The 279,741-nt window shown below is 39.1% G+C and overlaps 1 protein-coding gene across 1 annotated transcript; it reads right to left on the bottom strand.

Moving 5' to 3' along the window:
- Positions 1–85,595: 85,595 nt before the first annotated feature.
- TBX15 (T-box transcription factor 15) lies at positions 85,596–231,020 on the bottom strand. Its single transcript, XM_072644516.1, has 8 exons — positions 230,635–231,020; positions 148,216–148,429; positions 138,650–138,751; positions 135,521–135,692; positions 134,234–134,401; positions 125,355–125,419; positions 104,503–104,600; positions 85,596–88,096 (listed from the first exon to the last, which is right to left on the bottom strand). Exons 1-8 carry the CDS (start codon positions 230,834–230,836, stop codon positions 87,309–87,311), a joined length of 1,809 nt encoding a protein of 602 aa, XP_072500617.1. The 5' UTR covers positions 230,837–231,020; the 3' UTR covers positions 85,596–87,308.
- Between the last annotated feature and the right edge of the window lie 48,721 nt (positions 231,021–279,741).

The following is a 279,741-nucleotide window of genomic DNA, read 5'->3' on the forward strand; positions in this document are numbered from 1 at the left end:
TCTTGGAGTGAGGAGTGGGAGCTTAAGTGGCAGCATCGTCCCAAGCTTCTGGCTTTTTGTGCTACTGTTTTCAGAACTTGCTCTGGGATTCTGTAAGTTTTCAGCTCTTCCAAGGTGTTATGATCTCAGGAAAGGTGTTGTCACTGATCTCCTGGCCTGTGCACTGGTCTGTGAGTGACTGTAATCTGCCCTGGAACTGTGACCAGGGTTCCCACTCTTATTAGTGTTGCTTCTTGCTCTGGGACTACAACTTCCAACTGAGCATGGCCAATGCAACCAAATCCTGCATCCAGCAAAGGGTCCCCTGTAATATTTTTCTAACTAGTTATCCAGCTCCTTTATCATCTGTGGGCTGAGAGCTCTGGGAGTTGTGGTCACTAATTCAGTAGTCCCCAAATCCTGTGCTGATTTGCCAGGGCACTCCTTGTGCTTAACTGTACTCTACTCTCATCCCTGTGAGACAGACCTTTTTTGTCAACCTCCTAGTTGTATTAGATAGAAAATTGTTTCTGCCCCTTTTTTGTTGGTTGTACCACTCAAGAATTCATTTTGAGGAATTATTTTACAATTGTTTGAAGGGGAATCTGGGACTTTACAATATTTGTTTACAGAACAACAATTCACCAAATAAGACATTTGGCAAAAGAATTAACTTTTCAAAGTGCTTTCACATCAAATGTTGTATCAGTAAGCACCCCAACATACATAGGAATACCTGATATCACAGGTTCTTAGATCTGCATTCATAAAAGGAAAGCAACTTTAAATGGGTTTACAATCACTTTAATTAAACACATGTATCATTCCTTTAGTCAAGCACATTTATCATTCACCTAGTTCAGGAGAGTCAGCACCCTGAACTTCAAAGAAAATACAGAGAAATCAAAAAGTCAACAGACATGGCTTCTTCTGCCTGACCATAATTCAGCAGACATAATCCAACTGTCTGGCCATAGTTACCAGAGAGGGAAACATGACGTCTGGGTTCTCAAAGCTAGGGGGAAGGGGAGGCTCTTAGCTTCCCATAGTCCTCTTCTGACCAAACAAAACACTTCCAATCAGTAAGCCTCAAAATAAAACCACACCTCAGAGGCTTTATACACATTTTAGAGTCAGAGAACCAGTGCTTCATTAACAAAATGCATGGACCTTCCTACAAATCTTCCCAGACCTGACAATGGGTGAGAAAGATCCTCCTTAATCATATTCAAATGGAGGCATTATACTTCTTGATTATACTAAAACAAAAACAGCAAAAGATCCTGTTTTGCTTGACCTATTTAACTTTATCTTTATCATAGCCATGTGAAGTTAGTAAGCAATAGCTAATATTTGTATAGAACTTTAAGGTTTACAAAGCACTTCACAAATATTATTTCATTTTTTCCTTACAACATCTCTGGGAGTTCAGTGCTATTACTAGCCATTGTTATTCTAATTTTACAAATGAAGAAGCTGATTGTCTTCCTACCTACCCAAAGCCGCCTTCAGAGTTTACCTCAGAGTATTACTACAGAGATTACTGTATATGTGGGGTGGAGTCAAGATAGCAGAGTATACAATAGACCAATTGGGAAAATATGTACAAAAATTCACTGAACAAAATAATTCCTTAAAAATTAAAATTGGAGGAGTGGAAGCTAGTTACCTTATGAGCCATCAAGAAACAATAAAACAAAAACAAAAAAATGAAAAAATAAAATGTGAAATATCTCATTGGAAAAACAACTGACTTGGAAAATAAATGGAGGAGAGACAATTGAAAAATTATTGGACTACCTGAAAGCCATGATAAGAAAAAGAACCTAGATATCATCTTTTTAAAAAAATTTTCAAGGAAAACTGCCCTGATATCCTGATTGCTTCCTGAAAGAGAGCCCAAAATGAAAATTCTCAGGAATATTATAATCAAATTCCAAAATTCTTATGTCAAAGAGAAAATGCATCCAGTAGCCATAAAGAAACATTCAATCATCACTAAAACATTTCTGTTAATGAACATACTGATTTCCTAGTTCTCACTCCACTTTGCATCAGTGAAAATAAGTCTTGTCTTGTCTTGTTTTGTTTTGTTTTGTTTTTCTGGAGCCATATTCCTCATCACTTTTTCTGGCGCAATAGTACTCCATCACAATCATATGCCACAACTCATTTTACTAGCCTTTTCAGTGGGTGAGAGAGAGAACATGAAACTCAAAATTTAAAAAGAAAAGGATAATAAAAATAAATAAGTAATGCTTTTAAAAACAAATTGGGGGGTGGGTCAGAGTCAAGATGACAGAGTACAAGCAGAGATTTGTTAGAGCTCTCCCCACAAGCCCAGTCAAATACCTGTAAAAATGTCTCTAAACAAATTCTGAGGAGGACTTCAGAAAAGTCTGAAAAGACTTAAATGAACTGATGCTGAATGAAATGAGTAGAACCAGGAGAATATTATACACAGTAACAGCCACAGTGTGTGAGGATTATTTCTGATAGACTTAGCCCTTCACAGCAATGAAAAGACCTAAAACATTTCCAAATGACTCTTGAAGCAAAATGCCATTCACATCCAGAGAAAGAACTATGGAATTGGAGTGCAGAGTGAAGCAGACTATTCTCTCTTGTGTTTTGTTTTGTTTTAGCTTTTCTTATGGTTTCACCCATACATTTTAATTCTTCTATGCAAAAGGACTAATGTGAAAATGCATTTAATAAGAATGTATGTATAGCACCCATGTAAGATTGCATGCCATCTCATGGAGGGAGGGAGAGAAAATTTAAGACTTATGGAAGTGATTGTTGAAAAGTGAAAACAAATAAGTTAATTTTTAAAAAAAAAAAACAAATTCTGGAGCTGCAGAACACACAGAATGATGGAATGAAGTAAATCTATAGGCCAGAACAGCCTGGGTCGATGGGAAGCATCTATCATACTGTGCTAGGATCAGAGCACAGTCCAGTGTGAGCTGTGCTGGCACTGACAGGACCTGAGCAGGCCTTCGATAGACTGAATCTCTATCACCTGTGATGGTTTCTAGACTTCACAACCTCAAAACACCAAGAACAAATTGTAATGTCAGTGGAAAAACCTGTGAAACCTCTGTAAGAGAGTAGAGTGGTCTGGCCCCAACTCCAGAGTAGCAGAGAGGGAGGAGGAGCCTGTGGCAGCTTCAGCTATGGCAGCAGCAGTGACAATGACTGTTTCTGGAGCTCTAGGCCCACAGATTGGGAGAAGGGATAGAGGCACTGACAGTGCACTCCCCACCCCTACTAGAAGCCAAAAACTATCTTGATGAGCTCAAAAGTCAAGTAAATGACTGGGGAAATGAGCAAAAACCAGAAAAAGAATCAGACTATAGAATCTTATTTTGGTCACAAGGAAGACCAAAATATACAAAAAGAAGAAAGCAACAAAGTCAAACCTCCTATATCCAAAACCTCCAAGAAAAATAGGAATTGGTCTCAGACCATGGAAGAGCTCAAAAAGGATTTAGAACATCAAGTAAGAGAAATAGAAGAAAAATTGGGAAGAAGAATAAGAGTAATGCAGGAAAATCATGAAAACTGAATCAACTGCTTGCTTACGGGGACCCTAAAAATGCTGAAGAAAATAACATCTTAAAAATAAATTAACGCAAATGGCAAAAGAGATCCAAAAAGCCAATGGGGAAAAGAATTCCTTGAAAAGCAGAACTGACCAGATGGAAAAGGAAATCCAAAAGTTCATTAAAGAAAATAATTCCTTAAAGATTAGAATGGAGGAGATAGAAGCTAGTGACTTTACGAAAAATCAAAAAATTATGAAACAAAACCAAAGGAATGAAAAGATAGTGGACAATGTGAAATATCTCACTGGAAAAACATTTGATCTGGAAAATAGATCCAGGGAGACAATTTAAAAATTATCGGGCTACCTGAAAGCCATGATAAAAAAGAAAAGCCTAGACATAATCTTTCAAGAAATTATCAAGAAAAACTGCCCTGATATTCTAGAAGAAGAGGGTAAAAAAGATATTGAAAGAATCCATTGATCATCTTCTGATAAAGATCCCAAAAGGAAAACTCCTAGGAATATTGTAGTCAAATAGAAGAGCTCCCAGGTCAAGGAGAAAATATTGCAAGTAATCATAAAGAAACAATTTAAGTATTGTGGAAACATAATCAAGATAACACAAGATCTAGCAGCTCCTACACTAAAGGATGGAAGGGCTTGGAATATGACATTCCAGAGGTCAAAGGTGCTAAGATTGAAACCAAGAATCACCTAACTAGCAAAACTGAGAATAATACTTCAGGGGAATAAAATGGCCATTCAATGAAATAGAGGTCTTCTAAGCATTCTTGAAGAAAAAACCACAGCTGAACAGAAAATTTGACTTTCAGACACAAGAATCAAGAGAAGCATGAAAAAGTAAACAGGAAAGAAATCATAAGGAACTTACTAAAGTTGAACTGTTTATGTTCTTAAATGGAAAGGCGATATTTGTAACTCTTGAGACTTTTCTCAGTATTAGGATAGTTGGAGGGATTATATACATATAGACAGAGGATACAGGGTGAGTGGAATATGAAGGGATATTAAAAAAAATTAAAGGATGAGAGAGGAATATATTGGGAGAAGGAGAAATAGAGAAATAGATGGGGGTAAATTATTTCTCACATGAAAGAGGAAAGAAATGGAGGGGAAAAGGAGGAGGTGAGAGGGCAAGAATGAACCTTACTCTCATCAAATTTGGCTTAAGGAGGAAATAACATGTACACTCAATTTGGTATGAAAATCTATATTACACTACAGGAAAGGGGGGAAGGGGATAAGCAGGGGGTGGAGGGAATGATAGAAGGGAGGGCAAATGGAAGGAGGGGATAATTAGAAGTAAACATTTTTGAAGAGGACAGGGTCAAAAGAGAGAATAGAATAAATTGGGGACAGGATAGAATGGAGGGAAATAAGGTTAGTCTTTCACAATATGACTGTTATAGAAGTGTTTTGCATGACTATACATGGATAACATTTTGAATTGTTTGCCTTCTCTATGGGGATAGGTGGGGAAGCAGGAAGGGAGAGAAATTGGAACTCAAAGTTTTAAAAAATTAATGTTAAAAATTGTTTTTACATGCAACTTGGAAATAAGACAGACAGCCAATGAGATATAGAAATCTATGTTGCCTTGCATGAAAATAGAGGGGAAGGGGTTGATGGCGGGGTGTGTGTGATAGAAAGGAGGGTGATTTGGGGGAAGGGATAATTGGAGTACATGATGTGTTGGGGTAGTGAGGGGAAAGAGGGAGAGAAAATTTGGAACCCAAAATCTTGTGGAAGTGAATGTTGAAAACCAAAAATAAATTAATTAATTAAAAAAATAAATTTGGTTAGCTCTAAGACAATTGTATTTTCGTTGTACCTAGCATATAGTAGCTATTTAATACATGTTTGTTAACTGACTGATTGATGGATTTTGCCCATCCACCATTCCAATGATTTCAGCATTTTAACTTGGAATTCCTGGACAAATTCCTATTTAGAGCAATTGCTGTTGAAGCTGTAGAGGAAACAAGATACAGAATTCTTTTTGCTCTTCTGTTCTCAAGAGCTGAATAGCATTCTGTGCTTCAACAGCTGCCACATTCCACCACTAACGCAGATACATGTGTGTGTGTGTGTGTGTGTGTGTGTGTGTGTGTGTGTGTGTGTGTGTGTGTGTGTAACCTAAAAGATTCCAATAATGTACAGAGTTTATTTCTTGATCTGGCTAAATCCTTAAAGTGCTTTGAGATCACCCAAGACTGAAATGTCAAAGTACAATTTTGAACTGTTATCACAAAGGGTCTTGCTTAAAAGACAAAGTTTTTCTTTAGTCTAGAAATTTCAATATTTTTTCTAAATTTCAAACTCATGCATACATTGAAGCTGCAGATTTACAAAGCCTTCCCTCCTACCATCCAAACAGCCCTGTGAACCAAGTACTACAATTATTATCATTCATATTCTACAATTGAGGAAACTAAGGATCAGAAAGCTTAAGGAAGTTATTCCTGGCTACATGGCCAGTAAGTGTCAGATTTGGATTATGAATCCATGATTCTGAACTCTAAGTCAACTGCTTTTCCTGTGACACTCAGGGCTATGACAGCTAGGGCTCACAGAGTCGATTGTTAAATTTTCAGTGTAAGCGTTTACACGTTGGAAATCAAAAGATGCTACAATCATGACTTCATTTATTATTTTATTGATTGACTGTACTTAAGAAAATAATGAAGAAAAACGTTAATTATAATATAGATTACACTTTAAAATGTACCATGCATGCATTAGTTTCTGAGAATAAATTGTTAAGCATTTAGCATCACACTTCTATTTTTATAGCACTGATGCTCTGCTACGTGGCACTAAGATTACCAATGAATTCAGAGGGAAAACAAACCAGAGAAGAAATTTCACTTAGACCAAACAATTGTTTCAATTATTTTCCTCACTTTCAACTAGGAATTTTATCATCCTATAGACAGGATCTCTTTTTCCTATTTGTCAATCACTCATTAAACATTAACTAAGTACCTACTATGTGCCACACACTGTGTAAAGTGCTAGGATTACAAAGAAAGGCAAAAGACAGCCCCTGCTTTCAAAGAGCTCACTGTCTAATGAAGGAGACAAAATCCAAACAACTGTGTACAAACAAACTATTGATAGGATAAATAGGAAATAATTAACACCGAGAAGACACTACAATTAAGAGGGGTTGGGAAAGGCTCTCTGTAAAAGATGGGATTTTAACTGGGACTTGAAGGAAGCAAGAGAAGACAGTAGATGGAGTTGAGAAGGGAAAGTATTCTCAGCATGGCAGACAGTCAGTGAATATTCCTATATCTAAGAGCTGTCATGTCTTCTTCATGGAACTGACAGGAGTCCAGTTTCACTGAATGAAATGAATGAAATTGTAAGAAGACTTGGAAAGTTGGGGAGGGGGACAGCAGGAATTATGAAGAGCTTTGAACACAAAACAGTGGACCTTACATTTGTTCTTGGATGTGATAGCAAACTAGTGGAGTTTATTAGGTATGGGACTAACACGATCAAACCTACATAAGAAAATACTTTCTCTAAGTATTGCTGATATTCCTCAGAATATAGAATCCTTAGATAAAGTAGAATACTGGTCTTAGTGCTAGGGGTTCAGAAGGTTCAAAACAAGAGTACTTAAATGGAATATTCATCATTTTGTAATAACTATGGTATAGTAAAAAAAAAAAAATAAATAAAAGGCACAGGATCTGGAGACAGAAGACCTGGCTTTCAAATATTACCCCTATTTCAATCTGCCTATCTTATTCTCCGAACCTCAACTCCCTCATGTAAAAAATGAGTCTTGGACTGAATGATCCCTGAACTCCCTTCCTGCTCTAAGCAAAAGGAATCTGTATTATACATCACTGTGTGAATAAAGGTGGGTAGGTTAAGCAGGTTCTCTAAACCTCCTTTGTATCTAACCCACCAGTTCTGACTAGAAGGAGATTAAAAAAGACTTCCAGAGCATAGGAATTCTCAAGTTCCCAATGTGGATAGATTAACAAGTTTTGTGATTTTATAGATCAGAATATTATTAGATAGACTAATGCCATCAACAAATATTAATTCAAAATTTTTAAATAAAATTATGTCAGTCTACAGCAATTCATCCAAGAAATCATACACTTTGACCAACTTGCGTTTATAAAAAGGAAGTAGAAATGATTTAGCATTAAGAAAATATTCAATGTTAATAAATTCAGGAACTTCATAGGTTTCTAGTTCAATTATTCTGTGACATTTTTGGTCTTTGGACCCTTTCCCAAGACTAAAGTTATACTCTGGACCATCCATTTCATCTGGTTGCCAAAATAAGAAAAAGCTTTAGTCTAGAGAGTGAAGGAAACAAGGTATTTGTTGGATATTGGAGATTGGATACTGGAGTAAACTTGATCCTTGTAAATAAACTGCTGGACTGACATTAAGTGGGGGCCTTACCTTAAGTGGGAGAATGAGAAGAGAAGAATAAAATCTAGGGGTCTGGGGCTGAGCAGAACAAGAAAAGCCATGGGCTGTCCATGTGTGAAGGATGGGAATGTGATGGAACTATTTTAGGTGAAACAAGCTTCAGGTGTCTTGTGCTTATTTTGAAGATAATTAAATCCGATTTCATAGATGGAAAAAAGAAACAAAAACAGAACTGTAGAATGAATTTTTTAAAAAAAATTCAGCAACTTGCTGCATATGATAAACACAAGGAAAGAGTAGAATAAAATTTATCATACTTATATTGAATTCAAAAATGCAACATTTTCAATAATTATTTTAGATGAGACAATGGTAAAAATGGATACAGTTTAGAGAGGCATACTAGGAAACTACATTATGCTTAAAGGAACATAGAGAATAAAATAACACCAATAATAAAAAAATATGCACTCAGTGTTATAACATCTAAGTACTTATGAAACTAGAATTTCCAAGACTTTTGTATGTTCCTGGGCTGTCTTCTCTAAGGTCCAAGGAGAGGTGGTGATAACAGTTTAACCTACCTGTAACATACATGCCACTTCCTATCCCTCCCTCAAGATGCCTCTCAGGTTCAGTTAGACTGACTTATCTGTCTTGTTAGTAGAAGTTGGTTGGCAGTTGGTGGTTGTAGTGGTGAGGATTATGAGACTCTTCTCTACATTAGATGAAATAGTAAATGAATCTTTTACAGACCACAATACAGTTAAAAGTGTAACCAATAAGGTACATGTGAGCAAAAATTCAAATCAAAATAAAGACAAAACAACAATATCCTAAACAATTAACAGATTGAATAAATGACAGAAGCAATAAATGATTATAATAGGAAGAAAAATTTACAAATGTTAACAAAATAGCATGTATTTTTTAATTAAGCAAAAAACTACTGGCTCCAAAATAATTTAAGTTCAAAAGAAGAAATTTTATAAATCAAAGGAGAAAGCATAATTATTATTAAGCTGATAAATGAAACAGTTTTTTAAAAGAGCAACAAAGTCAATAAACTACTATCTAATTTTATTGTACAAGCTAGAGACAAAGAGAAAAAGACAGAGAAAAGAAGAGCAAATTATTGAGGTAAATCTATGAAGGGAAAGTTTGCAACAAATGGAAAAGATATTTAAAAACTACCAGAAATTATTATGCCAAATTATCAAACCTGAAAATTTATATGATATGGATGAATATCTACAAATACCCAAATTAACAAATGAAGGACAAAAGAATCTCAACAAGCCAGTCTTATAGAGAGAAACTGAGCAAACCACAAAGAAACTCACAAAGGAAAAAAATCCCTGGTTTAGATAGATAGATAGATAGATAGATAGATAGATAGATAGATAGATAGATAGATAGATAGATAGATAGGTAGGTAGGTAGGTAGATAGGTAGGTAGGTAAGTAGGTAGGTAGGTATGTAGGTAGGTAGGTAGGTAGGTGGGTGGGTAGGTGGGTAGGTAGATAGGTAGATAGATAGATAGATAGATAGATAGATAGATAGATAGATAGATAGATAGATAGATAGATAGATAGATAGATGGATAGATAGATAGATACATGCACACATACATACATACATACATACATAGACATAGGTATATAGAGATATATCGAGATATATATATATATATATACATATAAATTCTATCAAACATTTAAAAAATAAATGATATTCTACTTAAACTATTCTCAAAAATATAGAAGTACCTATACATATACTCTTTATTATCCTGACGTCCAAACTAAAGAGAATGAATAAAGTAAGTATAAGTCAATATTGATAATGAATATTCATACACATGTATATGTACATACATACATATGCATATCACAATTCCATGGGGGTTGTTTCTCCAAATCCCATTCACATTGGTGGATTGAATTCCGACAGGGAAGATGACTACTACTCTCAGGGTTCGAGGCGTGCTTTTGAGTGGCTAAGCTTCATGATCACCCAGCTGTGTGTTTCCCACTAATAAGAGATGTAATTAACTTTTAACAACATTATTTCATAAGATGGTATAGCATGAGCAGTACTTACAAAACCATTCCCCTAAAAGTTCAAGGCATACTGTCCCATAAACATACACAGTTTCCAGAAAAGAACAGTCACAAATCCAGTGTACAAAGGTGGGGAACATGTGTAGAGAATAACTGTGATAGTTTCTCTTCTCCTTTCAAAGAGTCTTCATGAAGTTCCCCTTAGGTGTAGTTCTCTGTTCACCTCTGAATACTGTTGCTTCACAGAGGCCAAAACCAGGGCTTCTCTCCACAAGGAGTGAATGCCTCCCTAAAGCTGCCTTTCCTCAGGTGACCCTCGGTCCTAGCTGGATTTGTTGTCTTCCTACTGGCCCACTCTCTCTCACAACATTGTCGATGGAAAAACAGAAAGAAAGCCAGGTTGGTTGGACTATGGAGCATGGGAGAGGGAGCAATATCCAATGAAAAATAGACTAGGGCCCAATTATAAAGAAATGTAAAATTCAAACAAAGAAGTTTATATTTTATCCTAGAAATTATAGGGACACAGAGTTTACTGAACAGTGAAGTGACTCATGTGATCAGATCTTCATTTAAAAATAATCACTTTGATAACAATGTAGAAAATGAGCAGAAATATGGAGAGATGAGGATGGGTGTCAAATTAGGAGGCTATTGTAATACTGGGTAAGAGGTAATGAGGACAAACCAACATGGTGCCTAAATGAGATACTATGGTGGTTTATAACAATCACTTGGGGGCGATATCAAGCCAATTTTTATTTTTACTCTTACTAATGACTTGGTGCATCACTTTTTTTTTAAAGAGGAAGAGAATATTGAAGTGGGGTTTTGTCTGGTGCTCTGGAGGAAAGAGTGAGGCTAACAACTTTGTACTGCTCTGCCTCACCTAAATCCCATTCATGCACAAGTAAAGACATTACCCTCATGACATCATTGGTCCTCTTTGAGACTGAAGGATAAAGAACAACCAGATATAATTTCTAGCATGACTGAATGTATTTAAATAAGTTCTTTTCACTCCCCCAGTCTCAAAGGACTGAGAAGGAGAAATGAAAGGAAGGGGAATAAGCAGAGTTAAAAGTTCTTTCCTAACCAGCCCAGTAAGCAGAGCCAGGTCTGTCTGCAAGGTTTTTATCTTTGCCCTTTTCTGGTTGAGATGGACAGAAATGAGAGCACAGACAAACAACCACTACAGTGATATCTAGAATTTCAAATATATTGAGTTTGGGATGTCTCTAGGACATTCAGTTGGAAATTTTTAATTGGCAGTTTGCAACGTGGGACTGAAGCTAAGGGGAGACACTGGGGTGGTATATAAAGATCTGGGAGTCATATCCATTAAGACGATGGTTAGCCCCATGAAAAATGATGTAGTTGTTATGCAGAAGAAGAAGAGTACCTAGTTATATCACTTTGTTTTGCTTAGACCATTAAAATGTTGATAACTATTCATCAACTAGCAAAAGTTAGGTTGGAACCTTACGGACTACCTATAATTAGAAGTGATACGTGGATAATTATCTGGAAAAGGTACAGGCAAGTCATAGGAGAACCTGGAGAGAGTAGTATAAATTGATAGCCAGACAATGAATAGAGGAAAAAAATTGTGAAATGGCTCATATCCTTTGACCCAGATATCCACTACTGGGTTTATACACCAAGGAAGTTAATGACAACAAGAGAAGACCCATATACACAAAATATTCACAACAGCCTTATTTGTAATAACAAAAAGCTAGAAAGAAAATATGTGCCTAACAATTGGGAAATGGCTGAACAAATTGTGGTATGTGAGTGTAATGTAATATTTACTGTTCCATACAGAACAACAAATGAGAAGATTTTTTTTTAAATGAAGACTCGCATAAAGGAATACAGAGTGAAGGAAGCAAAGCCAAATTAATAATTTACAGGATGACAAAAGCAATGTAAATAAAAACAGCACTGAATGGCAACAAACCTCTAATCAAAGACAATAAACAATGCTGGTGCCACATAATTAAAGTTAAAACATCTATGTCTCCTTTAAAAAAAATGGTCAACTACAAAAGTGGAAAGCGGCTTATACTATCAGTCATAATCACCCTACTGACTGGTTTTTTGAAATTCCTTCAGAGAATGTATTCCATGGGGAAATTATTTAAGAGTTTATTGAATAGTGTCTGTTGTGTCAAAACAAACTATCAAAAAAAATTTTTAAATAAAACAGTTGCTTGTGAACTCAGAATATAGTCTTGCAAAATGGCTTAGATGACTTGGGTTCTACTCACTTTGAAGGGTCTATCCCTACAGTAAAGCAGGGCAGTGATTTCAAGTAGTGTTGATGACCAGTTTGGATTTAGTTCAATAAATAAATCTTTGTGGAGTTGAACTGTTGCATAATTCTGGTACCGAATGTGTATTTGTTGTTTTTTTGTTTTTGTTTTTTTGACTGAGTAAGCTCTATTGACTATGTATGCCACACAGACTCCTAGATGACCACACAATCCCTTCTCCACCTTTTTTATTCAGCATAGGCATGACCAATCAGAGTGGAGCATGGGGTCAGAGGATCACAGATTTAGAGATAGAAGGGATCTCAGACCTCAGGTCTAACATCTAAGAGAAGGAGAAACTAAGGCTGTGAAAGATTAGGTAATTTGGCCAGTATCACCTGCCAAGTCCATGTTGGAAGTAGAAATGGAACTTAGGTCTTACAGATTCCAAGTCCGGCACTCTACCCATTATGCCACTAAGCTGCCAACAAGAAGTCCCAAGAACACTGCTCTTTCCCATCTGAATGCTTCTCCTACCTTACGGGGTTATCATGAAGTTTAATTGAGATAACATATTAAAGCATTTTGCAAACTTTAAAGCCTTACATAAATGTGAACTATGGTGGTGGTGGTCGTGGTGGTAGTGATGGTAATGGTTATAGTGTTGATGGTGGTGATGACCATCTTTGAAGATAAAAGTGCTCTCTGTGCATATCTCTTTTGATATTCTGAAAGGAAGGAAGCTAGACGTGAAGAGATCAGAGGGTACATAAGAGAGGCTCTTCTCCCTTCCCCAGGAGGGCTGGATTGGAAGTCAATGGACCTGAGTTCTAGTAATGGTTCTATGAATTGCTACCAGTGTGGCCTTGAGAATATCACTTAACCTTTGAGGATCTTAGTTTGATTATATGTAAAATAAACATGTTGAAATAAATAATTTTTAAAGTCTTTTTCAACTCTCAGTCTTTTAGAGAAGAAGGGATGATCAGGAGAATTGCTAATCAATGTAAATTCCTCCACCCAAGGGATGAGACTATAGGAAGTTTCCCTTTGGGAACAAATGAGGAGTATGTTGACATGGAATATAAGCATGCTTATTGAAACTATATTGATTGGATTTGAGCAACTGGAAATGTCTTGATAATGACTGAGAATCAGCTGCCCTTCTCCATTGACTATAAAAATGAATGATGTTACAAGTACAGGGGCTTACCATACTTTTGCCAGACTTAATAAAGACATCTAATCAGCTTTAGTCCTACTGAAGCTCAGACCTCCTGAACTGAAGTGCTCCATGAGCTTCATTGCTCTTCTTTATCCCCAACCCTCTTACACCCTTACAGAAATTACAAGTCTATACCATCACACCTGAGTGAGTCCTTTGTTTTATGCATTTTCTTTAAGGATTAAATAAAGGCTTTTATATACCCAATATACATTTAGTACCTTGAGTATCAGTGAGTCAGCAAGGATCTACTAGGTGTTTATGTGTCCAACATCATATTAAGTTCTAGGGATACAAAAAAAGCAAAAATTGCCCCTGCCTATAAGAATCTTGCATCCTAATGGGGAAGACAACATGTAAATATCTAGATCCATACTAGAGGTGTGTGTGTGTGTGTGTGTGTGTGTGTGTGTGTGTGTGTGTGTGTGTGTGTGTGTGTGTGTGTAGAGAGCGGGGGGAGGAGAGAGAAAGAGAGAGAAAGACAGAGAGAGATGAAAGGGGAAGTCACTCGCAATTCAGGTAGGGATAGGAATGGAACATCTAGAGCAGGTTCCTTACTTCCAATAGAGCATCTTGTTGGAATTGGAGAGCCTTTAACCCACATTTGAGGAAGCCTAGACACTATACTATATATATATATTTACTGTACCATGAATATATTTAAATACCACTAGCCACCTCCAACCTAAGGTTCCCAGAATTCTTAAACTTATAAGGTTACTTTCAAACCCGGAAATATCAGACTTGATATTTTCAACTTCAATTTCAATCCAAACTACACGGAGGTTAGGTGGTAGAATTAGGCAGCCATTCCAACCCCACCCATCATTAGGGACAAAATTCAATATAGTCCTGCCTAATTTGAAGCCAGAAAAAAAAAAGAGACAGAGCTGATGAGAAGACAGTTCCCTTTTTTTATACACACCGAGTCATCAAATCTTTTGACTCCACAGCCAAAAATGGAACTCTCAGAGATAAGGAACATAGGATAGGAAAGAGCTCAAGCTTTCATGTGATTTCCTAGGTCTAACAATATAAACACTAAGCATGTTCTATGAGGATGGCACTCAATACAATCATGTGACCCAGGAAGATCTGTTGCTTATTTTCCTCCTGAGTTCAAAGAGGGAAATCAGGCTAATTTTATGCTTCTGAGAACACTTCTAATACACCATGTTAAAATAAAGTTCAGGATACAAAATTTTATTCTTTTTTCCCCAGTCTACCACGTTATGAGCTCAAGGTCCTTAGTCTCTTTAAAAATATCTCTGGTTTTGAGACCACTTCAAGCCCTCATTCCCTTATTCTGCTCTAAGTGCATACAATAATGTCTTTCAGTTTCACTGTTCCTATTCTTGTAGTAATTCCTTCTCCTGGTTTCCATGCTCCAGCCTCCAAATTCATTCCCAGGCTCATTCCTTGTTAAGTATTCTAATTGGTCAGATGTTTTCTTTCCTGAAAAATGGACTAGAACTAAGGGATGTTACCTAAAGAACTCCAGAACAAAGGTAAGGTATAAAAAAAACAAAACCCTCCCATTCCCCACATCCTCAATCCCATCTCCCATGTTTTCCTATTGACCACCAATGAACAAACTTCATAAAATCACTGCCTGAGGTCAATGGTTACCAATAGTGAATTCCCCTACACATCCCAATTGCCTCCTTTCCACTTCTCCCCTCCTCCACCTCATGTTATGAATAGTGAAAGAATGTGGTAAATCTTACTTGAAAGGACACCAATAGCACCACTACCAAGGCTGTTTTCTAACACAAGGACTATGGACATTCTTACACACACACACACACACACACACACACACACACACACACACACACACACACACATTATTCTCCTTTTTACCACCTCCCTTTTACCTCACCCAACCCCCCACCTACACCACTACTGAGAAAGCTACACCGATTGAACAAAGTTTCTTATGGCCATCTCTGGGAAGTGGAGGGAAAGGTGCCGACAAAGAGGCCCTCTCTGCAGCTCCCTTTTCACAAGAAGCATGTATCCAATTAAAGGATTTTAATTAAAATGCTTTCTGTAGCATCCTGTTTCTACTCACTGCTATAAATTAAACTTGACATACTCTGATTTAACAGGTGGGTGAGATTATTCTGAAAGCTGCCAGATGGAGGGAAATAGAAGCAGGGCTGGAAAGAGATGCGTGTGTCTACAAAATCAATTTTCAATAGTTAAATTTAAAGTAAGGGGGAAAAAGAGAAAGGGGGAAAATAAGGGGGAAAAGAGAGAAAGAGAGACAGAGAGAGAAGGAAAAGGAGGGAAGAAAGGAGAAAGGGAAGAAGGAAGGAAGGAAGGAAGGAAGGAAGGAAGGAAGGAAGGAAGGAAGGAAGGAAGGAAGGAAGGAAGGAAGGAAGGAAGGAAGGAAGGGAGGGAGGGAGGGAGGGAGGGAAGGAGGGAGGGAGGGAGGGAGGAAAGCAAAATCTTCCAAGTTAGAGTATAATGAAATTTCTTTTAAATATAGACTCTCTCTGTTCCATTCTATATTCCCAAAGCAAATATTCATCTTCAGAAATGTCAGCCAAAGGCCCAGAAAACTCTGTAATCTCCTATGATATTTCTCCCCAGAGAACATTTAAAGAATTCAGTGCTCCCTTAGGATGGTAGGGAAAGGGAGGCGTTAGTGCTACATTGGAGTTCAGAACTGGTTAGTTGCATTTGCTTACCTGAATTCCAGATTACCCACAAGCAGGCATTTGGATGGGTGGCAGGATAGTAACCAGCTCCAAGTAACGAGATTTTTGCAATGTGCCCATTACATCCTAGGAAATGTGAATGACTTTGGGGGAAGCCTTAATTCCTCTAAACTATAAAGACGCCACTCACATCAGCCAAATTAATATATTCATTATCCCCTCACTAATACTTTCAAGCTCATATTGGTCTAATCAGCCACAGTCAAACACACTCTACATTGACCCCAACATTGTGATGTCATCCTCTTCACGTACAAAGGACAAACAAGTTTTCCATCTCCCTATTTCAATTTCCCCCTCCACTTAGAATGCCCTTTCCCCTTCTCTCTGTTTACTGGATCCTAAAGCAAGACCCGGCTGAAGAGCTTTCTCCTCCAAGTTCCTGCATCACTCCTGCCCACAATGATCTCTTCCTTCTCTGAATTCCCATAGTACTCACTGTCTGCCCTGATTTCACACTGTAATGTATTTATGTACATTTTATTTATATACGTCATTTCTTATATTATCATAATGAACTCATTTATTATCTCATTTGTTATTAACTTTGCACATGTCGATGCCTTATTTCTCCAAGTAGATTATAAATTCCTTGAGGGTTTGGATTGTGTCATATACCTTTATATGCCCCCATGGTGCCAAGCATATGGCCTTGTAAATAGTAACATCATAGTAGAAATCATCTACTCATCCAGTTCTGTGGTGAAGGATCAGATTCGTGGCTCTAGTGCCAGCTCCTGAGGCATTCAGGACTTCTATTAGATGTCTTCTTTGTCTCCTTTGTACCTCTTATACACACACACACACACACACACACACACTGATAAAAAAGTATCTATATACAATGAGAAAGGCGTAATAGAGACCTGGAGAAGGTCCAGAAACAAGCAACAAAAATGATGAAGGAATTCCTGTATGAGATCCGACTCCCAAAGATTAGTGCTTGTCAACCCAGAAGAATCAAGGTTGAAAGGTAGTATGATCAAAGTCTATAAAATCATGACGCTTATGCCTAATATGAAGAATAATTGTGGTCTGTATTTTATATAGAGCCATACAGTTACACAATACAGAAAAGGCATAATGTAGAAACAGTATAATGTGGCAGAATGAAGTCAGGAGATGAGTTCAAATCCTAGTTCCACCACTTAAGAACTGTAGTGGAATCAATATAGGAAACTTATTGAAACTCTTTGACTCAGTTTTCATATCTGTAAAGTGGAGATAATAATACTTATAGGTTAAAGAACTGCTGTTGGGGCAGGAGAGATGATGGAAAGAGGAAAGCAGTATGAAATATGCCCTTCCCTATGCCATGAGCCTCCCCACTCTAAACTTCAGTGAAAAGGACCAACTGAGTGAGGAGCATCCACCTGAGTTTCTGAAGTGAGGAGGAGGGAATAGCATTCAGTCACCCTAACTTGGTTGGGAAAGAAGTCCAGGAGTCATTGTTTGAAGTAGGTAAAAAAGGGCTTTTTGATATAAAGGAAAGGACTGTGAGAGCTAACTTCAAAAAGAACTCAAAATTTAGCCAGGCACATGGACTTCTCACTGTAAGATGTTTATCATTTCCAGGGAAGGTGAGTCAATAGAAATGTAAGCCTGAGTAGGGTCACAATGGGAAGCAGCAACTGGAACTGCAGCAAGGCAAGGGAGGTACCTTTAAGGAGAAATGACCATGGGTTGATATTTGCTGAAAGTGATAAGAGGTGGGTAGACGTAGAAAGGAACCAATAAGATTGGGGTCAGTCCCCTCACCCCGCACCTCCCCACCCTCCAGTGCATAGGGAAAGGCATACTGGAAAGAAGATACACAGTAGGCACCAAAGGGAGGCCCTTGGATTGGTGCACTGTACAGATAAGAGAAATATCCTCAGTAGTAAATGGAAAGCCATGCTGAGAAGCTTGGGTCAGGAAGACCATAATACCTGTTCCAAGTTGCAGGCCTATGTTTGCCAGAGTGCATGCAGGGAAGCTGACAGCCCTGTGTGGGAAAATAAAAATGAATGTTATTTTGATTTTCTCAAAGGAAAATCCCTCTCTCTGGTTGAGAGGACAGACCCATAGAGATTATTACTGAGAAATCCTCAACGTCAGAAGTCAGAGCATGACAGTCATTTTTGAGTACAAAAGCTCAGTGAGGAAATTTAGCTTGTTAATACTTTCTTCAACAGCAAGACCTTATATTTACTCTCATATTCCTTTATTTCCTAACATGTACTCCACCATCAAACCAGACCAGACCAATCATCACTGTACATATTCCTGCTTCTGAAAATTTTCCTATCTTATCCAGTATACCTGGAATATCTGTGTCTCTGTACACCTCTCTCTGCCCAAATTTCTGCTTCTCAAAATAGTATATACCCAACAAAGAGTCCCAAATACCATCTCTTTCATAGAGCCTTCTCTGATTTCCAGAAATGGATGTAAACTTTCCTTCCTCTGAGAGCCAATAACATTTTGCTCCTCTTTTATGGTAAATGTAATATTTGTTGCTAGCCACTGAAAAGTTGTAAGTCTCTTGAGATCAGGGATTGTATCTTGCTAATCATATCCCCCCATTTCCAAATATATGGTTGTTGCTGTTCAGCCATTCACATAATAAAGACAAAATATAGGAAATTTCAACACCAAATCATATGGAAAAGTTCAGTGCTCCTCAGAGTACAGTGGTAAAACATATGGTAATGCCTTTCTCTTTCATGAGATTTCCATTGACAAAGCCATATCTTAATCTAATGTTGAACCACCAGGGCCAAGGACTTTTGCAATGAGAACTTCCTTTTCCAGTTCTCTAGCATCTATGAATTCTAAGAAGGAGGAATTATAGCATCTCTAGATGAGTTGAGAGGTTATTTCTCTAAAAGAACTGCATTCTTAGAAATAAAGGGGCCAGGCTGGCAGCAGGGTTATTGGTCTGGAGGGGAGGGCCCTATGATTACTGGGACTCTTGGGCTTACCTGTCCATAGATCATGGTTGGTGGTGGTGACAGGGATGCTAGGTTTCTTTTCTGTAAGGGTTACTCCCTTAAATGATGGTTGTAGGGGCCAGGCTGAAAGCAGAATGAGTAGTAGAGTGGAAGGACTATAGTTTCCAAATGTCTTGGGTTCTGTATCCTGGGCTGACTCTGTCCAGGGAGAGAGGAGTATCATAAAAACCTTCAGATCAAAGTCTGAGAGGCAGTGGTCAAGATGATTTGGTCCACCTGGAATATATTGCTTCCTGTCTCTCCCTTAGGAGCTTTGCTTGCTCCACTGATGGTGACTGGCATTTGGTGGAGGAAGGAGGATGATAGGTCTCTTTTCCATAGGGTTTAGTCCATGTAGAATAGCCACCGAGGGCAAACTGGAAGTAGGGTTGATACCCTGGGGGAATGTGGGAGGAATGGGGCAGAGGGAAGGGTGATTACTATGTTCCAAGCACCATCCTGGCCCTAGAAAAACAAAATAAAAAGCCAGACAGACTTTCCCCTCAATGAGCTATATTCTCTCACTTGTCATTATTCATTCCTGTGACTTCAGCCACCATGTCTGTGCATATTACTCAGAAATCTATATCTTCATACCTGATATCTCCTCTGAACTCCAGATTTGTATCTCCAGCAACCTAAACCCATCTCTACTTGAACATATTTCCCTTAGCTCTGTCCACCTCCTCTACAACCTTCTTACCAATCATCTTACTGCTTAGATCAAAGACTATGACCTAAAGAAACTATTGCCCTAGAATCTCATGCTTCTCATTGGTGACTGCCTTTTCTAGAATACTATATATGCCTCACTTCACTCCTTCCTCTCTAGTCATATCCTCCATAGCCTCCTCATTAATTACCTGTCCTCCAAGTATATGCTTTTTCTTTTCCATTCTTTTCTCCTTTCCCCTTCCTCTTTCCTCCAGCTCTGGAACCATAAATTTCCATCAAATCAACTCTGTCATTATTCCTCAAAGAGATGTATCAGTTTTGGCTACTATGTCCCCCACCATCATTCACAATCATCATCTCCACATCATTCCAGATCGACCTGGCTCAAGATCCAGCAAAGGGGACTGAGGGGTGTTGAGACAAATAGGAGGAGAACCAGGAGAGAGGAGTTTCACAAAAACCTTAAGAAGAGAGAATGCTAATTAAGGATGGTGATTGACAGTGTCAGAGAATCCAGAGATCAAGGTTAAGTATTGAGAAAAGGCCATTAGATTCGGCAATTAAAAGATCATTGGTAACTTTAGAGTGAGCCGTTTGAGTGGAATGATGAGGTTGGAAGCCAGAATGCAGAAAGTTAAGAGGAAAGTAGAGGAGAGAAAGTAGAGGCATCAATTATATATAGCCTTTTCAAGGAGTTTAACCATTAAACATAGAATATAGGATGACAGTTAAGCAGGGATCAACAGATCAAATAAGGGTTTTGTGAAGATGAGGAAGATATGAAAATGTTTATAGGAAAAAAGGAAACAGTAGAAGGGGAGAGATGGAAAATTAATAAGAGATTGGGGATGATGAAAGGGTCAAGGTAGGATGGAAAGAAATCATTTGGTAAATGTTTGCCAATTGGTTCTCTGGTGGGGGAATGTATACAAGGCACACAAGTTTATGCTACATTATTAAAAAATTCTCCATATCTTTCTTAACTCTAAAGAATGAAACAATAAATTAAGCCCTGATTTGTACTGTTGGCTGGTTTCTGAGGTGTAAATACTCACTGAAAATTTAATAATTGCCTCTTCAGTACATCTCTACTCCAGAGGATCCCTACTGCAGTGACTCTCTGTGGTAGAGAATTTCAGGACTCACCCTTGGCAAAATTGGGAAGAAATATAGACTCTTTCATCTTCCATTCTCCTCCTTTCCTTTTATCTCTTTCAAGTACCTTCTCAGATTTTGTGATCAATATTGTCCCTAAATGGGGAATACAAGGCATCCTCCAGGTCAGAAGTTCAGTAGTTTCTGACCAACTCAACCTCATTGTTTAGTTCTATCGGTACCTTGTGCTCTAGTTTCAGAAGACCCTGTCTTCTCATTTCTATTAGCCATGCCCAGTCCTGTCCTCATCCTGTTTCCATGCTCAATATTCCAGGACCCCTGATTTTGATGTCCTGCCTCCCAGACCTTACATTTCATCTTAGGGTTGAAACTTTCTTGATTGCTTCATGGCAACTACTGGATTGCACATTGGATCTGGAAGGGGAAACACATGAATTCAAATTCTACCTCAAATATGTATTATCTAGGTAACTCTAGACAAGTGATTTAATATCATAAGCCCCAGTTTTCTCATCTCACAAATGAGGATAATGATAGCACATACTTCGTAAGTCTCTAAACTGAGACCTGAGGATCAAAATAGGATAATGATGTATAAAGTATTTTGTAAAATTTAAGGAGCTTTATAAATGTTAGCTAGAGTTGTAGACTTGAGTTGGGATCATAGAATAGTAGTGCTACAAGGATGTCTGAGATTAATGAGCACAACCTTCTCATTTTATAGATGATAAAACTGAGGCCTGTAGAGATCAAACTTACTTTTACTTCTCTAGGTCAAGTTATTACTGTTCATCCTTCATTTCTGAAGAAGAATGATGTCTTGACGCGCATGAGAGGGGTTTTAAGTGAGGCAGAGTTGTATAAAGTCATTGGCTTCATTCTCTCTTCCAGAGTCATCGAAGTCCAATGGCAAGACAAGAATCAAGACTACTGATGATGGTCCAGGATGCAGTAGAGGACCTTGGCATCTTCAATGTCTGACCAAACTCTAAACTCTCCACAGCACTTGCTTCAGGTTCCTTTATGGTCACTGGAACAAATTGTTCTTATTCCCCCATTCTTTAGGGAGAAGTCTTTACATGCTTGGAGTAGACATCATCTTAATTCACCAATGAGGTTGAAGTCTATCAGCTACCCTACACCTGCCAATATGGTTTACTCACATAGAAGCTCTCAATGCTACAGCTTCTTGGAACCACAGATGAGAGGTGGGTGATAGGTGGACACCAAAAGTGGGTCAGCAGTCCTAAGAAGGGCTCAGAAAGTCCTCTCACCAGAGGTGCTAGTCCTCTCTGAATACTCCATCCATTGCCCCCCAAGGTTACGTAACTAACAAGTAGCAGAACCAAATTTTGAACTCAAGACACTTGACTCTAAATAGAGTTCCCTTTCTACCATACCAAGATACCTCTCAACCAGAATTGACTCTGAACCTCAGTTGCTATGACTGTGGACTCTGCTATCTACTGTTAGATCTCCCTGAGAATGACTAAAACCATCTTCAGGATGACATCTAATAGTCAATCTTGCCTCTTTGTGTAGATCTAACCTAGAGTTACAACAAAGGATCTCTGGCTCCAAATTCAGAGGACTTGGGTTCAAATGCCTTCTCTGATAATTATTATCTTGACTGCAATCATATTTAGTAATGACCAAGTAATGATTTGGTCAAATCATTAACCTCCCTAAACTATCAGGTGACACCATAATGTGCAGAGTACTGGGACCGGAGTCAGGAAGACCTGAGTTCAAATTTAGCCTAAAACATTTACTACCCTTATGACCCTGGACAAGTCACTAAATATCAGTCTTCCTCAGTTTCCTCAACTGTAAAATAAGAATAATACCTTTCATGTTTGTTAAGAATATCAGATGAGGTAATGTGTACAGTGCTTTGCAAAGCTTAAAAGTGCTATATAAATGTTCCTCTTATGATGTGTATAGTTCAGGAAGATTCCCAATTTTACTTATATTTATATTTCTTCAGGCTATTAGTGCTTTAAATGCAAAGCACTATTCAAATATTATCTCACTGTATCTTCACAACCACCTTGGAAGGTAGGTAGTATTATTATCCATATATTACATATGAGAAAACTGAGGAAGACAGAGGTTAGGTAACTTGCCCAGGTTCACACAACTAGTAAGTATCTGAGGTGGGATTTGAACTCAGGTCTTCCTAACTCCAGGTCCCACATTCTATCTTACTCCCTGGGCAAATCACTTAAGGGAGCAGAAGGTAAACTACATAACACAGTAGAAAGAATGTTTTATTTAAGTTGAAAGGACCTGGGTTAGAGTCCTAAAGCTACCACTGACTACCTGCATAACATGGGCAAATCATTCCATCTCTCTGGACTTGTTTCTCCATCTATAAAATGAAAGATTTGGAATAAATGAAGAGTTCTTAAACCTTTTTGTGTATGTGTGTGTGTCACAGACACCCTTGGCAGTCTGGTGAAGCTTATGAACCTCTTATCAGAATAATTCTTTTAAATGCATAAAATAAAGGACAGAAAATTGCAAAGGAAACCAATCACATTGAAATATACTTATCAACTTTTTTTAATTTTACAGACCCCAGATTAAGAACCCCCTGGACTAGATGATCTCTTAGGTCACTTAAGTTAAATTCTAACTTAATTATCCTCTAACGTCCCTTCTACTTCTAAAGCTATGATTCTGTGATTCCAGTTTAAAAAAATGTAAGATACATAAGAGTAGGGATCATTTCATTCTTCAACACATCAGTGTATATCAGTCACTAACCTAAGCACTGGAATATAAGGAAAGAGCAGGCAGCCTCCTGGCCCCAAGGAATTTAAATTTTAATGGAAAACAAAACATACATATGAATATAAAAATAGGCAAATACATGATACAAACAGGGTGGATGAAAGACAACATTAGAGGCATAGGGGGTCCTGGGAAAAATCTTTGGAAGAAACTGAAAGTTGAGATAAGAAGCCTACCACATAGTTTTGTTGATCGATCAATTGAGATGACTGCAAGAAAATTCCAGAAATGATACTTTGATAGTAGCAGAAGTAAATGTAATTGAAGGATATCTGATAATTGATGGCATATCTGTGTAACAGACTATGTATGCTACAGGGCTCATGGGACAGAGAGGAAAGGGAAATTGGAATTAAGAGATCATGACCCAGCTCTGACACTTTCTAGCTGGATAACCATTCTCCACCTGTGAAATATAGATAATAATTGTACAGTCAGCCCCACAGGGTATTTGCAAGGGAAGTGCTTTGTCAGCATGAATGTAAATGGGAGCTGTTGTTATGATTTTTATGTAAAACGAAAAAAAAAACCCTGCACAAATCATAGGCAAGTATACTCTTGGTCTTTCCAACTGGCCCCAAAATGGCTCTTGGGAAAGTCTTCGAGGAGAATATGGCTTTGGCAGTGTGATCTGGAAGAGGATAGATGCCATGGAATCCCTACAGTGAGCTTTTATAAATAAATTAGCAGGTTACTTATAAAAGGAAGTTGTAAAAAAAAAAATTACAAATGGATGAACAAATTAATTAACAAATGACTAAAGTCAAGAAACAAACCCAAAAAGTGAATTCTACTTGCAATGTGATCATAGTAGTGTTGTGCAGCTTAGAGCTGAAAACATTTACATTTCCTGAATCCCCCCAGGCCCATTTGTAGGGTTATATAACCATGAGTCATGCCATACAGAAAATGATTGTAATGTTTGAGATGGAAAACTTGTATTAAAAAAAAAGTACAGATAGAATTCAGGTCATGAGATTAGGAGTTACAGCTTCTTGCAATTTTTCAGACCTATTGTGGACAGCCAGGTATACACTGCACAGGGATTTTTAGGGGATTAAAAGGAATTGTCCAGTTAATTGTATTGGAGATTCCAGAAGGAGACCCGGAGGAAAAAAAAAAGATGTGTTAAATGATGCTCTGTCGTATTCAAAGATCTGGACCTCAGGGTCCTGGGGACATTTTGAATGACACCATCACCCTCTGAGGCAAGAATACCACTGTGGTTCTTGTGGGTATATTTTGACCTAATGGCATTCTAGAAGGAGGCACAGAGCATTCCATTGATTGCAATAGGACATGCGTGTGTGTGTGGGTATGTGTGTGTGCGCATGCGTGTGTGTGTGTGTGCAGCTCCTAACATCTCTACCAGAGACTCTTGTAGGGGATAATGATGACAATTGTTTGGTGTTGGTTCTGAAACAACTTGAAAGCAGAGCTGAAACAATCAGAAAGATGATAGAAACCAAAATTCCTGCTTGGTACAAGGATTCTAAACATATAGCTCTAAATATGGTAGCTCCAGATATGTAGGATTCAGAAAATAAAGTAGAAGGTGATGATTTGCTGTAAAGATCACAAAATCATGAACGTTAGAGATCATATGTTCCAAAGACTCTTCACCTTTTTTTGAGTCATGAACCCCTCTTGAAGTCTGATGAAACCCATGGATGCTTCCCTAAAAAAATTATTTTTAAATGCATAAAATTAGGTACATAGGATTACAAAGGAAAGCAGTTATATTGCAACAGATATAATCAAAATATTTTGAAAACAAGTTCACAGATGTCAGGTTAAAAATCTCTGATCTAATCCAACACCCTAATTTTAAAAACAAGAGACTGAGGCTCAAGGAGGTTACCTAATCCAGGTTCACAAAAGTAGCAACTGTAAGAGGTGGGAATTAAGCCAGCATTCTTTCCACTAAATAGATTGCCAATAATAGAATTCATTTAACTATCCATCCATCCTGACCACTTAAAACATAATAGGATTGACAATTTGCATTTATTTTGGGGAAGTGGCTATCTTCTGCACCCAGGGAGATATTCTGGAGATCCCAAATGATTAGGGGCAGATAGGTGACTCAGTGGATAGAGTGCTGGGCTTGGAGTCAGGAAGACATAATTCAAATCTGGCCTCAGACACTCACTAGCTGTGTGACTGTTGGCAAGTCATTTAACCCTGTTTGCCTAGGTTTGTTCATCTGTAAAATGAGATGGAAAAGAAAATGGCAAACCATTCCAGCATAACCCCAAATGAGGTCACAAAGTGTCAGAAATGACTGAACTCATTCATTTTAGAGGATTTTTTTCTGAATCAAACATATTAAAAATTATAGCTTTGATTGCAGTCCAAATGGATTCACAAGGTTTAGGTGAAATAAAAGCTATCCCATCCTCAATCATCATATCATACATTTATTATACATCGAGTTTCTATAGGAGCTGCAAACTCTGTTACTCAGATTTGGGGAAACTAAGACAAGAGCCCTATCTATTCTTAGTTCTGGAGGTCCCCAGAGTTAAACTTTGGGGTAGGGAATGAGTCACAGAGAGAAACTGGTGCTTTGAGGTCCCACCCCAGAATTGGACCAGATCTATGTGGACTCAGAATCCTTGGTGGGGGGAAAGGAAGGAGAATCATTTATGTGCATGTAAATAGATAAACATACAACACATAAAATGTAAATACAAAGTAATTTAGGGGAGCATTGAATAATTGGTGAAGGAGGAAAAGTCTGATGTAAGAGGTGACATCTAATATAAGCCTGGAAGAGAAATGTGGATTATAAAAAGTCTTGGATCCCATATACTCTGAAGCCCATGGATTGAACTGGGAAGGGTCCCTGCCCAACTCATTGGCTGGTTTTGGACCCTCCTGGCTTAGAGTGAATGTCAATAGTAACAATTTCTCTTCCAAACAATAACCCTGAGGATCCTGCCCCTCCCAGAGTGATTCATCTTTTCTATTTCCTTTTCTATTAAAGGGGCCATCACCCTGACCACCTTTTAAAGAGGCCTATTCATTGAATGGACATTACATTAGTGAGTACCTGAAAAGACCTTAGCCTAAAAGGTCAAGGTCTCCTATTGCATCCTGGGCCATCTTCAGTCATCCTGATGACTGGATCCAGATGACTCAGCAACAGAAAGTGAGGCTGGTGACATTTTACAGCCCTCCCTTACTCAAAACAAAGTCAAGTGCAAGTCAAGTCATCATTTCTCTGATATCATCATCCTCTTCGAAAAAGAAGGATGAACACAACAACAAAAACAAAGTGCATGAGCAAACATATTTTGGAATTTGTCTAGAAAGATATGCTATGAAAATATTGCATAGGACTTTAAAAGCCAAATAAAAAGTTTGTACTGTACCCTAGAGACCACAAGGTGATACTGAAGATTCAGGAGCAGGAGGGTGACCTGAGATCACTCCTGTGATTTAAACAATATCAATTGGGCATTTTTGTAAAAGATGAATTGGAGAGGGAAGAGATTGGAAGTGGGGAGACCCATGAGAAAGCTATCATAATGGTGTGGCTGAAAAGGAAGGAAGACCTGAACTCTGTTGGCAGCCATGTGAGGGGAGAAAGATGACAGAAGACAGAAGTTATAGGAGGAGACACCACAACTTGACAACTCATTGCAAATTAGTGAGGAATATGAAGAGTCTGGGCTAGCTACAAGGTTCTGAACCTGGGATCCTGGAAGGATGATGATGCCCTTAACAGAAGCGGGGAAGTTATGAGAAGAGCTGGGTTTAGGGGAATAGATAATGAGTTTCAATTTAGGCATGTTGTATTTGAGATGTGTATGGAACCTCAAGGTGGAGATTTCCAGCAGGAAGTCGGGGGTGTGAGACTAAAATGCAGGAAAGAAGCAGGATTAAGTGTGTACATTTTGCAATCAAGAGCAGAGAGCTGGTGGGATCATCAAGAGAGTGTACAGAGAGAAGAAAAGAGAGAAGGAACCAGGATAAAGCTCCAGGGTATACCCATGCACAGAGGATAAAGCAAAAGTAGTATGTGATAAGAAGGTATGGATGGGCAGTGATACAGTGGAAAAGTCCAATAGAAAATAGCATTTATTAATAAATTTATTTATTATTATTATTAATAAATTCATAGAAGCCAGGCATGATGGTAGGCATTGAGAATAAAGAGAAAAATATGAAATCAGTCCCCATGCACATCAGTGAAATTATATGAGCATAGAACTATTAAGATATAACAAGTGCATTAGAGAAGTGAAAATGCCACATTTAAACTAAAGTAGGCTTTACTATAATTTGATTGATTTTTAAAGGATCCAAATTCTTTTGTTCTCAGAGGTTATTCCTCTCATCTCCCAAAACTGATGCCCATAACTCGCTGTATAAATCACTTTGTTCAAAGAAATTTGATTCTGAAAGATTTTGAAAGTTATATTCTATGCTCACTTACTTTAGCTATGAACTTGATGCTTTAACCATTCCCTGAAGTTCATGGAACCAGCCACTGACTCAGAAGATAGTCATTCATGGTCTTAGGGAGAGGGGAGAGTTGAGATCTTTCCTCTTCCAAATTCCCTGAGCCAGGGAAGCTGGTAGTCGTATATCCACAATGGGGAAAATACAGTTTACCAGGTGGAGACCCTGCTTAAAGTTGGCTGGCTGGCTGTCTGAACGGTACTCCCACCCTTTGGATGGGGGAGAATCTGTATTCTCTTGGCAGAACCTCTGTATCCTACTTCAAAGTAAATAGACTAATGGGAATGACTCAGAAGTCTGCTTGGCTATCCAATAACTCTTAGGAAACACAATTTTGATAAGTAAAGTATAAAAGAATCAGAAACAGATGCATTAAATTTCCCACAAAATACCCTGGGCTTAAAAATTAACCAGAAAAAAAAGGTTTAAAAAGGGGAAAGGAATCTGTGTTTGGGAATTGGTCAAGTCTCAAAGCCTTGATGGTGAATTTGGGATGTCCTGCCAAACACCTAACGCTGTCAGGTTCACCCATATCCCATTACATCCCTTCTGTGGAGTTTAAGTGAAGCTGAGACTATGCTCCAAAAAACAAATAGAGAAGGGACAAGATTAGGCCAAATATACATGTTTGTGTAGACAATACACTTGGGAGGAAGAAACCAAATCAACCCTTTATATTTTTAGCTTTTGCCACAAATATCTGGGCATTTGACTGTTCATTTTTCGTTGTGGATGCTTTGGTGTTTTGTTCAGTCATTCAGTGCTGTCCAACTCTTCATGATCCCACTAAAGTTTTCTTGTCAAAAGTACTGGCGTGGTTTGCCATTTTCTTCTCCAGTTCATTTTTATACAGAAGAGGAAACTGAGGCAACCAGGGTGAAATGACTTGCCCAAGGTCAAACATCTGAGGCAAGATTAAACTCAGGAAGATGAGTCTTCTTAACTTCAGGCTTTCCACTTTATCCACTATACCTCCAAACTCCCTTTGGTGTTATATGGGCATAATTTAGAGTACTGAATTAGGAGGTAAGGGTCATAGGTTTTGAATTCTCTCTGTGCTACTTCCTACCAGCATATCCTTGAACAAATCCTCACTGGCTTCAATTTTCCCACCTGTAAAATGAGAAGACTTGACTAAATGATTTCTAAGCTTTAAATCCCATGAACTTCTATAATTGTTTGAGATGGGCCTCTGCAGGCAGAGAAAAGGATTCAGAGTCTGGCTATGTGAGTTCCTAAAAGATGCACTTTGGAGGAGACAGTACTGTCTTGCTCCCAAACTGTAAGATACTTGAGGTTCCTCACGGGAAGAGTGCTCTGAAACACACATTTTAAATTGAGCCCTTCAGGGGAGGGTAACTGTTTGGGATGACAGAATCACACACAGTGGGAGAGACAATCACTCTGGGAGATGGATACTAAGCACAGACACATGGATGGAGAGAGCCTTGGCTTCCACAAATGTAGCTGGCACCTTCAAGCACTAAATCTGCCAGGATACATGGAACCAGAGTGTTGCCAGCTTAATGCCTAGTGAACTTTTCCTCCTTTCTCTTTTTCTACATGAAAAAGTTTAAATCCAGAATTTTCTGTTTGCTAAAGTTGTTTATTTACATTTCAATTAGTATCCAAGTGGAATCATTTAATATAAAGGATCAATCCTAATTGCTTTCATGATGGGGATCTGGAATTTTTAGAGTCGGCTCAGCTGAAGTAGCCTCTCCCTGCAAAGGATGCTAAAGAACTTGCTTCCAGGAAATGTGGGGCATTCATAGACATCCCGCAACTGGTTCTAGTTATCTAACTACATGGTCAGGTTCATCTTTGAGCTATCTCTTTATTTCATTTGGCGATTCCTTTACTCATTATGTCTAATGAAAGACTATGCTATAAAGGAAATGGCCCCCAAGAAATGGCCCTCAGTCTCTGACATTTCATTTGTTCTTTTCCATTTTAGATGAAGGAGGTAGAGTTTCCAACCTTAGGAATTTCAGAGGTGAGGAGACCAAGATGCAGCAGTCTGGGAGTTGGGATGCAGGCTAGATTTGAAAGCTAGAATTGCATCAATGCCCTGAGGATTAAGGAACCATCTTCAAGAGTGACCTTGGGGAGCCCAGCCCAATAGAAGGACACACATGGCATGCACGCTACATCAGGACAAGAACTCAGCATTATGCTATGCTGGAAATGATCTAAGTTTCAAGTTGAGACCAAGAATAAAATGGAGGTATTGGGGAAATGTTTGCATGTCCATTCTTACTCTTTTTTTAAAATAAGTCTCCCTTTGTAAAAGTTAATAGATTTTCAGTGGCTAACAAAGGGAGAACACAGCCATTAAGAGCTGGGCTGATGGCAGCAAAGAAAAGAGCCCCACCTTGAGATCCCTCAAGAATAATAGGCCTGGCCTTGAAAGAATGAGGGTAGAGAGTACATGGTAAAATTATGGACTCTTCATTTCCTCATTTGTAAACAGGAGAGCTTCAACGGAAAGGAACAATATTAAAGTATATACAGATAAACAGAAAGGACCAAAATTTCAACCTTGGTCCAAAAGCAACAAATTTTTGCCTGCCTGAGAGTGAAGCCAAATTGAGAGAGAATCTTATGATTTTTATTATTAATAATTTGTGACAAACTTCCCAAAAGTCAGAACTAAGTATTATCTGAAAGATTTTGTTTTTTTTCCCTTTGCCCTAAGCTGAAAAAATAGTCAAAATGTCATTTTACTTTATTTTATTGGTGCTTTATTGGTACAAGGCAGTACTTTTGGGTCAAGTTCCTTCATTCATTCTTTCCCCTACTTGTGTGCAAAGAAGGCTCTCTACAGAGGTGGAGTTTAGAGTGATGACTAGGGAATAGGAATTGCCTTGATAAGAAGAGGAAAAGTATAATTGGTCCTAACTAGTAACACCCACATTCCAAAGGTAAGGGCCAGAAGGAGAAGTAGCCCCTGAGTCACTACTCCCAAACTATCCCCTAATAAAGGGAATAACCCTGGTAAATACAAAGTTTATACTTGAAAGAAAGCACTTACATTGCTATGTATCTCTCCAATCAAAGGTATGTTTATATACATATTTATATGTGATTGTTTACAAGTATGGAGCAGTTAGATGTGCAAAAACCTTATATTTCATTCTATACCCTGAGTCCATCATCTCTTTCTCAGAAAATGGGAAACATGTTTCATCATTGACACTCTGGAATTCTGGTTGGCCTTTGAGTTGTTTCTAGTCCTTAAGTCTTTCAAAGTTGTTTTTCCTTATAATCTTTTATTATGTAAATCATCCTCCTAGTTCTTCTGACTTCACTCTGCCTGGTTCATTCACTCTTTAAAATGAAAAAGGGAGACTGAAAAAGCACAAGGGAGATCATGCTTCCTCCTATGTCCAGACCAATCCTTCCATGTCTCTTCTCATCCCTCACAGAGAAAAATGACCCAGGAAAAATTCTCTTATAAGACCATTTCTCTTAATAGATAAAAGTGAAGAATTCAGCATGCCACTCCTGGCATCAAGGATCAAGGGACCAGGCTCATATTGGCTACACATATCAGAGGGTCCTTGGCCTTCCTTGTCCCCTATGTTAAACAGGGTTAGGTAATGCTAACCACATGGTTAGCAAACCACAGTGTTAGGTAATGCTCTTAGTAGAGTATAGGACCATGCAGAAGATAGTATTAACAAAACATAAATCTCAAAAATGGAAGGGACTTTTCCCTAAGTATACACCTGAACTCCTTTACATTCTCTCCTCCTTTGTTTCTCAAAAAGAGGTAGTGTTCTACCAAGGCCAACCCTTGTTGTGTCTTTGCCCTGGTGCCTTTGCCCCTCCCATTTCCCCAGGAGCTTGCCTCATCAATAATTCTCTCAATGCTGACAATCTTCATCCCTGCCATACCTTCCCCAATATGTACAAGTCTTCTCCATCCTTAAAAACTTGTCCTTGACCCTTCCACTCCCTGAACCTATTGTTTCATATCTCTCAACTCTTTTATAACCAAACTCCTGGGGAAAAAAAAGTCATTCATATCCTTTTTTACTTAAACTCAATTCTCAAGCCCTGACAATCTGGTATCTGACCCCACCACTTACTTGAAACTCCTCACAACCCCAATACAATCCAACAGAATATCTGTGAGAGTCATTAATTCATCATTCTGTGGTCAACCTAGTGATTAGTGGGTCCCTTCAAACGAATCTGCATTGGCCTTTGAACAGTATTCCATAACTGGGCTCATGGTACTAAAATCCTTTCCATCTTGGTAGGATGTAGCAGAGTGTGGATTCTGTGGGTATATCCTTTGAGAACTCAGAGGTAGCTTCCTCAAATGTGAGATATCAGAATCATAGCATCATGAAGGGAGAAGAGCCTGAAAAAAAAATCTATCGCTTCCATCAACATGTGGGAGCAGGTTCAGATGCAGAAGCAGTGAAGACCATTAAACTTTGTTAAGCAATATTATTATACCTAATACATTATTTAGTACATAACAGGCATTTAACAAATGGCTATTGAGAAAGTGAATAAATGGCTTTCCCCAGCTCAATGATGAATGTTCCTAATTCTAGTCCAAACTCTTTGCCTTCCTTTTTGAAAGGCCTGGTTTAGAGTTCAGCCTGTGATGAAGGGGTTGGAACTCTGAAGAGGATTCTAGTTACTGAGACTATAACCCTCTAGCATACGTGCCTGACAGGGTGAAGGAAGGAATGGATGGCAAATCCTCACAAGGAGCCCCAGACGCCTTTAGGCATCACAAAAATGGGTCTTGTGTACAGGAAAAAGAACCAAGAAAAAAAGTAGGGAGTTCAAGAGATCAAGATATGTTTTCATTGATCTTGGACTTGTAAGAGCTATGCCATCAATCACCGTCGTTTAAAAATTCCTATTAATGGCCTCAAGTGCTGGGGCTTCCCATATGGTTTGTCTTTGGAACATTCAGTCTAGGGCATCTCTTTGGAATCAGTGTGAGAATCTGTTAGTGTAAGACTCAGAACCTGGACCTTCTACCTTGCTCCTTGGCCAGTGGAAAGAGGGAGAGGTAGAGAGAAGGAGGAAGGAAGGGAGGGAGGGAGGAAGTCCCCTTTCTTTCTCTTCTTTCACAGAGTTGAAAATGCTCTTGTCTTCACCAAGAGGCCAAAGAATTGAATATTCTCCACTGAAAGAAAACAGTAAGCCAAACCCAGGAATTCATCAAGGAAAGGGAACTCCTGGTGGAGTCACAGAGGAAGCCAAGAGTCTAGAAGAAATTCTCCTATGTCCAATATATCACAGGGCTTACCCATGGCATTGGGATAAAAGGACCAGCCCCCTGCTCTGTGACTCTGATGAAGAGGTAATCTGAGGAATGGTACCAGTCAGGGAAAATGAATGGATGTTTCAAAGATCTAATGGAAAAGACCTTCCTGCTCACTCACTCCCCTTCCCCCCATTAAAGCAATGTGATACACAATTACTTGAGTCAGGAGAGGAAATTCTGGAGTATATATAGTTAAACCTGCTTTTTTAATGGAAATATGATCTCAACTTTCCCCTGCGTGCAGGAGCACCAATTTCCCAAGCACAAGATTGAGGATTAGGGGGAGGGAAGAAAGCCACCAACCCCCTCCCTGAGGCATGCCCAGATGTGAATCTATGCCTAAGAGCCTAAGAGAGAACTACACAGGGGGAGATGAGATCATGAGGTAAGAGAAGTGAAGGCCTGAGAGTCAGACTTTAGATCTAGTCTTAGCTATGTGACTGTGGGCAAGTCACTCTGGCCCCTTTAGATCTCAGTTTCCTCACCTGTAAAATAGGGATAATATCTGCCCTTATTTAATTCCTAGGTCATTTTGAGATGATTTATATGAAAGTTGACTTGAACAAAATAAAGGAATCCACACATGATATTACCATGTACCTCCAAAGGGAAAGATGTACAGGGCCAGCAGATCAGGAACATCAATCCAACTCTTGGAGGATCTTGGAGAAGACAACCACCTGATAGCAAGGAAAAGGAGCTAGGGCATTCTCATACTCAGGAAGTTCAATCATTCTCCCATTCTGAGTGTATGGAAGATCTGGAAAGGAGAGGGAGAGAAAAGCAGATGACATCAGGCCCCTGCCTCCAGAACTTATTCATTCCTTCAGTCTATGAGGCCCAAGGATTTGTGGCTCCTCTCAGGGGCTGGATTTGAAGATCTCCTTGTCCTGGAATTTATTGCCACATGTAAAGATGTTACTCTTTCCTGATTCTATTAACTTAGGAAAAACAATTACTCAGCCCTCCATAAGTAACCAGGTCTCTTGCATCTAATAGTGTCCCAATTCAGGATCAGGACTCAGGCCTAACTCAGAGCTGAATAATGCTCCACATATAGGGCATCATCAGGCTATTCATCATCCTTAACAGTCTTGGGATAAGGCAAAGAAGCAGGTGCCAAATACGAAATAAGAGCCTGAAAACCTGATCACTAGAAACTTACTTACTGGTGTGCTAGATCTGATCTCCCTGCTGCCTTCACCCACTGATTCCCAGGTGTTTGGAGAAATAGTAAGATGGTTATTTGGTCCCAGAGTCAGGAGGAAGTTAATTAAGGGGATTTCTCGAGTTAGTAAGCACCAGAGTAAAGTGCACATTTTGTGCCATCACAAGTACGCCATCTTCAGAAATCAACATATGAAAAGGGTTGCCCTCACCCTGATAAACACAAGAGGAAATGTAACTGGAGTGCTAAGGCTAAGAAATGCACCATTACTGGTACTGGTTGAGTAAAGCACCTGAAAATCATATATATCCTATTCAGAAATAAACTCAATGAAGGAATTTAAAAGCCACAGGGCTGGATGCAGCATCTGGTTCATCTTGAGGATTTAACTGTTTATTAGAATAAATGTTCTGAATCAAGAAGTAATTTAAGGTCAGTTTGATTTGAACTGATGATACGATGATAATCCATTAAATTAAAAGCTCCTTGAGGATTGGGACTGTCTTTTTAACCCCTTTTTGTAGCTCCAAGGCTTGGGACAGTGTCTGGCACATGATGGGTAATTAATAAATATGAATTAATTGATTGACAGATCACCTTAGGTAAATATTTGCTTTCTGACAACTGGTCTATGCATTTCTATAAATAAGAGTATGAATAGCACTATGGTGGAGAGTACTGGACCAGAAAGACCTGGATTGATTCTTATATCTGACATTCTGTAAACATGGATTAATCACTTAAACTCACCCATCTGCAAAATGATGATATGAGATTCAAAACAATCTTTGAAGTGCTGCATAGATGTCAGACTGACCTATTAAGAAAGAGGGAGAGAGACAAGCAGAGAGAGACACAGAGAGAGAGACAGAGAATCGCAGAGACAAAGAGATAGAGACAGAGAGAGAAACAGAGAGCAGGAGTGGGGGGGCAGGGAGGGAGGGAGGGAAAAAGAAATGTAGGCTGAAGTCACTGCTTTGGGATACAGTATGGTAGCCCCAGTCAACTGTTAATTCCTTCCTTATAATCTCATACGGATAATATGGACATATTCTGGAGCTATTCTCCTGACCCTCACTCATAAGGGCAAGTCAGATCCTCAGAAGACAACTAGCCATTTTTCCCTTCTGGATTTTAGGGATAACCCAAAGGAAATGATTTGCCTAGTACTATTAGCTCACAAGTCCCTACTTGTATGCCTCCCCAGTGATTATCAGTTATTGTCAGTTAGAAATAACTAGCTTTTGGAAACAGGAATTTGCTAAGGAGCCATAGTGAAAGCAATTGGCATAAAATATCCCTAAACCAGGGGCACACTCTCCCACAACTTCTTACAGAGTCCAGTGAAATATGAGACATTGCTAGGACACTGATGAGAAGTCCAAATCTTATAAACTTTTACAAGTTCACAAAGTTTTCATGTGGCCAAGGGGCAGGAGGCCAGATGCCTCCCACCACCACCAATTACCTTTTAGAAGGAGAGGTCAGAGAGTCTCCAACCCCCCCCAAACCCCTACACACACACACACACACACACACACACACACACACACACACACACACACACAACTTCCAAGGAGTTGGCTAGAAACATTCTCTCTCTTCTCACCACTGGAATGCTGAATTACAAACTGCCATGTTATTTAAGGTTCATAGGGTATAATTAAGTCTCTTCAGCCAATCCTGATACACTTCCTGTGAAATTTCACTTTATTTCATCCAGTGGTTTTCATTCCTTGCAAACTGATCAAGGACTTATTCAGTATGGTAGGTGTGAAATATAACCTTGAAGTTGTTTTAATTTGCATTTTTCTAATTATTAGTGATTTAGAACATTTTTCATTTATTTGTTAGCCTGTACTTCTTTGAAAACTGTGCCTGTTCGTAACCTTTGGCCATTTGTCTATTTCAGAATGGTTGTTATTATTATTAATTGGAATCAGTTCGTTACATGTTTGGAAATTAAACCTTTATCAAAGAAACTTTCTGGGAATATTTTTCCAAGTTATGGTATTCTTAGAATTTTAACAGATTTATATTTGTATCTGTAGGAACTCTTAATTTATATAATCAAATTGTCATTTGTATTATATGTATAACCCACCATGAACAATTAATATTTTTCCAATTATTTAGACCTGTCTTTATTTTTGTAAATATTGTTTTATATGAAGATTCCTACAGGGTGAATTTTGTTAGCTGCACTAACAAAAATTCCATAATTTCTATAGTTATTTTGAATGGAACTTCTTTCTGGATCTTCCTGTTGAGTATTGTTGGGATGACTTATGTGGATTTATTTTATGTCCAGCAATTTTGCTAATTTTTTTCTTTCAATTAATTTTGACTCTCTGGGTTCTCTAAGTACTTAATTATATTATCTTCAAGAAGTGATAATTTTATTGCCTTTTTACCTATGTTTATTCCCATGATTTCTTTTGCTTATTTTCTCAATATAATCAGTATCACTAACATAAGTTCAATAGTGATGGTGATAATGGACATCTTTGCTTTATTCTTGATCTTAAAGGAAAGACTTTTATCCATCACATAAAATGTCTTCTCATATTTAAGTAGATAATTATCATATTAAAGGAATATTAACTAATTACTATGATTTCAGTTTTTAATGAAAACTAATGTTTGGTATTTTCAAAATCCTTTTCAGAATCTATTGATGTAATCAGATGGCTTTTATTATTTATACTTATCATGATTTATTATATTATAATATTAATTTTGGTTGGTTCAACTCACTTAATTGAGTACAAACTCATCTGTCTAAAATGTTGTTGTAGCCTACATGTTAATAATTTATTTAAAAATTCTGTGTTGATATTCATTATGGATATTGGTTTATAGTTTTCTTTCCATGCTTATCTCTCCCTGATTTAGGTATTATCAAGAGAGATTTGAAGGGCACTTTCTTTTCTATTATTGCCAACTGTTCATTTAATACTAGAATTGTTCTTTGATTGCTTAATAGAATTTACTGCAAATTCAGTAGGTCTGAGGGAATTGGATTCTTTGGGAACTTATTTGTAGCTTATTCAATTCCCTTTTCTGATATTGAGTTATTTATATAGTCTATTTTTCTTTTGTTAATCTAAGTATTTTTTATCTTTGAAAGCATTCAACTATTTCCACTATATTATGAGTTTTATTGTATAGGCCAGCAAAATAATTTCTGATCATTTCACATATTGCCTCCTCAATTGTTGAATTCCTTTTTTAAAAATATTATAATTTGATTCCTCTTTTTGAATCACATTATCTGTTTTATTAATTTTAATCAATTTTTTATTTGAATTTTTCTTAAAAGATCATTTTGTTTTCAATTGTATTAATCTCTTATTTTTAGAATTCCTACTTTATTACTTAGTTGGATATTTTTTATTCGCCTTTTAAGTTTTTAAATTGCATGCAGAATTGATTTTTTTTCTTTTCCTCTTATTGATGAAAGCAGTTTCAGATAGTTTTTTCCTTCAGAACTGTTTTAGCTGTATCCTATAAATTTTGGTGTTTTTTATTATTGTAATTTTCTATTTTATTTGTGTAGTTTTTTTACTCAATGATTCTTTAAAATAAGGTTTTTTAGTCCCTTATTACTTTTAATTCTTTCTTTAAGGATCTTCTATTGAATACAGTTTTTATTACATTGTGATAATTAATTGACATATTTAGTACTTCTACTTTATTCGTTCTGGGATGAGGTTTTTATGCCCTAATACATGGTCAATTTTCATAAAATTTCCATGTACAGGTAAGAAATATATGTTCTTTTCTATTCCCATTCAATTATTACCATAGCTCTATCATCTCTCATTTTGCTAAAGTTCACTGAGGCTCTTAGCTTCTTTCTCATTACTTTTGGTTAGATAAGTCTATCCAAAAGAGATAAAGTAAGGCCCTTCACTATCAAAGCTTTATGTGTATTTCCCCCTTTAATTCAATTAATTTTTCTTTTAAGATTTTTGTTGCTGTGCTATTCAGTGTATGTGTGTGTACATATACATATACATATATATATATATTAAATGATATTGATGCATTACCTACAGTGCCCTGTAGGCTTAGTGTAATATCCCTACTTCTCTCCTTTTATCTTCTCAGTATTTACTATAGACTCATCTAAAATCACAATCTATACTCATGAAACCAGAGTACAATAAACATAACTCCAATTCCTTCCATCCTTTTCAGTTTTCAGTCCCATCTAACTCTTCAATGAACCCATCTGGGATTTTCTTGACAATGATACTGGAGCTGTTTGCATTTCCTTCTCCAGATCATGTGACAGATGAGAAAACTGAGGCAAACAAAGTTAAGTGACCTGCCCAGGGTCATACAATTAGTAAGTATTTAAATGTGAATTTGGACTCAGGAAGATGAGTCTTTCTGACCCCAGGTCCAGTGCTCTATGCACTATGGCACCACCTAGCTGCCCTAGCTCCTTTTTTTAACTACATGTGAATTTTTGTGTTTCTGGTAAACAATATATTGTCAAATTCTATTTTCTAATCCAGTTTGCTATCATCTTCCATTTCTGAGTTTATCCCATTCACGTTCAGAATTATCATCATTGATTGTTCACTTAACTCCATCTTATCCTCTTGTACTTTTTCCTCTCCTGGCTCCCTACTCTCCACTTTATAAATAAGGTGGTTAAAAAAGACAGGGAATTTACCTGACACTTATGATCTAATAAATGAAAAACCTGTTTCTGTCTGTTGCAGCTCTTTGCTTCCCTTTACCCTGCCCAATTCCAAGTTTCCTTTAAATTTTAATTAGCTTTAACTAATTTTAATTTAACTAATTTCCTTTCAATCTTCTTTCATGTTACTCCTCCAAGATTCAAGCTTTCTTTATTATAATTATTTCTGTTGATTTTTTATAAGCCTGGATAAGAAAGAATTTCATAGATGCTGGATGATAAAGCTAACTGAGAAAGTAGAAAAGAGCTTTATATCTCCCGGGAAAGAAAGTCTGCTTATGAAAGTTATACCCCCTCCATGCCAACAAGAGAATTACAGATCACAATATGTCCAATACCTGCATGACAATGTTAGCAGGTGGCTCTGAACAAAGTACTTCGGCCAAAGCTATAGCCACATCACAATGAGCGGTTGAAAGAGCAATAGCCTCTTATCTGCAGGGAAGAGGCTTACTAACCACAGCATCCTGAGTTGATGTTGGATTAGGTGTATTAGATGGATTTGAAGACAGCTGCTTAGCTAAAAATGACCTAGAAGAGAAACATGATGCCTGATGGGTATGCTATTTCTCAGACCTTGGCACTCCATAGCCAGTCCCTGAACACTCATACAAATATCTACCATGCCTTCAATGCACTGTCAACTACCCCACCTTGCCATTTTCCTCTTGGAATTCTTATCATCATGCAAGTAAGTTTCAGTTCAGTTTCTCTTTGAAACTTCCCTAACTTCCCAGTAATGAATATCCTTGATCTTCTTAAATTTATTTACATCTGTTTAATTATATCCATTCTGTATTCCCCTAGTAGAAGGTAAGTTCCTTGAGAACAAGTACTACTCTTTTTTGGTCCTTGTATCCTCAGTGCCTAATCCAGTATCTTAATAGATGTTTAATAAATGTTTATTTAACTGAATTGAATTCTGCATGTCAACAGATGGTCAAAGCAAAGAGCTCAGTTTTCAAAGGAGAGAAAATGGAGAGAAGCATTAATACTAATAAAACACAGATTATAGGAGTAATTTCAAAGGAAACCCATGACTTCCAAGTCAGTTATCTATAAAGACTGTAGTCTGGGGCTTATTCTCTATGGAATAAGACAAAAAAAGGCTGATGTGCATACAATTCCATGCTTCCATGAGAATTAGGCAGGACAGATTCCTTTCACTATCTTGGAGTGAGTGAAGGAGATCCTGCAAATGTCTGAATTAGAAACATTAGCTGTTTTTCATCAGGCCTAAGGAGTTTGTTTACTTTCAAACTCTTTTTTTGGCAAATGCTGGTGAAACCATCAGTGTGTTCTTTTCAAAAGGCAGCTAGTTTGTGTTTTCAATTGGTCATTTTACATACAAGGATCTTGACCCCCATGATGGGGACAGCTGTTGATGAGCATTGGCATCTCACTGAAATATAAGAGAGTTGGAAAAGACATCTTGGAGACCTCCAGGGCCTTGCTCAGGGCTGGCTGGCCCATCACATCTTCTCATCACTCCTGTTAACTTCTACTGTTAGCAGCACAATCTTCTGGCCTTCAATATGGGTTTGATTCAGAATGGATAGTCCCTCCTCCCCCAACATGACTAAAAGAGAGTTCAGTATCTTTTTAACCAAATTTACCCAACCATCTTCAAAATTTCCCTGTTTCCCTATCAAGTGCATCCGATCTTTATAGTCACTCAGCTTTGATGTCTTGGAGTCACTCTCAACTCTTCCCTCACCCTCATCCCACTTGCCCAGTAAGTTGATGATTCTACTCCAGTGTCATTTCTTGAATCTATACCCTTCTCTCCATACACAGATGCCACCTTAGTTTAGACTTTCATCACCTCTTCCTAAGACTATTGCAATAGCTCTCTAACTTATTGCCCTGCCTTAAGTCACTTCACCCTCTAATCTATCCTCCACACTGCTACTAAGTGACAATCTGGGGTCATCTCCAGTCCTCCTGATCTATATCTTGCTGCTGGACCTAGAAGGCTACAGAGGAGAGAGTGAGGCTGGTGACTTTGCACAGCTGTCCCTCGCTTAAATCCAATTCAATTGCAAGTCATGGCATCATTATCCTGATGCCATCGTTTGCTTCAAGAGCCAAGGACAAATAAGTGACAGTTCTACAGCTGTCTTCCCACACCTGACCAATGAACTCCAGTGGCTCTCTCATACTACAAAGATCACATACAAAGACTCCTTTATTCCTGTCTACATTTCCAGCTTTACTAAATAATATTTCTCTTTATACATTCTAAAGACCAGAAAAATTGACCTTGATTTCTGTTTCATCTCTCATCTCCAAGCCTTTGCACAGATTCTTCCTCCTTGACTGGAATGAATTCTTCATCTCTACTTCTAGTAACTTCTAGCTTTCTCCAAAGGTCAAATGTCACCTCTTATGAAAAGCTTTTCTGATGCTCCCCAGATACCAGTGTGTCTCAATTATGTTATGATTACATTGTACATACTTTTATGCATACATGTTGTTTCTTCTTATATGACCTAAGCTCCTTAGGAAGAGAGAATATTTTGTTTTGTTTTTGGGTTCTCATCCCCTAGGACAGTCCCTGTTATAGAGGGGTGATTATTTACTAAGCTGGCCCTGACAAAATTATAAAGTAAGAAACATTTACCCTTGACAGCCCTAGCGATTGAGAGAATCAGAAGGGGCTGCTTATAATTGAGCTACATGGATCATAAAAGAAGTGAAGGATGTGAGGAAGTAATGCACTCAAGGAATAGGGGATGACCATTGAAAAGGCATGGAGATGGGAGATGAGATGTTGTGTGAGAAGAACAGAGACAAGGCCAATTTGGCTAGAACACAGAGTACAGGAAGCAGAGGAATGTCTGCAAGAAATAGTCATCCAGCTTCCACACAAAAGCTTTCTGTGAGAAGGAATCCATTACCTCCCAAAAGGGCCCATTCCACTTTGGGATATCTCTAATTTTTAGGATGTTGTTTTTTTTCCCTTTAACAAGACAAAAATCTTCCTCTCTACTCCCTTCATTAAAATCTCATAGTTGGATTTGTCATATTTGACATTTCTTATGGAATGTTAATATTCAATTCTATTATAACACATACAACAATTTGTTTAACTATTCCCCAATCACTGGAAAACTAGTTTATTACCAATAATTTTTCGTAATATTTTTGTGCAGAAAGGTTTTATCCTCTCAATGACTTCTTAGATGTATGGTACCAATAGAAGGTCCACTGAGTCAAAGCATATGTACTTTCCTGTTACTCACTGGATCATTCTATATTGATTTCCGAAGAGGCTGGACCAATTTATAACTCCACTAACAGCATGTGTATTTTATCATAAACCCACAAACTTTGTCTTCCTTTATTATCTTTGCAAATTTGATGACTCTCTGGTAAAAAAAAAATGTACTGAGTGTTTTAATTTACATTTCTTTGATTATTAGATATTGTGCATATTCTGTCATGGGACTGTTGATATCATGTGTTTTCTCTTTTTTAAAACTCCCCATTATTAATTAGAACTCCCACTTATTAATTAGAAAAGGGCTCTCAATATCTTAGATTTGTCAGTTGATGTTTGATGCAAATAGTTTTTCTTTATTTGTTTTTCCCCTTCTTATTCAAGATGCACGTCTTGTTTGCAAAAGGTTTTATATATGAAATTAATCTATTCTAATCTCTAGCTTTCAAATATATGAAGATAGATATCATTTTCAAGCTATTTCCTCTCTTTTTTCCCCTCTTCCACAATATTTTCCCCTCTCTAAACCAGAGTTCCTTCAAAAGTTCCTTATATAATATGACTTTGAGTTCGCTTACCATCCTAGTCTTTCAATGAACTCAAGTTTACCAATATGGGGGAATGGGGCCCCATTGATGATTGACCCCCATGCCTGGAATTGTGTCAAAGATGATTGAGGGAAAGAACCAATAATGAGGAACAATCACCACTGGATTACTCATGTTCTTTAGAAAAGAACCCATGTGAATCACAGAAACAGATCAATATATATATTTTTTCATGGAACCATAGCTAATGGCTTGTTCCATAGAATCATCTCTGCTACGTATTTTAAAATTTTAAATTTTTATTAGTCTTTTGTTCTTACATCTCCTTAATTTCTGAATATATATATCTCTCCTCCACCAGTGAGCTACTCTTCATAACAAAGATTTAGGGGAGGAAAGGGGGAAAAAATCCCACAAAATAAAATAGCACATCCATGAATTTTTACACCTGTAGTCCCTCACTTTTGCAAAGGAGTAGGGATATGAACTTTTTCCTCCCTCTTGAGGGAACAACCTAAATCATTATCACTACACAGCATTCAGGTTTGGGGAACTTTGCTTTTTTGTATTTTTATTTACTTTTTTGTATTACGTGACCTAAATTTGAAGAAGACATAATTTGCTCTTAGTGATTGCTGATTCCCTTTTTAGAGGCTTACATATGATTTTTTAATTTGCCAGGAGGTGAAACCACTGGTATATAGTTTACAGAGAAAAGACCACTCTTCTCTGTTCTGTAAATCAGAGCATTTGACCTTCTTCACTTCTGTAGCATATTCCTATTCTCCACAATATATGAAATATCACCCACAGTGAGTCAGCACCATGTCTTATTAGAGTTCTCAAATATAATTCATCTGTACTGAGACACTTGAATTTACTGAAGGCAACTAGGTGCTCACTTTCAGAAATTTCACTTTTTCACGGTGTCCTTCAAATTTCATCACATGGGGGGGAGGGGGAAAAAAGGGGAGAAAATTTGTAACCCAAAATTAAAAGTTTAATAAAAAAAAAAAAAAAAGAAAGAAAACAAGTTCACATTAAGCAGTTAGTCAACCTCCCTCAGGAGAGTCAGTAGAGATCTAGTAAAAACTCCTAATGTTTCTTTTTTCATCTATAGATTTATATAAGTACTGATCCTCAAAACAATGACCTTGAAGCACCACAGGGTCACTTATGTTAGCTACAATATAACTAATACTTCATAGTATTAAAGTAACCATAGTAATACTTTTATAGAAATACTTGTAACAAAATGGGTTGAAATTAAAAGGATTTTTCTGGTTCATCCCAAATGTATAAGAATTTCAATTAGCTATGACTACCCCTCAAATATCTCATTTAACTGAGATATTACTGTACTTAAATATGAAACTATCTGCTTTATCCTGCTGACCAAACATAATCAATAACTTCACTTTTCATAACATATTGCATAACTCCTAAAAGCAGAAATTGCGTATCTGGCATAGTATTGAGATTTAGCATAGAGGTTATTTTTTTTTCAAAAATAAACAAAATGAGAACTAGTGTAGCATAAATTTTATGCGTATATTAGACAGCATATATGTGGCACAGTGGATAGAATGATGGACCTGGAGTCAGGAACACCCAAGTCCAAATTCCAACTCAGACACTTACTGTGTGACCCTGGGGCAAGTCACTTAACCTGCCTACCTTAGTTTCTTCATCTGTAAAAAAAAGAAAAAAAAAGGGGGAGGGAATAAGAGCACCTATCTCCCAAGGCTGTTGTAAGAAAAAAATGAGATAATATTCGTAAAGCTATCTGCAAATTTTAAAGGGCTATAGTTATCCAAGTGCCAGTTATTATTTATTATTTTTATTTAGCTTTACATCAGCCAAGCCTGGTCTCTATGACTTCTGGAAACAAAGCTTACTTTATTAGAACTGACTGGGATGATGATATGATTTCTGAGAGATTTATAGTAAGCTCTCAGTAACCCATTCCAATAGAAAGAAGCATCAGCACAAATCAATGAAAATCATAACTGCTCCAACAGGCAAGCTTTCACTTCTGAAAGTGTCTTCAGGCCTCATAATAATAATAATAATAATAACAATAGCATTTATATAGCAGTTTAAGGTTTACAAAGCACTTTACAAATATTATCTAATTTTATTCTCACATCACCCTGAGGTACTACCATTATCTTCATCTTTCATGTATGGGTAATCTGTTATATTAAAACCCATGTGAGTTTGTGTTTTAAAATGATTCCTCATTTTAAAGATCTAATAATAAAAGATACACTACATATATTTAAAACTTTAAAAACTTCCCCAAAAATCTTGTACTAGATATTAATCAAGAGTACATTTAGCCTAATAAATGAAATTATAGTCTATTAAAAGTCAGTATTTAAGCTTAAAAAAAAAAATTTCATCACATGAAACATTGCCTTCTTTACTTAGTTGTGGTTTAATGGAAATAGTGTGAAATTTGGAGATTTGTATTCAATATCCAGTTCTGATAGCTACTATCTATGAAAACTTTGGCAATGAGTTCAACAAAATGTATGCATTTTTTTAATTCAAAAGTTTTAAAAGATAGAAATACAGAAAATAAATTAAAATGTAACATTATGAGCATTTTTCTAGCAACTATTATCAATGAAATCTGGACACTAACACCTCAGTCCTCAGTGTGTAATATGATGACATAGAAATGTCCAAGGAAACACAAGAAACATGAATACAGGGGAAGTCACTGGAACAGGCCAAATACATACAGAGGAAATTTATGCTACAGGTGGCAAAATATTAAGGATATTTATGGACTAATTCTCACGCTATCTAATGGAAGATATTGAATGACTGTGAAGATTACCTATAGTATTTCCAGGGAAGGTGATCACAGAGATATCAATAATTATCACTTCATATTGTCTATTTTATCAACTATTAAATTTTTGTAGGAATTGTCTAAATATGCCCTGATTAAAACATACTAAAGATCAGCTTTGGCAAATAATATTCTGCAACATACCTTATCTTTATAATCACACATTTTCCTAGAAATGTAAAGGGAATATAATGTTGAATTTTTATAGTTTGTTATTTTTTAAAAGAATTTCACTTGCTAAAGCAATCTTCTGGCATCATAAGATTCTTTTCCAGCAAAATATTTCCCGTGCGTGTATTAAAAGCATACAAAATTCCTTAACAGATGCAATAACAAAGATGACTTTGTTCCTCTGCTTAGCAATTTCAAGTGAGCCATAGAAGAAGATGTATGCTCACCACCAAGTCGTATACCATTTCCATGAAGGAAGTACAGTGAAAAATCCCAATCAAAAAGAGATTTCCCCATAAATGATGAGGACCTTCAGATACTCCTGTTTATGTCTGACAATATGATCACATCAAACACTGAACTACAACAGAAATGTCTAAATGACGTCCACAACAACTCAAAAGAGTTTAATCAGTTTTCAACAAAGGACATTTTTTTACTGTTATTGTCTAGATTATTATATGTCCAGGGTGAACAGAACATTGAGTTGATCCTTTGGTATATATACATATACATATATATGTTTATATATATATATATATGTATGTATGTATACACATACATATGTATGTATATATATACACATATGTATGTATGTATATATATATATTAAGTACAGAAATTTCAGATAGATGATGAACAGTGACAAAAAGTGAATAATAATAGGTTAAATTGTATTTGGGAAATTGATAGTGCTTTCACTGATTCCCAAACTGTTCCTTGAACCAGAATTAATCATTTTTACACAAGGGATGCTATGTGGCTGCAAATAAATAACATTACTATCTTTGAAAAATCAAAATTGCAAAGAGAAAAGGACATATTTGTACAAATATTTATAGCTGCTGTTTTTGTGGTGGCTTAAAACTGGAAATCAAAGGGATACCCATCTATTGAGGAATGGCTAAATGGCTATGGCATATGATTGTGATAGAATATTATTGGGCTACAAGAAATGACAAGAAGGATGATTTCAGAAAAAAACATGGAAAAACTTACATGAACTGATGCAAAGTGAAATAAGTAGAACCAAGAGAATATTGTACATAGTAACAGCAATATTGTACAATGAAGAATTGTAAATGACTTAACTGTTCTCATCAATACAATGATCCAAGACAATCTCAAAGGACTAATGATGAAGTACACCATTTACCTCCAGAGAAAGAGCTAATGTTATCTAAATACAGATTGAAGCATGCTGTTTTTCATTTTCTTTCTTTTCTTTTTTTTAATTGGTCTTGTACAAAATTGCTAATATGGAAATATTTTAGATAATTGCAAACATAGAACTTCTATCTGATTGTTTACCCCTCAAGGAGGGGGAAGAGGGAAGGGAAAGATAGAATTTGGAACTCAAAACTTTTTTAAAAGTGCTAGAAATTGTTTTAACATGTAATGAGGAAAACGAATATTTTAAAAAAAGAAAATCAAAATTTCAAAAGACACTAAGAGGAGAATGGATGAATGAAGAAGGATTCTTAAGTACTTACTATGTGTCAGGTCCTGTGAATATCATCAGCTATGATGTGCAGAGAGATTAAAATAAAGCATGTCATCCAGGAAATGTATAAATGAGAGAGTGTTACAGGCATGAGGCTGAGCCAAAGGTAATAGATGAACAGACAAAGTATCACATTGGTAATTACATAATATTTTTAAAAGTACCTAGAGAGAGATCTACCACATATTCACTGGACCTTCTGTGGAGGATTTATGGGAGAACATAGGATTCACGCAGAATGAAAAGGCATAGATGGGCCATAACTATCAAAAGAGAATAACCACATGAGTGATAACAGACATCCACAGAGAAACTGAAATATCAGACTTTCTGTAAATTCACCAGAAAAGATCAACCCACTAAAATGGAAGCCTTCCTCTTAGTCTTAAGATGTCTTGTTGATAACAGCACAGTACCTGGGCTATCTATCTTAATCTGTCTCTTCTGTTATGTTATCAGCCCATCTCCCTTTCTGCTCAAATATAACCCTGTTAATATTTTTAATATAATTTCTTATGTGAAATTTCTCATGGGTAAGATGTTTCAGTCTTCTTATACCCACTTTGTGATTTTCATTGCCTTTAATGTCACCTGTAAATTTTGTTTTTTCTAGGATCATTGTATTTCATGATTCATAGTCACATAGGACCACAGGGAAATTTTTACTGTTTTAAAAAGTAGTATTGGCAAAGAACAGATCAAGAATCTTTGGAAATGTAGAATCCTCTAAATGTGCTCTAACCCCATTTTTTCCTCCTATTCAGTCCTGAACCCATCCCCTTGCCCATCTTCAGCACCCTTCCAAGATATATATACTGAATGACTAACTAGATGTTCTAGCTAGCCAAGTGTAGGTCATAATTGTGACAATCCAGGAAATCTTTCCCATATTGCCTTATAAATAGTCACTGGGAGCAAATTGCGTTCTGCTGTAGTTTTCATAAATTTCCAAGTTAATTTGCCATTCATCATCAGTTCATTGGTTTTTGATCTGAAAAGCATCATAGAAATAAATATAATAGCTACAATACAAAGCCAGTTCTCATAAACTTATAAGAGAAGTAAATATAAAATCATGTGAAAGCTCTAAATAAAATGAAGGAAAAAATCAGCATGGTTCAGTAAAAAGTGTGCTGACTCTGGATTCAGGGGTCATGGATTCTTACTAGCTGTGTATGAACTCTCTGGGGCTTTCAAATTCATTATGTGTAAAATTAATCAGTAAACATTTATTGGGAGTGGAAAAAACACACAGTCTAGCTCTACCTGCATTCCTCTCTAAATAACTTTTAAATAACACCTCAAATCTAATTCTGGAAAGGCGGAGCCAACATAAGGTCAGAGTAAGACATTCTTCTGGTTCAATACAACTTATGTAGTCAGAAAGAAAGATATGTGACATGGGGGTAGAAGCTGACCCAGAGCCAACGTGAGTGAAACATTAGTGCTGAGAATCGGTGGTAGCAACAGAAGCAACAGTAGCTTCAGGACCTCTCTACATTGAGAGAGAGAGAGAGAGAGAGAGAGAGAGAGAGAGAGAGAGAGAGAGAGAGAGAGAGAGAGAGAAAGAGAGAGAGAAAGAGAGAGAGAGGGAGAGGGAGAGAGAGAGAAATATAGAGAGAAAGAGAAAGAGAGAGAGAGGGAGGGAGGGTGAGGGAGAGAGAGAGAGGGAGAGAGAGAGAGAGAGAGAGAGAGAGAGAGAGAGAGAGAGAGAGAGAGATGGAGGGAGGGAAGGAGGGAGGGAAGGAAGGAGGGAGGGAGGGAATGAGAAAAAGTGAAAACTGGTCAGAAATACATTACAGAAGACCACTGTGCTAACACTGGATACAGGACCAGATGCTATTTGTGAAATCCAATGTTTATACCCATTTTGTGGTCATACCTTGAGAGTGAAGAAGAATACTTTCAGTCAAGAGAGAGCAGAAACCTCTAGGAACAGTATCACTTCTGGTCCCAATGGAACAGGAATCCTGAGGAATGGTATTATGTCCAGTCCCAAGGGTGCAAGTGTCCTTTTTGGGTAAGGATCAGAGTGCAGACCAGGAAAGCAATTACCACAAGAGCACTGACCACATATCTCCCCAGATCAAATCAGCTTGGAAATATTGAAAATTTTCAAATCCACAGAAGTAGCTCTGAAAACAGCACTATGAAAAAGCCTGGAACTTGATTCAGTGCACTCTTCCTCATGCGAGGAACAGAACACAACTTTAACACAAAGTTCTAAATCAAGAAATAGGGTGGAAAATGAGCAAACAAACAAACAAACAAACAAAAAACAACCTGAGCATAAAAATCTACCATGAGGGCAGGGAAGATCAAGATACAAACTCAGAAGAAAACAATGAAGTAAAAATAGCTACAAAATGTGATCTGGACACAATTCATTGCAAGAATTCCTAGAAGAGTTAAAAAATTATTTTCAGAATCAAATAAGAATGGCAGAAAAAATTAAGTTTAAAAAAGAGAGCAAAGAAATAAAATTATGAGAAGACAGCAACTTGGTAAAAGAGGGGGTAAATGAAGGAAGTAACAACTTAAAAAAACAGAATTAGACAATTGGAAAAAGAGATATAAAAATTAACTGATGAAAAGAACTCCTTAAAAAACAGAATTAGCCAAATGGAAAAAGAGGTACAAAATATAACTGGAAAAAAATATTTCCTTAAAAATTAGAATTGGACATGTGGAAGCTAATAACTCAACAAGATATCTATAAACAATAAAACAAAGTCAAAAGAATGAAAAAAATAGAAAAAATTGTGAAATATCTTGTTAAAAAACTGACCTGAAAATAGATGAAGGAGAGATAATTTAAGAGAGATTGGACTACCTGAAAACCATGAACAAAGAAAGAACCTATACATCATATTTTACAAGGTATCAAGGAAAACTGCCCCAATATCCTAAAACCAGAAATTAAATTCATATTGAAAGTCTCCACCAATCACTATCTGAAAGGGATCCCCAAAATAAAAACACAGTAACATTATAGATAGATTCCAGTGTTCTCACGTCAAAGAGAAGATGCTTCAAACATTCAGAAAGAAACAATTCAAATATGGAACCATAATCAGGATAACACAGGATTTAGTGGCTAACACATTAAAAGAGTGGAGCACTTGGAACAGGGGTGAGGAACCTGTGACCTCAATTCCACATGTGTGTAGCCTTCTAGGTCCTTGGGTGTGGCCTTTTGACTGAGTCCAAGTTTTACAGAACAAATCCTTTTACTAAGGGGATTTGTCCCATGGAGTTTGAATTCAGTCAAAGAGCTACACTTGAGAACATAGAGGGCCACATGTGGCCTCGAGGCCACAGGTTCCCAACTCCTGAAATACTATATTCTGGAAGGAAAAAGAGCTGGAATTATAGCAAAAAATAACCCACCTGGAAAAACTAAGTATAATTCTTCAAGGGTAGGAATGAATATTTAAGTACTTTCAAGCATTCCTGAAGAAGAGAGCTGAAAAGAAAATTTGACTTTTAAATATCAGACTCAAGAGAAACATTGAAAAGGTAAAGATGAAAAATGATAAATACTGGAGAAGGTGTGAGAAAATTGGGGAACAAATGCATTGTTGGTGGAGTTGTGAACTGAACCAACCATTCAGGAGAGCAATTTGGAATTATTCCCAAAGGACAAACTGTGCATACTCTTTGACCTAGCAAAACCACTACTTGGTCTATATCACAAATGGGTTATAAACAGACTAAACGACCTACAAATATTTATAGCAAAAATATTTATAGCAGGCCTTTTGTGATGGTAAAATATTAGAAAGTGAGGGAATGCTCATCAATTTGGAAATGGGTAAACAAGCTGTGATATATCCATGTAATGGAATACTATTGTGCAATAAGAAATTATGAACAGATTTTAGAAAAACCTGGAAAGACTTGTATGAACTGATGCAAAATGAAATGAGCAGAACCAGGAAAACATTGTAAATAGTAGCAGCAATACTTTGTAATGATCAACTTATGAATGACTCAGCTCTTCCCAGCAACAAAATGATCCAAGACAAGTAGAAATGACTCACAAAGGAAAATGGTATCCATATCCAGATAAAGAAGTGATGAACTCTGCATACAGATTGAAGCATATTTTTTCAATTAGTTTATTCTTTCTCATGTTTTTTTTTCCTTTTGACCTATTTCTTCTTTCACAACTTTGACTAATATGGAAATATTTTTACATGATAGCACATGCATAAATTATATCAAACTGCCTGCCATTTTCAGAAGAGGGGAGGGGAGGAGAGGGAGGGAGAGAGAAAATTTTAGAATTCAAAATCTTGTAAAAATGAATGCCAAAAATTTTCTTGACATGTAACTAGGGAAAAAAATAAAATAACTATTTTAAAAATGTAAACATGAAAGAGAAATCATAAGGGACTCAATAAGGTTAAACTGCTTACCTTTGTATATGAGAAAATGATACTTTTAACTTCTAAGAACTTTATCATTAGTAGGGCAATTAGAAGGATTCTACATAAAAAGAGGATGTGGGAGTCAATTATATTGGGGTGATATTAAAAAAATGGATAAGCAAGAGAGATACTTTAGGATAAGGGGGAGAGGAATAATGAGGGAGATTATCCACATAAAAGAAGTGCACAAGAAAGAGCTTTTACAATGAAGGAGAAAATATGGGGTTAGGTGGCACAGCAGGCAATGTCTGAACTTTACTCACATCTATATTGATTCAAAGAGAGGGGCAATACAGACACACACAGAGAGAAGTAAAAGGGGAAGAAGATAAGATAAATTGGAGGGGTAATAATAGAGAAGGAGGATAAAAGAAGGCAGTGACCAGAAGCAAATCAAACTTTAGAGGAGGGACACAATAAAGGGAGAGAGAGAGAGAGAGAGAGAGAGAGAGAGAGAGAGAGAGAGAGAGAGAGAGAGAGAGAGAGAGAGAGAGAGAGAGAGAGAAACAGAAGAAAATAGAATGGAGGGAAATACACATTTGAAAACATAATTATGAATGGGATGAACTCACCTATAAAATGGATAAGAAACCAGAATCCAATGTTATTTATAAGAAACACACTTGAAACAGAGACACATGCAGTTACACTAAGAGAATAGAGTAAAATCTATTGTGTTTAAGTAAAAAAGGCAAAGTAGCAATTATGATCTCAGACAAAGCAAAACTAAAAAATAGACCAAATTAAAATAAATAAGCAAGGAAACTACATGTTGCCAAAAAGCACATTGACAATGAAGTGATAACAACACTAAATATCTATATACCAAATGACACAGAATCCAAATTCTTTTTTTAATGTTTATTTATTTATTTTTAGTTTTCAACATTCATTTCCACAAAATTTTGAGTTCCAAATTTTCTCCCCATCTCTCCCATCCTCCCACCCCAAAACGTCATGTATTTTGATTACCCCTTCCCCCAATCTGCCCTCCCTTCTATCACACCCCTCCCTTCCCTCATCCCCATCTTCTCTCTTGTCTTGCAGGACAAGATAAATTTCTATACCCCATTACCTGTATTTCTAATTTTCCAATTGTATGCAAAAACAATTCTCAACATTCGTTCCTAAAACACTGAGTTTCCTCCCTCCCCACCCATCCCCACTGAGAAGGCAAGCAATTCAATATAGGCTATATATGTGTAGTTATGCAAACGACTTCCATAATAGTCATGTTGTGTAAGACTAACTATATTTCCCTCCATCCTATCCTGTCCCCCATTTGTTCTATTCTCTCTTTTGATCTTGTCCCTTCCTAAAACTGTTTAATTCTAATTGCTCCTTGCTTCCATTTGCCCTCCCTTCCATCATTCCCTCCACCCCACTTACCCCTTCTCCCCTACATTCCTGTAGTGTAAGCTAGATTTTACACCAAATTGAGTGTGCATGTTATTCCTTCCTTAAGTCAAATATGAGAGTAAGCTTCACTTTGTCCCTCTAACCTCCCCCCTTTTCCCCTCCATTATAATAGCTTTCTGTTGCCTGTTTTATGAGAGATAATTTGCCCCATTCCATTTCTCCCTTTCTCCTCCCAATATATTCCTCTCTCAGCCTTTAATTTTATTTTTTTAGATATCATCTCTTCCGATTCAACTTACCCTGTGCTCTCTGTCTCTCTCTCTGTCTGTCTCTGTCTCTCTGTCTCTCTGTCTCTCTGTCTCTCTGTCTTTGTCTCTCTCTCTCTCTCTCTCTCTCTCTCTCTCTCTCTCTCTCTCTCTCTCTCTTTTTTTTCTCCATATATGTGGGGGGGGTGGGGGGTGTGGATGGGTGGGTGTGTGGGTGTGTGGGTGTGTGGGTGTGGGTGTGAGTGTGGATATGGGTGTGTGGATACATGTACTCCAACTACCCAAATACTGAGAAAAGCCTCAAGAGTTACAAATATTATCTTTCCATGTAGGAATGTAAACAGTTCAACTTTAGTAAATCCCTTATGATTTTTCTTTCCTGTTTACCTTTTCATACTTCTCTTGATTCTTGTGTTTGAAAGTCAAATTTTCTATTCAGTTCTGGTCTTTTCATCAAGAGTGCTTGAAAGATCTCTATTTCATTGAATGACTACTTTTCCCCTTAAGTATTATACTCAATTTTCTGGGTAGGTGATTCTTGGTTTTAATCCTAGTTCCTTTGATCTCTGGAATATAATATTCCACACCCTTTGATCCCTTAATGTAGAAGCTGCTAGATCTTGTGTTATCCAAATTGTATTTCCACAATACTCAAATTGTTTCTTTTTAGCTGCTTGAAGTATTTTCTCCTTGACCATTTGGCTACAATATTCCTAGGAGTTTCTCTTTTTGAATCTCTTTCAGGAGGTCATCAGTGGATTTTTTTCAATATTTATTTTGCCCTCCAGTTCTAGAATATGAGGGCAGTTTTCCTTGATAATTTCTTGAAAGATGATGTCTAGGCTCTTTTTTTGATCATGGCTTTCAGGTAGTCCCATAATTTTTAAATTGTCTCTCCTGAATCTATTTTCCAGGTCAGTTGTTTTTCCAATGAGATATTTCACATAATCTTCCATTTTTCATTCTTTTGATTTTGTTTTGTAATTCCTTGGTTTCTCATAAAGTCATTAGCTTCTATCTGCTTCATTCTAATTTTTGAAGAACTATTTTCTTCAGTGAGCTTCTGAACCTCGTTTTCCATTTGGCTAATTCTGCTTTTTTAAGTATTCATCTCCTCATTGACTTTTTGGATCTCTTTTGTCAATTGAGTCAGCCCATTTTTAAAGGTATTATTTTCTTCAGCATTTTTTAGGGCCTCCTTTAGCCAGCTGTTGACTCACTTTTCATGATTTTCTTGCATCCCTCTCATTTCTCTGCCCAATTTTTCCTCCACCTCTCTTACTTGATTTTCAAAATCTTTTTTTGAGTTCTTCCATGGCCTGAGACTATTGCATATTTATTTTGGAGGCTTTGGATGCAGAAGTGCCTTCCTCTGATGATATGCATTGTTCTTCCTCATCTGAAAGGATGGGAGAAATTACCTGTTCACCAAGAAAGTAACCTTCTATAGTCTTATTTTTTTCCCTTTTTTGGGCATTTTCTCAGCCAGTTACTTGATTTTTTAGTCCTTTGTCAGGAGAGGGGCATACTCTGGGAACCTGTAAGTTCTCAGTTCCTCCAAGGTGGCACAATCAAGGAAGAAAGGTTTACTCCTCTCCTGGTCTGTGCTCTGGTCTGGGAGCTACCAAAGCTTTTCTGCCTAGGATCTGCAGGTAGAATTCACTTTCCAGAGCCTCCACTAGCTCCACTATACCAACCAGCACTCTTCCTCACCCTAGGGCCACCACTCAGGGCTGAGACCCAGATCTGCAACTCAATTCCCCCCAGGTGCTTTAGGGAGAGGGCTCCAAAAATGGACACTGCAATAGCTGTGACCACAGTAGCCACCTGAGGCCAGGGCTAGGGGTGGACCCTGCCCCCTTCTCACCTAGGAGAAAAAGCTTTCTCACTGACCTTTGAAGCTTTCTTTGGTATTTGTGGGTTGGAGATTCTACCCCCAAGGCCTGTTCTGGTCCTGTTCCTGCTGGTAACACATGGCCAAGGCTGGGCTGTGTTCCCTGGGCTGTGCTCTTCTCCATGCCCTATGTGATAGACCTTTCTTGTTGGCCTTCCAGGCTACCTTCGACTAGAAATCTCTTTCACTCTCTGGTTTTGTGGCTTCTGCTGCTCTAGAATTTGTTTAGAGTCACTTTTTTACAGGCATTTTATGGGCTGTGTGAAAGAGCTAGAGTAGGTGTATCTTTCTACTCTGCCATATTGGCTCTGTCCCCCTCCCCCAGCATCCAAATTCTTAAAGAAAACATTTAATGACTTACAAGAAGAAATAGATAGTAAAACTGTACTGGTAGGGGACCTCAACTTACCCCTGTCAGAGAGATATAAATCTAACATAAAATAAATAAGAAAGAATTTTAGAAAAATTAGATAGTATAGACCTCTGGAGAAAAGTAAATGGAAATAGAAAATAGTATACCTTTTTCCATCTGCATATATCACCTTCACAAAAACTGACCATGTATTAGGGCATAACAACTTCATTGAAAATGTAGAAAATCACAGATATTAAGTGTAGCCTTTTCAGACCATAATGTAATAAATATTACAGTCAATAAAGTGCAAAAAAATAAATATTTTTAAATGACTGCTGTGTCCTAGACAGTGCTGTGCTAAGCAGTGGACTAAAATAAGAGAACTGAGGAGCCAAGATGACAGAATTACATCATGGACTTGTTAGAACTCTCCCCCCAAGTCCAGTCAAATACTTGTAAAAAAAATGACTAAACAAATTCTGGAGCTGCAGAGTGCACAGAATAATGAAGTGAAAAAAATCTGCAGCCCAAGACAGCCTGAAAGGTCAACAGGAATGGTCTATCACCCTGAACTGGGAGCAGAGCACAGTCCAATGTGGGCCGTGTTGGCACTCAGGGGACCCAAGAAGGCCTGGGGGAGAGGGGGGAATGAATCTCTGTTACCTGTGGCAGTTTCCAAATTCATGACCCCAAAATGCTGAGGACAAATTGGAAGATCAGAGGAAAAAAAATCTATGGCACTTGTGCGGGAGAATAGAGTTGTCTGGCCCCAGCCCCAGGGCAGTGGAGAGGGGAGGAAGTGGAGGAAGCCATGGCAGCTACAACAGCAGCAGAGGCAGCATCAATGACTGTTTCTGCAGCTCTAGGCTCACAGATTGTGGGGAGATCAAGTGGCTGACAGTATACCCACCCAACCCTACTGGAAGCAGAGATCTACCTTGACAGAGAGCTCAAAAGTCAAGTAAATGGCTGGGGAAATTAGCAAAAAACAGAAAAAGAATCAGACTGCAGAATTTTACTTTAGTGACAGAGAAGACCAAAACGTACTGCCAGAAGAAGACAAGAAAGCCAAAGCTTTAAAAAAAAAAAAGCCAAAGCGTCCAAGAAAAATATAAATTTGTCTCAGGCCATGGGAGAACTCAAAAAGGATTTTGAAAATCAAGTGATAGAAGTAGAGCAAAAATTGGGAAGAGAAATGAGAGGGATGCAAGAAAATCATGAAAAAAAGGAGTCAATTGCTTGCTAAAGAAGACCCCCAAAAATGCTGAATAAAATAACACCTTAAAAATAGACTAACCCAAATGGGAAGAGATCCAAAAAGCCAATGAGGAAAAGAATGCCCTAAAAAGCACAAATGGCCAGATGGAAAAGGAGATTCAAAACCTCACTGAAGAAAACAATTCCTTAAAGATTAGAATAGAACCGATGGAAGGTAATGACTTTTTGAAAAATCAAGAAATTATAAAATAAGAGGACTTAACTAAACAGTTTTCTAATTTCCCTTCCAATGATGCTATATGGCCATAATTTACAGATAAAGAAAACAAAACTCAGAGAAATTTGGCCATACAACCAATATATGCAAGAGATAGAATTAAACCCAGTTCTCTCCTGACTGCAAGTCCTTGAAATCTTCCTTGCACAGAGATCCAAAGCAAAATTACATCATGAATCTACATTTCAAGATAATCTTATTGAAGTGCCCTTTACTCAGTACTTTAGAATAGTAGTGTCAAATTCAAATAGAAGTGATGGAAGAGTAAGCCACTAAACATAAGGATTCCTGCAGACTACTATTGACTTAGTTTTAAAATACATTATCTGTTTTGTTGTATTTTTATTTAATTAAATATTCCCAAATAAATTTAATCTTGTTAAACCTGTACTCAAAACAGTATTGAGGGTGGCTCAGGGCCATATTTGACACCTCTGTCTTAGAGGACCCTGAAGTAGTGGCAGGTTGAATATCTTTCCCTTCCAACACTATGTTTAGAAGCCAGGCAGGCAGAAGTGTTTGGGTTTTTTCCTACTTAACTAAACACTTGGTTTTTCCCAAGTGTCCCAGACTTCTGACTATTTCATTCCTCAGGGATGTGACTGAGCGCTGGAATTTCAGATTTCATTTTCCTGTAAAGGCCTACAGACTTCCTCCTACTCACTAATTACCACCTATTTCAAACAAAATCCAGTTTCCTTTTTAGGGGATCAGCCCTGGTTTGGTTAAATATGTAGTCACTTCACTCTAATGATTCAGATGTCAAATACCAGTTTCTTCACTTCATAAACCGCCAGTCCCTGTGACCTATGAGAGGAAAGGGAAAGTGGAATGGCTATCGAATGGTGTTGTGTATAAATAGTTGGCGATATAAATACCCAGGGAGAGGCAAGTCATAATCTGTTCTGACCTGTGAGATGATTAGGTGATGCAATGTTACCCCACCCCAGATCTAAGGTCATCCCACTCCTTCAGCTTCCTTTTAATTTAAACAGAGAGATTTCCACTTGAACCTTCTCTCTTTGCACAAACTGGGCATTAACATATCCATAATATGTACACAGGTGCACACACACTCAAACACACACACACACACACACACACACACACACACACACCCCACCTCTTCCTAGGAGTGACTTGAAGGAACTGATCATCCCTTACTCCATTAAATCACAGTTTCTTAGACAAGGAAGTAAAACTGGATCTCAGGGTTTCTGGGTTTGAAACTGAAAAACATAAGCCTTATTTCTTGACATCTCCCCAGACTGTAGAAGTTTCAAAGGTTTCTGATGACCATAAAGCTGTGAGGTTTATCTAGACAATCTCAGGGGCCATCTAATCCAACCCATCCCTGCATAAAAATCTACCCAACACACATTCTCCCAACCTCCAGGGAGGGGGTCTCACTATCTCCCAAAGTAGGCCCATTCCATTTTTTGTGCAGCTCTAATTGTAAGCAAGTTATTCTTTACATCAAGTCTAAATTTAACTTTGCTATATAGGCCCAACACTCCTAAATCAATCCTCCAGGGATGAGCAAGAACATTATAGTGGCATGGGGAAAGTACTGCTTTTGACCCTAGAGGATCTGGGTTGAAATCCCAACTCTGCTACTTATTATCTTTGTGACCTTGGGCAAATTGGCCAATTCTCTTGGGCTCAGTTTCCTTATCCAGACAGTGAGGGGGATAGACTCCAAAGTTCTTTCCAACTCCAAATCCATGATCTGATAATCCCACAGTAAAGTTAACACAGAGGTGTTATAAGGCTCACATAAGATAATGGACATAAAGCACTTTGCAAAGCTTATTATATAGAATACAATTATTATTATCATTATTTTTAATTAGCCTACACTGAACAGGCCTCCAGCCTGGTAATGACTTCACTCATTGAGCCTTCTATTCCTGCTGAGTTCAGAAAAATGCTTATCAAGCAATACATGAATGTGCTGGCAATGTTTAACAACCAGGCTGAGGTGAGGAGGAGGTTGAGGTTAGGGATTTATGCACAGACACGTATAAGTTTAATCTTCATTGTTAACACTTTTTAAAGTCTATTCAATAAATAGATCAAAGTGTGATTTGTAGGGATTGTATATATCTAAGGTACAAATGCTCACACTGAAAATTTGGCAATAGACTCGCTGGAGCCTGTTCTAGCTGATGTAACACTTCTGTGCAACATCTCTTGGCGATTGCTTATAGACAGCTGTGGTGACCCCTTTGAATATCCTCAGACAAGACTTACTTCACTGTGCAAAGAGAAGGCTGTCTCCAGGTAAATGAAAGGTTATCAGAAGAAACAACTTTTCTCTATGCCCATTAAGAGCAACTGATTAATCAATCAATAAATATCTATTAAGCGCTCAATCAACTACATGCAAGGCACTGTGCTAAAGCCCTAACAAAAGGAAAAGAAAAAACAAACAAACAAAAAGAAAATAAAAGATTAGAAACTTCTAGATTGGAGAGACTGTTTTAAAGCCCACCTGACAGTCTATAAAGTTTTAGGATTAAGTCCAGAAAGGACCTCCAAGATTATCTAGTCCAAACAATCATTTTTGCAATTAGGTAACTGAAACCAAGAGAGGAAAAGTGACTCACCCAAGGTCACACTGTAGTAAGTTTTGGAGCTAGGTGCTCTTCCTACCATATCATGTTGGCTACACAAGTTGTTGACCCTCTCTAGACTTCTACCCCTGAAAAGAAAAATTAGGACTAAGTGTTCTCAAAGGATCTTTCTGGCTCTGAGAGTCAACAGAATGATGATCTGCCTGAAATCATATTCCAAGGAAAAGGAAGGAGAATAATACAAGTAAAGGGATTCCTGAAAAGAATAATCATAAAACACAAGATTATGTTTTTGAAGATAGCTGTCAGCATTCTTTCTCTAGAGGCCTCTACTAATAGGATAACCATCATCTAAGCCCTAGGGCAGTTACTCAGAGTGGTGGCTATATCACCAGGCACAAAGACAGAAAGGCCTCAGTTCAAATCTAGTCTCCTATAGTTACTAGCTGTGTGATCCTCAGTAAGTCATTTAAGCCCTGTCTGTCTCAGTTTCCTCATTTGGGTTGTTGTGAGGATCAAATAAGATAATATTTCTGACAGGGCTTGGCATGTGGTAGGCACTGAGTAAATGCTTGTCCTATTCCCTTTTCCCATCCATCAGAAATGTTTTGGGCAGAGGTTAACCCAGAGGTAGAGGACTGGACCAATTGTTGCCACAGCTTTCCTACCCATCTATAACTTAAGAGTTCTGACTAGAGAAGGGGGAAATCCATGACATGTGTGGTCACTTTTTCATAGGCTGTCACTGGCTTTTGCGCTATGAAATGACAGAGCGGGTCTTATTAACCATGTTATAAGCTCAAAGAAGGTCAAGTTAAAGCAGGAACTGGGACCATTCTGATAAATTATCCATCTGGCTTCAAAGGATCCTTATGTAAGTGGCTCTTTCATGGATAGCAGCACCATTCCCTAAAGTAACAGACACACTGGCTCCAAATCCACCCTAGCGAAGGGCCCCTGTTACCTTATCACATTTGCCCAGGCAAATGGATTGTTACCTCAGCCAAAGATTTTCATTCCCACCTTTGGTACCATCTTAACATCCCACTTTTCTTGAGGTATCTGAAATCCTCTAGCATCAAATTCTGGCTGTGGCTTTTGTGAGCTATGCAGCTGTAGGCATGTCATCTGATTTTTCCATACTCCATATTCCTCATCTATACAATGAGGGTGATAATATTAGATTCTCCAAAAGTGCTGGACTGATATTTCAGAGACACGATTCCTCACATCTATTTAGGACATTGGGAGAATGAAAAAAAAAGTCTGTTTTACTTCCTCGAATGGGGATTGAAGCCAAAGACAGCAACACTGGCCTCAAGGAGAGCAGCCTGGCCAAGAAATTCCATGTGCAACAAAGTTATCAGCCTTCAGTGAACTAAGGTTCTGACTTATGCCCATGCTCTTTCTTGGTCTCAGTGACTAGTTTAAGATGCATATTAAACAAGTGAGGTGGATTAGCGATAGCTGCAGGCATAGGCTGCCACCTGACCTGTAGCTTCTGAGTATCATTCAGTGACTCTCTCCAATTACTCTTTGCATCCTATAAGAACCCAAAGACTTATTTATCTTCTCTCTCTCTCTCTCCCTCCCTCCCTTCTTCTCAACATGCTAGTAGTTTCAGAAATGAAGTTAAGTGAACAAGCATTTATTATATGTCCACTACGTACCAGTGGGAGTTACAAGCACTGGGAGATACAAAGAAACACAAAAGACAGTCCATGCTCTCCAGGTACTTACCTTCTAATGGGAGAAACAAGATGCAAAGAACTATGTACATCAGAGATAAATACAGGATAAATTGGAGCCAATCTTAGACAGAAAGTTTAAGATTTTAGAGGGATTGGAACAGCTTCTTGCAGAACATCTACATTTTATTTCTAGGAACTTAGATTTTTTTCTTCATCCTATAGGCTATTTTCATATATGCTCTCTAGCTGTCTCTGCTCTGCCAACTACAGTAAGGTAGTGAAAACTTCACTTTTTAAATAGTCAAAATGATTTTATAAAACATCACAACAATTGTGGGAGACAAAGGAGGCATTATTATTCCCTTTAACAGAGGGAGAAACTGAGACTCTGAGAGGTTACATGACTGGTTGAGGTCATGTAATGAATTGGTGGCAGAGAATCAAGTCTTCCCATGAACTGTATTTATCAGAATTTAAAAGGGACCTTGGAAAATCTCCTAGGATGAGGTGCTTGGCTCTCACAAATTTCCAGAGCTCCCCTTCTAAAGGACTGGACATTCCTAAGGATCATTGAAACTGAGTGGGAAGTGATTCAGTACCTGTGATCATCTAGTCCACTAAATGACTAGACTACAATTTCTAGTCTGACAACTGCTTCCTCTGCTTCTCTCCCTTCCCCCATTTTCCAAGTGAGGAAACAAAGATTTCAAAACCTGTCCAAGGTCACACAGGTGATAAGGGCAGAACTAGGATTTGAACCAAAGACTTCTGACTACAAAGCTAGAAATCTTTGTACCATCATATGTTGACCAATCCTGCCTGAGTCTTATGAGAAGATAGAGCCCCTGAATAAAGACACCTATCTACAAAGAGCAAAAGGACTCCTTCCAAAATGTTTGATTATGGACCTAGGATTCGTCTGCTGCATTGGACTCTATCCTGCCCTTTGAACCCACTAGTGCGACCAAGCCCATAGCTTAGTGGGAAAGGAGTTGGATTGAAATTCACAAGAAATAGTTTTAAATCTTTAGCATTTGTATGTCCACCGACAAATTCCCTGCCTCTCTAAACCTCATTTTATTTATAAAATAAGAATTATGGTGCCTTTTTCATAAGTTTGGGAGGTGGGGTACTAATGACATAACCGTTTTGAAAGTATTAATCAACAATATAAATGTTAGCTATTATTCTACTCTTGTAGGCAGAATTAAATAGCTAGATTATAGATGGTGGGGAGAACAGGGGAGAGAGAGAAAGGGAAGGGGAGGAGAGAGGAAGGAGAGAGGGGAGATAGAGAAGGAAGAGAGGGAGGGAAGGAGGGAAAGAGAGGGGGAAAGAATAGAAAAGAGGAGAGGATAGGAAGAGAAGAGGGAAGAAGAAAGAAGAGGAGAGGAGAGGAGCGGAGAGGGGAGGGGAGAGGAGGGGAAGAGAGAAGAGGAGAGGGGAAGAAAGGGGAGGGAAAAGGAGGGGAGGGGAAGGGGAAGAGTGGAGAGAAGAGGAGAGGAGAGGACAAGAGGAGGGGAAGGGAGAGGAATGTGATATAAGCTCAAAAGATTAAATTAATTTTTTTAAATTAAGTATGTCACTTACATCCATCTTGTCCTTGTCTAGAATTATGTCTCTTGACTCAGTGCCAGTTTTCCCTTCCTTCCTATTATGGTATATTCCTATCCTGTGCATAGACTTCCTGCAAAAATGATGCTCTGTTAGCTCAGCAGAAATGTGAAGGGCTTATGTGCCATGAGAACCTGGTGAGATAGGCTAGGAACTGAAACCACAAACATCTGCTCTCCATTCAAGTCAAATGGTATGTCTCCCTTTTTCCCATCTTTTTACCCCTAGAATCCTCAGGAGTCACAATCCTCTCCTCAACAAATTAGAAAGGTTTTTTTTTCTTGCGAAGCTGGGGGCTCTTGGGGGTTTTCATTTCTATTTCAAAACTCTTTTGAAATACTTGTATCTGCTTTTCCTCTAAGATAAAGGACTAAAGTAAGCCTGTTCCCCACTGGATCCTCTTTAATTATTTCTTTAAACAGAAAAAAATGGCTATGTCATCGAAAGCATGAAACGCACCTAAAAAAATATTCTTAAATAAAGACCAATGGAATCAAGGTGTGACATCTCCAAGAAGAGCCAAGTCACAAAAGAGTCAGTCGTGCTGGTGGCCAAGTTAAATAACTCATAATTTTGGATCCCAGAGTCCCATTGGAGCCTTTGATTGTAGGCTTATGGAAGGCCTGGACAAGCAAGAGGGCCCCAGTTGTGTCTTGTTTAACTTGGCCCTTTGCATGGCTAACCCTTTTGCATTTTGGCTCTCCCTGCACATCTCACACCTTTCCACAAATGACCTTTTCACTCTGTGCTTGGCTTTTCTGTTGTAGGTTAAGTGTCTGCTTGCATTCACGTCACTAGGCTCCTGGCCTAAAGAGGATGGATGCTGTGGATGGTGCTCTCCCTGTGTGCTTGGGAGACTGAAGAGTCAGCTGGTTCTTTGGTCATTCTCACTGTACCAGGAATATGTAAAAAAAAGCATCTTTGCAGCTTTGCCAGGCTTATCGAGGTGGTTCTATTGGCAGATATTTTTGGCCAGCCAGTGTTTTTGTTTAAATTGAGCTTCCTGTTTTCTGAGACAATAATAGCCAATAGACTGATCAAGTATTCATTAAAATGTAGTGAGTGTCACAAACCACTCTCAAAGTTAATGGTGAGGCAGCTTAATAATACTAATACATATTACTAATAATAATATATTTTACAAGTACAAGTAATATATATTACATATAGCAATACATATTACCTACATAATACTAATAGTATTATGGATGACAAACTATGAAATGATATTCCTCCCACTTCTACACAGCCAGATGTGTGTAAGCATACTGTGAGTCAGGCATTGCGCTAAGCTCTGAAGATACAAGCCAGCAATATTGCACTTGCCCTCAAAGAGTTTAAATTCTAATAAACATAATCCAGTAGTAGGAAATGGAAAGGGGAGGGAAATACCAGCATGGCCAGGAAATGAACAAGGAGATCTGCTTCTGGGAGAGAAAAAGCAAAAGCTCATCTGTTAAATACCATGGTCCCTGGGGAACGTTTTAATAAGAGGGAAATGAAGATGACAGCTGGAGTACAGGCAGAAGGGTGTGGAGAACATTGATTTTGAGTGGAAAGGGTTCTCAGAGGCAACCTATCAATCCGACACATTCATTTTACAGATGAGGCTGGATCTGAACTCAGATCTTCCTTAATCCAAGCCCAGTGCTTATACCACCTGATTGCCTCTAGAAATTCCCACACTATTCTCAACAAATTTCCCCATATCCTCAAACTTTCCAAATCTACCTCTTTGAGATAACAGAAACCAGGGTCTCCTCTTATATTCTAATATCCCTTGCCACCTTTATCCAAATAAAAATTATTCCTCCAACTTCCATAATTCAGGAGATTAGGAGAAAAGATTTGCAGACTCTGCTCTCTCTCTAGATTTCTGATCATTTTTCTGTCACCCTTCCTCCCTCAAGAACCAACTTTTTCATTGTCTTTATGTCCTTGTGACCATTATCTACCAAATTCCACATCTTTACCTCTCATTTCCAATTACTGTGGTGCCTAACCCATAGTCTTCTTCACCCTACTTTCTGGCATTGTTCTTGGAATCCTCAGTGTTCAAGATGGTAATCCCTTTGACACCTTGGCCACATAAATTCTCAGTTTCCATAACCTCCTTCTCTACCCTATTCAAGCCACACATTCAGTTGGATATATTTATTATCTCTCTGAATGACAATACTTCCAAGATGTAGAATTTAATTCTGCTCCTCATCCATAACTTCCTATCCTTCAATTTTAGGCCATTCTCTCATGCACATGAAACCAATTAATTGCTCTTACCACAACCTTCAGTCACTAATCCTCTTCCTATCCTCCCATTTCCCCATTCTGGCATTATTTGCCTCCATAGTCAACACTGATCCCATGATTTACTGTTTTTATGATTCACCAGTTACTTCTCTAGAGTCCCTTTTCCTCTTTCAGCCATTCTCAATCTATGAATCTTGATCTTTGCATAATACTCACCTTCTGATTTCTCCATTCTTGATCTGGGGCAGCTAGGTGGTGCAGTGGATAGAACACCAGTGCAGGAGTCAGGAGGACCTGAGTTCAAATCTCACCTCAGACACTTGACAGTCACTAGCTGTGTGACCTTGGGTAAGTCACAACCCCAATTGTCTCATCCCGGGTCATCTCCAGTCATCCTGATGAATATCTGGTCACTAGATTCAGATGACTCTGGAGAAGAAGTGAGGCTGGTGACCTGCACAGCCCTCCCTCACTAAAAACAATGTCAAGTGCAAGTCATGTCGTGATCCGGAACCACAGAGATTTTCTAGAGAAATTTGCCAAAGTGAAAATTATTTTACCCATTATAATTTTAAGTTCCATTTTTAATTATGAACTTGATATATATTTTTAAATGAGTATTTCAATATATAAAGCATTCAATATATAAAACCCTCAATATGCAGAAGTTATATATTTCAATACACTATACAAAAAATGGAGAAAAGAGAGTTGTATATGAAACTATGGACATATGAATTTGTTTTTGCTTCTATTAAAATTAATATGATAGTAACAGAGCTGCCATGCTTGTCTACATCCACTTCTGAACTTTTTTCTGCTTTCTTATCTGTATTTATAAAGTTTCCTTGATGCTCATTTCTTTATTTACTACTTTTTAAAATTAATTCATTGCCATAATTCCTCACCAACCCTCTACCCTTCCCATACACTACCTTCCTAAATAGAAATCCTACCTGGGCAAGTTCACAACCTTTCTGAGCCTCAGTTTTCCCTTCTTTTTTTAAAATATTTTATTTTTAATTTATGCGATAAAACCAGCTTTTTTTTTCAAATGAAGGCTACACTGCATGATCCATAAGGTCTATTTGAACCCTGACTTTGCCACTTAATACCTATGTGACTTTGGGCAAGTCATTCAACTTTAATGTGCCTCAGTTTATTCATCTTTAAAATGAGGAGATTGGAATAAATGGCCTCTGACCTCCCTTTTAACTTCTAACCTTCATTACATTTATGATTCTATGATACTTTGACTGTTTTTGCTCTGGACTGACCCTATTCTATAAAGAAGCATAATGGAAGATGTTTATAGGAGATTCAGCCTAGAAGATTTATGTGTCCTAAAGGTTTAAGCTAAAGACTACAACACCATTGAGAAATCTGATTTTGAGTCTTCCCTGTCTCTTGTCAGAGTAGAATAAGAAGGTCCTGAGTTTGGAGTACAAATTATATGAGGTCATTCAATCAGGATCAGAGAATCATCTGAGGCTTTTACATATCTGAGGCTTCCTATTCTTAGGGAGAATGGGTAGTCTTAACAGAAATAGGTCCAAGTCTCACTTAATATTATGTGGTTGTTTAAAGCTTAACTTAAGCCAAGAAATCAGATTAGAAATGTTGGGGGGAATGGGACAAAGAAGAAGGAAGAGACTTGAGCCAAGAAGGTTTCCATTAGTACCTTCACATGGTCAGGATCCTGAATGGAAAATCACATGAGATGTCAAGGCTTTTCTCATGGTACAACAATATTTCTTCTTCGGGCTGACAGTAGAAGGTGTCACAAGCAGAAACCCGTGAAAAAAGCAAGCTAAGCAATGTTAAATATCACAGTGCTGAGTAGATGAAAACAGCACACTTAGTTTATGTCTATTTGATTCTCCCAAAAAGAATTGAATTGGAGGAAAAGAAAAGGTCAAAGAAGAGCTAAACCAATTATTGACCACTTGTAGCACATAGAGAGTCTGAATAATACTCAGGATACCCTTACAAGGTACCTATGGGGCCTGGCATGATTATTTTCGTCTATGCTAATGGGGATACTGATTTTTATTAGGATGACGCAAACTGCCTAAGGTTTCACAATGAGTCTGCAGAAAGCTGAGACTAGAACACAGCTGGTTTGAGCCCTAAAGTCTATCTACTGGTCGCTCTACTAATATTTAACATTTATGGAGCACTTACAATGTGCCAGGCTTTGTGTTAAGCACTTTACAATTTTTATCTCATTTGATCTTCACAACAGCCCTGGAAGGTAGGTACTATTGTTATCCTCATTTTGCAAATGGGGAACCTGAAACAAAGGGTGTTAAGTGACTTGCCCAGGGTAACACAGTAAGTGTCTGAGCCAGATTTGAACTCAGGTTTTCCTGGCTCCAGTCCTAGCACTCTATCTGCTGTACTACCTAGCTACACTATTATTATGAAGAAAAATAGAAACACTCAGGAAGCAGGGCATGATCAATCCATAGACTTAAGAAACATTTTCCTTTCTGGAGGTGGGAATAAAGAGCTTGGAAAGGAATTTTGGTGGAGATTAAGAGCAAAGTGGAGTTATTTCCTATCCTTCTGGAATTCTCTCTGGAATCCAGGGTCCCTCTCTCAAGTACAATGAGGATGAGGAGAAGAGATATAGGTAATTTTTTTTGTTTTATTGGTCCCTTTTGGATTATATCACATTTATGTCTCAAGTATGCTACTACAGTAGTTCTACTCCATTGCCCAAGAAACCTTCCCTTGTAAAAAACAAAACAAAACAAAAACAAAAACAAAAAACTTAGAGACTCAATTCCTACTGGTTTAACAAAATTTAAGAAAATTTTCTTATTTATCAACTGTGCCTGACAGCAGGCACAATATTCCACATCTATCGTCTCTCTCTCTCTCTCTCTCACACACACACACACACACACACACACACACACACACACACACACACACACATACTTCTTCAATGAAAAGAAGGTGAATTTTCTCATCTTCTCTGATGACAATTAAACAAGATGACTCAAGATTAGTTATTTAAAGCACACAAGAATGAGAGATTTTTTAATTGTTTTCACTTGAATCATTTTAGTCATGTATATTGTTTTCACTGGCAGGTAGGTAGCACAGTGGAGAGTCTAGAGTCAGGAAGACCTGAGTTCAAATCCAGATGTTTAACCCTGGGCAAGTTCACCTCAGTTTCCTCATCTGTAAAATGGGGTGGAGAAGGAAATAGTAAAGCACTCCAGTATCTTTACCCCTAAAACGGCCATAAAGAGTTTGATATGGAAAGGCAGAGCCAAGGTAGCAGAGTAACAGCAGGTACTTTCTAGAGTGCCCCCAAACCCAGCCAAATACCTGTAAAAATTATTTTAAACAAATTCTGGAGCTGCAGAAGCCACAGAATGATGGAGTGAAGCAAATCCCCAGCCCAAGACAACCTGGAAGGTCACTGGGAAGTGTATACTGTATCATGCTCCTCTGCTCCCACCATGGACCTTGCCAGCACAGTCAGGACCAGCACAGGCCTTGAGGAGACTGAATCTCTCAAGTTTGCAGACTTCATGACCCCAAAATGTCAAGGACAAATTGGAAGATCAGTGGAAAAAGCCTGCGGAACCAGTGTGGGAGAGTGGAATGGTCCAGCCCCAGCCCCAGGACAAGTGGGGGGGAGGGGGCAGAGGAAGCTGCAGCAGCCACAGCAACAACAGGGGCAGAGACAGCAACTGTTTCTGGAGCTCTAGGCCCTCAGATTGGGGGGGGGGGGGGAATCAAGCAGCTGATAGTATACTCCCCACCCGCACCAGAAGCAGAGAACTATTTTGACAAAGAGCTCAAAAGTCAAGTAAATGGCTGGGGAAATGAACAAAAACCAGAAAAAGAATCATACTATAGAATCTTACTTTGGTGACAAGGAAGACCAAAGCATGCAAACAGAAGAAAATGAAGTCAAAGCTCCTTCATCAAAAGCCTCCAAGAAAAACATGAATTGATCTCAGGCTATGGAAGAGCTCAAAAAGGATTTTGAAAATCAAGTGAGAGAAGTAGAACAAAAATTGGAAAAAGAAATGAGAGGGATGCAAGAAAATCATGAAAAAAGTCAACTGCTTGCTAAAGGAGACCCAAAAAATGCTGAAGAACATAACACTTTAAAAAATAGACTAACCCAAATGGCAAAAGAGATCCAAAAGCCAGTGAGGAGAAGAATGCCCTAAAAAGCTGGACTGATTGGATGGAAAAGGAAATCCAAAAGCTCACTGAAGAAAATAATTCTTTAAAGATTAGAATGGAGCAGATGGAAGCTAATGACTTTATGAAAAATCAAGAACTTATAAAACAAAATCAAAGAAATGAAAAAAATAGCAGACAATGTGAAATATCTCATTGGAAAAACAACTGACCTGGAAAATAGATTCAGGAGAGATAACTTAAAAATTATTAGTTTGACATGACTGAAAAGTAACTAAACAAAATATTGTTTTCCTGGGTCTTTTTCTGCTTCAAATGTAAACAGGAAGACATATGGATGTAGAGGGAATGCATTTATGTGTATTCCCACTTTTATTTCACCAAATTGTCATTATTTACTATTTTTTTACAGTGCCATAACATTTCATGACATTTGCATACCATATCTTAAGACACTCTCCCATCTACATATCCATTTTTGTTCCCAGTTCTTTGCCACCACAAAATATGCTGAATACTTGATGTATATGGTTCCTTTCCTTTAGCCTTTAACCACTTTGTAATCTGTGCTAGCAGTGGAATCTCTGGGCCAAAAGGCAGAGACATTTTAGCCACTTTTTTTGCGCAATTTCAAATTGTTTTCCAAAATGGTTGGGCCTGTCCACAGCTCCACCAACAGCCAATGAGTGAAAGTTCTGACTACTTGTGGTCCAATTTCCCTTTGACTCCCCCTGTCCAGTCATCCAGAATTATGAAAGAGGAATCAAATATCAATTGTTTTTTTTTTACCTCAAAAAGGGCTGCAGTGAAGTTAAATTCCAGAAAGCATGAGCAGGAAGCATCTAAGAGGGAAACAGCATTAGGGTAGGTCATAAAAGATGAGTGTTATGTGCAGTAAAATGAGCTAAGGAGGAAAACATGATGAATGTTTTCTCAGTTTAGCCCAGCAGGCCCTCTTTCACCATACGGTGTAAGAGTAGGAATCTGGTTAGAATATAGGGCTACTGTAGCAGGATCCTACTCAGGAAATGTGAAGAGGGAAGTCTTTTATAGGGGGTCATATCTGAAGACAGGACCAATGCATATCACCTTTCTCCACCCTCTCCAACACCTTATGAATTTAAAGACATGAATTCTTCCAGATTTCTGCAAAATTCAAAAGAAACAATTTTACTAAAAATAGAAAGGATAGATTTTCTAACCTTAAAAAAAATCACAAAAAGGGTCTCTTGCCCATGAAACCAGACTATGAAAGAGAACAGATCTCGTAGGAGACATAATTTTGGGAAATAGATCTATTTCTTCCTTACAACATGCCATGTTTATTCCTACATATTCATTCTCATATTCTTCTCACCTGGAAAGCCCTCCTGTTCCCACTTTGCCATTCTAAATAATATTCTTCCTTCAAGATCCACTTCAAAAACCACCTCTTTCAGGAAGTCTTCTCTAATACCCCACATTTCACTGCTTTTCTTTTTTTGGGAGGAGAGGTACTGAATTTGTCTCATTTGGCTTATATAGATGGAACCAGGAGCAGTGGGTGGAAGTTGCAAATAAGCCAATGTAGGCTCAATGTCAGGAAAATCTTTCCATAATTCAAGTTGTACAAAAGTGGAATCAGCTGCCTCTGAATGTGGTGAGTTTCCTCTCCTTAGAAGTCTTCAAGCTAAAACTGGATAATGATTTATCAGTTGAGTTAAAGCAAGGGTTCCTTTCATGTAAACATTGGACTGGATGGAATTTCAGGTCTCTATCAACTCTCAAATTTTGTGATTCTGAATTGCTACTCCATTGAGCAGCCAACTATATGCTGTCTTGTTTGTTGACTCTCCTTTTTGTCTTGCTTTCTCAAAAATAATATCACATATTTATTAATGTCAAGCACAATGCTGCTCAGTGCTGGGAATAGGAAGAGAAAAATAAAGCAATCTTAGTTATCTAGGAGTTTCCACTCTACTAGGAAGAACCTCTCACTAGCATCACATAATTGGCTAAAGGACCTGCTAGTAGATCAAGCAGGAAAATGAAATTTTTGCCTATAAGCAAATGATCCTGGGACATATTTGGTCTCTCCTGGTTCTTTTCAGTCTACTTTGCTGAATAATGTACAGAATGTACATATTTAGGTAAATTTGAAAAAATTTGAGGAGAAAAAACTTCACAAAGGAAGTGGCATCTAAGGTAAACCTTAAAGGAAGTGAAGGATTTTAAGTCACAGATGTGAAGTGGGAGTTTCAAAAAAAAAAAAAAAAAAACCTTATAATACATGAAAAAAAATGTGACTATATAATACATATGAAGAAGTTGACTAATAGGGCCCCACCATAATCTTCCTATATTATGCATAAATGATTCAAAAAAACAAAAAGCTTCTCGCAAAGGTTACGTGCCATTTCTAGTCACCATATAATTAATTTCATTTGTATCCATTTCATGTGAACTCTAAAATGGTCATCTCTAATATTTTTCTGAGAAGGTAGAACTACACTAGAGAAAATAAAAATGCAGAAAGAAACTGAACAATACCAAGCAGTAGATTCTTTTCTCAACTTATGTGACTTTATTCTCTCTTTGTTTCTCCTTCTTCCTTCTACCTTCTCAATTTCCTTTGCTGGATCATCATCTTTTTCCTGGCTCCTAATTATTTGGTGTCCTTCAAAGTCATTTCTCAAGGTTTCTTCACTTTTCTCTTGGCACACTCTCTCTTGATGATCTCATGAACTGTCATGAATTTGATAAAATAACTGAACTTGAAGTCACAGGACCTGAGTTCAAATCCTGGTTCTTCCACTTATTGGAATAACCTTGGGCAAATCATTTAACCTCTCTTTTCCTTGGTTTCCTCATTCGTAAAATTAAGGGTTACATGACCATCAAAAACCTGTAAGAGGGAATGAAATAATGTATTCTAAAAAATAAAGAAACTCAAGATGCAACCCAAAGTGACATCTTGCAAACCTGAACCTAATCATCAATGATAAAAGATGTATAGTAAATAGAAAAGAGGTGTTTCAATGATCCTACAATAAAAATAAAACCTGAGCATTTTTATTTTGCTTTTCAAACACTCCAAACAATAGAAATAAAAGAAAATGTTTGGGGTTTTGTTTGTTTTTAAAGGGATAGTTAAGTGGTATAGTGGATAGAGGTCTGGGCCTGAAGTCAGTTCAAATCTGGCCTGACTCCTACTAGCTGTGCAACCTTGGGCAAATCACTTAACTCTGTTTGCCCATTTGTAAAATGAACTAGAGAAGGAAATGGCAAACCATTCCAGTACCTTTGACCAAGAAAACCCTAAATGGGGTCATGAAGAGTTGAACTTGACTTAAATCTTACTAACCAACAACAACAAAAATAAATAAGCAGAGGTAATAAAACAAATTACCCCAGAAAAAAGGAAAAAAAATAAAAAATGAAGAAGTCTATGGAATTGACAACAGTAACAACAAGAAAACAACAGAAAGACCATGGAGAGATTTCTTTCTGAAAGTACACAAAGAGGTAAGAGGGTAAGTAGAAATCCAATAAAAATGATAGAGAAATAGACCTGCTACACCATGAACCAAACCTTATTACATTCTACCTACACTTGAGGTAAAGTTTTCTTTTCTTTCCTTTTCTTTTTTTGCAGGACTGAACTGCAGCTTGGGAAGGCTGGAAAAGGTGAGTAAGGGAAAGAAGATAGAGAGGAATATATGGTATGCTCTGATCAAGTCAAAAGTTAGCAATGAAGGGAAAAGAACTCATGTAGTCTCCCAGAATGAAGACAGTACAGGTAAATAAGTGAGAAGATAAATGAAAGAAATGAAATGGGGAGTGAGAAATCTCATTTCTGTGGTGAGAGAGGATCTCACTGAAGAACCTTTCTATGAGAGAAAAGAGATATTCTACAAAGGAAGATGGAGATCTTATAAAAAGTAAAACATCTTTAAGGATTTGATGCGTAGAGACACCATTTATCTCATTTAAGAAAAAGGGGAATCAGAGCTCTTATAGGCAACAGACATCCAGAAGTATGGGAAGGCATGGCTCCAAAGAGGAGATTTCATGGCAAATGGGGAGAAGTGATCATGGGAAAGAAAAAGGGTAATAAAGAACTGAACAGTCAAGGACATTTCCTACCATTGTATAATAATTGTGTCCCTTATTTTACTTAAGGAATAAAAAATTAGGTGAATGAGGTCAGTTAAAAATTAGTCAGGGGGCAAGCGCTACACAACTCTACATCAAAATTTTAGAAGAGGGAATTCAAAACAAATATGCTAGATGTTTTAATTCCATGAGGAAGACAAAAACTAAAGAAGGAATAAATAAGCATAAGTGACATGAATCAAAAAATAAAAAACCTAGAATAGACAGAAAGTGAAGAGAAACAATGAAGAGAATGAAGGCAAGAAATCCTTTATGGAAAATGAAATAAAAAAACAAACAAATAAATAACAAACAAACCAAACTGAAGGGAAAGAAAGGAAAAGGGACTTTATTTAAGCAAGAGAAAAGAGAGGGGAATCATTGAAGAACTAAGTAAAAGGAAATGATAACGAACAATCCATAAGCTAAATAAAACTGTAAAATTAGGAAAACCAGTTTCAAACAGGAGGAGGCTTAGGGGTGAAAGGAAGAGAGCCTATGGGATCTAGGTTGCCTAAAAAGATTAAATTAAAATAGACAGAGGTAAAGCATTGTCTTTACCAAGGAAGAGAATCCTTCCCATAATAAAAATCCTAATTCAGAAAAAAAGATGGAGTCAAATGGAGGAAAATGTAAGTGTAAACTTAAATATGAATGGATTAAACAATCCAATAAAATAAAAAGAAAATGACAGATTGGATAAGAAAACAAAACTCCTAAATCTGTTTTTTACAAGGAACACAACTTAAAAAAAGAAGACATATAATAAATGATACATATAAATAATAAATGAAGGACTTAAATGAGTTACTATGCCTCAGGTGAACACAAAAAAGGAAGAATTGTAATCATATCATCAGACAGAGCAAAAAATAATAATAATTCATAATACAAAAAACAAGGAAAATACATTATGCTAGAAGAAATAACGGACAGCAAGCCATTATCATATTAAATTTACATGCTCCCAATGTCTTAACAACTAAATTAATAAATGAAACAATAACTAAATTACAAGAAACATATATAGTAATACCATAGTGGCAGTGATTTTAATGTCCCTTTCTCCATTTTGGACAAATCAAATAAAAAGAAAAACATGAATGGAAAGTATAGAATTGAACAACTTGCTGGTTCTCTGAAAATACTAATAAAATTGATAAACCTTAGCTAAGTTTATTTAAAAGAGAAGGGGACAAAATCAAATTTAAAAAGCCAAACAAATGGGGTAAAATTACAACAAAAACAGAAGAAACAAAAAGAATTATTCGACCCTACTATGCACAATTATATGCTATTAAAACCAAGAAAATGAAAGAAATAGAATACCTTCAAATATATAAAATACCCAAATTAAGGGAATACAATTATCTTATATAAACCAATCTCAAAAAAAGAAATTTAACTGGCTAGGACAGAAATACCAAAAGGGAAAAAACTGGACCTAATGAATTCACAGGAAATGTCTATCAAACTTAAAAGACAATTTAGGGCCAAGAGTACACAAATTATTCTCAAAAAAATGAAGAAAGAAGAAAGCACTCTACCTTATTCCATTTATGAGACAAATGTAGGCTTAAAACCTAAACCAGGGAAGGATAAAACATAGAAGAACTATAGACCAATATGATTAATGAATATAGATTCAAACAACTTAAGTAAAATCTTATCAGTCTACAGCAATTCACTCCTATAAAGATAAAAATTACCTCTATTTTTGGATAACTTAGTTTTAGAGAATCAGCAAAAATACTAATTCAGACAATTAGTAACTTCAGTAGAGTCACAAGCTACTAAAGAAACCCTTCCAAGTCAATAGCTTTTCTACATAATAAGATTCAAAAGACAATAATGGAAAGAGAAATCTCATTACAAATAATTACAAAATGCATAAAATAATTGAGAATCAATCTACCGAAGCACACAAAATATTTGAAGATATTCAATTACAAAGTGTTCTTTAAAGAAATAAAGAATAATAACTATCTGGAGGAATATTCAGTGTTCATGACTGGTCCATGCCAATAGAATTAAGATTACAATGCTACCCGAGTTAATTTACACTTTTAGTGTTCTATTAAGCAAGCTAGCAAAAGAATCCTTTATAAAATGATACTATAATAACAAAATTAATCTGGACAAATAAAATATCTAAATGATCACAAGAAATAATGAAAAGACATAGTGATAAAGAGGGAATTGCACTTACATACCTCAAATTATATTATACAATAGAGGTCATCAAAACCATCTGGAAATGCTTAAAAAGTAGAGGAGGTAGATAAATGGAACGGAATAGACAAGGGAGAATCAGAAATAAATAAAAGTCACTAACCCAATATCATAAAACTGGAAAACAAATTACGTATGAAATAACTCCCTATTTGATAGAAAATTGCTAGGAAGAAGTCTGATCAAAATTAAGGTTGATCCCACATCTTACATCATATTCCTTGACATTCTTAGTGGATATGTGACCATATTAAAAATCACACCATCAAAAGCATTACAAGAAAATCAGATTGTATACCTTTTATAACTATGGATAGAAAATATATTCTTAAACAAACAAGGGATTGAGTAAATATAAAAATAAAATAGGTAACTGATTACATGAAAATGTTTTTGCACACACAAAATTAATGTACCTAGGATATGAATGAAATAATTGAAGTGGAAAAAAGGGTTTGGTACCCAAGCTATATTCTCTCTCTGTCTCTGTCTCTGTCTCTGTCTCTGCCTCTCTCTGTCTCTCCCTCTGTCTCTTTCTTTCTTTCTCCCCCCTCCCCTTTTCCTCGCCCCCCCCGTGTATACACACACATATACATGTGTGTGCATTTGCATATATACATATATATATGACCAAAATCTATTCTTCAATATGTAATTTGTTAAAAATGTTAAGTTCTCAAAAGACTTTCAAACTATTAATAACCATGCGAATGAAAGCTACAAAATCACAATTAATGAAAAAATGAACATCAAATTAGCCCTGAGGTTTTATTATACCCAAAAAATTGGCACAGAATGAGAACCGCCAATATTGGAGGAGAAGGAGCTGTGAGTCAGTATAATTATTTTGGAAAGCAATTTGAAATTGTGCAAACTGACTAAAATGCTCATACCCTTTGGCCCAGAATTTCCATTTCTAGCTTCTGTCTCAAGTTGGCCATTGATAAGAAGAAATCTCCCATGTACACCAAAACATTTACAAGAACATTTTTTTCAATAGCAAAGAATTAGAAACAAAACAGATGTCCACTGATTAGAGAATGACTAAACAAATTTTGATACGTGAATGTAATAGAATAATACTGTGCTCTAAGAAATAGTGAATATGATAAATACAGAGAAATATGGAAAGATCTACATGAATTGATGCAAAGCAATGTAAGCAGGGGCAGGTAAACAATAATCACAATGACTACAGTAATGTTAACAGAAAGAAAACCAACCCCCCAAAATTAAAAGTGAACATTGCAAAATTTATGAAGAATTTTAACAGTTTAAAAACAGAGGTATGAGAAATGGAGGTACCTCCTGTAGTGGCAAATGTTTAGCAATCAGCTCTCTGGGGAAAGGGTGGGGAATGTATGAACAACACATTACAGTTTAATCCATATTATTAACTTTTTCTCGATCACTATATTAAGTGCAGAAAATCAGAAAAATAATAAATCAAGTCTTGCTTTGTAGAATTTCTTTGATGTCAAAGTTTACACTGAAAAAGCCCATACAAACTAAATTTAGCACCCTCTTGTCCCTACTTCATCACTTTGCTGAAGTGGGAGGTTCATCAGGAGGGTAGTATATTGCAATTTTTTTTGCACTTTTTCAATATATTTATGAGTTTGCTTATATTTTTATCTTCTTTTTTTCAAAAGATATTATTTGTTATATGGATTGACTCCCTGAAAAGGGAAAGGATACTGAAGAAAAAATTTGTGATGTAAAATTTTTAAAAGACATCAATAAAAATTTACAAAAAAGAGGACCAAGAAACAAACATGAGACTCTTCCCCAAAGAAAAGGGAGCTGGATACTATGAAACAAAGACATCTACTTATTCTTTAAATAGTGATGAAATTGATTTGCAGAGACCACAAAGGTAGGAGGGACAGAGAACATCATAATTTTAAAAAATCTTGAACACAAAGTTTAGAACATTGAACAAATCTAATGAGACAAATTTTAATAAGGATATCTATCAAATTTTACATCTGGATTGAAGAGATCAACTGCAAATATTCAATACAGTGGGGGCAAGGTGGCATCAATAGACAGATATACATATATACATATATAGATACATACATATAAGGTGCTTCTTGTTTTGTATTAGGACAGTAGTGGAACTGGGGAGAATTGAGTTAACTCGCATATTTTCTCAGCATCAACCAGGGCTGTTGTGAGCAGAGAAGCTATAGAGAATGGTGAGTTAATTTAATCTCCAGGCAGAATGATTTGAGATCCAGCTGTGGACCATTTGACCAATATAGAGTATAAAAACAGTTTTATGACTTCAATAGAAGAGCTGCTGAGACTGCAAAAAACTTCCTTGTTGACTAATTTTTTTGAAACTCCTTTGTTGGCAGTTTTTACCTACTTTTACTTTTCTGGAGTGCTTTTTATCCCCTTGTAGATAACTTTTGACCTAGAAGGTGTTGGATGTTTTGTGAAGGTAATTGTTTATCTGAGTCTTTAGGCTCTGAGTGATCCATTACAGAAACGGAACCATGACTGGAACATCCTTGCAGGCAGAGACTTTTGCTTTTTTCTGTATTTTATTTTATTTTTATCTTTGTATCCTTAATGCTTTCATTTTTTGTTTTTATATATTTTATTTTTCCCCAACTACATAATAAAACATTTTCTTACCATTTGGTTTCTTTTAAAAGTTTTGACTTCCACATTCTACTCATCCCTCTCTCCCTTCCCTCCTCGCTCCCTGGGAAGGTAAGCAATCTGATATAGGTTATACATGTGCTATCATGTAAAACATTTCCATATTAGTCATTTTGTACAAGAAGACTCAAATAAAAAGAGCCAATATTATTTGATACTTCTGCTTTTGTTTCTGAATTCTCAGTGCTTGTTGATTGAGTATTCTTTTTATCTGAAAAACAATGTGGGAAGCTTAGTAGATTGCAGGCTCAGTATGAATCAATAGTGTGATGTGGCTGCCACAAAAACTCATCAATCTTGGGCTGCATTAAGATAGATGTAGTGAGTCTATCCCCCATATGTAGCATAGGGGGCGTTGTTATGTGGCACAGAGGATGGAAAGAGAAGCATCTCTAGGCTCTTCTCTCCCCTACTCTTTTTTTAAAGGAGATTTTAGTTGCTGACAGGAGGGGAAGCAGGAGTTTGGGGCCAGAGGCCACCACTTGGATCTCCTCAGAGAGAGGGATACTGGGCTAGAATTATATCTCTTTGGTCCCTTGAATATTATCAGTCTAAAGGATGTAGTTTTCAGGTTCAGACTAAACTTCTGATAGCTATTAATTAATTGGAAAAGGAGGATCCCAAGTTCTATATCCAAGGCTTGACTTCTTCCTCCCAAATACTGGTTTCACTTTTAATTTAATCATTTAATCAAGTCAACAACAAAACAGAAATCCAAAAAATTATACATAGAATATATATGCATCTATATATTATATATTACATTATATGTAATATGTATATGTGTTTCTACATGTGTGTATACATATGTATATGTGTGTGTAGGAAAAGTTCTCTGAAGTCTCTGGTATAGCAAGCTGAGAATATGGGCATGAATCAAGTTTTACATATTGGCATCTTCCCAGAGTGGTGGGGTTTTTTTCATCAGTAATCTGAAATGTGGTTGGCATTATCTAACTTCTTTCTTGAAGCTGGAATTCAAAATTCAAAGCAACTCAAGAAAGCAAAGAAGCTTAATAGCACCAGATCACTTTTCTCTCTTGCTCTTGTCAACTCTTTCCAGCAGTTATGTATGTGCATCTCCACCAGTCAGGAAAGATTCCCATATCAATGGGCTCTAGGGCTCTGGTTACAGGTGCCTGGCCTCTAGGAATAAAGAGGTGATAGTTCCTTTGTCTTTTGCACTGATAAGACAATATTTAGAGTGACATATTCAAGTCTGTGTGCCCCATTTTAGGGATATTAACAAATTGGAAAATATCCAGGGAAGAGTAACCATAATGGTGAAACGTTCTAAGCGTATTTATGCCTTAAGATGTTATCATATGAAATTCAAGTATAGGAATTATGTAATTTTAGCCTGGAGAAGAAAAGATTCATGGGAAATAACTGTTTTCAGGTATTGAAAGGACTGTCATGTGGAATAAGGATTATACTTGTTTGAATTAGCTCAGAGGTAAGAACAAGGAATAAAGGGTGAAAATTACAGAAGCAAATTCAGGTTCAATGTCAGGAAAAGCATACTAGTAAATAGAGCTATTCAAAAGTGGAATGATCTGCCTGGAGAAGGAGAGGGCTCTCATTCACTACGGATTTTTTTTCTTTAAATAATATTTTATTTTTTTCCAATTACATGTAAAGACAATTTTTAACATTTATTTTTTTAAATTTTGTCCTTCCCTCCCCTTCTCCCCTTCCTTAGACATTAAGCAATTTAATATAGGTTATACATGTGCAATCATGCAAAACATATTTCTGTATTAGTTATGTTGTGAAAGAAGATACAAACCCAAAGGGGGAAAAATGAAAAAATAAAGTGAAAAATGGTATGCTTCAATCTGCATTCAGACTCCATCAGTTCTTTCTGTGGAAGTAGATAGCATTTTTCATCATAAATCCTTTGGAATTGTCCTGGATCATTGTAATGCTGAGAATAGCTAAGTCATTCACAATTGATCAGTATACAATGTTGCTCTTACTTGTGTACAATGTTCTCCTGATTCTGCTCAATTTGCTTGGCATGCATCAGTTCATATAAGTCTTTCCAGGTTTTTTGTTTGTTTCTTTGTTTTTAAGATCAGCCTGTTAGTCATTTCTTAAAGCATAATAATATTTAATTGCAATCACATACCACAACTTGTTTAGCCATTCCCCAATTGGTGGGCATCCCCTCAGTTTCCAATTCTTTGCAACCACAAAAAAAGCTTCTATAAATGTTTTTGTACAAGTAGTTCTTTTTCTCTTTTTTAAATCTCTTTGGAATACAGACCTAGTAGTGGTAATCCTTATTCAGCTATGGGTTGACTAGATGCCCTTTGAGGTCCTTCCATCTCTGAAATTATGTAAGCCTTCTCTATCCATTGAAACAAGTTAGACAGGTCCAGCACAGAATCACTGATTTAAAGCTAGAAAGGAACTTTGAGGCATCTAGTTCAACCTCCTTTTTTTGCAAATGAAATCCAGGCCGAGAAAGATTAAGTAACTTATCTACTGAAATACAGGCAGTGAGAAATGGAATCATATTTGGAGCCCAGATGTTCTGATGCCAAGTCAAGTCAAGTCAATGAGTATTTATTAAGCATTTTCTATATGCCAGAAAATGTGCTAAGCACTGGAAATTCAAGCAAAAAGAAAGTCCCTTCCTTCAAGGAGATGACATTCTAGTAGGATAAGGTAACACATAAAAGCAGGGATAAGAGGAGGGGGAAAGGAAGGAGGAAAGAGAGAAGAGGGTTCCCTTGGAGGCATGATAGAAAAAGAAGTCAAAAGAATCAGGAATAGAGCTCAGAAAGGAATAAAGATGTGACCATGGATGACCTGGACACTTTCGTTAAAATGGAGTTTCTAGGAAGAACAGACCAATTGAAGGAAGGCGCCCGAAAGGTGGAATGATCTTCCATGTTGAGAAGACTGGAAATCATGGTGGAGAAAGAAATCTAGAGTCAAGAGCAGAACCCAGAGAGGAAATGAAGATACATTCCAAATCTAGTCATCTTTCCACCAGTTCTTCGATTAGTCTAGTTTGTATTAATGGGTTTATTCAAATAAATGCCAATTAAAATTCCATCTTTTACAGGAAGCCTTCCTAACCCCTCCTAATTCCAGTGCCTTCTCTCTGCTAATTGTTTCCTATTATTCTATATGTAACTTACTTTGCATATATGTTTGCATGTCATCTCCTCCATTAGATTGTTCCTCTTGAGTACAAGAATTATCTTTGGTCTCTTTTCATATTCACAGTGCTTAACACTGTGCCTGGCACGTAATAGGTATGCCTACTTACATAACTTACTAACACACTTAAAAAAATGCTAACTGATTGATTGATTGGTTGTTTAAATATACCTGTGATATCATTGACATAAGAGGTCTTTCCAACTACCATACTTACCTATCCCGTGTGACTCTCATCTACGTCCTCTCAAAAGTTTACCAGTGGGGTCTGCCGTATGTTGGAGTCCCTCTGGCCATCTGCCAGTCATCCCTTATTCTCATCCCATGACCATATTGTATTAAAGTACTTTGATGACATACTTTACTCTTGTTCCCCATTGGTATTCTACATTGGTTTTATGTTGTGGCCACTTTACAACTACCAGGTACCTCTTCAGGATCTTCAACATAAAGATCATTCTTGGTTCTTAAGAGGCAGCAGTGTTTCAGATATCACTGCCATATAGCACCACAGGTAAAATATCTGTATTGGAAAAACAATGGGCCTTTGCTGTTCTAGGAAGCTTACAGTCAGAAAAGATACTTTGTAGTTTCCCAAAAGCAATCTAGTCTACTCTGTTCTTCCTATGTAACTCTGGGCCTAATTCATTGTCCATTTACATTGCCTGTCACAGATACAGATGCTGTTAGACAAGCTCTATAGGAAGTTCATTCATATGTACATTGAAATTTGGGCAGTGGATGTTTTTAAGCCATTTAGTCTTTCCTGTAAAGATAGATAAGCCAAACTCCTTTGAGTGATTACAGATTTCTTCTAGCATACATAACCTTTAGGATACTAATTAAATTAAAACAATGTCATCCCCAAAACAGGAGCATCTAGAAGAGGCTCACCATCTACAAGGAATCCATCATTGACCTGGGATGTGCACTAAATCATCTTCATCACAATGGTGAATACTTTTGTTGAGTATGTATTTCCCTGTTTTATGCCTTTCCCAATGTTCATTATTAGAGGGTCACTGAACAGGATCGTTTCTCTTATGACGTGTTTCAAGGACCCTTGAAAGACCTTGATGGATAAGTGAGAAACCTTGTTGTAAAAGAAACAGAAAGACAACGTCTTGTTTGACCAAAATCATTTTCTTTAAATTGACAAACAATAAGCACAACAAGACTTCATATTGTCCATATCTTTCAGTCAACTGAGAGATGGTAAAGATGTAGTCTATTGACAAATACAGATTGCAAAAGCCTTCCCAGTCCCTGCTAACATTCTCATTAAGGATACCCTCAATTTGTGTAGAGATGAGCCTCATAAAGGTTTTGCATTGATTGGATAATAAGAATGTAAGTCCATAGCTGACATTTTCTTAGTAATCTTTTTTTTTAATAAACAAGATCTGAGATTTTTCCATGTCTTTGGACTTATGCCCTTATTTAGATCCATGATAAATCCATCCCTCAATATACTCACAATTTCACCTTTGACATGAGTCTCTTCTATATGTGCTTGATCCTATCTGCCTGTTTTTCTAATCTGTGTTCCCTTTAGTGCCATTTCTACTTTCTCTATAATAACTTCAGGAACTATGATGTCAGAGTCTAAGTCAGTGGTTCCATTATTCTTGATGGAAAAAACAGTTGGCTGCAATAATTTTTTCAAATCTTTTTCATTTTTCTTCTATTTGTTGTCCTCTTTCTCTTGTCATTCCTGAATGCACTTGAAATGCCTTTGCTTATTTGGTTTGCTAAAGCTTTCGTTAGACTATTTTTACCTTCCACTGCTTCTCTGGTCTTTATTAGATAGAATCAATCATAATTGTTTTATGAAATTTTTCTTAATTTTTTGAAAGATTTTTAAGATGAGTTCACATTTTAATCCAATATTGCCTTTAGCAGCCATGTATCTCTGTTAAGTAAGTAAAGTATTTTTGACTAAGGTGGAATGTACCCTGATTTGATTGGGGAGGAGGGACTTATCAAGGTCTTCAGAGAATTTATTTATCTCTCTTTGCTTTGGTTTTCTCATCTGTAAAATGAGGGTGATAATAGCACCTGTCTCCCAGAGTTGCTGTGAGGATCAAATGAGGTATTTATAAAGCATTCCACAAACCTTAAAGTGCTATTTAAATGCTAGCTATTGTTATTAATTTCCATGGCTATTGGACTTAGGATTCAATTTCATTGGTTATTAGATTTCTTCAGGCTTTTTCTACTCACACATATCTAATGAATTATTGTCATAGGTGCTGATAGAATCATAAAAGTGAATAAAATGGTCATGGGTGTGAAATACAGTAGTGATATTACTGGGATAATTTGATTTAAGTATTAATTATAATATATTCCTGCCTTGAGTTTTGCTTTTGTGATTATATTTCTATTGACTAGGAATTATCTTCTCCCGACTTCATAGCCGTCTTCCAAAGATGATATATCCCTCATGTCACAAGTTTCTTCTAATTTCATGCTTTTCCTTGAGTTGCATTACACAAAAAGGTCCTAGCTGTCACCAGGGCACTGCTTATATTTTTCCATTTAGCCTTCCTTTGAAGTGTTTAAAAAAAAAACCCTTCTCCTCCAAAGAGCCTCTGTCCCTGTGGTTGTCATCTTAATTGCTGCCAGAATTCCCAACTCAATTATTACCCAAAATGTCTCCAGTAATCCAATAATCCTCCAGAATCAAGAATTTGAGGTGTACAGTAATAACATGACCACTTGTTCTACTTAATTCAGGACTTGAAATTTTTATGTATCTTTTTCCAATAAAACTATAATTGCAAAGCTCTCATATAAGTTTTTTTTCCCTGTATCCTATGACTTGAACTCAGGTTCTGATCACTTAGTATGCCAGACTAATACAATTTGCAGGTCCACTTGGAAAACTTATTTGGAAAGCTGCTTCAGTTCCTGTGTTGGATTGCTAGAAGAATAACTGCATTTTCCATTCTGCCCCTTCCAAGGGATAGGGATTGAACTGTAGTTCCTTTGTCATAGGAACTCCTGGATAAGGCAGCTCCCTCTACTGATTCAAAGTTGGCACATCTTCTGCAACTTAGAGTCTCAGAGAGTTGCCTAGAACATTAGAAGTTAAGTGACTTTCCCAGGGTCACATAGCTAGTAGGTTTTAGGGGTGAGACTTGAACTCAGCACTTTCTGGTTACATTGTATAAGAACGCTAAACCACTGTATAGTGTAAACATGGGCTCTAAAGTCAACTATGAGCTCCATCTCAAATGTCCTTTAAAAGATTAAGAGTTCCCCCATTAAGGAAAAAAAAATACACCATTCCTCTGGTAACTGAAAGTTTTATCTCTACCAAACCACACTGCCTCCCTCCGCTCTCCAAAACCTCTTCTTCTAACCTTTGTTCCTAAAGCAAGATCTTCTATATGCCTGACCACAGAATGATATCAACATAAATAATTGTCTGAGTTGACATCCTTGTCACATATCCCAGGAGACTTAACCAAAATATTTTGCTTGGGGAGGAGCCAGTCTTCTCAAATCAACAGACACACAAGAAACAATTGCAAAGATTTATTTAGCGGCATTTTGTGCTTGGCACTTAGAAACAGAATTCCGTGCATTGGGCAAATTTTTATACACCTTTTTCTTCATACATATTTTACATACCCTTTTTATTGCCCCTTTTTAATATTCATAATATTGAATTCCCCACTAGGCACATAAATACATTTATCTACAACACCTCAAAATCAAAATCTTAATAATATCTGTATTCTGTTACTTGGGATAATTGCAGTTCCACACCACTTAAATGCTTAGCTTATACCAAGCTGCAATTTTTTTTAATTGTTAAAGGCTATAGGGAGGGGAGGGGTAGAGGGAAGAAATTAAAGAAACTTCAAAATGCAACCATCTATTTGTTCAAAACTGTGCTCTAAGGGAAGAGGCAAGATGAGTTTCTCTGAAATTCTGCTTTCTGAATTTCTGTGAAACTTCACAAATTTTCTATGGCCACTCTGGCATGCAAGGCACTAAATCCAAGTCAGCTGCCTTGGTTCACCTATAGCTGACCAGGTCTCTCTTCATTGCCCCCGATTTCAACAAGATCAGACTGAATTCTCAAAATACTTTCCCACACTCCCACTTCCATTCTCTTTCCCCTTCCCATACTAAGTAAGATGCATGCTTTGAGGAGTCAAACTTCCTCAAGTTGGTGCACCTCTCAATTCTGGAAGAATACCACTGACAGGACCTATGAAGCTAAGATACAGCCCTTCTCCCATCTCCTTTCCCACATGGTGTCCTGGCCAAGAGTATTTGTGTATACAGTGGGAACTGGAGTGTCCCAAAGCAGTCTCTTCCTCAGTAAAATCATGTTTTTGCATCCTGTTGGGGTGTGGGGGCGAGAAACAGTTTCCTTGGTGAATTAAATTCTCACCACTGTTCACACATCCTCATTCTCTTTCTCTTTTTCACTTTTTTCTTTCTTTCTTTCTCTCTTTCAATTCCTTTCACTCTCTACTATCACATCAGTGGCACCACTGAATTTTCAGAACAATAGCTAATCAGCTGGAAGGAGCCAAAATCAGAAGGGCACCTTCCTTCAGGAAGTAAAGTCCAATTGTGGCTCTGATGTTCATCTACCCCTCGTCGATGGGGAGTGGTTTCAGAAGGTCTGGTTCACTCCAGAAACAGGTGGGGTCCTGGGGAGTAGGAGTCAAGGGTAGCCTTCCCAGACCATGTAGCTTTGTAAAAAGACCAGTCCTTGGAGAGGTCCCCACTCTGGGCCTCCCTTCATGAAGAGCTCATCCTACTTGTGAATGAGTGTTAAATGTATGTGTGTGTATGTGTGTTTGTATGTGTTTATATATATGTATATATGTATGTATAGGTATGTATATATGTATATATATATACGCATGTTTCATTGGCTGTTACACTCTAGTCTCTCTCTTATATTAATATAAAATGATTGTCCCATCTTTCCAAAGGCCACTTAGGGTTAGAGGTTAGACACTGGATAACAAGGCTAAGTCTTTGGATATTGTGAGCATGGGCCAAGAAGTCAGATGTAAGTTCCATCTCAAGTGTCCTGTGAGAGCTTGGGAGCGTCTCTTTGTTGTTGGGGTTGTTTATTCTCACCCCACCCGTTCAGAAGAAAAAAAATATGCAGTTCCACTATTCATTAAAAGGCTTTGAGCTCCTGATAATGAGGATGCCTTCATGGAAACAGTGGAGGGTCTTTGGTGATGATGGTAAGATTCCCTATTAAACCATATGCACAGACATCTGGGAGGAGGAAGAGCCGGGAACAGACCCATACTGCCGGCTGTCACAGGTGTTAGCTGTCTGCTGATTGGCGGAAGAGGGGCTGATCATATGCATGCCATGTTCCATCCCTGTGGGCAGATACTGCCTCTCACCAAAGGCCCCGTTGGAGGGAGATGAACAGAGTAAAGTGCTTTGGGAGGTGGTCAGTTTCTCTGGGCTCGCAGCTAGCCTTGGGGAGGTGGGGAAGTTGTAACCATAGAGGTTGTAAGGGTTGTGAAGGGAGAAGGCATTGTAGGAGCTCTGCTGCATGTGGCTGCCACCGAACACATGTGGGGAAGAAGAGGTGGAGGCCGGGTTGCCTGCCTGCATGACATATTGAAATTGGGAGGCAGGGAAAGAACCCAGCTGGCTCCCATAGGCTTCCATCTTGCCATTGCTGGGCAACGAAGGAGGAGTTGGTATTCCTGAGATCAGGGATGGAGTCCTCTGAGGCATGAAGGTTTCCGAGGACTGGCTGGCTGAGGCTGTACCACTCTGCAAACGGTTGTAGCTACTGTCGCTCAGGCCCGGGTAACTCTGCAAGGCAGCCATGTTGCTCCTGGCACAGGGCGGATAATCGGAGAGGTTTAAGTTGCACAGCTGGCTCTCCCGGCAGCCCACATTGAAAGTGTTGGGGGCCAGGTGAAAGGTGGGAGGAGAACAGGATGGAGACAGGAGATGAGAAGAGGCAGAAGGGGACGGAGTTCCGGTACTAGAGGTGGTTGGGGAGGTGCCCGTGCTGCCCCCTGAAAGACAGAATGGAATACAAACATCATCTCAGTGGAGGACTTTATTATAAGCCAAGAAGACTTAGAAGAAGACAACCATCCCCATTTCTAGAGTGCTTTACAACCTCAAGGAATATGAGTTCTACATTTAACAGACCAGGAAACTGAGGTTCAGAGAGTTGAAGCTATGGGATCATAAATCCAGAGTTGGAGGGGCCCTCAAAGTTCATCTAATCCAACTCTTTCATTTTATAAGTAAAGATGGCAAGGCCCAGAGAGGTTGTGACTTGACCCCTTCGCCCTCCCCACGTCCCAGTTTTCTTTATCATGTTGTCTTCTCCCAATATGTTCTAAGTTCCTTGAGGGAAGATATTTTCTTTTTCTTATTTTTATCCCCAGCACTTAGTTCTTGACACATAGTAAGCACTTAATAAATGTTTATTGAACTGAATTGAATTGCCCGACATTACAGCACAAATAGTTTCAAATCCAGGTCTTAAACTGTTGTCTTCTCATTACAAGTCTAGCACAGTTTCCGCCAAACCAGCAGCAGAACTTTTGGGACGTGGGGGAAAGCAGCATCGAGGGTGCTCTCAGATCAACTTTTTAAGACAAATTCAGCTGAGAAAGGAAGAGATTCCAGCATCCAAGTCCCTATTGAGAGAAAAACTCTAAGATACTAGTCAACACAAGGGAAAAACAGAGATCCTGGACCTGTGACTCCTATGACCTTAGGTCTTCAGACACAACAAGACACCTTCCTGAAGCCGAGGAAGTGGGAGCAAGTTGTGGGTGGAAAAGAAAAAAAATCCTGTGAAAAACTCCAAGATATCTACATTTGTTTTTGACAACTTTTACTTTTAGATTTCTGGGTTACTAGGAACTGTCAAAGGATACCCAACTCCCCCAGCTCAAGCCTGACTATAGTTACAGTGTCTAAGGCTGAAAAGGCTTTCCCTCTTCCAATCTTTTGGAGATGGTGCCTTTGACTAAGGTCTTCTGAAAGATATATGGATGACTGCTCCTGTGATATAGAAGGTGTTTGAAAATAGAAGGAATATCTTCATTGTTTAGTTCTTGAAGGAGAAAGAAAATTGATTAGCTAATTCCTTCTCTTAAAACATTTTTTAAAATTATCTTAGAGTTTTCAGGTGTCTGTCAATGAATAACCATTTATTAAGTACCTACTTTGTGTTGGGCACTGTGCTTTGACCTGCTCTGCTTCCCACTTGGGCCAGTTTGCCTCTCTTAGGCAGCCCATTTTGCTCTCCTCCCCACCCACATCCTCCCTCAGAGGCTCACCACATTGACAACAGACTTAAGGGGGATATCCAATCAGCTTTAGCCCTAGGGCAGTTGAGAACTCCAGAGGTCAAGTGATCCACAGGCCTTGGCCTCCCCCAGTTGCATGGATTATACATGTATGTATCATCACACATGGCTACAGTCCAGTTCTGAAGAAGTCCTAGTCTAAGGCACATTAATACATAGTCAGTGGAGTTATGAACTGGTGCCACGATTCTGGAAATCAATTTGGGACTATACTAAAAAAAAATCACTAAACTTTGCAGATTCTCTGACCCAGGCATACTCTAGTTAGATGTCAAGGAAGTTAAAAAGAGAAAGGTATATCTATAAAAAGTGATTGCAGTACCTTTTGTGGGAACAAAGAACTGTAAGGAAAGTGGGTGCCCTTCAAAAGTAATGAAATATCATTTCACCACAAGAAATGACAAATGTGAAGAAACAGGCATTAGACCTTTGATTTCCTTGGTATAGTTATGTGTATTCATCCTTCGTTGCCAAAGAAGACCATGCCATCAGAGAAATAATGACTTAACTTTGCACTTAACTTTGTTTTGAGTAAGGGAGGGCTGTGCAGGTCACCAGTCTCACTGCTCCTCCACAGCCATCTGAATCTAGTGACTAGATATGCATTAGAATGACTGGAGATGGCCCAGGATGAGACAATTGGGGTTAAGTGACTTTCCCAAGGTCACACAGCTAGTGAGTGCCAAGTGTCTGAGGTGAGATTTGAACTCAGGTCCTCCAGACTCCTGCACTGGTGCTCTATCCACTGCACCATCTAGCTGCCCCTACTGGTATAGGTAACCCCCAGATGAAGAAACTCCTTCAACTGGCAAGTAATCTAGTGTAGCTGTGTTATACAGTGTGTAGAGGAGAGTAAAGTATGAGGATAGAAAGCTAAGAAGAGCTTTAAATGCCTTTCACATAAAGCACTCCCTTCAGCAAATTCCCTTGCCCAAGACTGGTGACCTTCAGGGCAGGGTTTGGACTTTCCCAGAGTTGCCAAGACTTATATTTCCCAAAGGAGGAATCTTGGAACCCTTTGGGGTCAACCTTAGCTTATGCTGGGATTCCTAGAATCAGAAATTCTACAGGAGAAGGGAGAGGGAAGGAGTAAATGAGAAATAGAATGGAACGAGAGTAAGTAATGGTGGAAATGGGCAGAGAAATGATGAAAAAATTGTTAAATAAAAGTCTTAAGGAACCAAGAAATCAGGGTATTGGAAGTCAAATACCCAAAGGTACTCCAAAAAGTAAATATCCTAAGAGAATCCTTGGCAAACAACAATTTAAAATATATCTAATGATCTGAAAGTTCTCCCCAATAAGACTGTGTAAACTATTTGAAGAGAGAGACCATCTTTTGCCCTTTCTTTGTAGCCCCAGTTTAGCTCAGCACCTGGCACATAGTAGGCACTTACTAAATGTTAGTTGACTCACTGTGACCCAGAATAAAGCACACATTTGATTCTTTTTATAGGTTTTGCTATCATTATGTCAGATGTAGAGTTTCAGAATTGGACTAGAGATATTAGAGGTCAACCAAATTAACCCTTTCATTTTATAGTTAAGGAAACTGGAGGTCAAAAAGGTTAAGTGACTTGTCCAAGGAAATATAGCTCATTTCTTGAAGAGGGGGAATAGGAATATAGGACTCCTGATTCCCAGACAAATGTTTTTTCCACTGCACCAACCTAACACAAAACTAGTGCATTCTTTTTAATCAAAATGATTCCCAATACAGATTTCCAAGCAACATCTTCCAAACAGGGCAGACTTCAACTATAGGTCAAGTGGGTCTTCACCAACACCATTATGGTGTATTTCAGAGACTTCTGAAAAGCTTTACTTCAATTTTTTAAAATCTCTCATTTGCTAGTTTATACTTATCATTTCAGAATAAAATCTTTATTTCTGTCACTTCTGAAAGGATTTAAAATGTAAATGATTCTCAGGGAGATCATACATTGAAATTCGCACTAAGATGGAAATGACTGATACCAAGTCATTTCCTGACAGCAGATTTTTACTTGAGTAGGGGACTGGGAGATAAGCCACCTTTGCACCTGAGATAGAAGAGAAAGGGGCTCAAAAAGGGGTCTGTCTCACTTTGTCACTTCCACAGTTTTGTCTAGGGTCAGCCCCGCTCATAGCATCTTAAATGAAATCCAGCAACTCCCTCCCTGCCTGTGTTGGGCCTGACCCCTATTTGAGAGGCTTTCTTTCTATTTCCCACATGTTCCCATGAAAAGGAAGCTATGCTGAATTCTACGAGCTTAGATAAAATAAGTGATGTGACACGGAATGGAGAAATTTGACTCCAGTTGTAGAGAGATTTGCGTTTTACAGGAATATTTATCTAGTCTCCTTTCTTTGTGAGCATTGTCCTGTTCTCCATGGGCTGGTGGTTACATAGCCCCAGAGGGGACCACCTGTTCAGCACGCTGTACTGTCCTGTTACAAATACACTCCATCATCCTCAGGGCTTAGGCCTACAGCAGGAAGTGTGATGTGGAACAGAGAATTTTTTTACAACTTTGAAATGGTTTTCTTGGATGGCTCACGGAGGAGGGAATGGTACTGATTTAAAGTCCAAGTCAGTTACACTCAAAAGGAGAAAAAAAAAGATTGGGGGTAGGGGGGTGGGCAGGGGTCGAGGCATTAACAAGTTACAGTGTTCTCTGCAGACCAGATGAGAAGCACACTTTAAGAAGGTTTTCACTGCCCTGGGCTTTTAAATAGCACTGACTTGAAATGAGTTTTTGTGGCCCCTGGAGCTGCAAGACGTGAGAAATACTGGAAATGGATCAGCAGAAGTTGGATATGGGCAAACCAGTCCAGGAAATGCTAAAGTTGTTTCCATCCATTTTGCTTTTTATCATGCAGTTTTCCTATGCCCAGGGGAGACATTCATTTTCTTCTCTGTTCTCATTAAGGGCTAGGCTTGATAGGCCTTAATTTTTCTGAGGTGGAAACTGAGATAACAAAAAATCAATATCATTTTAAATTCTCAAAACATGTCAACCATAAAGTAAAATTAGAAAAGTAGATTAGTCAAAAAGATGCTTTTAAAAACGAAAACAATTACAGAGGAGAAATGTAGTGTGTTATAGTGGATAAAGAGTTGACTTTATAATCCAGAAGATCTCATTCCTATGACTGACAAATTATTTAACCTTTTAGTGCTTCTGGTCAATTGCTAAGATTACAAGCTGCTGAGAGGAGATGACATGTATTAGGAATAATAATAACTTATATATATATGTATAGCACTTACTTTGTGCTAAGTGCTTTATAATTATTTCATTTGATCCTCAGAACAATCCTAAAGGTAGGTGCTATAATTATCTCCATTTTACAGATGAAGAACTAAGGCAAACAGAGGTTAAATGACTTGCCCAGGGTCACACAGCTAGCAAATGTCTGAGGCTGGATTTGAACTCAGGTCTTCCTGATTTGAGACTGAACCACCTACCATAATGGTAGATGGAGTTCATCACTAGAAGTTCCTTACACCAGTAGTGTCAAACTTAAATAGAAAGGGGGAACCACTACATATTGGTTTTGTTTTAAAATATGATATTATTGATATTTTATTATATTTTTAATCTATTTTGCTCATTATTTCCCAATTACATTTTAATCTGGTTTGGCAGCACTTGGGGTGTGTTGTGCATGTGTTTGATACCTCTGCCCTATACCAAGGAATCTGCAGGTTGAATATTATGAAAAGGTGGGAGAGTAGACGATGACCCATTCTCATTTTTTAACCTTCAACACATGTGTTGCCCTGCAAGGGTAGAAGCTGAAAATCTTTCTTCTGAAGGTAACTTAAACCAGCATGGGCAGGAAAGCATCCCTGAGCTCAGCATGAAAGGAGACAGCTCCAACTTTAAGGGGGAAAAGAATGTACAGCTTGGTCTCCAGCTCTACTCTCCCTGCCTCCCAACTCTCCTGTCTGGATTTTTCCCCTTTTTCAGCATAGTGTCACTTCCTTACTCCCTTGGGATGCAGGTTCTTAATCTGTCCACAAGAGAGACAGAAAGTAGTACAGAAAGTAGAAATAGATTTCCTTTTGTACAGCAGTAAAGTGTTATTAGCAGTTGAGCGATTTAGGGGGAGGTACCCAGGATCCAAACAGGATCATAGACCTAGGGTTGGAAGAGACCTCAGAATGTTAGCTCCTAATAGAAAAGATCCCATAATGCAGTGGTTAGCTACAATGGTGTTGATGGAGATAGGCATCTTAGTCCATCTGGGCATTCCCCAAAGACCTATGAATAATTCTGTCCAATGTAACAACTGGTAGATGCCAAGACATGTTAGAGGTTGAAGTAGTGTTGCTTCTTGGTGACCCATGCTCTACTGGGCATGAACTGGCTAAGACATCATTGACATCATAATAACTAACTTGACAATAATAATACAATTGATGCTCATATAGTACTTTACAAACATTGACCCTTTTTTCTCACAATAGCTTAGGAGGTAGGAACCATTATTGTTATTATCCCCATTTTACAGATGAGGAAACTGAGGCTTAGAGGGTTTAAGTGACTTGGCCATAGTCACATAGCTAGCTACTTTCAGGTAGGATTTGGACATAGTTCTTCCTGACTCCACATTCCATGTTCTAGCCACTGCACCATCTAGCTGCCAATAGCTCTTTAAGTTTTGTAGTTTGTTTTTTCATATATTCCTCATATCAACTCTGTGAAGGGAAATGGTACAGATGTTGGTTTCTCTAATTTATGGATAAGAGTTTTTTTGGAGGGGAATTTTAGGAGAGCTCAGGTGAGTCCCTGCCTTTTCTCTGCCATCTTGGCTCTCCATTTTATGGATGAAGAAACTGAATCTGAATAAAGTTATGTGATTTGTCTTGGACAGATAACTAGTAAATATCTGAGAGAAATTGGCAGGATTCGAACCAAGGTCATCATGACATCAAATCTATTGCACTACCCATTAAGCCACACCACCCAACCTCTACTCCCAAAGCCTAAAGCAACAACGAAACTACTCTGGATTACTTACCCACCCACCCCACCACCCCAAAGAATTACTGTGGCTCCTGAATGGCTTCATAGAAGCCTCACGAATCCATTCTTTTCCCAGTCTCAAGGCTCTCTGGTCTCAGTTTTCTCATCTGTAAAAGGCAACAGTTGGATCTCTAAGATCCCTTCATCTCTGTGTGTGATTCTAGGTACAGTACAAAATTATAGGTTTATTGTTTCTAGAGTCCTCTTTCCCTTCTTTCTTTTCTCCTTCCCCAAAGATTCTGATTTACTTTGGAAAGAGGCAAGGAATAGAGGAAATCAGAATGTCCTGGAAATTCCACTCCCAGTAGATTAGAATCCCCAGAAACCCCAAACCAACTCCTAGCTCCTTCTGAGCTTCCCTTAATCTTATTTCAGCAGCATACTGAAATGAGATGAACATTAAAAATTCATATACAGTATTAACTTGCTCATATATTCAGGGCTAACAACGAAAATAATCAAAAGGAGCATTCATAATGGTCATCTTGTAAGAAGACAGTAATCCAGAATAATACAAGCATCCCATGAAGTCAAGCTAAATGTGTCTGTGAAAATCCGAAATGCCAAACCTGCTGACTTTTGCGTCTTTAAATTGATCACTTCCAGATTGCATTATGGAAGTTTTCACATAAAGTTTCCTTTTGTTTCTCTTTATTTTCAGATTGAAAAAGAGCAAGGAAAAAGTGGGGGAAAACTCCATCTGGACTGGTAGGGAATAAATTTCCATGTAATTATGTGATCCCATGAGCCAGATACTCTTCTTGTATAACTTGATGGCAACTGTCCCTGAGGAGTGCTGACTCACTAGACGCCCTTGAGAAGCCCTTCTTGGGGGGTTATTTAAACAGGTAAAAGGTAAAATGTACTCTGTGTTCTAAAGACTTATTAACTGATTCATTCATTCTGTAAAGGTCAACTTGAAACAACTCTGTAGAGAAATCAGGTGAATGAAGTAGAGATGTTTAGAGGAGAAGGGTTAGAGAGAATATTATTGATGTCTTCAAGTATTTAAAAAGGTTCCCATGAGACAGAGAAATTACATTTGTTTTGATTAGATCTAAAAGGCACAACCAGAAGAAATTGTTGGAATATGCAGAACGGAAGATTTCAAGAAAACTTTCTGACAATTAGAGTTATCTAAAAATGGAATGTACTTTTAGAGTGCGTGAGGGTGAGGATGAGTTCCCCATCAACGGTGGTCTTCAAGCAGAAGATGGATGATCCTTTGTGAATGACATTTTCTATGAAATTCCTACTCAGATTGCATTGGCCAAGATGGGTTTGGGAGTCCCTTCCAACTCTGAGATAATATTATTCTCAGAGTTATTAAGGGCCTATTGTTCCCATGCAATGATGGAGGCAGAAGCTGACTCCAAAAATATTAATAAGCATAATCCTGTGCTGCTCAACCAAGAAATCTTATATTTCTCATAAAGTGAATGTGAAATTCTATACTACTGATGGGAATAGTGTAGTTTCATGCTTTGAAAAACTAGCTATAAGAACTCTCTTTCCCACTAAATTCAAGTATTTAAATGTTTCAGGCTCTTTAAAAAAATTGAATTTATAAGAGCTGTACTTACTTACATGTAGATTAGCTATATTATAGATGATTTCTCCTTCTGCCTATCTACAAAATCTGGAGACCTTCTCTCACTGCCACGCAGCTGGTTTCTCCACCCACTGCATTTCTCTGTAGTTTTGTTCACCTCATTCTTCAATTCCCATCTGCTACCTCATAAAATCACAGCTTTCTCTAATATGGGTTTTATTGTCTCCATTGCCACGCTCTAATATTTGCAGTTATCTAACTGAGAGAAGGAGAAAAAGGAGGTGAATTGTAATGATATTCCTAAGACTTTCTCCAACCCCTTGACCAATATCAGCCAAGTTAACCACTATGGCCACCACCCCACATATATACATCCATCACTTATGAGAAATGTGTTTGTTAATCAAGAAAAAACGTGTTTTATAGAAGTCATGGCATGAATAAAAAAATAATAGTTTTGTTCTTTGACAACTGTGTGAGAGTTCATTGAGATATTATATTGGTATAGATTACATATATTACAGAAGGCATGGACATCACAAAGCTTCTAGGCAAAATAAATCAATGCAGCTAGAATTGAAAGAAAGGAGAGGGAGGAATCCTTACTTTAACTATCAATGATAAAAGTGAATTGCTACAAACTTAAGTCAGTCTTTAAGAGAACTTTTCAAAGACATGATCAAATGTTTGCAAAGGAAAATGCACCTATCAACAACCATCTTAAAAATTTGTTCAAAAAGTCAAAAAAATCAAAATCAAAACAACTGAGATATCACTTCATACCATCAAAGCATTAAATTGCCAAATATGGAAAATTCAGCAGTGGAACTGTAGGAAAAGAGCCCACTAATCCTCTGTTGGCAGAGCATCGAATTGGTCCTAGCAATTCTGGCAAACAATTTGAAATTATGCAAGAAAATTTACTAAGTTGTACATATCCTGTGACCCAACAATCCCACTACTGGGTTTTATGCTTTGAGGAAGTTAATTACAGTAAGAAAAGACCCAAATGCACAAAACTATTCATAATGGCATTATTTTAATAACAAAAAGCTGAAACAAAATATGTTTTCAATGATTGGGAAATGGATGAACAAATTGTGACATACAAATGCAATGGAATAATGAGAATGCCAGATATGGGGATTTCAGAAAAACATGAAAATATATAAAAAGATGTAGGATGAATATAGTCAAAAGACCAGTCTCTACAATGACTACAACAGTGTAAATGAATTAAAAACCAAAAGGCAACAAAACTCAGGTCAAGATAATAGACAATGTAGGACCCAAATTATTAATCGTTAAAGCATATACTACTTCTATCTATTAACAACAAGTAAACTACAAAAGGGGAAATGGTATGCTATCAATTGAAATTAGTCTGTAATGTGGTTTTGCTTAACTGTTTGTGGGCAGTTTGAGTACTTGTCGGGTAGTGTCTGTTGTATTAAAACAAATGTATCCATAAAAATTTGTTTAAGAAAATTTTGCTTATCCAACAAAATTATTATCTCCATACTTCGCCTCCATTTCCTTACCATTACCCTTCCTACCTTGGAGAAAACTCCACCGCAAGGCCCCAAATTTGAACCAAAAGGTCCCCAAATTGGTGACTCTCTTGCCCCGATTAACATTTCAAGAGGAGACCTAGCTCAACCCACTTTCTGGACTTCTTTGTCACCTCATCAGCCACCCTGCGTCCATCCAGGCAATCCATTAGAATGTAAGACCCTTGAGGGTAGGGACTGGGGGTGAGATAGATGATAGAATAAAGCTCTTTGTAAATCTTAAAGCACTGTATAAATGCCTATCATCATCATTATCATCACTATTACATCACCAGACTGGTGACAATTTCATTTTCTAAGCCTTTTACTTCAGTAATACAGGGGGTATGTTGGTAAATGTTTAACAACCAGGCTCTCTGGGGGAAAACACACACACACACATACACACACACACACACACGCACACACACCTTTAAGGTTAATCTGCTTCACTAGTACTTCCTAAAATTGAGACAATCAACAGAATAAAAAGTCAAGCCACAATTTATAGCTTTGTTATTTCCAAGGGGTAAATGGTCATAATGAAAAAATGTAACAATTGACTCTCCTTCTGGCTTGCATATTCCTAGTAGGAAAAGGACTATCTTATTGGCTTATACTATTATTATATTTATTTTATTTTTAAATATTATTAATTTATTACTATATTATATTAATTATATTAGTTTATATTACAGTATATTAGCTTATATTACATTAGCTTATACTATGTTAACATATTATTTTAAATTAGCTTATATTATTGGCCTCCAGTGGTTAGCACAATATCTTATTAAGTTCTTAATAAATGCTCTATCTATCTATCTTTCAATAAATGTTAGGGACTGAATGGAGGCCATTTAGAGTGTAAGCAGAGAAAGAAGTAAATGCAGTCATGTGAATTCACTATTCCAATTCACCAATGGCCAGTTTCAATTGTTAGGAAGTCAGGAAAAGTTTCCTAATGATTGGTGATGTACAAAATTGGAATGGGCTACTTCAAGAATTGAAAAGGGGGATGCCTGTTTAGATATGGGTTAGAATAGATAGACTTTGGGGTCTCTTCCATCGTTGAGGCTGTTGTTTTTCTTACAGACTACCTCTCTCATTATTTGACCTCTGTCTCCAGTACTCATATACTGCTGTAGTCGTGAGGAAGAACCCAAAGGTTAAACAGTTTTATGCAAAAACGGCCCTATTACATGCCTCCAACCTCCAAGACATTGTGATTAGTACTAGAATTGACCACCATTTTACATTGTCTGTGCATTGGTCTTGTCAATTAGAAGAGTTTGTTTAACAATATTTTTTTCTCCTAAATGACAGAACATCTCTTTTTCCTTACTATAGACCTAAGGCATGGGGAATACCTGCTCTGTCAGACAGGTAGGTATTGGAGGGGATAGAACAATAGAACATTTGACCAGGAGTCAATTCAAACCTAGTCTCAATCACTTAGCTATGGCAAACTTGGGCAAGCACTTAACCTCTGTCTCTCTCAGTTTCCTCATCTGTAATATGGGGATAATAATTGCACCTTCCCAGGGTTTTTGTGAGGGTCAAGTGAAATAATCTTTATAAAGTACTTGGTGAACCTCAAAGCATGAATCAATACTATTATCATTACTTTTCCTTTTATTTAGAAGAAACTATAACAGAGATGAGTCAATCAGCTCATCTCCAGTTAGACAGTGGCTGAAGTGCGCTAAAGGCAAATACCCTGGCCAACAGTGCAGTGCAACTTCTTCCAGAGGACCTCATCTTACATACCATGTACTAAAGCTTCTGTTTTCATGGAGGAGCATATCAACTCTTTCTGAAGACACTTTGTATGTGAGTTAATGATACAAAACATTCTGTCAACTCTTTAAAAAGGAAAATATATATATATATTCATCTCTCAATTTTTCAGCTCAAAACTATCTAAGCAGTCATCAATTAAAAAAAAACATTTCCCACATATTTAATGAATAAAAATTATCTACTTGATTCTTCAGATTTTTAACTAAAAACCATTAATGACAATTTCCATTTCAATCAACAATGAATCAATAAGCGTTTGGCACTTATATCCCCAGATCTGCCTTTTTCAGGCTAAATAGCTCCAGTTTCTTTCACAAGAAAGTCATCTGTCTGTCACCAAAATACTTGGGGCCATTGAATTTTAAACCCCTAGGCTTATTCTTGTCACCAATGTCAGATGATAGAAGATCCTAAGAATTTTTGACCTTCTGTTGTTAACAGGACTGAGACTGAAAGTCAAAATGGTCCTGGGTCCTCTCTGTGGCTCCAGACCAACTCAATGATTCCATAGGTTCTTGACTTTTTCCTTAACCTATCCCCTGAGCATACATACCATATTTGCATATTTGCAAATTGTATTTCATATTCCATATTCCATATTTGCAAGTTCTTTCTGCATTCCCTTCACAATAAACATTTCTGTCCATTGTTGCTTCCATAAGGGAAAATGACCCTATCTTAACATAGAAAGAAAGGTGAATCTATCCCCTTCAACACTGGCACATGAAGTTGTGTCTACACTATGGCAGCATCTGAATTAAAAACAAAAAACATTGCTTATTTTTCCCCAGGGATATTTCCAAATATTCAGATAATTGGTGCCAGCAAAGCAAAACATCTGGATAGCTGAATATTTCCATGTTTATCCAAATGTCCAGTATTGTATAGACACAACTCCACTAAGAAGAAATTGTTAAGCAACCAATTTGCCATTGATGTTTCCAGTAGACAACCACTCCTCCTCCTTGCTTTTGGAGAGACACAAAACAATTCCATACAGAAGAGTAGAGTCTCTTTCCTCTCTTTTATGAGTGATATTGCCCAGAGTTACTGGAACCCTTAGGCTTTAGGGAGGAGGGATGAGATTACTGCTGATTTTACGTCCTTCGTTAAAGTCAAGGAACTAAGCCACAGAGTTTTTAATCATGAGAATCTGGATCAAGTTCAGTCTGAAGTTCAAAAATATATTCCAATTAAACTATTTAATAGATTCTTGGCTTTTCCTATTGCCCCATCCCCTTACCATGTGTATTCAATAATTCCAGGTTCTTTCTTGTTCCCCTGGTAATAAGTGGATTTCAGTGATGACATCATGCTCTAAGAGTTTAGCTTCCTTCAAATCAATATGTTTTCTAAATGTCTGTAATAAACTGAATATTCATAAACTTGAGTGAGTCATTCAACTTCATTGTGAGCTCAAAGAGTGCACAGAAAAGATAGAAAAGTGGATGGTGAGGGTAACCAGGTTGTAGCATATTACCAGTAATAATTTATACTCAGAAAGTACAGGGGAAAAAAACACTTGATAATGAAAAAGCAGATAAACGTACCAAGCAAGAATGGGCAACCTGGGTACTACATGAGTACCCTCGAGGTGCTAAATGAAATAGAGGAAGACTTCTGACACACTGAGTGAATCCTTTGTAAGGAATTTACAGAAAGAAATGGATGAGAATCACACTGGTTGAGAACATGCAAAGAAGTTGAAATTCATATTGGAGGAATGCCTATACTAAGAAGGTCATAAATCCATCTAAGTTTCTCATTTGGTTATATATCATAAATGTGCCATTAGCTTGTGGATTAAAGAGTTCCATCCCCATTAGTAATTTTATTCTCATTTATATGGTGGTGGATAAATGCAGAGGCTTGAGAAAGATAGTATCTGGAGGGGAGTGTGTATGGAAATAACTAAACCCAGTAAATCACTGAGTATCATTTCCCAAGGCTAAGACATTGTTGCCTTTTCTTGATGGCAATATACCTGCTAAAAATCTAATGCAGACTGCTACCTCTGCTCTAACTTGGAAAACTAGCCTATGGAGCAAAAGAAAGTAAATTCACAGCCATCTTCCAAAAGCTGATAGACATAAGCAGGTTACTCACCTCAAAAATAAAACAAAATAAAAACCTGGCTTCTAGAAAAAATTAAATTCTACAAACGTGAACTACCTCTCCATCAATTCTGTGTGGGTTAATCAGAAGGCAGACATGAGAGTGGGCAGCCAGAGCATGGTTTGCTGAATGGATTTGGCTACCCAAATAACTGTCATTAAAGATTATAGTAGGGATTCCCCAACTGATAAATGGTCAAAGGATATGAACAGGCAATTTTCAGAGGAAGATATTAAAGATATCTATAATCATATGAAAAAATGCTCTAAATCACTATTGATTGGAGAGATGCAAATCAAAACAACTCTGAGGTACCACATCACACCTATAAGATTGGCAAACATGACAGAACAAGGAAATGATAAATGCTGGAGAGGATGTGGGAGAGTTGGAACACTAATTCATTGTTGGTGGAGCTGCGAGCGCATCCAACCATTCTGGAGAGCAATTTGGAACTATGCCCAAAGGGCTACAAAAATGTGCATACCCTTTGACCCAGCAATATAGCTACTAGGACTGTATCTCCAAGAGATCATAAAAATGGGAAAGGGTCCCACATGTACAACAATATTTATAGCAGCACTCTTTGTAGTTGCCAAAAACTGGAAGTCAAGGGGATGTCCATCAACTGGGGAATGGCTGAATAAATTATGGTATATGAATGTAATGGAGTACTATTGTGCCATAAGAAATGATGAACAAGAAGACTTCAGAGAGGCCTGGAAGGACTTATATGACCTGATGCTGAGTGAAAGGAGCAGAACCAGGAGAACTTTGTGCACAGCAACAACCACAGTGTGCGAGAGTTTTTTCTGGTAGACTTGGAATTTTGTAATAACGCAAAAACTTCTTATAAAAAAAAAAAATCCCAGTGGTGGTTCTCAAGGCAAAATGCCTTCCACACTCAGAGAAAGAAATATGGAAGTCATTCACAAAATGTAGCAGATCATGTTTGTGTATGTGTATGTGTTTGTGTATCATGTTTTGATTTGTTATATGATTTCTTTCCTTTATTTTAGTCTGACTACATAGCATGACTATAGTGAAAATATACTCCATAGGAAAGTATATGTAGAACCTATACAGAATTGTATGCAGTTGTGGGGAGGGAGGGGGGTAGTGGGGGGTAGGTGTGGGGGGGATAAAATCTCAATTGTATGGCAGTGATTGTTAAACATTAAAAAATTAAAAAAATTAAAAAAAAATAAAGCAGCAATAGTCAAAAAAAAAAAAAGAAGATTATAGTAGGGAGAAAACCTTGATGATTTGGTCAAATGGTACCACTTTAATCAGTGACTGTAATCAAATAGTAGGTTCAGCTTAGTGGATACAATGGGATGCTCCATGACCAATCAAATAATCTTCCCCCACCTCTCCCAATCTTTTACATTTCTCTTTCTCTTTCAGTTTTATATAGAAAAGGTAGTCATGGTTTCTGCATTTAAGCTTCATCAGACTGCCATAATACAATAAAAGGTTAGGAGTCTTTGGACTAAAAGTATCACCAACTGTGGTTAGTAGTAGTGTGCTGGTATTTAACAACCAACCCTCCAGAAAAATAAAATACTGTATGCATTTTTAAGTTTTATCTGCATTACTGATGTTTTCTCTATGACTTTAAGTCTAGATAATCAGCTAAACAATAAATCAAGCAATGATTTGCGGCTTTGGCGAATTTCTGAGGTGCAAATGCTCACACTGAAAATTTAACAATTGGCTTTATTGACCCTGTTTGAACTGGCTTCAGCACACTCCTGATTATTTGTAACCTTTTAGGAGAGCTGTCCCATAGGTCTCCTGGCAATTTTTATTTTGACTTTACAGGACTGGGGCCAGAGAACCTTGATGATGACGCTAGGCACACAGGAACTAGCTTACCAACCCTGGCTTATAATCTAGACCAGAGGTATCAAGCACTCAGCCCACATCCCAAATGCCCAGACTAAAACACTTCTCAATGGGGCCCAAACCAGATTAAAATATAATTTGGAAATATTTAACAAAACAAATGAAAATACATTAATATTCTTGTAGTTCAATTGTTTTTCAGTTGTGTCTGATTCTTTATGACCCCATTTGGGATTTTCTTGTCAGATACACTAAAATAGTTCACCATCTCCCTATGCAGTTCATTTTACAGATGAAGAAACTGAGGCAAACAGGGTTAAGTGACTTGCCCAGGGTCATATAGCTAGTAAGTGTCTGGGGCCAGATTTGAATTCAGGAACATGAGCTTTTCCTGACTGCAGGCCCAGTGCTTTATCTACTGTGCCACCTAGCTGTCCCAATATATAAATGATATTACATTTTAAAACTAAGTCAATATACAACCCACAGGTATCCTTATGTACAATTTCTTTTTTAGTTTGAAACCATGGATCTAGTCTACAGAAGACAGGAACTAGAAAAAGGAGGGCAAAAAAGCCTGTTTGCAAGGAAAACAGAGAGTGCATATAGGCTAGCTGCATCTGAGGTTTCATTTGAAATATGTTTAGCTTATTTTCAGGCAGTTCTTTTGGAAACTCTCCCCATCTTTCCTTGAGAATAATCTTGTTCCAAATAAAATATTAAGTAATAAGCAAGAAAGGTAGGGGATCTCAATGAGCTAAAACAGAAGATCTGGGGGTAGAGTGTCAATATGTACTTCCATCCATGTCTCTATGACCTGGAATCCTCATCTATAAAAAGACAACCCTATTTATTGACAGTGGAGATAACGCTGTAGGAAAAATCTACATATTACCAGTGTTCTAGTAAGTGTTTGCAAGCAAAAATGAAGTAACTGACCTTCCTCACTGGCAGCACTGAGGTAGCTTCTGAAGGCCAGAGTAAGTGCTACCTAACAGAATCAGATCTGAGAGGGTGTTCCCATCCCCCATCTGGCCAAGTGATGACGCTCCAGTTATTTATGTGGTTCCCAGGTTCTCTTCATTTCATAGCCGTCAGCACAATCCCATGACTCAGCTGAAGGCCAGATGTCCCAACTCAAATTCTGTGCCTCGGCCCTCCTCTGCTCCCATCCTGTCCCTAGTCAGTGACCATTATCCAGTGGCTTACCTTGCTGTTTCTGCATGGTGGTGAAATCCTCAAAGGTGAGTGTGCGCACAGGTGGTCTCCAGAAAGCATATGTTTCCATAATGGCCTCCAGTCCAGTCCTATGGAATGAGAAGAAAGCCAGGTGAAGAAGACATAAATAAGGCCAAGAAATGCATTGAGTTCGACAGAAAGGACAGGCCTAACTTTTCTCACCTGGCAAGCAGTGGGGGTATGCCTCACTGTTGAGAGATCACCTCCACCAGAGTAAATTAACCTAGAAAAGCACAACGTGCTGATGCTGGCAGCTCACAGAAACCAAAACAAAGGAATTTGCCTAGTTTGAGACCATCTAGAAACCAATCCAAGATCCTGACACTATTTCATTCTGACCTTCTAGCAGGCAGTATCACCCTGCAGGTAGTACCTCCACCTAGATAAGAAAGACATGCAAGCATTTAAACATCTTGGGTCTTACTCCTAAATCTTTCAATGACGTTGAGGGTAATGTTGAATAACTAGCTAATCTCCCCTTTACTTCCCTTTGAAATCCAAAAAGAGTAAGAGTTTTCTTCTCCCTACCTTTATGACTACCAATCATGCATGACTGTCCCAGTGGGCAAAGCAGTGATACTTAGAACATCAATAGCTTAAAAGATTTAATAGATGAAAAAATACAGTTGATACATATTTCAGGCACAGGAGCCCTGGAAATGGTAGCAGCCCCCAGATGACTGGTTCTGCTTACAGCCTAGCCCTCACAGCCAACATTTGGGAAAGCAACTCCTAAGGAGAAGGGACTAGCCAGTTCCAACAACTATCACCTATAGAATAGATAAGTCAGGCTAATAAAGATGCCACCCTGTGGTGTAGGCAGGATGCAGCACATGCCAAGCAGGTCAAACCACCACCACCATCTTGACCACCATCTTCTCTCGGAACCTAATGGAAATAGTCCAAGACCCTGAACCCAAGAACCTTGGGAATAGCAATGCTTTCAGCTACCATCTAAGGAAACAACCCATCTAAAGATACAGCCTGGCATCTGCTTCTGCTGGTGCTTCAGGCACAGCTTCTGAAAACCCCCAAAAAAAGGTCTTGCCACTAAAATCCTTGGTGGCAAAGGCCATTTGCCACCAAATAACTCATAATCAGAAACTGAAGAAGAGGCATCACCATCAGCTTTGCTATTGTACCCTAAGGACCATAGGACTTACAGCTAAAATCGTCCATATGGATTGCCTCCTCCATTTGTCAATCACTCTGTAGATAAACATTTTTAAATGCCTACTATGTGCCAGATACTGTGCTAAGTACTAGAAATACAAAGAAAGGTGAAAGACAGTCTCTGTCCTCAAACCGTTCATAGTCTGATGAGGAAGACAATATACAAACAACATAAACAGAATGTAAACAGGATACAGGATAAGTGGGAAAGACTCAACAAAGGAAAAGCAATAGAATTAAAGTGGACCAGCAAAGTTCTTGAGAAGAGGGACTGTCTTTATTTTCAATTTGTATCTCCAGTGTTTTGCATATAGTAAATGTTTAATAACTGCTTTACTCATTCATTCATATAGAGCATACAGAAACTGTCAGTAATGAAGGAAGGTGGGGCAGCTAGATGGTGCACTTGATAGTGCACCTGTCCTAGAGTCAGGAGGATCTGAATTCAAATCTAGTCTCAGATACTTGATACTTACTAGCTCTGTGACCTTGGGCAAGTCACTTAACCCATTGCCTTGCCTCTCCCTCCTATATATATATGTATGTATATATATATATATATATATGTGAATGAAGAAAGGCCAGTCAAGGGGAGATAAATGTCTTTAAGGGCATGATCAATAGATTTTCCAGTTTCTGCTAGAAGAAATGATCTGAATTCAATGCTTTCTGAATTAACCAGGAATCAAAAAGTCAATCAATCACCAAGCAATTATTAAATACCTACTGTAGTGTTAGACAACACACTAAGTACTGAGGGTGCAAAGATGTGAAATAGTTGTCACCCTTGAGAAGTTTATAGCTTATGGGAAAGACAGCATGCACATAGATGAATATAATGATAGCTAGAATTTCTTTGAAGTTTTGCTTTGAAGTTTGCAAAGCTAAGACATATGCAAAATAGATACTAGTGGATAGAGGGGAGGCATTAACAGCTGGGGAGATTAGGAGAGGTCTTGTGTAGATGATGACACTTGAGCTGATTCTAAACTAGTATTCTGGGGGGAAGCAGTCTCGGCATGGCAGTCCATCAGTGGAAAAGCAGAGAAATGGGAAATGCTTCCAAAGATAAAAACAGCTCTTCCTAATACTTTCCCAAATCACCAGGATTAAGGAATGAGACTGGAAACCACATGAGTTGTCTTTGGGATCAGTTTCCTGGACTTCTCTGACTACAAGAAAGTTCGGAAGACCTTTAGGGCAATTCTTTTTAGACAATTTGCTTCTGAATCTAGCTGAAATGGGAATCTTTCCAATTTGGGGGAGAAGGAAGGGACATGTATTTATACTCATCCAATTATCTCTCTAAAACTCATATGAAAAACATGTTAATTCAGAAGTAACTAGATTCCTAACAGGCAATCTCTTGTTGAGGGGATTTGGGATTAGAAAAGCAAGTTAAAGCTGGAACAAAGTTTCTGGTTCGGGGGTCTTCTCGGATTCTTAGACAAGGACTGTTTTTTCTATATTTTGTTATCTTCCCAATTTCTAGCATAAAGTAGACATTTCAGGGGCAACTGGGTGGTGCAGCGGATAGAGTGTCAAGCCTGGAGGCAGCAAAACTTATCCTTGGGAATTCAAACTTACTACCTGTGTGATCCTGGGTCAGTCACTTAATCTTATTTGCATCAGTTTCCTCATCTGTAAAATCAGCCAGAGAAGAAAATGGCAAACCACTCCAGCATCTTTGCAAGAAACAAGGTCACAAAGAGTCAGATATGGCTGAAAAATGACTCCACAGCAACAAAAGGCATTTCATACCTGTTTGTTGAGTTTCATTGTATATGTCGGTATTTGTTTATATGTCATTTTTATTTATATGTCATAACAAAAGCTTGTGGTTTTGCCTTTTTTATATCCCAGTGTTTTGCAGAGATCCTAGCATATCGCATGTACTTGATAAATATTTGTTGACTGACTGACTGATGGAAGGTCATACAGAAGACAGTGCTACACTATGGATTTGTTGAGAGGTCACTGTGATGCCCTTTCTTGATACAAAAACATTTTTTTCTGCCTTTCCGAGGGGGGATCTATACTGCTTTATCTCAGAGCACTCCCATCTTCTTCATGTGGTTCATTCCCAGATATCCTGGTGTAATGGAAAGAGCTTGGGACTTGGAGGTGAGAAGAATCCTAACTCTGATACTAACTCACTGTGTGAAAATTGGCAAATCATTTCATCTCTCTCAGCCTGTTTCTTCATCTGTAAAATGGGGATAAAAGTACCTACTTCACAAGGTTGCTGCAAGGATCAAATGAACTGAGTTATGTAAAGCATTCTGTAAAAATGTAATGGGCAGGATAGTTAGTATTATTATTCCACTTATATTCAGCCCCTGTGCACCAAGAGAGCAAAACTAGATATGTGTTACAAGTACAAATCAATATCTTTTCCATAAAGATGAATCTTCAGAATCTCCTTCCTTGAGTTTCTAATATGCTAATTGGTTTTTAGTGCTAGAAAATATTTTCTTTGCACAGCTACTTTGCTTTATCAGTTAATTTTCTAATGTTATCCCTGGCATCTCAGAGGCTTTAAATACACAAGGGCTGGCAAATCCAAACTGTATTTTAAGGAAAGGTTCTGAGGGGAGGGTACTGCCTAGTGTTTATTAGCTGTTAATCTGTTAAAGTCAAAACAGAAGATCTCTTCACATGGTCAGCCCACATCAATGCTGAATACATCACGTACAATGATTTGGTGGAGAGAGGGAGAGCACTCCTAGGCAGCAAGAAGCGGGGAAAAGAAAGTTAAGCCCAGCCCCAGTGGACAGATATGCATAGAATACTTAGATCTGATTCCCCAGAACCTAATTTTGGATCTTGGACTGACCACCATAACAACTGCTTGTGATTCTCTTTGAAGACATCAGAGGCTCATTGCAAATGACAGGATCTTTATCTAGGCTGCCTCCATTTCCATTCTTTTTTAACAATACACACACACACTGCCACCACCACCATAATTCGACAGGACTGATGATGAACCATGTTACCCATTTCCTAAGAGAGAGGTAATGAATTTAATATGCAGAACAAGACCTACATTTTGGACACGAACAATATGGGATTTGCTTGCATATACATATTTATTGTGAGAGAGTTTTTTAAATTGAATTCAATTTTAATTTGGCTTATGTTTTATTTAATTTTAAAATAAGATAAAATGAAGCAAGTGAATAACCAAAAAAACTAACACATATCAATGATGATGACAATAAGACATGAGAGGTAGGATACTTGTTTGCTCCAAAGTATCCCAAAACTACAGTGGGTCTTTTTTTTAATTCCATAATACAAGTAGGAAAGACTATAAGAAGATATTATATTTTACATTGACAAAAACAGAACAGCAGCATTGCTGGATAGAGAGCTGGCCTCACAGTCTAGAGTAACTGGGTTCCTTGTAAGTTAATTAGTCAGTGCATCAGGCAACTCCCTAAAGCTCTAAGTTACAGAGGAAGTATTGAGAGAGGAAATTCTTTAGTGGGGGTGCTCTATATTGATACAATCACAAAAAGAGTCAAGAACAAACTGACAAAAATGTAAAGCAAGTTACAACCACCCAGGTCCTCAGTTTCCTCATCTATAAAATGAGGGCACTGGACTATGTGGTCTCTGAAGCTCCTTATGATTCTAGGTACCTGCATCTAAGGACAATGAATTTAAATTCTTTATCCCACAATAGACAAGACATTTCTGGAACAAATACATGAAAATAGCTGATTCTACAGAGGAAAATGATCATTTAGTCCAGACTCAAAATGTAGCCAAAAGATGGAATTGGCAAATGACAGTTTGGAAACAGAAAGGGAACTTGGAGATCTTGTAGTCTGACCTCCCACATGTTGTAGGAATCTCCTCTGCAGCACTTCTCACAGACAGTCATCCAGCCAATGTTTACTATGCCATTGGACAGCTCTTACTGTTACAAAGCTCTCCTTAAGACAAAATCTCCCTCCTTATTCTTCCTCTTTATTCAAAGTAACATTATGCAGGGGAAAGAGTTCATATAATGACTCTGACACTCCTTTTAAGCCTCAATTTTCTTATCAATAAAATTGGAATAATAACACTTGAACTTCCTATCTCCCAGGTCATTAAAGGGAAAGCCCTTCACACACCTTAAAGCATGACGTAATGTAAACTGTGATGTTTATTTTGTTGTGAACCACTGATGTCATTTTTTCCTTTTAGATAAACTTGGAACAGTCTATCCCCACCTCTCTTTATCTGTTATCATGTATGTCTCTTCTTGGTCTTCTGAGTGAAACACAAGAAATTCCTCCAACAGTTCCTCAATAGTGAGTGGTTTTCAGATGTTTCCTCATACTGACCTCCCTCTAGTTTTTCAATGTTTCCTTAAAAATGTGCCACACCCAGAACTGTATATAATATTCCAAATGTAGTTTGACCTGAGGAGATATGGTTGGATCTTTACTTCCAATCACAGTAAGAGTTCAATATTTCCCAAAAACAAAACTTACCCTTTAATAGATTAGGATGAACAACTAATCCAATTACAAATTGATAGAGCATATGAGAAGTGGAATGCGTTGACCTTAAAAGCATTTGTTAAGTACCTACTATGTGCCAGGCACTATCACAAGTGCTAGAGATACCCCCAAAAAAGGGGCAAGAACGATCCCCATCATCAAAGAGCTTACCATCTAAACTCTGATTTTCTAAATAGTAAGACAGCAAGTAGAATCTTTACTGGCTAGAAAGGATTGGGTTCAGCCTTTTGGTAATGACAGTATGTCCAATATCAAGGAGCCCTCCCAAGTAATATGCCAGAAAGGCATACTTTGTATGTAGAAGAAAGTCAAATTACTACAATTGAATAACTGGTAGAATATTATACCCTCTGATTACTGAACATTTGCTGATGGAGACAGTGTGAGAAAATACCATGTAGAATTCTAAAAAATGGAAAGAGAACTGGAAGACAACTGGAATATGGAAGAAGACTACTACTTAGAAGCTGGGAAATTGATATTACCAAGGCCTGTCACCTCTCTGCTTACCATGAAACATTAAGATGCCATTCCCATTGCCACTTGGGCAACTAGGAAGAGGAATATACCCCCAAGCCCTGGGATGTTCCTAGTAGACTTCTCTACTATGTCTTCATCAAAAAAAAAATGTATTTAAAATATAAGATCATAACACTAGAAATACTGGACTTGATCATAGTCACATTTGTCTAACCCAGTTATCTGTCTCTAACAGTAAAAGCATAGGGCATTTCTAAGAGGGCGTGATTGCCCAAAAGCTTTAGGGATGTACTTGCTCCTATCTCAAGCTTTAATCTGCTCATGGATCTATCATTCATGACCTCCCCCAAATCCTTTTTGAATTTGTTCATATTTTCCTGCTGTATCATATCTTTGAGTTATAAGTGCCATATGTTTGTTTACTCCACAGTGGTCCCTGTTTGTCCTAAAACTATCTCTTTCTGGATTCAGAGTTCATTAGTTTTAATATGCCAGGATCTAGAGACCTCTTTTTGGTTCACTCTACCCACATCACTCACGTTTTCATAAACTTCAAACATATATCCTCTTCAGTCTTTGCTGTTCCTGTTTGGATGGCAACCCATATAGAAGAGAGAAGGGAACTAAAAAAGAACGCACAGACTTTTATGAGGGATATGGGAATTGTTTCTCCATCTGAATCCCTCTTCGATTCAAGGGTACATGTGAGTTTCAGATCTCTTTCAGCATTTGCTTTTTTTCCCATGGGGCTGCCTACTTTCAACAAAGCCTGAGCCTCAAATGTGCATCATCCATTCTGATCTTTGCTTTGTCTGACCCTGACGTTTCTCTTAAAAGTCATTGCCACTGCTGCCTTAACATACTCAATTACTTTGAAAATAGCTCTTCCAGGGTTGAGACTGTGTTATGGCTTTTTCACTAGCTCCTCAATACAACTACTCTTAGCTCTATAAAGTTTTAGTGCAGAATCATATATAAAGTGATTCCATTGTCTAAAAAGTGAAAGGGGGTGGGGGGAGAAACCCGTTAAGCTGTCCCAGGTATCTGTGTGCCACTAACACTTTCCACATGCTCAAGTGTTCTGGGCCTGCTGAATGCTATCAACAAGGCTTCTACTCAAGAAGATGGACAAATTGGCAAGTGTCCCCCTTTGGTTTCCCCCTCCTTGAGGTTCAAATCCTCTTTCTTAAGCCATTCTGCTGTAATCTCCACTTGTTCACTGCCTAGTACTCCAATCTTTTTCACTCTGAATTTTCAAAACTACTCCTGGCTAAGCAAGTAGAAACTTCTTAATGTGTGGGGAAGGAGGGAGAGAGAATAAAGAGAGACAGGGGGCCCCTCATTTGCAAACTGGTAATGCCTCAAAATCAACTATTTTGGGAAAACAGCCAGCCTGTAAGGGATTGCCTTCCAACCGACTCATTCCAAAAGAATGGTGGGGGCATCCCTTTGGTGTTCAGTAAACGTTCAATAACTAGAACAATATTCATAATCCCACCAGGCATCATGTTAACGTACAACTTCTGCTTTCAATTTGGCTCAGGAATGGGGATTGCCTTAATTTTTTTCATTCTATTTACTTTCTCTTTACCATTCAAATACCTGATTTCATTACTCTATATCTGTCCTTTCCTTTCCTCCACAGCCAATTTCCTGATGCCATGGGTGATATAGGGAGCATGAGCTAGAGACAGACAAGGCCATTTTTCATTCCACAACAAAAAAGGTCAAACAGGAGATAACTTGAGAAAGCCCTCTATCCTCAGCACCTCCTTCTCTTTCACTGGATCAGGGTTTGACTTCTCCATCCAGACTTCTGAGACTGTCTTGTCATCTTGGGGATATTCGAAAGAACCACAAACTGCCAGAGGCCCACTACCTAGCTAAGAAGAATGATAGTGTAATACTTTCCACATGGCCACAGAGACAGCCTTGGAGATGGCTTTTATGGGACAGAACCACTGGTGTCCAATAGACAGATGAAGTCAAGAGTTCAAGTTGTTCATAGCCCAAAGAAAAGGAACTATGATGGACTAATTTTTGACACTTGTAATACAAGAAAGTACTCCTGCTTCCTTGCAGTCCAATTCATTGCCACTCCTCTCCTCCGGCTCTAGATTGAATGTTAAGGAAATAATATATTACCTAGGTCTGTTCCTCAAATTCTCTCCTCAGAGAACAACAACCAAAAGAAAACATGTCCCTCAAGCCACAGTGGGCCTCATTATCACAGGCTCCAATATGTTAGCCATTACAAAGACATCACCCTGTTAGATGACACCATCACTGGTCAAGTGCCATAGATAACAAAATGATTGCCAACTTTTTCTGGCAATACAACATGACCAAGAGGACAATAGTGGAAAAAGCTTATGACAGGGTAGGGAGAACAAACAGTGAGACAAAATTTTTTTTAACATTCTCTTAAGCCAGGAGAAATGATAAACGATTGTACATTAAATTGATAGGAGATATTTGACTGGATGTTTTCAGGAGTCTGTTTAGGTCTGGTTACCTAGTACTGTATCTATAACCATGACTGAGAAGGAAAGCAGAGAGAACATTGATTAAATCCACAGGTTGGCCCAAGCGGCAGGCCTTATCCATGCCAGTCACAACAGAAAAGTCATGCAAAATCCAAGGAGGCTGGAAATGTTGCAAGGAAAGAATAGAAGGAGGTTCAACATGGAAAAACATAACTAATGCCTCCTGGGAGAATAAATGAAAATATAGATACTCACTGGGAGAGAGATGCTTGGAAAAGCACCGTGGTTGAAAGAGAGTTTATGATTGGCCAACTGGATCTCAGCTTGCAAAGTGAGTCAACCAGCATGTGAGCAATGGATTTAGAGAGGGAATGTGACCTAGTGTTAGACAAACTGGGCCCCAACTGGGGGATTTAACTTCTTTTCTGGGTTTTGTCATGGAACATTTATGCAATTTGGGAAATTTCCTTGGCTTCCGTGTTACCTGTTTTATCATCTATAAAATGGGGGAAATATTGCTGAAGCCCATAAGCTTCTGAGGGATTTTGGTGAATTTTAGTGATTGAGTTAATCAGTTTCCAAATGCAGTCATATTCCTGGCAAGCATCTCCTCTTCTTCAATATAACTCACAATATAACTCCCCAGTTCAGACCCCATCACCTCTCACCTATAGAATTATTATAGACTCCTAACTGGCTGTCCTATCTCCAGTCCTTCTCACTGACAGTCTAGTCTTTACACAACTGCCAAAATTTACTTCCTAATGCACTTGTCACTCCTTAACAAAAAACATTTCTATAGCTCCCTATTACTATCTGAACTTAGCATTTGAAACCTTCAATAATCTATTTCCAACTCATGTTTCTAGACTCACTTCATAGCATTCTCTTTCATACATTCTACATGCCAGCCAATCTGCCCTGCTTCCCTTCCCCATTATCATTCTGTCATCCCCCACCTCCCATCTCTACATGTGTGTGTGTTCATCCTTCATTGCTGAAGAAGACCATGCCATCAGAGAAATAATGACACGACTTGCATTTGACTTTGTTTTGAGTGAGGGAGGGCTGTGCAGGTCACCAGCCTCACTTCTCCTCCACAGCCATCTGAATCCAGTGACCAGATATTCATCAGGATGACTGGAGATGACCCAGGATGAGGCAATTAGGGTTAAATGACTTGCCCAAGGTCACATAGCTAGTGAGTGTCAAGTGTCAGGTGAGATTTGAACTCAGGTCCTCCTGACTCCTACACTGGTGCTCTATCCACTGCACCACCTAGGTGCCCCTTCTACATGCGTAGAGATGTTTTCAGTGCTTCCCTCTTTAGCTCTACCTACTGAAATCCTTCTCTGTCTTCAAGGCTTAGCTCAGGTACCATTGTTGTTGTGGAATCTTTCAGTCATGTCTGACTCTCCATGACCCCATCTGGGGGATTTTCATGGCAAAGATACTGGAGTGGCTTGCAATTTCCTTCTTGAGTTCATTTTGCAGATAAGGAACTGGGGCAAACAGGGTTAAATGACTTGCCCAGGGTCATAGTTAATAAATGTCTGAGGCTGGATTTGAACTCATAAAGAAGTCTTCTTGATTCCAAACCCAGTACTCTATCCACTGTCTCACCTAACTGCCCAGCTCAAGTACCACCTCCTCCATAAAACCATCCCTGATGGCCCCTATCTGAAAGCTCTGGCTCGTTCCCCAAAAGTGTTCTTGGCACTTAATCACATTCTACCTCATATTATACTTTTTAACTGTACATTTGTCTTCCCTTTTTCTCATTCAACTGTAAGTTCCATGAGGCCAGGGGCTCTGTAATTTTTTTCATCTTTTTATCCCCAGTCCCTAACATGATGCCCCTTGATGTATGAATGGTGGTTGTTTGTTGAATATCTCAGAAGCAACTTGGATAAAAGATATTATAGGAAATAAAAGGTAGCTATGAGTGGTATCATTGTTCTTACTCACCACAAAGGGATATAGATAGATGATGATGAAGGGAAAGGGTTGGGACACTTACAATTCTGAATTCTATTCAAAGGTTTTAACTGAAACCTAACCCAAAACAAATGTGTCTTTTCTAGGATAATAGCTGGCATTCGTATAGTGCTTTAACATTTACAAAGCACTGATCATATGTTATCTTATTGGATCCTGACAAGAGCCCTGTGAAGTTGTAACATTATTGTCTCCAAAGGTATGAAGCAAAAATGTCGACCTTGGTTGTGCCATCAGTCCCTGGCTAGTCACCTCTACTCTGTGCATCTGATAACAACCTCCACATCCTAAATTTCTCAGTCCTCCAGATCTTTCACATCTCTCTTCCTTGCTGCATAATCCTTTGTCCCTGGAGGAAATGGCAGTCAAATCACAAGGGAATCCTGCCATGGGCCTAACGGAGTTAGCACACCACTACACAAGACAGACCTCATTAGGGTTCTAGTTGGTGCGATTGAGGGGAGCTGTCGTCCAAAACGATCCCCCGTGTTCCTGTTATGGTTCCCAAAATTACACCATTATAGAGTCGCTCCTATAGATCATCTGTGATAGTAAGCGCACTCATCTCCTAGGAAGGAAGATGATTCTGAAAGGGAGACAAGAGCACAGAAAGAGGAGGAGAAAAAGACAAACTTCAAGGGTGGACCCTACTATTTATAGCTAGCATTTAGCATATATCTAGGGCTTTAAGGTTCACAAAAGGCTTAACAAAAATTACTTAATTTTATCTTCACAACATCCCTGACAGATAGGTGCTATTATTAGTTCAATTTTACAGATGAAGAAACTGAGGCAGCCAGAGGCTAGCTGACTTTCCCTAAGTCACATAGCAAGTAAGTGTCTCAGGTCTTTGAACTTCAGGTCCAGCCTTCTATCCACCTAGCTCCCTTTTGACAAAAAAGCAACAGCTACCACAGTTCTCCGTAAGCATATAAAGTCAGCTAAGAACACCTGAGATGAATAAGTTAAGGAGCTTTTCTGGCCCTTGTTTACAGAGAGTTTTAGGGTTGTTTGCTGAAAGTAAAAATTTTTTCTTGGTAACAAGCTTCTGACTCATTTATACCAGTGTCCCTGATTCTGAAAATGCTGATGCCTCTTTTATTTTTATTTTGAGGCCTAACAGCAATACTTTGGTGGGGATTTGGGAAAGGGTGCCAGTGGGGAGAGAGTCTATGCCTCACAGGACAGGGACTGACTCTCTTCTGATGCAGTGGAGGCTAGTGGGAGAGCATCCTGGATTGGAAGCAGAACAAGGGTGGAGGAGATACAACGCAATAATCTAGGACCCTCACATTCTATAGTGTTTCTAAGATAAATTCACATAAATCCTCAGCTTTCAGACAGCTCATCAACTTCACCCTCTTCTGTTTGATCCTGAGTGTGCTTGGACATGTTCCCTGGATGTTGAACAAAATCATCTTGATCTAGATGAAGGTGGTATTAAAACCCTGGAAGAAGTAACCAACTTCCTCACCAGGGCAGACACTTTCATATCCAACAAGAGCTCAGATGCCTTCAGGTTCCTTTTCTTTCCTTCAATTCTTCTGCCCATGATCTTCAATGTCAGCACAGTCCCTGGCTGGTACCCCTTTCAGTGAGCTGGTAAGATGGTCACAGAGGCTTCCTCCTTCAGGCCAGTGAGACTTGAAACTCAGTGTTGGTTTCCACTTCAGTCCTTGCTCTTCCAGCTCTGGAATAATCTTAGCAGACTATCATTCCCAAGTCCAGGACTTTTACTTCTCCTGAATCATCCTACAAAGGGCCTTGTTTCTCCCCTTGTCAATAACTTACCAATAACACCTCCCATGTCTACCCCTGAAAATCAGAAATGAAGCATTGGTGGGATCATCCTGCCCTCATCATGAAGTCAGGTCCCTTCCCTTTACTTTCTCCCTTCTCTTCTTTCTCCTTTTTCCTCCTTTCCCTCTTCTTCTTTACCTCCCTTTTTCCTCTTTCCCTCATTCTCTTCCTTCTCCATGTGCCTGGAATGACCTCCTTTTTCTGTCTCTCTATGACATGGACCCTTAGTAAGAGCACTGGGATGGAATGAACAGCATCTAGAGATCATTCAAGGCCTCTCCAACTCAACAACTCGGCTTCCTGTCTCATGCTTGCCACAGCTGGAAACCCAGCTCAATCAAATGATTCAAGTAACTCGGTAACCTCAGCTAGAGCAAGAAAGAAGTATCTACCTCACCACCCTATTCTGTCTTAGATTAAAGTTCTTACTCTACTGCCTATATGTCTGTGTGTCTGTCATTGTCCCTCTTAGATTGTGAAATCTCAGAGAGTATGAACTGTGACTATATCCCAACATGGTACCTAAAACCAAGTCACATGCAACTGGGCATTCAATGGATGCTTTGAAGGGATGATGCTGGTGATATTTGTCAGCAGAAGATGGTAGAAATCACCAAATTATCCAGCAAATCCCACAGCATAATCACTAGGACATTTCAAGATACCAGCCAACACTGTCCCATGGAAAAGCATTAATTACTATTAAGGATCTAAGATCTAAAAGTCTAGAGGCTTTTAACTCATGGCAGTTTGGAGAAGAGCAATAAACAAGTACACTTTAAGGTTTCAAGAAAAAATGTTTGGGGATGTTCATATTGCTATTTTTTCACATATTAAGGAGCTAAAATTACTTAGTTGCAGATGACACATTAGTAGTTGGGTTGTCCATAGTTGTGACTCCTTTTTTCCATTTCAGAACTGAATTGGGTTCTGAGTGGAGCTATATATATAGTTCTAATCTTAGAGGAAGAAGAGACCCCCTTGAATTAATCTACTCATGTTTTTTCTCCTAGGATTAAAAGCTGGGAATCATGTATTTGTAGGCAATATGTTGTATCAGAAAGTTACAAAAATTTTATATATTTTTTTCCAGTGATAGAGGAGGAAAAGTAGAGAGGAAAGAAAACAAATACCTGTTAATTGAAAAAAATTTATTTTATATAGAGGGCTTTGAATAATTTTTCTTCATTTACTAGCTATGTGAGCTTGCACAGATCACTTCACTTTATTTTTCTTATCTATAAAATGGAGACAAAAATGCTCACACAAGTGATCTCACTGGGATGAATAGGGAATGTGCATTAGAAAGCTCTCTATCAATATGAGCAATGATTAGAGAAATATCAGGCCCTACCAATAACCCTATATAAAGAAGGGGGGAAGTTATGGCAACTCTGAAGAAGGGAAAACTCTTCCCCCACCTCCTCCCACCCACCCAAGAGTCAAAAGCACAGTTGAGGTGTGAGATGAGAGTATGACTGTGGCAAAGGTGCCTATGGTTCCATTATACAAGGGTCATCGACATAGCTAAAAGGCCTGGAGAACACCCTGGTGTCTTCATGTAGGGTGATAACATTGCTTTATTTTTGAACCATGGGAGAAAGAGGAAAAAGCCCTGGATCTGAGTTCAGTGGTCATGGGTTCACATCTAGCTGGTCCTAGTTAATATATCTGTGTTACCTTGAGAAAACCACTGCATTTCTCTAGACCTCAGTTTCTTCATCCGTAAAATGAGGAGAATGGATGTCTAAAGCACCCTCCAGCTCTACAGAGATGATCTTAATACGTATGGCAGGTTGATAATCCCCACTCATACTCCAGCCATACTCCATGATGACCTCTAATTAGGGAATAACTACAGGGAAGTAAAAAGGGAAATGGGAGGAGGGCCACATGAGTATTCAACTCCCCCATCTAAGCTGTCCTAAAGGCACTTTCTGCAAATAATGACATCACAAAATCACATAACTTAGCAGTGAGAAGGGACTTCATTGGTCATTGCTGGTGTCATCCATTCCCCCTAAGGTTACCTTCCATCTGCTCTATAAATGGAGAAAATCAGATTGACTCCAGATTGTTATTTATTCTGTTCCGTATCACTACTGACATTTTTGTAACTGCCGAAGTCATGTTTCATTTGTCTCAGAGTTAAGTTTGGAAATTCAGCTTTCTTGTAAATTGCTTATTGTCCCTGAACTAAATTTAGAAGTTCAGATCTGCTAATCACTCATTGTCTCTGAGCTAAATTTAGAAGTTCTGATCACCTGCTAATTGCCCTTCTATTCTTGTGTGGAGCAAATCTGTTATCCTTGAAGGATGTAACTGAAAGCCAGGGAAGTCTGTTATGCAGGGTAGTCTGGTCCACCATGGCTAAACTGTTCTTGCAGATGAACACAAATAATCAACAAGTGTTAGTGACTGGATGGAAGGAGAACTTGTTGCTAACACCTCCTTCCTAATTTCCAGCCAATCAAATTGTTCCTCACGCCTGTGATGCTTCAGATTATGTGGCCAATCACATTGCTTTCTCAGCATCCTATAATGCTGCCTTTTAGTTTGGGGATGCTCCTCCTTTGTCTGTAAAAATAATCTGTCTGCTCTCATTCAGGAACTTTTGGCTTGCTAAGAAGCTAAAAACCCCTTTTATTGGTAATTACTACTCTTACCAATAAACTGAACATGATAAGAACTCTGTGCCACAGTTTACCTTAATTTCAGTTGTAACAATTGCCTTCTGTGTTCTGACTTGCATATATGTATAAATTTGCAGATAAGTGTGAATGTGTAATCACGTTAGAATGTAAACTCCTTCACCTCAGGGACTGTTTTTTACTTTTTTGTGTGTCTCTAAACTATAACTGGCAACCAGTCAGCAAGCATAATTATATTAACAGCTAGCATCTATGTAATGCCTATTAGTCACTGCACTAAGCGCTTTACAAATGTTATTTCATTTAGTTTCACAACAACCCTCGGAGGAAAGTGCTACTATTATCCCTATTTTATAGATGGGGAAACTGAGGTTAACAACAGTGAAATGGCTTGCCCAGAGTCGCTCAGCTAGCAAGCATCTGGGGCTGGATTTGAAACTCAGGTCTTCCTGACTCCAGTTCAGTTCCCTAGCATTAAATGACATTTATGAAGCATTCACTCTGAGTGAGGCACAAAGCCTTACAATTTAATGGGGGAAATGAATACAAGTCAGAGCATACAAGAAAAATTCAGTGGAGATGGAGGATAACCTGAGAGGGGGAAGGCACAAACAGCTAGGGGAACCAGGAAGGCCTCCTGGAGGAAATGAGTGTTTCAGCTGAAACTTAAAGAAAGCCAGGGATTCTGAACATCAGAGGCTTGGAAGGAGAATGTTCAGTGTCTAGGGAGTGGCAAGGGAAAAAGCACAGGGAACAGCCAGGGCCAAAGTACAGAGAGAAAAGATGGAAGGACGCGTGGGAGAAATGGCAAGATGGCTGGTATGGTTTGGTCATAGAATACACAGAGGGGAGCAGGATATAAGAAGATCGAAAGGTAGGAATAGGCCACATTCTAAAGAGCTTTGAGGTAATAGGGAGCTCCTGGAGTTCATTGTACAAGAGGGTGACATGATCAGAAATACGCTTTAGAAAAAATCACTTTGGCAGCTGAGTAGGGAGTGAATTGCAGAAGGGAGAGGCTTGAAGCAGAGAAACCACTTAGAAGACTACTGATTGTAATGGTCCAGATAAGAGGGAAATGATGAGGGCCTGAGGAAAAGAACGGGGGTGTATTCAAGAGATGCTGTAGAACAGCTATATTCTCCAAGGGTAGTCCTGTGGTCCCTAGTGGTCCTTGAGACACTTACAAGGAATTCATAAGGTCAAAACTCTTTTCATGATAATACTAGGACATTTTGATTTCCAGTATGGTAAATATCTATAGATAATCCCATAAAAACAAAATTTCTTTGAGGTCCTTTATTTTTAAGAATATAAAGAGGTCCTAAGATCAAAAAGAACTGCTGTGGTAGAGAAAGAAATCACAAGATTTGGCAAGAAATGGAGATAGGGCGGGAAGGAAGGAGGAGTCAAAGAAAGGAGTCAAGGATGACTCTGTGATTTTGAAACTGTCTGGAAGGATCCTCAACAGGAATTGGGAAATTGGCGGGGGAAGATGATGTATTCTCTTTTAGGCGTGTTGAGTTTAAAAGGCCTACGGGACATCTAGTTCAAAATGTGCAAAAAATAATTGTTCAGCATAGAGACTAGATAAGGAGATTAGGGAATCATCTGTATAGAAATTATGGCTTATGCCAATGGGAGTTGATAAGATCACCAAGGAAGAAAAAATAGAGGGGGAGAAAAGGACTGAGGATAGAACCTCGGGGATACCTAGAGTCTGAAGTACATGGTGAGCTTGTTGAGTGATTGATATGGTCTGACCCATGTATTTGAAGATCTTTAATGAAGATGAAGCCACCACCTCCGGAAATAGTTCAGGAGTTTTAAATGACTTTAATTGTTAGGAAGGGGCAGCTATGTGGTATAGTGTATAGTGTGCCAGATCTGGACTCCTTTTCCTGAGTCTAAATAGGGCCTCAAATACTTACTAGCTATGTGACCCTGGGTAAGTCACTTTACCCTGTTTACCTTAGTTAAATGGCAAACCACTCTAGTATCTTTGCCAAGAAAATCCCAAAATAGGCCACAAAGTCAGATATGTGTGAAAAATGGCTCAGTAACAACTGTTAGGACATTTTTGTTGTGATGCTAATAGCACAAAGCTGACTACCTAAAGGAGACTCACTGAGACTCCTGGAACATCTGCCTATAAAATAACTAATATACACATGGTGCTTTCAGATTTACAATTCACAAACATTTTTAAGAGCCTACTATGTGTCAGCACTTTATGTATGTGACCTTATTTCATATGACCCACGAGGGAGATACAATGACTATTTTTATTTAAAATTTTACAGATGAGGAAAGATCAGCCCAAGGTTGGTAAGCGTCAGAGGAAGGATTCGGTCCCAGGTTCCATCAGACCCCAAGTCTATGCTATGCTTCTTCCTTCTGCTCCTCTATGCCTACTACCAACCCCATAAACACATACACTCAAGGGATAAAGTTATGCTCCATAAAACACTAGTTTAATGGTATCTTAATATTCAATTTTGATGATAGATGAGTGTGAGAAGTCTTAAGCACTACAGAGTTGGGTGGGGGTATTTCTGCAGAGAGTAATGGGTGGAAACATTCTTCTTTTCTTTCTCCCCTAAACCAGGCCCTGGCTGGGGCTTGGTCCTTCCCCTTTTGAGGCCCTCTGGGTTGTGCTGGGATGGATAGTGCTTGACAAACCTGAACATGTTTTGGTTTGGGGTTTGGCAAATTCTGGGTCTCCAAAGTATTTCACAAATGTTTTGTGTTCAGTAAAACCAAAAGACATTGGCCAAGCACCTTCCCCCCTAATTTTTAAGCCCATGTGTTTTTAAGAGAAATTTAATCCGTATGTTTCTGGTACATTTATATGTAACTCATCAAATATTGTTTTGTACAAACTGCTTCATGATGAAGATGCCTTGGGAGATTCTTAAATTTTTTAAAGACTTTCTGTTAATAGCAAGAAATGGTTTAATAGTTGAGACACAGGGCACAAACTGGTAACCAGAGTATAGGTTAGCCTGGGATCTGGTCCTTTCTCCATCCCTGACACATTGAAAGGTTTGTGGACTTTTTTTTAAAATTTCTCTTATGTTGCCATATACACACAAAATCGGTAGAGTATAGTAAACACCTAACCTCACAGCAGTATGGTATAAAGGATAGTCAGCCTCAGAGCCTGTAAGATTTAGGTTCAAATCCTGCCTTGGATATATATTGGCCATTTGACCAGGACAAATCACTTAAAATCTCACTGACTTATACAGCTCTGTACAACTATGTCACAGAATCAGAAAATGACTGCAGTGTTTGGAACAGAAACTTTAAAAAATTAAAAGACAGACACAATTCAGACCATGTGGTTAGAAAAGATCTGTACCTTATAGTTTCTTAGACCTATTTTGGGCAGGAGGGCAAGGGAGGGGGTTGGAGAGGAGGGAGTATATATTACATGGGGATAGTTGGGACAAGGGGAAGAATTGCATCATTCAGCTAACTGAGTTTGAGACACTGGAAGAGACCAGCGGCTGAAAAATGGTACACAAAATGGAGTTGTGTGGTCTTCAGAGGTCAAGGCCCAGGGCTCCAGAGACATTTTGAATGACACCATCACCCAGTTCCTTTTAGATAGAGGCCTCCACTAAGACAAGAACACCACTAAGTTGCTTTTGGATGTATTTTGACCTGCTGGGGTTCTGGGAGGAGAGGCAGAACTTTTCCACTGCTTACAATGGGGCATATGTGTGTGCAGAACTCCTAACAACTCTACCAGAGACTGAGGCAAAGAGGAATTGATGGCAGTTTGTGTGGTCTTAGCTCTGCAACAGCTAAAAAACAGAGCTGAAACAACCAGGAGGATCCAAGACTGATAGAAACCCAAATTCCTGTTTGGTACAAGAATTCTAAATATATCTCTTGACCAAAACCAAAAATATATCTCTTGATCTAAGAATTCTAAATATATTTCTTGACCAAAACCAACCTGGGGAAATACAGGTGGATTTAAAAAATAAATCGATAAAAAGTGGGGGGGCATGTTATCATTTGATTTATAGATCATAGAATTATGGACTTCAGAGATCTTCTAGTGCAGGGGATTGTCACCTTTTTTGTATTGTCACCGCTCTGGCAGAGTGAGGAAGCCTATGGACCCTTTTTGAAACAAATACTTAAAATGTATAAAATAAAATACATGAGATTATAAAGGAAACCAAATAATGAAATATAGTTGCAAAACATGCTGTAAAGTTCACTGACCCCAGGTTAAGAACCCTTAAGTTAAAGGGGTCCACATGAAGGGGTCCAAATGAAGTTTTCCTATCCAACAGTCTCCTATATCGGTACAAGCACAGATTCAGACCCCTAGCTTTGTGCACTCATTTTTCTCATCTGCAAAATGAGATGAATACTACTTTCCTTCTATCTATCTCATAAATATGTATGAATCCCAAATCCTTTGTGTTTTCTAAGGAGAATGTCATGTGGGTATTATAACTACAAACAGGAGCTGTCTCCAAGAGTTTATTTTCAGCTGGGTACTCAGAGCAATCAATGCTTGAGTGGTTTCTAACTTTAGAAATTCATTCTTGCCCAGTCACTGACACTGTTGACTATCTGGGAGTATCCTGTGACTTTGGATTCATTTTACCTGCAGTCTTCCCTGATAACTAAAATTTGCCTAGCTCTCTTTCCTTGTCTGGGACAATTCTGGTGACATCTTCAAGTAGGGTAAGAAATGGTGTTAAGAATTCAGAAGGAGTGCTAATCCAGCATTTCACATTTGTAAGGAAATGTAGAAAAACTGGAGAAGGTCCAAAAACGTGTTTTGAAAAAAATTTAAATTAATGGAAAGTTATTCCTCTGAAGAAAGGTTAAGAATTTTAAGGGGGAGGGTTTCAGAAAAGCCTGGGAAGGTTTGTATGAACTGATGCAGAGTGAAATGAGCAGGACAAGGGGAAGTTATATAGTAACAATGTTATTGCAAAAACAAACAGCTTTGAAAGACTTGGGAACTCTGATCAAAGTTATATTCTAGTAATTATAATCAACACTGAGCAAAAGAAAAATTCAAATTCACTTTCACTCGCAGTCAATCACTATCTAATTAGCTCTGCAAGGCTAAATCACTCAGGACAAGTATCTCTGCACCTACATGTACAATGACTGACTATCTGGCATATTCAGGCTGCAGTAATAAGGGAATCTACCTCCCCAGATGCAGGTTAGAGGCCACTGCTTCAATTTTCTATTATTTTTCTTTTGTGGGGTTTTCTAAAATGAACATTTTAACACACAAGGAACAACAGAAAAGAGGATTGTCTATAAAACTATGAATTTCTATTAAGTATGTTTTTTAAAGTTTAAATTCCTTTTAAATACAATATTTCCAAAGCTGCTCTGTTAGTCTGTATCTCCTTCTGAACTTCCTTCTCTCTTCTGTATATTTTTAAATATTTAACTGACACAACTTTTTTTTTCTTCTTTTTCTGGCACCACTCTCACTCCACCCCTTCCCCCACCTCACCCCCCCATATTTTCTTTTCAGGTTGAGGTTATAATCGTTCATTCTCCCTTTCAATTTTCCACCTTGTTTTCCCTTAATTAGCATGATGTATCTGTGTTTTCTAAAATAGATGGCCATTGACAAAGCCAGAGTTAGAACGGGAAGATGAGAGTGAAGTCACAGTAGAAAGAGATTTCAAGGAGCCCACTTTCCCAGTTTTCCTTACCTGTTTCTCCCAGAATCCCTGAAGCCTTTAGCAAAGGGGTTTCGATCAATTTTTAATCTGGTGATCTGGAGACCATAAAATAAAAAGCAAATTAGTAGTTTTAATGTAGATTTCTTTTCCATTTATTTATTTTAAAAAATCACCCTGAGTTTCATAGCTGACATCACCATTCATTTTCTTTTCAGGTATATTCCAAGATAAAAGATTAAAAAGCAGTCATACCTTTACTAAAAGACTAATCAAAAGATCATCTATACAAATGCAGAATGAAGCCTGACCAAATCCTGCAACAGGAATTCCCCCACCCATGGACCCATGGGGTTGTACCTCTGCTACTACCTTTAGAACTGGAGACCCCGCTTTATAATCCTGCCTCTGCCACTTAGTAGCTGTGTGACTTTAAGCAAGTCACTTAAGCTCTCTATGCCGCCTCCTTTACCTCCCAAGGCAGTCTTCACAAACTAAGGCAAACTGGATCTATCCAGATCCAAGAGACACTTGCTTCCTTAGGAGTGGGAAGTTCAGTAGCCCTATTTCCCATGTAGGGCATAAGTCCCTTCTAGCTTTGGTCACAGTTTCATATATTTCTCTAGCGCCTAGATTGGCCAAGCTTAACCAATAAATCCCATATGAATTCCGGTGTTTCCATTTTCAACCATGGCCATCAGAGGCATTCTGACACTTATGTGTCTGGACCAGATGTTAATGACTCATTATAGGCAAACCCTTCAGGATCTGAGGGTTGGGGTGGGGAATCAAGGAAAAAGGGGGGGCACACTAAATTTACTGTAATTCTAGAAATGAGGGAATAGCCTCACTTAAGACTCTTTTTTTTTTCAGTTTTCTGCAAATTGTAGGACTTATCGCTAGGACAGCTCATGTTGTTTTCCTTGTTGCAAATCCCCAAAGCTCTCCTCATCTCCTCCTCTGATCCACTTCCCCACAGTGGAATTTCCCAAAGACACAGTCTTTAAAAGTCTTTAAAAGGCAACATGAGATTCTGACAACTAGGCTCTGATATGAAAGAACCATGCTAGCTTTAAGGTGACTTTTTTTTTCCCCTGAAAAACCCCTTGCTCCAATATCACATGCTAATAACACATGCTAATAATGTAGTGAAAGAAAGTAATTCTGCCTCTGTTTTATGGAGCAGATCAGGAGCCTGAAAGTTTGCCTTTCTAAATCCCACTGTCTGCCACATGAAGACTGCAGTGAATTTAAAGAATGTCATTGCTTTTCTGTTCTTAACTTAAAAATCAGCTCTTTCCTCCTCCATAATCCTCAGTAATAAACTACACACCATATTTTCTTTTCAAGTTGAGGTTATAATCGTTCATTCTCCCTTTCAAGCTGGCTTATGCCGTCAAACCCATTTATGAGAGGACCTTCTGATATACGATTGGGCTGCCATACTGTTGAGGTTCTCTGTGTCTCTAAGGACATTGGCTTCTGGAGAGCCATCTAAGATCTACATACTCTTCAGCAGCTTGCTCACAGCCCTAATGACATTGGCATGCAAGGTTTAAAGACCAGCAACCATGACATGATGCAACAACTGAATTCTCCCACTTGTCCCAAGGCCTTCATCTGCAAAATCAAAGAACTTGGAAAACACTTGGCTGATGCCCTCACTACAACTGAGTTTGCAAGTTGCATTTTACTACAGCTTTATATGGACAACTCATAGCAGAATGGACTGGGAGTCAAGAGGACTGGCGTTTAAATCCTACTTCAGAAACTTATGAACTATGTGACTTTGAACAAGTCACTTAATCTCAGTACGTTAATTGGAATAATCACAGCACCTTCATAGGGTGATTGGTACTATCAAAGAAGATTTTATAAAGCACTTTGCAAACCTTTAAGTGCCTAATAATAATAATAGCAATAACAGTTTGCAACATTATTTGTCTCTATTATCTCATTTCAAAAATTAAATTTATATTCCTGTAAATAGAAGTTTTCTCCCCAAAGTTACCTGGTCCATCAGTAATGGAGATAGTTAATACTTTTCCAAAGCTGGACCCACTATCTGTGATTAGTGTATGCAGAGATGCAAAAATCCCTGGTTCCTTGCCTGTCAGGGAAATGGAACTCATCAAGTCTTTGGATGCCACTTAATTCTACCATGAATGTTGAGGCAATGGAATAGTCTGACATATCTTTCCTACCAGAACTTGGGCCCATGATGGACTTCCTAATCACCCAGAGTGATTTCACAGAAGTTTTATTCAAGCTTCATCCCATGGAAAATGGGGGCCTATAGAAGCATCTTCTTGAATTTCCATTGCATAAGCCTACTCTGTCTGGTGTAAGCTGAGCTACCCAATGATGCTGGCTTGGCTACTATTCATTTTAAACCTTTAACTGAAGCCTAGCAGGGCTTCTTAGGAACGAGGCCTGAATCACACAGCATGGTGCAAATGTTATCAGCCACATCTACGTAGGAAATGGAAATCAGAAACGTCAGAGTTTGATTTTCACAACACCAGAACTCAGAGGTTCCTTCCTCAATCAAAACTCTCTTGGTTTTCTTTCTCCTTCTTCTTATGGCTAGCAATATTTTTGAAGGTTCCTTCTGGGCCATAAGAATGGCTCCACTCAGGAAGAAAGTAGCATGGATGTGTTTGAAGAGTTGGAATAAAATTGTCTGGATGGCTTAGGATACAAATGAGTACCTCAAAAATTCTTTTGGATTTGCATATGAGCAACCCAGGTTGAGGTTTCAAACTCAGATAGGGTCAATTCTCATTGAAAAATAGAACTGTTACCTGGGAGATCAGAGCTACTTTTTTTTAAAAAATCAAGTTTCCTGTTCACCAAAGAAGTCAAGGTCTCTCTCTCTCTCTCTCTCTCTCTCTCTCTCTCTCTCTCTCTCTCTCTCTCTCTCTCTCTCTCTCTCTCTCTCTCTCTCTATATGTGTGTGTGTGTGTGTGTGTGTGTGTGTGTGTGTGTGTGTGTTTTCCCCCTGAAGAAAACTGAAAATCTGGAGAACTAGGCTCTTGTCTCATCTTTGTCATTAAATATCTTTGTGACCTGAGGCATAATGTCAATTATCTTTAAAGGAAGTTAGATGACTCAGTGGATAGAGCACTGGTCCTGAGATTAAGAAGATATGAGTTCAAATCTGGCCTCAGACACATACTAGCTGTGTGACCCTTGACAAGTCACTTAACCTTCATTTGTCTCAGTTTTCCTATCTCTAAAATGGGGATAATAATAGCACCTACCTCCTAGGGTTCTTATGAGGATAAAATAACATCATATTTATAAAGATCTTTTTTGAATTTTAAAGAGGTGTATAAATGCTAGCTACTAAGGTGCCTTCCATCTCTAGTAATCAAAGATACAGTCTGTGCAATGGAAACTTCCACCTTATTCAGCTATCCAGGGTGGAGATATTGGCTCCATTCCCCTCTAAGGAGCAAGAGCAGAGTATGAAATCACCTCTACCCCCTCTTTTATAATTTTACTCTCCACAATGAAATTCTGGGCAAGGCCTAAGACTTCCTCTCTGCCTGCCTAGCCTCTGCCAAATTGGCCCTCCGTGAGCAAATAACAGTAATACTAAAGCCTCTCTGACTATTTAGCTCAGGGAAGTCGAACAGGGGGAAGGGGTAAGTTTAGACATGGAGCTGGAGAGAGAAGGGGGGAGGTACTGAGGAGATAGAATTGAAAAACATTCCACTGAAATAAAAACACTTCCTTCCCCCAGACAAACGGGATAAGGTAGTGATAGAATGCCAGGTCCTTGATTCTGAGGTGTGGCCTAGTGGAAACTGTACAGGGAGGGTTGGGACACTATGAGAATGAGAGAAAATCACTGACTCGGACCGTCAGTATTTCTTTGCTGTTGATTGCTTCTGTCTGATGGCATTCAATCATTCTCAGCCCTCTGGAGTGATTCAGAGAAAGTGGAAGGAGAGAGGTGAAAGAGAAAGATGTTGCAATTTCTTCTTGGCCTTGCTGACTCTGTCTCCCTCTCTGAAACAGGGCATTAGGGATTTCTTCTCTCCTCCCACCCACCCCAAAATCATTTTAAAAGAAGGAAAGTTCTAACATTTAAAAAATCCACTCTAAGATGCAGAAAAATCTTTGCACAGAAAAGCTAATTTGAAAGGGATAAGACAGCTTAACTTACATGTGCATCTTGCATTAAAAAAGGTACCCTACACAGGCCTTGTTTCAGGTCTTGTCTCATGGCTATTACGATGGGATAAATATTAAGGGAGTAGAAATACAAAGATCACAGTCTTTAAAAAGCTTTTAGGGGCCAAACCAGTGGTGATTATGGATAAAAGGATTTTCATTCTTCAAAAATCATAATAAGGAACTCTAAGGCACTATACTAATCTATATCTAAACAGTCAAATTAAGAAGGGAGATATGCTATATGGTTCCAACTCATTTTATATATACATACATATATATGTATATATATATATATATATATATATATATATATATATATATATATATATATATGTGTGTGTGTGTGTATATATATATACACACACAATCTTCTTTGTTGCCCCAAGTATTCATCCTATGAAAACAGAAAACTCTTGGTTTTCTATTTTAAGAGCCAAGGAATTTCTATTCAACCATGTTCTCTTTTTGTCATTGAGGCTTGGTCAAGACTCCAGTGGAAAAGTTGAGTACTAATCAAAACAGGTACTAGTAGAGATTGGGGTGGGGATCTATGGCCTTGAAGCCACATATAGTCCTCTAGGTCCTCAGAGGGTCACACTTGAGGACCTAGAGGGCCAAATGTGACCTCGAAGCCACAGGTCTAACATACCCCCCTCTAACATACCCAACCTTTGCCTTAAAATTTCCAATAAAAGAGTTTGACTATCTCTCAAGGCAACACTTTCTACTTTGGGATAATTCTAATCATTAGGGAAAATTTTTTTTCCTTTTGCTCTGAGGTTAAATTTGCCTCTCTGCAATGCCTACCTATTACTCCACAAACAAACAGTTAATCTAATACCCTTTGAAGCTGATGAGAAAGAAACCAACTAGAAATGAGCCATTCTTTGCCTTAAGAAGAAATGGCCATCTATCATTCTAGCCCTGAAATTCTCAAAATAAATATGTAGATGAAAAATATATAGACAGGAAAACCTCAACTCTTTTTAATTTTATAGAATGTATACATAGAGAAACAAAGGAGATCATGCATCTAAAACAACCTAGAACTATAAAGCATTTCACCCACTTTCTCAATTTGCCTTTTTAGATATAACATGATACAGTAGTGATTCTTTACAGTAGAAATTTCCTTCTGAAAAATGAAAAGTCTCTTGCAGGACCCTTTTTCAGCAACAACCTGCCTCAGCATTCAACTAATTAACTTTCTAACATCTGACCTTTGCTAATATGCAAGCATACTGAAAACCCACCTGGGCCAATCTCACTCATTGAAATAGTCACTTATAAACCAGGCTAGGAGCAAGGCAGTGAAGACTACATTCTTCAATGAACTTATCCTCTGCCTCTTCAATGGCATCACCATCCTCCATTTTATCAAGAAATCAAACTTTGGGGTTTTAATTTTTTTAATCATGTGTGGACAATTATCCATCAAATCCTACTGATACTTCCTTTAAAATTTCTCTCTTGCCTTACTTGTCCTCTCCATTCCTACTATAACCCCCCCAACCTAGTGTCTCATACTTGGAAGAATGCAATAGCCTCTTAACTTGTTTCTTTTCCTTTAGTCCCTCCTTCCTCCATTCCATCCTGTAACCTACAGCATTACCAGACAAATCTAAAAAAAACTAGTTCCTATCTTTTCTCTCCATCGTTCAAAACTTGAAAGAGTCTCCCATTAACTGAAAAAAAAAAGTCAAAGTCCACTAACGGATCCCTTTGCTTGATTTTCTAGACTTGGGAAAGTGATGGAGAAAATGTTAATAATGAAAATTAAACTGAAATGGGGCTATGAGCACTTCCCCCCACCCACCCTCTGGAAAACCAATTGCTAAACATTTACCAGCACACTATTCTCCTGATGATTGACAGTGAGCCATTAATGCCTACTCTTTGAGTCCAATCATTCAACCAGTACAGAATCCATTCCATTGTATTACTTTCTAGTCCATATTTCTCCATTTTTCTCTCCACAAGAACAGTATATTTCATCAAAGGTTTTGTTAAAATCTAAGAAGAAGAGAGAGAAAGACAGAGAAGAGGGAGAAAGAGAGAAAATGAGGAGGGGAGAGAGATGGAAGAAAGGAAGGAAGGAAGGAAGGAAGGAAGGAAGGAAGGAAGGAAGGAAGGAAGGAAGGAAGGAAGGAAGGAAGGAAGAAAGGAAGGAAGGAAGGAAGGAGAGAGGGAGGGAGGAAGGGAGGGAGGAGGAAGACAGGGAGGGCTAGAGGGGAGAAAGAGAAAGAATCTTTTAGGTTTTAGTAAAGTGTATATCTACAAACAAATGCGTTATATGTACACGCATACATATACCACATACACATAAAGAATATTCCTCTTATCTACTACCATGGTAACCCTGTCAAAAAAGAAAATAAGGTTAGTCCAGCATGACCTGGTCTTGGTGAAGTCATACTAGCACTTTTAGTCATTGCTTCCTTTTCTTGATTTTTGCCAGGAACCTAAGTCAAGCTGTCTGGTTAAAGCTGGCAGGTTCCATTTTCTTCCTCCATTTGAACTTCCTCTAGTTTTGCAGCACCTCCACCCTTTCCATAACTTTTCACACATCACTGATAGGAATTCTGCAATCATCCTCCAGTTCTTTATCCACATTCATCTGGACCAAATAACCTGAATTCATCAAGAACAACTAGGAGCTCTCTTCATATACCCTGACTTGATATTCACTATCAGCTCTCCATCAACCATTTTTCCCTGTAATTTTTGGTACAAAGGTCACTGTCCTTGTCAGAGATAACAAGCAAAATGAGAACTCAGTGGTTCTTCCCTCTTTCTATTGTAAGTTATCACTGTAAAATCCACCCCAAGCAGCAGACCAGTCTCTTCTCCTATCATCTTCTTCCCACAAATACAGCTTTTTAAAAAATTCCTCATGATGTTCATAGCTTCCTTTGCCAGCTTTAACTCATGCAGAGCTTTAGCACCTTTGACCGTGGTTTTCCAGGATCAACCATACCACAAATTCCCATATCTTGTCTTTGTTACCTGCCCTTGCTTTGATTTTCTAAACCTCTCTCCAGCACCTGGGTTCAAAACCCAATTTCTTCCCTTATAAGCTATATAACCAGGTCATGTAAGATCTCTGTTCCTTCATATGTAAGGCAAGGCTAATAATGCTTACCTCACAGGATTTGCATTGAGAATCAAAAAATATTTCATGCAAGTGGACATACAAATGTAAGTTATTATCTTAAAATATGTTTCTGAAAAATGTTTGCTGATTGAGCAAAAAAAACCCCACACCAAATCACATTAAATTCAGCAAGAAGCTTGACTATCCAAACAAATCCTACAATCAGAGGTGTGCAGGAGTCAAAAGATGTGATTGTTAATTTTTTACTGTTAACATTTATACCCTGAAAATCAGCAAAGGCTACAAACCAGGACTTGATTTATGATTTTGTTGATTTTCTAAATTTAACAAAGTGTTAATAATACAGATTAAACTTAAAAATGTATGTAATGCTGTAAACACACCCCCAAAGAGACAGTTGTTAAATATATACCAGTACATCCCTGCCTCTGATAAAGCTCATTATCATTCAAAACATAATTTTACAAATTTGTTCTAGATTTGCCACTTCATGTGCAATCATCTTTTTTATTATACTATGTTATGGAAATGTTTATTTTATTCCATAAATTAAAAGTAAAATAAAATTATTTTAAGTTTTTCAAAAATAAAATTATTCCAGGATGATAGTCTTCAATTTATCTTTTCTTTAAATCCAAAATTTTTATTCCCTGTTTGTCTTAGGCAAAGTGTAAGTTGGAAAGGAAACTTCACTGAACTTATCCAGAGGTCAGAAGAATCTCCCATTGCCTTTGCTCAGTGCAACACCACGTTTCCCACCACAAGAAGGACCCAAGTGAGACCAGGATGCTGGGTTACAAAGTATATGATAACAAATTCTATTGCCAGCAGCACTATTGACTTGAAAATAGGGAAATTAGTCAGAAAACTCAAGATATTTCAAGAACTGGAAGTGGGATTAGGGATGGGGGAAACTTAAAGTAAAATGCTTAGACAAGTTGTGTCAAAGGGAGTCATGACTAACAGTAACTATATTCTGCATGCCCACTGTTCGCATGAAACTTTCCTGAACAATGGAAAATGCCTGGATTACAAAACATAGATGAGAAGTATAATTGATGAAGAAGAAAGGATGGAGCACATTTCAGATGCATACAGATGGGGTTGTGGAGATTGAGGGAAGACATATTCTTGGTCATGACTCACTAAGACTGAAAGGATTCAGAGATAAGATGACTGTTAAGCTGAAAGGAAGGTGTTTGCTGGAAACAAAATAAAAATTACAAATGAGAAGGATGAGTACATTATACCTCAAGAAAAGGAAAGGAAAACTCAAAGGGAACAGCTTTGCCTGGTTAGAAGGGGTGGACAGGGATACAGATATAAGCACATTAAAGGATGATGTAAAGGATGATGCCTTGAGAAGGCTGGTCTTAGTAGTGGAAAGCCTTGAAGGTCATGTTCAAAACTTATTTTATCTGATTCAAATCTAGGTTGCATTAAATGCTACCATTCATAATAATGACATCATCATTAGGATGCTGTATTTATTTACAACTTTTCTCGTATATGACATTTTTCTTTCAGTGATACATCCACAGACATAATTTCCTACCAAATGCCTAAATCAAACAGGACAAAATTATTCTGAGTCCCAAGCAAGGCCACTTACCTGCTGGTTCTGATAGGCTGTGACTGTAGTGAAGACAGTCTCTGGGAAGTTGAAAGTTTTCACACCATCCCCCACAGGGACAGGCTTAGTAGGAGAGAGGTCACTACTGAAGTCTTTTCGGATCACATGGACTCGGGGCTGGTACTTGTGCATAGAGTGTAGGATGATCTGGAAAGGGAAGGAGAAGCATTGCCCAGGGTAGATACCTTTCCAGGTCCTGCCATTAATGTATATATCATGTTTTCAAGTCACAGTCTAGAGTTTAATCATCAGAAGGAGGCTGGTCACTTTCTAAAAAGATTAGTGATGGCTGGACAAGAGGCAGGGAAATTTGGGGCCAGCAATGCTGCAGAAGGTAACTGGTATTATATAGGACAATAGGATATCACTGTTCCATTCAGGGAATCCACAGGGATTACAACATACTCTCTGTAATTAAACACAAATGTTTAATGACACTGTTGTGGTCCCAACTGACTGTGATATCACTCCAAGAGAATGCTTTACATCCTCTATCTTGTGAACTTATTACCACCCCAAGCTCCAGTTACTCAATGCTCTTGTGCGTAATTTCACACTGTATTAATCTGCACTGGTTTATGTCACTATTGAGGGTTCTCATGTCCTCTTAATGCATTTATTTCCCATCTCCCCTGATAGATTCTAATTTCTTTGAGGGTAGAAACCATCATTTTAAATGAGGGATCCAGTGCATCTGTCCATCTGAAAAGGGTGGGAGCTCAGTGATGTTTTTGATTGGCAACGTACCCTGTTTATTTAGTTTTTCCCTAATTATATAGGAAAATCTCAAGGCAAGTTCACTCCCTGATAGTTTTGTCAACTCCAACTGAGCTTCCAAAAATGCTAATGGCTTAATCAAGCTGACTGCCTCGAGATAGTGTTGCTATTGTCTTGAGCAATTAATCTTTACTGAAACTAAATTTTTAAAACATGTTTATTTCTTGTCTTCCTACTTAGACTGTAAGCTCTCTATAAGTTGGGACCAAGAATCGTATTTCTTTATAACATTCCACAGCACCTAGAAGGTATTATATATGCTGATTAACTTGTTTTGATTTATAACACAAGAGAATAAGAGAAATGAGATTTTATTCCACTGTTAGGACTGTGAAGGTAAGAGATAAATTCATTCTGACAGATAACCTGGAAGCAAGGAGGTGACTGTTAAGCAGAAGATAGGCAACTTTTATTGAAGCTTGCAAGCGGGACAGTTGTGGAGCAACAAGGGGATGAGGAGATGAGAAGTTAGAGGTCTCCTTGACTCACATGTCCTTGGTCATCCAATTCGTTGTTGGTCAGTTTGAGTTTGTCAAAACTGACCACCTGCCTCATCCATGTGTCTCCAGAGGCCAGTGAATCAGGATGGATATAAACTCTTGGGGGGACGGGAGAGTCAGCATTGCCGGCCACCATCCACTTGGAGCTGTGATACACATATCTGAGAGAAAAGGAAGAGAGGCAAGATTCAGAGGCAGAAAGTGAAAACCATTTGGAGTAAAACAGGATAAATGGAAATGGGTGGAAAGAAAGAGGAAAAGAAGTCAGAAAAATGGGAAGAGGGTGGGAAGAAAAGAGAACAAAGAAAAAGGTTAAGGAAAGAGAAGACAGTGAGACAGGGACAGAGAGAAAGAGAAACAGAGACAAAGAGATGAGGAGAAGGAGAGGGAGATAGAGAGAAGGAAGGAAGGAAAGGAGGGAGGGAGGGAGGGGAAGGAAGGGAAGGAGGAAAGGAGCAGGGAGGGGATGGAAGAAGGAAGGAAGAGAGGAAGGAAAGGAAGTAAGGGAAGGAAAAGAGGAAGGGAAAAAGGAAGGGAGAGAGTAAGGAAGGAAGCAGAAAATTCAAATATTGGGAAAAATGAAAATGAAAAAGAGAAAAAAGTAAAGGAATATTTGAGGGAGAAAGAGACTTGGGGTTACTGAACAAAGTTATAATTCCTCAGAAGGAAAACATTCTTAATGTTCCCTTCCTTTTCCCTCCCCCTCCCCTTGCCATGCATGTAGACACATCCACACACAGACACAAGCATGCATGCACACACGTGCACACACACACACACACACACACACACACATCCTGAGCCCATATGTGTAACGATGGGCTAAAGTACTTTACTGCAACCTTTCACCTTTCAAATGCAAACCAGATAATCCCTTGGCCACTTGTTCAGGATCTGGTTGCTTATTAAAAACATCTTCTCTCTTATTCTCTTATAAAACTCAGTCATGTGCAAAAAACCACCAAGTCCCCCACTCATTAACTATTTCCTTGCTCTGAGTCTGGATTTTTGAGACACTCCTAGAAAAGGAGGGAATTCAATAGTCCAGAAGCTCTATACAGTGTCTGTGTCTTGTCACCAGGTCTGTTCTAAGAAATTCCTCCCAATGAGGCTTCCCTTTATGCTTTGTTATCTTTTGCATCCTTTCAAGTCAAGTCTATTGAGAAATGTTCCATTCTTAGTACAGAAGAGAGTCTGATTCCTGTGTCTTCCTTGCAGCATACAGATTAGTGGAAGTTTTCTTTATTCTTACTTCCCTTCCATGTTGCCTGCCTCTAGAGAAGAGTAATTAGATACAAATATTGCCTTGCTTGCAACCTGTATTAGATCATTGGAGAACCTAGTTCCCAAAAGGCCAATGGGGTAGTGAGTCCTCCATCCCTAGACGTCTTTGACTAAGGGATGAATCACCACTTGCTGGGAATATTAATGCCTTCAACCATGTCTTGTAAGTCTTATTACTAAGCCCACCCACTCACATAAAACTATCCTGGTAGTCCTGATTGATTGAGATGATAGATTCAAACACAACTGTTCTTGTTTCTCTTTTATAGATCTAGCGTATCTAGCTCTCTTGTACCCTTAACCAGCTTTGTGAACTTCACCTCATGCTGATCATAACCTACTGATCTGACCATATCAATCCTGTTCCATCCATTTCCAGCCACTACCTACCCACCCACCCATCTCAGTCAAAGAAAGTATACTTGGCTTGATTGTTTCAGAACTGGGTTATTTTAAATTTGAGTCAAAGTCTCTGATCATGCTTGAGTAGAAGCAAAGCAATTATACAGGATTGGGAGGGACCTCTAAAGGCCAGCTTGTCCACATCCTCCCTCAGGAAGGACTGCCTATCAACCATGCAACGCAATAGATTTCAAGTCTTTTGTTAATGACTCGTAGGGAAGGCTATTGATTAATATGCTTTACACTTCAGTATGTCCAGGATGGGTGATTCCATCCTCATAGGTATCCTACCCTCAACACAGATCACAGCCCTCCTGATACAACTACTTTCTTCATAACTCATACTAATAAACATTCTTAACTCTCTTTTCCTGTGTTTATGTTTCATCCATGGTCCTCCTCCTGCAAACAAAAAGCATTTGCTTCTAACTTGGGGAGATAAAAAAATAGACAAATTCCTTTCCCCCTTGAAATAAACTCTCCATATGGTTACTTGGAATTTATTTGGTATTCATTGGCATAGGTTAATGGTATTTATTGAGCCATTCCTTATCCTTCTCTTATAATCTTTGTCTCCTTAACTTTTTGACCAAGAACCATCCACTCAATTATACTATCCTGGTACAACTCCAGTTAGCAGAAGCTTAAGGAAGATATTAGGTCACTTCATCATTCCCTGGCCATTAACAAGGATTTGGAATAAGTTATATTTCTTCCCCTTGATACAGAGCGATAGCTAGGAATTCAAGCACCTGGGGAAAATTCAGTTGATGCTGTTGGCCTTCCCTGCAAAGGAGCAGGAAATGGGGAAATAGAAACCCCAAAGGCTACTTCTGGGGAAACCAATAGATACTTCTATCACTACTGGACTCAAGCATCTTGGGTGGTATAGGCTCTCCCAAGCAGAGTAGCTCAATAGAGAGACTGTCCATCTCAGATAGGTACAGTTAAGCCAGCACCAATAGTCAAGATAAGTAGGCCCTAGAAGAGCAATGTGATTGTGATGGCACCATGAAGTGGAAGGTAGCAACACAAGGATGTTGGAAGATTGTGAGGCACAGAGGACCTTAGCAAAGAGAAAGTGGGTCCCGTCATGGCAGAACCCTGGAACAAAGACCCAGTCACTTGGTACTAGATATATCTTTGCTTTGCCAAGAGACTGTATATCATCCATGGTTTATATGGTCATGTGTTTATACATATATACATACATACACACACACACACATATATATACACATACATATATTATATATATATATGTATATATATATATATATACATATATACTTTACAGAAACTTATTTGAATGTCCTCCTTAATACATGATTTCTGTATGGCAAACTGTGAGAGTGTTTTGTTAACCTGTCTCAATAGCTCATATACCATCTATAACAATGCCCACCATTCCACAGCATGGAGCTGTCATTACCTGTATCTCTTATTATCCACGGGTACAATGTCCATTGCTATGTAATACTGCTGGTGAGGGTCCAGACCTGTAATCTTCACTCTCATAGCTGGAAACATTCGCCTATGGAAAGCAAGAAAGAATGCAAAGAAATGCAGAGGAATAAGATAGTAAGCAAGCAGCCTGAGGTAATAACAGTAACAATATTGTTAATAATCATAGCACTAATTACATTTATTTAGCCCTTTAAGGCTTGGATGGTGTTGGTAAACAACCAATTTGAAATTAGAGAATCAAAGGATCTAACTTAACATTTATAAGAATCCCATCACTTTGTTATCCATCTTCTATTCAAAGACTTCCAGTGACAGGGAACTCACCACCTCCTGAAGCTCTCCATTCCAGTTTTGGCAACTGGGTTTCAGAACATTTTTTTCCTATTATGGAATTAAAATCTGTCCTCTTGCAGCTTTTACCAGTTGTTCCTTATTCTGACATCTGGGGCCAAGCAGATCAAATCTAATTCCTGATATGCTACCAAACACTTAAAGCCCATGATAACATCCTTTCCTTCATCATTCTCGAGTCTTCTCCTCTCCAAGTGAAACATCTCGAGCTCCTCTATCAGTCTTCATATAGCATAATCTCCAATCTATTTACCATCCTGGTCACTTTTCTCTTGACACTTTCTAGCTTATGATGAGCATCCCAATATTTTTAGCCTTGTTTCATAATTTTTATCACTAAACCCTACCTACTCACATTAAATTATCCTGGTAGTCTTGCTGCAACTCCAGTTAGCAGAGCCTAAAGAAAAATACTGGGTTACATGATCACTAAAACCTTTTTGTTCCTACCTCAGCAACTGATAAAGATTTGCATCATTTTATATTTTTCCCTTTGATACAGAGCCATAGATAGGATTGGTACCTAGGGCAAATGCAATAAATGTCCTTCCTAAAATGCAATATCCTAGATTTGAGTAGTTTCTTTCCTCACTATTTCCAAGTGGATAATAAGCTATTATTCTGACACTAAACCTAAAGAATCTGGTTAGGCTTCATTTGTACTATTTGAATCATCATCTTTACCTTGGATTACCATGCACAGTAAATACGAAAAGGCTAAACATTCATTTACTGCCCCATACTACATCCTTGCAAGGTTCACGAGAGAACAGCATTATGATCTTCTCAACTACAGCTGCCTCCAAAATACTATAGCCTTTATTATCTGTGCTTCTTATGGGTCACATATTATATTGTAAATGTGATACTACATTTTCTAAAATGCATATTCAGTTCATTAATCCTTTCCTTGTAATGTATGTTCCCTAATGACTGCCTTAGCTGCATCCCAGAAATATTGGTAATTTTTTCATCATTATCATTTTCTTTCACACAATTATTTATTATTTCTACCATTTGTTCTTTGACCCATTCATTATTTAGGATTTCCTTGTTAAATCTTCATTTGGGTGCAGTGTTGTCAATCTTTTTTATGTGTGTTAATCTCATCTTGCCCAACAGATTATAAACTCCTTGAAGACAAGAATGGTGTCTTTGTATCCACTAAAATGCCTTAAACATTTGGTGTGGTGAAATACAGTGGAAAGAGGACTGAAGCAGTATCAAATACTACCTGTGTCATTAATAACCTGTGGGACCATGGGCAACTCACTTATCTACTGTATGCCTTAGTTTTCTTGACTGAAAAGTGTGGATGCTGATATTGACCCTCTTTGCTTCATAGGACAATTTTGAGGAAAGCATTTGGTGAACTAGGGTACACTATATAAATGTGAAATACAGTTGTTTGTTGTGTTGTTGTCATTGTTACTGGAGATATTTTTGTTGTAGCATTTGGTAGCTGTTCAACAAACATGCTGAATCTACTGGAAGAAAGTCTTGTTCTAATCAGTCCCTTGAGGAAGAAAAAGAAGCAGAGAAGGCACTAACATGCGTCTCCCTTAACCAAAGTGCTACCAACATTTAAGAAGAAGCATAACACTGTCAGAAAACATGTCTTGCTGATGATCTTCAGACTCTGTCAATGTGTGTATCAGGGGAAGAGCAAAGCTAAAGCAGAGTCAATGGGGAGTGAACTCAAGCAGCTTCAGGCAGGCCCTTGTTTCAACCACGGTGGATTGATAAATTTGACAAACTGAGAAGTGTTAGGATGTGGCACTTTACCACTCCTCATGTCTAAATGCTCCCAAGTAACCCTCTAAGACAATAAATTTCCATAGAAACTTTTATACAAATCACTACTAGTCAAGGGAGTTTCCTCCCTGTTGGCTCCCATATATGGAAAAAAGCACAGGAAAAGAGGTCTGAATCAAAAATTAATTTAAAAAAAAAACATTAAATTCAGCTCTCTATTTATATTCATCTTCATGGATATGGACTGAGCACCAGACTACAATCAGCCATTTTTTAGCTGCATGCCATTGGTCACAAGTAATGTGAACACCACATTATTTTCAATACATTACAAGATCTTTGACTATACTGACTAGAAATTAGTGGTTCACTTACATCTTTTTCTATTTACTTTATATATGGATATGTTAATTTTGGTTGCCTGTGTATGCTTATTAAGCTAAAAAAATTTTAAATTAAATTTTAAGTTAAAAAAAGATCCTTGACATTATCAGTGTGGGTACTCCTTCCAGTAATGGAGATTGCAAATCCTCCATATTATTTTAGCTAGTGCCTTTTCAAGTTACTGTAGCCAAAGTAATTCACTATTTCCTAGCCAATACTCTATTAATGAGGCTCAGTAAATTAGCTAAAATGGTCCTCAGATGACAGATACAAATCCTTGCTGGACCCACGCTTGAAATCTTTCTAGGTTTATAAAATTAGTCAGAACTGAGTTTTGCTGGCATAATCTTTAAGAATACAAAGTTGCCTCCACACTTTAATAAGGCATCAGAGAAGGACTGTATGGAGAAAACCAGTTGGCATCACTAAAGAATCCACTCTAAACATACATTAGGGGATTTATCATATTTAGAAGCTAGTACAGGTTTTTGTATATATTCATAATTATTTATTTGCATATATGTTCTCTCCTATTAGGATGATAATTCCTTCAGGGCAGAGATGAACTTTTCTCTTTGTTTCCGGCACTTGACACAGTTCCTGGCAACATAATATTTAAGAAATGCCTGTTGATTGATTGAGATAGCTTTTATGGCTATTAAAGAGAATAAATATAATATGTTCATTCCTTCCTGCTCAATCATTTACTCTCTGTGTAACACTGAACAAGTCACCTCACTCCTATGGGCTTTATTTTTCATCTGCAAAATAATGGGGTTGGCCTGTATAGCCTGAAGTTCATTCCAAGTTTATATCTATGATCCTATGATCTATAGTTCAAAAAATTTTCCTTTTTCCTGCTTTCTAAAAATATGCATAAAACACACAGACTTATTTGTTGTTCAGTTGTTTTTCCGTCATATCTGATTCTTCATGATGGCATTTGGGGTTTTCTTGGCAAAGATACTGACTGGAGTGGTTTGCCTTTTCTTCTCCAGCTGATTTTACAGATGAAGAAACTGAGGCAAGCAGGATTACAGCATCACATAGCTAATAAGTGTCTGATGCTGCATCATTTATGAAGATGAGTTTTCCTGACTCCAGGCATGGTGCTCTAACCACTGTGCCACCTACCTACCCTTAGAGCTATATACACATGGTGAGGGTTGTTCTGTTTTCATTTATTTAAAAACGTCCTGTTCAAAGAAAATTTGGTGTTGGTACATCACAACTATTAATCAGTGTCTTCATATTCCCTACAAGTTACCAAATTAAGAATAGCTGATTTAAAAGAGATCACATTGTATAGTGTAAAGAGGGCAAAATTGGACCTCAGAAGATCTGAATTCTGTTTCACATCTGCCATTTAATAGCATGTGATATTGAAAAGTCACTCCTGCTGTAGCTACCTCACCTATAAAGTGGAAATGGATAATATCATGCTTAAAATCCCTCCTAACTCCAAAATTCTATGATTGTCATAGAATTTAGAACTGGAAGAGGTCCTTTAACCAAATCCTCTCATTTTATACATGAGGAAACTGAGAACCATAAGGGGGAAATGATTTACCCAAGGTTATAGTGGCAGACCTAGCTATTTATCCTAATGAAATATATTATAAGTGAGAAGAAAATCAACCTTAAGGGAAACATTAACAGTGAGTAATGTCCAAAGTTCATTCCTGCCACTTCCTCACAATGAGGGATCGAGGTCAGAACTTTTTGACTTTTATAAACGATAGAAGCACTTCAGTTCAACAGACCATGCAATCACCTGGAAAGTTTGTATCTGAATTCACATAAGAGGAAGAATATTGATAATAATAATAATATCTTACATTCATGTACTGCTTTTTCAAAGCATTTTCATGTAATATGAAGTAGATAAAACATATTGTTCCCATTTCACAGATGAAGAATCAGAGGTCCAGAGAAACTATAATTTCCTAAAAGTTATGTAGCAAGTTAAGTAGCAGAATTTAGAGTAGTAGATCTCATAGATCCCAATCTGGAATTATTTCCACTAATCTTAGCATCTTGGGGAAAGATGCCTGAAAGGAGGAATCTGGAAAAGGATCCAAGATGAGATGAGGGATCCAAAGCAATGACTAGGAGAGGGGAAAGGAATATACTGGAATCATAACACACAAAGAGTCCATGGCAGGGAGCTGCCATACTGAGGAAGTCTGTCAGAATTCGACTGGGTCTGGGGTGGAGAGGAGAGGATATGACACCAGGTGTGTCAATGTGGTTAGGATGCTGCATTTGGAGTAAGCATACCTGGGTTCCAATCCAGCTCTGCCACTCACTACCTGAATGACATTGAATGAATTGGTTAAACTTTCTAAGTCTCCATTTCCTCATCTGAAATGTTAAGTGGTTAAACCAAGTGACTGTTAAGGTCCCTTTCAAGTCTAAATCTAGATCTAGGTCAGAACTGAACTAGATTCTTCTTTCCAATTGAATATCCTATCCAGAAAACATAGCTGTCAACTCTACAAGTAATTCATTTAAACTGAATTCAAAGAATAGTGTAATAAAATCAACACTGGACAAGAGATCTAAGGTCTCAGCTCTGCCATTAATTTTGTGACCTTGGGGAAAATCATTTAACCTCTTTGAGAATCAGTTTTCTCACATATAAAATGAGAAGGTTGGATTAAATAAGATCTAAGACCCCTTTTAGACCTAAAAAATATGTTAATTCTAACTTCTTGGATTAGTATAAAAACCACTCACATTTATACAGCAGTTTGAATTCTTAAAAGTGCCTTCCTCACTACAACCTAATAGTGAAGGTAGTAAAAGCATTATTATTTCCATTTTATACAGGAAGAAACTGAGGTCTATGGAGATGAAGTAGTTCATTCATGGTTATACTACATGGTAGTAAAAGTCAGATCCAAGATTAGACCCAGGCACCTGGTGCAGGTCCAAGTGTTCTTCCAATTACTTCACAATACAAAGAACCTATCCATCTAGTAATTAAAATAGTAAAAACTGCTTTTTTTCTTTTTCTCTGCCCTTTACTATAGCATATCAAGTGAAACCATCCTTGTGTAGTAAAGTGGACCTTTTACACTCCACAACAAGAGCTTTGGGTTTGATTGGATTTTGTGGCTAAATTTGGGCCAGTTTTTTTGTCTTCCAAACATATCTGACCCCATTGTAGTCTCTGTCCATGGTGCTGATCTCTTTTTCTTTCAGTGAAAGTAAAGGAAAAGTTCTTCAGTGATTCTGAGTCAACCTAAGTTTTGACTAGGTTATGGGAAAAGTCAGATGGACATTAACAAGCTCAAAAGGCATGCAGTTTCCAAGGGAAATAAATGCTGGAACTTTGGTGCTAACAGGATGTGACTACAAAATAAAATTATGAGAGGGGAAATGAGCAGAAGGCATGAAAGATGAAAAGTTAATGGCAGCTGTCCAAATGAAATTCCAAGAAAATGGAAAATTTTCTTCAATATTTGAGTTTCTATGCAGGCCTCAGTATCAGGCATCAGTATCAGAACCTCAGTATTTATGGCAAAGGACATGCTCTATTTTACAAATTCGACACTTCAGTCAAATAATACTACTTATTATTTTGATTTTACCATATCCAGGCCTTTGTTTACACCATTATCCAAACCTAAAATGCCCTCTTCCTCAACCCCAAGCCAAGAGGTAAAGGTTCTTTCTATTTCTAAATCCAGTGATTCATATGACCCCTGGACTACCACCCTAATTCTACTGCACTTTGACCTTTAAGTAACAGAGTGATATAGTGGAAAGATTGCTGCTCTTGAAGTCAAATAGATTTTAGTTTAAATCAAAGCTCTGACATTAACTGGTTGAATAGCTATGAGTAAGTCAATTAACTTCTCTGAAACAATTTCCTCAACTGTAAAATTTGAATAAATATACCTAACAGGGTTGATGTGAGAATAACATTTAGTAAACCTCAGTTACATGTGAATTATAATAAACATCAATCTCACTCATTCCTCAGAAGAGCAGTAGTTCCATGGGGCAATAAGACTGGATGTGGAAGTTCAAGGTCAGAAACATAATCCAAACTTCTCAGGGCATTGTTGTGCATCTTGAGAGAAATTAGTCCTTTGAAATTTCAGATTAGGACATCATTTTCTGTAGCATACCTACAGAAGTACTTGAAAAGCCTTAATCCTGACTTTGCCAAACCTCACATTGTCTTAGTTGCCCAGCCTTTTAGCTATAAACAATAATGATGATAACTCCCATTTATGTAGTGTTTTAAGATTCATAGGAGTTTATTAAATGTCTTCCTGACAACATTTTGAAATATAATATCACTAACTAGCATTTGTATGGCACTTTAAGGTTTGCAAAGTTATTTACACACATTAGCTCATTTGATCCTCACAATAATCCAGTGAGGCAGATATTGATATTATTCCTATTTTGTAAATGAGTAAACTGAGGTTAAACAAGTTTTAATTATTTGCCTGAAGTCACACAGGTAGCAAGTATCTGAGGCAGGATTTGAACTTAGGTCTACCTTGTCTCCAAGTACCGAAATCTCTCAACTACACCATTTAGCTCCCTGTAGTTGTAGTGAGAAACTTCTCTAGTCCTTGTACTTGCCTCCCAGTTTGTGTTATAAATATGGGATACCAACTACTGAAAACTCCTATTCCATCATCAGATAAATGGTGCACAAATTTTTACTTGCTCTCTCCAAGGCTATCAATGATTTCTCAACTGTTAAATCTAATCCTTTTCCTTCATGATGTCTCTGTAGCTTTGGATATTGTTGATCACTCTCTTTTCCTTAATACTCTCTCTTCCCTGAGTACTCATGATATTATTCTGGTTCTCCTCCTATCTGTCTGACCTCACCTCAGTCTGCTTAGTTGAATCATCATACCTGCCTTCATCTTTGCATAGGTGAACCCCCGGACTCTTCCAGTACCTCTGCACTTCTATCTTTACATTTCCTTCTTGGTGATGTCATCAGCTCTTAGGTTCAATACTGCAGATGGCTTTCAATCTACATACATAACTTTCACCTCTCTCTTGAGTGTCAATCTCCCACCACAAATTGCCTGCTAAACACTTTCAATGGAATATCTCATAGGTATATCAAATTCAGCATGTCTAAAACGGAATTTGCTATCTTTCCCCACTAAACCTATTCCTCCTCCAAATTTCCTTATTTAAAAGAAAGATACTACTATCCTTCTACTCACCTCAGTCTGCAACCTGAGTCATCCTGTATTTGTCCCTCTATCTCACTCCTATAAATAGTAAGTTGCCAAATATTATCAATTCTACACTCACATTTCTCAAATCTATCCCTTTCTCTCAACTCACACATCTATCACCCTAATTCAGATCCTCATCTCTCACCCAACGTATTATAATAACCTCCTGCTTAGCCTTCCTACCTCTAGTCTCTACTCTTTCCAACCCAACCACTGCATAGCTGTCAAATTAATATTCCCAAGCACAGCTATGACCACCTTACTCTCTAGCTCAAAAACCTTTAGTCACTCCCAATTGCCTCTAGCATAAAATATAAACTTATCTGACATTTAAATCACTTCATGATCTGGCTTTTACCTATCATTCCAAACTGACATGTTCCTTCCCCATCATACTCTGCACTCAATCCAACTGGCATATTTACCATCCTCCATACATATCATTCTATCTTCTGCCTTTGTATAACCTCTAGATGGTCTCCCCATATATCTCAGTCTCTTGGAATCCCCAGTTCCCATAAAAACTCAATTGAAGTGGCATCTCCTACATGAGAACTTCAGGATATAATTTCTAGTGCTCTTTCCACCTATTCTCCCAAATACTTTGTAATTATTGTGTACAAACTTTGCATTTAGTTATCTGTGTATGTGTTGTATTTCCCTGTGGGACTATTTCTTGCTTTCCTCTATATCCCCAGCAACTAACGATGCCTGACACATGATGGATGTTCTATAAACATTTATTGGCTTGAATCAAATGATAATCTACATGGCAATGTACTCTTTTCTTTTTACCACTTTCCAAGTTTGCTTCTTCTAAAAAGCTTTTTATGGTAAATATTCACCTACTGCAAATTTCAGCAGAAAAAGGACAGTCATCAAGAAAACACAAAACAAATTAATAGCCAATGTGTTTATCTGATGTGTCTGTGACTTTTTTTTTTACTGGATTTATTTTTATTATGAACCTCTACGGAAGGAGCAACTGTGACTGGCAGTGAATTTTCTGGAGTATCCAGTGGTTCTAGAGTCAATTTCAGAAGGGTATGTCTGTCTGTCTGTTTGTGTGTTCAATGTTTTTCAGTCCTGAGTCAGAGAAACTATGTTCAAATCCGACCCCTGGTATTTACTATACATATGACCTTGGGCAAGCCAGTCATCACACTCCCCACCTCTAAAATGAGGGGATTTGGTTAGATAACCTTTGAAGTCCTTGTAACTCTAAATCAATGACCTTCTGATCTTTAGAATGAGAACTGTAACTTTTTTAAGTATATTCTTTCATTGAAAAGACAAATATGAAAAAAACACAAATTCCAAATTGGCATGTCTGTACTAATTCATAAAAGAAAAAAAAAACATTGGCTATAGAAACAAATAGTTGCTTCAGAAATCTACCCTTAGATTGTTTTAAAACAACTAAACTAGATTACAATTATATCTGAAAGTTAAGGAGTATTTGTGAGTATAAATGTGGTTAATGTGGGTTGTTCCCCTTAAAAACAATCATTAGAATGATAATAAAAACAACAGGAATGATAGGAAATAATAAGAAAAATTATTCTAGTGCAGAAAATGGAGGTCAGTCTTAGAGCTGGAAGAAAATTTAATGATCTAATTTTGCCCTCTCATTATACAGATTAGTAAACTGAGGCCTGCAGAAGTTGAACAGCTACATGCTTATTCCTTCATATCTCATTGGTGTTACCACATACCAACCACAATCTAATAAATGAAAAATGTTCCTTCTTTTCCTCCTGGGTCATTTGTTTTTAGTTTGTTTCACCCAGCCATGACACCCTTGGAGTGTCCTTACCTGCCAGCCTTGGTAATGATCATCTCTGTCCCAATATCATGGAACCTTTTCCAGAGATCAGCACATTGGAGCTCAACTTGTATTTCCTCCATGGATGAAATGGGGGGAGGTGGGGGACCAGGAGCACCTGATGTAAGATCCGGGTGAGACTCAAAGGAGCAAGATTTCCTCTCTGTGAGCACCTCGGTGTCTGAGCCAGTGCTCTGCTCTGAATCTGCAAAACAAACACCAAGCCATAGGTGAGAAATTTTCACAGCGTTGCCTTATGATGGAGGGAATAAAAGGAGGGGTAAATAAAAGAAATTGGGAAGCTCCAGAGCCCAGGACTCGGGGTATTTTTTATGGTCTGTTGCTGCAATTTATGGCCTAGTTTCAGATTTCATGTTTCCAACATGACATCTGGCATTTTAGTAAGTTTTAGCAACAGCTGAACAAAATTGTCCACATCACAAGATATAAAGAGTAGCTAATGTCATGTGTTGGAAAGAATGAAGCATAGGGCCTGGGCTAAGCAATTAAATACAAATCCAAAGAAAAGTTTTAATTGATTTGAAAATAGGGTCTGTAACCTATATAGACCCTTTAGGGGGGAAGATGAGGCAGGGAGGACACACACAGAATCCTCTTGTATCCTGCTCAATTGCATCCCAACCTAGGGCACTATGGGTAAATTAGCTCCTCTAAACATTATCCCCCACCCCAAGCTTAACGTCCTGAACCTCCATATAACATAGAATGCTCCAGGGTCCTCATACATTCTGTGTATCCTATCTACTTGTATAAGCTCTATTTTCTGAGAGAATGACCTTTCCTAGAAGTCCACTAAGGTCATTTTTGATGAAAGGGTTGCTGACTGTTAAGGCAAAGGGGGCAACAAACATATGGAATTAGTTACCCGGGAAGGCTGTTGAAACAAAGGGTATAAATGAGTTCAGGAGACACCTAGATTGGTTTCTGAAGTATGAGGAGAGAGGAGGGGGCCCCAAAACAGGAAGGTGGGTTTGAAAGCAACCAAATAAAAAGCTGGTATGCTGAGCCAGATGGCCTTTTCCTCCTTTGACAATCTCCTCTGTGCTGATGAAGAAAACTTGAGGGAATAAAATCAACTGGTGGAGAAGGCTGGGGTCATGCTTAACAGCAAAGTGGATTTGGGGTAAAATGTAAAGAATGGGCAGTTCAGGACAAAGTTAGTCCCCAGTGACCAGAGAACCTCAGCATTTTTCAATAATAATAATTAAAATAATAATTCACATTTATATAATTATCTTCAGATTTAGAAAGTGCCTTCCACAATAATGATAATTAACATTTATACAGGACTTTTGGAGTTTGCAAGGTACTTTACATATATTATCTCCTTTACATGTACTAATTCCCAGTGAGTTAAGTACTACTATTTATCATCCCCATTTTACAGATGAGGGAACTGGGACAAAGAAGCTAAGCCCAAGATTACAGAGTTCGTAAGTGTCTGAGTCAGAATCTAAACTCAGGTTTTCCTGACTCTAATTCCATCACTCTGTTAACTCTGGCAACAACTTGTGAGGTAGATAGTACAAGTACTGATTTCTCCATTTTAAAAAAATCCCCATTTTGCAGATAAGCAAACTAAGGCTGAGGGGTAATATGACTTTCTGAAGACTACACAGTTAACAAGTGTCAGACTTAAGACTGAACCTGAGATTTCCTAAACCCTGACTTAAAAGCACCCTTGTGTGGAGGTCTTTTATAGCATGAAGATCACCACTGGTGGATATTTTTTTGCTTCTTGACTCAGGGTCCTCACCCCATTTTCCAAAACAACTTCAGTACTGGACAGCCAAATTAAACCTTTACAGTATACAAGCTACAACATATCAGAGACAGCTTTATTGGAGAAGCTACACAGAGAATAACAAAGAAAATCAAACCCACAGTGTCGTCAAATGAGAGCTTCTGGGAACCAGAAACCCAAAGCTGCACATCTACTTCTATCTGAGGATGTAGGTCCTCTGGGGGAAGAAAGAGGGAGGGAGGAAAAATGATGTGAAATCATACAAATGTAGCACAATGTAGGAAGTGATGGAGATGAAGGGGAGATTCAAAAAAGCAATATTTGAGAAGGAAGAGAACGTTGTGATAGGAGAGAATAAGGGAAGATTGTTTGTGGAGGCACATGTAGACACACACACACACACACACACACACACACACACACAACTAAGCTGAGACTTGAAGGAAAATAAGAACCCTGAAGCACAGAGATAAGGAAAAATCACATTCCAAGAATGAAGATACACTGAGATGAAAGGTAGCATATCTAATTCACAGAATTGTATCCATATGAGTTGGAATTTTGAAAGCACAAAAAATAAGAATGGGAAATAAAGCTAGAAAGGTAGGTTGGATTCAAACAGCATAGGGGGTCATAAATGAAAGGATGAGTAGCTTGAATTTTATCCTAGAGGCTATCAGGAGCCACTGAAGTATTTGGAGTAACGCAGTCAGACTTGTAAAAGGGAGCAGGATTGGAAAAAAGGAGAGAAAATGGAGGCAGGCACCAGTTAAAAGGCTGTCACAATTGTCTAGCCAAAAGGTGACAAGTTCCTAATATACATGGTATGTCCCTGTCCTCAAGGAATTTTTAACTTAGTTGGAAAAAAGGAGTAATACATGTGGAACAATAAAAACAATATAAAAGATCATATCTCATCAAATGCTAAATATATGATAATAACTACAGAAGTCCCCAATTAGTGGGCAACAGTTACCTAATGACTAGCAAGCTGTATTGATATCAGAGTGCAGGGCATTTTCAGATGAAATAATTTACCTCCCTACACTGGGAATAAAATCAAATATTTTTGGCTTCTAGGTTTTCACTCCATCTGAAAGATCGTCCTCCCTCATTGGAAGAAAAAAAGTGACCTGGTGGGTTTTACATTCAGAAGATGGGCTCCATGCCCTTTCTGTTACTGTATTTTACCAGAGTGTTGCCATGAAGACCAGGCGAACTTTTCAACAGTATATCAATGCACCTTTTGCATTTTTTAAACTATTACTGGAAAAAGCCGAACTTTTCATCTTATATGGACTTTGTAAAGCTTCGTTGGAGAGGCCAAGATGAGCCTCTGGGATAAACCAAATAATGCTATCTAGTAACAGTTAACAATTATATAATATTTTAAGGTTTACAAAGACTGTATGTATGTATGTATATTCTTATTAACAAATGAGATCATTTTTATACACTTACATAAGGCTTGCTACATAGCAAGTGCTTAAAAAGAAATGTTTTCCTTCATTTGGACCTCATAACAGCCGAATTGAGATGGGTCCTATTACTATGCCCATTTTACAGAGAATGCAACTGGGAGAGTTTAAGTGACCCAAGGTCACACAACTATTAAATGTAGAATTTGAACTCTCTGACTCCATATCAACCCTCTATCCATTGGGTCACCAAGCTGTGTCTTATTGGAATTAGTATCAGATTTGTTATAATGTGTTTCCTAATCTTAAAAATAGGGGAAACTTGGAAAGCTGCTACTCAAACATATAATATATAAAATATGTACTATAATATATAAATATATATTATATACAAATAATATATACATTATATAATATAATCAGCACCATCTTATTTTTCACCTTGTTTCATTCTGATCCCTTCCCCTTTGATTTTCATATACTCTGTATTCTAGCCAAATCAAACTACTTGCCATTCTCTTTGATCACACCAGGTGTTTTCTGGGCACCAATGCGTTTGCTCACCCTGTTTCCCTTTAACTGATATCAATCAATAAGCATTAATTAAATAACCCCCATGTTCCAGTCATTGTGCTAAGAGAGTTAGGGATGCAAAGACGAGTGAAACAGTCCCTGCTCTCAAGGAGTTTACATTCTATTGGTGGGAACAGCATATACACATATAGGTTATACAAAATATATATATGAGGTAAATACAAGGTGATTAGGGAGAGGAAGCCCTAGTCACTGGGGATCTCAGCAAAGACCTTGTGTTGGAAGTGGCTCTTGAACTTTTTGATATATGCTTTTCTCTTTGCTGCTTCCCATTTCAGTTGAAATCCTATACTCATCCTTCAAGACCAGTCCAAGGGTCATGAAGCCATTGCTCATCGCCCCTTCCTTATGCACACAATCCAATTTGGAAATTATCTTTCTTTCCTCTCAGTATTCTAGGCAACTCTGTAGTTGCCTAGAACTATAATTTGCAAAAAAGGTGCCAACCTTTGTTGGTGGAGGGAACATCTTCCCTCACAAGTTCTCTATACCAAAGAAAAAAGTTGTCCCTATCCTTACCCCTAAATCTTGCATAAATTTGTGCCACTCTTAGACATTGTTCATGTTATACATATACATATGCATTGACTAAAGTTGTTAATGGGTTCTGTGAAAGGTCATCATTAGGTAAAATCTCATCATAGGGGACCCTAATTGCATAGAAATGATCAATGATGTTACAATAGAATTTCACAGCCTTGAGGTGATGTTTGTTTATAATGTTATTATCAACTTTATTTAGATTTAAATTTGATTTGACAAGCATTCATTAAAGCCCCCTACTGTATGTCAGATGCTGTGCTGGGAGTCAAGGATACAAAAACAAGAAATGGAAATGGCCTTTTTCCTCAAAGAGCTTGCCTTCTACTTTAGAATTATCAAATGAACTCATAAGCTAACACAAATGTACGTTCAAAATAAAGCAATTTATTATCACATAGGGAAGCTAGCAATAACATCTGGAAGAATCAGAAAAAGCTTCCTGGGGAAGGTAGCACTTGGACTGAGCTTTCAATGGTGCTGGCAATCCTAAGACTGAGAATGGAATGCATTCCATGCATGGAGGACAGTGACTACAAGCTCAGAAAGCTACATCAGTCAGAGAAATGCTATGTAAGGTATGTCTATATTTTATATGAGTTATTTTTGTGTTGCATACCTCCCTACTCTATTGCAGCAAAACTCTTTTTTTTTTTATTCTGTTCCCTCATCTAGTTCTTGTATAATAGGCATTTAATGATTGTGGAATTGAATTGAACTCAAATTGAACTGACCTAAATGTCACACTGGTGAGGCTGATCCATGAGTTACCAATCAAACTGTAACATGGTCATTAAAATTAAATCATGAAGGGCGGAGCCAAGATGGCGGAGTAGAAAGACGCACATACACATAGCTCCGAACCCACAACCCATAGAACGGCTACAGGGAAGTAACTCACGGCAAATTCTGCACCCAGAGGCCACGGAACATTGGAGCAAGGGAGATTTCTGTTCCGGAGAGACCTGCAAACCTCTCGCGGGGGTCCTTTGCGCTGCGGACTGGGAGCCGGGACTGGGAGCTGAGTGCAGCCCTGCCGCGGCACCGAGAGGAAAAGATCCGAGCGGGCTTCAGGGACAGGATCTCCAGCGGCCACACGGGTCCCTCCACCCACAGAGGGACCTGTAAACCTCTCGCAAAAGGTCCGTCGCGCTGCAGACGCGGAGCCCAGCCCAGACCTGCTGCAGCCACGGCCACGGCACCAAGAGAAACAGATCTGAGCAGGCTTCAGGGACAGGATCTCCAGCGGCCACACAAGTCCCTCCACCCACAGGTGATGGGGGTCAGTGAGAGAGTCTCTTTGGCGGGTCGAGAGGGGAGTGGGGTGCCCCCATAATTCAGGCCCCCCCGGGAGGTAGAAGCTGAGAGGCGGCTGCAGACCGGGGCTCCCCAAGCGGGAGGGAGCCTGAATCCATTGTGGAAGGTCTGTGCATAAACCCCCTGAGGGAACTGAGCCTGAGAGGAGGCCCTGCCCCAACCTCAGCACCTGAACATAATCTCATACTGAATAGCAGCCCTGCCCCCGCCAAAAGCCCTAAGGCTGGAAGCAGCATTTGAATCTCAGACCCCAAACGCTGGCTGGGAGGATCAGGAGGAGAGGTGGGTGTGAGGAGAATATTCAGAGGTGAAGTCACTGGTTGGGAAAATGCCCAGAAAAGGGAGAAGAAATAAGACCATAGAAGGTTACTTTCTTGGCGAACAGGCATTTCCTCCCTTCCTTTCTGATGAGGAAGAACAATGCTTATCATCAGGCAAAGACACAGAAATCAAGGCTTCTGTGTCCCAGCCCACCCAATGGGCTCAGGCCATGGAAGAGCTCAAAAAGAATTTTGGAAATCAAGTTAGAGAGGTGGAGGAAAAACTGGGAAGAGAAATGAGAGAGATGAAAGAAAAGCATGAACAGCAGATCAGCTCCCTGCTAAAGGAGAACCAAAAAAATGTTGAAGAAATTAACACCTTGAAAACTAGCCTAACTCAATTGGCAAAAGAGGTTCAAAAAGCCAATGAGGAGAAGAATGCTTTCAAAAGAAGAATTAGCCAAATGGAAAAGGAGATTCAAAAGCTCACTGAAGAAAATAGTTCTTTCAAAACTAGAATGGCACAGATGGAGGCTAAGGACTTTGTGAGAAAGCATGATATCACAATACAAAACCAAAAGAATGGAAAAATGGAAGATAATGTGAAATATCTCATTGGAAAAACAATTGACCTGGAAAATAGATTCAGGAGAGACAATTTAAAAATTTTGGGACTACCTGAAAGCCATGATCAAAAGAAGAGCCTAGACATCATCTTTCATGAAATTATCAAGGAAAACTGCCCTGAGATTCTAGAACCAGAGGGCAAAATAAATATTCAAGGAATCCACAGAACACCGCCTGAAACAGATCCAAAAAGAGAAACTCCTAGGAACATTGTGGCCAAATTCCAGAGTTCCCAGGTCAAGGAGAAAATATTGCAAGCAGCTAGAAAGAAACAATTCAAGTATTGTGGAAATACAATCAGGATAACACAAGATCTAGCAGCTTCTACATTAAGGGATCGAAGGGCATGGAATAGGATATTCCAGAAGTCAAAGGAACTAGGACTAAAACCAAGAATCACCTACCCAGCAAAACTGAGCATAATACTTCAGGGGAAAAATTGGTCTTTCAATGCAATAGAGGACTTTCAAGCATTCTTGATGAAAAGACCAGAGCTGAAAAGAAAATTTGACTTTCAAACACAAGAATGAAGAGAACCAGGAAAAGGTAAACAGCAAAGAGAAGTCATAAGGGACTTACTAAAGTTGAACTGTTTACATTCCTACACGGAAAGGCAATATTTGTAACTCTTGAAACATTTCAGTATCTGGGTACTGGGTGGGATTACACACACACACATGCACACACACACATACATAGAGACAGAGTGCACAGAGTGAATTGAAGAGGATGGGATCATATCTTAAAAAAAAAATGAAATCAAGCAGTGAGAGAGAAATATATTGGGAGGAGAAAGGGAGAAATTGAATGGGGCAAATTATCTCTCACAAAAGAGGCAAGCAAAAGATTCATTAGTGGAGGGATAAAGAGGGGAGGTGAGAGAAAAACATGAAGTCTACTCTCATCACATTCCACTAAAGGAAAGAATAAAATGCACACTCATTTTGGTAGGAAAACCTATCTCACAATACAGGAAAGTGGGGGATAAGGGGACAAGCAGGGTGGGGGGGATGATAGAAGGGAGGGCATGGGGAGGAGAGTGCAATTCGAGGTCGACACTCATGGGGAGGGATAGGATCAAAAGAGAATAGAAGTAATGGGGGACGACAGGACAGGATGGAGGGAAATATAGTTAGTCCTATACAACACAACTATTATGGAAGTCATTTGCAAAACTACACAGATTTGGCCTATATTGAATTGTTTGCCTTCCAAAGGGAAGGGGTGGAGAGGGAGGGAGGTCAAGAAGTTGGAACTCAAAGTGTTAGGATCAACTGTAATGTTCTTACCACTAGGAAATAAGAAATACAGGTAAAGGGGTATAGAAAGCTATCTGGCCCTACAGGACAAAAGAGAAGACGGAGACAAGGGCAGAGAGGGATGATAGAAGAGAGAGCAGATTGGTCACAGGGGCAATTAGAATGCTTGGTGTTTGGGGGGGGGAGGGGATAAAAGGGGAGAAAATTTGTAACCCAAAATTTTGTGAAAATGAATGTTAAAAGTTAAATAAATAAATTTAATTATTAAAAAAATAAAAAATAAAAAAATTTAAATCATAAAAAGAAAATTATAATTAATTAATAGAATTGCCATGACATCAATAAGACCACAAAACTCTATCAATAAAATTGGAACAACCATGATAATGAACACTCCTGTTTATCTATAGCATGCATTTTCCTGAAATTGACATTGTGAAGTAGGTAGAAGAAGCAGAATATGAGATTCTGAAAAATAAGTAATATTTTCACTTTTATTCTTTGTTTCATTAATGTCTAGCAAAGTGCTTGGCACTTCATCATCACTTAAAAAAACATTTGATGAGTCATTTGCCCCATTTTAGGGGGATATGGCTTGCATCCATGGTTTCATTGATATTGGAAACTCAGTGAAGAGATTCTCCATCTCCTAATTCAGATTGGTGCCTTCTCTGCAATTTGTAGTTTTAGAGAAGTGCCTAGCAAACTAAGAGGTTGTGACTTGCCCAGCCAGTTTATGTCATAGGCAGGATTCAAACCCAGTTCTTTTTTGCTCCAAAAGTGGCCCTCTATCCACTATACCATGTGATCTCTCAGGCCCTATTTTAATGATCAAGAAATGGAGATTCAGAAAGATTAAGTGATCTGTTTATAGCCATGCAGCCATCCAGTGGCATGACCAGAAAGCCAACCCATTCCTTCTGATGCCAAGTCTAGTGAATTTTCCACTATGCTACATTGTCATATAACAACCCTAGCAGAGACTTAAGTACCAGCTGTCACAAAGGCTGAAAGAAAGTTACCAAATGCATTCTATCACTGCTTATATGAGTGACTAACTCAGACTCAGATACCAAGCTGACAGTTCAAACCAGAGCCATATCTGGGAGCTTGCCCAGAGTCTTATACTTTTGCGATTCCCAATTATTTTTTTCTTGACAATTGATGACTTCCTGTTTGCCAGAAGGCAGCCTCTAAAGGAACCTCTAAAAAGCACAAAAAGTCTTGTTTGACAGCTTGTGAAAGCATATTTTCATGAGGGAAGTGTGAAGAAATCAGAAACAGAGGTGATAGAGTTACAAATGGCTATTAAAGTTAAAGGAAACAGGACTTGGGAATCCTGCATTAAAGGCAGAGCCAAGGGATCAGAAAACATCACATGAGTCATAGGATAAAACCAGACTACCCCCCACTCCCACTCTCCCACCCCCAGCAACCTAAGATGTAAATTCTAACCACAGGCTTTTAGTGTGACACTGTGTCCCCTTGACCTAATTTTGCATCTATAAAATAGAAGTAAATAATACTAACACCTCCCAGCCTTGTATATAAGCAAGTCTGATCTCTGTTGTCACTCTTACAAAAATAAAGATTGGGGGAGGGAGGTTTGAGAACAGTCTGAGAAGGAGTACCAATAATAATCAATCACTGCACAGCTAATAATTTCATATGATCATTCTAGGCAAATAGATGGCCAAAATATCTCAGTTTGTTAAGTGGTGGCTCAAAAATATTAACTATCTTAACAAGTGCAATGGGTTGATTACAGTTTAATTGATCAGTGATTAGTGAGCTACTTAGCCACTGGATGAAAAACACCAATCCAACCATAAACAAGCAATTTGTTGGTCACTGGTGTCCCACACAGTAAAGGGTAAGTGGGAAGCAGCTATAAACAGGAGACACAAAGTCAAAAAGCTGGAAGAGAAGGGAAGGAATTCCGAGGAATCCAAGGGTATAATCCAGTGGTCAAAAACAAATCGAGGAAATACCTTGTTTTGTTTTGTTTTGTTTTGTTTTGTTTTGTTTTGTTTTGTTTTGTTTTTTTCCAGAACACTGGCTTGGAAATCAGAGGACCTGAACTCAAATTTTAATTTTGTCATTTACTACTTGTGTGACCTTGGGCAAGTTTAACCACTCAGTTTAACCTCCCTGGATTTACTTTGCAGATCCAGAGGTCCGTGGGTCTGAGATCAAGGTCAACTGGCTCAAAGCCAAGCTTAACCCACAAAAAAAAAAAAAAAATGAAAGGGTTAGTAGAACAACATAAAGGGAGGAGCATAGGGCAGTCCAAAGTGGCAATCGTTTTATGGGGTTGGGCAGGGGAGGTGGAGAGGCATGATAGGATTAGCCCCCACCTACTATAGCCTTGACTTAGCTGCAGGCAATGAAGTTGTGAGCTTGATAGATTCTTGTTAGATGCTACCTACAACTATACTATATAATATTATGTAATGAAAACACAAAGCCGCAATCGAGTATCCTTAAAACATTTTTTTTCCATTTAGCCATCTATGATAACATTTAACAAAAAGTTCTTAGAAGCTGAGTTATACAGTGGAAAGAAGAAGCCTGGCTTCTAATCCTGGCTCTATAACTAACTAGCCCATTGCCCTTGCTAGTCACTAGGAATTCCACAGAGTCAAATAACAACACTTTTTCCTCACACAAGCCCTTTGTCTACTTAACTGGAAAATAAGGAAGCTAGTCCAGAGGTCTTTTAACACCCTTCTACCTCTAAACAGCCTTTGGTTCCATAAAACACAGCACAACACCATGCCAATAATATAATTGCCCTCGGAAACTGAGACCCAAGAGGCAGTTTAACACTGTGGAAATGGCATTTGTCAATAGTGTCATAGCACCTGAGTTCAAATGCTGCCTTTGGCACTTTCTATCTGGGAATTTGGACAAGTCATGACCTCCAAGGGCCTAAGTTTCTCCAAAAAGGAGGGATGTTGGACTAAATGGACTCTGAGATCTCTTATGGCTCTAGACCAATGGTCCTATAAGTTTCCACTATGTGGGATGGTATTCCAATCTTCACCATGATATCTCATTCACCCATCTGATGAAGAATAGAAAAGATTAAAGCTGTATAAGAAGGGTGGGGAGGAAAATTAAGCAAGAAAGAAATCAATTTCACTCATTACACTGCAAATATCCACTATATGAAACAGATATGGTGGAGGATGAAGAAGATGAAGAGCTGACCTCAGCCTCAAAGAGACTGGTTTTCAAGGCCCATCACTGAAACACATGACCCTGGACAAGTAAATCAATCTCCTATTCCTCAATTTCCACATCTAAATGAGGGAGTTGTATTTGATGGCCTCCAAGGCCCTTTCAGCTTCCAATTTATAATCCATAAAGAAGAGTCCAAAGCTGTAAGCTACCAATGTTTGAAGACTATGAGGGCTCAGTGACATTTTCCTGAAAAGTGACAGTCCTCAAGAGCCTACCTCAGTGCCCTTTTGCAGGACTCTCAGAACACTGACTTTGAATTCAAATCTTAACTCTGTCACTTACTATTTGTGTGAACTTGGACAAGTTTAACCGCTCAACTTAACCTCTCAGGGCCTCTGTTTCCACAAGTTGGACTAGTTGCTCTAAATCTATGATGCTAGGATCCTATTAAGGGGAGATTTAAGTGGAAAGGGGGATTTGAGTCTCCCGATATAATGGAATATTACTGCATCATAAGGGACAACAACTATAAGGAATTCAGAGAAACATGGAAAATTATGTATGAACTGATGCAAAGCAAACAAAAAGCAGAAGCAAGAGAATGACATGTATGATGACTACAATAACATGAAATAAAAATATTTAAAAGTATCTGAATTCAGGATCATTTAAAAGAAAAACCTTGTTTCCAGAGGAAAAAATCTCACTACGTACTTATTCATGCTTTTAACAAATAGGTAGGGGATCGTGGGTACCAAGTTGCATACTGCAATATGAACTTACTATTTAGTTTTACCTGTTCTTCTCTGTTGGAATGGGAGGTGTCTTGAGAGGGAACACACATTAGGAAGAGACTATAATGTGAAAAATAAGCACGATCAAAAAATGTTTAAAGGGAAAGGCAGATAGATGTAACTGGGTCCTTCTCAGTGCATTAGCATTAACTTTTTCAAATCACTGGATTCAACTCTGTGCATTATTCCCAAATGGTGACTTACTCTTGTCAGAAATACTAATGTGCTTCCCTGGATTCTTCACTCAAAGCCCAAATCTAACTTTAGGCACCAATATGTCTATTTTGACACAGTGAAATCACTATAGTATTGTTGCTTTAAAAATTTTACCCCGATATCTCCCCAGTACCTTTTGATCACAAATTCCAAAGTTCAACACTTTCCATTATGTTATTGCATTTACCATCGTATAGGATCATAAGATCATGGGTTTAGAGCTGGGATAGACCTCCTGGATTCCAAGATATAATTAGATCTTTAGGATTCCCCAGAGGATGGACCAATACTTGTAATGGTTGAGGAAGTCCAAATCTCAACGTCATCCTCAACTCCTCATTCTCAGTCACCAGCATATCTAATTCATTGCTGAATCTTATAATTTCTGCCTTCACAATATCTCTTGTATATGTTTCCTTTTCTTTCAATCACATAACCACAACCCTAGTTCAGGCCCTTATCACCCTTTGCCTGGACTACTAGAATAGCCCTCTAATTGGGACCCCTGCCTTGAATCTCTCCCCATTCCATCTTCCACCCAATTGCCAAGGTGATTTTCCTACAGCATAGGTGTGACTATGTCATCCCCTTATTAAGTTAGCTCCAATGCATCCCTGCTATCACCAGAATCAAAAATCTCTTGTTTGACATTTACAGCTTTTTACAGCTTGGCTCCTTCTTACCTTCCCAGTCTTCTTACACATTACTCCCTTCTATGAGTTCTACAATCTAGGTACATTGGCTCACTTCACTGAATCACTGCATCTCTCATCTCCATGCCTTTGCACTAGCTGTCCCTCATGTCTAGAGTGCTCTTCCCTTTCACTTCTACCTCTTAATGTCCCCAACTTCCTTCAAGACTTGGCTTAAATCCTAAATTTTTCAGGGGTCTTTGCTGATCCCCCAACCTGCTAGTACTTTTCCCTTTGAGACTACTTTCTATCTACTCTGCTTATACCTTGTATGCACCTAATAATTTGCATGTGGTCCCAGTAGAATAAAATATCCTTAAGCGTAACCATTGAGAACAAATTTTTCTCATTGTTGTTCAATCATTTCCAACTCGTTGTGATCCCATTTGGGGTTTTCTTGGCAAGGTTATTGGGGTGGTTTGTCATTTCCTTCTCCAGATCATTTTATGGATGAGAAAACTGAGGCAAATAGGGTTAAGTGACTTGTCCAGGGTCACACAGCTAATAAGTGTCTGAGGCCAGATTTGAACTCAGGAAGATGAGTCTTCCTGGTTTTAGGTGCAGCATCCTATCTACCATGTCACCTAGCTGCCCCTGAGAGCACATGGCAAGTCTTAATGATGCTTATTGATTAATAGTAAGCACTTAATAAATCTGTACATTTAAATTAATTAAGGTGAATCAGAGAAAAACCCATACATACTTTGCTGTGACTCTTAGATCCATGTATGCACAAATGTAACCCTCATAAATTTCATAATCCCAACATGACAGGTTTGTGCTATGCCTGAAATTGGGCTACTTATTGTAACTTCTTTTCCCAGACCTTGAAAGGTGCTCTCAATATGCTGCTCTATCTTGTCTCTTTTGCTCTACTCTCTCCTTTTATGTCCAAGCCAGAGATTTTGCAGAGCAGAGATAGATTACATCTGGTCAACACCAATATGATATTTCCCAGTCTGATAATACACTCTAATCAGTCAAACAAGGGGAAGGTTTTGCCAGATCATTCATGTATAAAGGTTGTACACTTGACATGTTAAGAACTACAAAACTTCACGTAAGAGATTTTACAATATGTTAAGAGTATGAAAAAAACAGGGAAACAGGAACTCAGAAAAGGAGACAGGACAGGAGGAATAGGTATGACTAGATAGCAATTCACATCAACAGGAGGCTGGGTGTGGGGGGAAGAGAATGTTATGAACTAAAAGTTCAATGTAGGTCAAAAATTTAACATGGTAAAAAATTCAACAAAATATAAACAGAGAAGGATCTTTTTTAATGTGATAAAAGTATCTATATAAGCCCAAAACCTAGCTTTACATGCAATGGAGAAACGCAAGAAGCTTTTCTAATAACTGCAAGAGTAAATAAGTATGCTGTCTTTCCCCTGCTGTTATTAGACATAATTCTAAATATTCTACTAATTGCCAAAATAAAAATGTCTTTAAAATTAAATATAGGTAAAGGAAAATCAAAATTATCTTTTTGATGATTACATGAAATTTTATTTAGAAATTCCTAGGAAGTCAGCAAAGTTATAAGGAGACAATGAGTATCTTCAGCAAAGTAGCAAGTTACAATATAAGCCCACAAAAATCAATGGTATTTCTAAGTAGCAGCAATATAATTCAAAAGGAATAAGAGAAATAAAAGCTTTTTCATTCAAATTAACTACAAAATGTATAAAACAATCTGGGAGTCAATTTACCAAGGGATATACAACACCTGTATAGATACAATCCTAAAAAATTCCTTATAGAAGTAGAGAACAAATTAAAAAATTAAAGGGATATTCACTGTTCATACTAAAGCCATGCTATGTAATAAAAATTAAACCATGCTTAAGTTAACTTACAGATTTAATGCCATTCCAATCAAGCTACTAGGAATAATTTGCAGAAACAGACAAAAATAACATTAACTTGGAATAATAACAGATCTAGAATAACCAAGAAAATAAGGGGGAAATAGAAGTGAAAGGGAAGTAGTACATCCAGACCTCAAAGCAATAAACATCAAGACTATTTTGTACTCAGATTCTCAAATGAACCTAAGATCTCATCACTTTCAGAGTTCTTTCAATGATACAGATCACAATCTACCCATCCTGTTAGACTTTTGTCCATATTCTCCCAAAAGTTCACCTTAGGGAGTCAACCCAATTTTCCAGAAACCTTTATCACTTTCTCTTGACATCAACAGGGAACTAGTGAAGTAGTCTAGCTATCCACAGGTGATCATCTGCTTTTCCCATATTAGTAGTCCATTTTCTCTTCCTAATACATAACTCATGACTTGATGAGCACCAAACAATCAATCTCCACTGATGAGGATCATCCTATCCCAATGAATTTTAAGCTGCAGGTTACACTAACAAAAATATATAAGATCAAAAGCCATTTCCCCAAAGACAAATTGTCAAAGGATATAAACAATTTTCAAAAAAGAAGTATTATAAATCAAAACCGCTCTGAGAGTTTATCTCACACCAAGAAAATTGGCAACAGTAACAAAAGATGTGAACAATCCAAGTTAAAGGGATTGCTGAAGGACAAGAGCAGTAATGCACTGTTGATGACTGTGAATTGACCCAGTCATTCTAGAAGACCATTTGGAACCGTGCAATCAAAAAATGTGACTAAAATGTCTATACTCTTTGACCAAGAGATTCAACTGCTAGCCATTTACCATAAGAAAGTGAATGATGGGAAAGGGAGATCATATAAACCAAAATAATGCACTGTTTCTCATGCAAAACATGAAAAACAATGATTAAACAAGATGTGATGCATTTATGTAATGGAATATTACTAAGCTTTAAAAAACAATGATTATGACAAATACAGAAATTCATGGGAAAATTTATATGAATGGATGTAAAGTAAAAATAGGAAAACAAAATGCATGACTATCAGAATATTAATGGAAAGAACAAAAAGAGAAAAACAATTGAAACTAAATTCTGTGAAAATACAATGACCAAAATCAGTCTCAAAGAAGAGTTAGGAGAAAGCACCTCATTCCCTTTTTTTGAAAGTGTGGGAGACCATGTGTACAGATCAACCACATGTATTGCCAGACTTTTTTCAATATGTTGGTTGGTTTTACTGAACTTTTTTTCTCCTTTCTTTCTCCATAAGAGAGGTATACTTTCTAAAACACAGGAGGTGATATTCCTGTGATATTGTGCCCTAGTCAGATCAGATCTGGAGACCTGTCATAGAATCAGAGAGCTAGAGCTAGAAAGGACTTCTGGGGCCACCTAGTCCAACCCCCTCAGTAGAGGAAACAGAGACACACAGAGCCTATATTTTTTGCCCAAGGTCACACAGGGAGTAAGCTTCAGAGATGAGATCTGAACCTTAGTTCTCTAACACTAAAGCCAATGCTAGTGTCTGGTTCTGGGCAGACATTTTAGGAATGACTTGGCCGCTAAGAAAACATTCAGAGGACAAGAATCAGGATAGTGAGGGTCTCTGAGTCTGAGCTATAAGATCAGTTGTTATAAGGGGTGGATTTCTGGATTGGGGAGGGAGAGCCATACGAAGATCATTTGAAAGAACAAGGGATGTTGACATCTTGGAGCAGTGAAGATTTAGGGACAGCATGGTAGCTGTCTTTAAGTATTTTCAAGGCTATCATATGAAAGATGGATTCAACTTGATCTGCTTGGCAGAGTTTTGAGCAATTGGTGAAAACTATAGAAAGGCAGATTCATGTTCTATGTTAGATATTTTTTTAAATTGCTTGACAATTTCCACTATACAAAAGTGAAATGGGTTGCCTTGGAACAAAAGAATTCTCAAGCAAAGACTGACTGACCACATGTGGATCTTTTATGAGGGAGGGATTCCTGTACAGCTACAAGCTGATGTAAATGCCCTCTCCAACTGAAAGATATCATAATTTCATGAGCAGTTTCAGTAGAGTGGTAGCCATCGAAGCAATGTTACAGAGGGCTGAGTTGTTGTATGGATGGAGAGGAGGAAGGGGAAGCATCAAGTCCAGATAGACAACTATGTCTACAAGTTTTACACTGAAAGAAGAGACAAAGACAGGATGGCCACTAAAGGAAATCACAGGGAATGCTTGCTCCTTGTTGTTGATTTAAGTTACAAAGACCTAAAAACATTTATAGACAAAGTAGAAAAAGTGATAGTATAGAGGAGAGAAAGAGGGAGGGAGGGAGACGGAGAAAGAAAGAGAGAGAGAGAGAGAGAGAGAGAGAGAGAGAGAGAGAGAGAGAGAGAGAGAGAGAAGGCATAAGGGATAATGTATCTTCAGTCCTCATTTTTTCTTCCAAGCTTGTAACCCATAATAATTGCCTACAGAACATCTCCAACTGTCCCTCAGTTACTCTTAAATACCTCAAATTCAATATAGCCAAAGCCAAATTTATTCTTTTCCCAAAAATATGCCTCTTATGACTTCACTCTTGCTGCCAATTGAACCACTATTAAGCTAGTCTATCAAATTCAAGCAATTTCCATGGTCTGTGTTTCTTCCCTCTCCATCATCTCCTATATCCAGTCAAACCTTTGCTCTTTTTTCCATCAATACTCTTGTATAGACCCCTCATTGCTATCCACCTGCACTTCAGCAATACACTTCTAATGGGGCTTCCTCTCTCTGATCTCTCAACCAATCAGTCAAGAAGCATTTATTAAGCACCTTCAATGGACCTGGCATTGTGCTCAGTGTTGTGGATACAAAGACAGAACTGAAATAGTCCTTGACTCCACAAGACTTTTATTAGGGGTGGAGGGGGAGTCAACAGGTAAGGTATACAAAAAATAAATACAAGGTAGTTTTGTTGGGGAGGCAGTAGCAGCAAAGGAGATGGGAAAAGAATTCATTTTGAAGTGGCATTTAAGCTAAAGTTTGAAAGAAATTAGGGATTTTAAGAGGTAGAAGAGAAGAGGGAGGGAAATCCAGACATGGGGGACGGTCTGAGCAAAGAAAGGTATGGAGATGGGGATGGAGAGTCATGTGCTGAGGACAGTTTGGCTAGATCTCTCCCTACTTCAAACCAATGTCTAGCTGATCTTTCTCATATGTAAACATGTTTATATCACTGCTCTATTCAAAACCCTCCAATGATTCCCTGTTGTCAATTTCATAACATTTAAATTCCTTGGCCTGGCATTCCAATTCATCTATAATCTAATAACATCCTATCTTCCCAGCCTTATCTTCTGCCACTGCCCTCTATGTACTTTATGCTATTTCCAAAATGGAGTATTTTCTGTTTTCTTTATAAGTATCACAATTCCTTACTGTTATGGTTTGGTTCATATTGTTTCCTATTTCCTTTCCCCCTTAGAAAGACTTACTATTTCTCAAGCCCATCTCAAATGCCAATTTCTCCACAGATCCTTCTCTGATATCCCAATCTATAATAATTTTTGCCCTCTCACATATGACATTTTTTCCTTGAATTTCTCTTCTAATTCATATAACATTCTTTGTTCTCATAATACATTTGCCATGTGTTAAATTGTATCATAGGCATTTGTGAATATGACTCATCTCTCTATTAGACTCTAAGTTCTTTCAAAGAAAAGATTGCACCTTCCCTTCTATTAACACATAATTATAATCTACCCGGCACTTAATAAATATATTATTTATCTATCATTTAATAAATATATGTTGTATTGAATTGAGAAAAATATCAAAAGAAGTAGGAATTAAGAACACAGTATCTCTTTTCCTAAGGGAGGAGGGAAGGAACAGAAGTTTTCAAATAGAGAACAGAAAAGTTGAGGCAGTTCAAGTCTGTTGTCCTCAGTCACCAGGAAATTCAGTGCTATGTAATGGGGGACTCATTTTTTGGTGAGAGGAAGACTCAAGTTCAAATCCTGCTTTGGGCATTTACTATTCTGTGAACCCCAAAGAGTGACTAGATATGCCATAGTAGGTAGAGAATGGGGCCTGGATTCAGGAAGACTCATGTTCTTAAGTTCAAATCTGGCCTCAACCACTTACTGGCAGTATGACCCTGGACAAGTCACTTAACCCCCTGCCTCAGTTTCCTCATCTGTAAAACGAACTGGAAAAGGAAATGGCAAACCACTCCATTATCTTCACCAAGAAAATCTCAAATGGAGTCATAGTTGGACACAACTGAAACAACAGAACAACAAAAGACTCCCCCAAAACATTTCATCTTTCCCAATATCTGTTTCCTCATCTGTAAAATGGGAACAAAACTAGTATGTATCTCAAATGTTGTGAGGATGAGAACCAACTGTGATAAGTGTGAAAAGTGCTTTGCAAACGTTTGCCATATAATTTTTAGTTGTTTCAATGAAGTTGGAGGTGGAGTCATCTGCCAAGCAAGGTAAGCAGGAGTGTGAGTGAGAACCTGAGAATACTGAGAAAGATTTGCAACAACCACTGCTGAGAATTCAATAGGGCAAGCAGCCCATTCTAGTGGAGGGAGCCAGAAAGACCTGGATCCTAATTCTGATACATATTGCTTATATGGCTATGGACAAGTATCTTAGCCTCATCATGACCCAGGTAACTAACTAAGATTGTAATTTTCTAATTTGGTGTCCCTGATCTCAAAAAACTTGCAAAACAATTTGGGAGATAAAATGCCAATCTATGAAAAGCTAAAGGATCACATAAATTTTAAAAAGTCAATAGAAAAGTTCTCATTAGCCAAATAATTTGCCCCCCAAAAAACTACTATTGGAGTTGGGAAGACAAAAGACATGTAGTGGGGGGGCCTTGTACTTTGTTATCTCAGCGGTTCCCATGAAGATCTTCTATAAGTCTGAAAGAGAAAACTCACTTGAGCCTGTACCCATAGATTTTTGTTAATAATTCCACTGGGTACATTTACAAGCCCAAATTCACATGCTAATTTTCAGAAGGCTGCTTGCACATTTCAGAATGAAGAAAGCATGTTTTTGCATATTAGCAAGCAGTCTCCTCAAAGGAGAATACAGAAATTCTATCAATGTCAAGGCTCCAGGATGAGCATCGAAAGAGAAACAAACCTGTTCATCTCACGATAGCAAGCATTTGTCTCGCACGTTAAACTTTACAAAGCACTTTCCACAGGTTATCTCTTTGGATCCTCATGATAGCCCTGTGAGATAGGTGATATTACTAACTTCCTTTTACAGAAGAGAAAACGGAGATAAGCAAAATGCTAAGTAAGGGTCACACAGGTAGTAAGTGTTGGAGTCAGAATATGAACTGAGTCAAAACTGAACTTCCTGATTTCAAGTGTTCTATTCAGTATACCATTTATCCCATTTTAATTCTGGATTGTTATTTTTTCCCCTGAATTTAACAAAAGGAAAAAAAATTAAGGAGGAGGGTAAAATGAGGGAGAACTAAGACTATTATGGATTCCTGGGACCATCAGGATTTCTTCCAAATTTACTCTAGAATAGCAATCCTATAAGTATAATCTGTAGAACATTGCTACTTAGATACATATTCAAACCCCTTATTTAGAAGATGAGGCAATTGAAACCCAGAGTAATTTGCTTATTCACACAGTACTCAAGCCTCCTCCAGATGGTTTACAGGCTGGTCCAAAATGCACAGGTCATCTCTGCTGAGTTTCTGAGCCTTTTAGCTCATGGAGGGGGAAAAAAGGTGGAAGGGGTGAGTACAGGACTTTGCTCCTGAACTATATATACATATATACATACATACACACACATATATATAGGTATGTAAATACATACATCTATACATGGAGGTTGAAAAGCCTTGCATAGATTGGACACAGTAAGTTCATACCTCATTCTTCCTTCTCCCCACCCAACCTACTCACACAACCCACACACTCATTCCTTGACATTTCTCTCCCACCCCATGTGTCACTGTAGCACAAAATTGTAAAGATCAGGATGCCCAGAGGGGAGTGATTCAAAGGGCACTGAGCCCCAGGAAGGGTAATTTTTGGTGGTAGCAAACAAGAGGGGATAGGTTGGTTCTTCAAGCGAGCCATGTGCTACAAAGTTTCCAGATCCCTGCTCAAGGTTTGCTTTATAGGGAAAGACTTAGATCTGTGTTCTCAAAGCCAAAGCCAAAGTTCTTCTCAGTATTTTCTCCTCCTCCCTTAGTAGACTCATCCAGACCATTTAGCTCCACCTGCTCCTCTCCTCAGCTAACCCCTCCGGAGAGAGGGACAAGGAAAGCTTCTGTCCCATGCTTACCTTCTTCAAGGAGACGGTGGCCTCCAAGTTCAGCCCAAGCTCGGTAAGCTCTTCAGAGGAGGACACCCTATAAACTCCTAGCGTAGTCATTCGTCTTCTGCTGCTTTCTGAAGGAATCACGGGTGTCACTGAGACGGCACTGTTCATGTGCCAAGCCTGCAAGGACTGCCCTCTGATATGGAGCTGCACTGTCCTTCCAAACCCCCACCCTCCCAACCCCCTCAAGCCCTAGGAAACTGCTGGCACCAAGGCAGTGGCATTTAAACCCGCTGTCACAGATCCCACTCTGATCCCTTCGTGCTGGGCCAATTTAGCATTTGTCAGAGTGACCTGGCCTGAACTGCATTTAAAAACTTCAGGGATGATGCTGTCTCCTGGCTCCTCTCAGAGTAAAGGGAGATTTCCTGAGCCCCTGGGGCTGATTGAAGCAGTCCTCTTCCTCAGGAATGAGGGCCAAACTGGCTTTTCTCTAATGGTCTGCTTCCTGCTCAGGTAGCATGTCCTGGGCTTGTGTCCTTCTGTTGGAGACCTCTCCCAAGGAGACCAAGGACACATCTCTGTAAGGTTGATGCTATTTATGAAGTCAGAGTTAAAGGGCAGAGGAAAGGAGGAATAAAGAGGTAATCACTGGGAAAATTAATCTCTGGAAGCCAACTACAGGCTTTGTTTATGACTGTCAGCTTTGTTACCAAGATAGCGTTTACTGGAAAACACTCAGGAAACACCTGCTGGAAGAACTCAGGCCCACCTGCTGCTCCTGAGTAGCCAGGAAGAGCCCATCTTTGCCCCCCATTCTCAGGGTGACCATGGGCAGCTCTTGGAAATGCCTGACATCATTTCACATCTCAGAAAGCTCTCCACCAGCCCTGGAAATAGTCATGCACCTACTCATTCCATACATACTTATTGTTTATATCTTTATTTGTGCTAGTTGTCTTCCCCCTTTATATAAGGTAAGTATATTGAGGGCAGAGATGATTTCATCTTTCTCTTGGTACACCCACTGTCTAGAACAGAGCAGATGCTTAACAAATGCTTTTTGATTGATTGAAGCATGACAAAATTATCATGGTATCATAGATTTAAAGCTGAAAGGATCCTTAGGGATCATCAAGTTCAACCCCACCATCTTGGACACTGAAACATTGAGAGGGCATGACTTGCCAAGGTTGACCCAGGTATTGTGCCTGAAACAGCATTTGAACCCAGGTCTTTCTGACTCCAAGTCCAATGCACTATCCACTATATTATCCCAAATTCAATCATCTCTTGGTGTTATCTTCACAGAAGCAAATTTAAAAAGTCATTGTATTTCAGAAGAACTATGACTTTGTTATTGTAGGTATTCCTTTTACCTCAATACAGAACACATATACTTTGGGATATGGTCTTTGTGAGTTACTCTGGCCAAACAAAAAAAATGCCCATCAAAGGCTCAACATTCTGGTGAGGAATTTCTCACACTTAGGTGGGTACTTGGATGCCATCCACTTATGTGGTACATTGCCAGGCCAAACTCAAAGTATACTTTACAGATTAGGAGAATGTACCTGACTTTGTGGTCCATTGGCATAGTCAACAATAACCCAAAGTATAATGAGGCATCATCACAGAATTTAAGCTTAAAAATTAAAAAGAACAGAATAATAGAGAAGAGGAAATGCTTATTAACAAGGAAGTTTTATACCAGGAGGTCTTTTTGTACATGGAAACTTTTGGCAACCTGGTGAAGTTTATGGAGTCTTTCTCAGAATAAAGTTTTTAAATAATTTAAGGAAATGCTATGTTTTAATTAGAAGTTATGAAAATAATGGTGGGTTTTCTTCTTATCCATGTTCATGGATCCCCTGAAATCTATTCATGGACCTCTTAGTGGATGTGTGGACCCCCAAGTTAAGAACTGTGTGGTCTATTAGCTCAATTCCATGGACCCAAAGATGAAAGGCAGTTCCCAAACATGACTTACCACCACTATCACCATCTTCTTGTTCCACTGTCCCTCATCAGTCTGGTAGACCTAGGACAGAACCCAGGCTGAGTCCTTCAGAGACACCCTGTCTTTTAAAAAGGCATCATTGTTTAGCCTCTCCCCATTTCTGGGCAAAAGCCCAACAGCTCAAAGAATGTGGTTTTAGGATCGTGGCATCTAATCCATTCAAGGATTATTTTCCCCCCTACTGCTCAAATGGGTGTGTTAATCATCACCTCCCTTTGTTCTGTAATAAATTCAGCTCTGGCTAATTCTAGGCTTCTCTGCATCACTGGAGTTTAAAGATGGCGTTTTGACAGGTCAGATAAATGGAATCAATGGACCACCAACCAGTCAAAAATCTTAAGTGGTTTAGGGAGCATGTGGAAGTAATCTTTTCAAAGAATTCACAAGTCTGTAGGATGGGGACTTATTGATGGCGTATGTGCCATTGTATACATTACAGTACAACTCTATAGATTGTATTCTGCATATAATCAAAACTGATTCAACAACCAAACACATTTTAGTCATTAAACCAAGTGTAAAGCAAGTATTATCAGTAACAAATCAAATTACAATAAAATCCGCCACAACATTTTTGGAGGACCAAGAAAAGAATAGGATAAGAAGAAAATTGTATTAAACAGTTTTTTAATGCATGTAATTGTCAATAGAATTGAAAATATAAATAAGCAAATAAATAAACCATACTATTTTATGTGGTGTTTACTAATTGGGAAGATCTCATTTAATTAAAAGGATAGTGATGATCTACGACTTCATCAGTGTCAGGAACCCACAGATAAAGAAGTGCCTTCTACCAATACAAGTGAGTTTCCTAGAGCACCAAGGAGTTAAATGACTTACCCTGGATCATATAGTCAGTACATGCAAGAGGCAGGACCCAAACCCAGGTTTTCCTGGTTCCTAAGCTGTCTCTCTATCTACTAGTAATACATATCCAGGCATTTTTTGTTGTTGTTCAGTCATTTTTCAGTTTCTGACTCTTCCTGATCCTATTGGGAGTTTCCTGGGCAAAGATACTGGAGTGGTTTGCCATTTCTTTCTCCAGTTCATTTTAAAGATGAGGAAACTGAGGCAAACAGAGTGAAGTGACTTGTCTAGAGTCACACAGCTAATAAGTGTCTGAGATCAGATTTAAAATCACGAAGATGAGCCTTCCTGAAGCTAGGTCCAGGACTCCATCCATGGTGCCATCTAACATAGATATAGATATATGATATGCATGTATATATATATATCATATATTTAAATAGGTATCAATCATTAATATATGTATTGATCACGGATGGGTGTATGTGTATATATGTATGTATGTGTATACATGTTACTTATACACATACACATATAGTTCACATATATAATATATATGTGTGTATATTACATATATCATTATATAGTACCTACTATGTGCCAGGTACTGTGCTAGGTGCCTTTTATAATTGGTATCTCATTTGATTTGATTATAAAGTTATATGTGGGATATTTATTTGGTCCAGACCTGTGTTTCCACCAGTGCGGGAGTTTTTCAGTATGGAAACTCTCCCTGTTCCTCCCCATGCAGATCAGCAATTCATCTGTAATTTATAGAAAATGATCTGGGATATCTTGAGGATAACTGATTCTCCCTCGATCACCCAGTAAATATCAGAGGCAGATCTTGACCTCAAGCCTTCCTAACTGCAACACCGAGATCTCGTTACTATACAACACTGCTTTGTGGTTATATAAATAGTATCCATAACTTTGATACTCTAAAAGCAACTATGGATATAATAATCACTTGAATTCAAATAATGCTTACAGGTGTATAAAAAGTTTTATATACATTATTTCATTTGATAACTCAGGATCTATTTCTAAAAATCATAAATAAATTGTTTTATATCTAATTATTTGAAATGCACTAAGTATATCAACCATTTAGAGGAAGCCTAAAATGAATATTTGGATAGTGAAGGATATCTGTAAAATGAGTGTCATTCACCCCTTAATGTATCTTTTATATAAGATCTAATTCTTGTATATCAAGTTTTCTCAATGTGAGGCATATTGGAATTTCTGTTCAGTTGTTCTGTTCAGAGGTCATCTAATCTAACTCTTCAATTTACAGGTGAGGAAATTGATTTTTCAGAGAAGTTAAGAACTTGGCTCAAAGTTGAACAGATAGACCCAGATCCTTTGACTTCAAATCCAAACTATCTCCATTGCACCAAGCTCAAGCTCTTCCTTCCAGTAGACAAATGTTCTATAAGTATAAATTTGTTTCTTTGTAGGAAGAAACATTAACTCTTTCCAAACACTAGGCTAACATGGTACCTGAAATTTACATCACTTGCCCCGCTTCCCCACACCCATTCCCCTCACCCCCATCAAAGACAGACTTGTTTTATATCTTTGGGTAGTTTAGCGCTAAATAATTAACTGAAACTAGACAGTTGACTCTACTGCTCTTAAAACGATCTCCTCCATGGAAAATTTCACTGGCATACAAATGTCTAGCAACAAAGTTACGGTAAAATCAGTACAGTTTGCTTGAAGAGGCACACAGCTTCACTGCTTCTATCTTGCACTAGGGACTCAGTGGTCATGGGACCACAGGAGTCTTCTGCAAAAAATAATGCTATTTGGCCACTCCATCCCACTCTCAGACAACTTTCTCCCCAGAGCACTACTGTGGCTTCCATTCCTCTTTGCATCTCTTCTGGTCCTAGGACCATATTAATGGAACCTAAGCAGTACTTAGGACAGTTTAACAGGGTTTTCCACTATGGAAAGCTTGCTAAAGCTCAGTCCAGTAATATCTACAGAGAATAAAACATAAAATCACAGAATATCAGGTCTGAGAGAATCTATCCCACCACCTTCATGTGATAGATGGGGAAACTGAGGTCCAGGGAGGGGAAACTATTTACCCAAGGTCACACAGGAAATAAGTATCAGGGTCAAGAAGATGACTCATCTCTTTTGACAGCCTGCCCAGTATTATTTCCACAACAATATGCTGCCTTCCTCCTGCTTGTTGTCCATAGATTCATATACCACTGATAGTGTCCTCTCTCCTCATATCTATGGGAATTAATTCAAACACTATACCTATATTACTACTTAGTAACTGAGTGCTCTGTGCTAACATTGACATGAAGAAAATACAGAGTAAACTGCATTTTCTGCACTCTGATAAATAGGAAATGTATGTGATTATAGTGGATGCATTACGGTTTATTTGTTTAAGTATTGGTTTCCTATAAAAATCACATTTCTTTTTTTAAAAAACTTGTTATTTTACAAACTTATTAGTGGTTCTGTCCCTGTTTCTGACATATATTTCAAAGCCAGGAAGACCTGGACTCCAGTACTGCTTCTAACACATTCTGACTATGTGATCCTGGGCAAATCCCTTCACTTCTCACTTGCCTTAGGGTCTAGGCAACTCTTAGATCCTAAATTTTGGAAAAGATGATGATCTGCTTTGGTGGAGGGAGTTTCTTCACCCAGTATATCCTTATGTCAATGAAATAACAAGTCCAGTCTCTATTTCTATCTTATTATTAACAATACAATATCTTATATTTAAATAAGATTTTCATGTACATTGTATCATTTGATCTTCAAACTTTGTGTGGTAAATAAAGAAAGAATTATTATTCTAGTTTTTAAGATGAGGAAACAAGATCAGAAAGATATGATGGAAAAACCAAAACATGACATTTGGTAGAAATCAGAAAGCCTTGGTATTTGCCCTCATGTCCTCCTTCAGTAGAAATGAAGCTCCTTAAGGGGAGAGATGGCTTCACTTTTGTCTTTGTGTCTGTAGCACTTAGCATAGACCTGGGTACCCATTAAACATTTGTTGAATTGAACCTCTCAGGGACTTCAATTCCATTATCCTTAAAATAGAAATACTATTTTATTTGCCTAAAAGAGAAACTAGAGCTAATCATTGTTGGTTCCTGCCAAGTCTAGCAAGCTTTGAATCTTTCTCTTGAATCTTTTCCAAAAATAAGATCTTTAACTCAAAGACATTCAACCAAAGTCACACAGCCAATGGATAGAGATGCTAGAACCAGCATCCATATTTGTTACTTCTCCATCTCAGTTTCTTTCTACAACACACCCCCAGTTTTCTGTCATTAACTATGACTTCTGCATGTCTCCAGGGAGCATTTAACCAGTGTTCATTGCAAAAACCCCATCCTACCACAAGATCCAGGAGTGATGTGGTTGTGTAGTCTCTTTCTACTAAAGATAATGCTTAATTATATAGACCATCCCACTCCCCCAAGCAATCCCAGTAAAAGAGTCCCCATACTAGAAAGAAGCTGCTCATATATTTATATGCCCCAATTTCCCTGGATAGGGGTGGGAACTACTGAATCAAATATTTCTCAAAATTAATGAGCCCTTTTGCAGTAATGGTACATGTTACTTTGCCCACAATCAACGATCACAGACCTTGCTTCAGCCTAATGCCATTATTGTGACTTTCACTATAGAGCTTCCAAACCTAATGATGTTTGATCATGTTACATATGCTATTGGTCAAGTTCAGATTTATGTAAGAAAAATGACCACCTCTGGAAGAGTTTGAACTTCCCTATCCAGAGGTCAAACTATCCACAAAGCAAATTGAATTCATGAGAATATATATTTTAGAACTGGAATGAAATTTGGAGATCCTTTCATCTCTTCTCCTCCCACTTCCTATACATAAGGAACCTAGAGCCCAGAGAAGAGAAGAGACCTACCAACTAATTAATCAATTCAATCATTCTGAAGAATGAATTAAAAATTAAGGCAGGATTTGAACCCAGGTTTTCCGCATTCTTCCCATCCCATCATGCTGCCTTTAATTCTATTTCTACACTAACATATATAACCTTTCCTCCTCTGAGAATGCTTACCTCTCAAAGAGAAAATTATCAGTATTCAACAAAATTGATGTTAAGAGTCTATTGTGTGCAGAGCACTATGAGAGGGATTGAGGGTGCTTAGCTAAGACATGGTCTCTACCCTCATGAAACTAATGAGTTTAGTGAGGAGATGAGACACCAGCACAGAAAACTAGGGTACAATCTTAGCAGAGAGAAGGATCATCATGACCCAGGGGATGACATGTTCAAATCTAATCTCTGTTGCAAACACAGGACCTGTGTAACCATAGGCTTCACTTAACGTCACAACTTAACCTCTTGGTGTCCCACACAATCCCCCAAGGTTGTAATATGCAGAGTAATTTACTTATATGCATTGGTGGATGAAGTTTCCTTCCTGGGAGTCCCCTGTGCCAATAAAGTCATCAATCTAGTCATTACATGATAAACACATTAGAAACTGTTAGTCATGGTGTTGTATGATATACAGCCTCGACAGATTTACTGGCCAAGAGATTCTGAGAAGGCCTCAGGGAGGAGGTAGAATTTAAAAGACAAAAACTGGTGCTCTCTCTCCCCCTGTAGCATAGGGATATTGCTTTAGGTTTGATCATTTGTAAAATGAACCAGAGTCTCGGAGCTGGAGGACCTGGGTTCCAATTCCACCTCTGATGCTTATTCCTCATGTAACCTTATGCAAGTCACTTAAACTCCTTATCTCGGTTCCAGTTGCCTCATCAACAGAGATAGGGGCTAGGACTCACTGGCCTCTGAGATCCTTTCTTTGTCCAAATGGATGTCACATTCTTTAGGATTCTCAAATACCCTGTGAGTGATCTTGGATTGACACACTTCACAGGGTATCTTTTAAAAATTATACTTCCCACTGTTGTGGGCCAAGTGAAGAAGGTGGGGCAGGGGGAGGAGGAGGTTCTCACTGATTGGATTCAGCACAGTTCTGTTTGGAGGTATACACTTCTATTTTTCTCTACCAATCACCCATCCACCTGGCACCCCTAGACTACTTGCTAAACATTTCCTCCTCTTTCTTATTTGATTTCAATTCAATAAACATGTATTAAGTGCCTACTATGTGCCAGACATTATACTGAGCACGGGAACACAGGAAGGTCAGTAGCCAGAGGGGAAAAGGAAGAGCATTCCAGGCAAGAGGGGCAGCCAGAGAAAATGCCCAGAAATGGAATGTCTCCTTTATGGGACAGACAGGAGACCAGAGTCACTGAATTGAAGGCTATGCATCATGGATTAAAGTGTAGAAAGACTGAGAAGGGGCTAGGTTATCAAGGGATTTCAATACCAAAGAGTATTTTGTATTTATACCTGCAGACATAGGAAACCACTGAAGTTTATTGAGTAAGGGGTGACATAGTCTTACAGTCATAATACATCATCACCTCTACCCCAATTCTCCCCCTCCACAAGGATTCAGAGTAGAACGCAGAGCATCCCAATTCCTAAGGACTCCTCAGTAAGGCCACCATTATCAGACCAACAGGATAGTCCCATTTACCTGCTTTAAGGGAAGAAAAGTCCGGTTGTCTGTGCTAGGGTTTGCATTCCTGGTTCCAAGTGGCCTAGATGGGCCAAAGCTGCCAGCTAGGCCACAAATCTCTCCCCTCCAGCAATAAGGTCACCATGTTAGCAGCCTTGCCCTACTCTGGAACAGATGCTGTTGTACAGAAGAACTAATGTCTTCATCAGTATCTCCGCTATTTCACACTTCATTTCCTCCCCAACTCTTGGATGAAAATCATCCGGTCCTGGTGATTTACTTTACGGCACTTTCTTTTAAGTTGCTTGGCTTCACCGGGAATGCCACGCCAGCACTTTCAGGGCTCCAGCTGAGGGGACACACGCAGTATCTGAATATCGGCCGATGGCTGAATCCCACACAAAAACCAAGGGCCTGGCAGAAGCCAGATTTAAGGCCCATGGGGTTGCACTGGCCATGTTGGCTGAGGCATGGGGAGGGAGGAATTTTGCCAGGCCCGGAAGCCTGAGGCTAGGGTAAACAAGGAAAGAAACAGCTTGTTGTAGAGGAAAGATAACTGACCTCAGAGTCAGAAGACATCAGTTAAATTGAGATTAAAACCCAGCTCTGCCCCTTGCTACCTGGAGGACTCTGAATAAGTCATGTCCACTGTTGGGCCTTTCCTTCCCCATCTGTTACATAGGGGAGTCTGGACCAGATAATCATAGTTCATGTTTCTATAATACTTTACATAGAGAGAAGGATTTACGTATTAATTTATATTTTTTAATCTAGGGATACTATGATTTCAATAAGACAGATAATATCACCTACCAATGCAGGTAGGTAACTTCTTTGCAATTTATTGGATGATAGCATTACCTTGAATACTCAAGGGAAAATGAATTACTTAGTCATGTAGCTAGTGTAAGTGAAAGACAAGACCAAGGTCTTCCTGACTCAGAGGACAGCCCTCTCTGCCCATGAGGCCAATTGTTATTTCAATCATATTCAACTCTTCATGAATCTATTTTGGAGTTTTCTTGGCAAAGACACTGGAGGGGTTTGCCATTTCCTTCTCCAGGTCATTTTTACACATGAGGAACTGAGGCAAACAGGATTAAGTGACTTGTCCAGGGTCACACAGTTAGTAAGTGCCTGAGGCTAGATTTGAACTCAGGAAGGAGTCTTCTCGATTCCAAACCTAGCACTCTATCCACTGTGTTACCTACCTGCCCAGTCACAAGACCACACTACCTCTCATTTCACTTAAGCCTCATAACAAAGTATGTACTACAGACTTTACTATCCCCATTTTATAGATGAGAGAACTGAGGTTTATAAATATTAAATGACTGATGCAGAGTGGCACAGGAAGTGAGTAGGGACTTAAACATAGGTCTTTTAATTCTGATTAAAAGATGTTGATGTGATAGAAATATACTCCTTAAAGTTTGGCAGGCCATGCCAAATGGAAAAAAGTTTTTCTGGTTATTCTGAAGCCATACCTTCATACACATCTGTAGCATCCCCTGGTAGTGATGGTTATACAAATGGAACCCTAACAAAGATAACCGCAGCATTTTGTTTGTCCATTTCTCAGGTGTTTTTATTTTTCAGATCTCAATAACAAAATCAATTCTTCCCCCTCAGATCTAGAATTGGAGGAGAGATCATTAGCCCTATGTGCCTCCTTCCTCTTCCCTTTATCCTGGAATTCCATCTGGAGAGAGGGAAATAGACTGAAGTCTGGCCATAACCTCCCCTCTCAGATCTAGTCACTTCAAAGGGCATGACGGAAAAAACCAAGGATAAAATAATGCACTCAGAATCAGAAAGACTTGGGTCCAAATCTTAGCTCAGCATTTACCAGCTCTGTGACTCTAGACAAGTCACTACCTCTCTGAGCCTCAACTGTTATATCAGTAAAATAGGAATGATGGTGACATCTATCTCACTGGGGTGTTGTGAGAATCAAGTGAGATGATGTTTATAAAAAGCACTTGGCAAACTTTAAAATAGTATTTAAGCTATTGCTGATTTTATTGTTACCATTAACTTCTAATAAATCACATACCAATCACTAAATGTCTCTATATCTTTCCTTCTGCATCCTAAGACAGAGGGGATGCCACCATCATCCAGTTCTCTCCCAGGAGTCAATTCCATAAGTCTTTGTTGAATAACATGAACTAATTATCAAGTGGTTATAAATGAGAGTTAATTATTTTTAAGAGAGAAAAAAAGAGGAAAAAGAAAGAAATATTGAAAGTGACAGGCTAGTACTTGACACAATCAAAAACTAAAAAGAAAAAGACAAAGCTAGATGATGAGAAGATGTGGTCAGCTGACTCCAAGGGCATTCCTTTCCACCCATATATGGCCTCTGTTGACAGAGGGGATTTCGTGGTCCTAAACATTGCTAAGTCACTAAGACATTGAAGCCAAAACATCCAGTGGCAAATTAAAAATGGCTTCTTCCGACCCCTGGAGTATCCCAGAATGCAAATATCCTTGCAGATGGTTCTGTGAGAATGACATGGAAAGCCACATCACCCGTTTTTATACTGCATTAAATTTTAACATTGAAACAACAATACCATCACAAGACAACTTATGTATCACAGTCTTAGCCCATCAAGCAACGAGCAGCAAAGCCGCAATCCCCAGCTGCCAAACATGAAACAAATGATGAAACCACACATATTGTAGTGAGATCCATAAAAACACCCCCTATACCCCACATCTGCTTTACAGCAGGGAAAATCCCCTCCCCTGCCATACCACCATTACAGGGGAAAAAACACATCATCGATCCCAACCAACTATGAATAGGGGTTAGACACCCTATCGGAGGAGACAGGGTCCACAAATTTAGATTGTCTCAATAACTGAAAGTCATGGTTTTGGATGTACCATTACTATCAGTGCCATTACTATCAAGCACTGATTCTGAGTTTTCTGGGCAAGGCACTTTGCTAAGCAGCAGGGTATAAAAAGACAAAATTAAAAACAGTCCCACTTTCAAGTAGCTTACATTATACTAGGAAGATACAGCATGTAAACAAAAAAATATTGTATATGTGTGTATATATGCATGTGTGTACACATACACACATATACATGTGTATGGATGTGTATATCTGTATTGTGCATCCATGTACACATATGTAGATGTGTGCATGATCTATACATGCATGTGGGTTGAGTGCATACATGTATGTGTAAATACATGCATATGCATACACGTGTACTTTGTATAAGTATTGTCATATATACTTATGTGCATTGTATACATATGCCTATGTTTATATATATACTATGTTGTATACACATGTCGTTAGCTACATACACACCTGCACACATATAAACATACACATATGAACATTTGACCCACAAAAGAAATAAAACAGTAAACGAATGGAAAAACTAACTCCAGGCAACAGAAAAAAATTAGATAACAAGTGAAAATCTGTACACTATTCAAGGCCCAGCTTGGTCTGGTACAAGTAGAAAGAACAGAGCACTACATTGGGTCACAGGATGATGATTTCAAACCCTGCTTCAACTAGTTACTATCTTGGGCAAGTCAAATCACCTGACTGGGCCTCAGTTTCCTCATCTGTCAAATGAAAGGTTCAGAGCAGATGAGCTCTAAGGTTCCTTCCCACTCTAAATCTCATCATTTTTCTTTGGTCAAATATTCTCTAAAGTTTCCCTGAAGATGCCCCCAGCCCTGGCTTATATTTCCCTTCTCTGAATCCTAATAGCATTGATTATCTCTGCCATGCAGTTGGACACTTATTTAATCACATGTGGTCTTTGGTTGTTTTGTGTATTGTACTCCCATTACCCAAGGAGACCAAAACCACCTCCAAGAAGCCTGTAGGATTTGCAGACAGTTAGCTAAGAAACACTCACAGTGTTTCTCAAGAAAACAAGATAGGTACAACTAGCTTTAGATGTAATTAGGCCCAAGTTGTATGACAATCATGGCGCTGAGAAAGAAACAAAACTTTCAGGTGAGTGGACTTACCTTGTGGCTCATCTTCCCAATCAAACTACCAAGAGTGATACAAAAAGAATTGAGGCCTTGGCATAGAGACTTAACTTCAAGTAAGCAGAGGGTTTCAGTCCAGTGCTCACTTCCAATGTACTACATAGACCAGGCCTATCCATAAAGGCTCTGAATTCCGGCAATAAGTGTCAATGATTCACTGGAAGCCAGCTTCCCATCATCCAGAACAAGCTCAGTGATGACTGGCTGTGATGGCGGCTCTGTGCATCATTTCTCTGTCTTAGTTTGGGTTTCCCTCCTTGGTGAGAGAGAGAGTGGTTTTGTTTGCTTGTGTGTCCAAACTTTGATTTCAACAATGTAGGGGAACTCCCCTGATGTGACAGCTCCCTCCACTGAGGCAGATCAGCTTGTCAGCAAAAGAGAACTGCCTGAGGTGGTGAATCATGGAATCAAGTTGGACACTTATTTATTAAGCATCTACTATGTGCCAAGCACTGGGCTAAGTGCTGAAAATGCAAAGAAAGGCAAAAACAGTTCCTGTCTTCTAAGAGCTTTAAATCTAACGCCCTCAGCTGCCCAACCTCTTAGTGCCAGATGCAACACTTGAACCCAGATGGTCCAACTCACCATCCATTACTCCTCACTGCCTTTCACAACGGGAGCAAATAAAAATAATATTGATTTCTCATTTTGCCAGACTAGTTAAACTTATCACTGGCCCAGTGATGTGGGAAGAGCATTCATTTTTGCCAGGCCAACAACATAGATTAAAAAAACATCCTTTTATTTATTTTCTTACAGAGTACCTCTGAGGCAGGAGAGAAAATCAGCAAATATTTTTCTAAAATGTTAAACTGATGGTTTTGCTTATGAGGTTTGCACAATAAAAGGGTAATAAAGATTTTTGCAATCTGATAGCAGGGCAAGTGTCTCGTGGTTTCTCTTTGTAAAGTAGATATTCAATAAATCTTGACTGACTATCAAGGGCAAGGAAAATTTCTAAGGAATCACTGAGTGGGAGGAAAATGAGGCTCAAGTCTATCTTGAGGTTATGAGAAAGGCTGGATCTTGCCAGTTTGCTAGTGAGATGAGACCTGTAAGACAGAATAATGGCGATTCTGTGGCTGGAAGAGAAGCTGACCAGGAGTATTTTGCTGACCTTTCTGGGGACCACAGAAGACAAGAAGCCACAGCCTTATTTATCTGAAACTCTAGTGTATCTGAGTGAAGAAAAACAAGGCCCAGGAAACCACCAGCAGAGGTCTGGCTTAGCCAAGGGCCTTCAGACTTTGAAGAAATGGAACATCCCAGCCTTGGTTTGAGCCAGACCTCAGTACTGGCTTCCAAAATGAAAGAAGGAACATGGCAGGTAGCCAAAGGAAAAGGAGGGTAGGAGTGGGGGCAGGGGAAGGTGGTTATATTTGGGTTTGTTTGTTTTCTTAAACATAGACGCAATCCTGACTTTACTGTGTCTCCCAAACCAGGCCTCTGATTAGAGAAAAGCAAGTTGACAGGAACACTTTGTGAGACTCAAGACCTTTGTTATTGGTTGATTCATAAATGTCTTTATGTCCTTTACTCTCTCTCTCTCTCTCTCTCTCTCTCTCTCTCTCTCTCTCTCTCTCTCTCCCACATCAATGGCAAATTCAAATTCTGCCCTTTGCTTTCAGTAATACCAGGGCACTCAGAATACTCACACTGACTGAAATATGTGCAGATAAAGTAATGATTCTTTCAGAACTGCAAACCAACATCACATTAGCATGCCATATTATGGAACTTGAAGCCCCAAACCTGACTTTCTATTCCAGTGACCTTGGGTATATCACTACACTTCTTCCAGCCTCAGTTTCCTTTTCTATAAAATGTGGGACTTAGACTGAATCATCCCTAAGTTTCTCTACAATTCTAATGTGATGGTATATGCTATTATTCACCTCCTATAATTCAATGAATCAGTCAGGATAAGAAGGTAATAGGAAAGAAAACAGAGGTGACAGAGTGACATTAAGATTATGAGCTCCTTGAGGGCTGAGATTATTTTTTGTCTCTGTATCCCCAACACTTAGTACAGAGCCTGACACATAGTAGGGGCTTAATAAGTGAGTTTCAATGCCAGGTCTTGCTGTAAGAGCAAGACTTGACTGACTGACTGACTGACTTTCTGTCCCTATTCTGAACCCTAGACCAGACAAGTCAAACCTCTTTAAAGTATCCTACACTGGCAGACAGTCCTCCTGGCTAATTATTAATGAGTTATAACAACAATAATATATTTTATTTATATAGCATTTTCACAAACATTGATCCTCACAACAACTCCATGAGAGAGACAGTGCAAATATTATTATTCCTGTTTTGTAGTTGAAGAAACTGAGCTCAGAAAACCCTGAAAAATGGCCTGAAAAATCAAGGTCACACAGCTAATAAGGGGCTGAGCAAGGATGAGTAGCCAGAATTAGATTTGGGATACACCATTGAGAACAAGGAAAAGCTAAGGAGTTTTCCAGTTTGACTTTCTTGATCAAAAGAATGAAATGAAGATAAGAAGAAACCATAATATCACAGAACCAAATGATGGGTCAAGTATGTGGCTTTTCTTTTGTTTCCAATGATAGTAAATACAAAAGATAAATTAAGAACAAGGCATGAGGTGCTCCAAGAGCCCCGGGAGAGTGGAAAAAATCAGAGACCATCAGTAATGGGTCACATCATGTTCTCTTGTGGACAAAAATCTGTTACCAAGGGAAGTGATTGGACACTTGTCCAATCATGCTGCTCAACAGTATGATTATAGAAAAGAGAAAACTAACTAAGGAAATCCATCTGTGCTAATCTAATGTAGTCACTCAAAAAAGCCAACCAATCCACCATATGCCGACTCCTAACAGACACGTATTTGTGCTGAGAAGAAATGACCAAAAATAGAGTCCTGAAGCTCTTTCAGCAAGACCTGGCATTGAAATTCAAGGCAGGTGTGGCTGGCCTACCAGCAAACTTCAGAGACAGGAAATATTGCTGGGATTAATAGCCCAGTTCTGATTCAGCTGGTCTAAGGAAGGGGATTTCTCCAAGTCACAATGCTGCTTCCCTCACCCCAAGGGCACAAATTGTACAAGGCTGGAGATGATGCAAAACATTTTTAAAGGTCCTCACTCAGCAGGACTCCAAAGTCTCTGAAGCACACTTGTAGCTCTGAAAGTGGATTTGATTCCAGGGACATCACCCCCTCCCTTCACAAGACACTGGATCCATAGGGCTCTTCAGGCCTGAAAGTGGGAGGAGCTGCTCAAGGTCTTTAATAGTAGGAAGGAGGTTTGAAGGACGGCACCCATTCTCTTGTCCAAGATCAGAAGTAGCTTTCACCTAACACAACCAAAATAGGTGGACAGTCCTGGCTAGCCTTACCCACAGACAGAATAAGGACCACTCACATGGTATAATTTGAGGGTCTCCTGGAAGAAACCATCACTCAATAAGATGTCCTCTACATCCTATTAAAGAATCTGATATGTCATTTTTTTGGAGGCAATAGAGATTAAGTGATTTGCCTAGGGTCACACAGCTAATAAGTGTCTGAAGTCAGATTTTAACTCAGACCCTCCTGATTCCAGGGCTGATGCTCTGTCCATTAAGCCACCTAGCTGCCCCTCCTGAAACATCATCTTTAAAGAATCATTCTTGGATAGTTTACTTTGATTGGAAGGCTGTTTGACCTTTGTAGGTAAAAGTTATAAAAAGGTAGAATTTTGGGGGTTCCATATAAAAAATATTCAAGAAGAACATGATATAGTGGATAGAGAGAGCTGGCTTTGAAGTCAGGAAGACCTGAGTTCAAGATCTACCTCTGATACATACTGACTGTGTAACCCTAGACAAGTCACTTAGCCTCTTAGGGCTCTATGATGAGTCATTCTCACATTTTTTTGGTCTCAATACCCCTTTACAGTCTTGCCCAGTACATAGTAGGTGCTTAATAAATGTTTATCAGCTGAATGAAAAATTACTGAAGATGCCAAAGAGCTTTTGTCTATACAGGTTATATTTATTAGCATTTACCATACTAGAAATTAAAATCTCTTAATATTATTATAAATATAATTATGTCCTTGGAGACCTGCTGGGGTCTCAGGGACTCCCAGGGGTTCCCAGATCACATTTCAAGAACCACTACTCTACATTGCAGAGAATATACCAACATACAATGGTGAAAGGAGCTCCTCACTGGGAACTCACTATCCTATAGGGAAGACCATCCTAACAAATACAACTTCCTAATAATAGGCTGCCTTGGGAGTTTCCCATCGCTGGAGTTAACTCCCTCATCTCTGCCTCTTAGAATCTCCAACTGCCTTCAAAGCTCAGTGGTAGGGCCCCAAAGTACAAAAATCCAGGAGAGCTTAGTAAATGCCAAAGATGAACTAAGATATCCACTTTACAACTGAAGTGTGGTGGCCCTTCTGCAACATTGCCCTCGATATGACAATTAACCCACAGAACCAAGGCAAGAAAAAAATTAAACAAGGTCTAAGAGAAAACAGGTGAGAAATCCTTATTAAATTGGACATTTTACTTCATCTCACCAGAATTGCATTCCTCAAAGCCTATCATTCAAGTTGAATCCCAGAATTAGAGAGTTGGAAGGGAGCTTAGTGGCTGTCCCATCCAACCTATATACAAAAGGAATCCCCATCGTAACATCCCTAACAAGTGATTGTCAGCCTCTACTTGAAAATCTCCAAGACAGGGAAACTCACTACCTATTGATGTTTGCTTTAGCCAGTTTTATTTATTGATGATGATCTGATCTGTGGTAGGAAGGAAATTCAGGGATAAGACTAGATATCCACAGGGAAAGTTATCTGGACACCAAGAAGAACTAACCAAAAGAAATATTTCTAGAAGCACCAGGTTCTCAGGTTCAGGAATTCAGTTAGTCCAACGCCTCTCATTATCCAAGTGAGAAATCTAAGGCCCAGAATGATGAAGCCTTGCCCAAGGTCCATGCATTTTGCCTCAACGGACTGGGCAAAAGAAGTTGGAAGGGCAGTGGCTATGAATAGGCAGCAAGGTTAACTGTCAGATGCTGGGATGAGAAGACCCAGGTTCAAAACTCAGCTTCACTATTTACAGTATGACATTCTTACAGACCACCCTCCATCATCTCCCCCTACTGAAATGTGACCCATCCTTTTAAGAGCCACCTTCTCCTTGAACCCCTCAACTAGGATCACAGAATCTCCGAGTTGGAAGGGACATCAGAGAAACGATCTTTGCCTCCTTTTTCAATTGCAATTTCTGCCACGAATAGTCACAAAATTATCCTTCTTATCATGTTTATTTTTTTATATATGAAAGCCACCCCTCCCCATTAGACTTCAAGCTCTGCAAGTGGAGGGACTATATCTTCTTTGATCCTAGAATTTGAGTTAGCAAGACCTGGATTCAGATCCTGACTCTGACATTTACTCCCTGTGTGACCATATGAAAAGTCCCTTAATTTATCTCAACTTCAGTTTTCTCATCTGTAAAATGGGGATAATTGTACCACCATTATTTACCCCCACAGTTATTGGTAGAGAATAATAATAACAATAAAATATCTGACATGTATATAGACTTAAAAGTTTTCAAAGCACTTTACATGCACTTATCATTTCATCCTTACAACAAACCTGTAAGTACTCTTATTATGTCCACTACACAGATGTGGAAACTGAGGCAAAGAAAGGTTAACCAACCAGCCCAGGATCATACAGCTACTAGGCTTCTAAGGAGGGGAGGGGAGACTTGAACCTATCTTCTTGACATCGAGTCCTATTAGACCACCCCCTAAAGTGTTTTACAAGCTTTTAAGCATTATATATTAATGGTCTTAATTTTTACAAATCTCCTTGGAAGTAGGAATTGTTTCATTTTTTCTATCTGCATCCTTAGGGCCTAGAACAGTGATTGGCAAATATTAAATAAATGCTTGTTGATTGACTGATCTGGGTATCACTGCATCCCTAATATATCACCTTGACCAAAGAAGGCATGTCTGTGGAAATGAATTGCAAGTTAGGCGGACAAAACATGAAACACACACACACACACACACACACACACACACACATACTCAGAGAGAGAGAGAGAGCAATACAAGGATGAAATAATAATGAATACTGATTAAATGATTTCTGAATCAGATGAACTTGAATTGAATTTGAAAAAAGGCTGCTGTTTACTTCTTCCAACAGTTTTCCAGACCCAAAAAGGGGAGCTAAGAACAAGGCAGAATAAGCAGCTTTGCTACAGAAATTTTTTCTCTGTCCTAAGATTACAGAGGAGACCAAGGGAAACCTATGAAGAAGTAAATGACAGAAGGTTTATCTGCAGTTTCCACCACAGACTCCTCCTACCACACCTGAGGCATATATAATAACACCTGTTTGAATGGCAGAGGAGGAGGCAGCGATCCACACACTGCTTACAATAACCTGGTCCCCAGGTGCAATAGAGAATGTCAGTTTGCTAGTCAACGATGGCTGGATGAACCCAGTGAAGATTTATTGCTTAGTTATCAAAGGTCATCTATAAAACACACCATCCTTTCAGTCAGAGTAATTTGTCACAGATATCAGCCCAGGATTTACAGAATTATTTTCCTAGTAGAAAAGCCATCTGAAGCGTTATCTGACTATTCCACTCTTCTTTGGCGCAAAGGCAGTTACCATATACCTTTAACCTTCACTCTTAAATACTGAGACAGCAGTGCAGTGTAGCTGATGGAGAACTCACAACAACCTTGAGAGGTAGACTTGTTATTACTCACACTTTATAGGTGAGGAAACTGAGGCATACAGAGGCTAAGTAGCTTGCCCAGGGTCACACATCTAGTATATGAGACCAGATTTGAACTCAGGTCTTCCTGACTCTAGATCTAGTGCTCTATCCATGCCACCACCTAGTTGCCTAGATTAATCTAATGCAAATTGACTGCCTAATCAACTGTATACTTTACCATACCTATGCCAACTCCACCACCACCTTCACCCCAATTCATGAAGCTGACAATGGATCCAAAGTGGGTGGAGTGACCACGCTTCCTCAGCAAAACTTCTTAAGTCATAATATGATCACCAGATCATGAATTTAGAACAACTTGGTGCCAACCTGACTGAAATCCTTGCTTAACTTGTTGACTTTGTGTTCATTATTCTTGGCCAGCTTTTTGGCATCTATGGTCTTCATTTTACAACCCCAAAACATTCAAAATACTTTAAGAGGAGCATGCACAAATCCCATCCAGACATTCAGCGTATCACTGGAACCTAAACCCCATCCTCAACTGCCATAGATTCCTATGGAAATAAGCAATTTGATCTGGAAAACAAGACAGAAAACAATTCCTCTCCTTCCTCCTTCAGATGAGACTGAATAGCCGAAATAAACCAATGGCATTACCAAGCCAATAAGTCTGAATGTATCTTAAGCCTAACTGGCTCCTTCCTTCTGGTGAGGAAAGATCATCTCTCCAGCATCTAAAATTTTGAGGTTTTGTTTTTGTTTTCTGGGGAATCAATTGCCAGACCAGTACTTGCTTTTTCTGTAGGAATGTAACTCTACCACCAGCACCCCAGTCTCCCTTCAATGAGATGTTAAGCAGGCGAGCTGAAGCTTGGTGTTATCATGTGGGCAGCAAGCAAACAGACAATCATTCTTGAGGTCTTCTCATGGCCTCAAGACACTCCAGAACAGTGGATGTGCCCACAGCTGAGATGAGGCTGTTATGATTAAAGTTGGCACTCATTGAAAACATCAGGAAGTAGATGGTTTCTAGAGCTCAGGGCTTTAGAGTTGGTGGCTGTCAGCAAGAAAATTTGCATGGACTGGGAATATTCAATAAGCCTTTATCTTTTCAGATTGTCTATTTTACAAGATCTGGTGGGTATGATTGAAATGGCTTCTAGGGCTTTTCTTTGGAGATGAAACAATAAACAGAGAAGAGAAACAGAAAAATAATTTGACCTTCACCTTGATCTTGACCTTGGATAGAATGCTAAATGGTGCGATGTGACCTAATGTTTCTTTCTGACATAATAATAGTAACAACTCATATTCATGTAGCAGTTTCCTAAGTTCAGTAATTATCGCAGGTATTATTATCCCAGTTTCATGAAATAAGGAAGCTAAGGCTTTGACAGTTTAAATCAGAGGTGTCAAATATGCAGCCTGCTCCCAAGTGCTGCTGAACCTGATTAAAAATGTAATTGGAAAGTATTTAACTAAATAAATAAAATACAAATAAATAAATAAAATAATATAAAATATAACAAAACAAGGAAAAGACTACATTTAAAACAAAGTCAATATGCAGCCCACAGAGATCCTTATTTATGGATTCATGGTCCCTGTTTCTACTTGAGTTCAACACCCTGGTTTAAGTGACTTGCTCATATTTATAATCTAGTAGCTATATGAATTAGGATTTGAACTCATGTCTCCTGAATCCAGTACCAGTGGAGTCTATCCACTCCACCACAATTCCTCAAAGCAATTAAATTCACAGAATCATGGGAACTCAGATTTGAGAACCTCAAAGGCTCATCCAACTGTTCCTTATCTAATAGGTTTTTCCTCCATTAGAATTGCTTGGAGCTCTATAATCAGGGTAAACTTGTGACCTCTTATAGCAACCTATTAACCCTCTAAATGATTCAAATTGTTAGAAAATTTTTCCTTGGTTGAATGTACATCATTGAGTGTCTACAATATGCCCTTACTGGGAGCAGCCACCTAAGGATGCAAAGTTGGGAAGAAAAAAATGCACAATCCCTGCCCTCAAAATACTTACAATCTAATTTTTGTATAAAGCTAGGTGCACAAATAATGATGACCCAAGCCGGAACGTGATAAAGGCAAAGAATGGATGTTGGCAAAAGGCTTTCAACATTTTGACTTTAAGCCCCAGTTGCCTTATCTGTAAAAAGGGGATAATAATACCACCTTCCTCCCAGGGTTGTTGTGAGAATTGAGTCAAAAGCAATGATATATGCAAAATATTTTGCAAATGTTAAAATTCTATATTAATGTTAGCTGTTATTATTAGTGATTACATGATGGAGAGGTTGTTTTTTTCCTTGGGCACTGGAGGGGAATCATAGGAGGTTTTAGAAAAGAGGTAGATTTTTTTACCTCCCTTTCAGCTTTAAAACAAGAATCCTATGATGCTACAGGGACCAGAGCTAGGATTTAAGCAGAGACTCAAGGGAGATGCATTCCAGGTATGAAGATGCCAGCCTCTGCAAGTCCATGGCAGGCAAGTAGCCAGGACTCATAAATTCCAGTACAGAAGATATCCTACCTAAAAAAGATCACTTAATAAAACTCAAACTAAGTCACAGAAAGGGCTTTTTGTGGGAGGATAGGGATTGAAGGGGATTCAAGTTCATTAATAGTCCTCTGCCTCTCAGTATGTTTGAACCAAACATGCCTTATTAACTTCTGTTCTGATTTCTCCTGCCTCCATGCTTTGGCACAGGCTGTCACCCATGTCTAGAGCACACTCCCTTAGAAATAAACCCTAGCTTCCTCAAGGATTAGCTTATGTGCCATCTACCATGAAAAGGCTTTCCTCATGCCCTTGGGTGTCTGTGCTCTCTCCCTGCTCCTCAAATGATCCTCTGTATATTTATCTAATCATATGTTGTATCCCTCCAGTAAAATGTAAACTTCTTGAGGGCAAGGAATTATTTATTGTTGTTTTATATTTGTACCCCCTAGAGCACAGTGTTTTGTTCATAGTAGGTGCTTAATACATGCATGTTGAATTGGATTGGATCCTTCATTCAATACAATGAATGAATTGAATTCAGGGGAACATCAGAGTACATAATGGTTTCCTGGAGATCCTTTCAAATTCCAACATTAATCTCAATCTAAGGTCTTAGGGTTCTCCCAGAAATCTCTCTGAAGTCATCTTAGAGGTCAACAACATACAGACCAAAGATCCCTAAAAAGACTGTTCATATATTGAGTTGAGACATTGAAATACTCATCTACAACCAAAAATGACTCCCACTGGCCACTCATATCCTCTTTCCCATCAACCTGGCCTGACATTTCCACTATCTAAGCTATTGCTAGACCAGATGACATGGATGGGCACCAAAATCCATAGTAAAATATATAGTTAACTAAACTTGCTCCTCTAGTTATATCGCATTTCCACATCAACCAATTTTCATCTGACAATGTAGGAAACAGATATACAGTAGTCGCACTGAATTATGTATCCAGGGAAGATGGAAAAGGAAAAGTTTAAGTGATGTGTCAGACCACCAAGCCAGGTGGATAAGGATAGGGAGAAGGAAAGGTAAAGCTGGCTCATATCACCATTGTATTGGGCTGACCCTGTGTCAGAGTGACCTGAGGCACTAGCTAGGTTTACACACATCTGGAGAGCAAGTTCTCCTTCTTTGTCTGTCTTTTGCTTTTTCATCATAGCACGTGGCTATAGCATCTATAAAGGCAAAATATAAAAGCTCAGACAATTTCATAGATAATTCACACAAAGAAAAAATAGTTGTTGAAGGAACAATGGGGAGTTGGTCCTGCACTTTTGGAATCCATAATGAACTCAATCAATCTGAATTATTTTGGGGGCTTTGGTACAACGGAAAGAGCATTAACCTAGAAGCCTTGAGTTCTTGTCTGAGCCTATCTTCCATTTTGAGATTGCCTATGGGCAATTAATAAAAGCCAGGAGATTCCAGGCCTCTTGTGTATCCCTAAACTATCTTCTGCATCATGGCTGGAGCCTCTAAGACTCCGTTAAAAGAAAGCAAAGCAATGGTGTCCAGTCTAGCTGTGTGACCCTGTGCAAGTCACTTAATCCTATTTGTCAGTTTCTTTTTTCTGTAAAATGATCCAGAGAAGGAAATGGCAAACCACTCCACTATCTTTGCCAAGAAAACCCCCAAAGGGATTATGAAGAATCAGACACAGCTGTAAATGACTAAATGACAATGAACAACACCTCATGGCAAAACAGAGTAAAGATGGGGAGTGTGGTTATATGGAAGGCTGTTCCTAAATATCTCTGTTTCTCTTTTGCAGCACTGCGTGTTTTGGGGCATAGTCTGACATATTTGGGTCAAAGTCTCTGTGAAACTCAAAAAACAATAATAAGCATCACACAATGTGCAATTAAAATGTACTCTATTAATAAATTAATAATCTAAGAAAGTACTTTTTTAAATTACAAGGGCTTTTATCCATGGGAAAGGTATCCGGAAATAGTGCCTGGATATTGGACTTGATCTGGGCTTGAATCCTGCCCATGACACTTACAAGCTGTGTTGTTGTATTTGTCCTTTGTTCTTGAAGACAATCATGACATCAAGATGATGACATGACTTGCAGTTGACTTTGATTTGAGGGAGGGAGGGCTAGGCAAGGTCACCAACCTCACTTTCTTCTCCTGAACCATCTAGTGATCTGATATTCATCAGGATGACTAGAGATAACCCAAGATGCAATGTGAGACCCTGGCCCTTTCAGCGTAAGGTCTTATCATATTCTCACTGTGTAACAATGGGCACAATGTAGGATCATAGAATTAGAAGGGACCTTACAGGTCATACCATTCAACCTTCTCATTTTACAGATCAGAAAACTGAGGCCCAGAGAGGGAAAGCAATTTGTTCACAGTCATGCAAGTATTTACGTAGGAACAATAATAAGATTAGCAAGATTATTGTAACAACAAGATTATTGCAAGGATCAAATGAGATTCTTCTCTACAAACGCTAGGCGCAACTGAAAGTGATACCCAAACTTCAGTTGCTATTATTATGTAAGGGATTTGAAAATTGATCCAAGTTACTGGATGATTGCTTCACTTCCAACCTCATTCCCAAAGGGTATCTTTCACACCTGTGGCTAGGGGGAGAAGTCAACTAAACAAGCTACAGAGTGATTATAGGATGTCAAACTAGAAAATTTTAATTTCATTGAATCAAAAAGCTCTAGCAGGAACAAAATCAAAGCAGCTAGAATTAGAAGACAGACAGTTAAATATCTCTGGTAATGGTCTCATTTTTTGAGACATATAGGAAATTGACACATATACAAATATTTAAGAATGATAACCATTCTTCAACATATTTAGAGTCAAAGGATAAGATCAGAGTTCTCAAAAGAAGAAATGCAAGCTATCAACAACTACAGAGAGGGATCATCAAATTCACTAAAAATAATAAGAGAAATCCTAATTAAAACAATGCTAAGATGTCACATCTCACTCATCAGATTAGAAAAGATGGCATACACAAAATGATCAATGTTGCATGGGCTTTAGGAAGGCTAATACATTATTGTGAGTTGGGAACTGGTCTAACTGTTCTAGAAGACAATTCAGAATTTAACTTTAAAAGTCACTAACCTTAATGCCATCTTTGCCCCAGAAATAGCATTACTATATATTCCCAAGGAAGTCAAAGGAAAAGTTCACCAATATCCAAAAACATTTGAAGCAGCACTTTTTGTTGTAGCACAGAACTGGAAGAAAATCAGGTGCTTCTTAATTGGAAGAATGGCTAACCAAATGGTGGTACATGGAGGTAGTGGACTGTTAAAAATTTCCTATTCCAACTCTCCACCATAACATTGCTTCAAAGGATCTAACTCTGATTTTCCACACTGTTGATGTGGTTCTAGAGAAGAAAAACATCAAAAATTAATGTCTGACATACAGTGACAATGACAGAGGAATGGTATGGATATGGGAACATGAGAAAGGTCAGTCAAGGGGCTGTTAAGGAAGATATCTGTTTGAAGCATCTAAGGTGTCTCAAGGAAGGTTTAACCACCAAAGAAAGTTTCCACAAAGAATAGGCGCACATGATAACTTGCCATATATGGCAGTATTAAGAGGAAAGTGTATCTTCCTATCTGAGGGGATGTACTAGAGAGTGTGCTAGACAGAAAATTAGAATGCCTAGGTTCTAGCCTTGGTTTCACCCTACGTAACCAGGAGCATCACCTTGCCTCTCTGGGCCTCAATTTTTCATCAGTTAAATAAAATGTTGGATTTGATGAAGTCCCTTCTAGCTTTCCACTTCTATAATTCTAATCCCTTGTCTGTCTCATTAGGCACAGAAAAGACCTTTGAATCATTGAGACAGCTGTTCCTCCTACCCAGCCTTCCTTTATTCTCCCTTGCAACCATGTAGTCAGATTCAAGGTCAAAAGACAAGGTGGCAGCATCAATACAATAAAATAAATAACAAATGTAATTCAGAGAACCATTAACCTTGCTCCAATAATTTAACCATTCAATTCAGTTCAACAAACATGAAGTAAGCATCAACTTTTTGCAAAGTTGAAAAAAAAATGGCAGTCCCTGTTTCAAGGAGTTTATAATCTATATACACTGTACCTTACAAAACAATTCCACTTACATGATCCCATTTGATCTTAAAAACAACCGCAAGGGATAGGTGATATGTTACTATTCCCATTTCATAGATAAGAAAACTGAGATATAGAGGACTGAAATTATTTTCCCAACATTGCCAATTCTTAGTAAGCGGAAGAGTCAAGAGAAATCAAAAGTAAGTCTTCTGACTTCAAATTGAGTGTTCTTTCCATTTCCCTGCATTTATCAGAATGTCCTGTTCATGAAGTATTGATTTCAGATGTTTACATACAAATACACAAAGCATGGGAAACACACAAAATGAACTAGAGTTCCTAATGTAAGGAGAAAATTTGACTTCATAACTATCTTTGAGTCTTAGTCAAATGGAACCTATAACTGGAATATGGCTAGATCACAGTATTGTTGGCGTTAGGGAAGAACTGAAAACCTTCTAGTGGACTACAAGCTCAATATTAACCAGAAGTATTATGTGGTAGCTAAAAAAAATGCTATTGTGATTTTGTTGTTGTTGTGTTTGTCCTTTGTTCTCAAAGAGGACCATAACATCAGGATGATGACATGACTTGCAGTTGACTTTGATTTGAGTGAAGGAGGGCTGTGCAAGGTCATCGGCCTCACTTTCTCCTCCAGAGCCATCTGGGTCCAGTGGCCAGATACTCATCAGGACAACTGGAAATGACCCAGGATGCAATGGGAGACCCTGGCTATTTTAGCCTAAGGTCTTATTAGATTCTCACAGTGAGTGATTTTAGACTATATCAAAAGAGGTCATCCAAGCCTAGGGAGACAACAATACCACCATGCTCCAAATTAGCCAGACAATATCTGGAGTCGTGTATTCAGTTCTGAATGCCATGCTTTAAGGAAATTGATAGGCTGGAAAACATCCAGAGCATAACTATGAGGATGGTAAAGAACCTTTAGACCATGAGGCACAAGGATTGATCGAACAAATCAGAAATATTTAGCCCTAAAGCCTCACCTGCAAAAAAAAAAAAAATGTGAGATGAGGAAGGCCCCTAAATAAACAGTGTGGCTATAATCATCTTGCCCTATTAAAATCTGTGAAGTGGTTTGAGAGACTTAATGATCCCCAAGGTACTTAATTCATCCATCTATTGGACAAGAGTCTGAGCACTGGGAAAGTATAACCCATTTTCTCTTTCAATATTCACCTTGTCTATTTAAGGTAAATGGGGAAAATCATCTTTCCAGAGTGGAAAGATGTTTACATTTACGTAAATATGTAGTTTAGCCAATTCTGCCTTATTTCTCCTGAAAGGACTACATGTAGTTAGAGGGCAAGCACTGCCTCACACATCTTTTGCACCTATCCATCTTAGAGCCTATTTTTTATATATATACTTATAGATAGGATAGATATGTGTGTATGTATGTGTATATATAATATACATTATATATAACATATAATATTATATAATAGATATATATAATACGCCTTACTATATATTATTATATATTGTATATTATATTATAACATATTATATAACCTAATTATATAAATATATCAAATATATTTATATTATATATATATATATATTAGATTTATAGTTAGAATTGAAAGGAGCCTTAGAAGTCATTGGATTGTAGAACTAACTGGAACTACAAGAGACCTTGGAGGTCATTGGATCATAGGTTTAGAGCTTCATGAGATATTAGAGATTACTAGCATGACCTTCTCATTTTACAGAGGATACCACCACCCAGAAAAGGGGAGTGACTCTCCCAAGGTGACCCAGGTAGGAAGTGGCAAAGCTGGGATTCAAACCCTCTGATCTGCTCTTTCCACTTCCCATATTGCACCCCAGCAGAAATTCCTCCAGTTCCAGCAGAAAGCAAAAAAATTTACAGATTGGTAATTTGACACTACTCATGGATGCTTCTGTGACTGGAAGGGATGTCTCTTTGCCTTGAAGGATCCCTCCTGCCAGGAGAAATGTGTAACGGAGGAACGGGGGGTAAGCAAGAGAGTAAAATGGGGGATAAGGGAGGAAATCCAGGGATTGGGGGAGGGCAGGAGGAGGATGGGAATCCACCCAACTATTTCTGCCTCTTCATTTGGCAGCCTTGCATCCTGCTGTGCTTATGGGCCTGCCGTGACTATTGAGCTAAGAGTTCTCACTGGCCTTGCACTAACAGGCTTGCCACATTACCTTCTGATTCAAGTTTCAGCTGAATCACAACTCTGATTCGAATAACCCAATGCATTCTTGCAAACTGACATCAGTAAACTCACATTAGTCAAACCTATGGAAAATGTATGGCTCCTTCCTCAGCTATCCCCATCATCACCCTCAACTTATGCCTATGTGGTTTTCTCCTTTACTACTAGACTCGGTTCAATATCACCTGGCTTGAGTGGACCAAGGATTGTATGCTTCTCTGAATTCACATTACCAACTACTTCTAATTTCTTATCCAACAGAAAAAAGTGGCTTCATTGGTTGAGTTTTTGAAATACTAGTTTTGGTATGATATAGAATCATCAAATAATTTAATATTAGAACTAGAGAAAAAGCAACATGGCATAGTGGACAGAAAATTGTTCCTTCAGAAATATCTAAGCTAAAGTTCCACTTTTCATATAGGCTGGCTGTGTGATCCTGGGTAAATCACTTAACCTCTCAGTTTCCTCTGGCAACTCTGTAACACTACAAATTGCAGAATAGGGAGCAATCTGGTTGGTAGAATTTCTTATACCAAAAAAATCACAGATCTAGGGGGAGCAAAAAAAGCTAAAAAGGATCTTGACCATCATCCTACTCCATCCGTCTTGTCTTATAAACAAAGAAATGAAATCCTCTGAAGTAATATGATTTACCCAAAGACACAAAGAGAATTAACCACAGAACTGGAAATAGAAACTCTAATTTTCCCAACTCCCAGTTCATTGTTCTTATGAATATACACATACACACACTGACAATCAAATGAATGGCTATTTCCCTTTGCTTTGAAGGGAAGGCTGGAACTAAGTTCTGGCTACTACCATGATGGTGGTTATAGGTACAATTTAGTCATCCTGAACACTACCCAAGCTGTCATCACAGTATGAAAGAGAATGTAATTTGTTGTTACTGCCATCACCACATAAAGCCTAAAAGAGACTTGGAGAGAGCAGAAGCAGCAGTCGTAGGGTGGCAACAGTAATAAGCTATCCACATAACTGAGCATCATTTGGGTAGTTATGGCAAATGGGAGTCATGGTAGTTGGGTGGCCATGGCACTTGGGAAGGAATAGTTGGTGGCAAGTAGTGGGCAAGGGAAAGTAGAGGGAACTGAGAAGCAATAGTAGTTGGAGAGTGGCAGAATGGGGAGAACACATGCAAAAGACTTGCTTAGGCTCTGTCTGATGGCATACAGGGGGCTGCTTTGGATAAACTAAGGGGAACTATCTAAAGAAATTTGTCAAGATACACCCACTGAAGAGTGGTCAGAAAAGAATTTTATCGCACAAGAGGAAATCATCTGTGAATGACACCTCACTATTTATACAAGCTAAAGTGGCTGTGTGTCCTGGGCAGCACCCTAAAGTCAATCAATCAATGAACAAACATTTATTAAGGGCTAACTTGTGACAGGCACTATGCTAAGCACTAAGAAAATTCTAAAAAAAAAAGAAAAAATAACGATTCCTATGTTACTTGCTTTAGAGAATACAGGTACAAAGACCATAAAATTTGTCTTTCTTGGGGAACTAGGGAAGAGGGGACCAAGTAATCTCAGTTTTTCCAAAAACCTAATTGGGAACATATCCCACTTGACAAAGCAGACATTACTGGGAAGCAATTATGATTGGGAAATAACTCTCACACTTCTACCCATATCTATCACCTCCCATATACCTTCCTTGTCTCATTTCCACATTTCAGCTTCTATATTTAAAGAAAATCCCACCTTATAAAACTGATGAGCTACCCAACTCTTACTACTAAGATTTAATCATATTAAAACACAGAAAATAACAACTAAACCACAGATTCTATAATAATATTATTATTCTCATTCTAACACTGACACTGTCTAGACTAGACTGAATCTGTCTATTTCTTCCATTCTGGAAGTGCAGCAGCCACTAACGGGCTGATATCACTACAGATCAACTCTGAAAGTTTGACCTAATGCATTTCAACCTGGACCACTTCTAACCTCCTTAGGTAGCCTGACTTTTCCCAGGTCCCAGGAAGTTGATCTGTCTGGTGCTAGATTTCGTGCAGACTACCTATGTGCTTTAGCCCTAAACTCAGGGCTCCCAAACTCAATTGATCCACCAGCCTCAGTTCCATCAGTAGCAGGGATTACAGATATATTCCACCATGCCAAACTACCGACACCTTTTAAGTAGTAGCTTTCTTTGTAGAAGTTCATAGTGCCTCTGATAAATTGTTTTCCTAGTCGTTACATCTTTGTAACATCCGATTAAAATCAGAGGGTGATATCTTATGAAAACACAGAAGTGAAGTGAGTTATCCACAGACATAGAGCAAGCAATGCAGAGATTGTGAGGATAAATGAATGAGGATAAATGAAATGATTTCTAGAATATGGATCCTTAAAGATCTGGGGTTTGATTTTATATAAAAAAGGAGTTATTCCCTTTATGATTATTCTCAGATCTATTCATGACTCTGAGCCTGTCAGATCATTCTCTATTGTTAAAGGGAGGAAATCCACATTTAAGTTTTATTTGGGGAAAAAAAGGACTTTTATGTAGTCTTTTTCTTTAAAAGCATGATATTCTGAAACAGATACTTGTGCCAGTGTTTCAGGACAGCTTTTTTTGAAATGCAACACACTCTAAGTGATAATGACTGGGAAAGATTTTTGCCTTTCTGTACCAGAACTATTGTTCATTACAATACCCACTATGAGATGAATCAAGAACAGAAGATGTTATCTCCTTTGTAACAGCTGAGAAATCTGAGGTTCAAAGAAGTTAGCAAACTGCCATCAACACAGGTCTTCAAAGCTAAAGGACCACTTCTCAGGAATGTTGTGGAGGGGATGGTTTGGATTCAATGACCTATAAAATTGCTTCCCATCTGAGGCTTCCGTGATTTTCTGTGCCCAACATCACACAGCCTAAACTAAACTAAACTAAACTAAACTAAATATATAAACTGAGGTCTTCTGATTCTAAATCTGATGCTCTTTCTCATTTATTATATGTGGGGATTTACCAAATTTCAAAATAGAAGTAGAATGCAAAGAATATTAACACTCCTTTGAGTGTTAATATGGAATATAACAATTTTTACAAGGTGACTAAGGAATCAAAAGTCTTCCTGTGGTCTCATCTCATAATATCTCAGAGGCATCATTATGAACATTAATCATCATCAGACAGCACTACTAAAAATATATTCCAGTGGACTGAGTTTTGGGCTTGCTGAGGTTCCAGATGAACAATTCACTAGGTCTTCAGTTAAATAAGAAAGGAAGATGTTCATGAGGTTTCTGTCGCTTCAAATACTGCCTGCAACTGAGGCACAATGCTAGAGATGATGAAAACCCAGGTAGAACACAAGTGGAGAACAGGTAGAGGAAGTATCACAATTATCAACACCAAAGAAGGCTGATGATTGTGCTTAGTTTACTTTTGTCTCTGCAGCCAAAAGCAACCACAAGTCCTTGCCCATCACAGACTTCTTGGTTGATGGCAGATGGATAGTTAAATCTGGAACCCAGTTGTCAATGAGAAGTCCACTTCAATATGGGTATTGAAAGATGATCATAAGAATAGCATTTATCTAAATGCCTGTGACACTTTTGCTTAATGTCTTTAAAACCCCATAGATCCCCCAAAAGATGAGAGGACTCTGAATCTGGAAAGCCATTTCTAGGAAAACTCCCAATAAGGCATTGAGCAGAAAAATACTTTGGTATTCTTATGGATCCATGATTTCACTGGTGTAATAAATCAATCAATCATTTAATAAGCATTTATTAAGAGCTTACTATGTTCTAGTCACTGTGATAAATGCAAGGGACACAGAGAGGAAGCAAAAATAGTCCCTGCCTTCCCAATGATGAAACTCATAAACCTGCCTTCTTATCCATGTCTTCCCATAAATCTTTCTTAGGAAATCCACACAATACAGAGGTCTTCCTGTGGTACTTTTACAATTCGAGGTCAAGGGTACCAAAGTACCCCTCAAACTGTTCATCTGTTGTGTCTCTTTCTCTCTACATGACCTTTCCCATCTCCTTTTCCAGTACCACGTGTCTTCAATGATGGCTATTATGCCACTTTACAAGCATAAATTTGGAATCTTTATTAAGGCAGAACACCCAAGAAAAAAAATTCAGCCTTCTATTTAAAAAGGAAGTGCAGTCTGATGAGTCCCACAAAAAGAGGGTGGGGTTCTATTTCTGGCCCCATGACTAACACTCTAAGTTGCTGCCCTATTGCCAGTTGGCACTTTCACAGCTGATTAGGACCAACCCCTAATCAGTTCACTCAATCGTATAACTATCTATTAATTCTGAATGGTCACCAAAAGTTAAGCCAACTGTAGGACAATCAGCATAGAGGCCACATGTAAACACAACTTTTGTGGACTGATGAGTAATTCATTTTAGTTTTCTGTAAATAGGTCCCCAACCCTGAGGCATCAAGTCCTCCACCTGTTGATCAGTCATTTTTCAGTCATGTCTGACTCTTAGTGACCCCATTTAGGGTTTTCTTGTCAGAAATACTGGAGTGGTTTGCCATTTCCTTCTCTAGCTCATTTTACAAATGAGAAAACTGAGGCAAACAGGGTGAAGTGACTAACCTAGAGTCCCACAGCTAGTATCTGAGGCCAAATTTGAACTTGCAAAGATGAATTTTCCTGACTTCAGACCTTGCACTCTATCCACTCTATCCACATCAACTTTTCCTTCACCTGGCCTACCTCTGGCTACAAAGCATTTTTAGGAGTAACACATTGTGTTGGGTAAGCACTAACCTTGGAGTCAGGAGACTTGGATTGAAATCCCAACTCTGATACTTATTTCCCATGTGACTCAAAGTAAATCATTTAATTTCTCTGAGTCTCAGTTTCCCAATCTGTAAAAAAAGGGGTAATTATGTTTATACTATCTACTTCGCAGGGTTGTTTTGAGGAAATCTTTTTGTTTTTTAACCTTAAAGTGCTATACAAATCTGAAGTGACTTTTATTACTCTAACAGTGTCTATTCTCTACCTTATTCAAAAGGAAATCCTAGATCACTGAAGAAATAGCATCTATAACTTTGCAACATATATTGCCAGGGATGGTGAGAAGACTCTCAACAGAGTTAACAAATGCAGACTATTCCCAGAATGAAAATAAAACTTCGGAAGAGTTCCCTTGACAACCACATTCCTGTTTCCTTGCAGTAGGAAAGAATTGGAAGCAAAGTAGATGCCTACTAACTGGGAAATGGCTTTAAGATTTGTGGTACCTGAATGTAATTGAGTTTTACTGCACTGTACAGTATGACACATTGAATATGAAGAAGTATTGTGTGAGGTGATGCAAAATGAAGTAGGCAGAATTAGGAATACACACATGCACACACATACATACACATATATGTGTGTATGGGTAGATAGATATGCATGTATGTACATATAATAACTACAGCAGGTAAACGGAAAGGACAACACCCAAAATAAAATAAAATCTAAATGCTGTGAAATTATAATGATCCAGCTTGATCCCAAAGAAGAGAGATGAGAAAGGTGCTTCCATTCTTTGCAGCAGTGGGGTGGGCAGGAGGGGAGGGGAGAGAGTGTTATGAGTATGCAACACTACATACAATACCAGACTTGGTTGATGTGTTGCTTGATTTTACTTAACTTTTTTTTAGCGGGGGGGAGGTGCGGATGCTTTATTTTGTTCATTATTATATGGAATATCTTTCTGAGAAGGAAAGGGAATTTGGGAAATAAGGTTATATAAAAGCAAAAGCTGTGAATAACAATACTGAGCTGGCTAAAGGGTCCCACAAAGGGAAAGCTCAATCCTAGCATTTTATTTGGTAGAAACCAGAAAGAGTGATACGGAAATATGCTTACTATTGGAATATGAGAATGGTGATTCAGTCATCTTAACAAAATACGCTGTTAGCAGCTGGGGTCTCTACAGATGGTTTAAGTTTATATCTCCACTGTGGAGAAGATCTGAAGGTTCTGAGTTGTACATCCTGAACTTCTGTCCCTGAAATGGTCATTGGTGTTTGTTTTCCCCTGGATCACAGTACCTTGGACACCGGTGAAAGGAAGAATGGTCCCAACTTTTGAATGCCTGGGAAAACAGGGACCTTTTGTGGGGAGGGGCTAGGCAGTGTTATGGGCACTGGTCTATGTCTTTGGGGTCCAAGGGAGGACTGGAGGCTAGTGGTCTGAGCTGATCAAGTAACCTAGGGTGGCACTCACTGAGAAGACCTGGCCCCAGGCTAGTCTGATTTAACTCATGATTGAAGACATGGTTCTGAGAGCCACCCTTCCACCCCCAACCCCCAGTACTGAATGAAAACAACAAGGAAAAAGTCAATTCTCTCATACCTACTAAGCAATCTAAAATGTAACTTCACTCCTCTCCTACTCTTCTTCAAATAAATAGTCTTATGATTTATCACACCCCTAAAGAAAAGCTGCAATTCATAGAGAATATTAACAATAATGGTGATAGTAATAATAATAGAAATGGCATTTATATAGTATGCTAAGGTCCATGTTATACACACATTATTTCATTTGATCTTCCCAACTGATAGCTAATGTGAATATTATGACCCCCATTTTATAGATCTGCCTAACAGAGCTTAATCCCTTGAAAAAAAAAAAGTGGGAGTATTCAATGACTTGATCTGGGATGAGGGGAGGAAGGGAAGTATTCTGAGACCTTCTCAACATCTCTATTTCCTGGCTTCTGCAGGAAGTGATAAACATCCCTCCCACCTTCACTCCAACTGCAGGCAAAAGAGTTACACTAATTAGTTGTAACACAGCATTCATTTCACACAGGACCCAGCAGACAGCCCCATTCAGTCCTTTGAAATGGTCTGGAAATTGCCTTGATTTTGAACATCTGAAGATAATTGAACCCAAAGTTGCATCCAGAAACACTGAGTGAGATGCCTTTTATGCTCTCCCACACTAACATGAAGTATTTGCAGCCGGTTTTTATTTACTCTACACCTTGAAAGCTGTGGGCACCGGAGAGTCCTAAAAGAGAAAGGCAAACTCATGTTTGGGAACACTAGGAAAACCAGGGAGGCTCAGGAGGCTGAGAAAGATCCTAAGTTTTAAAAGGTGAAAGAAAGAATGCTGGAAGGTACAGACCAATAAACTTGGTGGACCTGGAAAAAAGTGAAGGGGGATGGTAGGATGTGGGGAGGGGTGGAGGTTGGGGATTACCATGGAATTCTATTTGTAATCTATCTTTAAAAAGATACCAGGCATGTCACACCCATCAGACTGGCAAAGATTACAAAAGAGAACAATAACAAATGTTGGAGGGGCTGTGGGAAAACAGGCATACTAATCCACTGTTGCTGGGTCTGGGAATTAGTCCAATCATTCTCGAAAGTCATTGAGAACAGCCCAAAAGTCACTAAACTGTGCATACTTTCATCCAGCCATAACAGCACTAGACCTATATCCCAAAGAAATCAGAGCCATGAAGAGTTAAAAACAGGAGAGTCAGAATCTGAATGCAGTTCTTTTTTCCAATATGCCTAGAATACAACTCCGTCAAAATTTTATGAAACTCTTTGCAGAAAGGTCTAATGACTCTAATGACATTGTTTCCCTCCTCTTTCCTCTAATGACAGATAAATAGGTGACAAGCATTATTGTATCCTACTTAAATGAGGGAAATTATGTGTGGAGGGAGCCACTAATTTTAAAAAAGATGACTCAACATATTAGTGATGAGACGCATCTGGAATTTTTCTCCTCTGGTATAGCAATTGTCTTGGAACTATCAACTGTGCAAATGGAAAGGGGTTCACTTTGTCAAATGTAGTTTAAAAAAATTAAGTAGAAATTTTGAAAATATCATGAACACTTTTTTAGAAAATTATTTGAAATAAGCTAGAAAACTCTTACACTTGGAAAGGGAGAAACGTCTCTCTGGCTCAGATGGTCACACAAGAGTACTACATTTATAACTAAAATATTATTTATGGATTTCTTTCCTCCCAGGGGAAGGTAAGCCCCTTGAAGGTAAGAATTTGTCTTTACCTCCCTAGGCCCTACCACAGTTTCTGGCACATAGTAGGGGTTTAATGAATGCTTGCAGAATAGAATAAAATAGATTCAAGATTTGAATTCATCTCTTCCTGACTCCAAGTACCATATTCTAACCCATTACAATACTGAGGTGCCTACGCAGTTGTACCATAATCAACAGTGAAATTACATAAGCTTATATTCAGTGTGTCCAGGGTGTTTAACTCTCCATAACTTTAATGGTAACATATTCTGTGCCACATAGCCTGGCAACTAGTGACTAATAACAGAGCTTTATGCTTCTGAAGTACTCAGTAATCCTTTGTTCAACTGAATTGAATACTGGCATTACCAATAATGACGACAACACATGGAAATGTCTCTAAATGTTTCTACTTTGGCTTGATCCCAAATGTCTCTATTTTTAAACTTGGGCCTTTTTTGGAGCTCCAAACCTGGGAACAGCTCAGAAAACATGAGAAAAATACAAGCACAAAACCATTGGCCCCATCAAAAGCAGCACCCCATCTATAGGCTTCTGAGGACCCTAAACACTGGGGAATCAGTAAAAGGTACATTCATGGCTGACAAAGAAACATCAGCATCTTCTCTTCAATTTAGTCTCAAAGCGCTAAAAGTTTAGGTGACTTGCCCAGGCCCAGGATGTGTCAGTGGGTGGGATGAGGAGAGGCTTCATGTAAGAGGTGCTTGAGATAAACTGCTAGGTCATACAGTGGATAGAGCACCACTGCAAGAGTCAGGAGAATCTGTGTACAAATCTCACCTCAGATACTTGATACTCACTAGCTATGTGACCCTGGGCAAGTCACTTAACCCCAATTGCCTCATCCTGGGTCATCTCCAGTCATCCTGATGAATATCTTGTCAGTGGATTCAGATGGCTCTGGAGGAGAAGTGAGGCTGGTGACCTGTACAGCCTTCCTTCACTCAAAGTCAAGTGCAAGTCATGTAATCATTTCTCTGATGACACGGTCTTCTTTGGCAACGAAGGACAAACACACACAGAAGGCAACCAAGGATTCTAAGAAGTGAAGATTAGGAAGGAATATAGTCTAGGCATAGGGAACAGTCAATAGTATGATAGGAGAGAAGTTACCATGTATGAGGTACAGTAAGAAGGTGTAAGTTGCATGTGAAAAATTATCAGTCAGTAAACATTTATTAAGTGCCTAATACCAACTATCAAATTCTACTGCAAAGAGCACAACTCTGATGGGCTGGCTATTAAGCCCAAAAGCCAAACATACCTTTATTTATTTTATAGAGAACTTGCATAAGTCAAGTGCTCTTGTGGAGGTCAGTAGAGGTACAAGAACACTCTCAAGGTCTCTCTGAAGCACTTTGTTAACGTTTGTGAGACATGGGAAACACTGGCACAGGATTACCCACCGCTTGAGCTTGCATCAAAGAAAGCAGAGTAGTACAAAGGAAGTGTAAGATGCAGAAATCTAGATACATCTCTATCCCAAATGCTCAAGTGGACTACTTATGCCTAATCTGTGGTAGAGCCTTGCAAACTTGTACTGGTCTGATCAGCCACAGTGGAACACACTGTACTTTGATGCCAACATCGTAATGTCATTGGTCCTCTTCCAGTACCAAGGATGAACAACAACATTAAGTGCCTATTCGAATAGAAAAGGAAATTATCTAAAGTAACTGACAATTAGGTATATAAATGAGTTCTCTGGTCCTAAACTTTAGATTACCTAAGAAAGGATAGATGAGAGAGAGAGAGAGAGAGAGAGACAGAGACAGAGACAGAGACAGAGAGACAGAGAGAGACAGAGAGACAGAGAGAGACAGAGAGAGACAGAGAGACAGACAGAGAGACAGGGAGAGACAGAGATAGATAGATAGATAGATAGATAGATAGATAGATAGATAGATAGATAGATAGATAGATAGATAGATAGATAGATGATAGATAGATAGATAGATAGATAGATAGATAGATAGATAGATAGATAGATAGATAGATAGATAGATGATAGATAAATAGATAGGAGAGAGAGAAAAAATGAGAAGAATCAAGCTCTTCTCAGTTCTAGTGCCTTCCTTCTGATCACCTACTCCAAATTCCACCCACAACTATACAGGAATCTCATCAATAGCATTCCTGACAGATAGGTTGTCATCTGTATTCTGCTAACAAATGAAAACATTTGTTAATCAGTTCTAATTTTTAGAAATTTCCTTCTTATCCTGAGACAAATTCTCTCCTCATAACAAACCTCTATCAATTCTATTCAGCTCTCTAGAAAACATGATTCTCTATATGGCATGGCAGCCTTTGAAATATCCAGAGGCATCTATATCATGTTTCTCCTTCATCTGCTCTCTATAGTCCTAATTTCTTCTGTAATGCAGGTTTTAAACCCATCAACATTCTGATTGCCCTTCTCTAGACCTTTTTTTGGTTTGCCAATGACACTCTTAAATTGTGATGCCAGGAATAAACATAATCTGCCAGATATGGTCTTAGATAGCAAAACTCACTTCCAGCCCTGAGCACTACCTCTGAAAGAGCTCCTTGCTTCTAAGTGAAACTGGACTAGACCACCTGACATATATTCTCTTTCTTAATCCAATAATCTTTAATCAAGAGAGAATAAGATTTCCTGTTGAAGGCAGCAAATTATAGCTAATTCTCTCACTGCTTGTCCAATACACCAACAGCCCAATTCACAATCTTATTCTCATCATTTAAGAGGACATACCAGCACATAGTAGGGGTCTTTTTGTATTACTTACAATGATGCTGTTTTTAAAAGAAAAGAAAATGTCCTCTTGCTTATTTCCTGGACAAGGTATAAAGTATCAGAAATTAACAACAGAAAAATGTGGCAACTATATTGTCATAAAATGGTATCAAGCTCCAACTGAAGTTGCAGTAAATCTCAGGAACATCAAACAGGTCTCCACCTGCCTCCCCATGAGATCCCAACTACAAGGCATCCAAAGGATTCTCTACATGAAGAATGCCTTTTGTGGGGAGATGATTATTCACCTATTTCTCACCAGTTCTTCTAGGAGCTGAGTCCTAAAGTTAAAAATGTAGAGGTTTTCTGAGTATACCATATAGATGTTGGACACATATTGTTAATTCCTAGTCAAAAATGGTTCCTACACATATCAGAGGAGAAGACAATGGGCAACCTTGTTCCACCATGATGGAATCACACGCGGAGTCGTGTGTTCACAATAGCAAGTTTCCATTTCTCCTTCCAGCTTAAAAGATTCTACTTGCTCTTCTCTAGCTTTTTTTTTTTCACTTTTGTCAAATGATTATATTAGGTGTAATCAAGACTCAGGAATATTCAACTGGAAGAAAGTAAGACTGGAGTACGCTGCTGTGTTCATCCACAAAGGTCTAGATGACATCAAACAGTCACTTCCAACTTCAGAATTTAAGTCACTCAACCAGGACTGATGGGCTTCTCGGTATGTAGCATGCTTTCACAGAGCACACCTCCTCTGTCTTTATATACCATTTGGATCAGAAGGTCATGCAATTAGAGCCAGAAGGGATCTTAGAGGTTGTCTACTCCTACTCTCCCCATTTTATGGACAAGGAAACAAGCCTGGAGAGGTCAAAGTGTCTTGTCCAAAGTTACACAAATAGTCAGTGTCAAAATTGGGATTTGAGTACTTCACCCCACTTCAAAATTGGCCCCTCTTTCCACTGCACAAGAATGAGCTTTGGGAAATCATTGTCTCCCTTGGTCATGTGCATAGGTGGCCTAGGACCCAAGGCTCAGGGCTTAAACCAGAGGTTCTTATCCTTTTTTATGTGTATCATAGACCATGTTAGTGGTCTAGTGAGATTCAGAATAGTGTTTGTAAAAGCATAAAATAAAATACGTAGGATTACAAAGGAAACCAAAGCTTAGTGAAAATAAAGATCTAATTTTTTTTTCTTCTTATACAAGTTAACAGACTGCCTAAAAGCTACCCACAGGCTCCTTGGGGGAATCTGTGGACCTCAAGGTTAAGAACTTGTGGCTTAAACAAATACAAAGATGGAGACCCTAGCTTCAAATTAGATTTTGAGAATGGTTAGACATTTAACAGAACCCACAAAGGAAATAACAAGATAGAAAAAGGGAGCACCAGACTCTTTATGTCCCCCTCTCTGACTTGATTAGGACCCAAGAAAGAGCCAGAACCTTTACAACAAAGCTAATAAGTCTCTCTCTCTCTCTCTCTCTCTCTCTCTCTCTCTCTCTCTCTCTCTCTCTCTCTCTCTCTCTCTCTCTCTCTCTCTCTCTCTCCCTCCTCTTTCTTCTCCCTCTCACTCTGTGCCTTTGTCTCCGTTGGTTTCTCTCTGTCTCCCTGTCCGTCTGTGTTTCTGTCTGTTTCTGTCTGTGTGTCCCTCTGTCTCTGATATGTTTCCTTCTCTTTTTGTCTCAGTTTCTGTTTCTCTCTGTATGTCTGTATCTCTGTCTCTCTTTATCTGTTTATCTATGTCTCTGTGTGAGTCTTTGTCTCTGTGCCTCTATGTCTTTCTCTTTCTCTCTCTTCCCCTTCTTTTCATACTTCCTTGCCTCCCTCTTGCTCAAAGATTACTTGCGTGTTTCCAAGACTTTGGTTTGTTTCTCTTTCCTCCTGACACCCCATCAGCTGGGTCTGCATGGTGCCCCAGGTCCTCTCTCAGTTCAACCAGGCTTCCATCACCATCTCTCTCTCTCCCTCTCCCTCTCCCTCTCTCTCTCTCACTCTCACTCTCCTTTCTCTGTCTCTCTCTGCCTCTGTCTCTCTCTGTCTCTGTGTGTGTCTCTGTCTCTCATACACACACACACACACACACACACACACACACACACACACACACACACACACACAGGAATTAATTTCTCATCCCCTGCTTCCACCTAATACAACAGCGCTTTCTCGGGCAAACACATGCAATCTGTCTTTCATTTAAGGATATTTTCTGCACTCCTGTCTAACACCAGGGATTTTCAGATTGCCTTTTTATTCCATTTCTTTTTCTCCCTTGCTGGGCAGGAAGCAAAGGCTGCCAGAGAAATAAGGCTGGAGCTCAATAGGAAAGGCTGGAGCAGCTCTGCTCAGAGACATTTCCCTCACTAACTAATGACACTTTCTAAAACTGGCGGGGGGGGAAGAGGGAGCTGCTCAGAAGGAGGCTCCTAGAAAGCAAAATTGAAACCCCTTTGCACATTATAGAAAGTGCTTTCTCTTTGCAAAAACATTTTCCCCATATTATTATTGAACATTCCTTTGCAACAGCACAGGGGAAGTCAATGGTTTTAACCCTCTTTATAGATGAGAAATAAGCATGAATGGGCCAAGTGATTAACCTGAGCTCACACAGCAAATCACCGGCAAGACTGAAAGTCATGAGAGTTCAGGGTCTCTAGTACCAAAGCATAGTCAACCCACATGGACTCTTCACACTGGATACTCCATCTCCCAAGTCCTCGCCTTTAGGCTGGCTGTCCTCCAGGCCTGGACACTCCCCCTCCTCTGCTCGGCCTCCTAATTTCTTTTAAGGTTCAACTCAAATACCACTTTCCATAAGAAACCTTCCCTATCCTCCCTCCTCTCCTCACTCCCAGGGCCTTTCCTCAGAGATAATTTCCCATTTATATTACATATATAATATAATATTGTTATATTACATATAACATATATAATGTTATATATTATATATGTATATATTATTGTTATATTGTATGTACATAATATATTAATAGAATGTATATATTATATTACCTACATTGTATTATGTATTGTATATATGTATATATTTGTATATATGTATATATACATACATGTATATTTTATGCATTTATTATATTACATACATGGGGTTATATGTAAGGTATGTATAGCTATTGCTAAGGGCCTTGTGTGTGTATAGGTGCATGTGTGCACTGTATGTGTACAGCTGTAGGTGTACAGCTAGGTAGTATAGTGAATAGAGTACTGGGCATAAATTCAGAACGAACTGAGTTCAAATCCAGCCTCAGACACTTAGTAGCTATGTGATTCTGATCAAGTCCCTTAATTTTTGTCTGCCTCAATTTTTTCAACTGTAAATTGAGAATCATAACAGCACGTACTTCCTCAGGCTGTTGTGAATCAAATGAGAAAATATCCGTGAAAATATCTGCCACCTAGTACATGATTGATAAATGTTTCCTTCCTTTCTTCCTTCCTTCTTTCTTTATATACTTTCTCTTCAGTTAGAATATAAGCCCCTTGAGGACTGATTTTGCCTTTCTTGGTATCACTCAGCACGTGGCATGCAGTAGGTGCTAAATAATTGCTTTTCAGTTGACTAATCAAGTCCACTGCCTAAAGCTGGTGCTTGCTTTGGGTCCTGGACCCTTGGAAACAGACCAGTTGTCATGTGGGTAGACTTAGAAAGGGCATCCTGGATCGCGGAGAAGAGATAGAAAAGACATGTTATAATTGTTGAGGCCCAAACCATGACCTGAGGATATGTGAGGTGCTGGAAGCTTCTAAGCCCTTTTCAGAGTCTAAAAACAATGGAATGACATTAATCCTGAAAAAACAAGACCTATACTTCAGGAATCCATCAAGAATCCCAGGTTGGGTTTATGCCAAGATACCAGATCTTAAGCCCTGAGTCTGAAAGGAACAGTGATTTCTGGTGTATGCCCAAGCCATATAGGTTATTCCAACTGTATTCTCTCCCTGATGAACACACTTAGACCTCTAAGTTTCACTCAGCTTCCTGGGTACTTTGAATTTACTAACATTCTAACTACAGATTAAATAAATTTTCTGGGTATTGTCACAGTAAAATGAAGTCAATAACTAGAAAAACCAAAGGGAAGGATTAAAAGTTACTTTTACCCCCAAACTCTCCAAAGGGCCTCTGAACAGAACATGGAAATCTCAAGCCTTCTGCGTCCTCTGAATTTACCAACTTCCCAATCATAAACCAAGTGAGCTAAGGTGCCACACTTTGACAGTAACTGATATTTTCTGGCTAAAGTAGGAATAAAACTGCCTTCTATGCATAAGAGTTCTCTACTACATGTTAATGCATTTCAGGTCCCCTTCCAGTTGAAAAGGCTATGGACAAAATATTCCTCTAAAGTCCAGTGGAGTATGTGCATTTGTTGATGCCCAAAAAAAACCTCCCTTACAGAAAGACAAGCCACATCACTCCCAACACATACCCGAAATGAGCTACACAGCTGTGTAGCTCCTAACAACTCAGCCAGGAAACCAGACAAGCAGAGAAAAAGGAGAATGCAGTCAAGTCCTGGGGAAGAAAAAAAAACAAACGTTAACACCCGAAACCAATTCACCCACACAGGCTGGCAAGCCTTTCTTCCACACAACACAATACCTCCCCAGCCCTCTGTGAGCTCTGCTTCTTACGTGTGAATTGGTACAGTACCCAGAACTGGTTTGTCTCAGGAGAAACAGTGTCCTGATCTCCTTTGGCACTACCATGCCACCCAGACAGAATATCATAGAGATTCCTCAAATCGCTGTGATGTCACAGTCTAATCTGCGTAATAGACAGTTGTACCAGGCTGTGGACAATGTTCCCAGGATGAGGGTGGTTTTGCAGCTGGAGAGTTCTCTGGTGTACTGGAAGCACTTGGACTACCTCAAGATGCTGTAGAAAAAGTCATGTGACCAAGATTCCATTTCTTTTCCATTATTTATATACAGTCATAGCCTGAGCTATTAATTCTACCACTTACATCAGCAACACAGTAATTTATTTATAGTCAATTTCATTTGACAAATAGTCCCCAATTTTTGTTTGTTTTTCCTTTGATTCAAATCCTTCCCCATGCTAGAAATTTAAAGTTGTGTTTATTTTATCTGAGTTTCATGGATAAATATGCCTGAAAAATCATTTGTGGCTGTCCCTATTACATATTATCAAGTCACAAATCCTCCACATGGGCACTTGGTTGTGATGTCAGCAAGGAGAGCAAATCTAGATTTACAATAGAGACAAATTCAAATATTCACTCTTAGTAACTTCTAAACACTCTTTTTCAAGTCCTGAAATAGAGCTTGTCTTTGGTCTATGATTTAACAGATCTGACAAGAGCCATAATGGATCAAGAGATGCAGAAGGTTGAATGGCTACACCCAAAGAAACCTTTCATGAATACACAGTCTGGAATCTTTTCTAAGTCCCTGTTATAGAAATATGATTTCAAATTAGAGAATAAATCCTAGGTACATCAAAGGAGAATAAGGTGAAAGCACAAGTGGGTACACTAATCTTGAAAATTATATTCTAAAAAAGTTCCCTAAAGATCCCTACTACTAAAGTCACCTACACTTTAGAAGGATAACATAAGTTGGTAGTTAGAACTGGAGAGGGGAGAAAAAAATTCAATTCAATTAATAAATATTTATTGAGTGTGTACTATGTAGAGATGCATTTTCTACCTCATGGAACTTGCAGTATAGAAAATTAAAAGAGATTTGGGGAAATGAATAATTGTGTTGCTGCTTGGTAACAAACATGATAACTGATGAACCAATTTACTTCAATTCCTCAAGTATCTATTGATGTTTGATGTGTGAAAAATATCATGCTAGGTACTGGGGACACAGGAAATGAAAGCATATGATCTGCTAGGAGAATATGAGAAGTTCACAAATATGTATGACACCAGGGAGAATACAGAAAAGCCAAAAAAGCCAGATAGAGTACTCTTGGGAAATTTGAGGAATCAGAACAGACTTCACCAGGTATAAGGATCAACATAAGGAGAGAATTCAATTCAGGTACAAAAGCTGATGATTACCCTTTACGATTTGCAAAGCACTTTATATACATTATCAACACTATGTGGTTGAGATTGTTAACCTTGTTTTAGAAATGATGGGACTGATGGTCAGGAAGGAAAGGTGACACAGTTAAGCATTACAGAAGGGATCCCCACTTAGCTCCCAACTCCCAATACCCAGTCCAAGTCCAAAACTCTGTACACTGCATCACACAAATGAATAGAAGCAATGGAGTGAAGAGGGAGACTGGGGAAGAGCTAATCTTCCAGTATGGCTGAAGAGCTATGAAAAAATAAACAAGACAATCAAAGCAACCATCTCACATTGAAAGTTGTGGCTCTGCTAGCCATACTTGTCTGTCACTCTTCAAGGCTGTTTCCTAATCCTTGTGCATTAGAGAGAAGCCACTGTGTAAATCAGGAACTCTTCCCGTGTAAATTCAATCCATGGAAAAGAGATTTCAGCTGTGATTCCAGAGTTTCCAAAAATCAACCATACTTATAATGCATGAATTGCCTATTGCTGCAACTGATATGTTTTTAAGCCATTCCATTTTGAATCAATTACCCATCAGAAGCAATCTCTGTTATGAATGAGGAAGAAAATGGGTACAGCAGAGCCATTTAACATTACCCTGAATTTCAAAATGACTATGGTTTAGAATAGGGAGATTTTAGATCAAAATCAATAAGTAGCCCAATCATATTACATAAAAGAATTGCAGAGGAGAGTTGGAAAAATATAGGCACCCCAAGTTCAAGAATATCTTTTCTAAAATTCAGACTTCTCAAATTCTTTTCACCCTGGAGCCTTTCCTTAATAGGATTTAATAGACATAACCAAAGTAGGCCATTTAAGGGTACTGCTGCTGTCTGGGGATATCCAGGTACTGGAGTGAAGTTCCCCCTACTCTCCCTGTCTTCCAGTTATTTACACAATAGCAAAAGAATAGCTGAGTAGCAGGCTAAGGCTTCAGGAGTATGTACCATTAGTCCACTATTTATTGTACCAGGAAATACTCTATATTCTCAAACTGCTTATCTGGAATCTTCTTTTTTACTGGCAGGTGAGGAGAATATAAGGTGAATGAAGAATCCCATGTTCTTCTGGCATTACTGTGCCCCTGTCATTGGCTGTTGGTGTTGTCAGTGATCATCAAGATAGGAGTGATTATATTAAAACAATTACTGGGGGAGTCTGATGCTGATTGACAGCTTAGCTAGACAGTAACACTGGTAAAAGGTGGGGAGAGAGGTCTCATGCTTCCTTACATTACTTTGTGCCCATGGAAGGATGGAAAGGGGACATTCAATATCTCTTTACTTTCCTCTGCAGTATTATCAAAAGAGAATGATTAAATATCTCATATATAGATTATCTAACATTAAGAGACAACAAAGGAAGACCCTCTGTCTTCCTAAGTTCAAAATGAATAGAACTGGAAAACTATAGAACCAGAAAGGGACATGAGAGGGAGGTCATGTAGGGACACTGCCCTTCTCTGGGGTGCCCAGGTCCTGGGGTGAAGTTTCCCATACACTCCCAACCTTCCAATTACAAGTACAATCTGCCCATTCTATAGATAAGAACACTAAAATCCAGTGAAGTTAAAGACACATGTGCCCAAGATCACATAGAGACAGGTTTAGAACCCAGGTGTCCAGGACTCTTTAACTTCAGCCTACTGCCTGTCAACCTCAGGCCCCTCTGAGTATGAATATCAGAGAAAAGTCATTCACAGAAAAGAGGAGAGATTAGATCTTGGGAAAATGAAGAGAGTCTTAAAGGAGGTGTGACCAAGCTATAAGATCCCAGGATCATCTAGTCCTTACTTTACAGTTGGGGAAACTGAGACCCAGAGAGATGTCAAGTTCTGCCCAGGGGCACATAGCTTTGAAGAAGAAGAGCCCAGATTTAAATACAAGTCTTCTAACTAAAAACTAAGTCCAGAAATATGTGATTGGAAGATCTAGGAGATATAGGGCACCATAGCATAGTGCATGAAAGGAACAGGACTCAATCGGTATCAAGAATTCAACAGTTGGGCCTGGGTAGCCAAGGGACAGCCCTCTACATTTGGACTGGTTTGTCCTTTGTGGGAGATGGGCACCTAGCTTGGCTCCAACAAGAAGGCTTCCCTCCTCCCCAGAGAAGTCCCCTTCCTTGCCTTGCTTCCAGAAAATGACATAAATCCAATGTGGAGCATGAGAACGAAAGAAAATCTTAAGTGATTTCACTTATTTTGGGAACCTCTGTTTCCTGAAGAAAGTGACCAGAAAGGAAAGACCTGAAAATCCAAGGCAGCTAGAACCTGGCACTTCAAATACAATCTATTATTACTCTCTTTATCATTTTCCGAGTTTCTTCTATTTCTCTCAAAAGCTTTCCTTATGTGGGTTTTTCTTTGACAACCCACTTTAGGTCCATCTTCACTTCATTTGGTCTTTTTACTCTTTCTCCTTTGTCAAGCTCTTTGTGTCTACTCTTCCTTACCAAAGCCTACCTATTAAGACCCAGCTGCTGCCTCGTTCATCCTTTTCCCCAAGATAAGTTGAGTTAAGGTCTAAGTTAGAGTTTTGTCGCTTAAAAAAAAAAAAGGCTCAGAGGTGAGACTTACTTAACATGAGTCATCAAAGTAACTGGGATTTTTCTAAGGACCTGTCATCTGTTCCATTCCAGCTGTAACGTTTTAAGGAAGATACTGATAAAACAGAGAGAATTCCTAGAAGGACATCCAGGATGATGTAGTGACTTGAGATCATTCTATATGAGAATCAGTTGAAGGGACTAAGGAGTTTACCCTGGAGAAGAGACATTTTCAGTGTGATAGATCTCTGTCACCTCTTTCTAAGGATCTGCAAACTTCTTGTCTACTTGTTAAGAGCCTTTAAAACAGAGTAGAAGATATATCGGTTATTTCAGTTCAAAAATGGTTCAGCCAAAATACATCACCTCTGTGTGTGCTGCTGCAGTTGGACATCAAGTGGGATCTGAAGCCCCACAAAGCCACAGAGAATACTTTTCAGTTCCCCCAAACGCTTCTAAGGTCTCTGTGGAAAAGGTATTAATATCTCCATTTTATAAATAATGAACCTGAGTCCCAGGAAAGCTAAGTGATTTGCCCAGGATCACATAGTGAATACGCCTCAGAAAAGGTATTTGATGCCACCATGATACTCTGACCATGGATATTCCAATGGATCAGGAGTTCTTAAGCTGGAATTTTAGGGTCTTGGAAAGCTTTTAATAATTTCTTACCTGTATTCCAATGTTTCTTTTGTAATCTTATTATTTAATTTTATCCATTTAAAAGCATTTTGCCTGTTGGGATGGGGTCCATAGTCTCCAAGGGTGTGCTGGAATCAACTTTCACAGGTGCCATTATGAAATACTCAGTGTGAGTGTTTCCTTCTTCAGAAACCAACAAGCTCTACAAATCAGGGCTGGAATTTTTTGGTTAACTGTCTGGACTTAAGAAAGTGACGGAGAAAATGTTAAAAATACAAATAAATTTTAAAGTGTTTCAGGAACATTCCACCTTAAGCTGGTCAAAAATGCTGCATGGCTAAATCCCATACCTTATTCCTGATTTTAATCTATGAGCAGTTATCCTGATCATGAGACTAATAACTCACATTTATATAGCACTTATTCCATAAATTCTACTCTAATCATGGCATGGATTGAATCTAGAGTCTCTAAGCTGTCTCTTCTAGCAAAGCATAACTTTTGACAGGTGAAAGACTGAAAGGGCTTCAAATAGAGTTACAGAAATAGAAAGTGTGTTTTTCAAAGACCACCTTACCTAAGTACAAGAAGGTGTATCACCAATAGGCTAGCCACTATATAATGAACTCTTTGGCAATGACGTCCTACAAAGGATTGAGAATTATAATTTTATAGGAGTTAGATCTGAAAGAAACTTAGGTAGACATATAGGATTTTACTGTTACAAAGTACATAATATACATCATAGTTAACCACACAACAATCCCAAGAAGTAGACAGTGCAAAAAGACTTTGGCAGGCTAGAACATTCAGGCCAAGTATAAAAAGGTGATACTTAATAGGAATAAATGTAAAGCTTTTCATGTTGGTTCCAAAAAAATCAACTTAAAAAAGACAAGATGGGGGGAGGAATGGTACCACAGATTTAGAGCTTATAAAGAAGGTACCTTAAAGAACTTGAAAAATCAAAATTCCTCATTTTACGGGTGAGAAAACTGAGGCCCAGCGAAGTTAAATGACTAGCCCAGAGTTTGATAGATACCAAGAAGTAGATCCAAGATTTGAACTCAAGTTTTTAGTCTTTCATCTGCACCATGCTGACTCCTACCTAGGTAAAAGTTCTGAGGAAGATTTGGGAAGGAAGGCAATTAGTTAATTTCAAGTTCATTGATACATCAACAGTGTAATATAGATGCAAAAATTAATACAAAATGAGTTTTCATTGAAAGAAATATAGCATTAAGGACTAGGGAATTAATGATTGCACTATGTTCTGTCCTAGTGAGACTACATCTAAAATATTCTGTTCCATTCTAGGTGTAACATTTTAGGGAAGATACTGATAAAACAGAGTGAATTCCTAGAAGGACATCCAGGATGATGTAGTGACTTGAGATCATTCTATATGAGAATCAGTTGAAGGGACTAAGGAGTTTACCCTGGAGAAGAGACATTTTCAGTGTGATAGATCTCTGAGTATTTTAAGAATTCTCATGGGAAAGATGGGTCAGACTTGTTCTGCTTATTCCCCAGAAGGCAGAACTGGGCATAAGGAATGGAGGCATAAAAGAAGTCACTTTTGGCTTGATATAAGGGAAAACTTCCTAACAATTAGAGCTGTACCAAAATGAAATGAACTAAGGAGATAGGAGATAGTGAGCCTAGAGTTCTCCAAGCAAAGACTTGAATAACCAGGTGTCAGGAATATTGTTTAAAAAAAATAAGATTCCTGTTCAGGCATGGGTTGTATAGATAACCACTGAGGTCCCCTCCCAGTTTGATATTCTGAGATTCTGTTCAATATTATTAACTGGATTTTGCAGATAAGGAAACTGAAGGTTTGAAAGATGAATGACTTGCCCAAGTCCAGGTCTCCTGATTCCAAAACCAGTATTCTTTCCATTATACCATGATGCCAATAAGTCCAGTGTGTTGTAATAAGGCTCACTGAGCATATTACAAAATGTTAACATTTGGTGGCATACCACTAAAGATATGCATTGCTACTGGAATGTAAGTACTCTGCTGCTTGTTCATAAAAGCAAGTAAATATGGCAAGGGCTTAAGAATAAGGCCACTATTAGGTTTCAGATTTAGCTGCAATAGTCCATAAGGAATTAGACTCTCACAAGACAGAAATATGAGGAATCGCTCTTACATGCTGGTTGGACATGTCTTCCTTTGTGGTGATTGGCTCTGACACCACCCTAAGTTCAGGAGCTATGAAATGCTATGTAGACTTCTGATCTATCTTGTTGACAAGCATTTTGTCTGTCCCCAAGTCATACTTTTAGCATCTTAACAATATCGCCAAATCAAAATCTCAGCTTAGCAAGCTTGACATGAAAAATGGGAACTAATACTTTCTGTCATGTTAATGTCCAATTTTGTGACAATTAATTTTTGCCCACAAGAGGCAGGATAGAGAACTCAGAGGCAAGAAGTCCCAAGCACAATCCCACTTCTCACATGGTTTATATGTAAAGTAAAGAGTTAGGGGTTTGGTCACACAGATGTTGAAGTGGATAAAGCGCTGGGCTTGAAGTCAGAAAGACTTCTCTTCCTGAGTTCAAATATGGCCTCAGACACTAGCTGTGTGACCCTGGGCTAGTCACTTATCCTTGTTTGCCTCAGTTTCTTCATCTGTAAAATGAGCTGGAGAAGAAAATGCAAACCTTTTCAGTATCTGCCAAGAAAACCTCAAATGGAGTCATGAAGATTCGGACATGAGTGAAATGACTCAAGGACAACAGAAGGGACTAAAGAAACTCGGAGATAAATGCCACACAAGAAACACAGCTGTAGGCAAGTCATACAACCTCCAAACAACTCTCTGAGACTGTAAGATACAGTCTTTCCTCATCTGCATTGATAGAAGGGGGTTTTCTTACAGGGAGTTCCTCTACTTAGGAAATTAAAAAAAAAGACAGCTCAATCCCACTGATTCTATCCACTAGGGATAAGGTGACTGTTTGGGGTTTTTTTAGTACAAAAGGGCATCTGCATTACAAGTCATGACCCTTCCAGTCACAGAGGAGATGCATGGTATAGTGTATATAGTGGAAAGAACACGTTCCATCATTTACGAACCCAGTGTCTTCAGGCAAGTCAGTTTAGTTGTCTGAGCTTTTGTTTTTTCATCTGTAAAATGGGCACATCCTGAGCTGTTTAGTGGCAGAGGTGGGATCCAAATGCATGTTTCTTTCATTCCAAAGTAATGTTCTTTTCCACTATGTTCTGCCATCCCTCTGAGAGCTTATTTTCTGTGGAACACATTTCTGTTTTTTGGAATATGCTCCATAAACATTTATAATTACTTTTGTTTATAACTCCCAGTATTGAAGAAAATTCATGTTGCTATATTTATTTTTGTCTAAGGCAGAAACAGAAGCCCTGACAAGTCAAGTCATTGGACCTGGGGCACCCAGAAATGCAAAGCTTGGTCAGAATTAAGGGCTCAGTTTAGGCCCTAGGTGATATTTCATTCTTGAAACCTCAGTATCCCTCATCTTTTCCCTCACTGCTCTCTAAGTCAGAGACTGGAGAGGTTTATTTGCTAGAATGATAATCAGTCAAGAGCTATCTGGGGCTGAACATTGAGGCAATGGGAGGTCATAGAACCAGTTGTCATTTGACACTGTCTTTTTTGTTCTATTTTCAAAATATACTCAAAATATATTTCAAAGATCCCTGATTTCATGGGCACAGACGATCCTTCACCCAGTACAGATGGTAACCCCTCACAATTTAATAGTCCAAGTGACAGAGACTGATGAGTCACTCATCATCTCATTGAGGAGCCTCTCCTAATTTAGCTGGATTTGTCCTCCCATAAAGATGAGTTGTCTGTCCCTAAGCCCAAGTTCAAAGCCTATATACCTTGATAGGGAGTACTAGAGACTGAGCTCTGTGGGCATAACCTGGCATAGCTGAAGTCAACTCAATACCCTGATGATGCACCAGAATGGGAAATTCAGAAAGGAAAATATATTCATTTATTTTGGATGATGAACAGGCAAAGAATCCTGGATTAAGTTTTTCTGGAATAGTGTTTATTATTTACTCAAGTGTACTATCACACCAACTTCAGGGACTGGGTGTTATAACACACAAAGTTCAATGTGATTTTTATCCTATTGGATCATTAAATGCTTGCTCATATTTCTACAAAGTTACATCTAAGTGAGCAAAGCTATTAACTACACTAGCAAAACTATTAACTTTAAATGACATTTTGCTTTTTGAACAGGCTAAATTATTACTATCCTCTGTAATAGAGTTGCTAAGATATCTCCTGACCCTAGATTTACCCATTTGGAAATGTTTAGGGATAAAAAGTTCAGCAAGCAGAGAAATTCCTGGTTTCTAATTGCTCCTAATGTTTGAAGTCAGTTTGATTCTTCTGAAATTTGCTGGGCCTGATGAAAGCAAAATTCAAATCCCCCTCAGGGCGTGAGGTGTAAGATCCTTGGGCCCCTTCTTAACTGCATTTTTGGTGGAATTTTTTTTTGTTTTCTTTTATGCCCTCCCCACCTCCACCCCCCAAAACCCCATCCCTTTGCCTCATAGTCAACAGGCCTCAGTAACTGGAGCTTATGAGAGGAATCAGCCATCATGGAGCACTCCAGTGTCCCTGGTTATTTAAAATGCCACAATCAAGGTTTCTGAACATATGGAATCTGCCTTGAGCTGAAGGATGCAGTAAGACCTCCCCAGCTCAAGACACATTGCCTGAAGCTGGAGTATGGGGAGCTATGGGATGAAGAGGGAAACTTGAGGCTATAGCTAAAATATGGCAACAGAAATTAGATTTCTGTGGGTAGTCGTTCCACAAAGGCCCTCTCCTGTTTTCTTGCTCTCTGTCATCTGAGGAAAAAGAAAAATAATTCCATGTTTTCTGAAACCAGCTAGCCCCGGACAGGAAGAGGAGTTGCTGGAGAGGAGAGTTTAGGAAACACCCAGCCAAAGGCAAAGGGATGAAAGTGAGGTGTAATCTGTGATTTGGACCCAATTAATAGACTTCTGAGGGTAATTGAAACTGTCTAATTTTTCCAAGGAACCATTCACAGGAAGAAGGTAAAATCAGAATTCCTTCCACAGTGAAACCCCATCTGAAATTTTCTGGAAGAGTTGGCTTTCTGATCCTCATGTGGGAGGGGGGCAGGTCGGGGGTCAAGTAAGCCACAGGAGGAGGTAAGAGTGAAAACAGGGCTTTATGAGCCCCAGTCTAGGGCTTTAAAAATAAACATTGTATTGTAGGACGGTGTTAAACAGGAAACAAGGGGGATAGAGAGGAGAATAATATCATGGCATTCACTGGAGTTCTGTAAGTTTAAACCCCATGGTCTCTGCTAGCTACATTATAATAATCTCTTAATGATTTGTGCTTTTCAAAGTGTTTTCATGCACACCATTTCATCTGATCCTTGGAGAAGCTTAATATGGTCAATGCAAACAGAGGAGATGAGAAGGAGAAATGCTTCTGCATATTTTATGTTATTTCTATGTTCCATTTATCTTAAAAAATAAAACAAAAAGTTCAGTGATTTTCATATTCTCTGTTATTCATTCTGAGTTTCCCCAGACTCTAATAACTGTACAATTTACTCATTGGATGAAAAATGTGAGATTAGTATTCACAGTAAAATTCATCTGCACTTTTCAAAATGAATGTCATCATCCAATAAATTAAAGAAATTTCCCACTATAGGACTGCCCCTTCCCCCAATCTATGCTCTTTCCTTTATCCTATAACATCAGGATCCAATCCAAAGGCTAAACTAGGGACATAGCTTCAGCCTTGGGAAATTTCTACAATTATCAAACAAAACCTGGAGGTGACATCCCTGAAGACCTCCCAAAATTCAGATGCTCTGTTTGTAAATGAGTTAGCTCAGCAAAAACTACAATGAAACTATCATTTTGTTTCTCTCTCCCCACCATTATCTATAGTACAGTGTTATTACATATTACTGTAATACAGAATATTACTATCATGCTGTAATATGCCCATGGAGAGTTTCATGTCTTGTGCTGTCCCCAGCACCCAGAACACAGTATAAATTTAATAAATATGTAGTGAATTGATAAATTAATGAATGAATGAATATCATAATGGACATAAATCTATAGTTATATACATTATGTTGTATGTAGAGAGAGTACTTAGAATAAACATTGGGTGTGTCAACAATAAAGAATGAGAAATTTTAGGGCTTGTTTACAACTCTAAGTTTGTTTTAATTGAAAACTTCTGCTTTGATTAAAATGAAAATGCAATTGAATTTTACAAGTATGTTTAAATTCCCCACCTCTTACATTTCCTGTGAGGGACTCAGGCTGAGGCATCACTGGTAATAGCTATAACCAAGGCATAAGGTCTTACTTAAATTAACAAATAATTATCCTTCTTAATAGAAGTGTAAACAGAACCCCATTCACGAATTTGCTAATTGCTCTTCCCTGCTGGGATGTTAGCTAGGGTTCAGTCTTTAAGCATCTGATCTCAGACAGGCACACATAAAATTCTGAACTTAAACCGACTAGGAAACCCAGGGGGGAGGGGGTGTGGAGAAAAAGTAAAAATGATCAATATGGAGAAAAGAGAAAAAAAGAAAAAAATCAGTCTTTATTGTTTCAAAGTGAATCCAAATTCTCTGAGTTACCTGCCAGTATGGGAGAATATCCACCAAATATCAAAATGAAAACTTCTGATCAACAAATCCACTAAAATTTTTCCTTCTACTAGGCTGCTTTGTTTCTTTTGGAAGTCACTAAAGGATAGTCACATACAGCCCAGAACCATTATTTAATAGATTATTTAATTGCCTTTCTAGAATTGAAAAGCAAATGCAAATCTGTTCATCCTCCCATTTTCTGTGAAATGTACAGGCTTTAACTTTGACTTTGGTCATTTGTCTCTGCTTTTGGAAGGAGCTAACAGATTTAGGATGGAATTCTTCTACACTCCAGTGTAAAATATGCCAGATTCCATAATCAGTGTTTCATTTAATTCTACTAGGTACTTTTTGAAAAGCAGATAATATCTACAATAATCATGAAAAGTTTCCACCATTAAGGGTTTGCTCTTTTTTTAAGAAACCTTCAATTATCTTAGATACATTTTTTTAAAAAGCTTTTTAAGTACAATATTTCACTCTTATCTGATAAAACATTTTGTCTTTAGTTGTTTCTGGGTGACTTTTTCTATTGATCTCGGCACAGTAAAATGAAGAGTGGAGGAAATTATCCAGATAATTAGAGAAAGGCAGGGAGAGCAACACCTAAAGGAACCCACTTCAGTTTTGTAGATTGTCTGTTTACCTGAGTCAATTTGTTTAATTTTGCTTTGTTGGTAGATGCAAGGCTCTCCAACCCAGTTGTCTCCTTTCAAGATACAACTGGTCTTCTCTCAAACACTCCTCAAAGTAACTTTCATATTTTCTTTAATTAAAATAAATTTAAATTAATTTAGTTTTGATACATTTTTTATAGAATTTCATGACATTCTTTAAGATCATTGAAAAGATTTTTTTCTGGAGTATCTAGAAATTTGAGTTAACTTTTATGTACCTTTAAAGTATAGAATCTCCCGTTTGTTCATCTCACTGATTTTTACTTAACAGGAACTTGACATGTGAGTTAGAAAAACCAAGGTGTACTGTGATGCATAACAGCTTTGTGGGTGCTTGGTGGGCCATCATGCTAGGATCTGTATGCACATCATCTGGGAACTCTCTGCTGAAGAGTTTAGGAAAGAATTGATCTCCATTTCTCCCGGATCACTGGGAGCTTCTTATTCAAACTCTTCCAAGTAATCAACCTAAGGATCGCATGGATACTGGGTCTGGGGAACCCTAGTGAGTTCTCTTTTAACATCCAGTGATAATCTACTTGGAGTAGGCAGAGAAGAGAGGCCAGGCTTGCACCCAGGAAGAGACTGGAGAGAGGCAACAGTATATTTATTTACCCCGAGGCTTTGATGAAATGGAAAACCTTCTGCTAAGCATGTGTGCACCCTTGCCCTTTATACAAGAAGTCTGGGAGGGGGAAGGGGAAGAGAGATCACATTTGAGGAGATCTAACTGGACACTATCATTTTTTTTAAACCTGATCACATCTTTCTTTAGAAATGTTATCAGGCAAAAATAATAGTAAAAAAAAAAAAGAGAGAGAGATTCTACAAAGTCTCTCTCTCTCTCATAGGCTTTAAGAAGCCACTCGAAACTTAAAAGCTATTTCACCTGGTGGTATTGCCATTATTCCAGCAGTGTTTGTTCATAAGACTTTATAGCATTTGATTTGACGAGATCAATACTCTTTACTTAACAATAATATTTCCAAAGTTCGGTTGGCATAATGCAGCTATTATTCCTTTCAAGACATACTCACCGCAGTTGCTACACAGAGCACCGCACCACACCACACCACCATACGACTTTTTACATTTATAAATTTGTCTGAAAGTCCTCAGAGAAAGTATCTCACCACTATGAACCAGGAAACTAACACCCTTCTTAGACCGTCAAGATCAGTCAATGACAATTTCAGACCTCTCTCTAGAAGACCGGGCTATCTCCCTCATGTAAAGGCACTTACAAAGGATCTGACATAGGGAACCATATTTCAAAATAGCAAGGAAGCCTTATGCATGTCTTGCTCTGCGTTGGGGCAGGACACATACGTAAAAACTTTCACCCAAGCATACTCCCTCACACACTCTCTTCTCCCCCAAAGGATTTCATCTGAGAGATTGAGCCAAAACTATACACCCAACTGGATTGACTGGCGTTGTCAAGTCTGCAGGGACCATCCACTATTCTAACACTCACATAGGGTCAGTCACATCTGGAAAACCCGGGTAATAGTATCTCTCGGGAAGGAAGGAGAATCGTGAAGAGATCCCTGAGCCTGTTTGAGCTCTTCAGACTGAGCCACAGAACTACAAGGAAGAAATTTACTGTACTCAGCAATATTATAAGGTTCTCTCGTAGCTGCTGAAATTATTAGTTGTATACTTTCTCGTCCAGTTTCGAGTCGTTGGGCTTGCAAACATTCACAAATCTATAACCACATAGAAACCTAGTCAATCTTTCCTCCATTACCTAAACATCACCAAAACCAAAAACAAATTCCCTTTGATTTCTCCCCAGGTTGTCCTTACTTGAAGTGAATTGACTTCGCTAAGGAGATAAAATTAAGACCCTGAACTGGTTAAAGTGACTTCCTAAGTCAGAGAGCATAATGTCTGGCATCAAGATTCATCTCGCCGGCAGATGTAACCCCAGACAGGTCAGCCAGCTCTTTACTACGTCCTGGGGGGTCCCTGCACCATCCTGCCCTCTTTTTGGTGTCTAAGGAAGTCCGCGGACCAGCGACATTTCCCAAGCCAGCCCAAAGGTGCAGGCTTTTGTGTCTCATGAGGGCGAACCCCAAAGCGCTCTGGAAGGCCTTGTAGTCCTCTGAGCTTTAAGCCTCAAAGTGCTCTTCACCAGTGGCTGCAAGCCCAAGCCGAGAACATCTGAGTTATTTAAGTGGGGCTTTCGACGGGAAAATCCCGAATGTTTTCGGGGTAAATCTGATGGGATTTGAAGTTAGAACATACTATCTGGGGTTAGAAAGTGGAGACTGTCAGGCTCCGTGAAGGTCTTTTCAAGGTCGCAATTGTAGAGGCCCTGAGCGCTTTGGGGGCAGCGAAGGGAGAGGGGCGCAAGAAAGCCCGGCGGGTGTCAGTCACAATTGGGACAACAGCACTTGACCTTTCTCTTCCAGCTCCCTAGCTTCTGGTTCTCCTAAATCCTGGGGAACTTTGCCTTTTGAATTGGGACACACGTGCGAGCATCCTGAATCGGAGAAATGCCTTCCTGCCCCATCGAAGTTCACTGAAAGTTTCAAGGTCCGAGGTTGTGACCCTGAGCTTTTTTCTTTATTTCCACTCCGATTAGTTGGAAGTTTGACAGAAAAGGTGTTAGGTGCCTCGGCGACTTTTTGTCCTTTTCCTTCCTCTGCCCGCCCACCACTCTTTGGATTTTGCTTCGCTACGATAGACGTTCCCGTTATGCGGGCGTGGGATGAGGAAGTTAGTATTATTATCATTATTATTATCGTCAATTTGGGACTTTCGCCTTGCGAGCAATTAAATAAAATAAAGCAGTGACTGAAACCAAGGAGGAGACAGAGACAGAGACAGACAGACAGACAGAGACAGACAGACAGAGACAGACAGACAGAGACAGAGAGACAGACAGAGAAAGAGAGAGAGAGACAGAGAGAGAGACAGAGAGACAGACAGAGAGAGAGAGAGAGAGAGAGAGAGAGAGAGAGAGAGAGAGAGAGAGAGAGAGAGAGAGAGAGAGAGAGAGAGAGAGAGAGAGAGAAATTGGAAGGGAAGAAAACAGAAGAGGAGACATATATGCTCTGGGGCTCTTCTCAGCATTCTCGGGCTTTCTGAATCTTGCCCCAGGGCTACAACACCCTGTACAAAAGCTAAATAAAATATAAACACAAATCCCAATTGTCCTCCTAAATAATCATCATGCTCCTCTAGCCCTGTCCGGCCTTGATTTTATTCTCTGGAAAGAATGTGAAAGAGTTCTTGGCCGTGTTTCCCCTCTAAATGCGGGAAGGGAAAAGGTCGCAATTAGAGATGGGCCAAGGACCCGACGGGTTGAGTCTCCCGCTCGTCTTTTCGGATCACAGTTTGGTTGTTTAATTTGGTTACCTTTATTTCCCCTTTAAACCTGGTTGTAATTTCTATTGCTCATGCTATGGAGAGTCGGGACAACGAAAGGGAGAAATAAGTAGAAGAACCCCAGTCCTCCAAATCCAGCAAAGAGCCAGCGCGCGTGTTCGCCCCAAGATCTCCTTCCCTGGGCACCTCAGCTCCGGGCCTGCGTTATTCGCCCGAATACCTCACTTCCCAGGAGCAATCAACGAACCTCGAGGCCCTCTCTGGCAATCGCCCCTTCAGGAGGGTGGCTCACTTTTCTGTCTGTCGGCTCCATGCACGCAAGCGGATGGAACTGTCTTTCCGCAGGGACTCATTCCTTCCCACGCAGAAATCTCGGGGCAAGTAAGAGCTTCGCAAAAGGAGGAAAGATACTACTGATTTCCTTTTTTTTTTAATGCCGCCTCCTCCCCACTCTTTCCTAAAAGAAATCATTTCTTGCTTCAAGTGTGGTTTGTTGTTGTTGTTGTTGTTTTGAAGATTGTAAGTTCACAAATTGAAAGAACTCTACAAGGCTGCCTTCTTTTTGTGGAAGGAGAAGAAAATGAAGGACTAAAAGTTTTCCCACATGTGTGTGTATACACATACATATATTTATGTGTATGTATGTGTGTGTATATATATTTCCTACTATTATTATTTTCGAATGTTTATGTTTTCCCCCAAAAATGTTTCCATTTTCCCTTTCTTAACTCCCTCCTGGCTGCCAAACACCCTGGCCTTGATCTTCCAGCTGAGAAGCGGAGAAAGAAAAATCCAAGAACGTGACTCTGATTAGGAGAACTTGTGTTATCCCATTTTAACAGTGAAACCACAGAATAACTAAACCGAGGAAAATCGGCCGACAGCGCCTAGTCCTTGAGAAGAATCAAAGAGAAATATTGTTGGGGCGGCGGGGGAGGGGGACAGTAAACGGGAAATAGAGTCCCAATTTTGCTGTCGAAGCTACTCCCTTAGTAATTTTAACTTGGATAGGAAGAATATCGAAAGGGAAATGGAATAGGCAGAAACCCCAAACGCTGCCTGTTCGAAACCCCTTCTAGTGCTCTGGTTACTCTGGGACAAGAGTACTAAAATAGCGCTACGGAAACAGTTTCACAGAAGTATTAAGAGGCCGCATGATGGAATAGAACTCACTATTTGAGACACTTGGAGCCAGAGGACATGGATTCCAGACCCAACTCTCCCCTACCTAGATTTGTTTGACCTTGAGCAAGTCGTTTTACCTCCTTTGTTGTTCATTTTCCTCATCAGTAAAAACGAAGGAGTTGCACAATATGATTTCCAGAGCTTAACATTCTCTGAGACTTTGAGCACTTGCCCAGGGAAAGAAGCAGTACTTAAATCACATTACCAGCGTTCCAAATTCCTATGCCCGTGAATGCGTAGACGTATTCCACCGATATAAATCTCCTTTTAATTTTCTTTTCACCGTCTAATAAAAATAATTCTCCAACACTAAAGCCAAATACCGTAACTTGACACAAAAACACGAAGAATTCATAAAATCCTGTCTCAGAAGTCCACCCTTTAATCGCATTATTATTAGTCTCATGGCCATGGAAATTGAACTGTCACTGCTTAAAAAAAAAAAAAAATGTAGCAGACAGCTGCCCCCTTCTCCGAATCTTTCTTGGGCCAGGCTGTTTCAAGAAACAAGATTTTCTCTGTCTTCCCGCTGCTCTGGCCCCCTGTAAATTGACGGTCTGGGGTGTCTCTGACTCTGCTCTCCCCCTTTCCAATTTCTCTAAACGTGTGTCATCTCCCCCCTTCCCGCCTCCAGATCCATGAGATCGCTTCCAGAAATACTTTAGAATCTCTGGACTGGATATGTACCGAAACAACCAAAAGAGGCTGCATGTGCTATATATGTGCATGCGACTGTTTCTTCTGATAACAGCTGTTCGACCTACGCTGGTTTTCACAGGCGAAATCTTGGCACTTAGCACAAGAAAGATGTAAGCTTTTATTTCTTCTACAATTCTGTTCAAAAACATACCAAGAGGGTAATTTTGTAATGTTTTTGCAGATGTGTATGTCTCATATAAATTAATTGTATTCCTCTGTCTACTCAGATAATAGATGTGAATGTCCGGAGAATATATTCAAGAGACAGAATTAAGGGTATGTGAAAAGAATTCCCATAATTATGAACTTACACACAAATACAGTAATAATGTAATTTCGATTTCTAATGGCCAGAAAAACATACGCACGCACACACAACTTCAACCCCAGTAAGGTGGGAAAGGGCGGGGGGATTGAGTAAGGGGTAAAGCAAGTTAAGGGATCATAAGTAAAGAAGGGTTTTCTTTCTGAGGAAGAAATGGTTCAGCGGGTGACTCAAGAGAAGAGGTGCTCATTCTCAGCTGCTCAGATCCTCACACATTATCGCGGAATCGATCTGGCCCAGAATTTGGAGCGCACACCCCAGAAAGGACACCACTCCACAATTTAATAAATAAGCTTCTGCACCTTAGTTTTATAATAGAATAGCAGCAACCACACCATACCTACCGCCAAAAAAAAAAAAAAAAGTTTTGAAGAGCCAACTGGGAGGATTGGAGACATTGGTGCAAAAGAAAACAAAATCTTTTCCTTTTAAAGAACTGCAGGAAAAAAAGGAAAGACGAAAATGAGGGACGAAGGAAACAAAAAGTAAAGAAAGGGAGAAAAAAAAACAAAGTAAAAGAGAAAAAGGGAAAGGCCAGCCCCCTACCTTCCCGGATTTACATTCTGCCCCCTGTCCCGGCGCCGCCTGCTACGCACGCCGTACTCACCGGGGTGGGGCTCCAGGCAGTGAGCCGCGTCCTCGTTGTCTCCTAGCGGTCCCGCGGGGCTCAGGGACTCCATGGACAGATCCAAACCCTTTTCCTCCCAGTCTCGGAGTTTGCGCTTTTTATTTGTCCCAATTAGGGCTTCTACGGAGAAAGCATGTGCTCGGGAGCTCAAGGCGACTGCAGATCTTCTCCTTTCACTCATCTTAGCCGCCCTGCGCCCTGGACTGCCAGCCCACCCGTAGCCGGCTCCAAATGGTGCGCTAAGACGGAGCGGCCGGTGGAGCTTCAGCCGGGAAGAGGCAGCAGCGACGACGGGAGGTTAGAGCAGCAGCGGCTGCGGCAGTGGGTCTCGGCGCTGGCGGAGGTGGTGGCTTCTCAGAGTCCTCTCTACCCCTCCCCCCCACCCCCCCACCCACCCCCCCACAGCCCAGCACTGCCACCCCACTCACTCTGCCTCCGTCTCCGGAAAGCGTCCCCCGCAGCCCCCAGCAGTTAGGAACCTGGGCCCGTAGCGGGGACTGTATTGCTACATGAGTTTGGGGAAGAGGCTGTGGCGCTGGACCCCGGCGGAGCGGAGGCGGCGGCCGCGGCTGTAGTAGTGGAGGCTCCCGGACAGCTGAGAGGTGCTGGCTGTTGTCCCCACCCCTGCCTCGCTTCCCACCCCCCCCTCCCGGGCAGGCTCAAAGGCTGTTCGGACTGGATTTCATCTTTTTTTAAATTCTCTCTCTCTCTCTCTCTCTCTCTCTCTCTCTCTCTCTCTCTCTCTCTCTCTCTCTCTCTCTCTCTCTCTCTCTCTCTCTCTCCCTCTCTCCTCTCTCCTCCCTCTCTTTCCCTCCCTCTCTTTCTCTCCTCCCCTCTCTCCCTCCCTCTTTCTCCTTCTTTCTCTTTTCCTCTCTCCCCCTCTCTTCGTCTTTCCGCTGATCCAAACTTCTGGGAAACTTTTTTTTAAAACCTCCCTTTCCCGAAGAGCTGGGGCCAGGCTGTGTGTGCCAGTCAAAGGCGCAAGGGAGAGGGAGGGGGAAGGGAAAGAGAGAGAGAAAGGAAAAAAAAAAAAGCAAGGCCCTCGACCAATAGGGGAAGAGGGAACAGGAGAAACCCCAAAGCTGTTGTCCAATGAGAACCTAGGAGAGACTGAGGCTAAGGGGCAAGAACTTGGGCCTATTTGTCTCTCCTTAGTTAGCCTCTGCATTAACCCTTGTTACCCCGGATCCCACTTGAATTGGGGGTGAGTTGAGAAGGGGAAATCTAAACAGTTCAACCTTAGGGTCGAAAAATGAAATTTCCTCAAACCCCAAGTTTCCATTTCTTTCTAATTCAGCTAAGTATCTTAGATGCCTCCCAGGTAGTCAATAAAGACCCTGGAACTTGGGACTCAAAGAATATTGTGGGATTTGCAAAGTGTCTTTAAATGATGAGTATTAGGCTATATCTCCACTTGCTCCCTCAATTCAACAGAATTTCCTAAACTCAGCATTTAGACCTGGCAGCCCCAGTGTTTCATTAGTTATTTTGTTTGAAGTCTCCTCTTGGCTTAATCCTCGCTGCACCCCCGACCCCAACACCTTTACTATTAAACATCTTCAAAAATTACATAAAAATCCCTTTCTTACCCCACAGTGTACCTGTCTCAACAAGAGCCCATACACGTTTTGCGATGAAGAAAACGAATTCGGAAGTGTTCTCCAGCCCACAGTCTGAGCTTTTCGAATGAGGCTTGGGGGGCTTGTGGGAGGGGGAGCCTCAAAAGGCCAAGTTGAAGCACTTGGAGAGTTCTGGGTCACAGTTTCCCCAGCATTCCAGGCACAAGCCCGAGTTTCCTCGATGTGTTGGGGGCCCAGCTGGGGAGCCCTCAGCGCTTTGCCCGAGAGCTTCTCCTCTGAGAGAGAACAGGGAAATGAGGGGAGGGAGGGGTCAGGCCATCATCTAAATTCTTCAAGGAGGATGCTTCTTTTTTCTTCCCTTTTTTTCTTCCCTTTTTTTTCTCTCTTCCCTTCCCTTCTCTTTGGCAGAAAAAGCCCTTTTGGAGTTTCCTCACTATTTCACACGCTTAGTTTCTTAAAATAGTTTTAAATTACTTGTTAAGTTTAACGACCCCACACACACACACACAACACACACAAAAAAGAACGACCACCTCTCTCCAAAACATGGTTTTACCTTTTTACGCCCTGCTGTCTGAGATGAAAGACAGGTGGTGAATCCCTTAGAGACTGCGTCAGAAACCCCCAAGTGGCTTAGCGTTCACTAACTTAACACAAGGAATAGAGAAACTTCAACTAGCTCTAGCCACAAGGAAGAATCCTCAGGCACAAATCAGTTACAGCAGGAGAGGATTATTAGAGAGATTTCATATTCTTCCTCAGGCCTAGTTCTCAAAGGTAGGCAGACAGACAGGCAGCTGGAAAAGTGTATAGGATCGACATACTGAATGACAGACCAACCTAGACCAATAAAGACGGACAATACTATAGAAACAGAGACAGAAGAAAATAAATACATGCAAGAAAAGACAACGTGTGTGCATACAGGCTGTCTGCCAAATAGGGAAAGGACAGATAGACCCGAGTCTATCTGACCATAACATTTCACAGTAACGAAAGGAATTCACATTGTCTTCTAGTATCATGGCATACTGGACCTCCTTACAAAGAGAACCTGCCTAATTTTTACCGAGGCGTTTCTGCGGAAGAATTGGAAATCATAAGGCAGAAACTACTTCTCACAAACTCCAAGATCGCAGACTACAGGAACCGAAGGCTGAACCAGGAGGGAAGACCAGACCGGACAAGGCCTAGCTTCAGTCCATATGTGTGAGTGTTGGGTGTCACAGATGCCATTTTCTGAAGCCCCTTCTCTCCGCCCCCCTCCCCAAGATTGCGGGCTTGGAAGTCTAAGGTCTGAGATAGTGGAAGGTGAGGAGGTATCTATGTCCTGGGCTGAATTCAGATCTCTCGCTACCTTTCTCAGAATTGCTGTGCCCTGAGTAAGGTCACTCCGCCAGTCTCGAGGAGCAAGTGTCGAAATGCTGAGGTGCGCTGAGTTGCAAAGAACGCTCAAGCCAGAGTCAATTTTCCCATCCCACCCTTTGTCAGTATTTTTTTTCTCTGTTGACCCCAAAGTACTGCTATCACTAGCATAGATATCACTAGCAATACTGGATCTCTTTAGCTTCCCTGGCCCTTGTTTCGGTAATTCTAGGTATTCGCCACCCAAAACAATGCGCAGAAATTCGAAAGATAACTTCCCCGACTTCTACGGGTTCCCTCAGCCTCAGTAGGCTCAACGACAGTTTTTGGCCTCCCCATCCCTTCGCCCCAGGCACACAAACCCTGCACGAAAATTCCAACGCTCTTTTACTCTCCCTAAAGGTGCATAAAATAACCAAGCTTTGGAACCGGGAAGCCCCAGCCCCTGGAGGGGGGCGGGGAAAGCCTGGGAGATGAGTTAGACTCCACACACTCCCGCACCTAGCTAGCTCCTTCCTTTGCATTCTCTGGTTCGAGGGAACGGAAAGGGGGGCGGGAGGGGAACGGGAAGCGTCTCTCTCCCAAGTGCAATCCTGTTCAGCGTTCCGACCGGCCTCTGCTCCACATTTCATTAGAGGCACATGAGGGTAGTACACTCAGGGGTGCAGACAAACAACCTAGATAAGCAAGAAGGATAGATATGTACTCTTACCTGGAACACCGGTCCGGAGGCCAACACAATGCAGGCATGTGTGTGTATGTCCAATACATAGAATGCAGATAATCTGTGCACATGTTCCGATACTTGAGTGAGCCGTGCCACGTGGAAATGCGTGTCTGCACACACACACACACACACACACACACACACACACACACACACACACTCCCTACTCTTTGGGCCCTGGGCCCACGAAGAGGGGGACTCTTTCCATTCCTTTTTATGATTATATTGTGATATATCTAGGCCCATATAGATGCGCAGGCATTCGCAAAACTATGGGATACTCTCACCTGGGATATTCCTGTTAGACATAAGTGAGAAGTGGGGGCTGAGAGGTGCATAGGTAGCTATTTTCTGCCTAAAATCTGATGGAGTATATATGATTGTGTGATACCTTTGTGAGTGTTGTGTTGCTGGGGCTAGGTAGTGATAAGAAATAGACGGGGTGCTTTTATTTGTGTGTAGATTTGAGTGAAATATATGTGCCTGTGGTATAGCCTATTTTGACCTTTTCTTTTCTCTTCGCAGGCTGGAGGGTGCTTTTCCGCTTCTATCCTTGTTCCTGACTCTCTATCTGCTCGATCTCTGTTTCTACCTTATTCTCTGTCTCTATCTCCCTCCTCCCTTACTTTTAATCAACTGAGATTTGCGGGCCATGATGGGGGAAGAGGCAAGGGACACAAACTCAAAAGGATTCAAAATCCCAGAATTGATTAATCAATGCCCTCAGATGTACTCCAGTCATTGTCAGGACATTAACACTGACCTTGGGACTGAGACTGAAACAGTCCATTTCAGCTCAGAAGGTCTGGGAATGAGAGTCTGGCCTAAGTGTAGGACTCCAGTTTGGGGATGGATTTGTTTTGGATCTTGGAATAAGGGAGTAAGTAAAAGCAGCTACCTGTTCGGGAAAGAGAAGTAGCAACAAGAGGAGGAAAGAACTGGGAAGCAGCAGAATGAGCCAGGGAGGTCAAAGTAATTAGTGTTTATCCAGACAAGTTTTTGACTAAAGAAAATGAAGTGACTTTTCTCCAACACAGGACAGAAATCACAAGCATAAACACTCCCCAAAATATCCTAGTCCTCATATGTACTCACTCACCACTCCATCCCCAGCAATAATTGGAATATAACAACATCAAGGTGACCTGACCCTGTCCTGGTTTGATTTCGGGTTTTTGAGACAATAATTGAAAACAAAGTTTAAAATAGTGGACGGTATATGGCAGGAGGTTGCCCCCTAAAACACATGGTAATTATATATTGGGGAGGGGCTGAAATTTATTGTATTTTCTGTTGACTGACAGATATAAAACATTCTGGATGAAATCACCTGAGGAAAGGAGTCAAAATTCTCCCTTTGGGAGCCTTTCCAACTATGGGGACAGAGCAGCCCTAAGTCAAATCCAGAAGCAATAAATAGGGAGAGGACTGGATAAGGCATCGCCACAAAGGAGAAGGGAGGCCGCCCAGGGTCTAGGGTAGGGGTTGAGGTACATGAACAGAGCAGCCAATTTCTCAGGACCCTTTCAAACCTTGCTTTGGCCCTAATTTTGTCCTCCAGGCCACACTTTCGCAGATTCCCTTCAGTAACTTTCACTCAAGAGTATGCGGTGTGGTGAGAACTAGTCACGCGTCGTTGCCAGTTCACGACCGGCTCCCGCTTTCCTTTAACTGCGGGATAGCTCCTGGCGAGGTTTCTTTAATTATTAGTTTTTGTTGTTGTGCGAAATAAAATCTTTTGTTTTTATTTTAAACTAGCAGCGTGCCAGTCTTGTAGTTCTTCCAGATGTTTGCAATAAAATGTCAGGTTTCGCCTTTGGGACTTGAAATAAAATTTAACTACCTTCACCCTGTAATTATTCTCTTAGCTCTCCCTTCATAAATTTATCTGCTTTTTTTCTGGCAAGGTGGGGAGTGGGGACGGGGGAGGGGATGTAAGGGGGAACCCGATTATGCACTTGGACTATAAAAACGAGCCACCCGGTTTCCTAGCCTTCCCTGGCTGTAGCCACTCAATGCGACGGCTGGGTGGGGGGTGCGGAGCTGGGGGTTGGGAAGGGAATCAGTCCTTCAACATTGACCGAACTCTGGTTCGTGGTTGGTTCTCAATCTTCAGGTTTTGCCCCTTAACAAAGAGGATCTTTGTAAGAACAACACCAGGGCTCAGTTGGGCCCAGGTTAAAAAAAAAAAAAAAAAAAGGAAATTTCGTTCCCTGAATCTCGCAACCACAAAACCTTCTCTAGGCCTCAAACTTCAAAGCATCATCGCCCCCACCCCACCCCCCAATCCACTTCCCTACACCAACTCCACCCCAAACCTCGGCTAAGACATTTAGCCTGCCCCAACCCCCAACCTCTGGCCCTGAGTTCTGGAGCTGAATTGTTGGAAGGCTAGGTTTTCTTGCTGAACTACTTCGCAGGAAACGAGAAAATGAAACCCGTATTGAGAGATCTTTAGAGCATAGTGCTCGCCTTCACTCCTAAGAGAGGCTCGAGGAGGCCGCTGAAGAGGCAGAGAAAGCGGCCCCCAACAGAGGCAAAGTGCAGAACACTCACTCCTACTTCCATCCCAACACACGAACACTCCTCTGCAGGAGTACAAAGTGGTGGACACCCAGTGCTTTCCGCTCTTTAAGGCTACAGACCTGCCCAGCTTGCAGAACATCTGCATTTTCCCTAAACCTGCTTAAACTCACTAGGAGTTTCCGTAAAGTTTTTAACTGCAGCCTGATTCATAATGCCATTTGGGAAAACGCTCCTGCTCCAAGAAACACAGAGACACGCACTCACCTCCACGTATTCATACAAATGTGAGCGCGCAAAGGCCCACACGCATATACACATCTACATATGCGTTGTACAAGCACATGCATATTATGAGTGGGTGTAAAATTATATTCTCTCTCGCTCTCACACGAACACACATTCAGGACTGAGGAAACACGTTCACATCCATTCTGCCATACACTCACCCTGCCCCCAACTTTCTTGCACTCTCCCCTTTCCTACAAGAGGTGATGGAGACCAGATTTCCTCAGGCTGAGCTCCTTCACAAGAAGTTACCTGTGGAGAATCGAAGTGTCTGCAAAGGAGACCAGGGACTTGAATAATCCTACCTGCGGCCTAGCGCCTCCAGGAAAGTTCGAGTCTGGGCATAGCTAAAGGGGACGACAAGCTGGCGGGTTGAAGAGGCACCCAGTCTGTAACGAGAGTTGGTCAACACGGGCAATGAATGTGGAAAAGGAAGCAGCCATCAAGACCAGTGCAACCCTGGAGCTTTCCCCCAAACCCCAGGGAACTGGGAGTCTGGGATAGAAAGGGAGAGACGCGCCTGGCAAGACAACCGCAAAACTCTTCCTCCCCTCCCACCCCACGGGCAGTGTGAGGAAAGGGCAGTAAAGAAAAAGGGGAAGTCAGGGTCGCAGCAGAGTTCTGGGAGGAATGGGAGAGGATCCAGGGTGTTAAAGAGGCTTTGGATTTTCTTTACTTTCTACATACACACCCCCAATCCACTGCCAAGGAAAAGCAAGTCTTTCTCTCCCTGTTTGCAGGTGTTTTGCTAAAGTTAATCAACTATATTTGTTTTTCCATGGAGAGGAAGTATTACATAAAATCGTTACTTCAGGAAGAAAAAAAAGCAAAGAGCTGACGTCTGAATGGCGGGAGGGAGGGAGAAGGGAGAGAGAAAGAGAGAGAGAGAGAGAGAGAGAGAGAGAGAGAGAGAGAGAGAGAGAGAGAGAGAGAGAGAGAGAGAATTCTGAAAGAGAAAGTGGAGGGAGGAGTGCTGAATCGAAGATGAATGAAAAAAAGCTGCACCTACCTACGTATTATCAGCCTGAAGTTTCGCAACCTTTGTATAGTGGTTATTGCCAGTTGCTGTATTTCACTTGTCCCTAATAAAACAGCATTATAGAACGAAATGTATCGGGTACATATGCCTGTGCCACCACGATAGCATGCAGTGCATAGCCGAGTTTTTGCACCAAATGCGTATCCACAGTCATACATCTCTAAGTGAATGGGACAATTATTTGAACTGTATTCATTTTAGGGGGAAGAAATTGGTATACGTTTGCTTTTGAGCACCTTTTCTTCCTAATCATCCATGTCCTCCAGAGAAGACCAGGTCAAAATCGATTGGGAAGGGAGGGTCCCTGGACCCCCAATAAGTTGCCTTATCAAGGAGCCTGGGGCCTGTATCAGTACGGGTAATCGTGGCAGCGCAGATGTGTGTGCACATCTGTGCTGCACACTGAGTCTGAATACTTCCAAATTGGAGCATAGGAAGCAAAAACGCTAAAAGACGTTTTCCAATTACTCTGTAGTTACGAAGCCGCTGTTTTCCACTATACTCCACCTTTTTTGCTGCTCCCATACCCCACCCCTCGGTGGTAGGTTAAAAAACCTATGAGGGCAGAGCAAATCTGAAACTCCTGGGCAAAACCGCACGTGGAGAACAGGGTTTCTTCACTTTTCTGTGAGCTAAGGACTCCTTGTAGGTTTCCTGGGTCTCTTCTCAGGAAAAAAAAAAATTAAACACATGATATAAAATTCACAGGAAACCAATTACCAAGGAAACCAATTTAAAAGACTTTTTTTTTTCTTATCCAAATTCAGGTACCTTCTGAAATCAAACAAGGACCCATAGATCTCGAGTTAAGAATCCCTGTTCTAGAGAGAAGCAGGGCTATTAGTGTCTTCTCGAGCTGGTGGACAGCGGAAAATGTGAAGCTTTTCCCAGGTCAGATGAGTCCCATGAGTTCTCATATCTAGCTAGTATAGAAAAATCAATCCACTTCTTAGAATATGAATAGAAGCTCCAGTGTTTGTTTTCTATATTTCCAGCCGCAAAAAGCTGCTGGAGGAGATATAGGTTTTGGACTAAACACTTATTGAGGAATGAAAAGCAAATACGAAATGAAATACTTCTATCTGACGACAGATAGAAGTGAGCGAGGTGACTCAGTGGGTCGAATGTTAGGCCTGGAGTCAGAAAGACTTGAGTTCAAAGCCGGTCTCACTGACTAGCTATGTGACCTTAGGCAAGTCACTTAACCTCTCTTTGCCTTAATCCACTGGAGAAGGAAATGGCAAACAACTCCAGTATCCTTGCCAAGAAAACCCCACAGACAGTATAGTCCACCCGGTCAAGAAGAATCAGACACGATTAAACAATGACAGAGACGGACAGAACTGGAGAGGCACCTAGGTGCATAGAGGATTGACTGCGGGTCCTGGAAACAAGAAATTCTGAGTTTGAATCTTGTCATAGGCACAAGCTGTATGACCTTGGATAAATTAATTAACCTCTCTGAGTCTTCGTTTATTCAGCTGTAAAATGAAGCTGATAATAGTGCCCCAACCCAGAATCGTTCTGGGGATAAAATAAGATTTTATACACACAACACACGCACGCACACACACACACACACACATGCACATAATGTTTTGCAAGCCTTGGAGTGTCATATAAATGTTACAGATTCGATTCAGAAATTTTTCAGGGTCTTTCAGAAAGATAAACAAAGGAAGGAGGAAGGAATTTCCTTCAAATATAAGTCGCTTCCCCTCCAGCCCCCATTCTAATTTGTTTCATCTTCCTAGAAAGTTCTTCATCGTTGCTTAGAAATGACCTTGATTTTCCGTATACTTGGGTGAGGTGGTGAGGAGGAATGGTGATGTGTCAGATCCTACCAACCTCGAAAGGGCCGCTTCCATGGCGGAGGACTAAGAGTCTGTCCTGCAAGAACCAGATTAGTTAAGTATGGGCAAACCCACCACCACTAGATGTTTGTCCAGACATTTTCGGCCAAAGTAACGCCCCAGAACCTTATGCTAAGGGTTTACAATCTGCTGGTGGTAGTCAGGCTCCCACTCTGACGAAACTGCGGGTATTTTGAACCACTGAAGTTAAATTATTTGCTAAAAGATTTATCCCAGCCCCCGCAGCTTTATCCGATCCTATGTCCATTGTTCTCGATTTGGCGAGAAGAGTCTTGATAAAATCTCTCATGCTAAAGAGAAAATGGACCTCGAGAGTCATGGATCAAGTTTGCTTTTCAAACCAGATCACTGAAAAAAGATAACGAGATCTAATGTAACTCCCATAATGCGGGAACTGATAGTAATAACCCTTCCCCAAACTTTGGCATCTGATCTTAACAATTTCTTTCCTGGGTATCTATATTTCCCTGCTTGTCTACTTGCTTGTCTCTGTCTTTCTCACATACATTTGCGCCAGTTCAAGGGCAAATATCTCACTGAAAAATAAATAAATAAGCAATTGTCCATTGGCAAATTCAAACAGACGCCATTTTCTTTCTAGCTGTCTATATGTGACAAGTGATCACTGACGAAATACTTCAGGCCTTAACAAAGACATTGGTCTGAAATATTACGATTATTAAGAACCAGGTGGGGGCACGGGAGGGAGAAGAGATGTAATGATTGCTCGAATCTTGCCTCTCTCTAAGCTCCCAATACCAGCCTAGGGAAGTGTGAAGTGGCTAATCCCCAACCTTATTCTTACCCTAGACAAAAACAAAATGAGAAGAACGGAGATAATTTCAAAACGTTCCTTCTCGTGAAATTCAGAAGAGATGCCCATGGGAGAAAAGGGGAGTGATTTTTTTTTTTTTTTTTTTTTGGCTCAGCGTGAAGAGATGAGTCTTTTTGACTTGATAGGAAAGGTAGGAAGGTTGGTCTTGGCTGGAATGAGAATGGAGACAGAGTGCTTGAATTTCAGCTCAAGACAGACGTCATCTTTGTTACAGAATACCACCAACTATAACAGAATCGTCATTTTTACTTGGGAAGCCTGTCATCCCGTAGTGTACGGTGCTTCCACCAGATTTGGGGCTGGTTTGGGAGGCAGGTAGACCTTAGACATGGGTGGAGCAGACTACTGCTTACTTGGTGAGTTTTAAAGATTTTCTCTTTTCTTCTGGCTAACAGAAAATCCTGCCGATAGAGCTTCATTTAGAAAAAGCTTCTTTATGTGCCCTCATCTTCACCTCAGACTGTTACTATTCAGACATCTATCATCTCACCCTTCCAGATAAAAGTATTCTGATACAGTGGAAAGATGCTAACTCCAGAGTAAGAAGACATGCTTTCACCTCCCCATTCTCAAATGAAGCCCTTTACCATCTAGCACCTTCGATCTCTTTCATCCATATGGAATCAGCAATATACTATCTTAAAAATAAACAACAATTTTAAAAATCTTTCATTTAATCCCACACTTCAAAATAAATCACATGTTTTATTTAATGAGGAATCTTCACAATAACCTCTCGACATGGACTACAATATTATTCCCATTACCCTGGCTCTTACACTGGGTGATCATGCACAAACTTCTTTTAACCTCAGCTTCTTCATCTGTAAAATGGGGATAATGATACCTTTAGTACTCACTTCACAAAGTTGTTGGGAACAGCAAATAAACTAACACATCTAAAGTACTTTATAAACTTTCCAATGCTAAAGAAACTACAGCTAATGATGCTGTCACGTATCTTTTCCAGTTGCCTTCCAGTGCCTCTAATTTCTTTCACCTTCAAACTGTGAGAAACTCCCAGAGTTGTGTCTTCTCTCTCTGTTCATTCCTTTGGTTAATTCACCTACCCTCATAGCTTCAACTATAACCGCTGTGTAGAAGTTGACCAAATCTGCTTCTCTAGATTAGATTCTCTAGATTAGAAATCTTTTCCATTTTCATTCTAACCCTACATTTAAACATGACCATAAGACAACTCTATTCTGATGTCTTTAAAAATCAACACATACAAAATTGAACTCATTATCTTCCTCCCAACTCCTTAACACTTTCACCTTCCCAATTAGCCTATTTCTGTCAATGGCACCACTATTTCTTCTGTCTACCAGGCTATAAATCTTGGCCTCCTTCTGGCTTTTACCTAATAAATTTGTTATCATTGTCCATGGTTTCTTCTTTCAAATTTCTCCAAAATTCGCACTTTTCTCTAAATTCTCCCATCACCATTCTAGTATCAACTCATAGAATCTAGTAACTGGATTTGAGTTGCTCTCCATTTGCAATATAAACATAATCTTTTCCAACAACCCATCTGTAATGTAAATGATAGATTAATCTTGTGTTAAAAAGCACAACTTTAAGCAAATTCTTTCTCCACTATTCAACAATAGCTCCTATTTTATTACCAGGTCAATTCCAACCTGAGGTTTAGAAAAACCAAATTATTTGTCTCTGCTCAGTAAATATCAGAGGCAGTATTTGAATAAAAGTTTCCCTACCTTTTTAACACCACTGTGCCAGGAGCCTTCCTTTGTGGCAGATAATCAGTACCATAGCAATTTACTCCTCTTTAATTTAGTTTCATATGCCTTTGTTTGGATAGACAAAATTCAATCCAACTGTAACCTTCCCAACACTCTGAAGAGACCATATGGAGATTATTCAAATGACTGTAAATTCTGCTTCTTATTTTCTCCAAGACTTTAGTACACTTCCAAAATCTTTATTACCTTTAGGACCATGAGCAAGTCATTTAACCTCTTTAGGGCTTCGTTTCCTCATCTGTACAATCTAAAAGTTGGACTAAATGTCCTCTAAGGTCACACACAGTTCTAGGTCTATGAGCCTATTTATGATTGTGGTCTAGAGAAAAGACTAGAGAATGGACTGGGGAGTCTACCAGACTAATATTGAAATTGTGTTGCTTCAGTTGATAGCTCTGTGGCTAAAGGCAAGTCACTTAACTTGGTCTTCTCACCTATAAAGTGGTGATAATAATGGGCACATACATGGTCCAATAGGGTTTGCAAAACAATTTACAGAGATTTTCATTTGAGCTTCATAGTGACCCTATGAGAGGGATACTAAAGGTATTATTATTTGAATTTTACAGATGAAGAAATTGAGATTCAGAATGCTAAGTGACTTGTTTGTAGACATGACATTGACAAATATTGGAAGTAAAATCTGAATTCCAGTCTTCCCCATTAGGCTTATACCTACTAGGCCATTCACTTTCTCAGAAATACTATCTGTAGTTAGTGTCTACTTTAGGGAAGTGTTGTCAGGCTTTAACAAGGCTATATATATATATATACACATATGTATATGCATATATACATATGTGTATATATACATATATATAATATTTTAAGTGACAAAATCACATTATTCTTAGCTATTATTATTTCCACATATGTTTACATCTAAAAATCCCTCTATAGTTTAAGCTTTAGGTCAAAAGTGATCAAGGCAAATTTAACTTCAACCTCTCCTTTCCCAAATCAACTCCATCATCTGGTTTTTCTCTTTGAGTCAATAAAACTGGAAACATCAAATTCATTTTTTACTTTTTGTTCAGGTATTGCTTGGACTAAATCACCTTAAAATTCTGACATACTGAGGTTCTGTGATCTGCTGTGCTATTTAACCTTCATGCCATAAAAATCCTATCCAATATTCCTCTATGATTTTGCATCTATTTTTTTCTCCATTCCTACTGTCACCAATCTAAGTTTAGATCTCATTAGTTTTTTGTTTGTTTCTTGACCTGGCCTTTAAAAATGTCTTACTTTATTTCCCTCTCATCTGTCTCTCCTCCAATCTATTGGAGATACATTGATTTTCTTAAAATACAGCTTTGATCATGTCACTCTCTTCTTCAATGGCTCTTTATTGCCTATAGAATCAAGTTCAAAATCTGACCCTGGTATTTAATGTCCTCTGCAGTCTGAGGCTAGTCAATCTTTTCATCCTGATATCTCACTACTTACCACCTGTCCCATTATACTTTAACTAATTGCAGCTTTCAAATGTCTTGCTTTTTTATCTTTTTTATGTCTTTATTTATATCACTTCCTCACCTTCAAATGACATTTCCAGCTCAGTCTCTTTCTCACTATCTTTTAAGGTCTAGTTCAAATGCATCCTTTTCCAGGAAGCCTTATCTGATTTCTCATTCTGCTGAAATCCTGTAGCACTTGGTTCCTAACTTTCTTACAAATTTATCACACTCCGCTTTTTATTATATCTTTGATGTATTTTCCTTGTCTCATTTACTACACTGAAAGCTCCTGGGGCTACATAAAAATTATCATTGTCAGTGTCTTCCTCAGCTCCTAGCACAATGCTTTGTACACAGTAAGAACTGTATAAATACATACTGAATGAATTAATACATATATTTCTTTGTTCCCCCTACAATTCATTCATAGTGCCTAGTATTATTCCTTTGGTTTAGAGCTCTGATCCATTTAAAAATAAATGCGCATGCTCACACACACACACACACACACACACACACACACACACACACACACACACACACACACACACACCCCAAGAGGTAATCATATAAATCATACATTATCGATCACTTACAGTTCTATATGAATAAAGGATTCCAAGAAAGTGTTTATGGGGAGGAGGTAGGGGTGGGGAATAAAAGCTTTCCATGTTATTGGCTACCTGAGGAAAAGGGGCACGAAATTCAAAGCCCTAAAGATAAGCTTTATTGGCTTACATTTTTTGCTTGAATTGAAGAAATCATTTTGTCTAGTTCAGCTACTTCATTTTATAGATAAGGAAGCATAGACAAAGAAGGGATAAGTGATTCCCCAAGATCACATAATGAGTCAGTGTTGAAGCCAGAGCTAGAACCCAGATATTTTTCACTTATGATTTGGTGCCCAGGCAAAGAGGAAAAGGAATAGAAAAATACAGAAACAAATTGAGAGAGAAAACCAAGATCTACCCCCACACACACACTTTTCCCCCTCTTTTCCTGACTGGGTTTCACAGTGGAATGTTGGCACAGTTTGCTTTTCTGCCTTTTTTTTTCCTTTTGCTCTGATGGCAAATCCAGCATTACTTGCAGGCTTACTTAGTGCAAACATTACGTTAAAATGCTTTTCAAGACATTTTCTTGCTGTGCTGCATTTCCTTAATATGTTCTATAGGCACCCAACCCCTTATGTATATCTTGTCAAAGACCTTTCAGTATCAAGTTCTAGTCATTTTTCTACCTCTAATTCCCGACCTCTACCTCATAATGTGGATTTCAACTTGCTTTACCTTCTCCCTCAGAGCCTCTCAATGCCACTGCTTGCTCTTACAGTCTTCCATTTCCATCTTTCTTGCCAGTCTGTGCTTTTTCTTTGCTTTTCTTTTAATCCCACTTTCCCTGCAGTTGAATGCTATGAATGGAAGGGGTGTGTGTGTGTGTGTGTGTGTGTGTGTGTGTGTGTGTGTGTGTGTGTGTGTGTGATGTATGTGGTCAAGCAGGAGAGATGAAGGAAGTTGTAAATGTGCCTATCTGTTATTTAAGGGTATATACAGGTAGAGTCTGCCTAGATACCTTGGGCCCTGCAGAACATGTTTTCTGACCTGTTCTTCCAGAACAGCACTTCTTGGTCTTTGGTTCTCTTTGTCCTGTATTTTACTGGGTGAAATCTCCCCCTGGTCTCACAATGACTGAGGCTGTCTCTGTCAATTCTGAGCAACAACAACAACAAAAAATCGAGCATATTCAGTGCTCAATTTAGTTTTTTGGAAACTGAAAATCCTTGTGAGGCTCTCAGTGATCCTCAGGGGCTGGTGGGCTCAGCTGCGCTTGGGGACCACATATTCAAGAGGAACCTGAAATAGTAGTTGAAAAATAAGAATGGGGGAAAGGAAAGTAAAAATAAGGAGAGAGAGAGACAAAGTTTCTGAGAAGTCAATTTACTCCCCAGTCCTTTCCAAGAGGCAGCAAATGACTTTAGCCCCAGCTCTACATCCTTTTATGCCACTCCTAATAGGTCAGTACAGAGAATTTGGGGGTCCAATTAGCAAAGGGTTTATAGAGTAAAAAGTCAAAGTCATAGAAATGGAGCATACCTCAAAAAATAGAATACTCCAGGGAATTACTCTGCATCAATAATGAAAATCTAAAATAAGACCCAGATTATCACTTCAATAAAAATAATTTTAAAATATTCTGTAGCTGTTCTTCATGTATATATGTTAAAACCAATTTGCTCTTAAGAAATTTAATAAAGTAATCATAGCATGAAGATGTAATAATGATACTACTTTGAAAAATAACATATTAATATAGAACTTTAAGGTTCCAAAGCAATTTTTCTTCTGAGCTTTCCCTGGGATAATGTTCCCTATATTGATGTCAATGATGTAGTTATTATTAGCACCCCCAAGTACCCCCAAGATTTCTTGAGAGCTTATTCTTCTATTCATAGTAAAGAAATCTCTCTCTCCTCTTTGTCTTTCTATCTCTGTGTCTCTGTCTCTGTCTGTCTCTGTGTCTCCCTCTCTCTGTCTCTCTCTCCGTCTCTCCCTCCCTCCCTCTCCCCACTTCCGCTCCCCCCACTACCACCAGGACAGGATGTTTGTTGACTCTAGAGAGTAAAAGGCCAGGTATGTGAACGGGATATGCATTATGGTTTTATGAAAGGTAAGGGTTTAAGAGAATCCCAGGTGATGAGTTGGTCAGGAGGGGAGCAAGTAAGGGACACCTCTGAGCAGATTTCAGCACTTAGAGGATTTTGCCGGGGTCTGTTAAGGCGAAGGCAAAAGACTGGTCACCTGAAGGAGACTCGGAGAAGGACTCCGGGAGTGGGAGTGGTTGGCGGTGGAAAGCAAGGGGTATAAGTGTCACTCTCTATGTGGTTTTAATATTCTCCCTAATCCCAATCCAATTTGGAGTTATTAGACTGATCCCAAAAGCGCCGGGAAAGGTTGCACATCTGTCTTATTTCAGTAAGTCCCTGAGCTCCAGACAGAGGGAGAGATCCAGGAAAGGAGGAAACATGCTGACATCGCTCCTAGGTTGGAGTATACAGTTAGTTCCCTCTTTTGTAGAGAGAGAGACAGAAGGACATCATTTATTGAAGTACAGAGAAGTGGGGAGTGGTGGGGGCGTCTACGTCTCCCTCTGGCCCCTTTTCTTTTAATTCTCAAACTCACTTCTCAGAGCCCGGGTGTGGGGCGGAGGGTGGAAGGGGTGGGGAGCTAAAGGAGACAATGTGTACACTAAATGCCAAACATTGAGGAAGTTTCTTACTTTATCGCACTTCAATCCCCCCTCACGTACACACACACACACACACACACACACACACACACACACACACACACACACACACACACACACACACCTTACTTGTTTGAATCAGACCAATGTGTCCTGTCAAGGGGACGAAAAGGAAAGAGAGGAAAAAATCTTTGCGAACAGGAATTTATGTAAAACGAGCCCCCGAGCAGATGTTCCTATCCAGCCTCGAAACGTTTCTTTGGACTGGAAAACCCTCGCCTCAGGTCTCTCAATTAAACTGGAGAGAAAGCCCCTCACTAGTTCCGCCCTCTGCCCAGGAGGACCGATTCCCGAAGTGCCCCAGCCGGCATGGTTACTATTATTTCCTCCCTGTTCAATCATTTTTCTTTTACAAAAAAAAAAAATTAAAAAATATCAATTGCTGCTTTGCAAGATCAAAGTAAGGATTTCTGGTGCATCTGGAGGACCCAGGGGAGGGGGAGAGAGAGGAAGAGGAGGAGAGGAGGGGGAAAATTGAAGCAGCCACAGTTGTCCAACTTCAAAGTGTTCCCTAACAATGAATTTTTGTCCTGTATATTTTAACTTCCCCTCCTCTCAATCTTTCGGATCGGCATCTGAGAGGAAGACAATAGGCCTGTGGATTTTCCTTCAGGGAAGAAACCTGTTATAAACTTGCACTATCTATTCTCCCGCAGCCGTTACGGGCGGGGCTTAGAGTCTTCAAAGGACAGGTGACTTCTGTCCTGTAGAATGGGTAAACTGAGGGAAGAGGTAAAGTGAGCAGAGGTGTACACAGAAGGGATCGAAAGAGACTGGGCTCTTAAGAGACACAAACTAGGTCCCCTCCAACCCGTCTCATCTGTATTAACAGCGATAAAAGCCATAGTAATAAGTAATAGTAATAGGTCCTCCTTGCATCCTCAAAACTCCCTTTTATCACGGTGGATAGGACTTTTTGCAGCCTCCCATCACTCACCAGATAAGGTCAGAAATCCGGATAATTAGGAAGCTTCAGCATTTGGATTCCTTTGGGGGGAGAGAGGAGTGTGTGTGTGTGTGTGTGTGTGTGTGTGTGTGTGTGTGTGTGTGTGTGTGTTTAAATTAATCCTATGTGACTGAGCAGTCTTGGTAGAATCTGGTTTAAGATACAATTTATTGAATTATTTAAATTATTATTTACTGGAATGGGAACAATAGAGGGTCTTAGACACTATCTAGTCCAGCCCCCCTCTTTATATAGATGAAACGACTGAGGTTCAGAAAAAATGAACTATTTGCTCCAAGACACATACTAGGAAGAAAGAGAGAGGATTTGAACTCCGGTCTTCTGAGTCTAGAGCCAAAGCTATCTTCACAGTACCGTGCCTGTATAGGAGCTACAGCTGCTTAAAGGGATCAACCTTAAAGTCAAGGCCGAGAAAAAGGAGCCACTACTCTGAAAAAGGAACCTTACGAAAGCTATAGGGTCCTCAGCAGGGAGAGCTGGGAAAGGCAATGAGGTAAGGTTTACCTGCTTTTAATGTTAGCATCCCCGCAAGAAGGCTAATCGATAAGGATTACTTTTTAAGCGGTTTATGTGTCAGCCGGTTGTTGTCTCATCCCGTCTGGGAAGAAGAGACAGAGATGGCATGAAAGAGGAGGTGCATAGATGAATAACAGATGTACAGAAAAGGCCACTCTTTCCTTTAGTTTCTCAGAAAGCTTGTCTCCAAAGTGGTAGTAGTGACCCAGCTAAACCCACACAAGCACATTCTCTACTGAAGCCCGCTGAGTGCCCGCCCCTGAGAGCTGAACCCTACAAAGCGAAGGAGGGGCTCAGCTGCAATGACAGGTACAACCATCCCCCTGCTTGTAGATAGGCCAGAAAATCTAAAACTGGAAGTGACTTTAGAGACCATATAGTTCAACCCCTTCATTTTACAGATCAAGAAACCGAGGTTCAGAACAGCGGAAGTGATTTGCCCAAAGTCAGAAACAAATAGTTAAACTCAGGTCCTCTGTTGCCAAATCTAGTGTCCTTTCCATTATTTTGCTCATCTTAATTCGTCCCTATTGATTCTGTAATTTAATGAACTATTAGACGACTGCCTTGTCAAGGGAGAATAGGAAACAATAGACCAGGACGGACTTGCCCAGCTCCTTCCAGCCGAGCCTGAGCTGGGAATAAGATCCTATTAACTGCTCCCTCCCCTCCTTCTCCTCCCTTTTTCTTTTCCCTTCTCCCCGTCCCTCCGCATCATCATCCGCAGCAGCAGCAGCAGCAGCATCACCACCACCACTACCACCACCACCACCACCGCTACCACCACCACCACCGCTACCACCACCACCACCACCACCACCACCACCACCACCACCACCACCACCACCACCACCACCACCACCATCTTTGTTCTTGCTAAATTTCTGTCGGCCATTGCTATCCCACAACAGTGATGTTAGCGATCGGTCCCCAGCCTTATACCAGGAATGTCTCACCTCACCCAGGCAGCAGGAGAGGTGGTGGGAGGTTTTCGCGTTCTCTGGCTATAAAGTTAAGTGGAAAGTGCAATTTAGACGCTCCCCTCTCCTCTCTACAGCTGAGAGGACAGATCGAGGGGGAAACAGATTTGGTGAAAAAACTGTGTGCTTCGCCCAGCTTCAGCTCCTGTAGAGAATGTCCAGAAAAAGTATGAGCTTTCCATTGTTTGAAAATTTTCTAAACAAATGTTTCCCCCAAACAGTTTCTAGGGCTGACTGAAATCACCAGGAGTTGGGGTGTGGTTCAGGCTTTCATTCTCCGATATACGCCTCCTTGGGCCTAATGCCTCCAGCCTGGCAGCCAGAGGCAGGGCCTGGGAGGACAGGACTGGGCAGGGCAAAGCAGGGCAGGGGGAGGTGTACTCTCAAACAGTCAGGGTCAGTTATTGGGTTGTGTATGACGGGAAGAGAGCAGAGCCCTCAGTGACACTGAGAGCATCCAGTTCAGGCGGAGTAAAGGAGCAAGAATCTGATCAAGAGACAGACCTGAACTAAACAAGCCAAGTCTACTTATCTCTTCCTATAAGGAATTCGGCACGAATTAAAGTGCTGGGGGGTGGAAGGGGAGAGGGGGCCGCAAGGGCTTTGTGTCGAAGGATATTTAGAGAGCAATCCTTCTTTCCAGTAAAAAAACATTTGTCCCTAATAAAAACTCGAGTCCTCCTCTATGCGTTGACTGCATTTTCCCTGTACCTAGTGTGCTACCGTCCCTGGGCTACCTGTCTCCCTGTGGCTACAACTGACCTGACCTCCCTCACTTCCAACCTTACCCCAGTGCCACAGAACACTGGCGGACTCCTTAGTCGCTCCATCCGAGTCTCACTTGCCCACCGTGCACATCTGCTTTCGAGTCTCTCTACCTAAGATTGAGGAGGGCTCTGGAATTTCTGGCAGGACTGTGGAGCTCTAACTCCACAGTGGAACTATGATAGAATCCTTGTACTTTGTATTCCCCCTTGCCCTCCTGTGCCCAGGGAAAACAGTTCCAGTTTTTAATAAAGGGACCGAAGTGCTAGTTCTCCTTCCCAAATCCTTTCCAGGTTTGAGAACGTCTTTTTCTGAAAAGATTCAGGTCAAGAAACAGACCAAATAACCGTACAACTCCTTCCAACCTCTGCAAACTTCCACATACAGTTCACACTGTCCAGGTTCACACCTGCACGCGCACGTGCATTTTCTTCCTGTCCTCTCCCCCCACCCTAACCCCTACCTCCTTCTCCTTCTCTATGCCAAGCCTGGCCTGATTCTGCGAGGTGATTAACGACCCCACTTATTCCACGGATTTCAGGGTCTCCTGCTCAGCATTTTCGGTTTCTGGGCTGTATATCACGCTGTGGGGAAGGGAATGGGGAAGGGGAGAAGCTGAGTAAATACCACAGCGCTGTTCTGAGCTCTCTTGCCGTTTTGTTTTGTTAAGGCCGCCTGGTAAATCTTTCTCCAGATAACCTCAGGGGGGTAGCAAGGAGGGGAGGACCTGGCAGGTTGCTCTCAGGGTTTTGTCTCTTCTGTATCTTCTCATTCCCTAGTAGGAAAGAGGGTTGTTCAGCCTCAAAGCATGCTCCGATACTTCGTTAGGATTTTCCATTCTCTCCTCTAGATAAAGAAGACTTCCGAGGTGTCATTCACAAAAGTACCTCTCTACGTGTACAGGTCTTTGATTCACCCATCATTACTCATGTCTACGTAACGCTGTAAGGTTTACCAAGGGCATCTTTCCCAAGAACCCTGTTGAATAAATATTAGTGTCTTTTATTTTACAACTGTGGAAACTAAACCTTGGGAAAGTTGTCCAGGGAGGTGTCGAACGAATCGGGACTTGCATGCGGGTCTTCTGACTCCAAGCCTGGTCACCTTTCCACAAATTCCAAACTGCTTCTACTAATCGGCCATCAGAATTAAAGTGCGGGGTCATGACTCCGCACTCACTGCAGGGGGCCCTTGGCCTCTGGCACAGGGGCTGCTCTTTCTAAGGTTGCAGGCTCATTAGCTGAGGAGATGTGGTTACCTGCAGGGAGCCCGGGAGGGGGAAGGGAGGGAAAGGGGAAGAGAGAGAAGTGAAAGCAGTTTGTATTTTATTTAACCCAACGGGATCCATTTCTATGACACCTTCAAAACTCTCTTCCTCCCTCCATCCTGGCTAATTTCCAGCTTAATTTTTGCCCCTTCAGTTTTTCTCTACAGCAGCCTGGGCAGCAGATTCCTTCACATTTGTTGAAAAGAAATCCTTCCCATTGTCCCTTCTTCAACCCAAGCACTCCAGATACAGAATGAAGAGAGAATGAGAAAGAGGAGAAAGATGTTCCTGGTCTTTTTTATAGTAACAGAGTTGAAGATCCTTCAGACCATTCTAACACAGCCTGTGCAATTAGTTAGCAAATACCTAGCCAGGGTGGAGGGAAGAAAGCCAGAAAAGGACACTAAGTTGAGGACTCAGGACTAAAGGATAGATCTTCTGTGCAGAGTATGCTAGATCACCCTAGTGAAAAGACTTTGGCCCTAGTAAGGGAGGTGTGTTGTTTATGTGTGTACATACATAGAAAGGTGTGCTGAAGGACACCATTTAAAGATTCCCGAGGGCAAAGAAGCATAGGGGGACTGGCCTGTTGGTAGGACAGAGGCTAGTGGGAAATTTGCCTGGGTGGGGGCGCAGCAGAACAGATTACTTGAACTTCTACCACAGTCACATCTTTTAGAGGTGGCCCCTGCCCTGCCAGTAATGATACATTTGCCTGTGTATATTCTTCACACGTTTAATATTTATGATGAAATGGTTGCTGTGTGAAGACTTGCATCATGTAAAGGCCCTATAGAGGGTAGGTCAGTCAAAAGGAACTAGCTTAGCAAATATAAGATTTAAAGCTAGATGGATCTCAGAAATTATTTGCCCAACCCCATGATTTTACGAATGAGGTGAATAAGGCCCATGTAGTCTAAAGAGGAAAGGGCTTTCTTAAGATCACCCTTAGTAAGTGGCTGTCAGCCTATAGCTTAATGTGCAGTCCTACTGACCTGCCTGGGGAAGACTTGGACTTCCAGAGGATTGTGACTCTATAACTCACTAAGCAGTCCAGCTAGGAGGTGTGAGAGTTTGTGGTTGACAAACACTTGGGGAAATCCTGTACAGTTTATATCACCTTTTTTTTTTTCTGCTCATAGTCAAGGGAAGAGACTGAACATTAAAGACACAGATGTTTTTAGTTTACAAGAGAAGTGTAAACATCACCATAATTCATGACTTTACCATTGGCTGTCCACCATTGACTGACTTTAGTACCAGGTCTATCTTTGGCTCTAACCCAGAAGACTCAAAGCTGCCTTTTAGAAATCCACCTACTAAGGCATGTGCTGAATACTGACAGTCCCTAGAATTATTTCTCTCGACAAAAAAAAAAAAAACCCAAAGAAAGAGGATAAAGGCAGAGAAATTCTAAAAGGGACTGTTCATGGTTCAAAATATGCAAGAGATACCAAAATATGGAACAGAGAAATGAATATTCTTTTCCCTATCCTGTAAATTCCCTTAGTCAAACTTGCATCTGATCAGCAATTTATCGAGAAGCCCAGAACAGTTTTCTCTGTTCTCTCTCTCCCTTATAGAACTAAAACTAACACAAGGAGAAAACCAAGGAAAACAGACTGGCACAGCCAGCAGGAGAGACAAGTTCAGCCCATGGCTATTTGGTATCCTTTCTGTGAAAATACAGATTTTTTCTTTCTGATAATTCAATTTTCTCTTCTCTCTGAATAATTCAATTCATCCCAGTTCGATCTAATTGGATTCTAGCCAACCAACAATTCTAAATTTCACAAGTTCTCTGTGTCTCTTGGCAGGGTGTGTTCAGAACTCCACATGAGGATCCTGTACTCATAGAACAAACCACCCGATATGGTTCCCCTTTCCAAGTTTGCAGGAAGAGTTCAGAGATAATAGATCAATACCCCTTTGCATTAAAAAGTTTTCTTCACCCTGTCCAGTTCACTTTTCCAGAGGTCACGGGCTAGAGATGAAATGAAATGCTGCTCTCCACTCTCTGATTTTCATTCTTGGTGCGTAGACTTTATAGAAAGAGTTGAGGGAAAGAAACGTAGACTCAAACACACTTGTACTAAACAAAACCTTCCCTCTATACTTTGAATGTCGATTTAATATTGAATAGTATTAGAAAGGACCCCTATGGACTGGTAGAGCTGAAAGAGACTTAGAGATCCCCCAGTTCAATGTCTTCATTTGACAGAGATTGAAACTGAGGCCCAGAAGGGAAGGAGATTTGGAAGGGATGGGGTCAACTGACTAGGAATCAAGGTTCAAAACAGAGCATACCCCGAAGTGCTCATTCCAAGAGACATACACACATTAGGGTTACAAATGAGACCATATTAATTTCTCTGTTTCATATTTTGGTGTATCTTGCATAGTACTTGTTTGAGTAATCCAGTGTCCCATGTAGAATAGATAAAAGCACTCTTTCAGAAACATCAGTTTGTTTCCTAAAATGACAACTGAAAGGAGGTGAATAAGATGGGTCATTAGGGCTCCTTCTAACTCTATTGCTGTGCCTCCATCTAACTTTGGTGTGTTGAGACTTTACAGACATCCCTTGGAGCTTGGGACATGGGGTGCAGGGTGGGTTGCTTGTTTCTGTGTGAGCAAGTTTGGGCCAAGGGGCCAGGCCTAGATTAAGGTCTGGGCCTTAGGGTAAAGTTGTTCATGAGAAACATTAACAAAAGTTTAGCAACACCTCCCCAACCCCTTACTCTTACTCCCACCCCTAACAGAATCGCCAAACTGTCGATTTCGGATCTGAAAGCCAATTTCATCGTCCTAATCCAGTAGAAGAGTGAGAGGAAGGCAAAACAACTGTAATAAATGCTCAGCCTAAGGGAAGCACCCTTTGCTGGCCACAAATTGCTATAAGAGTTTTATGGCCTGAACAGGAACATTCGTTGGGCAAACTCTAAGGAGGGGAGGGAGAGTGGAGGAAGAAAGAGGAAGGGGTGCTTAAGTTAGAAGAGGGAAAGGGGGTCCTCATTTCTGTTGTGGTCATTCCAGATTTCACAGTGCAGACACCCGGCCTAGCCAAAGATGAAACGATAATTAAAGGAAGAATGAAAGGCATTGAGCCTTTCCTTACAGAAGTTCAGAAAAAAAGATTTTTAAATTGCATGTGCTGTCCTCCAGGTCATTAGACACATAAAAGATAATGAGGAGGAGACTATTCAGGTCATTCAAGGTCAAAATAAATCAACAAATAAAAGATCCCAATGACCCCTCAGTTTCAGCTTAAGAACTCCAGAAATGTAAAGAAAATATTTATGTTTTTCTCAACTTCTCTCACTTCTTGCTTTAGTTTTCCATTGGGCTGCACTGATTGGCCTACATCTCTATGAATATCAGCTACCAGTCCATCTCCAACTATCCAGATATGAATCTCTCTGGAGATTCAGTAGAAGGGGGGAAAGCCTTGTAGCTGATTTTTCTATCTAAAAGTCTAGGTCCTGAGGCAGGTATTGTTTTTGGATAGCCAGGCTCTGGGGAGTAGTCAAGAGAAGTAGAATCAGGACTCCCTCCCTTGGGGAACAGTCTTCTCAGGCTCCAGGTTCCAGCTCAGACACTAAGGCACTCTGCAGGAGTGAACTATGTGAACTACGCCTACATGTGAACTATAGTCCATTTTAATTCTCAAGCTTAGTACCTCGAGCTTCCCTGACCACCACCTCCCTAAACTGCTGGGTAAAATCTCCCCAGACTAGGGAAATCAATAAATAGAGTAGCAGTCAGCAAAGTGAATGAGGCCTTATAACTGGGTCTGGGTAATTACCAGCCTTTAGTTCAAGTCTCCATCTAACCCCCACCCCCTCCAACCCCACCAAAAAACATTAACAAATCTACCATAGCTTGATTCAATTCAGTTACACATACTAAACTCTTGCTATGAACAGCGTTTTGTGGCTAGAGAACCTGGGTATGAGTCCACTATCTGACCCCTGCTACTTGTAGGAAGGTGAATTTCCTAACCTCTAGGTGATGATCCCATCTCTCTTTCTAAGGCTGAATTACAAATCAGTTTCTATCATTCATAGACAGTGTTTCCACATCGGGAGCTCCCCACACTGATGAAACTGATATGCAGTCTAAACAAAGAAGAAAAAAAAGCGCGCGGGGGGGGGGGGGGGAGGGGGGAATGCAGCTCACTGTGCTCTGGGTTTTATGTAGATGATTTTTAAAAATAACAAAAAGGAGATGTAGCTGGTGTAATAAAATCAGAAATGAAGTTGTCAGACGTCCAGACCTGGGTTAGTTAGCATCCTGACTTCCATATCACTCTGGATCTGTTTATTAGTATGTAAAATGCACTTAATACTATTGCTACCTACCTCACAACGCCCTAGGATGGAAACCGCTTCGTTAAGCGTCCTGTGCGGGTCTCATTCAGGTGACCACAAGATTGTTCTTAAATTAAGGTGCTGATTTCCATATACTCCAGGTGGAAATTAGAATTCTAACTTTCGAAAGACACCCATAGATCCTACCCTAAAGGGAACCTGGACCCAGGTTACTTGGGACATGAAAGAACAGCTGCTAAGTACCTAAAGAGTTTCTTCGGGAATAGATTTCCGGGTTTTCTCTTGGTGTCTGCGGCGTAGAATGCATCCTGGTTTAGATACCACAGTCAGCCTTTCTCCTTCCGCGTTTCCTTCAAAACCTGCAGCGCCCATGGAAAGGTCTCCCTGAGTCAGGGCCCTGAGTTGCCCTACCACGGAATGCTGACACGACCCTTCCAATACGAGTGAGGAAAGGAGGCTCAGAGACAGCCGGGACAGGGCCTGGCCTAAGTGCTCCTGTCCTAAAGCCTACCTGCCGGGGATGCCAAGAGAGTCAGCGAGAGATACAGCGTCCTGCTTTCATTCTCCAAGGCTGGGCTCTCACCACTTACGAGATGTAAAGATTTCTGGCTCAGTAGGCATCTTTTCAGAGAAAACAGTCCCTTTAAAAGGGTGTGGAGCTTGTGGAAACTTTGTATTCTCTTAAAAGTGACTTTCCCTTACCTCTCCATTCCTATTTCAATACCTAGCTAAGCCTACCTGGTGCAGATGCTTACGCAGACTGAGTGTCTGTTTGTCTGTCTGTCTGTGCACCCGCGGGGAGCGGGGATAAGGGAGGGGGAAGAAATCCAGGTTCTGAGGGAGGCTTTGTAATAATAAAAGACAAAAAAAAAATTCTCTGACCTGACAGTTATAATTTGACCTTTTTATTCAATCCCCTCCCTACACCCCCACACTCAGAAAAGGTTTTGGAGGGCAACTTTCCCTTCCCACGCTATTGTATCTAGTTGCTTTCAACAAGAGATTTGGAAATTCTGGGAGAGCAGAGGAAGGTGAGCTGAGTGGTAAGAGTGGAGCAGGATCTGACCCGTCAGACCTTTTCTGGGAGTCCAAGTCAAATAGATCACATGTCACCCACCCCTGGGCACCTAGAAGAAGAAGAGTGCTTCTTGACCTTGAAGGGTAGGGAAGATATTTTGGTGCAGTCCAGGAGCCAGAGGCTCTGTAGCGGCTGTTTGCACTTGAACCTGATCTCGGGGCTCATTTTTGCGTTCTCCCTGGGTCACTTTTTGTCCTCTCACAGGGTAATTTCTATGTTTGTTAACAGTGAGTTGGGGGTGGGGGTGGGGCGGGAGAAGGCAGCAGTATTAAACCGAATCCCGGTCAGCTTTTCCCTTCAGACCAACTTCTCACTTTCCCAGCGGTCTGAATAAAGACACAACAACCAACCACGAGCCACCCTGTGGCAAAGATCTGAAAATGCCTAACAAATCTCTCTCTCTCTCCTTCCCTCTCTCTCCCCTGCCCTACCTGTGTGTGTGTCTGTGTGTCGTGGCATCTTTTCATTCTTTTTTAGACGCTTACAAGCTCCACAGTATTATCTGAAGGCCAGACACCTCTGACTCTGAATGCGCGTGGCCGCGCGCGCGAGCACAGAGAGAGAAAGTGAGAAAGTGAGAGAGAGAGAGAGAGAGAGAGAGAGAGAGAGAGAGAGAGAGAGAGAGAGAGAGATCAATCTAGAGCCAGACTAAAGCTCATCCTGGACTCCCCTCCCATTCTACCCCCCACCTCACCCCATCCCCCGCCCCGGGGGACCTAGGCCCTGTCAATTTTAGTCCCACGGATTTTATTCATTGGCACATTAAAGTCTTATGAGTTCTTAAATGCTAAGACATTAAACCCCTCGCAACAGTGAACAGCATGAATGCTTCAGACAGAATGATTTGGGCCCTGTCTTAGAGCACTGGAAGGAGGGCCCGGTTGCTTGCCCAAGAGGCTTGATCTACAACTTTCTCCCACTCGAATGTGACTCCCCTCTTTGTTGTCCAGACCTCCCAGCCACATAGCTGAGCAATGGAAGAGAGGGTCGTTAGGAATGTCTCCAGACCCGCTCCAACGTGATGATCCGATCACTCCTGATAAATTCGATAAAAGCATTTTTGTAAATCTGAAAATTCCTTGAGAACTTGAGCTATTACGGGAATTAACGCAGGCTGAGTGGGCGCTAAGTATACCTCATCTGCCTAGATCCAACGAGTCTGGGAGATTTTCCCTCAATAAAATACAGATACCTCCTTCACTCTTTTTATGGCTGGGCTGGGCTCGAGCACTTTATGCCAGGGGCCCACAGGCCTACATCCTAGGAATGTCTCTATGGGAGATCTGCGACAAAGCTCTTAGTTTTGGTCTATTTCTGCTTTCAGAAAAAAGTAAATTACAAAGTCCTATAATGACAATAAGGACAGATCCAGCACACAGGAATCTTTAAATAGCTTTCTTTGAGCGCAAAGTTTGAGGCAGCCCGTCTTCTCATTAACTCCAGAGTGTTTTTCTCCATGACCTTGTGATCCAGAGTCGCACAGTCACAGTTGTCCTTGTAGGATCCTTTACTTTCGGTCTTCACTAGAGGCTTCTGGGAACTCTGGTATGCAGCCCCCAGTTGTTGCCGTTGCCCTCCAGGGCGCACACACACACACACACACACACACACACACATCTTCCTCTATTTTCCTTTCCTAACTTCCATCCCTGGGTCTCCCTCTTAGATCTTTCCGTTATGTATCCCAAGACCTCGCTGTGAATTTCCGTCTGTCAACTAGATCATGCATCCCAATCATTTTAAACATGAAGCACTTTTTCTTAAAAAAAGTTCACGAAATTTCTACTGACTTTTTCTTGCCCTTCAAGTCCGACTCTTCAAAGAAAGAAGGTGGATTCAACAAGTTTCTTTTTCAAAAAAAAAAAAAAAAAATCCCTAATTAGAACTGGATTGGGGCATAGAAACGTTAACAGTCACAAGGCTGCCCCCCCGTGACGATTCTCTGAAACAGCTTGCCTTCTGGACAACTTCTGGGCCGCTTTATCTCTTTTGAACTTGTGTCATCTGTGGTCGAAAAGTTATTAAATCCAAACAGTTATTTTAATCTACGAGAAATGGGCGGGGTTGTGGGGCGGATATGGTTCCGCTGAAACACTCTATTGCCCAGAGAAGCTGGAGAATTTATGCAGTGTGTCCTTCCAGTCCTTTCTATGAACATTTGTCATAGCCGTGCTTTGTATATTCCTCATCTTCTCCCCTACCCACCAAGGCCGCCCTGCCCCCATCCACTCCTTTCTTTTCGTTTTCGGTTCTGCAACAATAGCTCTGACTCCAGGAGCTTGCCTGATGATATAATCCAAAAGGCATTCACCAGCAGAACAAGGGCCAAGTTATCAAAGAGTTCAAAAATTTTTTTTAAAGCTGTTTACTATTCAGGAAATTTGGCAATTATTTTTTTTTCTCTCCATGTAGTGGTATTACCCTCTCCCTTTTGATATTAGATCCTCTATGGCCCCTTGCTTTGTGCTGTAAGGGGAGGAGAAAGATGAAGGGGTTGGAATAAAGCATCAGAATGTCATATCCTTCATATTATCAGAGTAGCTTTTAAAATCAGCTGAGGGCTTCCCACAAAAGAGGAACCCAATTGCAAGCCTACATCCTCCATTCATGGTTCTGGAAGAATGAAGGAAGGCTCCAGTTCTGCTTAGTCTACCTTTTACTTGATTCTCTTTAGCATTTTATTCTATATGTATTTTTAAAATAATAATTCATTTTTCCCAATTGTATCTGAAAACAATTTCTAACATTCAATTTTTTAAAATTTTGAGTTCAATTTTTTCTCCCTCTCTCCCTTCTTCCCCACTCCCCCTCCCTGAGATGTTAAGCAATTTCATATAGGTTACACATGTGCAATCATGCAAAATATATCTCCATATTAGTCACATTGTGAAAGAAAACACAGACCAAAAAAAAAAGCCCATAAAAAATAAAGTGAAAAGTAGTGTGCTTCAATCTGCATTCAGACTCCATCAGTTCTTTCTCTGGAGGTGGAGAATCTTTTCATCATGGGTCCTTTAAAATTATCTTGGATCATTGTATTGCTGAGAATATGTAAGTCATTCACAGTTGATCAACATATAATATTGTCGTTACTGTGTACAATGTTCTCCTGGTTCTGCTCACTTCACTTTGCATCAATTCATATAAGCCTTTCCAGGTTTTTCTGAAAGCAACCTGCTTGTCATTTCTTACAGTACAACAGTATTACATTCATACGATCATAAGCCACTGTTCAGCCATTCTCCAATTGAGGGACATTCCTTCAATGACCAATTTTTTTCCACAACAAAAAGATCAGCTATAAATATTTTTATAAAATAGGTCATTTCCCCCTCCCCTTTTAAAAATCTCTTTGGGATACAGACCCAGAAGTGGTATTATTGGGTCAAAGGGGTATGCACCAGTTTTATAGCCCTTTGGGCATAGTTCCGTATTGCTCTCCAGAATGACTGGATCAGTCCACAACTCCACCAACAGTACATTAGTGTCTCAATTTTCTCACATTCCCTCTAACAATTATCACTTTCTTTTTTTGTTATATTAGCCAATCTGATAGGTGTGAGATGCACAATACATGTTGCATTTTTCTTTGCATCCCTCTCCCAAAAGCTGAGAATTGAAATGTAGTATAAAAGGTAAATATGTATTTGTATGTGCACCAAGGATATTTTTTTGAGTTGTTCATAATGCAGTGCATATACTCACTGAAACTATTTCATATTTTGTACCTGCTTAAATTGCCTTGCTTATCTAATGGTTTCATGTATGCAAGCCTTGCTTTCTCAACTAAACAGAAAGGTCCTTAAGGTCAGGCATCATATCCTACTTTTTTTATTGTACCCCCTCCCAGTGACTTAAGGTGCATTTTTTACCTTCTTAGAATCTTTAGAATTCCTTCAAAACATAGCTCAGGTACTTCATTTTATATAAAGTCTTTATTGAACCCTGCAATTACTAGTGCTTCCCTTTTCCTACAAATGTGTGTGTGTGTGTGTGTGTGTGTGTGTGTGTGTAAAATCTGAATATATGTGTATTTATTATTTCTTCCAACTAGAAAATGAAAGTTACTTGTGGGCAGAAATTGTTTGTGTTTTGTATCTCAGCACCCAGTGGAATGATTGGTAATTAAGCCAAGCAGTTAATAAGTTCTCTTTGATTTTTGGTAGAGGAGGGCTAGGCACATAGAAGGCTCTCAAAAAAATACTTGCTTGTTGGTCACCTTTTAGGGCTTCAGTTCCCTCATCTGTAAAGTAAGGGGGTTGGCTCAGATAATCTTTAATATTGCTTTTAACTATAGATCCTGTGATTCTCTTTTATTAATTACCTCTGGGTATGAAGCTGGAGATTCATATGAACTAAATTCCATTCTGGTAAAGAGTAGAGAGTCTCCCTCTTCATACCGCAATTGTTAGTTAGTTGATCCCTTGAAATGGATTTATCAAATATCCTGGAAAATGGTCCAAGAACTGTTTCTCTAGAGAGTATGGTTCATAGGGTTAGGAGAAATTTTATGTGGTACACCCATTCCAAAAATTATACTCCCTTCATCACCCTGATTTTGATCCTGCTCCAAATGTCTCCTGGCTTCTCTCCTTCCAAATTAATACAATTAAACAAACCTTATGACTAACTAAAAAAAAAAAATACCATCTACTCCTGCCTAATCTTCTTCTTTGACTATCACGGCACTTCTTTCTCCTTCTACCAAACTGACTGCTCCTCAGTCTTCACTACTAAATCATTATCTATCTCCTATCCATTAAGTGTAGGCATCTCTCAGGATTTCATACCGAATCCTCTCCTCTTCTCCATATTCTGTCTTGGTAATTTGATCACCTGTCATAGTCTCAATTATAGTCTCCATACAAATAATTTCCACATTTTATATATTTTTATATCCAGTGGTATTCTCTCAAGAGAATCCAGTCCCACATTGTTAATTACTTGCAAAACAAATACATTCCATAGATATCTCAAATTCAGAATGTCCAAAATGGAACTAATTTTTCCACCCTATCCATTCCTCTTCCAAACATCCTTATTTCTTTTGAGAGTGCCACCATTTTTAGTCTTCCAGGTTCATAATTTCAGAATTAGTCTTGATTTTGCCTTTTCCCTCATCACTCACTATCTAATGCGTTACCAAGTCTTATAGATGCTGTCTCTGCAACATCTCTCACATTCATCCTCTTCTTTCCACTGACACAGTCACTACTCTGGTACATGCACCAAATCATCTCCTAATTGGTCTTCCTGTTTCCAGTTTCTCCTCTCTGCAATTCATCCTCCAGAGAGTAATCAAATTAACATTGCAAAGAAATCCAATAATCCAAGTCTGATGGTATCATTCCCCTGCTTTCTTGTTCCAGTGACTTTGTATTGCCTTTAAAACAAAATAAAAACTCAGTTTGGCTTTTAAAGTCATCCACAATCGGGATCTCACTTTTCTAGACATTTCCTATTTACTCTCTTTCACGCAAACTAGACCTATTGACTGTTACTCAAACATGATATATCATCCCTATCTCACTTCTTTACATAGGTAATCTCCCATACCCAGAATTCACTTTCATCCCTTCCTCTTTGAGTTCCATTTCCTTCAAGGTTCATTTCAGGTGCTCCCTCCTACTTCAGTAAACCTTTGGTGAAATTCTTCAGGTTGTTAATGCTCTCTTCCTTCCAAGATACTTTGTATTTGCTTTCCTCTATACATGTTGCATTCTCCTTAAGGCAATCTTGTTTCCTCTACAGACTGTACTCTTGACTTTCTCTACAATGCCCCACAAACCACTTCATCTTGGATTCCACTTCAACCCTGTGAATATGGGAAGTACCCTGCCAAGCCTTTGTTCTTACCCTCTGATTGGAAGGCTCCTTCCTGAGCTTCTATTTAAGGAGGGAACTCAGACCAGCCATGTCTCTCCCACTACCACTTGCTTTTTCAGATCCTTTTTGTGTGCATGCATGTGTGCATATGTGTGTATGTGTGTGTGCATGTGCGTGCATGCATATGTGTGTGCATTCTTTACCACCACTAGAATGTCAGTTCCTTGAGGGCAGGTACTATTTTTCTTTCTGCGCTGAATTCCCAGCACTTAACATAGTGCCAACACATTGTAAGTGCTTAATAAATACTTCTTGTGCACTGTTTTGTCTGTTTCCCCAGTGCCCAGAATATGGTAAGTGCTTAATAAACGTTTAAATTGAACTGAATTGGAGCAGAATAAATTTTCTAAAGAGTATAACAGCAGCACAAAATTGCAAGACACAATAAGTATATCCATATACAGTTATTGTTTTAATTCCTTCCTTCCTTCCCTTCTTTCCTCTTCCTCCTCCCTCCCGCCCTCCCTTCTTTTTCTCTCTTACTTCTTTTCTCCTTCCCCCTCCTTCCTTCCTGCTTTTCATCTTTCCTTCTTTCCTTTCTCCCTTCCTCCTTCCCTCCTTTTTCCTTCCCTCTTTCTTCCCCTGTCATTCCTTTCTTTCTCCCTACCTCCTTTTCTTCTATCTTTCCTTCCTTCCCTTTTTCTTTTCCTTCTTCATGACTCAAGGATATTTGTTTTACCTTCTTCCTTTTCTCATTATACATTTCCTCAGAGAAAGATAGGTATCTTATGTCAAATATGGATTATTTTGTTGTTTTCCAAAGGGAAAATCTTTCATTTTTTAGAACTTCCTTCTCATCTCCATTAGCACAAGGCATGCTTATTTTTAAAATGTATCATCCCACCCTACCTTCTGAGTTTTCTATCCTTTGATGCCTCAACTATAATTACTTCAGGGTTCCCAAAAGTCTCAAAACTCCGATGTTTAGTCACTGAGGCACACTTGACTGAGTTTGATCTTGAATCTACAAAACTACATTTTAAGTATTGTATAGGATGCTGCACAGGTCACATGATTGTGCAGGTATATATGGTATGAGTTTTAAATAAAGATACTGATTTCTAACAAGTGTAAGAAGTTAAATTCACAAATGGGTGTTGTCTTTCAAAGTATTAAAGAAAAGCTCAATATGTTTCTCTTTTGCAACAAGTATGTCAAAGACAATTTATTAATTACTTTCAAGCACTTCTGCTTAAAGAAGAGAATCAAAGAGTGAAGCTACTTCCTATTGGTTGGAATGCTTTCTTCACAACCAATGAAACAATTTACATCACTTACATTTTACAGTAATCAGGACAGAGACAAAATTCTACAGAAAAATAAAACAAGGATACAAAATTTAATGGGATTTTTGACTTATCAAGTAGAAATAAAGAAATGTTTATGTTGGGAGGCATATTCTTGGAGATAATATATTTTTGCAAAACTGTCAGGTACAGGGTATGAGAAAAAGGTCACATGCCCAGATTTAGTCCATGATAAAATTGAGATAGTTCCTTTGGTTGTTAACAAAGGGACAATCTCTCTTTAATCACTCTCTTTAAAGATTCTCTTTTTAGTCCCATCAAAAGTAAACTCAAGAGATTCTTCTCTTATTTGGTCATCACTAATCTTTTTTAGGAAGGGTTCCTTCTTGATTTGATTGAGTCTAGGAACCAATTAGGTCTTTAAAAAGAATTTAATCAAGGACTTCAGAACATAATAAATTATTATACATAATTATGTGATTTATAGAGAGTTGTCTAGGGGCACTGAGAAGTCAAGTAGCTTGTTGATGGTCACAAAGGCTGGACTTGAATCCAGGCCTTCCCTGATCCCAAGTGTAACTCTCTATCCAACAGAAATAATATACATATATATATAATATACAGATATGATATCTATATATTAGGCTATATCTTATACAGTACTGTCAGATTTACAGAAACTCTAACCCAAGTTCAGACTCCAAGTGTAAGATCCTTTCATTTATATAATGTTGATATATTTGTTGGAGCAAGGCATCACTGGCTATAATCCTTATGGTAATATAGAGGATACCTGTCCTTACCATCTGACCTAACACTATATCCTTTGCCATCTGACCTGACTTGCAAACTTCTCTGTAGCAGATTCATTCTGTGTGAATTGCCTTCCCCACAATCCCCTTGCCTCATTAGAACTTGAGTTCCTTGAGAGCAGGAAGGGACTGTCTCACCTCCCTATTTGCATTCTCAGCCCTTAGAACAGTGCTTGACCTCTACCTAGTAAGTGTAGCTAGGCAGCTCAATGAAAAGAGTACAGGGTTTGTAGTCAGGAGAAGCTAAGTTCAAATCCAGTCTCAGCTACTTATTAGCAGTGTGACCTCAGGCAAATTACATGACTTCTATTTGCCTCAGTTTTCATATCTGTAAAATGGGGATAATAATAGCACTGACCTCCCAAGGTAGTTGTAAGTATCAAAAGAAATAATAATTGTAAAGTACTTGGCACATAGTAAACATTAAATAAATTATCATTGATAAATATTTTTTTACTCATTTGCTTAAGCTCATTTGTGCCTGCTGAGGACCAGCTGTAATAATGTATGTAAAACACTTTGTGAATCTTAAAAGTGCTATATAAATCTTAGCTATAAATATTAGTATTATTATTCTATGAGGACTATAAGTTGATAACTGGGACACCTAAGCTCACTAATAAACAGCTATCACTATCTTACTCTCATCAGAATTGGGTCAAAGAGGGAATAGCATACACCCACAAGTGATACAGAAATCTATCCTACCCTACAGGATAATAGGAGGGGAGGTGGACAAGAAAAGAGGGGGAGGGTTGATGGAAGGGAGGGCAAGTTGGGGGAGGTGGTAGTCAGAAGCAAAACACTTTTGAGAAGGGACAGGGTGAAAGAGGAGAAAGAATAGAATAAACGGGGCAGGGATAGGATGGAAGGAAATACAGTTAGCAATAGTAACTGTGAAAAAATTTTGAAGCAAGTTTCTCTGATAGAGGCCTCATTTCTCAAACAAACAGAGAACTGAATTAAATTTATAAAAATAAGAGCCATTCCCAAATTGATAAATGAACAAAAGATATGATCAGTTTTCAGATGAAGTAATCAAAATTATCGATAGCCACATGAAAAAATACACTAACTCACTACTGTGTGGAGAAATGCAAATTAAAACAATTCTGAAGTACTCCTCATACCTATAAGATTGGCTAATAGGACAAAAAGGAAAATGACAAATGTGGGGAAAATGAAACGTTAATGCACTATTGGTGGAGTTGCGAACTGATTCAATCATTCTGCAGAGTAATTTGGAACTATGCCCAAAGGGCTATAAAACCACACATACCCTTTGACCTAGAAATACCACTGCTAGGTCTGTATCACAAAAGAGATTAAAAAACAAAGAGGAAAAAGACTTATATGTACAGAAAAATTTATAGCAGTTCTTTTTTGGGGGCAAAGAATTATTAAGGGGATGCCCATCAACTGGGGAATAGGAAAACAGGTTGAAGGATGTGATTGTGATGGAATACTATTGATAAGAATAAGAAATGATGAGCTGGAAGCTCTCAGAAAAACCTGTAAAGACTTACATTGGCTAATGCAAAGTGAAATGTACTGAGTGTACAAAGTAACAGCAATATTGTAAGGTGATCAGCTATGAATGACAGCTATTCTCAGCAATGCATGAAGCTAAAATAGTTTTGAAGAACTTCTAATGAAAAATACTATCCATCCCCAGGGAAAGAACTAATGGTGTCTGAATACAGATAGAAGTATACTTTCTATTTTCCTTATTTTTCTCGAGGTTTTTTGTCTATGTTTCCTTTAACAACATGACTATTGTGGATATATTTTGTATGACTATATATGTATAACCTATAGAAAATTGCTTGCCTTCTCAATGAAGGGGGAGGAGGAAGGGGAAAGGGAGAAAATTTGGAACTCAACATTTTAAAAATAAATGTCAAAACTGTGTGACTGAGGGGAAATAAAATACTAAATAAAAATAAATTTTAAAAAAGAAAAAATAAAGTGTGATTTTAACCCAGGTCTTCATGATCCTGTCACCCCCTCCCCCCCAAAAAATTAGGTGTCACTGAAAGTTGAACTGCTATAATTTTAGGTCTGCTTGTATAGAAAAATTAACTCAAAGACCAGAGCAGAATCTTCACAGCTATGTACACAGGCTATATTCAGGTGCAGCTTGGGTTCCCCAGGCCTGCCCTTGGTGTCTCCAATACTGCCTTTAGATTACCCAAGTCAAGCATTGCCACCACCTTCTACCTGGACATTTTGGGTATAGAAGAAGCTTCTTTTGCCTGATATGGTCAAAGGAACTTGTTATTAGAGTACAGTCAAATACACATAAAATAGATAAGAAAGATAGATAGTAAAGCAAGATACTCAGAGCTTGAGAAAAGGCTGGACTCCTTTAGCAATTATCCCTAGGATTCTGCTCTATATTTTACACACTCCTTGTTTATCCTTCTTTCCCAGTTCACCCTTCTTCTCCCTTCTCTTTTTGTTGGATCCCACAGTATGCTGACACAATAGAGCAAGGAAAGGATGTGTTGAGCACACTGACATATAAAGTGCTTTTGTCATTTGTATTTGTCTGGTGTAAGGTTCTTAAACTAGGAGTGCTCTATTATGTCCCTTCCCACACTTTGGAACAGACTTCTTATCACTCATTCCAGTTCATCCAATGGCTTTAAGGATTTTTTTGCACTTAGAAGTCTTTGCTTGATTTAGTGAAATGTTCTCACTAGGTTAAGGTGTTAGGGCATAAGATCTTATTATTGACATTAAATAGGAGTGGAACAATTACCCAGGCTTATCCCTACCCTTATTCTAGTATATATTTGTATGCAGGGATATACGTATCTGTGTATTTACACATATGTCAACATACTGCTTATGTGTTGACACTGTTCACATATTTAATATTGTTCATGTGGGATTCAAAGAATTTTGTCATCAATGTGGCATAGTGAGGTGATTGCTCTGTGTCCAGGCTGGTAGTCTCTTGGATGGTCTTTAGTTTGGATTCGTAGGAAAGCACCTGTCTCTGCATCTCTGTAGAATGCCAGCTCTGGTTGAGATTCAAGGCTGTCATACAGGCTAAATGTAACAAGTAACTCTTGGCTACACAGCCAAGATTAAGTCTTTAAGTATTTCCAGGGTCCGGGGCAGCACCTGATTGATCTTTTCAAATGTTGAGCATACTTTTTTCTTATGTTGCCACAATTTATGCTGGATTAGAACAATGCAGGCCAATTAGCTTTCTGAAGACATCATAACTTTCGAAAGTGATTTCCTTCACAAATATTAATTAGGTTATAAAATTGAGGTGGAGTACCTTATAGGTAAAATGATGGTCTAAATCAACGGGCCAATTCAATTTTAAAAGTACTATTTGAAACTTGATTTAGTTGGGGCTACCTCAAATCTTTATCTCAGGGGATGGTCCTGGGATCCAGGTAGATACCTCCTTGTCTAGACAAAGGAATGTTACACCTGTATGTCCAAAAATGCATGTCTGGACCAAGGAAGGCCTAGGAGAAAAGAGCTGGCTCCTAGTCAGCCAAGAGGGGATGCATCTGCCTGAGTGAATCTCAAAGGTCCTGAGTTACTTTTAGGAAGAGAGAGATTTGCAGGACAGGCAAGCTTACCTTTAGAAGATTCAAAGTCTTTGAAGTTTTCATTGGTCCCTTCACTCACCAACTATTTATTAACTTCTATGTCAGGAGCTAAGGGGGATAAAAGATAAATAGGATTGGGTTCCTGCGCCAAAGACTTTGCAATATAGTAGGGAAGGCATGTAGACATATACAAGGGATACTATGATAAGTATATCAGAATAGCACAAAGAAATGTTATATGAGCATTCAGAGGAAGGAGGTATAAAGGATCCCCCTTAAAGATGATAACAGGCATGGGATTTCATGAGACAGAGACTGGAGTGAGGGACATTCTAGACAGAGAGGCTACCATGTACAAAGACCATAAGGTGCACAGTCAAGTTTAGCTAGGTTGCTTGATGTTCCCCAAAACCATGAAGCAAAATAGCATGAAATTATCCTAAATAGGTAAATTGGAATCAGATTTTAGAGGGTCTCAAAGGTCAAGTTCATGTTTGGACTTTATTCTGTGGTCAGTGGGGAGGCAGTAAATGTTTCTGAGCATTGGAGAGATGTGACAGTTGTATTGTAGGAAGATCATTATAGCAGTGGTGCATCAGATGGGTCAGTTGCTACCTCAACCCTCTTAAAATGACCTGATGCCTAGAATCTTCTGTAGATACTTACATGTGCTGTGTACACTCCTTGAAGAGCTAGCATTTATCTAGTGTTTTAAGGCTGGAAAAATACTTTATGTAATGTTAACTCATTTGATCCTTACAACAAAGCTGGGAGTTATCTGAAGGCAGGGGCAGTCTCACTTTGTCTTTGTACCTGGTGTGTAAGTGAACACTTAATGACTGATTGGAGAAAAAACAGAGGCAATAAAATACAGGAAAAATGTAAGAAGTGACTGAATTTCAATAGTAGCAACGAAAATGGAATGGGAGAGATAAATAATAAAAAATATCATGGATATAGACAACAAACAACTTAGTATTTTCACTTTGTCCTATGGCTATAATTAACTCACATATTTAAGCTGTAGGGAGAAATGAACAAGAAGGCTTTCTTGACTTCTTATAATACTATTGCCTCCCCTCTGAGACTACCTTCAGTTTACCCTGCATTTGTCTCATAAATATGCACTTGCTTACATTTTGCCTCCCCCAATAGAATTCATTTTCCTTGAGGACAGGGACTGTTTTTGCCCTTCTTTGTATTTATAGTATTTGGCACCATGCTTGGCACATTTATTCTTCAGCTATTTTCAGTTGTGTCTGATACTTTATGACCCCATTTGGGGTTTTCTTAGCAAAAATGCTGGAGAGGTTTGCCATTTCCTTCCCCAGCTCATTTTACAGATGAAGAAACTGAGGCAAACAGGGCTAAATGACTTGCCCAGGGTCATGCAGCTTGTAAGTGTCTAAGGCCAGATGTGAACTCAGAAAGCTGAGTCTTTCTGGCTCTAGGCCTGGCACTCTACTATGTCACCAAGCTGTCCCCAACCTGGCACATTATAAGGGCTTAATAAATATTTGTTGACTGACTCAAAACTAGCCCCATTATTCAGCTCTGTCATCAGAACAAATGAACATTTGGGAGGGTTCAACATGGTGATGTTATGCATCATGGAAGTGCAAGAATTCTGTAAGTAGTTTTTTTGTTTTGGTTGTGTTGTACATCAGGAAGCCTCTGCTCTGGGGAAGGCTGAAAACACCATGACTCTTGTTTTTTCTAATTGAAGATGTATGTGTTTAGGGTTCAGACACAGAACTGACTCTGTCCTTGACAGTTCTTTCTAAGTCATTCCCTCTTCTTTAAGGAAAGCTTATACTAAAGACTTGCAAGGGAACACCTGGTAAGTAGAAGAAGAATGATCTAAGTGCAGTGGCCTAAAAATAATAGAATGAGAATGCACCAAGATAGAGAAATGGAAATGGTTCATGTGTATAAGATATTGCAAGGGTTGAGAAAGATGAAGGCTAAGAAAAAGCTATTGGATTTAGTGATTAGGTCATTAGTCACTTTTGATTGACTAATTTTAGTAGAGTTTTAAGGAGGCAAACCAACTAGTAGGAAGTTGAGAAATGGGTAGGTTTTGAAGAAGTAGAGAAAAGAAGTGTAGACTATGCTTCTTGGAAGTCTGGGTTGCAGGATAAAGGGAAGGCTTTTTTCAATAAGAATTAAAGATCTAGACATAGTACAAACTCAGAGGCCAATGAGTTCAATCCTATCATTTTACAGATGAAGAAATTGAGACTTGGGTAGGTTAAATAATTTGCCCAAGGTGACAAAGGTAGTAAGCATCAGAAGTGGGATTTGAACAGTTCCTCTGTCTCCAGAGACATGGTTCTTTTTATTGTATGATCATGGGCCAAGAGAAAGGGGCAACTAGGAAAAGAGAGACTGAAAATGCAAAGGAAAGAAGGATGACTCATGGAATGATTCCCCAGAGGCAGTATGAGGCAATGGGATCAGGAGTATAAGTGAAAGATTCATCTTTTATGTGAAACATAGTCATCTCTGAGACAGTGAGGAAGGAAGATAGGTAAAGATAAAAGAAGTTTTCAGGTATGAGGGCCACTGAGGGAGCTAACATCAGGCTTTCCTGTGAATAGTGAAGCAAATGGAAAGGTTATTTTCTGAAAGAGAGGAGTAACCATAGAGTCAAAGGGCTTGAAGTGAGTGGGGGAAAAAAATGGAGTTCTCACTATCTGTCATGTGCTAGGGAATTAGTTGATAAGATATGTAAAAAGGAACAATAAACTGAATTTAAATAGCAGGAGCATGAAGTGGATCCATTTATCATGGTTTCATGTCTTTTCCAATAGCATTTGGCATTCTGGAGCAGGAACCAAAAGACAGGTGAGAAAGGTTACTCAAGGTTAAGGCAAGGGATGATGGAAGGCCAAAGAAGTGAGGGATTCTAGAGTGATAGTTAAAGGATTGTTAAAATGGTTGACTATGGAATGCTGACTGTTCAAAGAAGCAAGTGACACTTGAATGGGGTTGATGGGTTCAAGAGAAGAGAGAATGCTTGAGAGAATACAGCTTGTGATAAGGATAAAGATGTTTCACAAGACTGAAGGCAGGGCAGGTGGAGGAATAAGAGGTTATGGTTATGAAGGGATTTCAGAATGTGTGATCTTGGCTATGAAGCCATTTACAATAGCAAGTTCAAGGTATGGGCATATGAGTGGGTTCTTGAAGTAGAATGAAGGTGAAGTCAAAGACGTAAACCAATGGCCCGATTTTCCCTTACCTAAATGACTTAGAATGATAATTAACCCCTACAGGAGCCAGGAAGAGGATTTTGTGGGATTTTTACTTGCTTAAATGATGACTGTTTGTACAGGTGGGGAGGACTAAGGAATGTAAGTGAGCTACAGGTTATATGGAATACCCCGAGACAACTCATCTCAGTGGATGGCCTTTGGGGTTGTCTGCACATCCTCCACTTTAAGTCTAGGGAGGTATTGGAGCTGTGGAGCTCAGCAATCCAGCATAGTCCACTACTAAAGTATGCCTTTAGCATGGAAGTTTAGTAGATCTGGTTTTAGGGAGGCAAATCAACTATTAAGGAGTTGAAAAAAGATTAGATATTGAGGAAGTAGAGAAAGGAAGTCTGGATCACAGGATAAAGGGAAAGCTTTTAAAGAATTAAACTGACTTCTAAAAAACATTTTAAAGAATTTGGAGGGTTGTTATGTGTAAGGGAGCTAAAGACTTTAATCAGCTCTAGAGAGCAAATGTGCTCTAGGGAGATTTTAGCACTAAGCTGATCTCCACTCTAAGAAGAAAAGTGGGGTTTGGTCACATGGGGGATATTTCAGTATCTTTCAGCAATATGAAACTATTGGTTTAATTGGACTCATAATTAGGGCAGGGTGATCAAAACTTTGTCCTAAGACACTGAATTTAGAGGGCTTATTCACAGGACTTACAGTCTTTCAGCAGTACAGAAACAACAGAGATAAATATTTAGCAAGAATAATTAAGATCAACAGATAGTGAACTGGATTATTCCACTCTGATCCCTCCCAACTCCATCTTCCACTCTCCCCCTGCACGTGTTCTCAGCAGTAACCTTGAGTTATTAGTATCCTGGGTCCTCTATTTCTCCACCACTTCCACACAGGGTGGTATTCTTCTCCCTCTTTCAAATAAAGGAATGCTTCCATGCATATTGCCCTGGGTATGGTTTATGGCACAAAATTCCTAGTTATTCTACTTATTCTAGCCACTCACTTCTCTAGAAAACTAATTTAATGTAATTTAAATCAATTTGTATATAGTTAAGGTGTCTGCTACGTAGCCAGTACTTTGTTAAGTACTGTGGGGGGTACGGAAAAAGTTTACGATGTTGTCACCATCAATATCTTACAAAACATATAACTGCAGGTAGTAAGGAAGGCAGTGTCCAGAATAAGGAAAGTGATAATCCTGTGATACTCTGTTAGGGTTAGACTATGTCTGCAGTGTTGTGCTTAGTTCTGAGCACCATATTTTAGGAAACATATGAGATTTTACTGAGGGAACTGGGTTTAATTGGGAGAAGAGAATATATAAGGAGGCATGACATTACAGGAATAAATGTAAAGCATCATACTTCAGTTTAAAATGCCAACCTTCTAATCAGCCAACTAGCATTAATTAGTCAATTCACATTAATTAAGCACATACTATGAAGCCAGTACTGTGCTAAGTGCTGTAGAAGATACAGGAGGTGTGGTAATATAGAAGCTTACCTGGAAATTATTTGGAGATGTTGAATAGTGCAAACTCAAGATGAATCAATCATGTAATATGGCAACCAAAGAAGCTAATGTGAGTTTATGCCTCAAGAAGAAGCTTAGTGTTCAGACTGAGGAAATAAGGATGGTTTTGTATTCTGTCCCAGCCAAACAGCAACTGAGGTATTGTGTTCCATTCTGAAAGATACATTTTAGGAGGCTGAAAATCTGGAGTAAGTGGGTAACCAAAATAGTGAATGGCCTCAAGATCATGAACAATGAAGGTACATTGAATGAACCAGAGATAGTCTGGAAAGGACTTGAGGGTTAAGAACTGGGCATTATACCTGTCTTCAGGTATCATGAAGACAAATTAGACTTTCTCTGTTTAGCTCCAGACAGCACAACTAGGAGTAATGGGTAGAAGCTGTAGGGAAGCCAATGCTTGATGGATGAAAAAATTTTCTAAACAACTGGACTTATCCAAAACTGAAATAAATCAAACCTTGAAGGTAATGAGTTCCTTTGCAGAGACTTTGAAGTAGAAGCTGAGTGAGTACTTCTTGGGTATGTTGTATGAGAGATTCTTAGAATGTTCAAGGATAGGTTGGACTAGATGCCCTCCAAAGTTATTTCCAAATCAGAGATCCACTGATAGGAAAATAAGGCTAGTAAAAGAATGTAATCTAATAGATCTTGGTACTAAGTTGGGTAAGAAGTACTGCATATAAACTCTTCCGCATACTGTAAAAATACATAGCGGCAGCTAGGTGACACAGGGCATATATCACTGGCCCTGGAGTGAAAAGGACCTGAGTTCAAATCTGGCTTCAGACACTTGACACTTACTAGCTGTGAGCCTGGGCAAGTCACTTAGCCCTGATTGCCTCAACTCCCCCCACCCAACCCTCCAAAAATTCTCATTCAGGAATAACTCATATATACTATTACAGCTGGGCTTTTCTTCTCAACTTGACCACAGCCAGTAAGTTTTTCCTGTATAATCCAAACTCTTTTCCTTGGCTCCATCATTTTTAAGTCTTATCTGTAGCGTGGAATACTTCACAACAAATTTACTTGCTGGCAATGTTCTTTGCCTAAAATGAAAGAATCAGGAATGAAGAGCAGTAGTTGCAAGGAGACAGATTTGAGCTCAATGTCAGGAAAAACAATTAGAGAAACCCAATAGTGAAATGGGCTGCCTTGGGAGGTAATAGGTTCCCTCTCAATGGAAGTTTTCAATTAGAGACTGGAAGACCATTTATAAGGTAAGTTTGGCACAGATTCTTTTTTTAAATACAGATTGGATGACATATCTGCTAATGTCCCGTCTGACTCTAAAATTCCTTAAATATATGAATGAGAAGTTATTTATTAAATCATGGAATCTCAGAGTTTGAAGGGATCAAACTCGTTATTTAGGGGAGTCAGGGTGGTAAGAGGTGGAAAAATCGCTGGATCCTGAGTCACAAGATCTGAGTTCAGACTAATGACTAATGGTTACTAGCTTTGTGACCAGGGGCAAATCAATTAACTCCTTGAACCTGTTTCCTCATCTGCTTAATGTGGATAATTAATAGGTGTGTTATCTAAGTCTCAGAGTTGTTGTGAGGATACCTCGTAGTGCTGTGTGTGTGTGTGTGTGTATCCGATTTTGCCTGATACATTATTTTTCTCGAGTACATTCTTAAAATTGGACATATTGTTTCTATTTGAACACCTCAACGATGGAAAACTGTCTCATTCTAATTCTGGGTAGCTCTCTATATTAGAAATTTCTTTCTTACAATGAGTCAAAATGAGTCTTATAACTTCTACCCATAGATTCTACTTTAGAGGCTAAACATCACAAGTCTAATCCTTGTTCCATAGGGCAAACCTTTACAACTTGTAAACAATTCAGAAAACATTCATTAATGATTTGTTTGCAAGAAAATAAGAAGTTGTGACTAGAGTGCTGTGTTTGAAATGGTCAGATATCAGTTTGTCTCAAGCCAGGATGGATTTTGAGTTTTTTCATGTGTTTGTCTATGTGGTAACAAATCCTAGAAGGTTTGGAGTTCGTAAGACCTGGGTTTGAATCTCTGACCATGAGCTAATCAGTCAACCACGATGTACTTACTATAAACAACCCACTAGGTCTTACCTACTAAGTCTCAGTTGGCAGAGAGAGTTCCAACATCTGGAGTTCCCCACTGATGATGAAATAATGGATTCTTTGAAACATTTCAGTATTTGAGTGTCTGTGCTAGGTGGTAGGGAATACAGAAACCAAAAAGAATCAATCCCTGTCCTCAAGGAGGGGTGCTGGAGGATACAGCCAAGTGTATAAGTAAATACAAAATGAGATAACATCTGTAAAGTCTTTGCAAATCTTAAAATGCTATATGAATGCTAATGATCATCATCAACATCACCATTCAAGAAGGGAGAGAGTGCTAATAATGGTAGAATGGCACATAAACTGAGCTTCAGAGGAGATAAAGACTGAGAGAGGTGGGATTGAGGAGGGAGTACATTCCAGGCATGATGGCAGCTTGTGGGATGTATGCAGAATGTCAAGTTCAGGCAGCAGCAAGTAATCTGGTTTGCTGAAACAGAGAATTTGTGACAAGGAGATAATGCAGAATAACCCTGGGAAGAAAGGCTGAAGCCAGGCTGTGGGGAACTTAAATATTACCTTTCAGTTTTCTCTTATCTAAATAGCTTTGGGGGCAGTTAGGTGGTGCAGTGGATAGAGCACCAGCGCAGGAGTCAGGAGGACCGAGTCCAAATCTCACCTCAGACACTTCACACTCACTAGCTGTGTGACCTTGGGCAAGTCACTTAAGCCCAATTGCCTCATCCTGGGTCATCTCCAGTCATCCTGACGAACATCTGGTCACTGGATTCAGATGGCTCTGCAGGACAAGTGAGGTGACCTGCACAGCCCTTCCTCACTCAAAACAAAGTCAAGTGCAAGTCAGGTCATTATTTCTCTTATGTCATGGTCTTCTTTGGCAATGAAGGATGAACCACATCTAAATAGCTTTAGCCCCTTCAGTTAGTCCTGTTAGGGCCCTACTGTCTAGTTGGGAAGGCAATCAAAGGCAAACTTACATCAAACAAAACTGTGCTAAATTCAACCAAACTAAGCTTCCGTGTTGAGAGAATTCATATTAAAGAGATAATATTTTTTCAGTAAATGAAAAGTCTTATGAAGATTTAGGGGGTTTGTGGGAGAAAATGGGCATTTCTAAAAGCAACCCCAACTCCCTTTCGTCAGGTAACTGGCACTCAACAAAGAGTTAACTTATAAGGCAGTGTCACAGATTCTGGTCAGGCAACATAAGTGAACATAATGATGTAATTCTTGTAACTTGACTCTTTCCTGGAGAGCTGTGCCTCCTTTGGAAACTCAGAAATATGTCCTTTTATAGCTTGCCACATAATTCAATTTACTTTCAATAAAAGCTCAATAAAAAGGTTCACTTGATTAAAGAATATTCAATACTTATGAAATACAGGCCTAGGTACTGATATAGCTCGGTAAAGTGGAAAGAACCCTAACTAGTCAGTGGACCTGTGAGAACCTGGAAAAGTCATAATTTCCCTGTACTTCAGCTTCCTCATTTGTGAAATGAAGGGTTTGAATTAGATGGCCTTTGAGGTCCCTTCACTTCTATAGGTGTGATTCTATGATACAAAGAAAGACTAAGATCTTGCTTTTATGGAGTTTACAATCCAGTGGGAACGATGAAACAAGGAAGAATGAGATAAGCCCCGAGGAAAATAAAAAATACAGGGATAGTGCTACAGGAAATTTTTGGAGAAAGTGAGATCACTTTCACCTATAGAGGACAGAAGGATAAAGAAAGGGTATAACAGAAGAGGAAGAACTAGAATTGGGCCTTAAAGGGAGGGACTTCAAAAGATTCACACAATGACCCATTAGGGGTATAGGGAACGTGGAAGGTAGGATAAGAGGGGGACAGTGTAGTTCAGCTGTGCCTGGAAGGTTAGATATGTAAAGGAGTAGTCTGAGAGATGGAAAGGCAGGTTGAAGCTAGAATGTGGAAGGTCTTGCGTATCAGCATCAAGGATTTAGATTGTATTCAATAGAAAATGTGGAGTCACCAGAGATTATCAAGGAATACATTAGGACTATTACCAGAGGTGGAAAGACTAGTTAGGGAACAACTACAATAAACTAGTTGAGAAGATAAAGGGGCCTAAACAAGGGTGGTTGCAATGAAGAGAAAAAATGTGAAAGATATTGTGGAGATAAAATCAACAGAATTTAGCCCTGATTAAATGATGAGGGAAAGTAGTTTTGGAGGGGGAGAGACAAAGATTTGTAAGTCATATGCATTTGGTTCAACACTCAGGAGTGGATGAGATTACTGAAAAACAAAAAAGGGCCAAGGATGGAACTTTGGGGAATGTAGATATTCAAGGGGAGGGAAGAAGAAAAAGCTCCATTAAAACAAATAGGAGTGGTCAGAGAGGTAGAAAGAAAACCACAAGAATACAATGACTCAGAAGTCAAGGGAGAAAAGAGAAAAATATATAAATACTGTAGAGGTCAGGGAGGATGAAGATGGTGGGGGGAGATCATTAGATTCAATAAGAAACTTCCTACAATGGAATAAGGGCTAGATTTGGAGTCAGAGGAATTGGGTTTGAATTTTGGTTCTGATACTTAGTAGTAGTGTGATCTGAGGCAAGTCACTTAATGACTTAATATCTAAGAACCCTTATTTTCTCATCTGTAAAGTGAAAAGTATGGACTAATTGGATTTTAAGGTTTCTTGAAACTCTGTATCTACGGTTCTATGGTTGAGAAGGATGGAAGCCGGTAGACTGTGAGTCAAGTGCCAAAGTTATGGAGAAAGGAGAGTGTCTTCATTTGACTTTGGTTCCAAAAACTTTTGACTTTAAACTATATTATTTGGCATGGAATGAAGATGCTTTAAGAAATCAGGTAGCTGAATGAGCCTTAAAAGGAAAAAAAGGTGAAAAGGGGAAGAGAATGGGAGTAGCAGCAAGGAAAGAAAAAGGAAAGAAAATGACTTTTTTTTCTCCTAAGTGATTCAAAAGTGCTCTGAGGAAACAAGAATTTTCACATGTCCATAACATGGCTAATATGATTTCTATGGGTATAGAGAAGTCATATAGAATGAAAATTGAGTTTTTAACAGTGATGAATCCTAAGCAGACTATTCTAATAATTCTTATAACTCTGGGAAAATTAAGTCATATTGGATATAATGAATGTCCCCTTTAAAATGGTCAGATGTCAGTTTAAGCTTCAAGCCAAGGAGGGCTTTTGATTTTTTTCTTTTTGAACAGTGTTTGTCTACATGACAGCAAATCTAGAACTTTGGTTTGAAGTAAAAGTGTGACAATAGCAACAAATACAACATAGAAAAAGCCATTTATCTGTGGAAGCATCAATGTGGAGACCAAATCAGGGCATATCATTATAAAATACTTTTCTACTGTCTATTCTTATTTATTATAACAACATCAATTATCCACACAGCACTTTTCAGTTTTCAAGAAATGTTCACATCTATTTGATCTTTTGACCTTTACTGCAACCCTTGAGGCTAATATCATTATCTTGTTTATAGATGAACTATGGCTCAATGTCTTAAATCTGAAATAGTGCCAAAGGTCACATAACCTTAAGTACATGTGAAAAAAAACAACATAACAAAACAAAAAAGTAACCAAACCATGTATTCTAATTCTAGGCCAGTGGCCTTTCCACCACCAGACTACTTCTTCCTTCTAATATCTATAACATGCCAGGTGTTGTACAAAACAGAAAATCAATGAGCATTCATTAACTGCCTACTATATATGACAGGCAACACACTAGACTCTGGGGGAACAATTCTTTCCCCTCAGGGTATTACATTTTATCAGGGGAAATCAATATTTACATATATAAAAATATAAAATCTATAGAGTATAAACACAAAGAAATTTCAGGAGGGGGATAGGAACTAGTAGCTAGAGGGTAACTCATGGCTCACAAGCTGAGCTTTGGAGGAAACTAGGGATTCCAAGAGGCAAAAATACAGAAAGAACGAATTTTCGAGATTATAGGAGATAGACTGTTTTGTAAGAAGAACAGTGTGCAGGTCAGTTTGGCCTTTTGGCACAGAGTGCAATAAGGCGAGGAATGTATAAT

This window comes from Notamacropus eugenii, chromosome 2 (genome assembly GCF_028372415.1).
Source record: "Notamacropus eugenii isolate mMacEug1 chromosome 2, mMacEug1.pri_v2, whole genome shotgun sequence".
Taxonomy (NCBI): domain Eukaryota; kingdom Metazoa; phylum Chordata; class Mammalia; order Diprotodontia; family Macropodidae; genus Notamacropus; species Notamacropus eugenii.

Coding starts and splice junctions, on each gene's coding strand:
- TBX15 (XM_072644516.1), bottom strand. CDS start 230,836: ATGAGTGAAAGGAGAAGATCTGCAGTCGCCTTGAGCTCCCGAGCACAT. Junction 148,430..230,634: donor CTGCCTGGAGCCCCACCCCG/GTGAGTACGGCG, acceptor TTTGTTTTGCAG/ATTCAGAGCAGAGCACTGGC. Junction 88,097..104,502: donor CACCATGCAGAAACAGCAAG/GTAAGCCACTGG, acceptor TCTGTCTTTCAG/GGGGCAGCACGGGCACCTCC.